This window comes from Anabrus simplex, chromosome 1 (assembly GCF_040414725.1).
Source record: "Anabrus simplex isolate iqAnaSimp1 chromosome 1, ASM4041472v1, whole genome shotgun sequence".
Lineage (NCBI taxonomy): Eukaryota > Metazoa > Arthropoda > Insecta > Orthoptera > Tettigoniidae > Anabrus > Anabrus simplex.
In genome coordinates, this window is record NC_090265.1 from 1,114,889,626 (window position 1) to 1,115,177,983 (window position 288,358).

General features: G+C 40.9%; 1 protein-coding gene across 1 annotated transcript; it reads right to left on the bottom strand.

The window, feature by feature from the left end:
* Positions 1–14,335: 14,335 nt before the first annotated feature.
* Positions 14,336–209,343, bottom strand: drm (drumstick). The gene is made up of 5 exons (XM_067150594.2): positions 209,102–209,343; positions 137,346–137,417; positions 35,217–35,627; positions 21,317–21,373; positions 14,336–18,033 (listed from the first exon to the last, which is right to left on the bottom strand). The coding sequence occupies exons 3-4, from the start codon at positions 35,429–35,431 to the stop codon at positions 21,358–21,360; spliced, it is 231 nt and encodes a 76-aa protein (XP_067006695.1). The 5' UTR covers positions 35,432–35,627; positions 137,346–137,417; positions 209,102–209,343; the 3' UTR covers positions 14,336–18,033; positions 21,317–21,357.
* Positions 209,344–288,358: the final 79,015 nt, after the last annotated feature.

The following is a 288,358-nucleotide window of genomic DNA, read 5'->3' on the forward strand; positions in this document are numbered from 1 at the left end:
GTCCGATGGTATTTGAAGGTGCTCACCAGCCTCGTGTCGGTACATTTACCGGCACGTAAATGAACTCCAGCAGGACAAAATTCCGACACCTCAGCGTCTCTACATACTTTAAAAGCGGTTAATGGTACGAAAACCATTTTATTTGTATTTTCTTTACGTCGCACCGACATGGATAGGTCTTAAGGCGACGATGGGATGGGAAAGGGATAGGAGTGGGAAGGAAGCGACCATGGCCTTAATTAGGGTACAGTCCCAGCATTTTCCTGGTGCAAAAGTGGGAAACCACAGAAAACCATTTTAGCTGTCGACAGTGGAGTTCGAACCCACTATCTCCCGAATGCAAATCCATAGCTGCACGACTCTAACTGCGCGGCCAACTTGCTCAGTCTTCAAACCAATATTATTATTATTATTATTATTATTATTATTATTATTATTATTATTATTATTATTATTATTATCCGTTTCACTCTCCTTGCGGTACGATAGATCTATCAATGGTTAGTGAGTCGTGTTTTCCTGTCCTCCCAGTACTTTTTCATTCCTTAAGATCTTGCCTTCCTCTCTTCTTCAGAAATTCTGTATAGTCGTTTTCCCTGAATTTACGACCTGTTTACCAGGGGCTGAGCCTCGGGAAGAGGGACTAATCCACTCAGCCGAAGCCACTAGTCATTTTTTATTATTGGCATTGGTGGAATTTGCACCAGAAGTTGAGCAGGAGGGGGTGCTATTCGAATTTGGGCAATTCTTGGCGATATGTGAGAAAGCCCCACATTTAAAACAGCCTTGTGATGAACCAGCTCCATTATTTGCCCTACTAGATTTGATCAATGGACACTTGTTCCGAAGATGATCAGGCGACCCGCAAGCATAACATTTACGATGTGTGACTGGTCGGCGAGGTGGAGGCCGAGGATTACTAAAAGAAGGAGGGGGTTCTTTCGCGACCCGCAAGGAATCGGCGTATCTAACTCCTTCCGCTGAGACAGCCAATGCTTCAAGTTCGGAGAAAGTTTGCGGGAACGCCGCGAAACACAAATATGACCTATAGGATGGTGAGATACCTTCCACAATAGCTTGTACGATCTGATCCTCCGGGAAGTGAAGAGCAAACACCCTAGTATAGAACTTAATATCTTGGATGAAGTCTGCCAAGTTTTCATCCAAGCGCTGTACACGATAATAGTACTTCTGAATAAGGGAGGACCTTGCCCTAGCCGGGATGAAGTTAGCTAGCAAGTGGGCGTGGAAGTCTTCAATAGATGATTGCTCGGCAATGGCTCTTACTATTTTGTCTGAGAGAATACCAATTGCATAGGGATAAATGATTTGCAGAATCTGACATGGAGAAAGAGAAAAAACAAGAGCATGGTCCTGGAACTCAACTAAAAACCTTAAAAAGGAAATAACTTCACTGGTAGTGTTAACAGAAAATTTCGAGATACCTCTGAGCAACATTGCCAATGGATGAGGCAAGCTGCTGAACCCAGGTGACATAGTAGGTAAAGGTTTAAGTGGCAAAGACGTTAATTCAGAACGTACATTATTCAACGAGGTTCGGCGTTCAGACTCGTTGTCCAATGGGGCAGAGGTTGTTTGAGCTGCAACGGTTTTCCTATTGACATCTCCCTTAGGAGGCTCTTCCTCGCTACCTACATTCACCGTGGTGGGTTGATCGATTTTGGGAGGAACTTCCCCAGTTAACAATTGGGTAACCTTACTGGACAATTCAGAAAGATTTTCAAGAACCATACTCGCTTCCTTCCTCTGAACGTCATTCAACTTCAGAGACAACAGATCGTTAACTTTATTTGAAAAATGAAATAGCCTGGCTTGCACACGCTTAATTTGATTAGGAGAAGGATCATTTTCTTCAAAACAACTAACTACAGATGCTAGCTCAGTAGTATTGTCAGTGATCGTGGAAAGAGAGTCGTCAATTTCTTTCTCTCCCAAGGTGGGGATGGAAATGGGCAAATCAAGGGACTCTCTAAGCTTATTTGTATCTACCGCAACCGTGCCTCCAGATTGCACATTTCTAATAGTCAATTCATAGATCAACTCCTCCTTGCGCAAATAGTTAAGATGGAGAACATCGCGAGGGCCGGGCATGATGACAGAACAATTTTGAAAAAGGAAAAAGTAAAAATTCCAGCAACTGAGAAAATTGTTAGAGTTCGAATCAAAGCAATGTTTAGCCGTCAAAAGGGGGTAAATTGAGACCCATTCAACCACGCTCTGCTACCACTTGTTACCGTGGTTTGGTGGATTAGCAGAGGTGAAAGAAGGTGCGGGGGTGAACAGGTCTCAGGCTACGAAATTAAAGTTAATTTAAAATTTAACAAGGTTATATTTTCTTTTCAAAATTCAGAAATAACAAGAATGGCAGGTACAAGGTATCAAGGCAACAAAAGTACAATTACAGTATTTACAGGATTTGGGCTTCGAGCCCCGAACTCACAATTCTTGGGCAACTAGCCCAACTTTACCCCAAAATAAGATTTAACAGAGGGGCAGAAAACCCCATTCATGCCCAGGAGCACTTGCTCTAAATTACACAGAAAAGCCTCCTCGAGGCATACATACTCAATTTTCAAGAAAGAGCCACTCGCTCTCAACTTTAAGCCTATCAAAGGCCACACCAAACTCCACTTTCAAGTTGTCCTCCACGGACACGAAAACAGGGGTAAAATACCCAACCTACTGAGGCCTATTAAGAAAGAAAAGGTTAATTACATGGCCTCTAAAATACCAATTTGAGAGGAGGCGATCTGCACTCCTAATACATTTTGTTTAAAACCTAATCTGGCTCTAGGCCGCTAATGCAAGGGCTAATCCCATACTAAAGAGGTGACTTTAGAAAGAAACAATTTACATTACGTTAAGGAAGAATCGATTGTGAAAAATAAGTTCACCTCAAAACAATATGAGTGGGAGCTTGAGAGGGTTAATTACTCTCTATCCCAATATGTAGCTTTAAAAGAGAATAGATACTAAGAGTCTTTACATTTTAGGGAAAAGTTACATGGTGGAAACGCTTCGGACCCGCCCCGAGAGTTAAACTGCTGAGCTAGCAAGAAAAGAAGTTATTAAACGGCCATTACCTTGTTGTTGAACTGCTGCTCGAAGAAAGAGGCGCTTCCCGCCCCCTGCTATGTACTTTACACACTGAAAGATGGTACTGAAGTGGCGCAGAGACCCGAAAATCAGCAGTTTATATACTCTCGTGGAAAGTTCGAGGCGTTTCGGAAATGAGAACACCCGCCCACAAAAACTTTATTGGCTAGGGTTAAGCAAGATATTCAAGTTGGAGAAGATACATCTGATTGGTCAGAAATTAATTAAAGAAATTCGGGATTTGCTGAATTCAAAACAAGGGGAAGGAAAGGGTTATACAACCAACTTAAACAATAACAGAAATAAATTTAACAAGGAACAAACTTTTGAAATAAAAATTTCTCCAAAAAAACAGTTCTTTCACTTCGCACTAGGGTGCACCATTGTAGTTCTTCAGTAGTGTCCTCTAGAAGAGAAAGTTCACACTTCTTACTACAGGTAAAACAAAAATACATGGAAAACGACCCAGTTCAGAAACTCCAAAATTTCCAAGTAGTGACATCTTCTGAGAAACTTGAAAATTAACACAGTAGATAAAGTTCAGACTTCCTCCAGCAGAGGAGTTTCAACTGGCGCAAAGTTTGAATTAGCGGCGTGGAGGTGTACCGCCCGGTACAATTATTATTATTATTATTATTATTATTATTAGTAGTAGTAGTAGTAGTAGTAGTAGTAGTAGTATTAGTATTATTATTATCATCGATACATTAAAATGTTTACTAAAACAGCTTTGTTCGTTGCGTCCGGCCGTTCTACTGGACCGATTTGCTTTATTCGTTTTTTCCTCTCTCCGGAATTACCTGTCGATGAATCATGAGGCATTGATAGGTTTCTAAGTTCAGTGAACTTCGAGTAATCATAAAATGAAATCACTAAATTACCGTACTTAGCGGGTTGCATGCAGTTAAGTAAAGTTTACGTTTACGTAAAGTATCGGCGAGCCAAACGATCGAAACTGACAGGCGTCTACAGGCCAACCTGCAATTTCAACTAAACTTGGTACACGCATTATTTAATACTATCTAGAGTGTGGGATAAGATACTCCTAGCACCCCTAGCGGTAAAGTGCGGAGGAGTGACATGTAGAAATTAAATAGCGAATATTTAAGATTAACTTAAATATTATATTTAAGTGGTCCGCCTATTAAAAAAGCCAACGGCCGTAGCCGTGTTGAAACACCGGATCCCGTGAGATCTCCGAAGTTAAGCAACATTTGGCGTGGTCAGGAGTTGGATGGGATGCCACGCGCTGTTGGTAGGGGGTAAGGAAATGGAGGAGCGGAAAGGAACTGGCCACCCTACCGCACGTAAACTCCGGCTCAGGAACACCTCTGCGGAGGTTCGGACCTGCCTTCGGGCAGTATAACCCTTACCTTTAACTATTCAATACATATATAATTCATTACATTTAGTACATATTTCGTACCCTAAAGGACATCATCATCTATAATAAACTACAGTAATAGATCAGAATACCAAAATTACATTATTAAATTGGAAAGACACATTAAAAATATTATTGTATGATACAATCATTACAAACATTGTTGTATGATACAATCATACCCCATAATGACTGTGAGAGTGTTTCAATGTTCATAAACCCACAGGAGCAACTGATTTGAAAATCAGTAACCACTAGCATCAGTTCTAGAAAGTTGAGGCTATCTCACCACTCGATGAATATGAAATATAACATACTACATACTGTATACTGCGTACTGTAGTTAACCATTCCTCAGGTTCAAAATTGAAGCATAAACAATTTTGAACATCCCCTTGATTCGAAGAAGTGCTTGGCAGCAAACTGACAACACAGCAGTAGCGCATTCATGAGGGTGTAAAGTTTCAGTAAGTACTTAGTTAAATAGCTGGTGAAAATCCCGCTTACAGATGGGAAAGAAGACACAGTTAAGAACACGTTGCATCTACCGCCATCCATGAATAAAATATCACCATAACCTTAGTTTGTTTCAATGGTATTTATCTTTCTTTATTGTCCCAAAGGACGTGCGTGCACAAATAGTCATGACTGACTGACTGACTGACTGACTGACTCATCATGGCCGAACCAAAACTACTGGACATAAAGGAATGAAATTTTGGGGATACATTCATATTAAGATGTGAGTGCTCGCTAAGAGAGGATTTTTGGATATACCGTCGCTAAGGGGGTGGAAAGAGGGGTGACATTTTAAAATGTGTGTATCTATATCTTAAAACGTTAAAAGTTTACAGATGTAAAATTTGGTATTTAGAATCTTCTTTAAAAATAAAGAAATACGTATTTTTTGTTTTTGGAAAATCCCAATAGGAGGGGTGAAAAGGGGTGAAAAACGGATTGAATGCCTTCAATGAGGATACATATATCTCAAAACTGAAGATATTACAGACCTGAAAATTGGTGTTTGGGACCTCCTTTAAAAATAAAGAAATATTTTTTTGTTTTTGGAAAATCCAATTAATGGGGGGGGTGAAAAGGGGATGAATTTTTAAAATGAGTGAATCTATATCTCATAACTTTTAAATTTTATTGATGTAAAATTGGTATTTAGAATCTCCTTTAAAAATAAACACTTATTTTTTGTTTTCGGAAATCTCAAAAGGAAGGGTGGAAAAGGGTGAAGAAGGGGTTGAATGCCTTTAATGAGGATACTTTTATTTCAGAAACTGAAGATATTACAGACCTGAAAATTGGTATTTGGGATCTACTTTAAAAATAAAGAAACATGTATTTTTCGTTTTTGGAAAATCCAAATAATGGGGGGTAAAAATGGGGGTGAATTTCTAAAATGAGTGTATCTATATCTCAAAACTTTGAAAGTATACAAATGTAAAAATTGGTATTTATAATCTTCATTAAAAATAAAGAAACACGTATTTTTTGTTTTTGGAAAATCCCAATAGGAGGGGTGAAAAGGGGTGAAAAACGGGTTGAATGCCTTCAATGGGGAAACTTATATCTCAGAAACTGAAGATATTACAGACCTGAAAATTGGTATTTGGGATCTCTTTTAAAATAAAGAAACTTTTTTTTTCTTTTGGAAAAACTAAATAGTGGGGGATGAAAAGGGGGTGGATTTTTAAACTGAGTGTATCTATATCTCAAAACTTTAAAAGTTTGCACATGTAAAAATTCATATTTAGAATCTGCTTTAAAAATAAAGGAACACGTACTTTTTTGTTTTCTGTAAATCCCAATAGGAGGAGTGTAAAAGGGTGAACAATGGGTTGAATGCCTTTAATGAGGATACATATATCTCAGAAACAGAAGATATTAAGGAACAGAAAATTTGTATGTGGGATCTCCTTTAAAAATAAAGAAACACGTATTTTTTTGTTTTTGGAAAATCCAATTAATGGCGGTTAAACAGGAGTGACACATTGGGGTGAATTTTTTGAAAGACTATATCTACAGAATATCTGAGAAACGTAAAATGTTACAGACGTAGAAAGTGGTATTTGGAATCTCCTGTAAATGTAAACAAAAATAGCTGATTTGTTTTTGGGAACTAAAAAGGGGATGAAATTTTAAAATGAGAATTTCTACAGTATATCTGAAAAAACTTAACATGTTATAGAAGTGAAAAATGGTATTTTCTTCTCTATTAAAAATCAAGAAACTTGTATTTTTAGTTTTAGGAAATACCACTTGTGTGGAGGGGGGGGGGGGGTAAAGTGACTAAAAATGGTGTGAATTATTTTAATTAGGCTACTGATATCTCAAATATGATGATGTTACAGACGTGAAATTTGATATTTGGAATCTGCTTTAAAAGTAAAGAAACACGTATTCTAGGTAAATCCAAAGAAGTGTGGGGGGGGGGGGAGGTGAAAGAATTGAAAAATTAATTGACTTAATTCTGTGAGAATGCTTACATCTAATAAAAACTAAAGTTGTTACAAACATGAAAATTGGTATTTGGATCTACTTAAAAACAAGGAAAAACGCGTTTTGGGGGGAAATCATCTTGGGGGTTGGGAGTGAAAAGGAGTCGAATTCCTTTCATGAGGACACATACATCAAAAACTGAAGAAGTTAGAGTCGTGATAATTGATATTTAGAAGATCCTTTACTATTAAAGAAACAAGTATTTGTTGCCGGAAAATTCACTTGGGGGGGGGGGAGAGTGAATTGAAGTGAAAAAAGTGAATTATTTTTATGGGGATACTTATATATCAAAACGGAAAGTAATAGACTTGAACATTGGTGTTTGGAAACTCCTTTAAACATAAGGAAACACGCCTTTTAATTATTTTACGGGTGGGGTGTAAAAGGAGGTGAGACCATTTTAATGTTCATAATCTATATATATAAAATAACTTGTCCTGACTGTCTGGCTGACTGATTCATCATCGCCGAGCCAAAACTACTGGACATAAAGAAATGAAATTTGCGGGATATATTCATATTAAGATGTGGGTGCTCCCTAAGAGAGGATTTTTGGATATTCCTTGGCTAAGGGGGTGAAAAGGGGGATGAAATTTTAAAATGAGTGTATCTATATCTCAAAACTTTAAAAGTTTACAGATGTAAAAATTGGTATTTAGAATCTTCTTTAAAAATAAGGAAAGACGTATTTTTTTGTTTTCAGAAAATCCCAATAGGAGGGGTGAAAAAGGGTGAAAATGGGGAAAAATGGCTTGAATGTCTTTAATCAGGATACCGGTACTTATATCCCAGAAACTGAAGATATTACAGACCTGAAAATTGGTACTTTTGATCTCTTTTAAAAATAAAGAAACACGTATTTTTTTTGTTTTTGGAAAATCCAATTAATGGGAGGGTGAAAAGGGGGTGAATTTTAAAAATGAATGAATCTATATCTCCAAACTTTTAAAGTTTGCAGATGTAAAAATTGGTATTTAGAATCTTCATTAAAAATAAAGAAACACTTATTTTTTTGTTTTCGGTAAATCGCAATAGGAGGAGTGAAAAGGGGTGAAAAAGGGGTTGAATGCCTTTAATGAGGCTACCTATATCTCAGAAACTGAAGATATTACAGACCTGAAAATTGGTGTTTGGGATCTCCTTTAAAAATAAAGAAACACGTATTTTTTTAGTTTTTGGAAAATCCTATTAATGGCGGTTAAGCAGGAGTGACAAATTGGGGTGAATTTTTTTTAAAGACTATATCTACAGAATATCATGTAAACGTAAAATATTACAGACGTAAAAAGTGGGTGTTTGGAATCTCCTGTAATGTAAAGAAACATAGGTGATTTGTTTTTGGAAACTCCACTTAAGGGGAACTCAAAAGGGGTGACATTTTAAAATGATAATTTTTACAGTATATCTAAACAACTTAACACGTTACAGAAGTGAAAAATGGTATCTTTTTATCTCTATTAAACATAAAGAAACGTGTATTTTTAGTTTTCTGAAATACCAATTGTGTGGAAGGGGGGGGGGTTAAAGTGACTGAAAATGGTGTTGAATTCTTTTAATTAGGCTACTGACATCTCAAAAATGAAGATGTTATGGACGTGAAATTTGATATTTGCAATCTGCTTTAAAAGTAAAGAAACACGTATTCTCGGAAAGTCCAATGAAGGGGGGAGGGGGTGAAAGAATTGAAAAATTAATTGACTTAATTGTATGAGAATACATACATCTAATAAAAACTAAAGTTGTTACAGACGTGAAAATTCGTATTTGGATCTCCTCTAAAAACAAAGAAAAACGCGTTTTGGGGGGGAAACCATCTTGGAGGGCGGGAGTGTAAAGGAGTTGAATTCCTTTCATGGGGACACATAAATCAAAAACTGAAGAAGTTAGAGTCGTGATAATTGGTATTTAGAAGATCCTTTACGATTAAAGAAACAAGTATTTTTTGCGGGAAAATTCACTTAGGAGGGGGGGGGGGAGTCGTGTGAAATGAAGTGAAAAAAGTATATTATTTCTATGGGGATACTTATATCTTAAAACTGATGGTAATAGACGTGAACATTGGTGTTTGGAATCTCCTTTAAACATAAAGAAACAAGCCTTCTTTTAATTTTTTTGGAGGGGGCGGGGGTGTCGGTAAATGAACTTAACGGCGGTGGGGTGTAGAAGGAGGTGAGACCAATTGATTTTACTGTTCTTTATGTAGTTATCAGGATCCTCCGTTGCTCAGGCGGTAGCGCGCCGGCCTCTCACAGCTGGGTTCCGTGGTTCAAATCCCGGTCACTCCACGTGACATTCGTGCTGGACAAAACGGCGGTGGGACAGGTTTTTCTCCGGATACTCCGGTTTTCCCTGTCATCAGCCATTCCAGCAACACATAATAATAATAATAATAATAATAATAATAATAATAATGTTCCGGACCGTCGTCAAATGTGCGGACCGCGCTGGAAACGGCTCCTGGTCGGGTAATGACTAAGAACGCAGGCCGGCCGCGGGTTCAGTGCCGCCAAGGCACCCAATATGACACCACGGCGGGTCTCCTGAAGGATTTTATCCATATTAAAAGTGATTATAGGAAAAGATGGCAAAGATTTACGGACCCAACTGACCGGGAGAAATACCTGAGCCTAGCCCGGGAAGTACGAAATCGATTGCTGGAAAGGAAGATTGAAAAATGGGAGGAAACGTGCCGTAATCTAATATAAAACGAGTCAGATCGTGAATTTTGGTGGATTATATATCTAAAACAATAAGCATTCAATTATAAATTTCAGTATAATACCGTAGCGAAGCACGGGTATCTTGCTAGTTTACTTATAAGGAGCCTCCGTTGCTCATGCGGCAGCACGCCGGCCTCTCACAGCTGGGTTCCGTGGTTCAAATCGCGGTCACTCAATGCGACATTCGTGCTGGACAAAACGGAGGCGGGACAGGTTTTTCTCCGGATACTCCGGTTTTCCCTGTCATCATTCATTCCAGCAACACTGTCCAATATCATTTCATTTCATCTGTCATTCATTAATCATTGCCCCAGAGGAGTGCGACAGGCTTCGTCAGCCGGCACAATTCCTATTGTCTCCGTTAGATGGGGGCTTTATTAATTCCATTCCTGACCCTGTCGAATGACTGGAAACAGGCTGTAGATTTTCGATGTACTTATTCTGATCACAAACCGATCATTTTTAATCTTTCCTGGGTTCGTTTTCAAGAGTCATCTTGTCCTTCGGAGAACGTTCTTAGATTACAGTAGATTCTCCCGCCATATAAATACAATTTTAAACACATTTGAAATAAAAGATAGGAATGAGATTGACCGTCCAATTGTTCACCTCTATAATAAGGTCAATAATGCACGGAAGTATGTCATTCGTATCGCCAGAAATCCCGCACACTTGCCTACGCGCGACAATGGTGCTGGTCGCAGGTCACATTGTCAAGAATGACAGTGGCAGCAGATGTAATTTACCGCCAAGTAGCGGTCTTGCATCTTGCTGTGGGGTCCAGAACATTTATAATAATAATAATAATAATAATAATAATAATAATAATAATAATAATAATAATAATAATAATAATAATAATAATAATAATAATAATAATGTTCTGGACCGTCGTCAAATGTGCGGACCGCGCTAGAAACGGGTCATGGACAGGTAATGACTAAGAATGCAGACCGGCCACGGGTTCAGTACCGCCAAGGCACCCAAGACGACACCACGCCGGATCTCCTGAATGATTTGATCGATATTAAAAATGCTTATAGGAAATGATGGCAAAGATTTAGGGACCCAACTGACTGGGTGGAATACCTGAACCTAGCCCGGGAAGTACGAAATCGATTGCTGGAAAGAAAGATTGGAAAATGGGAGGAATCTTGACATAATCTATTAGAAAACGAGTCAGATCGCGAATTTTGGCGGATTCTCTCAGAAAACGAGACAGATCGCGAATTTCGGAGGATTATATATAACACAATAAGCATTCAATTATAAATTTCAGTATAATACCGTAGCGAAGCACGGGTATCTTGCTAGTACTATCATATTCAGTTTACATACTAATTTGATCAAGGATTTATGAAGGATGTCTCAAGGAAAAAATTATATCAGTTATTAAAAAGTATTTTCTGCACTCAAAACGTAACGCATTATCATAGCCTTAAAATATAACCAAGTTCATGTTCAGTCACGATCATTGTTGCTAAGTTTGAATCAAGGAAAGTGCGAGAGTGTTTCGTTAATTACGGTACTGCAACCTTTGTCTACGACGCTGCTTCAAAGGGTACCGCATATATCGCAATATTAGCAATATACGAAAGTGTATTTCATAAAATCTAGAAAATATACACAACATACAGTTTTCAAAAAGCTCATTCATATGTCTTGCCCAGAGTTTCATAAGTTTACTTCTTCCTTTACAGCTCCTATTCAAAGGTGGGATGTGCTGCACAACTGCTGATGTAATGAACTTCGGTCTTTAAATCTTCTTCCGGAATAGAAGCCCTTGAAGGAACGTGTTTGGTTTTGGCTACATCAGTCAGCATTCTAGATCATTTGAAATTCAACAATTTACTATTCATGACAATCACTCCTTTGAACTTTCTTTATCCAATAACTAGCTGATGTACCCGTGCTTCGCTACGGAATTCTACATTGTTTACAGAATTCTGGATTAGGTAGTGCACACGTTGTTAGCAAGACTGTATTAAAGTGCATAGCTCTTAACGCTGACCTAGAAACGCGACGGGGAAGTCACCACTCGTCTTTTATCATATGAAGACTGGATTAGGGAATTTTCATTGTAATGGTAGGTCTACTTGCCTACCATCAGTCACAATCAGGTTGGGGAATTTTCATTAAAATATCATACACTCACTCTCCAATTGTCTTTTTACATCCTCAGAAAGACTGCCTTAGTGATTTTCCCAACTGAAATGAACATACGTCATTAGGATGACGTCAGTAGGAATGGCGCGATTAAAAGCAATGCTTTCATATGAAATACTCGATCAAATGAAAAACCACACATTTTCTCACTTTTAACGAACAGTACTACGCTGCCGATCTAACAGTCCAAAGTTCCAGACTGGAATGATCAAGCCGCAGACAGCCGTGATCCTTCAACACACTGCGTCTTTTTTCGGCGTGGTGGGTGGTCGAATAGTGGAGACTCCCAGGGCAAAAACTATGCCCTTTTACTAATCTTTTTCCTAGGAGTATCCGATGAGTTGGAAAATCTATCTGACTTGAAGGCAATTTTTCCTCCAAACCAAAGGAGAAACCCCCTCTTCACTGCTAATTTGGAATAAAATGAATGTAGAATTTAATAAAAGTGAAGAGGAAGAAGCTTTCCTTAAGAAACTGCTTTTCTCAGGGGTGATTTTTGAGTTATTTACTGAAACGTGGTGCTATTAATTTGGAAAAGGCCGGAATTGTAATTCTAGAACAGGTGATACTACTACTACCACTACTGCTACTGCAACTAATTGAGTCTCTGCCTTAAGTGCTGCCTTAACTGCTCATTCAAAACAGCGCGTCAGAATGGGGATCGAATAGCTGGGGTCCTGTGAGGAACCAGTGTGTTACGTACCAGCAGTATCAGAAAATCTACGAACCAGAGGAATGGCACGATAAAGAAGGTTTTTTTTAATTTTATTTTTTACTCTCCGGCTATTTCCCACCAATATTCAGCCAGGCTGTTATACTCGGTACTCAGCAGTAATCCCATCTATCGGAATTGAGGCGCAGCATAATAGACAAAGACCATCTCAACAAACAATGGTCAATGTAATGTTATTTTTGATCAATGTTACGCGCTTTCGATATTGTAGGACTTCACATTTAGTTTCCTTCCGACCCTGAAATACCACTCTTATCACAGTCGGTACTATTAAACTGAATAAAACATAAATGATCGAAAATTGTATTCTCTATAACTTTTGTTATGTAGTAATTTTCGATAGGACCAGTAACATAGGTATTTAAAAATTAAATTTTTGGCACCTTCCCCTAAACTACAATTTCATCCAGGGTGAATAAAATTGTTTATAGCTTAGACTGTAGATCCTTGTTCCCCGAATCTATGCCGATTTTCATTAAATTCTATTAACCCATTTTTTCGTGGCTAGGCGTTGATACGGACTTAGCAACAAAAAAACAAATTCATGAATATCTGTGTTATCATAGCCGGTACAGTAAAAATGTATGACATAAATGATCGGAAATTTAATTCTATATAACTTTAGTTATGTAGTATTTATCGATAGGACCACTAAGAATATAAATATTTGATAATTAAATTGTAGGTCTTCCCCTAAACGACCATTCTCGTGATGCGTGTACATACAGACAGACAGACGGAAATTATGGGGAAAAAAAGTGCATTTCCTTGTTACTGTGGACATGACCGATACAGAAATATCATTCTTTTCAAATTCCGAGCAATGTGCAGACAAAAATTTTATTTTTATATATAGATTCACAATGGCGAAAATTTAATCTGTGTGCAAGGTTTTTTTTTCTAATGGCTTTACGTCACACCGACACAGATAGGTCTTATGGCGACGATGGGATAGGAAAGGCCTGGGAGTTGGAAGGAAGCGGCCGTGGCCTTAATTAAGGTACAGCCTCAGCATTTGCCTGGTGTGAAAATGGGAAACCACAGAAAACCATCTTCAGGGCTGCCGACAGTGGGATTCGAACCTACTATCTCCCGGATGCGAGCTCACAGCAAGGTTCTTGGTCTGCCTCTGTTTAATTTCGGACCATCATTCATTTCAGAACGAGCGTCTCTCTCTCTCTCTCTCTCTCTCTCTCTCTCTCTCTCTCTCTCTCTCTCTCGCACACACACATACATGCACACACACATACGACTTATAACTTGCAATTTGAAACGCACTGGTCGTAAACAGTCACTAACCAGCAATAATTTTACTTTGAATCACTCCTTCAGCTTGAGAAGAATCTGGTAAGCGTACCGGTACATACATCCACCTAGGAATATTATTCAAATACCCCAACCATTTCATTTACCTGTCAGATTCAGACTGGTAGAGGGTGATGTTACGTAAAACTACAAGCTTACTTTTTAATTTATACCCTCCAATGAAAACATAAACGCCGTGTGTAATACAATTCAGAAATTTATAATCGTAAAATATTGCTGTCCATATTTTGAGATCCTTTCCTGTGAAACAAGTAGCATATATGACTTACATGGACCTATGGAGTGATAGTTATGACCATTTTGCGTGCGCCAGGTGCGCATTCATGGGACCAAATATCTACAATACTTCGAATTAAAGGAAAAATGTAAAAAAAATCAGACTACATTTTACAATGTTTTTTTATTTAATTCCAACTTATTAGCAATACATATACAAATACATTTCATTTTCTAATAAATTCAAAATAAACTATGAAGCTGAAGCACATATTTTATTATTAATATTGTTGTAACCAATAAATTAAAATAATAATAAACGCAATCACTGGATAAAGTAGCACATTATTCATTTGTTTATATAATACAATGCCGTCTCATGTAATATACTGTACTATGTTATATGATGAAGTTTTGAGTTTTGCTAACATCTGGGAGCAGTGTAATATTATCCCTAAGACTACCTCTTACCTTACGGGTGAATGAAAGAAGCATACCTCTCTCAGCGGTCCTAGTGAGCGTAACTCTAAATACCAATTTAAATAATTTCATTTTACTGCATGTATTTCCATTATCAGATAGCTCTTAGATTTCACTAGGAACATCTGGATCTTTTCTACGAACATTTTTTTTAACTTTCAGTTTACCTTGTGACCTTACGAGAACACGCTGGTACACTTTTATTAACAATTGTTCTACTTTTCATTAAAGGGATAATGCCATCCAGAAGTAATTATTTATTCGTAAATATCACTTCTTATAAAGCTATTGTAATTAAAAGTTCAACTTACCAGAATGTTAAGTCAGACTCATCTGAAGATGTAATTATTTAACATTTTAAAAATAATAAAATGTTTACTGCTTATCTAATTAGTAAATTCCATTAAAATTATTATTTAACTTCTAAAGATGTTCTTAAACTTAGTTTTCTAAGTCATAAGAATTCCTCATACTAATACCAGTTAACTTTGAAAATGTTCACATTATTTGTTTCAAGAAAAATGTTAGTTGTTTTGATTACACACTGTATCGTAAGAGGTAGTCTTCCTGCACCAAAACCATGACTGTTGTCTATCAAAACTACAAAATTAGAGAGCAGTTATCATAAAATATCTGTTAGAGCGTATGTCAAACTATGTGACATTAGTAATTCTAAGTACTCTTTCAGGTTTATATAATTTAATATATATAAAATAAAGAGCATTTGATGCTGTGGTACACGGATTTAAAAATGGAATGTGTGATCTCATTGCCTTTTCTCTTCAATGAAACAACTGAGACACTGTGGCAATACATGTAGTCATACATCTGTTTTAAATTTTAAGTGATTTTTATAAAATAAAATCATCTGCTATATACATATAAACTATTAATCCATCTACATATAATAATCAATAAAATCTATTCGCTTTTTCGAAATATAACACACAATGCGTTAAATATTCCGTTTTTGTTGGTTTTTAATATCCAGTCGAGTTTTTTCTATATATTTTGCGAGTTTTACCTCTGTGTATGGGTTTCTCATTGTCAGACTAGAATTCCTACACTTGTGATGCTTATAGCACTAGACTTCTGAACCAATATTCTCTATACGATACTGTATAATAACAAAGTATTGTTACAATTATTTGAATGATATGGACATTAAACATACATTCTGAATGGATAAGCATTTATCATGAAGAAAACCATCTTCAAATATGATTTATTTTACTATACAGAAAGGAAAATACTTCTAGATATGATTATTTTGAATACTAATTGATTCCCGGTTCACAATATGTTCACATTTTGTTTTTTAATTACTTTCAATTCAAATTTCATATTATGGTTCAAAATATCAACAGACTATAGGTCTATCCCAAATTATAAATATAAGATTGCTTACCCAAACAGAATGCACATTTGAAACAATGTCTTAATAAGCCACAGATATAACTTTACAGTGGACTTAACCAGAATTCTACCATGATGAATTCACATATTTATCCAATCTTGCCTGGTTCCTTTGTTTTAAACATAACCTGTATGTAATCCATCTGTTGCTGGAAACAAGCCATGGTAAAAATAAGAATATCAGGATTACAGAGTCCATACATGTTTTTCAGAACATGTACAGTTACAATGTAGTCCTTTATGGAAGTTGAACTTCCTGTAACACTCAAAATGATGAAGTTTAACAGCCTGTTGGACTATGAGGAATTGTAGTTAAGTCTTCCTTAAATGCCCTAAATTACTTTATTCTTAAATGTAACAGTCTAGAAAGTCAATGCCCTTTTCATAGAGTTTCGTATCTTCCATCACTTCCTTCAATAGCTCGGTTCATGATTCTGGGTTCTCTGCGATCAATGTAAAAATCTTATAAAATGGGTAATGTAATGCAGTTCTCAATATTTTATCAAGAATCACGCCACCAATTAATGAATTGTCTGTACAGTATTAAAATCTAACTTATTGACACAGAAATAAACCAAACTGTTAAACAACTAACATCACTAAACTAACGATGTGGTGTCATAAGCTTCTATTACAGTGGAAAAGTTATATGATACTCAAGCTTTCTACATTACAAAATTATTCTCACTAAGTGATGAATATAAATAACAATACGACAGATTGATGTAAAACGTCATGGTCAATAACTGGTTCTATACAGTCTTCAAAGTTTCTTCATTACTCGATACTCGACCAGATCTTTGTAATTAATGTCCATTTCATCTATGTATTTACAAATAAACAAATATGAATCATCTGATAAATAATAACATACCTTTCTGTCACATTTCTAAAAGTAATTATACAAATATAGTCATCTTATACTCTAAAACAATAGAATTAAAGAAGAGAGGAACAAATATTGCTGCAAAAGTTTACTGTAAGTCTTAAAAGTAACCTCTATGAAAATCGCTGGGTTGTGCCTTACTAATCCCAGAATCACAATATTAAAAACAACATCAGTGCCTTATATTTTCTCTCTTGAATATAAAACATGATCTGAACGATTGCAATCCTGTCTTAGAGCTGAATCACCATAAAAATAACACTCACTATTTATAACAATAATGCCTACCTTGAACAATGAAAAACTACTGGCATATCATGGACACAACCCAACACAGCCTATAGAAGGAGTAAAAACATGAAACTGTATATATGAAATTGTTTTGTTAGTACTCAGATTCTACTGGAGGTTAATCTTTCAATTCACTAAATTAACTTTGCTCCCTCTTGAAAGGAGGTACTTTTTCTGTCGTAACTTGTTGAGTCCAACCAGACACACGAAACTATCTTCAAGTAACGTATGGCCTGTGGAAATATTCACTGTTAATGTTGTAAGGAATCGGTAAACACTGGAATAGTAACACGGGAACACCACTTTCCCTGAATCCAGGCAATTGGAATGTTGATGCACAAAAAATAGACACTCGCAAACCATTGGCTCACATAAGAACAGCACTATTTCAAGAACGTATTGTCTATTGTAAAATCCATTGAGTCTGTTATGTGTTTTGTTGAAATAGCTCAATATTTGCTGTAGGGAATAAGTCTGAATCTTGTAGGGTAACACTGACGGAGCACCGATTATTAGTTCTGCCAACTACTTCAGTTACAGAGAAGTAAAACTCGTAATCTGGTTTGTGGTCACAGAATCCAGATGACTTCACAGATATATTTGACGTCCATTATGAAGCATCCGGATATGAGAGGATATGTGCATTAGGTTGGACACAACAGTTCTGGCGAGGTTCACGTGCTGATGAAGGCTATGGTGCTGGAGTCGTGTTGGTGATGCCACAGCCCCGTCCGGAAACCTGCTGGTCCGGAGGTGGCCACCGGAGACGGCATTGCAGGTGTAGAGGGACCTGGAAATTTTGCCAAAAATTACATCACTTCATTCATAATTGCTGATAAATCTACAAGCTGCTCAACCTTCCTTTATTGTCAGACATCAGACAAAAATATGCTTATATTTACTCCGTAGGGAATACTATATTAAATGATTCTCAGGCTTATAAATAATCTGTTTTACTTGATAATTATTTCTCGAGTATACTGTATCTTAATTTATCTGTCATTCACAAATTTCTTGTCTTTTCTCAAAGAAATTTCACTATAATTTCGTCCATTACGTATTAATTTAAAGTTGATATTATTTAATTAATCTGGTACAATTGAAAAATATATAGAATTACATACAGTATTTCCTTTCTCCTTATTTCACTTTGCAGACTCATCACCTCAGGATTCGGTAAAGTACAACGAGAAATTTCTTACTGAAACATCAGCGAAATGCCATTAAAAGTAAGAGACTGGGCGAGTTGGCCGTGAGGTTAGGGGCGCATGGCTGTGAGCTTACGTCTGGGAGATAGTGGGTTCAAATTCCACTGTCGGGAGCCCTGAAGATGGTTTTCCGCGGTTTCCCATTTTCACACCAGGCAAATGCTGGGGCTGTGCCTTAATTAAGGCCATAAAACCTATCTGTGTCGGTGCGACGTAAAGCCACTAGCAAAAAACCGTAAGAGAGAAACAAGTGGCAATTAAGGACTGAAGAGTATTACTAAGAAGCCAGCAATGCAATTAGTAAAGTTCGGATGTTAAGGAAAAGTCATATTTCTTTCCCGAGTTCATTTTACCTGAAATCTGAAAAATAACTGACCCCGTTTAAAGCTGTTTTATGTTGCATACAAATGCATATTTCGGCCATTTTCATTGCTTCAGTCGAATTTTCCTCATTTTAATTATACGTAGACCTATAAGGTCATATTTGGTTACATTTTGAGCGTTTTTGTTTAAATTGAGGCTTAGTTTTTAACAAGGTACATGTTACCTGCGTCGACTATAAATCCGAGATTTCAAAATACACTAGCAGGTATATTTTCTTTCTTTTTCCGAAAGATATAGGTAGCAGGTTTGAAAGACATGATTCCGGGAAAGAGATGCTGTACGAACGTACGCCGACAGATACCAAAAAGCATGCTAATACTCCATTTCTTGGTTCCTTTTTAGGAAATCACTGAGAACTCCGCGTCAGGGCTGTGATACTGAATGAATGTATAAAGTTTTAACGTACCTACTGTAGCTGTGTCTGTTTCCATGATTAAATGTATCTGCTGTATTGTCCTAATCACTTTTTGGCATGTTTAATGTTAGTAATACTCTAATACTTGCTGCCTAACCCTAACATTTTAAAGTCATATTTTACTATTTTGGGTCATTATTAGCTAGTTTTAGGGCATATTTTATACTTTAGGTCATAAACTTCCGAGCCCTAGTAATTAGTAAGGTACGTGCTGACTATCATGCAGTTTTTGAACTTATACTATTATCGTTATGCCTTTGCTGGTGGGACCTAGTGTTTACAGTGCGCTATGTCTTCTGGTATGGGCTAGAGCAATTTTGTTACTTTCATTGATCTGTCTCAGCTTTATCCTTGGCTTTGACAAAATGAAAGTGACTGAGGTATGAGTGATGCTAGTAATGCCATTCCTTCTGCAGCCAGTCCCTGCTATGAATGGTGTGAAAATATTGCTCATAGGGTCAGTTAGTGCATGCATTTCAGTGGGCTTGGCAGACTGATATGTAATAGCAACTTCTGGCTCGGTGAGGAAAGCAACGGGAAACTACCTCACTCCTCCTTTCCCTAGTACGCCTATTCAGTGATGCCTAGGCCATCTATGACAGCTGATGGCAGAACTGTTGAGGATCCAACCAGCCTTCGGGCTGAGGACTAATCATCATCACTATTATCGTTATCACTAATTATACACATATCACCAGACTAGCAGATTTATTTATTCAGTGTGTGTGTGTATGTATGTACAACCCCTGTCCCGTTTCACTATGGAGTAGGGTAAGAAGTGAGATGAATCATCGTAGGGAGGTTTTACGATCGGATGCCCTTCCTGACGTCAACCTCATCAGAGGAGTTAATGAGATGAAATGAATGGCGTGATAAATGATAGTATGAAGGGAGAAGGTGAAACCCCGTGCCGGCGCATAGCCTACTCCTGTCGAATAGCATCCAGGTGTCTGTCCAAGGCTCTACGTCCCCATCCCAAACACGAATCTTTTTTTCTATCTGCTTTACGTCGCACCGACACAAATATGTCTTATGGTGACGATGGGATAGGAATCGACCGTGGACTTAACTAAGGCACAGTCCCAGTACTTGCCTGATGTGAAAATGGGAAACCTCGCAAAACCATCTTCAGGACTGCCAGTGGAGTGTTGCGAGCACACTACCTCTGTGACCCAAACCGCACAGCCATTTGCTTGGTGACAGTGCCATATGTCCTGACTCCAAATGAGCACTGTGGAGAGGTTTGGAATTTAGTCCAGACTTTTTTCACGCAGCCTAGTGATTATAAATTGTATACCACCATCTCCCCAATCTTGCCGGTCAACTGATGGGGACATTTTTTCGACCAACGGGACTCGAACCTGATTTAATTATACAGTATATATTTTATTTATTTATTTATTTATTTATTTATTTATTTATTTATTTATTTATTTATTTATTTATTTATTTATTTATTTATTTATTTAACCACCACCAAGTGCGCTATCTAAAACTGGACGTTGGTGATCCATTGTTCAATTATAGGCCAAGAGCCTGAGCTAGAGTTTACATGAGGTAATGTGGTCAGTTCCATTCTTCTCCTCCTCTAGCTAACAGCACATGGATACCTATCCAAGTGCTGAAACGGCCAACGTTGCGTAACTTCGGAAATCTCACGGGACCCGGTAGTTCAACATGGTTACCCCATTTGAATTTATTTTTAGTAATTCATCAATTCACCGAGTGTGGCTAAAATAATTCAGTCATGGGAGGCAATGTAATGTCAATTATGACTGAACTATTGTACATTAACTTAATTAGGTTCAATTTCATTATATGAAACTTCCAGGGAAATTATAATGGCTCATTTCATTGTGTAAGCATGGTTATTACAAATAATATCAATGTTATCCCTTGTCATCCTCCACAGAACACGTTACTGACGTTACGAATGTGCCATATAGGTCATTACACCTAAAGATCACCTAAATACCAGAAGTTTATAAATATTGCATAATGTTTCCAGTTCTCAGTAATAAGACAAAAACTATTAACGATATCATGTAGACGATGAAATGACTTACACTTGAGAGGTTGTGGCATGTTGTGTAGATGAGTCGTCTCATCACCGCCAACCGCACCTGTAGGATAGAAAAGATTATGTTAAGTACAAACAGATATGAGTAGTACATAAATAAACAGCAGTGAATATTAGATGTGAAGAAAATGTTACTTTAATGGATAATAAAATGAAAACCAATTAATGCGGTATGAACACTACCGTGTGTAGTTTTACTGCGTAATATCTTTTTCTCCTCCCGCTATATTTACTTTAATAGCTAGAAAAAGGAAACTGTACTACTGAATGATGAAGGAACTCTACCATGAGTAGTTTTATTCTGTAATTTATTTTTTCTTCCCAGCAAATTTGCTCGTTCTTTTATGTCAACACAGGGCTATTTCAATATTTTACCTGTAAGTCTACTAATCAAAAACTTAACTCAGGACATTCTAGAAGTAAATCTATTTAGTTCAGGTATTCTAGAGTTAAAATATCACAAATATTATTCCACTATGGATGTCAGATTTATTTATCAATACCTGTAAAATCTAGAGAATTACAGAATCTTAGAGACCACAATTAGCTTCAAGGGGAAATGTAATTCATGCAGAATTCTGTATTACTTGTATTCCAACTAATTTCCTCATAAGAAAGTTATCACAAGTAATTTGAGTGTAACAGACATATATGAGTCAAAAATTCAGGAACAGATTCCTCACAGGTAGAAAAGAAAACTGTGTTATTTTAGCACGGATGAGGAAAAAATATCTAAGTTATCAGATTTCTAGAATTAATTATATATTCAGGCATATGGTGCATATTTTCAATATTTGATTTAAGGAATGTCAAAATACTATATAATACAGTAATTTCAGCAAATAATCTTAATTACACAGACTATATCATTACAGTCTGATAACTCAAAGCTAACCCTTTCTTGACCCATGTTAAATTAAGTGTTTCTATGAATATGAGAAACCATTTCTTCAAAATAATTTTAATAATGTTTACATCCTGCAATTTGCTTTAACATATTACATAACGTGCAAAAAGATGGCAAGCTAGAAATAGGAGAGTCAGATCTATCAAAAATATGTCAGCAAAGAGAATGTACTCATAAATAATTACATAAACGGTATATACTGTGGACCCTCGTATTGCAGTATTTGGCGATATCCCTTATCTAGCTTGAGATAATCCCGGAGCAGATCGACGTCTTTGAATTCATTTTGAGAATTTATATCAAGATCAGTTCAGAGATAACAGTTTTCTTCATGTTTAAGTCTTCAGGTTGGCTATTGAAATGAATGTCAATTGTAGAAAGGTTGTTATGTTAATACGGTTTATTACTTCAGTAGGTGGTCAGATCGTAAATTTCTTCTTACGATTAGTCTATGCCAGTGAGGAAAAATGAAATGATGTTAAAAATGTAAAAGGAGAGAAATTAAATCCAACAAATACCAATAATGTATTGGTACTTTCGACAATCTCGGCCGATCTGTAGAGCGGGTGTCGAAAAATATAATTTTTAGTTCCTAAGAATTTTGACGACCTTCAGTGGCATTTTACTGAACTCCGCAACACATAGCTTGGTGTTGGTTTTCTAATATGATTGCTGCCCAACCAGCAGGTACCAGATTGGGGCGTGGTCAGCGTGACGATATCGTCAACCGTACTGCTTGGCTTTCGTGACCAGAGGTATTTTACTGAAATGTATTTTAAAAGATGTGTCTAGAGTCTGCACTCATTATCTCGCTGAATGTTCATTTCGTCCTTTTTTCACGCTAAAATAGCTAAAATAAACGTGCTCCTTAAAGGTAGATGATCCTTACAACAAGGCAAGCAGATCATCCTCGTATTATTTACGACAATGATAAATAGTATAAAATTTAACGTTTACAATATTGTTCAAACGCCTTTATTTTTGGTTTTCGTTTCATACATTTTAGCAACGTATTTAATTGCATGTCCGCCTCTGTGGTTAGTGGTTAGCGTGATTAGCTGTCACCCCCTGGAGGCCCGAGTTCAATTCTAGGCTCTGCCACGAAATTTGAGAAGTGATAAGAGGGCCACTCAGCCTCGGGAGGTCAACTGAGTGGGGGTGGGTTCCCACTTCAGCCATCCTCGAAGTGGTTTTCAGTGTTTTCCCACTTCTTTTCCAGGAAAATGCCAGGATGGTACCTAACGGCCACTTCCTTCCCTCTTCGTTATCTATCCCTTCCAATCTTCCCATTTCTCCACAAGGCCCCTGCTCAGCATAGCAGGTGAGACCACCTAGGTGAAGTACTGGTCCTCCTTCCCAGTTGTATCCTCCGACCCAAAGTCTCACGCTCCAGGACACTGCCCTTGAGGCGGTAGAGGTGGGATCCCTCGCTGAGTCCGAAGGAAAAACCAACCCTGGAGGGTAAACAGATAACAAAGAAGAAGATTTAATTGCATTAACTTCCAGAAATGTAGTAAGCTACGAATTTTTCCCTTTGCGTTGCATTGGTTAAGTAGTCCTCAATTTGGAAACTTTCCGTTGCTTCCAAAGACACGGTACTTACGTACTAAACAAGTGAATATTTTCTGTAAGAATCTCTTGCTTGATATTGCTCCTAGTATGTTTTGTAGTGTTTTGTATATGAAGATTCTTCTAGACATAGTAAAGTTGCAGTTCTTCCAGGGCCGTAAAGTACTGTACATCACCGTTATATATTATATTGAACTATTCCAGTTACAGCCAATGTCGCCAGCAGTAAAAAATGCCTGCGTTCTCCACGACTAATCCCGGGCCCGAGCGTGGCAAATGCCAGACCCGCGAGGAACGAATCAGATTGTGCGAGACGGCATATATTGTTGCCCCATCTCGCTCCGTTCTGGCTGTTGTCAGCGTTAAGACAAGCGAGGCTTCTGCTTCAACCAGGAATAAATCAAGGTTGGTGCAACTCCTAATCAAAGCATAAAATTTACAATTGTATGGACGCTATAGATAGGAGTAGACCAGCTGGTTGCATCAAAGCATTCCCACAGGCCACAGTAGCTATTATCCATGGACTTAGGACCATCGTCCCACCCACCCACAAGTATTTCCCCTAATCCCTGATGTACAGTACCCGCCAAACTGCTATTTCAGAAATTCATCTTGATCATTTTCCAAAGCAAAAGAAGTTTGGTCACTGTCCTTAAGGTATTTGCAGATATACTTGATAGATTTCACACATGGATATGGTTTGAAAGGTTCTGGTTAAAACGGGCGAATGTGGCACAACCCACCTATTATCTATTTCAGTGGCCCGTCCATTCAACGTAATGTGAGTGGTGAAGCCTAAAAAAGCCATTAGTTAGGTGGATTCTAAATATGCAGATTCATTGGAATATGTCCAGTAGTTTTCAAGTTACAAGAAATCCCCTCCACGTGCACTTGCGTTTGGGCTATGTCCGCCTGAACTTAGACTGTAAATCATTTCCTTATTAATAGTCCTATCGAAAACATATGCATGAGAAAAGAATTAGAAATAGATCTCCATTAAGGTCGGTAGACTTCCATTAATACTGATCATGGATATTTGGTTGAGATTAAAATCAATCCGGAGATAGTGGGTTCGAACCCCACTGTCGACAGCCCTGAAGATGATTTTCCGTGGTTTCCCATTTTCACACCAGGCAAATGCCGGGTCTGTATCTTAATTAAGGCCACGGCCGCTTCCTTCCACTTCCTAGGCCTTTCCTATCCCATCGTCGCCATAAGACATATCTGTGTCGGTACGACGTAAAGCAAATAGCAAGAAAAAAAATAGCGAGATTAAAATCACGGTTTTGGTCGCCCTGTACAGTAAATACCAATTCATTCAGGGATTTTGAAATGGTGTGGACCCAAAATCTACCCTTTTGATAGGCGGGTTCGAAATATGAAGTTAGTCGAGTAGTTTTTCAGTTATAAGAGCTCAAACAAAGAGACACCAAAGCTAAAAAAAAAAAGCTGTAGACCGACATTATTTCGCCTGAAATGGATAACTATTAGAAAATGTTGCGAAAATAAGCGACGACACACGGTCGTTAATATATTATTCATATAGTTTCAAAATCCGATTGCACCTGGGTGAGGAGGCGCAAGTGTTCGTTTATCGTAGTGGGGAGACGACAGCGGGGTGAGCAGTGGGAACTACATGTAGTATGGTAATCACATGAGTCCCACCTCACCGAGAGAACAATATTGCTTTTTGATTTTGAGTGCTACAAAAGCAAATCCAATAGAGAGAATTCATCAGAATGGAGTACTAAATAATACTCTAGGCCCACAACAAATATAAATCCACGGAACGTTAGAACGAAAGGAACCACTGTATAATCAAGAACTGATTGACTGCCTAATACACTGTGAAGTCACAGATTTAGAGTGCCTAGTGACACAGCCGGAGGCAAACAAGCAGTAGTTCCTGTTATAGCAAAGTAGTTTGATCACATAATGCCACTTTCTTCTCCTTGGTGCCATAGTCAGAATCTGGACGATGATGATCTAATTAGTGCCCTGCAGCTTCAGTCAAGAGATCACTGAACTGGAGCGGTTCCTTTCCACTGCTCTGTCTGCCGCAAACTCAAGAGTCTGGATCACGCTTTACCAGACCATACCAAGAACCCCTCAGGGTCTCAACATTTATGAGACTTTGTAGCAATTATGGGGCCACAGTTACTCTGATGTTGCTTCTTGTGCTAAGCTCCTCACTTCCACCTTTTCACCTCAACTCATATTCCCTCTCAACCGCTATGAATGCGGATTTCACAGAATTTCCAATTCGAAAACCTCATTCTTCCGGGGTTCGGAAATCCTCTTCTCTTTGGGGGTTCGATCCACGCTCGGTCCGGTTGTATTTCAAATACGCGAGACAGGTGTCGGTAGATGTACTGGCACATAAAAGAACTAATGTAGAACAACATTGCGGCACCTAGGAGCCTCCGTAAAACACTAAAAGTAGTCAGAGGAACGTAAACAGTTATTATTATTATTATTATTATTATTATTATTATTATTATTATTATTATTATTATTATTATTGGGTTTTCCGGTTAGAGTTGATAAATGCAGATAATCTTATTGTTCTACCCCTGAAAGCTTCTACCATTTAAGCACAGGAGATAAATGAACCTCCTGCTTACATCGACGTTTGGAAGATGATAATGCATTGGCTAATGAATAGCGATGTAAAGGAGGTGCAGCCCATCGAAATTTAACTCTGGCACTGCTCTTAGCATATGTAGTGGTGTTCCTGCACTGCAGCTTACTGCAGTAGCTCCATTTTTGTAAATTTGTCCGTCTCGTGCCGACTTCTTAAGTCCTAAGGAAGATGGATTGTTTATAATTGACATCACTGACTGGAACTCAGTTTGTGTGCCTCACTACGTAATTAAGAGAGGACTTGATTCCCTTAATAAATTTCACACAACGTATCCCATGTACTTCTGCAGATTGTGAACGTGGATACACGTTTCTTCACTTATGTTTCTGAAAAGTCATGGACCATCTTTCAGAGACTGGGATCCAACGCTACATGTAATATCTTGGTTAAGGACACACTGTTCAGCAGTAAACATAAGAATTTTGGCAGCAAGTGAGACCAAGAACTCTAAGGAGTGTGAGGAAAATCCATCTTTTGGCATAAGTTACACGGAGCGAAAAGCGAAGAACTGAATATTAAACTCAGTCTGACAGTTTATCGTTCTCCTAACCAAGGGAATTGGCTGCCTACGATTAAAATCCCTCAACCCAGCCAGGAACAGAATCCAGGACCCCGAGGACCGAAGACGAAGCCGCTGACCACACAGCAGTGGAGATGGATAGTAGTTAAGTAAAACTCCAAGACTGCATTTTGCTTTTCGATAATTAACGAGAAACCCAGTTTGCTCAAGAATGACAAGTTTAAGTCATACCCGCAGCCCTCTGACATTCGGTGAAGAGGAGAATTATACTCTCTCCGTGGGATGGGAGGTAACTGCATTGAATTAGACACGCTCCAGTTTATCATCTGACATTCAAGATGAATCAGCGCAATAACAGTCTTGAGATTCGGAGCTTTTAAAGCGATGCCCTGTATTTCGAAGGGGATTAAAATGATGGCGTGTGCCGATCTTTCCAGTTGATGCCCATGAGTGACCTGCTTGCCTGAGAGGATGTGGCCCCACTGAGGATGAAATTTAATATTGAAGACGACACAAATACTCAGTCCCCGAGCCAGAGAATATAACCAATAAAGGTTAAAATCCCCGACCTGACCGGAAATCGAACCCAGAACCTCTTGGACCAAAGGCCAGCGTGGTGACCCGTTAGCCACGGAACCGAGCTTGAATGGGACAGAACAACTCAAAACGGCCGTGTAAATTAGTACAAAATATAATGGCATACCCGATATGAGACATAAAGGCCTCTTTTTCTAATGCTTCTACTAATCATACAGACCCAAGTGAAATCTAGTGGTTAGCCCTATACCTACCTTTATCACACTGAATTAACCTGGATCTTCGTTGAAGGCTGAATGAGTGCCATGGCTTGTGCCTTTCCGTAAGTGGTAGGTCTTCTGACAGTGAATCGGACTCAAATCCTTTTGAGAGATGCAATCTCTATTTACGACCACGACTAGAAAATCGTCAAATGAGTAATAATAATAATAATAATAATAATAATAATAATAATAATAATAATAATAATAATAATAATAATAATAATAATAATAATAATAATAATAATAATAATCTACCGCTTTTCCCACGTCTGTGGGGTCGCGGATGCGAACTGTGTAGCACATGTGGATTTGGCATTGTTTACGGCGGTATGCTCTTCCTGACGCCAACCCTACGTGGAGGGATGTAATCACTATTGCGTGTTTCTGAGGTGGTTGGTAGTGTAGTGCGTTGTCTGAACATGAAGATGAAAGTGTTGGAACAAACACAAACACCCAGTCCCAGAGCTAGAAGAATTAATCACACGCGATTAAAATCCCGGACCCGGCCGGGAATCGAACCCGGAGCCCTCTGAACCTAAGTCCTCAATGGTGACCATTCAGCCAGTTTATTTATTTCTTCGTGTCAGAGGTACCAATAATAATAATAATAATAATAATAATAATAATAATAATAATAATAATAATAATAATAATAATGGGGAATATAAAACGTTCTAGTGATTCAAACGCCCGGAAGGTCTGAAAGTGATTATTATTAATAGTATTATTATTATCATTATTACTATACTAACAATTCAAGTGTCGCAACCGATTAGACGTTCGCATCCTCTGTTCAAAATTGCAGAATCCAAGTGTGGTACACAGAATCGTCATTTATACGGGCTAAGATGAAAAATATCGTATCAATACATTTTGTCGACATCGTTGTTGTTTCTTTTCGTCTGTAGAGCATGAAGTTTCCTGTCGTTTTGACGAGTACCTTAATCGGAAGAACTGACGTATATAAAATGGTGTTATTTTTCATTTCTTGGAATAAGTGTAAATAAGTTTAGATGCTACCGTGCTCATAACTAGTTCTCAATCGGCTGTCAGTTGTGTTGGTAGCGTAGCCTACATGTTTTTCTTCCGAAGGCCTAGAGCTGGATTACCACAAGATTTAATTCATGGTTCACTGGACTTCGTGAATGCAATTTAGGAGTAATTATGAAAGCATTAAATTCAGACATTCGGCTAGTGCATTGACACTTTGAAAATACACCACTCCATTGTCGGCAGGTTATATGCATAGTTTAAACAGAATATTTAATAGTTCCTGTGTTTGAAGTTACCTGCTAAGATATTATTATTATTATTATTATTATTATTATTATTATTATTATTATTATTATTATTATTATTATTGTGCAATCTGCTTTATGTCCCACCGGCACCAGATAGGACTTATGACGACGATGGGCTAGGAGTGGAAAGGAAGCGACCGTGTCCTTTACTAAGGTTTGCCTGGTGTGAAAAAGGGGAACCACGGAAAACCATCTTCAGGGCCGCTGAGAGTAGGATTCGAACCCACTATCACCCGAATTCAAGCTGACAGCTACGTGACTCAAATCGCACAGCCACTTGCTCATTATTTATTTATTTATTTATTTATTTATTTATTTATTTATTTATTTATTTATTTATTTATTTAAAATATGTTCCATTTCTGGCTGGAACTGTAAAAAAGCCTTAAGTTTCTAAATATGCTATGAATAGAAAAGTGCCTACATTCGAACCGTGGAAGGACAGAGAATTATTTTGAAAGATGCTGCAAAGCGGAAAGTATGAAGAAACTGTTCTAAACAGGAATGTTATAACGGAAAGTACTTCAGAGAGAGAGAGAATATTTTTCCTTTAACGCCCTGCCTAATTCTTCATCGGTGATAACCAGTGCGAGGGAATTTCACTGTGTTCATACTTTCACACCCCATTAATTTAGCAAGTTACTGAAGTATTCCAGAATAAAGTTTTATAACTGTATCGGGCAACTAAGTGAAGATGTCGTTTTTTTTCACTGCTTGTGTTCATCCACGATCCACCTTGGGCGGCCGCTACGAAAGTGAGCTCCTCTCTTGTGAATGGAAATGTTTGATCAGCCTGTACTTTAACTCGTCTGAGCGAGTATTGTTTTTATCATTTTTTCTTCCCATCGATGCCGTGTATTGCAGTAATTTAAATAAGCTATGCGTAGCTCCGAGCACTTAACCATAGCGCGATCAGCTGTTCAGCGGACCTTGATCTAACGCTAACATAAACAACAGCACCTCGTACCGCAAACTTGTCACTTGTCGCCCATCATTCAGCAGGCACCGACTGCGATGTGTGTCGATACACTCAGGCTGGCATTCTTATGTTTCAGATTTACTTTCCCACAGTCATGTTCCACACGATCACATGGTTTTCATGAGAACGCTATAAAATTATTTATTTATTTATTTATTTATTTATTTATGTATTTATTTATTTATTTATTTATTTTTATTTGATTTGATTTGCAGAAAGTCAACTACATAATATGACGCCTTAAATGCTACTACTTGCCCGCCTCTGTGATTAGCTACCACCGTGGGAAGCCCGTGTTCGATTCCCGCCTTTGAAACGAAATCTGAAAAGTGGTACGAGGGATGGAACGGGGCCCACTCGGCCTTGGTCAACTGTAGAGGGGTTTCGACTCCCACCTCAGCCACCCTCGAAGTGGTTTCCGTTGTTTTCGCTTCTCCTCCAGGTAAATGCCGGGATGGTACCTAACTTAAGGGCATGGCCGCTTCCTTCCACTTCCTTCTCTATCCCTTCCAATCTTCCTATCCCCCAAAAGACACCTGTTCGACATAGAAGGTGAGGCCGCCTGGGAGAGATACTGGTCCTCCTCTAAAGCTGTATTCCCCTGACCCTATGTCTCACGCACCAGGACATTGCCCTTGAGGCGGTAAAGGTGGGATCCCTCGCTGAGTACGAAGGAAAAACCAACCCTGGAGGGTAAACAGATTAAGAAAGAAAGAAAGAAAGAAAGAAAGAAAGAAAGAAAGAAAGAAAGAAATGCCACCACTCTCAGTCAATATTAAACCTTCTTTCTTGGGAACAGAAGACCAATGACTAACAGATTGCAAACCTTAAGTCGAGTATTATTATTATTATTATTATTATTATTATTATTATTATTATTATTATTATTATTATTATTATTATTATTATTATTATTATTATTATTATTATTATTATTATTATTATAGTGATGCATGGTGCTACAGCCCTGATGGGCCTTCGCCTAGCATGCGACCACTGAAAGCCTGTAGATTACGAAGTGGCACTCGGTTAACGCAACGATTCGTTTTGATCGTTATTCTCGGCTTTTCTAAATCGGGGCTGCTGTCACACCGTCAGATGTAGTTAGTGGGACGTAAAAAGCATTATTATTAAATAATAATTTAGTGTGATGAAAGCTAAGACACAACATTGTCAACATTTAAGCTAGTGCCTTATCCAAACCGGATATTGGCGATCACGTTAGTATCCCCAGTTAGGACAGGAACACAGGCATTTTGAACCGGAGACACAGTAATCTGCAGTAGGGTGGCTGATTATTTTTTGTTCCTCCTCCAACCAATCGCCTGTGAGCTATCCATACAAATAGTTACCAAGCCGAATGTTGATTAATTTCATCGTTTTGTCAGGATCTGATGTTTCAATATGGCTATATCACTGTCAATTCTTGCATTTAAGCATCCTCAAGTGCTACTGACAAAAGCTGGGATCGAATCTGTTACCTTGGACGCAGAAGGTTAACGACTAATCTACTGCGTCGTTCAGGTTGCTTATTTATTTATTTATTTATTTATTTATTTATTTATTTATTTATTTATTTATTTATTTATTTATTTATTTATTTATTTATTTATTTATTTATTTCATGGGTCTGTTGAGGTCTGCTGAACATCCTTTGGGCTATGGACTTAACATATATACAAGTGAAAGATTAGGTACTGTTTTTTTACCACAGTAAGTCTGGTAAATATCTCAGCGAAAACAAGTTGAAATTTCTGCTGGCTGGCAAGGATGAGGAACACATTCTCGCAATTTTCGTTTTTCTTTACTTTCATTATACTTTCTTCTTTTACAATTTCCTTTACGTCGCACCCACACGGATACGTCTTATGGCGACGATGGTATAGGAAAGGGCTAGGAGTGGAAAGGAAACGACTGTGGCCTTAAATAGGGTGCAGCCCCATCCTTTGCACGACGTAAAATTGGAAAACCACGGGAAACCATCTTCAGAGCTGCCGACAGTGGGGTGTTCGAACCCACTACTTCCCGAATGCAAGCTCAAAGCTGCGTTATCCCCAATGTACATTAACGTTCAGCTCAATGGTTAAATGGTTAGCATACTGGAGTTTAGTCCAAGAGGTCACAGGTTCCATTCCCGGCTGCTTCAGCAATTTTAACTTTCATTAGGTAATTCCCCTTGCTCGGAAGCTGGATGTTCATGCCTTCTTCAGCATTAGCATCTGAATTTGGGCCCAATCCTCACAGACGCGCAGGTCGCCTATATGGCGTCAACTCTAAAGACCTGCGCCAGGCTTCTGCGGAGGCTACGCGCCTTTATTATTAACATAGTACATTAATTCATTTATTGTAATATATAAACCCTCCAGAGTGTTGCCTTAATTCAGTGTCTGTTATTTCATCCTTGATTCGATATTTGGCTAGAATTATGTTTATTTAGATGTTTCTGTGCATCGGAAATTACGCAGAATATATTTCAGTAAGGCTTCTGTTTTGAAGTCGTTTCCATTCTACGCATTCTTGACTTATTTCTGATAGTATGTGTTCAATGCCATAAGTTATATGCCGGAGGCTACACCCCTTTACTATTATCATTGTACATTAATTCATTTATTGTAATGTACAAACCCTTCAGAGTTGTAAGAAAGGCCTTACTAGCCAGCGCGTTATAGTGCTGACCACACAACACCTAATAATCTGCAGGCCTTCTGTCTGATCACCGGTCGCTTGGTAGGCTTGACCCTTCGCGCCTGTTGGTTTGTTCTCGCATATCCCATGAGCCGCATTTATCAAATCACTCTTTGTTTACCGTAAATGATCCTTCTACATACCTCTCAATTATAATAGCTTTGGCCTGGTCCGTAATCCAACAGTGGTTCTTGTTTAAAAGCCCCATACTTGCTATCAAAATACTGTGCATTTCATAGAGTAATCTTTGCTCTACCATTTTAGTTAGGTAGTGTTAGGTAATTCGAGTGTATTAACATACAGTTCTCCTTAATTTAAATATTTAAATTCAAATCAGAATTCCCACCTTATACGTGTTCTCTTTACAAGTATATACTTAGTGATGGTAACAATGTAAAGTACGCTTGATGTTCCATCAATTACTATCGATTGTAATGTATAATTTTCTCCTGAAAAGGAAAGTCCCTTATCTACCGGCCCTAACCTCTCCATTCAAGCACATTTAAATTGAAACCGACTGTGCCAGGATTCGATTCCATAACCTTCAACATTGCAAAGCTCGTCAAATTTACTAGAGGAAGGTGACCTGTTATTACCCAGTTCTAAATCAGTCAAATGACCAGGTGAGTTGGGCGTACGTTTAGGGACGTGCAGCTGTGAGGTTGCATCCGGGAGGTAGTGGGTTCGAACCCCACTGTCGGCACCCCTGAAGATGGTTTTTCGTGGTTTCCCATTTTCACACAAAGCAAATGCTTAATTAAGGCCACGGCTGCTTCCTTCCCACTCCTAGCCCTTTCCTGTCCCATCGGCGCCATAAGACCTATCCGTGCCGATGCGACGTAAAGCCAATTGTAAAAAAAATCAGTCAAATAAATCCCATCATCCAATGAAGTGATTATTTTACCCATTGACTCCTTGCCCTCAATATAAAATAAATAAATAAATAATAATAATCTTGTAGCTTTTAATTATCTTAAATCTCATCATAATCTAGGGTCCTACTACCTTTTTTGACGAATTCTTAACACACGGGCATGGCTTTTCATTATAGAAGCCAGGCAAGCATTCAGTAGATTTTGAACAGGCTTAATTGAAATGTAGTAATAGTTTCACCGCACTACCACGTCATCAATAATAATAATAAATTCTGAATTTAAATCTTGCAGTTCACCCCCACTGGAGGTGTGCCTGATAAGAGTTGCACCACCTCGGCATAAGGACACGAATTTACTTATTTTTTAAATCTTAAAATCACGTACAATTTTTCAGCTAATTACAAACAATTAAAAACATAATCTTTCATTTGATAAGTCTTTAGTAATAGGACAGCCATACTATCACTGAACTATGTCAATAATAATAATAATAATAATAATAATAATAATAATAATAATAATAATAATAATAATAATAATAATAATAAATGCGATGATGACGTTCAGCTACCTCCAGATATGCCAGGACGTTGTATACTTGTCATACGTCCATTTCCATTAAGTAACGAATAATTGGTATTAATGTGACTTACCGATGACCAGCGCCACGATGGAATGCATAGTTCACGAATGAGAGAATATCTCGTTAGAACCTGTGAGTCAACATGACTAAGTCACACGTTATTTTAATATTTGAGTTAACTACCGAGTTATGAAAAATGAACATGCAGCTATTAGAAATTGTCGTAAAGGGAAATATAGTCAAATGTATTGAAAATTCTAGTGCTATAATAAAAATAATAATAAACTGTAACTATTGGTTCTACGACCCACTAACTACTTTTTTAGGTTTTCGGAGTCGCCAATTTCAGAACTATTGTTATATTTCTCAATAATATGATTCTTCTAACATTTGACCATGTTAGATCGTATAAATATATGCATACATGCTAAAGGAACCGAAAACACTGAAAGAGAGTAAGGGATATTCGAAATTTAAATCAGTACTTCAATCAGTTCACTTCCTTAGATAAGTATCTCATACGACTTACAATATTCAGTTTTCTTCCGGTATTGAAATAATTTAGATAAATATCTACAACTTAAGAAAAATACTGTATTGTCCTGCAGCATTGTTGAATGAACACAAGCTAGACCGATGGAACAACATATCAAATCTCGTAATGATCAAATTAATTAATCGTCTAATTCCAAACACAGACTATTCTATTGTGGCAAAATTCGCAACACAGAAAGATGTTACAACAATAAATATAAGTAATAATATAAATATGTTAACGTTCGTAGCGCTCTTTCATTTTTTAGTTATGATTATCGATATGTGAGTGTGTACCATTTAAGAATTTTCACATTGATTGAAATAAAGTATATAATAATGTGTTCTGTTAATTGCTCACATTCTCAGTAGCTCAATAACAACCCTCTCTTAAAGTCGTACTCGCGACTGTGCTGGTGTAACGTTACATAATGATGTTAAAAGACAAACACCGTTCGTCGACCCTGATCCCAGGGGCTGACCACTCACCTGTGCTGCTTGAGGTTGTCCTGGCGTTTGAACGTCTTGCCGCAGGTCTCACATGTGAACGTGACGTCATCTTTGTGCGTGCGCTCGTGGATCATGAGGTTGTACGGCTTAGTGAAGCGACGCTGGCAGTACTTGCAGATAAACTCACACTTAGCACGCATCTTGCGCCGGAATTCGCGACGGTCGTCCGTCTCAATAGGCATTATGGCGAACATTGCCGTAGGGATGAATGGCGACAGCCGTGAGGACACCAGGACCTTGCCTACACGAAGTCAGGGTGACTGCGGGGGTGAAACACGGAAGAAACACGCACTGGTCTGCTCGCTCGCCTGGCTGTGCTGCCCCTTGCTGATCTTCACAACGCCACCACCATCACACGTCTGTCAGTGGCAGCGCCAACGCAACACAGATCTGGGAATAAGTGAAAGGAAATCATTAAAATACTCATCGTTTAAAGACTTGTTGAATCCGTGTTATATCTCTAGGCAAGAGGCGGGGGAGATGGAGTGGGACTCAGGGAGGGGAGAGGAGGAGTAGGGGATACGGTAGAGCATATGGCACAAAATCAAAGATTCACTGGTAGCAGGAACATCTATCATCAGACTGAACAATCACCTGCTTCCTCAACACTCATTTGTGAAACACGTGCCATTGAGCTTTCTTGGTCAAAGACTTCTTAAACTACTTAATACCACAACATATACAGTGAAAACCAGATATGCTCAAATGGTGAGGCACTTGACTTCTGACAGCAGGGCCGTGTGATCGAGCCTCAGAACGGTAAGTCGACTTCAGTGTCCTGCTTCCCTCCTTTCGGTACTACTCCTAAGTAGGACTTCTCTTATCAAGCAAGTTCGATGTGTGATATAACTTGCATTTTCCTAGTTCTATAATTGCACACACTTTAACACAACACTTATTTACATACCACAGACGTGATTGAAACGTGACTTTAAAGGACCAAGGTATCTAAACTTGGGAGTGTGGAGTTGTGACCAGGGGGATCCAAGCTGGGTCTGGCATTACTCCCACTTACTTGTTCCAGGCGTCTCACTTCCTCCGACTATACTAAGTCAGGTATTGTTATCTTTCTAGCCCTGTACTAATGGGTTTGCAGGGAGTATATAATTTCACACCCTGCGTAGCCCTTCCCTTCCTTTACCATTTCTCTTCCTTTACCCTTCTGAATAGAGTTAAAAGAGAATTGTTATCTATTTATATTTCCTCTTAAAACAGTAATCACCTAATTTTGCTCCTTTCCCCGAATTTTTATTCACTCCGCCCAGGCAAATAATAACATACTATCCTATTTTATGTGTGCAGATTCTCCTTCGTGCTTCACATTCAAATACAGTAGTAAGACTAGAAAAGTACCAAACAATAATCAAAATAACACAGCAAATCAAACAATATACATGAACAATAAAGTGCATAGGACTGATGACTCTGTTTTAAAACACCAAATGGTCTCATTGGTCATATCATAGAGCAATAATTACCTTTGAATTCATGAACAATAAGAATAAGAAACTTATACGTTTTAACAGGTTATAGTGGCCATGGGCCAAGGGCCGTAGCCGTGTTGAAACACCGGATCCCGTGAGATCTCCGAAGTTAAGCAACATTGGGCGTGGTCAAGATTTGGACGGGTTGCCACGCGCTGTTGGTGGGGGATAAGGGAATGGAGGAGCGGAAAGAAACTGGCCACCCTACCGTACGTAAACTCCGGCTCAGGCACACCTCTGCGGAAGCTCGGACCTGGCTTCGGGCAGAATACACCCTTACCTTAGTGGCCATGAAACCTCACATCTATTTCTGTAAGATAATAGTATTTACCGTGCACTGTATCTTTTAGAATGGGCTCTTTCAGACTACAGTCATTAATCATTGCCCCAGAGGAGTGCGACAGGCTTCGGCAGCCGGCAAAATTCCTATCCTCGCCGCTAGATGGGGGCTCCATTCATTCCATTCCTAACCCGGTCGAATTACTGGAAACAGGCTGTGGATTTTCATTTTCTTTCAGACGACAGGTATTAGCAATGGTAGTAACATCATTCCTCATGCAGCCAGCCCTTGCGATGAATGGTGTGAAATTGTTGCCCAACGGATTGTTTGTTGAGTGCATTTCAGTGGACTTGGCAGAATGATATGTAATAGCGCCTTCCTGCTCGGTAAAGAAAATAACGAGAAACTACCCTCACTCTTCGGTATGCCTTGCTTATTAATTAAATTAATGGCGTAGGGTCTCCGGAGAGGCCTGGTGCAGGTCGTCTTCTACTAGACGGCCTATTAGGCTACTTGCATGTCTGTGAAGATGAGGGCCCTACCTAGGATGATTTCTAATGTTGAATACGCCACACACACCCAGCCCCCGAGCCATCGGAATTAACCAATTAAGGTTAAAATCCCCGACCCGGCCGGAAATTGAACCCGAGACCTTCTTAACCGAAGGCCAGTACGCTGACCATTCAGCCAACGAGTCGGACGCCTTGGTTATGATAGTTGATGTTTTAACTGCTGGAGATCGAAACGGTCTTCAGGCTGAGGACTCAACAGCAATGGTCTTAAGAAACGCCAGGATGCCAGAATATTGCTGTGAAGAGGCCTCTTAATATCGCAATAAACTGTGCCTATAGACAGGTGTTGCCAAGAATTCAGTAGCATATGCAAGATAATGTACCGGAATTTGATTTCTTAACCTTGAGCTCAGGAAGTGAGAACATAACCAGTTGCGCTATACAGCTGGGCAACATAAAAGCGTGCAACGTTGACTATATTCCATGCCCTACTACATATACATAAAGAGTTATCCAGTAGCAATTTCACGCCTCGACGAGCACAGACTGTGACCTCTGTACTGTGTGTCGTGCGACCCGGAAGGCGAGACGATGATTCATTTAGCGCGATCAGAATGTCCTACTTCCTCGACACACATCCTCCCTACGTAATAGCGGGAGAAAGCTTCACACATGACACCAGCTTGAGAAATAAAAAGCAAAGGTTTCAAGGCCCCTTCGGGCAGGAATCGAACTTCGACCTCTTACTCACTTGTTCCTCTACGTGATATAGCTATAGTTCACCATACGTAGAACGAGCGGCACGAGACTTTGAATCTATAGTTCATCCCCAACTCAGTTGTTCATATTTTCATTTTGCTAGTAGCCGGGCTGAGTGGCTCAGACGGTTGAGGCGCTGACTTCTGACCCCAACTTGGTAGGTTCGATCCTGGCTCAGTCCGTTGGTATTTGAAGGTGCTCAAATACGTCAGCCTCGTGTCGGTAGATTTACTAGCACGCAAAAGAACTCCTGCGGGACAAAATTCCGGCACCTCGGCGTCTCCGAAAACCGTCAAGAGTAGTTCTGGGACGTACAAATTGTATTATTATTATTATTATTATTATTATTATTATTATTATTATTATTATTATTATTATTATTATTATTGATGATGATGCTTGTTGTTTTAAGGGGCCTAACATCGAAGGTCATCGGCCCAGATTATTATTATTATTATTATTATTATTATTATTATTATTATTATTATTATTATTATTATTATTATTATTATTATTATTATTATTATTATTATTGCTAGTGGTTTAACGTCTTACTGGCTCAGATAGGCAACGATAGGGTAGGAAAGCGGCCGTGGCCTTAACTAAGTTGCAGCCTCAGAATTTGCCAGGTGTGAAAATGAGAAACCACGGAAAACCATTTTTCAGGGCTGCCGACAGTGGGTTTCGAACCCATCTTCGCTCGGTGCATTCCATCGTAGCCAGCTAGCTCGATCTCAGATGAAGCGAAAACTCGCAGGGGAGTACTTGTATGGAAGCTAAAGCAATACATTGAAACACTTACTTTGGAATTCAGTGTAGATTCAGGAGACGAATAGGTTCGAACTTTTCCGACCTCGAAATGGTTTCCCGTTGTTTTCCATTTAATTTCCTTCTGAATCTCTGATTTTTTTCTAAATTTAACCTTATTTGCTTAATTATAAAAACGTATACCGTTACAGACGCTAAAATAACACGATGACTACCGACCGAGGTGGGCGTAAGGAAAGAGGCACGCAGCTGTAAGCTTGCATTCTGGAGATAGTGAGTTCGAACCCGACTGTCGGCAACTCTGAATATCGTTTTCCATGCTTTCCCATTTTACCACCGGGAAAATGCTGGGGCTGTACCTTAATTAAGGCCAACGCCACTTTTTTCCACTCCTAGCCCTTTCCTATCCCATCGTTTTCATAAGGCATATCTGTGTCGGTGCGACATAAAGCAACTTGTAAACAAAAACACACACAATAACTCGTTATACTGTGCATACAGTAGCAAGTTCACGGGGTTATAGGCCATGATATAGAATGCTCCAAATGAAAAAAATTAACGAGAAAAAGTTAAACTGTTGATAATATTTAAAAGAATTAACGTCACAGCCACTACCTTTCCAATCCTAGTCTTTTCCCATCACAGGGTCGTTAAAAACGTGTGACTTTAAACCCCCCTTAAGCAAAATGATTATACATTAGTCTGAAACATTATGAGGTAGGCCTACACTAGATAGTTCCCATTCTACTTGTTGGGCAGTGGAGTGCTTCGCGGGTTGCTGGCAAGCCCGGGGAAACCCCGCTCCCTGACTGGTATAAAGCACAGCACATGACGTGATCAAACTGGTTTAGTGACGCAGCATTTAAACTTCATTCGGCCAGTTTCTCTTGTTTCTTTCCCAGAACACTTACGGTATTACATTACTTCATTTGTTTGTAGAGAATTTAGGGATACACAAGTAAAATATTAGATCATCGGTGAGTTTACAAGACTACGACATATATTCTGAGCCTCGTGCCGAATAATATTGCGGTATCAGATGGATGATCGGATTAAATCCCTGCTGGACGTTCCAATGACGTATTCGATTGAATATTACTTTCCTTCTTTGTTTCTTTCCGAGTAAACTCTCTGACGATGTGGTCTGTAGAATGTCATGACTGCATGTCTGCTGTTACTATATTTCATCATATAAGGAACCTGAAACATTGTTTAGTCAGAACGTGAGAGGCCTGACTGATAACCCGTGTGATTGTATTTCCTGTCCTGAGTGTCTTCTTATACCACCGCTTTCTCAAATCTGGTCGGGACGCAGGTGCAAACTGCATAGAACATGTGAACTTGGCGCAGTTTTACGACCGAATACCCTTCTTATATGGAGAAGCGTACTCGCTGTTGCGTGTTTCTGTAGCGGTTGGTAATTTGCTGTGTTGTGTGTATGTGAAGAAGTGTGTACTGTTACAAAAACTAGTCCACAATCCAGTGGAATTAACCAAATGTGAATAAAATTGTCACCAAGACCTGTAACCGCTAACCATACCCTGACTTTCCTGAGTGTATTTGTAATAATTTAAATTGGTATTATATTATGAAAGAATTGGTCAAGAATCAGTCGTTATAAATACATGGAGAGCCTGGAAACAAACCCTGACCAACAGTTCAGACCTTAGTGCAAGGCGGCACCTGCAAGAATTGTCTGAGAAAAAAATTTAATCTCTGTATATAAAAATGAAATGACATATATCTGTCTGTCTTCCGAAACGGCATCACGTCTAAACGGCAGGGCGTAATTTCATGAAATTTTGCAATAACTTTCTCACCAGAAACAGACGCGCGACTTATGCTTTATTTCAAAATATTGACCTGATAAATATTTCATTTGTGAAATTATTTGCAAGAGCTCACGTATTAACTTAAAATGAGATAGCGTCGCTTTCTTTCTCACTCAGTCACGCCAAAACTACGGGACCAATTGAGTTGAAGTTAGGTATATTATTATTCCAAACCTCATTACGGGTGTAGTGGCATCAAGTAGCTAACCCCTTGAAGACCTATCCCCACGAGTCTCTGTCCTGGGCATGGTGAATTGCTTCGTGTAAGTTACACTCAACTCTCGATTAACCGGGATAACGTATGGTTAAGGATTCCAGGATAAGTACAATCGCGGTTAACCCACAAAAAAGTTTAAAATAGAACAGGCGTACTGAACGTACAATTAAAATGATAATAAATGATGCTACTGCATTTTTTATTAATTTACCCAATACGTTGCAGTAAAAGTAGCACTTAGCACAATTAATAAATTAAAAAATAAATAGCACTTTTCATTGAAACTAATAAGGCAAAGAAAAATATTCAGACTGCCTAACTTTACTGATTCTGAAAAATAACCAGTCATGGTTTTCTGCTTTTGCACCAAGAAACACTTTTCCTTTATCTCGTTTCTCAAGTTTGTCAAAAAACATTTTTCGGTGATGAGAGCATCATCCTGGGAATATTATCCCGACCCTTTGTAATTCTATATTAACTTACTATAACTCCTGACACTCGTGCATGTTTTGTGTGCTTTATATCGCGATTAAGCCGCAACGTGGTTGATCTGATTACGGTAAATCGAAAGTTGAGGGTATCTTCAGCTAGGCTCTTTAGATCGTCCTTTAGGCCTTCAGCTAGCGAACTTCCCTTCAGTGATAGTTTTCTCCAGTCTACTGGGCCTGCTCACAACAACCTCAGCTGTTGTTGTTTGATAAATGTCGACAGCCATATTTTGATGCTGAGCTGCTTCAGGATTCACTCCTCCCTTAGGTGTGCCGGCCAAGGTATACGTAATATTCTTCTGCAGCGGCGGTCTGTCATCTTTAAAGTCCAGGTTTCTTCTGCGTAGGTGCCAATGGGGAAAATAAATGTCCGTAAAAGCATAAGTTTCGTCGTTACAGTGATGGAGGTGCCTTTCCATATGCAAGTAAGTTTTGCTGTCAAACTCCTCGCTATCGCGGCGCGCCTGCGGACCTCCGGTTGTTAAAGATACGACAGATTCAAGTTACTCAAAACGACTGACCACTTCACAGTTAGCAACCCTCGCAATGTCGAGCAGGCTGTTGTTACTGCGATCTATAACCATCACTTTGGTCTTCATAGTGTTGATTTGAAGTCCATATATTACGTTCGTCTTTCCTCTGCATAATTATCCCCAGCTCGTGGTATAAGTATACCTCGGATATTCAGTTCAAACAAGGACCTGTCCTGTTCTTATCATATCACAAAATGGCAGCCATTAATGTGTAGATATTTATTGAACTTGCGCATGTTTCGTCCACTGAAAACTAAATTAATGGCCATATGGTTCATCCTGTCACAAAATAAAGGGCAGCACGTTTACTTCAAATTCATCTTGCTACAAAGAAAATGGTCATATGCATCGCCAATAATCGGCCTGTCAACCAGTTTATACCTTATATATTTACAAAAGTATGGCATGTAGTTAGTTAAGTATCCTCCTGGTGTACTCAAGACCAAGTAAGTTGCAGTCGCTTAAATGCGGCCAGTATCCAGTATTCGGGACATAGTGGGTTCGAACCCCACAGTCGGTAGCCCTGAAGATGGAAGCCAATAAAATTGTTTCCCATTTTCACGCCAGGCAAATGCACAGACTGAATCTTAATTACGAGCACGGTCGCTCCAAACTTAGTTCTTTCCTACCCCATAATCACCGGAAACCAGTGTTAGTGTGACGCTGATCAACTAGTAAATCAAAGATCTATACCCAAGACGACGATACAGAATCCCAGCGAAGTCGTTCGGCCTTTAAGAGTGCTTAAATACTGGTCTCATGTCAGTACCCACTTTCCACGGAAAAAATTGGACATTTCAGTCCCTCTTAAAATCCACATGCATTATTTATTATTATTATTATTATTATTATTATTATTATTATTATTATTATTATTATTATTATTATTATTATTATTATTATTATTTGCTTTACGTCGCACCGACACAGATAAATCTTATGGCGACGATGGGATAGGAAAGGTCTATGAAGTGGAAGGAAGCGGCCGTGGCCTTCATTAAGGTAAAGCCCCGACATTTGTCTGGTGTGAAAATGGGAAACCACGGAAAACCATCTTCAGGGCTGCCGACAGTGGGGCTCAAACCCACCATCTCCCGATTACTGGATACTGGCCGCACTTAAGCGACTGCAGCTATCGAGCTCGTTATAACCAGATCTGGTGCACCTTGTCAACTTTCTAACACTCATCACCAGACTACAGTGCTTTTAGGCGGTGGTCTAAGTACTCGGTTCCCTGGTATAAATCCCTATGACTTCGAGTAGTTCATTTTCAATAGGACCAGTACGTGGTATCGTACAAGACATCCAGCTATAAAACCTCCGGCCAAGTTTTAAATTAAGCCAGGGTGTTTCGGCAAACATACATAAACGTGAGAAAAAATGTAGTACAAATTTAGGCCAACCTCAAGGTAAAGAGATGGCTGAGAGGACACTGGGCTCGGCTCCTGGTTCAGCCATGGATTTTTATGCTAGTCTACGGGCTGGAATGGAATACATTCATCCTGAAGTATTTCTGATGTGAGAGACAGTGTATTCCGTCAAGAAAAGCAAGTGGTACGCTAATGGAAGTAACACATTGACCGATGTTATTATTATTATTATTATTATTATTATTATTATTATTATTATTATTATTATTATTATTATTATATACTACAGTACGTTTAACACAGCCCTGTGATGTAGGAGAAATGCGCCTGTCTCTTATGCGGAATTTCTGAATTCAATTTCCAGCCAGTCCAAGGATTTGAATACTGGACAGAGGGCTAAAACAGGGTTCATTCAGCTTCGTGAGACCAACTGAGGAGCTGTCTGATACGAGAAGTGAATGAATACGGCTAAGGATGTCGTCACACTAACGACGTGTCACTCCATTACATCTTCAATCCCCACTGGCTAACCAATAGTGAACTTGGCCTATATGTGCCATGGATTTGTTTAATGAGTTGAGGAGGTGATTCTTTCAACTTTATCTTTCCATGAAAACCCTCATAAAATAAATACGTCAGAGTACGATTTTCTATTTTTGTTTCTTTTCTTTTTTTCCTTAGTAGTTTATCACTAATAGATTTTTTTGAGGACCAGGACACGGAAGGTAACGACTGAGTCCATAACTAAGGTGTAAAAAACGGGAAGCCACAGAAAATAATTTGCAGGGCTTCTGAGTGTTAGGTTCGAACCCACAGTCTACCGAACACAAGCTTTTTTAAATTAAAAAAATTCATTCCCCATCGTGAGGCTTATAGTTACAAGAAGTAACCTCCTGGCCAACTTGCTCGGTCACTAAAAACTAATCAATGTATTACCTTCTGTATTAGGCTACATGAGTTAGATTTGAAAATATTTGCTAATTGGCAAAGAGCAGGTATGAATATTATATACACACTCTTACCTGTGGGGCGGTGTTTACAGCCCGTAAAGGTACGGTAATTCCCTAGTAAAGATGATACTAGTAAGTGCTACCATCTATTGACTGTAGCCTAATACAAAACGTGGCTGGAGAAAGTGGCTGAGGTGTTGCGTGCTAGGAAGTAATGAGGATGTTCAACTTGTTATTCGAGAGAGAGTGTACTCTGTTATGAACTTCAGTGACAGTAAGGTATGGATCTAGTTAGCAGTCGTAAAGTGATCATATTGAGACAGCCTATATTTATAGCCTACCCCAACAGCTGTACGTGCAAATACACGCAAGCAACGGAGAAGCTAGAGAGCAGGAGTTCATCATAATGTCAGTTCTTCCTTAGGTTATTCCACACGCTCTACAGGAATGGGGAAATATACTTCAGCTGCATCATCCAAATACACACATTATTTCTCAGCATTACACCTCCGCAGTGTTAGCGATATTAGTTGCGATCTTCTGAGACCCAAATTCAATTACCGGACGAGTTGGCCGTGCGGTTAGGGGGGCGCAGCTGTGAGCTTGTACCCGGGAGATAGTGTGTTCGAACCCCACTGTCGGCAGCCCTGAAGAAGGTTTTCCGTGGTTTCCTATTTTCACACCAGGCAAATGCTGGGGCTGTACCTTAGTTAAGACCACGGCCGCTTCCTTCCCATTCCTAGGCCTTTCCTATCCCATAGTCGCCATAAGACCTATCTGTGTCGGTGCGACGTAAAGCAACTAGCAAAAAGCAAATTCGATTCCCGACTCTGTCAAAAATTTTAGATTGACGTGGGGGCTGGTATATGACTGAAAATGTTCATAAAGCTCACCTCCCTTGAAGATGTGTTTGAAAAATGCTACATCATTCTGGAGAATGCGAGGACAAATTTATATTTATTTATTTTTCACTTTTTACTTTTACATCCACATTTTATAGCATCAGTTATCAGATAAATTTGTATAGCATGACACAGCAGTGAAATAATAATAATAATAATAATAATAATAATAATAATAATAATAATAATAATAATAATAATAATAATCTATTATTTGACACCATTTAGGTTTCCTGTACTGAAGCCTATATCAATTCTGAAGTTCTGTCATACTCTACCAGATGGCAGAGAAACCAGAACCCCGCTGGGTGACCTACAGCTTATAACTATCTTGTTTTTTATTAGGTAGTCACCAGAGATATTTTACATGTCAACACCGTATGACATAGTGTTGAATATATTTCTTTTTTGTCCTTCAAAATTACGACTACCTCTGCCAACATTCTGTAACTGATCCACAAAGGAAGCTACTGCAGGGGAAATTCAAGGTCGAATTGCAAATGAGAATTTGTTATAATGCCGTTAAAAATACAGAGATATCAAAAAAGTCAGTATAAGTACAAGAATAAGAAAATAAATATAAACAACCATGGCGCAACAGTTCTGGAAGGGCTTTGGCGTACCAAGCGACCGCTGCTCAACCCGAAGTATCGTGTGGTCAGCACGACGGATCCTCTCCGCCGTTATTCTTGGCTTTCTAGACTGGGGCCGCCATCTCACCGTCAGATGGCTCCTTAACTGTAATAACGTAGGCTAAGTGGACCTCAAACCAGCCCTCAGATCCAGGTAAAAATCCCTGGCCTGGCCGTGAATCGAACCCAGGGCCTGCAAGTAAGAGGCAGGGACGCTACCCCTACATCACGGGGCTGGCAATACAAATATGGCAACCCCATAGTCTAGGGGTAGGATGTCTGGATGTCTGACTCTTACTCAGAGATCCTAGGTTCGAATACCGGCTCGCACAAAGCATTTTTTAACCTAGAACTGGAACAGGGTCTTACGCGGATTTACGTGGATTCGTAAGGTTAACTGAGGATATGAGAAGCAGCAGGTAAAAAGGCTGAGAATGTCGTCGTGCTGACCAGGCAACTCTCCAATATATGAGAGCTACCTGGCTGGGTATATGCCACAAGTATGTGGGGATATAACTAATACAGAGTACTAAAGTTCTGAATGCCGAGTGGACATCAAGAGAGAAAACTTGGTTGCTAACAAAGGGGTTGATAAGAAATAAAGAAGAAGACGAATTTCATATGGCTATTACTAGCCTAGTGCAACCCTTGTACGACGAGGGTAAGTCGTTTCTACCGTGTATGGGAACTGCATGTTACTGTAGTGGAAGATAGTTTTGTGTGTGGTGTATGAGTTTGCAAAGACGCTGGGAACAGCAAAAATACCCAGTCCCCAAGCCAAGGGAATTAACCATTTAAGATCAAAACCCCCCGACCCAGATGGTAATCAAACCTGGGTCCCTCTGAACCAATGGTCACTTCGCTGAATATCCAGTTAAGAAGCCGGACAGCATAGACGAGAAAAATGCTAAGAAAAATTTTCAGTGAAATGAGATCTGGAGGATAAGAAGAAGATAGATTGGTAATGTTCAGCAAATGCCACAAACACGAGATGTAAAAAAGATCTCCGCAGAAAAATATTTATGGAAGAAGAAGAGGAAGAAGAAGAGAACATCGATTGATGGCACGGAAGAGTATCTTAGAAAATTGGCAATAAAGGCCTGGAGAGAGAATATTGAGGACCAAGACAAGTCGAGTCAAGTAAATACGTGCGCTGTAGAGCCAATGAACAATTAGAAGAAGAATAGGTTTCGCAAGCAATAAGTAAACATGCCTAGCCTGAAAATGAATAGGAGCCAACAAAAAGCAAAATCATTTCCATACAGGCCATGAAGCCTCCTGGAGGAGACTAAAGTAAAGGCTTTCACTATCCCTAACCTCGACACTAAGTCAGGTAGAGTGGTTAACCATATCCCGGCCGCGTTTGCCTTAGAAAATTATCCTCATGTTCATTTCTGTTGCAAGCACATGGAACATACCCATGTTCGTGTATGGTATCACTTTTAAGGAATTACATCTTTCTGGTCTGGATTGCTCACGGCATTCGATAGTATTTACCTACTGTAATGCGTGTGGACGAATTACTAAACATGTTTTTGAAGTGGAAATAGCACCTTTTGAACAGACACTCCTCACTTTTACTTTCATTCCTTTTTACATTAGAAATATCAAACAGTGTTGTACTGGATATTCTAATTAAATTGTGACACGTATGGAATAACCAAAACTGCAGCTCAATGCTCGATCCTGGCTCAGTTCGGTGATGTTTGAAGTTGCTGAATTGTGTCAGCCTCGTGTCGGTAGATTTATTGTCACATAAAAAATCTCCTTCGGGACAAAATTCCGGCACCTCGGCGTCTTCACAAAGCGTCAAAACTTTTGTTATAGTGGAACGTAAAAACCAATAACATTATCCACTGAATGAAGGAGAATTAACAAGAACAAAGTGATGGTTTATGCGGGCATCCAAAGAACTTTTAGGAGGAAGGAAGCAGGAGGAGAGAGAAGTCTGGATTAAAGAACATCACAAAGAAATGGATGAATATGAAAACAAGCATAACAGTTCACTAGCTGGGAACGAATGAAACTAGTCGACAGTGAAGAACTTATTGTGCATAATGAAAAAGCAAGTGGAAGTATCTATGGATGAACTGCATCGTAGATCACTTCAGATGTCGAAAAGGAACTGCATATCGAGGTATTATCAAAGATAAGGTATTATCAAAGACATTGTACAAGATCAAATCAATACAGAAATGCTTCATCTGATTGATATTTATAATAATGACTCCATTCTGTAGCTGTTCAATAACATTTACAACACAGGAAATAAGCCATCTTTATCATCCTGCCCAAGAAATCGAATTCTAAACAATATAGTGATTTCAGACTGATATCTACTGAATCACGCTCTGAAAGTGTTCTCCATTACGGGGAAGAGGAGAAAAATATCAGTTAAACACAGTTTGGATTCAGAAACGGTCTTGGCATAGGGACGCCCTGGTGTCTACACAAGTGTTACTTTGTTTTGACCATCAACAAACTGTCTTGCCTGGATATGTTAACAGTAAATATGTGAACGTCATCAAGAAGCTGTATTGGAACCAATCCTTTTTAACTTATACCCTCAAGCCAGTTCTGAATTGCCTTGATGAAGAATATAATGGAATCAAGATCAGGGAGAAACAAGTAAACAACATCTGGCATGCAGATGACATAGTAATAATAATTTCGTGTGGCTATTTCTAGCCGGGTGCAGCCCTGGTAAGGCAGACCCTCCCATGAGAGTGGGCGGCATCTGCCACATGTAGGTAACTGCGTGTTATTGTGGTGGAGGATAGTGTTATGTGTGATGTGTGATTTGCAGGGATGTTGGGTACAGCACAAACACCCAGTCCCCGAGCCAAGGGAATTAACCACTTAAGGTTAAAATCCCCGACCCGGGCGGGAATAGAACCCGAGACCCTCTCGACCAAAGGCCAGCACGCTAACCATTTAGCCACTGAGCCGGACAGAGATGACACTCGCTGATAATTTGGACTTCTGAACAGCATCAACGAAGTAAGCAAGGAGATTAGCTCTAAAATAAATATGCAGAAAACTAAATTCTTGGTAATCAGCATACCATCGCTATTATCATATTGAACGGAAAAGATATTTAAAGAGTGTCACAATTCAAGTACCTAGAATCTGTTTTTGTTTTTTTTGTTTTTTGTTGCTTTACGTCACACCGGCACAGATAGGTCTTACTGCGACAATGGGACAGGAAACGGATAGGAGTGGGAAGGAAGCGGCCGTGGCCTTAATTAAGGTACAGCCCCAGCATTTTCCTGATGTGAAACTGGGAAAACACGGAAAATCATCTTCAGGGCTGCCGACTGTGGGGTTCGAACCCACTATGTCCCGAGTACTGGATACTGGCCGCACTTAAGCGACTCCAGCTATCGAGCTCGGTAGGATGCTGGTTAACACAGGCATGAGATTCGGCTGTAGGAATCGTAACCAGAATCAGGTATCGCAAGGAGTATGTTTTTGAATAATAATAATAATAATAATAATAATAATAATAATAATAATAATAATACATTGACCACTTTTCCCACACTAGTGGGGTCGCGGGTGCGAACTGCCTCGCACAATTGTATTTTGACCCTGTTTTACGATCGGATGCACTTCCTGACGCCAAGCCTATTTGGAGATATGTAATCTCTATTGCGTGTTTCTGTGGTGGTTGGTAGTGTGGTGTGTTGCCTGAATATGGAAAGGAGAGACAGACATAAACCCCCAGTCTCCGAGCCAGAAGAATTAATCAGAAGCGATTAAAATCCTAACCCGGCCAGGAGTCGAACTCGGGACCCTCTGAACCGAAGGGCAGTACGCTGACCATTCAGCCAACGAGTCGGACAATTATCATTCATTATTTTTTATTATTATTATTATTATTATTATTATCATTATTATTATTATTATTAGTCTATTATTTGCTTTACGTAACGCCGACACAGCTAGTTATTATGGCGGCAACGGGATAGGAAAGTGCTTGCAGTAGGAAGGAAGCGACCGTTGCCTTAATTGAGGTACAGCCCCAGCATTCGCCTGGTGTGAAAATGGTAAACTACGGAAAACCATCTTCAGGGCTGCCGACAGTGGACTTCGAACCCACTATCTGTTTTGAAAATAAAATTTCTTGTGTGCAACTGTGAACACGTTCAGCGTATCATGAAGAGTTGTGTGTTACTCGTGCTGCCTAATGGTGTCAAGGGATGGACACTACAAGGCTTTGTCAATGAACCACCTGCGGGCCTTTAAAAATGTGGATATGTCGAAGAACGTTCAAGCTCCCGTGCGTAGACCACGTCACCAACGAGGAGGGACTCCGTCGAGCCGGGAAATCATGTGAGGTCTCAACCCTCACAAAAAGCACAAAAGCAGCCTATTTCGGTCACATGTTCGGAACTGACAAATACACCCTGATACAACTGATCGTAGAAGGCAAGATAGAAGGGAAATGGGGACGTGGGTGGAGAAGATTATTCTGGAGGGGGAACGTCAGACAGTGGTTCGACATCCACGGTACTGCAACTCTGATACTGGGAACACAAACTAGAAAAACTTACTCCATAATGCTCGCCAACCCTTGGTGACGAGACGGCACTACACTCGTAGAAGTAGTTGTGTAAAAATATAAATCCACGTGGTTTGTATCGTTCTCCTTAGGAATCCTGTTTAAAATGTAGATTTAATGATTCTTTGGCTGTCAATAAATTGGTTATAAACTTCAAGCTTCTTTCACTTGCAAATTTTGCTGCAATACATGAGGAAGATGAACAAGTATTTGACGTCATTTGTGACTAAGAAGAAACCATCTTCCCCCTTCTTCACCTTTCCTTTTGAACTTCCTTGTATGGAATCACTTGTTCTTTCAGCTACTTTTCCTTGTATTAACTACATAGATGCTTATCTAAAGCTCTCAGTGGGTTTTTATGTGAATTAATTTCTTCTAAAGAATAATTAAAAAGTGGCACCTCAGCCGTACAACACCTTACTGTGTCAGATAAAATGCAACAGGCTCCGTAACTTCTCATTACAATGCTGGCAAAGGAAATATTATTTTAACACTATCATTGCGTTAATCATGGTTCTTATTTTAGCTAATTTGGAAAACTCTTTCTAAGGAACGCATCATTTGCTATGCATATGTAAAATGTATTTCAAGGATTTTACTAACTACCTCAAAAATAAATTTGAATTATTGTTCTTAGGTCCTTTCTTTTCTCCATGCCTACCCCCCCCCCCCCCCCTCACAATACTACAACATGATGTTTCAATGGAATGAAACTTTCTTCTGCTCCCTGGCTACCTCATGTGGGTGGGGGCGGTAGAATAATATCTACGATCTACGATATCCCCTGACTGTCAAAGAGGTGACTAGGAGGGAGACCAGAGGCTCTCCACTTGCGAGCGTGAATTAGTAAACACGGTTCCCCTAGCTGAGTCTGGTAATACGTATATTTATTTGTATCAGGATCCTCACCTTCATCTTTCCTATCCGACCTCCTTTGGTCAACTCTTGTTCTTTTCCGACCCCGACGGTATTAGGTTTGCTAGGCCTATGGGGTCTTTCACGTTTCACGCCCTTCGTGGCCCTTCCATTTCTTTGGCCAGTACCTTCATTATTGAAGTGTTGGGCTCCTTCTATTTCTTCCCTGTCATTAGTGTTAATACAGTCCGACTCATTGCCTAAATGGTCAGCGTACTGGCCTTCGGTTCAGAGGGTACCGGGTTCGATTCCCGGCCGGGTCGGGGATTTTAACCTTCATTGGTTAATTCCAGTAGCCCGGGAGCTGGGTGTTTGTGCTGTCCCCAACATCCCCGCAACTCACACACCACACATAACACTATCCTCCACCACAATAACACACAGTTACCTACATATGGCAGATGCCGCCCACCCTCATCGCAGGGCCTGCCTTACAAGGGCTGCACTCGGCTAGAAATAGCCACACGAAATTATTATATTATAGTGACCAAGTGTTTGTTATGTCGCTATTCCCCTCTGTAATTCATACAGAACACGTTCCTCCACTACATATCTATGGAGCAGAGCCCACCCAACATCCACAGAGGGTTACACCCAAGCTAGGATAGCGATACGCTATTCAGAACTAACTTTTTTAATTGATACCTCGAGTTTTAGCGAGGAACATATTATTATTATTATTATTATTATTATTATTATTATTATTATTATTATTATTATTATTATTATTATTATTATTATGTCCGACTCATTGCCTAAATGATCAGCGTACTGGCCGTCGGTTCAGAGAGTCCCGGGTTCGATTCCCGGCCGGGTCGGGGATTTTAACCTTCATTGGTTACTTCCAATGGCTCGGGGCTGGGTATTTGTGCTGTCCCCAACATCCCTGCAACTCACACACCACACATAACACTATCCTCCACCACAATAACACACAGTTACTTACACATGACAGATGCCACCCACCCTCATCGGAGGGTCTGTCTTACAATGGCTGCACCCGGCTAGAAATAACCACACGAAATTATTATTATTATTATTATTATTATTATTATTATTATTATTATTATTATTATTATTATTATTATTAGTTGTTGTTGTCTTTTTTATTTTTGTGAAACAGTTGTTGGGTGTATTAAAGAGTCCAGAGCCCTAACTTCGCCACCAATAAAGACGATATATAATCCAATCTACTGTATATCAGTTAAATGATTAGCAATCAATAATACCCAGAACTAATAGTAAAACTAAAATACTGATAATTAACCTGATTATTTACTTTGCTTCATTGCTGTTTACGATGCTCCCTGATAGTGACCGTTCGTGACATCTGGCGGCGGTGGAGCATAAACAAACAGCTCGTCACACTTGGCTGAGTGGCTGGCACGAGTCACCACTTAACTGTTGAGCCCTGCGGCGATCTCGGTGACATCATCACACGATCTCATTCAGCCTGACATGAACATCGCTCACTCCGGTAATGGTAGTGGGAGTGATTGTGTTGAAACAAATGCGGTTTATTGATGTCATGGAAGTGAACCCTGCCTGCAAAACGATGTGCTGTAGTGTCCTATTAGTAAAGGTAACTATCCTGTCCACATGGGAACTGGGATGGTGGCAGTTCGTGTCCTAAGGACGTTCATCCTCTTCATCTTAATCGTATTATAGTGAGGAACTTATTTTCAAGTATGTTAACCATATGCTAAACATAATCAGATTTCAGACATGGATTGGCAGAGTACAAGAAACAACAAAGCAAAGGCCCTTCATGGAGCGGAAGTTAAAAGCTTCAATATCCGTAATATAGACGTTAAGTGAGACAGAGTGGTTAGCTATTTGCCCAGCCACCTTTGCCATCAAAAATTAGCATGACACTCATTTTTAATATGGGCTGAGGGACCCTCAGGGCTATGTGCCTCTTCAGAATTGGGGAATTTCTTTCTGGCAGAGAATCGAATCCCTGTCCATACGGGTGAATTCAGCATGCCTTTACTGCATAAGCTAGGTAGCCCTTGTACTAAAAAATTACACTAGAGTAATTCAAGTATATTGCATATTTAATAATATACGTTGATATAACGAAACTTCCGCCTGTTGCCATTTCTTGATGGATGCAGTATTTTTGTAGCCGTCTCTTGGCACAGGCCAGAGCAAAGTGTAGCTTCCACCGAAGTCCCAGTCTCATCCATGACTGTGACAATATGGAAGCTGCTGGGGTATGAGTGGTGCTGAGTAATGACATTTGAAGCACAACTAGTGTCTGAGTGTTATGAAAGGTGTTGCTCATAGGATCGGTCGTGCTGCAGTAGCACCTTCTGGTCCAGTGAGGAAAGCAATGGCAAACTACCTCACTCCTCATCTTGCCTAGTACGCCTCATTTGGGCTCTGTCATTGGTTTTTGCAGTTTCCCTATAACTGCATAGCCTTTGGTGGAGCTGTTTGAGGATCCAACCAGCCTCTGGGCTGATGACCTAACAGACAGACAGACATAACGAAACTATCCCCAGTAGTCGTTCCAGTTAATTTGTCATTGCAGCCACCTGTAGAATAGGAGAACTTCGGTTTGACTCCTGATTGGTGGTGGTGGTGGTGGTGGTGGTGGTGGTGGAGGTGGTGATTATTGTTTTAAAAGGAAGTACAAGTAGGCAACCATCCTCTGTCTGTCTGTCTGTCTGTCTGTCTGTCTGTCTGTCTGTCTGTCTGTCTGTCTGTCTGTCTGTCTGTCTGTCTGTCTGTCTGTCTGTCTGTCTGTTAGGTCATCAGCCCAGAGGCTGGTTGGATCCTCAAATAGCACCACCAAAGGTTATGCGGTTATAAGGAAACCGCAAAAACCAATGGCAGCACCAAAATGAGGCGTACTAGGCAAGACGAGGAGTGAGGTAGTTTGCCATTGCTTTCCTCACTGGGTCAGAAAGTGCTATTGCAGCACGACTGACCCTATGAGCAACACCTTTCATAACACTCAGATGCACTAGTCGTGCTCTGAATGTCATTACTCAGCACCACCCATACCCCAGCAGCTTCCATATTGTCACAGCCCTGGATGAGACTGGGACTTCGGTGGAAGCTACACTTTACTCTGGCCTGTACCATCCTCTATATAACACTAATCAGAGAGAAAAAATCAAGGGATCCGACACTTCGAAAAAAAGGTATCGGCCAAACGAAAGACAAGGCCCTCGAAGGGCATGAAAATGAAAGACTCCCTAGGCCTCGAATGCTCTAATACCATCGGGGTCGGAAAAATAACAACAGTTGACCAAGTGAGGTAGGATAGGATAGATGAAAGTGAGGAACCTGGCACAAGTAAGTGAAACAATGACAGGACTCAGCTAAGTGCCCCGTGGTCAACAACCCACGCTCCAAAGTTGAGAGTACCTGGAGCCCATTTCAGTCACCTCTTACGACAGGCATAGGATACCGTGGGTGTTATTCTACCTCCCCCACCCACAGGGGGATTCGACTCCTGAGGGTGACCAGAAAACTTTCCTCGGGCCTATTTTGCTTAACGTCGCACCGACACAGATAGTCCTAGGTATTATGCCGACGATGGGATAGGAAATGCCTGGGAATGGGAAGGAAGCGGCCGTGCCCTTAATTAAGGTACAGCCCCAGCATTTGCCTGGAGTGAAAATGGGAAACCATGGAAAACCTTCTTCAGGGCCTCCAACAGTGGGGTTAGAACCTACTCTCTCCCGAATACTGGATACCGGCCGCACTTAAGCGACTGCAGCTATCGAGCTCGGTCCTCGAGCCTATTAAGACATTTTAATTTTAATGGGAATTTTATCTTTCCACAAATATATCTCTAAATCCACTGAAACGGAAAAATGCAATAACTCCTTTTTAGAAAATAAAGCAAGCAAACTTGTAGATATACACTACATCGTGATCATAGTTACAGGAATTCCACGTTTAGGGCCTACATGGATTCCCAGTCACAGAGATGTGAGTTTTCATTTTAAAAGTCCCACATGCATCGGCAGGAGATCGAACCTGGTCGCCTTCGTGAGAACCTATTGACGATACCACTCAGCTACCACAATCTCCCTCCTCCACTACTAGAAAATTAAGAAAATGCTAAGTGGACAGCATCATTTCTATACTCACCCCCAGAACGTCGTAACTCATTTCAAATTAAGTGTCCAGGTACGTCTAGTACAGTTGTAACGTTCCAGACGTTACAGTGTAATTATGTTAATTTTATTATGTGTAATTAATTGAGAAATTTAACGTCATGATATTTATTTGGTATGTAATTGTATTATAATTCATGTTTAATCATTTGCTCACTATCATTTCATTACTTTGTAACTACGACTTATAAACGAGGGCTGAAGATCCTAATATTCACTTAGATTCTTGCGACATTTGTTTAAAATTAACTTGCAGTAGATTTCCTCTATCTTGCCACATCACCGAGGAAGGAGGAAGGACAAATTTAGACACCAAGTTCTGGGAAAGCGAGCACGTGTTCAAGCGTTGCAACGATAGCTACTGTATTTCGACCAGAATTATTCAAACTGGTCAACGCCTATATTTTCAAAGGAGCGTCATGTTGCCATGGATACTGAGTGTATGGACTAATAGAAGAACAGTTAATATCAGAGTTAAGACCCGTCAACTCTAATATCTGGAGTGGGGAGAGACATGTCATCTGATTGGACCACGTGGAGCGACCTGTAATTAGCGCCAGAGAAGGTTATAAAAGGGCGTGTTGGAGCTCTTGGAGGGTCTCTGCTGCATTCTACTTGATCTTCTTCGTTTGATTCTGCATTAGTATTCTACATTAATTACTTCATTACCACGACGTGGTACTTAGAAATTCTGAATGAGGGGTGTATAGCCACTCTTATCAGGAAGTACGTACAGCTCGGCTACAAGACCGGTTTGAACCAGTCTAAGTCAATAGGTAGTATTAATCTAGATAGAAATGAAACTTCAGAGAACATTTTCAGTAAAGTTGGAAGGATTCTTAATTGAGTATCCTCTCCAAATAACCCAAGGTGGTTCTTCTAACTATGACTTAGGGCTTATCTCCAATATACGGGATAAAGCATAATAGGGAGTGTTAGTTTTGAAGCCATCTTCCAATTAGTGGTGGGTGCAATTTGCAAGGCAGGAATGGTACTTAGCTGCAGATGAAGAGATCTCAAAGACGACCAGTGATGTTCCAGCTACAAGGATGGAAGCTTTCCAAGGACCAGCAGAACAAGACTACATGGTGAGCAAGCGAGTTAAAGATATTGCAAGTTTTCGCGAAGTAGAGTCATTCAATTTTTTGTTAAATTCATTTTTTATTTTAAATTCAGTTCTCGTTAAACCGTCGTCATTTATATTAAATATAATAAATAGTATTTTTCTAGTTCACTTTAATCAATCTGCCTTAATTAGCCTTTTGCTTTCTAATTCTCCTGCTTAATGATTAGTGCACTATCACCCCACCCCTGTGATAAGAGTCCGTCCAAGCTTGATTATAAATTTTATCTTTAAGTCCTCAACTTAAAGATTGGCGCCCTTAGCTTGAATGGTTGCATTTCTCGTTCGATGTTTGTTCTCCGAGAGGGGAAGTCACATAAATGCCGCTCCAACGTGTGGCGAGAAAATCATTAAGTACGGAGCAGTTAATGACAGTAACGATATCAGAATTCGTATTATGGGCAAAATTTGGATATCCACGTTTCATTAGGAGTGTTTGATTGTGGGAAGGGTCATGGCTGATCAGACGAAAGAGGAGAGGATGTTGCGCAGTGGACGGGCGATAAAAGGCAATAAGGTATTGAGTTCAGAGGAAGAGTTGTGTAGTCTAGTAGAGGAAATGGAAGATAGAAGTGTAAGTAGTATGGAGAGTGAAGGCAAGCAGAAAGAAGTCAGTATGGAGTCAGATGATAGTAGGATGGGGGGCGAAGCGGAAGTAAACACTAACAATGAAAGTAATAATAATGATCAGTTAATGGGAATGATGCAATTAATGTTAAGTAAGATAGAGGACAGTAAAAATGAGCTTAAAGGTGAATTAGAACAAACTAACACTAAAATTGAGAATATTAAATATGAACTTAAAGAACAGTTAGAGCAAACGAAAGCTGAATTAAGCAGGGAGATGAGGGAAAATAAGGAGGAAGCGAATCGGAGAATGGACGAACACAGTAGGCAGTTACGCGATCTGGTGGTAAAAAATGAACATTTTAATAAGCGATTAGAGGACCAGAAAAGTGAATGTGAACGGCGAGGGAAAGAGGTAGAAGAAAAGTTTGCGGGGCAGAGAAGTGAATTCCTGGAATTAATGGGGAAGGAAAACAACTCTACTAGGGAGGAAGTAATGAGGCAGGTCACTAGTATTGATAAGAGAGTTGAGACTCAAGGAGGGGAAATACGGATATTTAAAGACCACGTCCAACAAGAGATTGACACGGTAAAGCTTAGAATAGAAGATGAGACCCGGGCAAGTGAAGAAAGGTTTGCGATAGCTGAAGAGAATAAGATTGAAATTAGGACATTGAAAGAGAAGCAGGTTAATTTGGAGAGAGAAATTGATAGGAGAGACAGAGATGTAGAATGCCGGATGGAGAAAGCAGAAAATCAGTTAAAACAGGTGGCAAAGGATAAACAGGTTTTCACGGGAAGGCAATGTCTAGGAAATAGCTACATTAGGGAAATAGAACTACCTAAATTTAATGGGAAACAAACGAACCCGCTAGATTTCCTTAAGATGATAGAAAAACGATTTGAAAAGCGTCTAGAGGAAGGGTCTATGGACTGGGAAGACGTTATGGAAAATATTGACCATGCTTTTGTAGGAGAAACACGGTCTTGGTTCATGGTATATAGGCAGACGATGACGAACCTGAAAGAATTCAGAAATAAGTTTAGAGAGAAATTCTGGAATGAAGCGATACAAGCTCGAGAGAGAGAAAGGGTGGTATTTGGGAGGTACAAACAGCATGAAGGAGTCACTATGACCGAGTACTTCCTGGCACATGTCATGATTTGTCAGAACTTAGATGGTATAACCGAGGGGTCTGATGTAGTAAGACTACTTTTAAGACATTTTCCGGACAGGGTGAGAGAAGCGGCCTGCATGCAAAAAGTTGGTACTATTCAGGAGATGGAGAACCTACTAGGCAGTTTTGATGCGTTAGGTAACCTTAGGAGTAGAACGGAGAATATTCAGAACTTTAGTCATCACAACGGAATGAGACATAACGGTAGAACACAGAATCACGAAGCTCGCAATCAGTTCAGACCTCAGCAGAACAGCAGGAGCGGAGCACAGGAATATAGGACAGGAAATTCCCAACGGAGGCCAGAGCAATGTACTAATGAGTCCAACGTCAATACACAAAGGGAACCTTTAAACTAACTAGAGGCTGTAATGTTAGGTCAGAATTCCAGCCTAGTACGAAGGTAGCGAAGTGTCTTGCCATGAAAGTGTTACCATATGACCTCGATGTTAGAGACGATTTGTTGTATGAACCCGAGCAGTATAATGGAGATTCAAGTAATAAAGTAGTCAATCCCGTTGTTAAATTGAAAGTCTGGGGGGCGTGGGTTAAAGTTTTGATTGATTCTGGTAGCCAAATATCATGTATTAGTTCTCAATGGTATGAGTCATTAGTGAAACAGGGTATTCAGTTGGAGGAAATGCCTGTTAAGTCTACTTTCATCATTACGGCTGTTGGAAAGAAGTCTAAGCAAATTTGTAAACAAGTAGCTGTCCCGATCTGCATTAATAATTCTATTAGCGTTCAGATATGTTTGGTAATTCCGCATTTGATATTTGATCTTATCTTGGGATCTGACTGGTTAACGTTAAAATTGGCTCAGTTAAATTACAATGATCTTATGCTAAATTTGAGGTGGAATAATGAGGATATCAAGGTCAAGTTTGAGGAGGAAATTCAGAGGAAAACGGAAGTTAGTACAGTGTGGAGAATGAGAGAGGTTTCTAAAGTAAATGAAGAGGCTAGTGAGGGCCTGAAGTTGTGTCAGTTGTGGATTAATGAGGATAAAATATGTGGCTTGAAAGAAGCCGTAAGTAGTAAAGAGTTAAATGAAATCCAGAAGGACAAGTTATATGAAGTGTTATGTGAACACGTGGAGATTTTCTCCGAGAAACCTGGTGTTACCCATCTGTATGAACATTCTTTTTCTGTGCTGGATAAGACTCCATTCAGCGGACCGCGGTATCCGATACCACACAAATATGCAAAAGCCGTAGAGGATCAAATTCAAGCTATGTTAGCAGACGATGTGATTGAATTATCAAACAGTCAATACGTTAATCCCTTAATTGTCGTGCCTAAGTCTGATGGATCAATACGTTTGTGTATTGATGGCAGGGAGATGAACCGACGTATTGGTGCGGATCAGTTGAGATCACAAACCATTGAAGAGTTGATACAGAATTTTCAGGGTAAGAGTTGGTTTTCTACGTTAGATCTTAGGAGTAGTTTTTGGCAGATACCTTTAAGATCAGAAGACAGGCCTCTTACTGCTTTCAGCTATAAGCATAGTTTGTACCAATTTAGGCGTGTTCCTTTTGGGACCCGTACGAGTTCGGCAGCTCTTATTCGCGCACTTAGTATTGCCTTGGGAGATGATACTGGAGATTATGCTACTATTTATATCGATGATTTGGTTATAGGATCTAGTACCTTTGAAGAGCACTTGGACCACTTGGAGAGGATTTTTTATAAATTAGAGTATGCTGGTTTTACTCTGAAACTTGACAAATGTGTTTTCAGTAGACGAGAGGTGACTTTTTTGGGGCACCGTGTATCGGCAATGGGAGTGACGCCTGAGAGCACAAGAATTGAAAAAATATTGAATACTACGACACCCAGAAATATTAAGGAGCTCAGATCGTATATTGGTGTATGTAATTTTTTCAGACGATTTGTAGTGAGATTTGGTAACTTACTAGAGCCATTTAGAGAACTATTGAAAGCTGGCAGTAAGTGGGAATGGACACAAGATCATGATAGAGCTTTCCTAAAATTAAAAGAAGGATTCAGGCAGGCGGTTGTTTTGAGATACCCCATGCCCGATAGGAAGTATGTGTTGCTGACGGACGCATCTCACTGTGGTATCGCTGGTGCACTATGTCAAGTAGATGATGATGGTAATTTAGGGATTGTGTCTTTAGCTTCCAGAGGTTTAAGTGCTGCTGAAAAGCGTTATACTATAACGGAACTTGAATTCTTAGCCATCGTATACTCCCTGAGTAAATTTAGGATGTATGTTTTAGGTACCGAATTTGAAATTAGGACGGATCATCATGCTCTTTCTTTTGTATCCAAGTGTAAATTATCGTCTAACAGAGTTAGTAGATGGATACTCGCCCTACAAGAGTATGATTTTAAGGTAACTCACATTAAGGGAAAGAATAATGTCCTTGCTGATTTATTGTCACGTGATCCGAAGTTGAGCGAAGAAGGTAGCCTTCTAGAGCCACGTGAGGGCATTATTATATGTACATGTCTGTCTAAGGAAAATGAAACTGCTCTAAATAGACTACGTAACCTATTGGTTGAACAGTCGGTAGACAAAGAATGTCGGGAACCTTTGTCTGTACTTCAGGGAGGAGAGCAGCTCACTGTGTCGCATGGTAGGCACACGTACAAACTGGTTAACGGGTTTCTAGCCAGGAAATGTGGCGAGGATCTCTGGGGGATTTGTGTACCCAAAGCGCTACGTGTGGAATTGATTTGGTTTATCCACAAGGAATTAGGACATTTTGGAGCTAATAAAGTTCTGTATGAGATCCGACAGAATTTTATATGGGACAAGATGGGAAGAGATATAAAAAAAATTATTTCCACTTGCGATCTGTGTCAGCGTAGCAAAGTTCCGAACCGCTATTTAGAAGGACCTCGTCAGGCAGTAATCTCAGAAAGACCTGGTGACTTGGTGTGTACTGATTTATTTGGACCTGTGGTAAAGGGACAGTTCGGCTTCCAATATATTTTAGTCATTATTGATGCCTTCTCGAAATTGGTCAGATTATACGGTATGAGAAAAGCCACTGGAAAATCTTGTAGTCGTATAATCAAAGAGAAGTATATCCCTTAATTAGGTACTCCTCTTAGAATATTATCAGACAGTGGACCGCAATTTATTTCGAGAAAATGGAAGTCCATAATTAGAGAGCTAGGTATTACACAGGTTCATTCATCTATTAGATACCCTCAGGGCAATATGTGTGAGCGCGTTATGAAAGAGTTATCTCGCATGTTTAGATGCTTAGTGTTCGATAAGCATACAGCCTGGGTGGCTCATTTATCCCGCATAGAGACATGGATCAATGCAGTTCAACATGAAAGCACTAGATTGACGCCGTCACAAGTTCATTTTGGTTGTAAGCCTCAGAATGAACTAGTGAGAGTGTTAGGTTTGCCTGAGGAACCGCCTCGTAATGCTGAATTTTACGTCCGACTGGCACGGGAGAACCTGATTAAATCTGGAAATAAACGTAAAAGGCAACAGAAACGTAAGGTACTGGATAACTTTGAGGTAGGTGATATGGTTTTGGTGAGAGTTCCCATGTTGTCATATAGTGAGGATAAGGTAACTAAGAAATTTTTTCTGTTATATCAAGGCCCTTATAAAGTACATCGTAAACTAGGACCCTGTGCTTACAAGTTAGCGGATGGCGAGAGCGTAATGAATGGTTCATATAACATTAGTAGTTTACGGAGATACCTGTCGTGTGAGGTGGCTGAACCGGATTGTGAGATATAGGTCAGTAACTCGGGGAAGTTGCTACTTGTTATGTCAGACTACGAGCGGGATGTTTACGTCTCAATTGTGGTGGTATTTCCTAGTTGTGTTTGTAAACAAGGGAGGTGTTTGTGTAGCGGTAGATTTACGCTTGTTCATTGACGATTGATCATCTGTTTTCCGTATGTGAGGCCATGAAATTTTATATATTTGTTTTCTGAGATGTTACAGAAGGCTAATTAAAGCTGACGACGGCATATAATTAATTTTCCCGTATGTGCATTTCTAACTTGCAATAATTTTACCGTGAGCTTAAATCACGTGTGTATTCGACTGAAGTGTATTGCATCCTGCTTCAAGATAAGGTTGAAACATTCGAAAGAGTGATAAAAGTGTAAATTGTTTGTATCATTTGTTTTACATGTTTCTAATGTAAAAGATTGGAAGAGAACGTGTTACTGCTATCTAGCAAAGAATGTCGGAGAGATGTGGGGAGTAAAAGGACAGATAGACACTCGGCAGAGTCTGTAATCTGAATTGTATATATATTATGTTATATTTTCTAGGATAATCTTGTTTTTTTTACAAAAGTGAGAAGTTGCTCATGTTGGGCATAATTTTGTATCTATACCTCAAGATGAACTGAAATAACAGACAGTCGCAATGGTAAGCAGTCTAAGAGAGATATGGAAAGAGTGAGATATAATTAATTGTATGAAAATAATGTCGCTCGTTATGGGCAGGTAATTGAGGTATTTCAAGTTAATGTGGAAGTAAGTGTGTGAGTTCTCAACTCATATGATATTTGTTAAGAACTCATGGGGGCGTATGTAACGTTCCAGACGTTACAGTGTAATTATGTTAATTTTATTATGTGTAATTAATTCAGAAATTTAACGTCATGATATTTATTTGGTATGTAATTGTATTATAATTCATGTTTAATCATTTGCTCACTATCATTTCATTACTTTGTAACTACGACTTATAAACGAGGGCTGAAGATCCTAATATTCACTTAGATTCTTGCGACATTTGTTTAAAATTAACTTGCAGTAGATTTCCTCTATCTTGCCACATCACCGAGGAAGGAGGAAGGACAAATTTAGACACCAAGTTCTGGGAAAGCGAGCACGTGTTCAAGCGTTGCAACGATAGCTACTGTATTTCGACCAGAATTATTCAAACTGGTCAACGCCTATATTTTCAAAGGAGCGTCATGTTGCCATGGATACTGAGTGTATGGACTAATAGAAGAACAGTTAATATCAGAGTTAAGACCCGTCAACTCTAATATCTGGAGTGGGGAGAGACATGTCATCTGATTGGACCACGTGGAGCGACCTGTAATTAGCGCCAGAGAAGGTTATAAAAGGGCGTGTTGGAGCTCTTGGAGGGTCTCTGCTGCATTCTACTTGATCTTCTTCGTTTGATTCTGCATTAGTATTCTACATTAATTACTTCATTACCACGACGTGGTACTTAGAAATTCTGAATGAGGGGTGTATAGCCACTCTTATCAGGAAGTACGTACAGCTCGGCTACAAGACCGGTTTGAACCAGTCTAAGTCAATAGGTAGTATTAATCTAGATAGAAATGAAACTTCAGAGAACATTTTCAGTAAAGTTGGAAGGATTCTTAATTGAGTATCCTCTCCAAATAACCCAAGGTGGTTCTTCTAACTATGACTTAGGGCTTATCTCCAATATACGGGATAAAGCATAATAGGGAGTGTTAGTTTTGAAGCCATCTTCCAATTAGTGGTGGGTGCAATTTGCAAGGCAGGAATGGTACTTAGCTGCAGATGAAGAGATCTCAAAGACGACCAGTGATGTTCCAGCTACAAGGATGGAAGCTTTCCAAGGACCAGCAGAACAAGACTACATGGTGAGCAAGCGAGTTAAAGATATTGCAAGTTTTCGCGAAGTAGAGTCATTCAATTTTTTGTTAAATTCATTTTTTATTTTAAATTCAGTTCTCGTTAAACCGTCGTCATTTATATTAAATATAATAAATAGTATTTTTCTAGTTCACTTTAATCAATCTGCCTTAATTAGCCTTTTGCTTTCTAATTCTCCTGCTTAATGATTAGTGCACTATCACCCCACCCCTGTGATAAGAGTCCGTCCAAGCTTGATTATAAATTTTATCTTTAAGTCCTCAACTTAAAGATTGGCGCCCTTAGCTGGAATGGTTGCATTTCTCGTTCGATGTTTGTTCTCCGAGAGGGGAAGTCACACAGTGATGTACAAATTATGTTGTTCTTACTTCATTAAAGAGGTTAGAAACATCGTGGTGTTGTCAGTCCATGGACTAAGTTCCTTGATTAATTCGTGTAGCTGCAGAACCTATAATGGTTCATATGCAATTAACTGAAGATAGGTTTGGCAAATAATAATCGTTTGGATTTAGGACTTGTAAATTATTCCACCTCTTAAAATAATAATAATAATAATAATAATAATAATAATGTTATTAATTTTACGTCCCATTAAACACATACAGTATACGGTACACTGAACGGCTGGAAGCTGTAAATTATCCCCACGAGTTCTTTTTCGTGACGGTAAAACGTACTGACACAGGGCTGGTGAATTTGAGCACTGTCACCTTTTGAAAACACTGTTCTAAGGAGGTGATAATTTAAAACATATTTTCTACGCTACTAACCCACATTTACCCTTAGGTTGATGGGAGCAACCTCGGAGCCCCATTTCAAAAATTACTGGCATAGAATTTTTAACCCACTTCAAATAATGATATTGGTTTTTTGGGTACCAAGATACCGGAATTTTACCCCGCCCTTAAATCTACCGACACAGGGCGTATTTGAGCAACTTCAAATACCACCGGCCTGAGCAGGAGACAACCCCACCACCTCTGACTCAAAAAGCCAGCACTATACCATCTGAGTCACTCACCTCTGCTCACTTCTCAGCCCTTAAATGCACAGCATTGCATATGTGCAAAGGAGAATTTACTTGCTTGTTATATCTACCTGACAATGTGACAAGTGTGCATTTACTTCTACCTTGCAGACAAACGTGCTTGGGATCACTAGTGTATTCAAAATGACTAATCTTTTATTTTATGATCATTTCTTCTAATCAGCTGGAATGAAGTATACACTTTAAAAAGTTAAGGTAAAACAAATAAAAATGTTGTTTGCGACAGAGGACATCCCTAAGATTGAAGTGTGGCAGTAGTTACAGTAATAGTTTTTTTGCATATAACTATACGTAAAACATTCAAAGCTTTTAACATTTTGACTGATCCAAATACAAAATATTATTAATTTTGAGAAATATTTTTTAAATATTTTTCTGACAATAATGCATTACTTTTGGAATGAAAAGGCATAATATTTAAAAGAAATAATAAATTGCGCACTGTCCTAATTAGGTGGTACCTTTAAACAGTTAAGGGTATCCTCAAACTATATGTGTAAAATTATCGACTGTAGAACGTTCTACAGAAAAGTCCGCGAGACCACGTGTCTATAAAGAAGTCCTTCAACTAAATACTTAATTCTTTCACGTCTTCGTCCGTGTTAACTAAATTTGTTTGTAAATCTGTTTTAGAATATTTGTAGGGGCAGAATCATTATTTCCATGCAAGACGAGGTGCGGACAGTAGCCAATAATAACTGAAAATAATACTATGCCAAATTCTACATTTTCAGAAATAATAATAATAATAATAATAATAATAATAATAATAATAATAATAATAATAATAATAATAATAATAATAATAATAATAATAATAATAATAATAATAATAATAATAATTGCATGACCAATAAACAAACGAACAAAAACAGCTGCCTATATTTAACATAAGTCAGTATTGGAAGTACCCGTATTATCTCCGAGGTTTCCTCTAATCTCTGACAGTCAAGGTTTACCCAAGGTTTATTCAAATCTATGTCATTGCAATAGCTAAAGTTGCACATTTTGCTGTCCCACTTTGTGATATTTTTACGTAACTCGAAGGACACAATCGTCTGAATTCGCAAAAGCTCGTCCACGTGGGTGTAGTCGCGGGTAAAAGCTAGTCCGTTTTTAAAAATGGGCTTAATCCACGTGTAGTATCGAACCTAAGTAATTGGGAGAAGACCAAAGAAAAATATAATGATATTTAAAGAAGAGGTAGAAAGACAGTATGGCCTACTTGCTAGGTTAACCGAAAATGTCCATGTTGTCTCGCTTTCGATGTGTGACAGCGTGAGCCGAGAATGTGTATCACATGGTCTTATTTTCTTCCAGTTGTTGTTCGGTGTACTTTCATCACAGTTGAATATTTAATGCATAGAAACCTTTCCTGAGAAATCATGTACGCATCAGCGAAATTCACATAAAATACGTCTAGCGGTCCACGAGTTATAACCTCACACCAGGGCATACAGACATACAGACGTTCAGTTTTATATACCGGTATGTAGACAAGAGGTACCTCTTGGGGAGACAGAACAATTTGATATGAAAGTGGGGTTATGTCAAGGATCGACACTTTGCCCATATCTCTTTGTCCCATTCCTGGATGCACTGTGTGAATCAGCAATGCGAATAAGTAGCTGGGAATTTTTGTTTGCAGATGGTATATTCCTTATGGCAGATTCAAAGGAGTAACTGCAGGAGTGGTTAGTCGCTTGGCACGCAACCTTGGAGAAGGGTGGCTTAAAAATGAACAAAAGACAGAATAATTGTGAGCAGTAAGAGAGGAGAAGAGGGCATCAATATTGTAGAAAGGAATGAGAGTCAACTGATGCAGATGGAACGCTTCAAGTACATGGGTGCTGAGATCGATCAAACGGGAAAATGTGAACGAGAAATTCATGAGAGAGCTAAGGCTAATTGGAGCAAATAATAATAATAATAATAATAATAATAATAATAATAATAATAATAATAATAATAATAATAATAATAATAATAATAAAATAATAATAATAATAATAATAATAATAATAATAATAATAATAATAATAATAATAATAATAATAATAATAATAATAATCGTATGGCCTCAGCTACCGTGAGCAGACATTTCAATTTGACGCCATCTGGCTGTCTGCTCGTCAATTTCGACGTTCCGTTTTACTCTAGGCCTTCTAGATGGCAGACCGAGTAAACCAGAACTCCCTTGGGCGTCTGTGGCTGAGATTTAATTAATTTTGTCGGGTGAACATCAAATGTGTCACCAGAGATTTTTTACATGTCGACATCGTTCGACATGGAGTGTCGAATGGACTTTTTCCACCCTTCAAAAATCCGACTACTTCCGCCGGGTTTGAACCGCTGTCTTGGGACCCGGTGGCCGACACTCTACCACTGATCCACAGAGGTAGCTAGAGCAAGTGGAGGGAGATGGCAGGAATAGCTTCATGCCAGTCCAGTTAAAGGCAGTAAGTAATCCGTCCAGTGATAATATACTGTATGGGCAGGAAGATAAGTTGTTTGATAGGGCAATGGGAATATATTTGAAGGAAAAGAGAAGAAAAGACGATATTAGAAAGATGGTACGACTGAAGAAAATGTGCCTGCTGTCCATCTCACAACATTGTCATAGGAAAGGGCAGCTGGTTAGTTTAAAGCGTGGTCAGCGTGAGGTTAAGCCTATGTATAGTCGCCATCTTTGAGTTCTGGTCCGAGTCTTTCAGGTCACCCTCCAACGTTTTCCTCTGATTCTGTGACAGTACAAACTGTGGTGGTATGGTCATGTAATGCGATCTGAGGTGAAAGCACCAATCAAGAGAGCATAATCTGAAGAATTCCAGGATACCAGAGCTAGAGGAAGGCAAAAGATCATATGACCAAATGGTGTACAAAATGACATGGTGGCTAAAGATCTGCATAAAATTTTAACTGACGTATTCGTTAACCCTAATTGTATTTTAATGTGTATTTGTCATTGTCTATTTCCGACTCGTTGGCTGAATGGTCAGCGTACTGGCCTTCGGTTCAGAGGGTCCCGGGTTCGATTCCCGGCCGGGTCGGGGATTTTAACCTTCATTGGTTAATTCCAATGGCCCGGAGGCCGGGTGTTTGTGCTGTCCCCAACATCCCTGCAACTCACACACCACACATAACACTATCCTCCACCACAATAACACGCAGTTACCTACACATGGCAGAAGCCGCCCACCCTAATCGGAGGGTCTGCCTTACAAGGGCTGCACTCGGCTAGAAATTGCCACACGAAATTATTATTATTATTATTATTATTATTATTATTATTATTATTATTATTATTATTATTATTATTATTATTATTATTATTATTATTATTATATTGTCTATTTTACTTATTCTTACAATTATTTCGCCTAAAGATGTCCACCAAGAAGGACGATACATGTCCCGACATTTGTTAATTGCTAAGTAAACAGAGAAATTTTAGTATTGTAAAGGTGGAACCTTTGACTGTTCCTTTTGAAAAAGATAAAGATCTGACCAAAGAAGATATAACAGATAGAATAAGATAGGAGAGAATGGTCATGTCACTCAAACACAAGTAAGGGATAATTTGGGTGATGCTCTTCCTGATGTCAATCTACAGTACATGGCAGGGTATATTCACTGTTGTGTGTTTCTGTGGTTCTTGATAATGTGGTGTGTTGTGTGTAAATGAAGAAATATGTATTAAGACGAGCACAAATACCCACTCCTCGAGCCAGAGAATTTAACTATATACGCCTAACCTCCCGTCGAGCTGGGTATCAAACCGAAGGCCGCTAGCTGATCATTCAGCCAAAAGAACCAGACTTCATCTTATTCTGACCAATAAATACACTTCTAAACCAATGGTCCATACTGGTCTGCTAAGCTTACTGCAAAGCCAGAAGACCCCTGATGCCGATGTGTCACGTGGTCAGTTTGGCGACTTTTTCAGCCGTATTGCTCATATTAGACAGCTCCTTGGTTGACCTCCAGAGGTTAAGTGGACCATATTACGAACCAAAAATTCTTAGGGGGGTCGGAAATAAAACAAAGGGTCTTCGGGTAAAGGCACATACACCACTACTACACTACAAGATAGGCAATTGCAACAAATAGATTAATGTACAAGGGGCGTAATATATTGTTTTACACTTTATTTTTTGTATGTCCGGGTATGGTTCACATTTCACTTTTGACGTGTAACTAGTGTCTTGTTCGACCTTTGGTACCAGCAAACGCACAGGGGCAAACGAATGCACTCATCATAGCAATTTCATAACAACATTGTCAGCGTGGGAGCAGACAACATGGAAAACAACCGTCAGGGACAGCGCTATACGACTTGTTCCTATGAAAAGAAGGCGTGACCATTGCAGAAATTCATCGGCGCTTGGTGGCGGTCTGTGGAGAATATGCGCAGTCACGGAAAACATTTTACACCTGGGTGGAAGGTTGGAAACCTGGGCGCACATCGGAGGACAAGGGAACCAGTTCTGGAAGGAATATGACAGTGTGAACACCAGCCAACATTGCCCGGGTCGAACAGGCCATTCAAGAAAACAAATGCATCATATTTACGGAAATGGAGGCAGCCACGGGAATTAGTCCAAACACCCTGCAGCGGATCGTGCACGGCCACTTACAGTTGGGGAAGGTGTCATGCACGTGAGTGCCTAGACTTTTGTCTGCAGACGAAAAGCAGAGGCGTGTGGACATGTGCAGAGAAATTCTGCAACGCCATGATCAAGGTCCAGCCGACTTCACGGCTAGGCTTGTGACTGGTGATAAGACATGGCTCCATTACCATGAGCCAGAAACGAAACAACAATCGATGCAATGGAAGCATAGGGGCAGTTCTCCGCCAAAGAAATGTCGAACAGTGCCATCAGTTGGCAAGCGAATGGCGACAGTATTCTGGGACACAGAGGGCATCATCCTCATTGACTGGCTCGAATTTGGGGCCACGATTAACAATACAGCATGTGTGGCAAACCTTAAGCGCTTATGTCGTGCCATTCAAACAAAACGGCCAGGAAAATGGGCTAAAGGTGTGCTTCTGCACATGACAATGCCCGGCCACACACTAGGCGGGAGACCACCACTGCCATTGATCAAATGGAATTCACGGTGCTCCCACACCCATCATACTCTCCCGAATTGGCACCAAGTGATTATCATCTGTTCGAGAACATGAAGAAACCTCTGCGTGGTCACCGTTTTGCAGATTTTGCAGACCTGGACATAGCTGTCAAGGCATGGTTTCAGGAAGGTCTGGAGACACTGACACATCGATGGCAAAAGTGCATACAGTTACAAGGGGATTATGTTGAGAAGGTGGACGTAAGAACTGAAGTGTAATGCACTGAATTTGGGTAGAAAAAATAAAGTGTAAAACAATATAGTACGCCCTTCGTAACTATGATTTTCAGTTGATTACAAGACATTGATTGTCATGTTACAAACCAAACAATATCTGCCAAACCCATTGACACAAGATATAAATAACGGCGCTTGTTGATGCATTCATATTTGGCAGTGCCGTTCACACTCCATAGGAATACTTTGTTCAGTTCACACCCAGTGAGGCAGTAGAAGCAGTGAATATGTTAAAATATAGCCGCAATAAATTCCTGTCCATGCTGGAAATATTCCATACAGTTCCAACCACAGTTCGAGAGTAAATGATTCGCATAAATTACAAGCTACCTCTTTCACCTCCTCGGAATGGCTCAGGTTCTCGCCTGCAGGTCCAAGCCAATTATGTATTTGCTAGCCTTTCCAGACTGGCCATATTTTTATTATTTTCATTTTTATTGTTAACAAATGCGTTACAAGTGGGAGATATCTCTCCGGCATTGCTTGATTACAACACATAACATAGAAACAAACAAGAAAAAATCCATGAAGAACTAAAAGATACAAAATAGGCCTATTACGTGGAAATATAAAAAGCAAGAAGTTACATGAAAAAACAAGAAAATTATTTAGTTTAATCGAAATAATGGAAAAAGCATGAAAATTAAACATTGCTTACACGTGATGTAAAATAATAATAATAATAATAATAATAATAATAATAATAATAATAATAATAATAATAATAATAATAATAATAATAAAATACCGAGCTCGATAGTTGCAGTCGCTTAAGTGTGGCCAGTATCCAGTATTCGGGAGATAGTAGGTTCGAGCCCCACTGTCGGCAGCCCTGAAAATGGTTTTCCGTGGTTTCCCATTTTCACACCAGGAAAATGCTGGGGCTGTACCTTAATTAAGGCCACGACCGCTTCCTTCCCACTCCTAGCCCTCTCCTGTCCCATCGTCGCCATAAGACCTATCTGTGTCGGCGCGACGTAAAGCAAGTAGCAAAAATAATAATAATAATAATAATAATAATAATAATAATAAAAATAATAATAATAATAATAATACATCACTCTTGAATATTATTGTATATGCAATATCAACTCCATCCGTGGATCAGTGTTAGAGTGCCGGCTTCCGGATTCCTAGATTGCGGGTTCAAACCCGACTTTCTGAAGGGCGTAAAATATCTATTCGGCATTCCACGTCGCGTGATGTTGGCATATAAATGATCTACGGCGACGCATTTAGTGTTCACTAACAAAATAAATTAAAAATCAGCCGTAGATCGCCCAACAGACATCTGTTCCTTTGGCATCAGGTAGAGTAAAACGAAACGTCGAAACTGACTCAAAACCAGGCTAGATGGCATCAGATCAAAATACTTGCATACAGTAGCTTAGACCATATTATTGTTATTATTATATTAAAAGAGTTTACTAAAAATAATTTTGGCAAATCGTCCGTCCGTCCGTTCTACTGGACCACTTTGCTTCATTTTTGTTCTATTCTCTCCTGACGTTCCTGCTTGTCAATCACAAGACATTGATAGGTATCTAAGTTCAGCCAACTTTGAATAATCGTAAAATCAAATCATTAAATGATCACTGCAATCATTGCAGGTGATGGCTTACCCTAACCTCACAATACATTCTGCACTTAGTAGGTTGCTAAGCGACTAACACTTTCATTAATATCCTGATATATGCTTTTTCATCCTTAGTAATGTCATTGCATGCAACCATGTTTGATTACTACCTGTCAAGCCAAAAAGTATAGGTACACTTTCTCTGATCACAGAAGAATATTATTCCTCTTTGATTCTCTAATCTTTCCCATCTTCCGAATATATTCAAAAGATGGTAGAGCGTTAATAATAACTTATATGCTGCTAACAGAAAAAGTCTACGTACAAACAGACCCAATCATGACATACACTTTAGACATTACCTGGGAACACCTATCGAAGGATAACGTAGCTACACTAGAAAGAGTGAAGGCCATGTATTTTAAAAAAAAGTTCTCTGCCCGGCAAAAAATGCTCGTTCGAGGCTAACCTATGAGCTCACAAGACAACCGTTTTATATAGAAGAACTGCGATTGAAAATACCATTGCCTTCTACGACACAATACCAAGCTTTACATCAAATACTTCAGGATCAAAAAGTGAATATATGGATGGATTTTTACCAAACAGACGACATGACAATTCTGACTACGAACTGCGGCTTACTATAACGCGCTTCTTGTTCAATGTCCTATTATTATTATTATTATTATTATTATTATTATTATTATTATTATTATTATTATTATTATTATTATTATTATTATTATTATTATTATTATTATTTGACATCGCCAATTGTAGTTCCCAACCCTATCACTGATTCACAGAATGGATGACGATGATGATGATAGTGACCGATGGTGATGATGATAGCAACCGTTGTCGTTTTAAGGAGCCGGCCCCAAATTCGCCCCTGAGTTCCGAGGCTGACCAAAGTTATCAATTTATTTCTCCGGTAGGCCTATATAGGCTATTGTAGGGTACAATGACTTGATAGAGAAAATCTGTCCTCCAAAACCGAGCGAGTTGGCTGTACGGTTAGGGGCGCGCAGCTGTGAGTTTGCATTCGGTAGATAGTAGGTTCAAACTCCACTGCAGGGCTGAGTGGCTCAGGAGGCTGAGGCGCTATCCATGTGAGACCAACTTGGCAGGTTGAAAGTGCTCAAATACGTCAACCTCGTGTCGGTAGATTTACTGGCACGTAACAGAACTCCTGCGAGACTAAATTCCGACACTTCGATGTCTCTGAAAAGCGTAAAATTAGTTAGCGGGACGTAAAAAGAAATATTATCGAACCACACTGCCGGCTTCCTGAAGATGGTTTTCCGTGGTTTCCCATTTCCATACCAAGCAAATGCTGGGGTTGTGCCTTAATTAGGGCCACGTCCACTTCCTTTCCATTCCTGACCCTTTCCTCTCCCATCGTCGCTATGAGACCTATCTGTGTCGGTGAGACGTAAAATCAATTGTAAAAATCTATCCTCGAAAGCCATCTATAGTTAAATAAAGAACTCTAAAATACAAGTGATATCATATTGAGTAAAATGTAAAGGGACCTTGGCTACGTGATTGATTGACGTTAAAATATGAATATAAAAGAATGAAGCTGAGCAGCTTAGGTGATAAAACGGTGGCTTTCTGAGCCCAAGTTCGCTAGTTTGGTACCAGCTCAGTCCGATTTTATTTAAAGGGGCTGACAGACGCCAGTCTCGTGTTTGTAAATGTACCAGCAGTAAAGGAGCTCCTGCAGGACAAAATTCCGCCACCCTGGCATCTCCGATAACCGTAAAAGTAGTCAGTGGGTGTTAAAATCAATAATAATAATAATAATAATAATAATAATAATAATAATAATAATAATAATAATAATAATGCTTGCTGATGATGCTTATTGTTTAATGGGGCCTAACATCTAGGTCATCGGCCCAATAATAATAATAATAATAATAATAATAATAATAAAGTGAACAAACCGAGCGAGTGGCTGCTTTGCTTCAGTCATTCAGCTGTCGACTTCCAATCGGGAGAGAGTGAGTTTGAACTCCACTGACGGTGGCCCTGAACATTTTTTTTTTCCCTTAATTAAGGCCACGGTCGCCTCCTTCCCGCTCTTATCCTTTTCCCATCCTACGTCTGTCATCATAAGACTTATCTATGTCAGTGCTATGTAAAGCAAACTGTAAGAAAGAAAATGTGAACATGATGACAGACTATAAACGCAAAGCTAAAAGTGAGAGGCACCCTAATGTCTCAGATACTCGAATTACTGTAGACGCTAGAATAAGCGTTAATGGAATGATAATGAAAGGAATAATAAAAAGTAAGAGCCTCCGTGGATCAGAAGGCAGCGCGTCGACCTCTCATCGCTGGATATCGTGGTTCAAATCCCGGTCACTCCATGTGAGACTTGTGCTGGACAAAGCGGAGGCGGGACAGGTTTTTCTCCGGGTACTCCGGTTTTCCCTCTCATCTTTCATTCCAGCAACACTCTCCATTATCATTTCATCGCATCTATCGGTCATTACCAAATCACTTTGGGAGTGGCGACCCCATAGCCTATATATATTCATTAGTTACATCTCTGACCCGGTCAATGACTGGAAAACAGGTTGTAGGTTTTCAGTGAAAAAGGTGTGAAGTAGTGCCTACCCATAGATCGAAATTGTGTCAGATTCAATCATCCGTCATTTGCTCCAACGATCTGTGATCCCCTGGGTTGAAAGGATTTTTTTAATAAGTTATTTTTAGTGAAAGTCTGTTCACCATGAGAGGCAGATAATATGTGTACCAAATGTTACCGGCTGAGAATGCGGCCTAGATAAAAATATGCTTTATGTGTAGTGAGTTTTCTACCAAAATGAATGAAAGCGAATACAGCCGAGCGCCATATGCTAGCAATGTTTAGCAAAATATTTACGGTCTGAGAGTGAAATAATTCTGAAGACTTTATTGGGCGGTCGAGGACGGCCTCACGCCCACATAAACTACGGTCTACGGGCGACAAGTGCGCGGATAGCTTATAACTTAAGAGTCATGTGGGGGGCTCCAACAGACTATTCATATGAGTCCAAATATGGTTTATTTTGAAGAAGTCATACCTGTAGACTGGGGACAGTGCACTAGGTGTTCACAGCTCGGCAGACGGATACGTGTCTCAGGTTATCGTTGGCACAGGAGCGAGCAAGCTTGTGAATGGTTATATCGTATTCATAATAACCACAGTTTTACGTAAAATCTGAACAACAGCAAAGGGGTGTTCCGTTTTAAAAATCCGACTTGCATTGGCCGGGATTCGTACCGCAGCCCACCTTTTTGAAAAGCCAGTTACGAAGTCACTCAAATACCATGTCCCGGTACGGCCAATCGTACTAAATAGCACTTTCCAGCTCATTGAGGAAAGCAATGAAAAACTACCTCAGTCTTCATCTTAGCTAGTAAGCCTCATCATAGTCCGGCCCCGCGGTGTAGGGGGCAACGCGTCCGCCTGTCACGCTGGCTCGATTCCCGGCCAGGTCAGGAGTTTTTAATTGTAAATGATTAATATCCCTGGCCTGGGGACTGGGTATTTGTGTCGTCCTTAATGTTCCTTGCCTCACATTCATCACGTTACACTTCCGCCATTTCCAAATACACGCAGGTTCACAACATATGGTGCAAGGTAGGGGCAAAATATCTCCATAGGTCGACGGCCCGAATAAATAGCTTTTTTTTTTTTTAATCCTCATCATAACTTAGTGCTGTCATCGGTCTATGTGATTTCTCTATAACCTTTGGTGGTGATGTTTGAAGGTAAACAGACATAGTCTACAGGCACATATCCGTCTCGAACACGAGCAGAACTTTACCATTTAAAACTTCTGAAGCCTCGGTTAACTAGTGAATACATTAACAGATGTCGAGATCGAGTTCATTATTGTTCGTAGCTCCTCGAGAGTCCTCACAAGGCGTGTAACATTACCCTAACGAAAATCCATAACGGAAGTCGGAGTATAATTATGGCACACTGACATTCAAGGACGGCGATGGACATTTTTAAATATTCCGCTGGTGTTGCGTACGATAAACTTATTGAAGTAATAATAATAATAATAATAATCGTATGGCCTCAGCTACCGTTTGCAGACATTTCGATTTGACGCCATCTGGCTGTCTGCTCGTCAATTTCGACGTTCCGGCTTACTCTGTCTGCCATCTAGCGGACCTAGAGTAAACCGGATCTCTCTTGTGCGTCTATGGCTGAGATTTAATTAATTTTGTCGGGTAAATACCAAATGTATCACCAGAGATCTTTTACATGCGACATCGTACGACATGGAGTGTCGAATGGACTTTTTTCCGCCCTTCAAAAATCCGACTACCTCTGCCGGGTTTGAACCCGCTATCTTGGGATCCGGAGGCCGACACTTTACCACGGATCCACAGAGGCAGCTACTTATTGAAGTTATTCGCACTGATCGCGGCTAAGACCAAAGATAAATAACAGGAATTTATCCTGCGATCAAAACTCCACCTGTGTTGCTGTTGCAAACGTCATGATAGATCTACGAAGACAGTATTAAAGAACGAAGAACCAAAAATACTGTAATATGACAATGACAATTACATGGCGAGTGACAAGTGGAATCCCCTGTGGGTGGGGGCGGTAGAATAACACCCACGGTATCCCCTGCCTGTCGTAAGAGGCGACTAAAAGGGGCCCCAGGGGCTCTGAACTTTGGAGCGTGGGTTGGCGACCATGGGGCCCTTAGCTGAGTCCTGGCATTTCTTCCACTTACTTGTGCCAGGCTCCTCACTTTCATCTATCATCTCCGACCTCCCTTGGTCAACTCTTGTTCTTTTCCGACCCCGAAGCTATTAGATTTGCGAGGGCTAGGGAGTCTTTCATTTTCACGCCCTTCATGGCTCTTGTCTTTCTTTGACCGATATCTTCATTTTTCGAAGTGTCGGATCCCTCTCTTTTTCCCTCTGATTAGTGTTTAATAGAGGATGGTTGCCTAGTTGTACTTCCTCTTGAAACAACAATCACCACCACCACCACTGACAAGTGGAAGCTTTCCGTAATAGAGAGAATCCGAATGGTTCAGTCCCAGGTAATCAAAGTGTTGTAGCCTTATCTCAACGTAAGCACTCACAGTTAAATGCAAAATAATAATACAGCGATGTAGCCTATCTCTCTCCAAAACACAGGAATTTACTTTCTTATTTTTTATTTTATTTTATTTTTTAACGCCACACTGGGATTTCGATACGACAACGATAGGAAAGAGATAGACTGAGAATACTGCTGCCGTGGTTTCAGTTAGTCTACAGACCCATCCTTTGTCTTGTGTCAAATTAACATCGTATTCAGGGCTGTCGGGGGTGGAATTCGAACCCATCATCTCCCAATTGTAATTATCCAAATGAAATACAAGATTAAGGATTTTATTCTAAAAGTACTAGAACAACATCTAAAACAAGAAGAAATGGCATATTGGAAGAACTTATAACTGTTTGATGTCCTACTCGTTGGATGAATGGTCAGCGTACTGGCCTTCGGTCCAGAGGGTCCCGGGTTCGATTCCCGGCCGGGTCGAGGATTTTAACCTTCATTGGTTAATTCCAGTGGCTCGGGGGCTGGGTGTTTGTGCTGTCCCCAACATCCCTGGAACTCACACACCACACATAACACTATCCTTCACCACATTAACACTCAGTTACCCACTCATGGCAGATGCCGCGCACCCTCATCGGAGGGTCTGCCTTAGAAGGGCTGCACCCTGCTAGAAATAGCCACACGAAATTAAGTTATTACTTCGTGATGCTCCTATAGACTACTACTACTACTAAGGTACCACACACTCTTCTTCTTCTTCTTCTTCGAGTTAGGGCTTTCCCGCGGTGTAGGGTCCGCTCTTCAGTTCGACGAACGCCAATTTAAATGATCATATGCTCCTTTCAGTGACTGCTGAGCAATCTTCATGTCAACAGGTAAGGTGTCTTGCCACCCTTGTCTCGGTCTTCCACGTGGACGCTGGTCATCGACGGTGAAGTACGCATCACGAGCGACCGTACCATTTGTTGCTCTCAGGATACAACATACACAGTCGCCAAATGTATTAGATAATTTGTTATACGGGTAGGTGTATTCCGATCAGTTGGCGAATCATCCGAAGCAGGCTCTATAGAGACTGTTTTTCTGCTTTATTTCCTTTTTTAACTTTTGTACTACTGTACCCGCGTTGATGGGGCACTCACTTATCATGTGGATGTTAAATATTTTTGTCCATTAGCTCTCGCGGCACGCAGCAGTAATGTCATATATCGGGAGATGAGTGCCAGCAGAAAAAAACAAATCACATCACAACAAACAGTAATCAACGTAATTATTGGTTACTGGTCATCAATGTAATGAACTTTCGATATTGTTGGCCTTCACATTTAGTTTTCTTCCGACTCTGTGATACGAGGGCATCCATCGTAAAGGAAGTCCTTCCTCTTTACTCCCTCTTGTCTCATTCGCCAAGCGATCGTCCCTTCACGATTTCTTTCTCATTTTGTTAGTCATCTTCAATTTTTTCTTGTCAATATGGGCTGATGACCACGCAGTTTTCACCTTAAGACAATTACGATAACAACCACAACCATCGCCAGTTAACATGATCGAACAATATTTCCATGTTAGCGATGCTCGGCGTAGTTATCAGCTAAAAGCAACGAACGTTTAAATTCGTGAATATGTCCGTTATCGTAGTCGGTAGGGTAAAAATGTATAAGACATAACTGATCGTAAATTGTATTCTTCATAAAGTTAGTAATGTAGTATTTATTTAGACCTCTCAATCGCCCAAATCTCACGCGTGCAAACTGAGGCGCAGAGGTCCTGTGCTCAGTGTATCGGTCCCACTCTGCTCGGCTCGGACCAACGCTTCGTGTCTAGGCTACTCGGCTAAGCTCGCCTGAATTCGGCTCGGATTTGAAGCGGTACGTAGCAAGTTAGGATGAGGGAGACAGGCGGAGCGAGCGAGACAGGCGTGGGGAAAGAGAGAGACAGCACTATTGCTCCAAATCGAGGAGTGGGGGTCTGCACTCTGGTCAAACAAGCGAAGTCGTCTTTTGCACCGTGCACAGTGCAATGCACTGGTGCATGCACCTTGAGAGGCCCAGATTTAGACGGATGGGTACACCTGAACATTTCGCTGTCCTGATGCATTTAGATGCTGTCAGAAGTTAGCATGGTGATACAGACGGGTTTTAAGTTGGTAAGGGGGTAAGGCAGGAATGTATACTCACTCCTTATCTGTTCAGCTTATATGCTGAGTACATCATGAGAGTAGCTGGAACATATGAGACCATTTGAAGATTTAGGATTAGTGGTCTGAATATAAACAACCTACGTTATACAGACGACACCACTTCGATGGTTGAAAGTAAGAGTGACCTGGAGGCTCTTACATTGAAAGTGAAAGAGCAAAGTGGAAAGTCGGCTGGATCTTGATCATGGCGTTGCAAAAGTTATCTGCACACGGCCACACGCCTCTGCTTTTCGTCTGCAGACAAGAGTCTAGGCACCCACGTGGATGACACCTTCCCCAACTGTAAGTGGTCGTGCACGATCCTCTGCAGGGTGTTTGGACTACTTCCCGTGGCTGCCTCCATTTCCGTAAATGTGATGCATTTGTTCCCTTGGATGACCTGTTCGACCCGGGCAATGTTGGCTGGTGTTGAGACTGTCACATTTCTTCCAGAACTGGTTCCCTTGTGCACGGATGTGCGCCCTGTTTTTCAACCTTCCACCCAGATGTAAATTGTTTTCCGTGACTGCGCTTGTTCTCCACAGACTGCCACTAAGCACCGATGAATTTCTGCAATGATCACGCCTTCTTTCCATAGTAACCAAGTCGTATAGCGCTGTGCATACTGAGGTCAAAATCGTTTAGACATTAGACTTTACCATAGAAGGCTTAACACGTGGATGTGAAATCTGGACCATAAAAATGCGTGACAGGAAGCGCATTGATGCATTTAGGCCATGGTGCTGGAGAAGGATTTTGCGTATACCTCGGACAGCCAAGAAGACAAACCAGTAGCTCATTCAGAACATCAACGGAGGTGTATCTCTTGAGGCATTTGTTACAAGGTTACAGCTATCTGTGAGGCAGTCTGAATCCTTGGAGAAGGCAATCATGCTTCGAATGGTGGAAGAGACTCGAAGTCGAGGACGGTCACAATGAAATGGATAGATATCATCAAACGTGCAATGAATGTGCCCTTGCAAGATCTGAAAGACCTTGTAAACAACAGAAGCCTGTGGAGACACTCCATCCAGGAGTCGATGTCGACTTGATGGCATCTAGTCGAGTATTTTCGATAGAACTATGAATAACATATAATAAAGAATTACGTTTTAGGCCATCACCTAAACTACCATTTTACCCAGCGTGAATAAAATTATTTATAGCCTAGACTGTAGTGCCTTATTCCCCAATATTACATAGCCTACCGAGTTTCACTACATTTTGTTCAGCCATTTTCTCATGATGCACGTACATATATACAGACAGAGACAGGCATAACGGAAAATTAAAAATTGTATCTCCATCTTACTGTGAACTCGACCGATACATACACATCATTCTTCTTTTTAATTCTGAGCAATGTACAGACAAATAGGTTTCGTTAAATGCTGCTAATTATTATTTTCACTGCTACTGCACACTTCTGATATTCAGATCCAAATTTCACAAGTGAGAAGTTGACAAAGAGAACAAACCGAAGAAAACGACCAGAATAACTTAGACCGAAGAGAGAAAAGAAACCCTGAAGAAAGGATGAAATAAATATACGCTAAGCAGAAAGGCAGGTGAACAAACATGTCTAAGAACTTTGTGTAGACCTAAATGGGCTCATATTCACAGCTAATCTTCTTTCTTCTTAGACCGCTTTTCCCACACATGTGGGGTCGCGGGTGCGAATGGTGTCGCACATGTGGATTTGCCCTGTTTTACGGCCGTATACCCTTCCTGACGCCAACCAACACTATGTGCACTATCGCGTATTTCTGTGGTGGTTGGTAGTGTGGTGTGTTGTCTGAATATGAAGAATTAATCAAACGCGATTAAAATTCCCGACCCGGCCGAGAATCAAACCGAAACCTTCTGAACCGAAGGCCTCAATGCTGACCATTCAGCCAAAGAGTTGTATTCGCAACTATATGATTTTTCACGAGAGTTTAATCCTGATGTAAACAAATAGGCGGAGCACCTTGGCTTTGCACGTGGACATAGACGTAGTTGATTGGAGAAGCAACCGTCGCACTCACTCGACTGTATGCGAGCTCGAAGAAGAGCAGTACGTCGCATTAATTTAATTTTATCTTAGTTTATTACATTTAGATAGTCTGAAAGAGTACCCAATCAAATTATAATATGGTTGTCATATATACCGGTATATATCTATATGTTTTTTAAAAATAAAACAGTGATTAAATAACGAGATATGAAGGCAGAAGGCGTGGTGTAATGCAGGAAGTCTTCTCATAGTGAGGGAAAGTCCCAAACTGTACAGGGTTGAGATAAGGTGTTGCATCTTGCAGCAGCTGTCAGTGTCAGTATTCATAGCGAGAGAAATGGAGCAAGAGGTAGGACCATCCCGAATAGTGAAACACAAAAGAGGAAAACCGCTCAGAAGTGACCATAGGCAGTGCGTTGTGCTTTTTTTTTTAATAAAATAAGTGAACAGAATCCAGGTTTAGCAGTAAAAGAGGTAGAGAAACTAAGTGCAGAGTTGTGTGGTGTGTCGGCTAGTTCGGTTCATAACATGCGGACAGAGTTTAGAAAGACAGGGAAATTAACAACGTCGGGAAAGGAACGTAAACGACCTCAAAGAATCGAGAAGTACGACGATATCGTCAAAAGTGGTATTAGAACGAAAATTCATGATTTTTTATTCTTTTCGGAATGAACCACCTACTTTACGCAAAGTATTAGACAGTGTGAATAAAGATAAAACTTTACCCATCTTCAGTTTAACTACATTGTACAGACTTTTGAAGGACATAGGGTTCCAGTTTGTTAAATGTTAAAGGAGAACGTAAACCTTTGTTAATGGATAGGGAGGCTATTGTATTGTCTTTTTGAGTTGTTTCTTTTCGATAGATGTTGTTACAGAATTATCAACAGTTCCGTCTGACATGTCCAATCATGCTATATGCTCTATCATGATAGGAACTCTACAAGATAAGAGATATACATTTCAATTCGAAAGTTGGTATTCTATTAGGTTACAGTCTACCGGGCGGACATTTCAAACAGCTGTCCAAAGATAAACTTTCCTACGCGTGTAATTTTGTGTTCTAGCCTACGATAGCTTTCTTTAATATTCAGAAATGAATAAATAAATAAATAACGTAGGCCTTAATCTTCAGCAGTAGATGTCCCTTCAAACCCCTCCGTTTAGTTTCACACAGCTCAAAAACTGTTCCTCGTCTATTTTAGGTCATATGCGCAGCACTGTATGTCCGAACACGAGACATTGACGGGGCGGAGGTCGATACTACACGCTCAGCGAATCACAACTCTTTCTTTGGCTGAGGCGTGGACATGCCTTGTTTACATCAGGATTAAACTCTCGTGAAAAATCATATAGTAATAATAATAATAATAATAATAATAATAATAATAATAATAATAATAATAATAATAATAATAATAATAATAATAAAGATACTGTCCACTCCAGAATTTGAAGAAACAACAGGTAACCTTTAGAACCAGACACTTGACTTCCACATCCAGATCTATATGAACTAATGTGGCTTAATTTCACCTTACAACTACAGTTTACACACTCGTTTTAGCAATACCCCACTTTTCATTTTCTCATTAATATTTTGTTTTTACTATGGCCACCCAGTGCCCTGTTACCAGCGCAGTGTCGAAATAGGCCTACTGCCATAGTTTGATGGACTCTCGATCAACTAATCAACACGAGGGGTTTGTGGTCAACCCTACCTGCCGGGTCGTTCCGCCCAGTGAATCCAACCCCCGGTCGTTCCCACACTGCCACTCCAGACCTAACCTGGTTTACTCAACGCACTAATTCTTGTTATTTGGCATCTTGGCTGTTTTCAAAACCGAAAGTGATACGAACAAGAAGAGAAAGCCATTCATGAATTATTGATGAATTTGGGATGAAGAGAGACATAAGAACAGATGGAACAGCTAAGTTATCCCAAATAACGGCGAAGTGATCAATTTTAAATTGCAGTTTCGGTCCTCCTACCAGCCATCCTCAAATTAGGGACTGTGAGAAATGAATCGTTTAAGAATCAAAATATTATATTCCTTTATAGTGGGCGGGGTGACTCGGTGGCATAACTGTTGGTGTCTCACTAAAGCAGCTCTATTCCTGGTGCCAGCTAAATGACTGGAAGTGATTACTATGATTCCGCTTCTTACTAGGGTTGAGACAAAAAGTCTGTGTCTCATCACTCCACGCCAGGTTCAAATATTGATAGTTACATGAGAAATGTGTGCGGTAAATTTGAAGACAGAAGATTTTCTACAGTTTTTCCGGTTTTCTTGCCACTTCAGTTCAAAAACACTACATTATCATTTATTTACCATCTCCCCGAAAGTCGGATGGCTGTTATTTAAGCTGGGCTGAGTGACTCCGACGGTTGAGGCACTGGCCTTCTGAACCCAATTCAGTAGGTTCGATCCTCGCTCAGTCCGCTGGTATTTGAAGGTGTTCAAATACGTCAGCCTCGTGTTGATAGATTTACTGGCACGTAAAAAACTCCTGCGGGACTAAATTCCGTCACCTCATTGTCTCCAAAAACCGTAAAATTAGTTATTGGGACGTAAAGCCATTATTATTATTATTATTATTATTATTATTATTATTATTATTATTATTATTATTATTATTATTATTATTATTATTATTATTATTATTATTATTTAAGGTAAAAAGTGAGAAACTAATGTTTGATCTCAATGGTGCCGTTGATGAGTCATCGGCCAGCTCTTCCCGAGATAGCGTGTTTGAACCTGACGGAAGTCGATGGCATTTGGGAGTGTACCTACTGCAAGTGCAATAAATCCGCGTCGTTGGTGTCGAGCACGATGAAGAGTTTCTGAATCCAGGTTGGTGGTTTCAATCCTGACTCAGTCCAGTGGAATTTGAAGGTACTAAAGTACGTCAGCCTCCACTTAAAGAATCCCCTACGGAGCAAAATTTCCGCCGATCGGAGTATCTAAAAACCGCGCAGTTAGTCAGTGGAACATTAGTCTTTACTTCCGTAGGATAAATTTCCGACACTCTGGCGTCTATTAAAATATACTAGGTTTCTTTCTTCAGATATTACAAATTATTTTTACAGGCTGTTACCGAGCGAGTGGCTGCATGGTTTGGGTCACGTTGCTGTCAGCTTGCATTAGGGAGATTGCGGGTTCGAACCCCACAGTCAGCAGACCTGTAGATGGTTTCCGTAGTTTCTAATTTTCAAACCAGTTAAATGCTGGGGCCACGGTCGCTTCCTTTCCAGTACTAGTTCTTTCCTATCCCATCATTGCCATAAAACTTATCTGTGTCGCTGCAACATAAAACAAATAATAATAATAATAAATTGCGACTGCTTGGCTGAGGCGGTAAAGGCGTTCTCGATTAACCGGGAAGGGCGTGAGTTCGATTCCCCGTCAGGATGTTCAAAAATGTAATAAACGTGATTTCCACGTGCATATACTCCTGAGGTTAACACAGCCCACATTTGAAATGAGTACCAGGTCAATTCCTGGGGGCAAAGGTGGCCAGACGTAGATACAACCATTCTAACCCAAGTGCCGAGGATAAGGATAGCGGAAGTCTTTATCTTCCACCCCTCCAAAGGCCTTCATGACCTAGCCGTACTTGTATTGATACGCAGATCAAATTATTTATTTTTAATGGAAATTGCTGTCACGAATAAAACTGAGGGAAGATCGAGAAACATACTCAATAAAGTAATAAATCCATTTTACAACCTGTATTATCATTCTGTTATCGAGTCCTCAAATCGGCTTAAGCTGTCATACAACGGGCATGTGGACAATGAAATTGTGTGTTAACGAAGTTTCTCACCGAGCCAGGTGATCTCACACAGGCCTATCATTCTGCCAAGTTCACTAAAAGTTGTGCACCAGCTGACCCTACAAGTAACTCCATTCATCACAAGGACTGGTTACAAACTCAGAAGAAGAAGAAGAAGAAGAAGAAGAAGAAGAAGAAGAAGAAGAAGAAGAAGAAGATTGAGAAACGCAGCCTGGGTGGCTTATACAGGTGCACAAGGACATAGCATAAGTGAGTGTCAAGGAGCAAGAGATACAGGACAGTACAACATTTAGGAAAAAGTTTGCGGGAATCAGAGATGCACCCGGGAGGCCACTGTCCAAGCCACGGAACATCTCGGCGGAAGAGCGAGAAAGGAGAAGCCGAAGACTGAAGGATCTTCGACGAGAGTGCAAAGAGAAGGACATTAGTCTGCAGGGCAGGTAGATTGTGTAAACATGGCCCGCAGATGGCCGTATCAATGAATGAATGATAATAATAATAACAATAATAATAATAATAATAATAATAATAATCTCCGGAAAATGTATAGCCCCACGAGAGAAAATGGAATGTGGATTAAGAGGAGAACAGAGGACCTCTACTCATTAACTGACAGGTTCACTAATGCCGTACGCATGAGACGCCTGAAATTCTATGGCCATATCTATAGAATGGACAGCTACAGACTCACCAAAAGATTATTAAAAATTATCAACTCAAGGAAGGTCAAAATAAACTGGCTAGAAGAAACTAAGGCGGACCTCCAAGAAATGAATATCACGGACGACATCATAGAGGATCGTGGAGCCTTTAGTACAATAGTAACCAAACACAAATTCGTGGAGAAACCTAAAACGAAAACTGATAGGAAGTGGTCCCCAGAATGCAAGATGCAACAAAGTGCATCCATGAAGAGATTTTGGGAAGAGAAGAGGTGAAAACCATCAGACCAACGAACAAGTTCAAACGCGCTCTTTGAATGGGCATAACGAAGAAATAATAATAATAATAATAATAATAATAATAATAATAATAATAATAATAATAATAATAATAATAATAATAATAATAATAATAATAATAATAATAATAATAATCATCATCATAATAATAATAATAATAATAATACCTCCCTTTCTCCCACATCCTGATGGGGTCACAGGTACGAACTGTGTACCACATGTAGTAAGAAGAAGAAGAAGAATGTATTTTGTTCAACTCTTATCAGTCGAATGGGTCTAGCTGAGTACATTACTGGTAGGCTTATCTATTTTTCTGTACAAGCATGGGTGTGTTGCTATCTATTCTTAAATCTAAGAAGTTTCTGAACTACTGCATTCTCAGACATATCGAACACTTTGCATGATGAAATGAAAATGAAATGTTGTATGGCTTTTAGTGCCGGGAGTGTCCGGGGACAAGTTCGGCTCGCCAGATGCAGGTCTTTTGATTTGACTCCCGTAGGTGACCTGCGCGTCGTAATGAGGACGAAATGATGATGAAGACGACACATACACCCAGCCCCCGTGTCAGCGAAATTAACCAATTATGGTTAAAATTCCCGACCCTGCCGAGAATCGAACCCGATACCCCTGTGACCAATATTATTATTATGTCCGCCTCTGTGGTGTAGTGGTTAGCGTGATTAGCTGCCAACCCCGGAGGTCCGGGTTCGATTCCCGGCTCTGCCACGAAATTTGAAAAGTGGTACGAGGGCTGGAACGGGGTCCACTCAGCCTCGGGAGGTCAACTGAGTAGAGGTGGGTTCGATTCCCACCTCAGCCATCCTGGAAGTGGTTTTCCGTGGTTTCCCACTTCTCCTCCAGGTGAATGCCGGGATGGTACCTAACTTAAGGCCACGGCCGCTTCCTTCCCTCTTCCTTGCCTATCCCATCCGATCTTCCCATCCCCCCCACAAGGCCCCTGTTCAGAATAGCAGGTTGAGGCCGCCTGGGCGAGGTACTGGTCATTCTCCCCAGTTGTATCCCACGACCAAGAGTCTGAAGCTCCAGGACACTGCCCTTGAGGCGGTAGAGGTGGGATCCCTCGCTGAGTGCGATGGAAAATCCGAACCTGGAGTGTAAACAGATGATGATGATGATGATGATGATTATTATTATTATTATTATTATTATTATTATTATTATTATTATTATTATTATTATTATTATTATTATTATTATTATTATTACCGGCTCCATGACTAAATGGTTAGCGCACTAGCCTTTGGTTCAAGGGGCCCCTTGTTCGATTCTCGGCCGGGTCGGGGATTTTAACCTAATCGGTTAATTCCACTGACCTAGGGACTAGGTGTGCTTTTATTTTATTTTTATTTTTATTTTTTTATTTTTTTGCTATTTGCTTTACGTCGGACCGACACAGGTAGGTCTTATGGCGACGATGGGACAGGAAAGGCCTAGGAATACGAAGGAAGCGGCCGTGGCCTGATGTGAAAACGGGAAACCATGGAAAACTATCTTCAGGTCTGCCGACAGTGGGATTCAAACCCACTATCTCCCGGGTGCGAGCTCACAGCTGCGCGCTCCTAACCGCACGGCCAACTCGCCCGGTAGTAGGTGTAAATTATGTGTTGCCTTTAACATTAGAAATCATCTTAGGTAGCGCTTCATCCTCACATACATGCAGGTCACTTTTAGACCGTCTACTAGAAAAGGAGCTGCACCAGACCTCTCCGGGGGCCAGGCGCCTTTTTATTTCTTCTTCTTCTTCTTCTTCTTCTTCTGCGTCCTCTTCTTCTTATTATTATTATTATTATTACCGGCTCCATGACTAAATGGTTAGCGCACTAGCCTTTGATTCAAGGGGCCCCTTGTTCGATTCTCGGCCGGGTCGGGGATTTTAACCGTAATTGGTTAATTCCACTGACCTGGGGACTAGGTGTGAATTATGTGCTGTCTTTAACATTAGAAATCATCTTAGATAGGGCCTCATCCTCACAGACAAGCAGGTCACCTATAGACCGTCTATTAAAAAAAAGACCTGCACCTGACCTCTCCGGACGCGATGCGCTTTTTATGTTATTATTATTATTATTATTATTATTATTATTATTATTATTATTAAAATAACAGGAACAACTAGGAAATATCCCTAACCTCCTTGTACGTCATCCACCAATACTCGACTCTGAAAAAGGAGTAACGAGACAGATGTCGTACATGTCTTAATACGACAATGAAAATAACTTAATAAGTATAGCTGAGTACAGGTGAGTGGGGTAGGGACCACAACAAGCATCAAATTTGACAGAGATCTAATATAGTTGGAGATGAGAGATGTGCGTTCCCCCGCCGGCAGTTCCCACCACATTTGGCCCCGCCCGCATGCCTGGCGTGCCTGAGCAGGTACAGCACGGTACGGCACGGCATACACACCTGTTGTATGGCTGACCTCGTAACAGCTTAGCTCTCACACTTCGGCACTGCTCAGTAGTACGAGACGAGTTTTTAACCGATGAATCATTAGACATCAATGCAGCAACGACAGGCACACATCAATAACATAAGTTACGTTATACTAACTTAATTATACCATTTTGCTTGCTAATAACATAGAAGAACTTGCAACTTCCTGTACAAATAGAATACGTAAGTGCAGTATAGTGGAACATCGATATCTCGAATCACCTCGGGAGTTAAATTTTATTTCGAGTTATCGAAATTTCCAGATATAGAGACTACCGTTTTTTGAGCATGTATAGGGGAGAGTCCTACAGTACCGGCCATTGCTGGTTCTCGTTTTAGGTGCTATACGACAGTAACTTATAGGTGGCGTATGAAGGATGCTACATTCCCGCGTGTCATACTTTGGGGGTTTCGTTTAGCGTTACGTCTTGTGTGAAATGTGAGTATTGTACGTTGGCCGGCTTACGATAGCGCGCGAAAAGTTATTTTCAAGCCCCAGGTACTCCATTACCAAGTAAGCAGTTGATTTTGTTTTTACTTATATGTTATATACATGCTTTGAGGATGCTATAGCTGGTAAAATTTTCACGACATCGTCTATTAAACAATATCCATTTGGGGAAGTTCCTTCACGTAAGTTTCGTACAGTACCGGCCAACCATATTTCTTCCAGTACCAGCCAATAGGACTTTTAAAGAAATCAAATGATATCCACTTTTTATCACTTTCCAGAGTGAAATGACCGAGAAAAGGGCTCAAATAAAATGAAAGTGGGCCGAGGACGGGATGAAAATGGCACTAAACTAAATTATTTCTAACAAAATGACTGCAAGGCAGGCTGCTGAGGCTTTTTGTGCGCCAAGAAGTACGTTAGGAGGTCGTCTGAGAGCATTAGAGTTAGTGTGGCTGTGGATCTAACTCCTCAGATGGGAAGAATTACAAAATACTTTGATTACGATATGTAAAATCAGTTGGTTACTTATATGAAGGATCTGGATAATCTTCATGTCCCTGGGCAGGAAATTTTTTTACAATTAGCATTCGCTTTGGTCGAGCATTCAAAAGTACCTCACCAGTCCAACAAGGAAAACAAAACTGCCGGAAAGCAGTTTTTTATGATTATTATTTAAATACTAAGGAAATGGAAGAAAACACATTATGCATTATTTGTTGTGAGTCATTAGATGAAAAATGGGTGCAGTGTACGAAATGCAAAGACTGGGTGCATGTTGGATGTGTAGACCAAGGGGATATTTTGTATTTTGTTTCTAATTATTGCAAAAATTAAACCAAACTTGAAGTTAGTAGATGTCAGTTCCAATAATTATGCGTTGTCGAGTTCATTCTGTATTTGTTTGATGTTGGTAATTTATTAGACATATATATCTTAGAAAATGGTAACTGGCCGGTACTGGAAGAAGATTTTTTTAGTCCTTGGAAATTAAGCTTTGTTGTATTTTTAAATATTATAAACTATTGTTAAGATTTTATGGAAATCACACCCTGAAACTGCAAAAGCATTTAATGAAGTACAAGATTATTGTAGTAAAATCTCATACCGTACAGCTTTTTATTTTTTATAAGGGAAAAAGTTTAGGTGGCCGGTACTGTAGGACTCTCCCCTAGCACATAACTGAATCATACGTATCTACGGGCTTATACTGAATACATTATTTTAACAGTATTTCAAAATATACAAACAACCTATATTTTACGGCATGACTTTAATTATGGCCCTTATTATAATAACTTTTTAAAAGTCAGGATGCAGTACATACAGCAGTAAAACGAGAAACATAACTCGGTTAACACCTTTGGAAAAAATCCGTTAGCCTGGCTGAGCGGCTCAGACGGTTGAGGCGCTGGCCTTCTAACCCCAACTTGGCAGGTTCGATCCTGGCTCAGTCCGGTGGTATTTCAAAGTGCTCAGATACGTCAGCCTCGTGTCGGTAGATTTACTGGCACGCAAAATAACTCGCGCGGTACTAAATTCCGGCATCCCGGCGTCTCCGAAAACGGTAGTTATTATTTTTTTGCTAGGGGCTTTACGTCGCACCGACACAGATAGGTCTTATGTCGACGATGGGATAGGAAAGGCCTAGGAGTTGGAAGGAAGCGGCCGTGGCCTTAATTAAGGTACAGCCCCAGCATTTGCCTGGTGTGAAAATGGGAAACCACGGAAAACCATCTTCAGGGCTGCCGATAGTGGGATTCGAACCTACTATCTCCCGGATGCAAGCTCACAGCCGCGCGCCTCTACGCGCACGGCCATCTCGCCCGGTAGTTATTATTAGGCCTATTATTATTATTATTATTATTATTATTATTATTATTATTATTACAGTATTATTATTCTTTGCTAGGGGCTTTACGTCGCACCGACACAGATTGGTCTTATGGCGACAATGGGATAGGAAAGGCCTAGGAGTTGGAAGGAAGCCGCCGTGGCCTTAATTAAGGTACAGCCCCAGCATTTGCCTGGTGTGAAAATGGGAAACCACGGAAAACCATTTTCAGGGCTGCCGTTAGTGGGATTCGAACCTACTATCTCCCGGATGCAAGCTCACAGCCGCGCGCCTCTACACGCACGGCCAACTCGCCCGGTACTATTATTATTATTATTATTATTATTATTATTATTATTATTATTATTATTATTATTATTATTATTATTATTATTATTATTATTATTATTATTATTATTATTATTATTATTATTATTCTCTGTTTGTTACTGTTAACCTTTCCTCCCTTCACGCTGAAACTTCTCGTCAATATCACGCAGCCGAGATTCGTAAATGGAGCTTGTCATCCGCGACTTCGGGGGTTGCTTTCGTACGTGACCGGTAATTAATTCACACCCGAGAAACAGCAGGGCTTCGCCGATTTTCCGATCACTAGAAGTTTGCTTTTCTGTTCACGTCATATTAAAACCCAGCATTACTGTTACGCTTTCTTTACTTCCTCACAAACTACAAATGTTGTACTACACGGTCAATGTTGTACAAAATTCGAGTTACAGAGTATTTTTTGCTCAAGGGAGGAAATGTTTGCTTCGAGAAATCGAGAAATTCGTTTAACCGAATTTCGAGTAGTAGAGAAATAAATACACGTGAAGAATAGGACAAACGGTCGGGAAATTTAAGTTACTTCGAGATACTGAAAATTCGAGTAATGGAGGTTCGAGGTATCGAGGTATCGAGGTATCGAGGTTCGACTGTATATAATAATAGACTATACAGTAATAAGGCAAAAATATATAGCCTACTGTAGCCTATTATAGAGGACGTGGTTAGAGTAGTGGCTTAGCTGCTGGCTTTCCGTCCGAGGTTCCATTCCCGGTCGACCCAGCGTTGGAATTTTCATCTGAAAAATCATCCGTTCTTAAACTGTCCCGCAAAAACCTAAAACGATCCAGGCGGCTCCAACGACACCAGAAATACTTGGCATAAGCTGAAGATAAAAATAATATAAGTTACTGTACATCGCTAGTTTAGGCTTTAGCAATGGTACCTTTCGTATATAGGACCGCGCGCGCACTTGTGTGTGTGTGTGTGTGTGTGTGTGTGTGTGTGTGTGTGTGTGTGTGTGTGTGTGTGTGTGTGTGTGTGTGTGTGTGTGTGTGTGTGTGTGTGTGTGTGTGTGTGTGTGTGTGTGTGTGTGTGTGTGTGTGTGTGTTTTCAGCCACAGTGCGCCATTGGGCTTATTAGTTGGAGTGGCACGCCTTTCCAAGACACTGCCTAGCAATGGTAGACCGTCTACTCTACACAGTCTCGCCTAGTTGATTACTAACTAGAACTTAAAATCTGCACATTGATACATACATTATAGTTAATGACACCAATAACGAACGTGTTAATAAATTTAAATACTTGGGCGGTTGTCTTGATGAGGAGAGAATTGAAGTGGCTAGACAATCTCTCTGCAAATATAAAAAGGTTTTCAAATCCCGTGAAATCTATCTTTTATTTTTCACAAGTTGCTATACGTCGCGCCGACACAGATTGGTCATAAGGCGACGATGGGATAGAAAAGGGCTAGGAGTGGGAAGGAAGCAGCCGTTGCCTTAATCGTACAGCCTGGTGTGAAAATGGGAAAACACGGATAACCATCTTCAGGGTTGCAGACAGTGGAGTTCGAACCCACTATCTCCCGAATGTGAGCTCACAGCTGTGCGCCTCTAACAGCACGGCCAACTCGCTCGGTCTGTAAAATCTATATTTCTATACTAATATATAAAGAGAGAATGTGAGTTTATTAATATGTAACGGGTTATCTAGAAACTACTGGACCGAGCTCGATAGGTGCAGTCGCTTAAGTGCGGCCAGTATCCAGTATTCGGGAAATAGTAGGTTCGAACCCCACTGTCAACAGCCCTGAAGATGGTTTTCCGTGGTTTCTCATTTTCACACCAGGCAAATGCTGGGGTTGTACCTTAATTAAGGCTACGGACGCTTCCTTCCCACTCCTAGCCCTTTCCTATCCCATGGTCGCCATAAGACCTATCTGTGTCGGTGCCACCTAAAGCAGCTTGCAAAAAAAATAAAAATAAACTACTGGGCCGATTTTCAAATTTCTTTCGCCATTAGAAAGATATCATCATTCCGGGCACCGTACGTTTTCTTCATACCGAAATATCAAAGAATTCCCGCGAGAACTGTGATTTAAGGAAAAAATGGCAGCAATAATACAATCTGAAAATTTGTTTTGCCTATTTTTTTTTTTTAATCGTAAAATCTACTATTCTGACGGAGCTCAAATTCGGTAAGCTTATACCTGACACCTTCAGTTAACACAGAGGCTGCTTACTATCACGCTATCTTTTAAGTGGGTTATGTATCGTAAGGAAACTGAGGAAAAGGTACGGTTGGGACCCTTAGAACTGAATATGCCAAAACGGTTGGTCCTACTGAACAATGGAGCACACCGAGTGTACCTGAAATTCTATTTCTCAGAAAAACGTTTAGGCTATATGAATTTTCTTCGCATCTCTAATCGATTTCGAGAAAGAAATGTTTTGCTGTGCTTTGGCACATGCTTTATCCATGGTCTCTTTGTCTTGGTTCCTTTCACGTAAAAACTTCTTGATGGACTTTGCTCAAATTTGGCAAGCATACGGCTGGAATCTTAGGATAACGTTTAGGCCATTTACTATTACAGTGCATCTTAACGGAGCCCTTCAGGAAAATAAAATGTGAAGCCTGGGACCATTTAAAGTGAATAAGCTGTCTGAACAATTAGGCTTATTAAAAAATGGAGCAGAGCAAGTGTAGGCCTACTTAATATTCGATTTGTAAAAAAAAAAAGTGATCCCGTAGAATGCCAATTCGATTTGCAAAAAAAAAAAAAAAAAAAAAAAAAAAAAAGTGATCCCGTAGAATGCCCAAAGCCCCCGAAACTGATCAACAAGAATTTTACACTGACTGACTGACATGTTGTTTACTCTCTACCTTCTGGTGTCACCATCTCCTCTGAATGGCATTACTGCCGATGTTGCGTAAACATTAACCCTTCAACAATGGGTACAAGAGCTAGTTAAATATATAGCCTATCATTGTTAGTCAATAATCGTCCGGCTCCATGACTAAATGGTTAGAATGCTGGCCGATGCTGGCATTTGGTCCAAGGGGTCCTGGTTTCGATTCTCGGCCTTTAATTGCAGTGGATTGGCGGCTGGGTGTTGGTGCTGTCTTCATCATTAGAATTAATTCTCACAGACGCGTCTGTACGGTGTCAACTCGAAAGACCTGCACCAGGCTTCTCCGAAGGCCACACTCCATTTTTCAAGTCAATCATCGCGTAACAATACATAAGTTTCGAATAAATTAACGTACTGCCTACCTCACCGGCGCATTCAATTAGTCGTTTTTGCCCAAGGTGGTGAGTTGGCTGTGGTGGTGATTACCGTTTTCAGAGGAAGTAGGCTACAACTGGGCAACCAAACCAAACCAAACCAAACCCTATGGCACTACAGCCTATGGCCTGCCAAGCGACCGCTGCTCAGCCCGCAGGCCTGCAGATTACGAGGTGTCGTGTGGTCAGCACGACGAATCCTCTCGGCCATTATTCTTGGCTTTCTAGACCGGGGCCGCTATCTCATCGTCAGATAGCTCCTCAATTTTAATCACGTAGACTGAGTGGACCTCGAACCAGCCCTCAGGTCCATGTAAAAAACCCTGACCTGGCCGGGAATCGAACCCGGGACCTCCGGGTGAGAGTCAAGCATGCTACCCCTACACCACGGGGCCGGCTACTGGGCAACCATCCTCTATTAACAATAGTTAGGAGGAAAATGTAAGAAGTCCGACACTGCGAAGAATGAACGTATCGGTAAAAGGAAAGGGGGGGGGGAATGTCTGAAAAGAGCAAAAGTTTATCAGTCAAGGTCAGGTAGGAAAGATGAAGGTGAGGAGCCTGACACAAGTAAGTGGAAGCAACGCAAGAATCAGCTAGGAGAACCACGGATGCCAACCCACGATTGGGGATACCGTGGATGACACTGTCAACCATAGGAAGTTGATTAGATAATCCCAAAAAATTACCGCTTAATGCAACTCATCCAGTGCTTACTGCAGAATAGATGGTTCTTGGACCTTGGACAACAGGGGGAGAAGCCGTTGTAGAACTCAGAAAAATAGCCTTCCTCAAGCCAGCGTGCTGGCTACATTGTTGTAGGCCTACAACATCTACCCTACACAAATTACCAGCCGATCAGCCTGATACAAAGGTCGACGATACAGAAACGTCTGTTCAAGCCAAAAACTTTGAGGAGGTACTGAGGTAGAAAGGAAATAGTCAGCACCGCTTGAAGATCTAGCTGTCGATTATGTTACAAATCAACTGAAGCCTAACCCTGGAAAAACTCGTCTGTGGTTTCTACCTGAGAAACACAGAAGCATGGAGAAAGCTGAGCATAACCTGGAGAGGCCAACATCCGTCCCACTGTGATACTCGGAAATATCTGGCAGTAAAACTAGGCCGCACCCTCTCATTCATACCCCACTGCGAAGACATAAAACTTAAAGCGTGTGCCCGGAACATCACCCGGAAACTTATTGTTACTATATGGCGGAGGGGAGCACAGCCAAGCGTTCTCAATGCACCTGGTCTTGCTTTGTGTTTCTCTGCTGCTAAATATTCTGCACCAGTCTGGCAAAGTTTCACTCACGCAGTTGATATTGCCCTAAATGAAACGGCTTATTGGAACAGACTGCTTGAGACCAAGACCTGTTAACTAACTTTGCTATTTGACGAGCATAAGTACCTGCTGAGTTAACGCAAAGTACGACGCCAGAAATTAAGAAAAAGAGGCAGGAAAACGATCCTCGTCACCGCATGTTCGTATATGAAAGCTCATATCTCGAGACTGAGGTCGAGAAAGAGTTTTCTGCGGAAGACACAGCCAATTCCTTCTTCAGCTGCAGTTGGCCAAGCAGAACTGTGGCGCAATTCCGCACGCAGGGGTGACTGGAGGAATGTCAAAGAGGAACATACTTCTGGTTGCAACCAAACATATACAACGTGGGAGGCACTGAACAGACTCAGGGCTGGTGTGTCTCGTTGTAAAATCAACCTTAAAAGGTGGTGTTTTAACAAAAACAGATGAGTGTTTGGGGAAACCTGCATAATCCTGAGCACTTTTTGATTTGCACAGAGGTAGAGGAAACCTGCACATTCAGGAACTGACAAGTCTATCCGGACTGCTGAATTCTGGGCTTCGAGGCCTATTAATTGCACATTGTTATTGTGTCTACTCCTGTCTTTATTTTTTTTCATATCATATTTTATTGCATACTGTAGGCCTACATAATCTTAATGCATATTCATGTTCAAATAGATCAGTAATCTCATGTCCTGGATACGTAAAATAAATATTACAAACCCCATAAGTGACAGGAGTCCTACCGTTACACGGTGGTAAAGCTCGGTTAAGTCGTCTCCGATATATCAAGGGAAAGAACAAGAAGTGGCTGTTGAGGTTGATGAAATGAGAGACCATAATTTGAGGTCAGAATTCATCAGAGCTTTGAGATACCTAAATAGGAACAAGGCACCTGGAATTGATGACATAAGCCTTCCGCACACGAAGCTCCCCTTGTGCGTGGAGACTGTAGAATAACACTCACGATATACTCTGGCTGTCGTAATAGGCGGCCGAAAGGGGCCCCAGGGCTCTTAATTTTGGAGCGTGAGTTGATGACCACGGAGCCCTTAGTTGAGCCTTGCCACTGCTTTCACTTACTTGTGTCAGGTTCCTTACTTTCATCTTTCCTATATCCGACCTCCCTTGGTGAACTCTTGTTCTTTTCCGACTCCGACGATGTTAAATTTGCGAGGCTTAGGGAGTCTTTCATCTGCACACCCTTGTCCTTCCTTGGCCGATACCTTCATTTTTCGAATTGTCGGACGCCTTCCCATAGTTTTAAATGTTAATAGAGGATGGTTGCCTAGTTGTACTTCCTTTTTAAACAATAATCACCACCATCATGATGCATGTCAGCAATGCATGACAGCTCAGTCAACATTTCCTTTGTTAGGGAAGAAGGACCCGTCAACGGAGCTTCATGCAGGCGGTTAGAAGGGGGCGAGGAGGCGAAGTGGAGAATGCACATCACAAGCTACAGTATATGCAACGCAAATCGCGAGCTTGTAACAACGAAACCTGTCCGCTTGATCGTCCGTCAGGCACCACGGAAGCCCTGTTCGTCGAGGAAATCGAAGAAGAGGGACGCCAGCAACTTGCAGTCTGATGTGTTCAGTTCTTTTGCTGCTACGAACAGACCGCGAATTAGGCCTACATTAAGTAGGGATGAACCCAGTATTTTCTTGATTATCTCCGCCTCCGCCGTAGTGCAGGGTAATAATAGTAGAAAACCACACATCAAACAATGTACTGGACATAATCAATGCATGACAAGGTAGAAATAGGGAAGGAACATGTTCAATAGTTGTTCTCTCCCTATGTTGTGTCACTCCGTTGGTGGATGCATGCTGTAAAGATAGCACGTCTGTAACGTACCTTTATGCTCCCGTATCGCTCATCTTGCGTGAAGCCTCGTGTGCGGAAGGCCATACCCTCAGAATTACTACTGCCTTAGGAGGGAGAAACCGGCATGGCGAGGTTATTCCAATTAGTGTGTAAGATGTATGATACAGGAGAAGTGGTATCCTATTTTAGAAATAATGTTATTATACCTATTCCCAAGAAAACGGTACTGACAAGTGTGAAAACTACCGCACCATTAATTTAGTATCTCACGCTTGCAAAATTTTAACACGAATTTTTTGCAGGAGAATGGAAAGACAGGTTGAAGCTGAGTTGGGAGAAGACAAGTTTGGCTTCGAAAGAAATGTAAGAACACGTTAAGCAATCCTGACTTTACGTCTCATCTTAGAGGATCGAATTAGGAAAAACAAGCCTACTAACAATGACATTCGTAGATCTAGAAATAAAGTTGATTGGACCAAGCTATTCGAGACATTGAAGGTGATCGGGATCAAATGCCGAGAAAGAGGGATTATCTACAATCTGTACAAAAATAAGTCGTCAGTGATAAAAATCGAAAGCAACAATCAACAAAAGAGTGAAACAAGGCTACAGTTCGTCCCCCTCTCCTTTTACATGTATAGAAGAGGAGCCGGCGGTAAGGGAAATCAAATATTAATTTGGAAAGGAAATCGCAGTCCACCGAGAGGATATCAAAACTCTGAAACTCGCGTATTATACTGTGATTTTATCTGAGTCTGAAGAAGATCTGGAGAAAGTGCTGAATGGTACAAACACGGTCTTGGAGAAGGAGTACAAATTCAAAACAAATGTGAAGTAGTGCAGTCGAACGAAGTCAGGTGATGCAGGAAATATCTATAAATTAAAAGAGTTTACTGTAAACAGCTTTGGCAAATCTGTCCGTCCGTTCTACTGGAGCGTTTTGCTTCATTTCTGTTTTCTCTCCGGAATTACCTGCCGGTGAATCATGAGCCATTGATACGTCAGCCAACTTTGAGTAATCAAAAAACCAAGCCAGTAAATTATCACTCCAATAATTGCAGAAGAAGGATTATATTCTGATATAGATTATGTGATTTTCATCCTTAGTAATATCATGGCATGCAGCCATGGTTGATTAGTACCTATCAAGACGGCCGAATAGTTGAAGGACTTCTAGCCTTTTCCTATCCCATCGTCGCCATAAGACCTATCTGTGTCGGTGCTACGTAAAGAAAATTGAAAAAAATTGTAATGAAAAGAACATTTATACCTCCCTTCCTATGGAAGAATACTATTCTCTTCTAGATCCTCTTTGATTCTCTGATCTTCCCCAGCTTCTGAATGTACTTAACAGATGGCAGAACTTTCCTAATAACTCACATGCTGCTAATGGAAAACAGTCTACGTACAAACAGACGGGAAGGTATCAAGTTGACTGGCCTTCTGTACGACCATTAATAAAGCGCAGGGAAAAACTCTTGAAAAAGTAGGTAGTGTACTTAACCAAACCAGTACTCAGTCACGGCCAATTCTGGTGCTGCATTGGGCAAGATCGTTTGAAAATGTCAAGATCCAGATACGGCCGAATAGTTGAAGGACTTCTAGCCCTTTCCTATCCCATCGTCGCCATAAGACCTATCTGTGTCGGTGCTACGTAAAGAAAATTGAAAAAAATTGTAATGAAAAGAACATTTATACCTCCCTTCCTAAATTTGCCCTCATAATATCCATATATTATAGTAAAATTGCAGTCGTAGCTCTTCTTAGAAAAGCTTCCTCTTGTATTGATAACCATTGCCAAAGAAGACATTCTAATATTCTCCCATTCCAAGCAAATTGGTAAACTTGAATTTAGTCTTCTATATGAAAAGTGAAAACGTCAAAAGTGAAACAGTCAAACAAAAACGAAATCAGGAGAGATGCTATGCAGGATCAGTATAGTTCAGTATAGTTCCATACCAATTATAAATTAACTACATAGATTTTCTTTTCAAAAGTCGATACTACCTATTAGTTAAAGATAAATACTGAGCAACTGAACGAATTTCAAATAATCTAAATAATAAAAAGAAATGTGAAACTAGTATCTGTGAAAATACAGTATTACCTGTACTATCATTTTGTTTTCATCGCATAACGGATGAGCTATACCTCAGACAAGAGAAAGCAGATTATCGAGTAATAACAAACTTGGCTCATTGCCCCAGAGGAGTGCGGCAGGCTTCGGCAGCAAGCACAATTCCTATCCTCGCCGCTAGTTGGGGGATTCATTCATTACATTCCTAAACCGGTCGAATGACTGGAAATAGGCTGTGGATTTTCACTTATTTTTTAACAGACTTGGTGAGCTGAGTGTATCAGACAGTATAAACGCTGACCTTCAGTGCCTAAGTTGGCAGGTTCGATCCCGGTTCATTCCAGTGATATTTGAAGGTTCTCAAATGCTCCAGTCTCGTATCGTTGGTTTTACTAACAAGTAAAAGAATTCCTGTGTGACAAAATTCTGGCACCTCAGCGCCTCCGAAGACTGCATAAGTTAATGATGCGGCCAACTTGGGCTCAGAAAGCCACCGCTGATCCGTATGACCCACTCAGCCCAGCAAGCCTAACCAGCCACATGGACTGCAGATATTGAAGTCTATGGTGTCAGCGTGACAACATCCTCAGCCTACTGTTTGGCTTTATTGACCGGGTCCGCTTGTCTCTCATATTAAATATTTCACCAGTTGATCTCACGGGTTAAGAATGAACTTCGCTTCAGAATTAAAATCTTTGGATGCGGCGTGAACCTAACTCAGAACCTGAAGAGGCAGGCTTACTACCCCCCTACATCTCGAGACTGGAAGAACAAAATATTACACACGAAGTTCTCTTCGCCCCTGTGTGTCACTACTGTGTTTCTATCTTGGTCCATCCTATGCAGACCGGAAAGACGAACCTCGGGATGTTTATCAACATCCTACTCACAACTGTACGTAGCCCAAGCTACATTCATAGAGGAGGCAGTAGGCCTATTTCAATGGAACTTGCAGTACTAGTGTGGAAGCATTCGAGTTGTGTTCTCAGTGTAGTGAGCGTCTAGGACGGCACGACATGCAGTGCCCACATGTGAATGTGTAAGCATGATCACAATATGTCAAGAAGGATGGTCAACAAGGAGAGTTGCTTGACATGTGATGTGGTTCGAACATGGAAACGGTACAGACAGACAGAAACTGTTGATGACTTACCTCCCCACAGACTACGACTGCAGTAGATGACCGTTACCTTCGAATTTCAACTCGGAGAAGCCCTGAACGCAATATGACCATGTTGAATGATGATCTTCGGGCAGACTCAGGTCGCCGAGTTTCAACTTCAACTTTGGGGAAACAGGTTGTCCGAGTTACAACACTCTCGACGTCCATGGTGAGGCCCAGCTCTCAAACTTAGACATCATGGGGTGCACTAAAGATGGGCCCAATATTATGCTGAATTGTCTCTTCAGAATTAGCATGAAATCCTATTCACCAATGATTGTCACGTGAGACTTGTTCCTGATGATCTTCGGCGGCGTATTTGGAAGCACCGTCCGGAACATGCAGTAAGGTAGTGGTTGCCCGATGTTTTTTGTGTGGCATTTAGTGGGGCCACCATTCGTCACTGCTAGTCATGTACGGCAATGTCACGCCTGTACGATACAGGGACGACATCCTTCAACCCATAGTGACACCATGTCGCCAGCATTTTGGAGGAGCATGTGTCTTAATGGACGACAATGCGTGCATCCATTGTGCTGTTTTCGTTAATGACTTCCTTCGTGATCACGATATCGGTCGACTAGAGTGGCCGCCGTGCTATCCGGACATGAACACTGTCGGACTTGGCTGGAATAAATTAAAAAAGGCTGTTTATGAACGTCACGACCCAATAACCACTCTGCGAGATCTACGCTGAATCACCGTTGACGAGTGGAAAAATTTGGACCAGCATTACCTTGATGAAGTAGTGAAAAGTATGCCAGGACGAATTCAGGCATCAATGCAAGGGGCCGTGTTACCCGGTGTTAAAGGTACTGGTGTGTGCTGTATTCAGTAACTCAAATTGAGAAAGCAAAGCTGTAATGATGTAGAGGCACTCATTCATTGTTGTGTTGGGTAACACATAACGTTGGTATGGTACCTCAGTATGTCTGTCTCGCTTTCGTTTCTTTTGTACGGAGTAATACAAAAATGTTGGACGATCGAATCTGCTTGATATAATATTAGACAATGTTAATATTGTATTTTTTAGAAATGTTGTAAATATTTTGTTAAATTATTTCGTGAAGATTGTTACGAAAGATATCCAGTTATCAGTAGAAATTGTAAATCTGGAGGCTGAACAATGGACTTCGTTAACCAAGTGAGGTTAGGGGTGCTAATGTAACACCCCAGGAAGCACGCAGAACAAACTACCGCCTGATGGTGTCAAACAGAGTCAGGAAATGGAGTCATTACACTTTTAACGAGGGTCGATTGATTACAAAAGTAAATGTGTGTTGTTCTAGGCTGGCCAACGAGAGTCCGATGATCAGGGCGATGACGCAGCGTGTGCGCCTCTCAGACATCGGCATCCTACCCCCCTGCGGGGCTTCGCAATGATAAATGAGACCCCAAAGACGGATGGGGAGGAAATTTTTATCACCAGGTGGCAAGACGTAATTCCATTTCTTTCTCAAGCGGCTACAAGAGGTAGCCGAACTTGGAGCTAATCGGGGGGATCCCGCAGGGCTCCGTTCGCGGCCCCGCTATCCAAATTCCAGAGTAACAAAGATAGAAATCCATATATTTCTCGACCTGTGTCTCTCTCTTTGTGGTGAAAGGCAGCAGAATTAAATATATGATAATGTTGGGATGGGCTGAGCTCTCGTGCTGGGTCCACAGAGAAGGGGCGGGGTCCCCACTTCACACTCGCCACGTCACTGGCTGTCCAAAGTTGACCCGGACCCGGTTGACGCGAAATGTTTCCTATCATATGATCAGGAAATGACTCTCGTAGTCAGAAACGTAATGGCATAGGTGACTGTGCACTTCTAATAAAAACAATTAATAATGTTCCTTCAACTACTAGACTATTACACTTATAGTGCTAACCAAAGAATTATATTTATACTTTTACTTCTCAGCTGATTTTCCCCACGCCCTGGCGGGACCATGAGTATGATGTGTCGCACGTCTGGGCTTAGCCCAGTTTTACGGTTGGATGCCCTACCTGGCACCAACTCTTTGAGGAGAATTGTACGCTGTTGAATTAATATGTTGCTGTGGTGGTTGGCAGTGTGGTGTGTTGTGCGTAAATGATATAGTGTGTACTAAGACACACGAGCCACAGAAATGAACAGAAATCAATCCAGGAGCCCGCTGAGCCGAAGGACACTAAATTGTTCATTCAGTCAAGGAACCGAAAAATTATGGTATAGGCCTACATAACTCTACTAAAAATTGTTAATTATGTTTTCAATATGATTTCTGAAACATTAGTACTATCATTTAATTATGATTAAAGGTGTTAACAGATAGTTACATCATGACGTTTCACCTATTTCTGCGACAGACATTATCGAAGTAAACTCTCAGTCAACATGAAGTGAACTCGCGGAAAGTGAGATTACCGCAGTGGCTTAGCTGCTAGCTCTCCTCTGGATAGCCGAGAATCTAATAACATATTGAAATGTTCACAGGCCAGGAAGGAAATCCGGTCGTAAATCGTCGTCTAAAACTCGCCCAACCGAGCTCGATAGCTGCAGTCGCTTAAGTGCGGCCAGTATCCAGTATTCGGGAGATAGTAGGTTCGAACCGCACTGTCGGCAGCCCTGAAAATGGTTTTCCGTGGTTTCCCATTTTCACACCAGGCAAATGCTGGGGCTGTACCTTAATTAAGGCCACGGCCGCTTCCTTCCCACTCCTCGCCCTTCCCTGTCCCATCGTCGCCATAAGACATATCTGTGTCGGTGCGACGTAAAGCAACTAGCAAGAAAAAACCTCCCCAAGACATTCTATGATATTTTCTGGCCTATAACGCTTTTACATTTTCCTATATTCTACTTGGATTTTCAGAGTGTGTACTGTACAGATTGACTTCACGACTGCTTCTATGTTTATAGGGGATAATTGTTTAATTGTCTAATTGTCTAATTGTATTTCCTTCTATACACCATGTTCGATCTGATACAGAAGTTAAAACACACCCTTCAGTAGCGGCATGTTACACCACAATTTTCAAAAACCATGTAACAACATCCACATACATACGAAATCGTATCCTACGTCATAAAAATATATGTGATTATTTTAAATTCCCTTCATGAGTAGGCATGTAGCCTATGTATATTTCAGGCAATAACTCCTGTCTTATAGAAGGGAAAAGGAAACGCGTTTTGAATGAGTCGGATGAACTCAATCGTCCTACTGTAGGCCTATCTAAAAGGAATGAAGTTTTGGTAAAAATAATCATTCAGAAATCTGCTCGCTGTTAATTTCAACATCACCATTAAAGTTACAGATTTCACACTTCAGTAGAATAAGAATAGAAACAACATCACGGGTGAGAGAGTTGTGAGAATGGTAAATTAACAAGAGTGTTCCAAAGCCACAAAAGTAGAACAAAATCACTCAAAGCAGGGTAGAAATTACTTCCAAATATTTCTCTAAGTAATTCACGAAACCGCAATATATAACAAAGGGCCCACCAATCCGGCCGTTATGTATTGCATGGCTAGGAAAGCTTAGCTGCCAAATAATAAACAGTCAGATTTTAAAAATCCACAGCATCGCGGTGAAAATGAAATGCGTGTGGCTTTTAATGCTGGGAGTGTCCGAGGACAAGTTCGACTCGCCAGATGTAGGTCTATTGATTTGACGCCCGTAGGCGTCCTGTGCGTCGTGATGAGGATGAAATGAAGATGAAGACAATATAGGGTCTATATATCCAGCCCCCGTGCCAGCAAAATTAAACAATTCTGGCTAATATTCCCGACCCTACCGGGAAACGAACCCGGGACCCTGTGACCAAAGACCAGCACGGTAACCATTTAGCTATGGAGCCGGACAACATTGCGATAAAATATTTCGAGAGATCACACAGAACAATAATATCGATATGACCTCATACACCAATTTTATAGAAGGAAGAAAGTAGTCCAGAATGTTGTGACAGTAAAAGATGCAACATACGAAATTAGATGTTCTGTATTTCTTTTCAAAATCAGCAGACGTAGAAAATCCCCAAAGCTTTGATGTTTAACATTGCTCACCGGGCGATTTGGCCGTGCGGTTAGGGGCGCGCGGCTGTGAGCTTGCAACCGGGAGATAGTGGGTTCGAACCCTACTGTCGGCAGCCCTGAAGATGGTTTCCCATTTTCACACCAGGCAAATGCTGGGGCTGTACCTTAACGAGGGCCACAGCCGCTTCCTTTCCACTCCTAGCCCTTTCCTATCTCATCGTCGCCATAAGACCTATCTGTGTCGGTGCGACGTGAACCAAATAGCAAAAAAAAAAAAAAAAAAAACCCTCTTAAAACCACGAGCTTGATTTTTTTTCGTGTGGGTATTACTAGCCGAGTGCAGCCCTTGTAAGGCAGACCCTCCGATGAGGGTGGGCGGCATCTGCCATGTGTAGGTAACTGCGTGTTATTGTGGTGGAGGGTAGTGTTATGTGTGGTGTGTTTGTTGCAGGGACAGCACAAACACCCAGCTCCCAGGCCACTGTAATTAACCAATGAAGGTTAAAATCCCCGACCCGGCCGGGAATCGAACCCGGGACCCTCTGAACCGAAGGCCAGTATGCTGACCATTCAGCCAACGAGTCGGACACGAGCTTGATGATCTGGCATCTCTTGTAAGTGTGGGAGAAGTTTACCAGGCAACGAAAGAATGAATATTGTCAGCTATCATGGGCCTGACCAAGTTTTGTTGGAAGTGGTTAAGGAGCTCAAATGAGCCAAAGTCGTTAGTTTCATATCAAATAAGGTATTGTTAACCTGGGGTTACGTAGCGCAAATATTTAGGAAAGTGCGTACTATTTTGATTTTCAAATCAAACAACCACAATGACACTAGAGCGCTGATGGACCTTGGCCTGCCAAGCGATTACTGCTCATCCCGAAGGCCTGCGGATTACGCATGGTCGGTGCGACGAATCCTCTTGGCCGTTATTCTTGCCTTTTTAGACTGGGGTCACCATCTCGCCGTCAGTTAGCTCCTCAATTTTGTAATCACGAAGGCTGTGTGGACTTCGAGCCAGCCCTCAGATAAAGGTAAAAATCCCTTACTAGCCGGAAATCGAAACAGGGTCTCCGGGTGAGATACAGATACGCCACCCCTAGATTGCAGGCCCGGCGATTTTCAAACTGGCGCCCCCCAACGAGCTAGAATAACAGAGAGGCGGAAGCACTGCCTGGGTGAAGCTAATAGAACGAACGTCCGCCATGTTTCCTGATGTCACACAAGCAGAGGACCGTGGCTCTTGAATGAAGAAAGGTGTATAAAATAAGCTTACGCATTTTAGAATCACTGGGGAAAATTAAAGACCGTTAGCCGATAGAATAAACGTTAAAAATCATAGACTGCGAATACCGCCAATTCATTATGTTGCGGCACGAGACCAACATCACGATCAGCTGTATGTAGGGCAATAGGCTGTTGTGGTTAAACGTAAATTACAACAAAAACCCTGGACATAAATATTTATGACAGAAATCTTTAAAATGAAAGGGACGTACAATAGGTTATAACCTCATTCTCATCATATTTTTAAAGATATTGCACCCTCGGGAGTACTGTTTTTATTTATTTATTTATTTATTTATTTATTTATTTATTTATTTATTTATTTATTTATTTATTTATTTACCCTCCAGGGTTTGTTTTTCCCTCAGACTCAGCGAGGGATCCCACCTCTACCCCCTCAAGGGCAGTGTCCTGGAGCGTGAGACGTTGGCTCGGGGGATACAACTGGAGGGGAGGACCACTGCCTCGTCCAGGCGGACGCACCTGCTTTGCTGAACAGGGGTCTTTTTGGGAGATGGGAAGATTTGGATAGACAAGGAAGAGGTAAGCGTAGGTGGCCTTAAGTTAGGTACCATCCCGGCATTTGCCTGGAGGAGGAGTGGTAAACCACGAGAACATTTCGCGGACGGCTGAGGTAGGAGTTGACCCGCCTCTACTCAGTTGACCTCCCGAGGTTGAGTGGACTCCGTTCCATCCCTTGTACCACTTTTCAAATTTCGTGGCAGAGCCGGGAATCGAACCCGGGCCTCCGGGGGTGGCAGCTACTCACGCTAAACACTACACCACAGATGCGGCCCATGAGTATTGTACCACTAGAATTGTTTATTGTAATTTGTTATTACAATATAGGGGGCATATCATACTGGGGTCCATTATGAAGTGTAGCCTAGTTTTAAATACCAATGCAACTTACATCTACAATAAAGGCTGCATAAATTTCACAAATAGCTGTAAAATACTGTATTTACCATGCTTGGTGTACGTTTGACCGAAATAGGTGACTTTTTGTGGTTACGTTTCCTTGGCGGTGGGCGCTAGATTTTCTTTGTTTGTAAATGTGAAGGAAAATGAAATAGGGTTGGAACACCATTAGCCAGTAATCACCGTTGGTAATTTGTTTCATACATGCACTTCCTTCGAAATGTACAGAGCATAAGCGACTGTATTGAGTGGGATACCATTTATCTCTTTTCGTCCTCACAACCCATTGTTCCGTTCATTCCTTGTTCTTTAAAGGAAATACGAAATATAATCCGACATATAATTACGGTGGCTATCAGTACTTTCACTGTGTAAGCATTAAAATGAGTTTAATTACAAACAGATATTACAAAAAGTGACCTCGGCTATCATTCAGTAATACTTACTGAAAATACGATATATCCTTGGTTTTATTACTACGATTAGTACAACCGTACGTTGTGCATACGACTAGCATTCATGAAAGTGAGAATTTACCTTTTCACTTCTTCCAAACTTACGAAATTAAATTGCCATGCACAATCTCCCTGTCATCTCATCACAATATTTTCTCGCGCCAACTCACTTTGTTTTGACAACCGTTAACATGGCTGCCCTTTATCAACTTGCTTCCGCAGGGAGCGCTGATGTCAGGCATACAGCCCCTCTATGTTATTTTAGCTCGTTGGGCGCCCCATTATGATATTTTTCGGTGTTATGAAGAATCATAGAGAAAACACTTGAGAGGAAGTTTAGAGCATACATAATTCATCAGAACAGCAAAAATGATTTGATTTAGTGCCTGGTTCATTCATCAACTATTCACTGGTTAACAACTGCCTGCAAGATGCAAAGAAAAATAAATAAGAGTGCTGCGTTACATTACTTGATGAATCGAAAGCATTTCGTTCACGTCTATGATCCTTACTAGGCAACTACAACGTCTGACAAACAACTCGCTCAATGTCGAAACTGATGTAGCGCCACGAACCAAAGAACATAGAAATCCTTAGAGGAGTAGCTCATGGTTGATCCGTATCACCTCTGTTATTCAATATTGTGATTTTATATTAAAAGGAGAAGAATGATAATGAAATTGACTCTTAAATTAACTTGGAGGTACACTTGGGGATGATCTCGAAACGATGGCAGCGCTGGGCTTCGCCGATGATTTCGTCCTAGTATTTAAAGATGAAGATTCCGCTCTAATTAGTCTACAGATATGCCAATATTATGCAAAGCCCAGATTTAATTAAAAAATGAAATGCAATAGTGATTTACAATGGTAAATTGGAAAAAGACCACACTTATTACATTGAACGGTATATCAACATCCTCAATTGATGAGAAAACAATTAGATATCTAGGTGTAACTTTTAATCATGAAACGTTATTATAAATGATCGCATGGGAGTTGAAGTCTGACATTTGAGTGGCGAAAGCACTTCCTGACTACGAAGTATACTGAGTTGCCAGAGTTACTTCCGCCTGCGATATTTCATCCTTTAATACAGGTGAGTGTTTAAGGAAAGAAAATCTGTAGGTCTAATGGAATTCAATAAATTTTGACCGGTTCCTAATCTCTTAAGCTTCGAACCCCACTATCGGCAGCCCTGAAAATGGTTTTCCGTGGTTTCTCATCTTCACACCAGGCAAATGCTGGGGCTGTACCTTAATTAAGGCCACGGCCGCTTCCTTCCCATTCCTAGGCCTTTCCTGTCCCATCGTCGCCATAAGACCTATCTGTGTCGGTGAGACGTAAAGCAACTAGCAAAAAAAAAGTCTCGTAAGCTACTAATAATTCCAGCATTTAAGACAGAACACGTTATGGCCGGCAAATATAAGATCCCATAATCAATACCAAAGTCACCAACTGATTATTACTCATAAGTTATACACGAAATACACAACATAGTCTACTAAAAATTGAAGGCTCGGGGGGAAAAAACCAGGTAAGTCACTTTTTCATCGAAATTGAGATATTGTTACAGCCCGCTTCAAAGTGATCATGCGCTTCTATTGAGAGGTCGGAAATGGGAAAAAAAAAAAAAAGCAGTCGAGTCAGGAGAAATTAGCACTCAAAGTTTCGCTCGTTAGGGGAAAGAACTGGGGAAATCAAGCACAAAAGTTGCTTTTTCTCAAGTTGTACAAATATTGACTCTCCTGCTTTTTTCCCCTGACCCTTCAACTGCAATCAGCTCATATCTCATGTCTATCAGCCAATGATAAGGAAGTTATGTTATAACACATTGGTATTTATATTATTTAATGCCGATCATTAACGGTACACATCAAGAATAAAACTAGTATAATTGTAAACCGCCGCCTCTATGGTGTAGTGGTTAGCGTGATTAGCTGCCACCCCCGGAGGTCCGGGTTCGATTCCCGGCTCTGCCACGAAATTTGAAAAGTGGTACGAGGGCTGGAACGGGGTCCACTCAGCCTCGGGAGGTCAACTGAGTAGAGGCGGGTTCGATTCCCACCTCAGCCATCCTGGAAGTGGTTTTCCGTGGTTTCCCACTTCACCTCCAGGCAAATGCCGGGATGGTACCTATCTTAAGGCCACGGCCGCTTCCTTCCCTCATCCTTGCCTATCCCTTCCAATCTTCCCATCCCCCTACTAGGCCCCTGTTCACTATAGCAGGTGAGGCCGCCTGGGCGAGGTACTGGTCATACTCCCCAGTTGTATCCCCCGACCAAGGGTCTGAAGCTCCAGGACACTGCCCTTGAGGCGGTAGAGGTGGGATCCCTCGCTCAGTCCGAGGGAAAAGCCGAACCTGAGGAAACAGATGATGATGATGATAATTGTAAACCAGCCACTGATTAACTAGAGCGCTAAAATTCGAACTCCAACTCTAGTGGGCCCTAGTACAGATCAAGGATCAGTGACAAACAAATTAGATTCCAGTATAACTAAACTCGTTACCTCGATACTATTGAAACCTGATCAAAAAATAAATATATTAATCCAGTGTATTGCATTTGACCCAGTTTGATAGCCTATATCCTTTGCAGTGCTCCTCCTTGAAAAAAATCCGACATGGCTTTCTGCAGGATATAGATAAGCTATTGAAAAATGCTGAGAAAGAAATAATTGGAATAGGTCCTACCAAATAATAAAAACCAAACCAAAGCAAACCCCATGGCACTACAGTCCTTGAAGGGCCTTGGCCTACCAAGCGACCGCTGCTCAGCCCTAAGGCCTGCAGATTGCGAGGTGTCGTGTGGTCAGCACGACAATTCCTCTCGGCAGTTATTCTTGGCTTTCGAGACCGGGGCCATCTCACCGTCAGATAGCTCCTCAATTCTAATCACGTAGGCTGAGTGGACCTCGAACCAGCCCTCAGGCCCAGGTAAAAATGGGAGCTTTCAAAACCAACAGGCACTATAGGCTCGGAAGAAGGATGCTTGACTCCTTTAGAAAAACAAAATCCCTGCCTGGCCGGGAATCGAACCCGGAGCCTCCGGGTAAGAGGGAGGCACGCTACCCCTACTCCACGGGGCCGGCTACCAAATGATAGCCTAGATTATTTGTATTATCTAGAACAGTCCGTGGTGTGAAGGCTTCATGGAAAGCATTTCTTCAACATATTCAACGGCTGAACGTTGAGGTTGTCGACAAGAATTTCAACAAATGTGTTGTCATCGATCCAACAGTCAGATTTGAGCGCGATGAAAAGCAGTCCAAAGAGGCTGATGCAGAAAAGAATAGTCACTCTTAGCCTTGCTTTAGTGACTTCGGACACAAGTATGGGACGTTATTCGTAAGTTGTTTGGTGCGCACGGACAAATTACATATTTCTTGGTAAATAGGCTATTTTCAAATGGTTTGGACTGCATACGAATGTTTTGAAAAATATATCAATTGATATCGTGAAACATTCACCCCAAATTACACAAAACTACCTGTATTTCTATAGAAATAAATAGAATCCATCGGCGGAATGGCTGCCCGAAAATAATGAATATTACGATTATTAACCATCTTTAAATTTATATTGTTTCCTTATATTCATCAATAGACTTAACATTTATGGATTCCGTAGTAAAACGGCAGCTATCTATAGCTGATTTTTCTCTCTCATAGAATTTGGTTGAGATATCCTCTGATTAGCAAAACTAGCAATCGTACCAATCTAGAATCGAACTAATAGGAAAGCATTCCTTGGTTTGTTACAGACAGCAAAATGTTTCTAGGTGTCGTGTATAGAAGAGTTCAGTCATACGCAGAGAATAAGATAACTTATTACAGCCTGGATAGTTCTAGACCTCAATGAGTTGTTAAGATAAGATTTTTCTCCTCTCTATGAGTTACAGAATTAAGGAGCTGTTTTGAACCATAGTAGAAGATAACATCGCACAGAGAAGGGAAACCACTAAGAATTGGACTAGAGAAAGATATCTTTTAAATAGTCAAGCTAAATTCTAAAATAGCACTAACCGAACAAGTGGCCGCACCGTATGGGTCACGCAGCTATCACCTTGCATTCAGGAGATAGCGGCTTTGAGCCCCACTGTACCTTAAGACCACGGTCGCTTCCTTCCCATTACTTGTCCTTTCCTATCCCAAGACCGAAATGTGTCGGTGCGACGTAAAACAAATAGTTTTTTTTTAAATCGCTAAATAGAAAAATTAAGTTATAGAAAACAAAATTGCTACAACAAATAGTCTATCAACAAAATTTATCTACTGGAAAAACTAAATTCCATCCGTTCAACGTTCTTCATTAAAAATGACGAATAATCAACCCACCACTATCCAAACTATTCACTAAATATAATTTGTGTGACCTAATTCACAAAATGCAACATACGGATTAAATTCTGTGATAAATATAAGATGAATTTATATGCCTTTATATCCGACAACTCCGTGTCTTAGTCGTTGATGAACTCCTACGGGACAAAATGCCTACACCTCAGCGTCTGTTGACAGCTATAGCAGTTATATCGGACGTTAAGGAATTACTAGGCCTATTATTATTATTATTATTATTATTATTATTATTATTATTATTATTATTATTATTATTATTATTATTATTATTAGGGTCTATATTATTATTATTAGTCTATTATTATTATTATTATTATTATTATTATTATTATTATTATTATTATTATTATTATTATTATTATTATTATTATTATTTTTATTATTAAGACGACGAAACATTATTAGTAGGCTGTATAGGCATACAGAGAAAGGTATGAGAGAATGTTGTACCTTCTCTCCTATGCAGTTAGCATCGTGATACTTTATGAATATTTAAAATATTTTCAATTTATTCTGAATAGCAGGTAACGAGTTTTGGCCTTAAAACAAACGCTGAGAAAAATAAATCCATGGTAATCTGCAAGTGGGAAAAACACCAAAGCTGTTATCACATTGAATGGAAAAGCTATTTAAAGAGTCTCACAACTCAAGTACTAAGGTCTTAGTACTGAAAGAAGCGTTCTGACAGTTCTTAGAGTGAGGTCCATTTACTGCCTGCTTGGGTGGGAATAAGGGAGTGGGGAGTATGGTTGCCATGAAAACGTGGGTGGGTCCACTACGGTTACCATAGAGAAAAGCCTGCTGACCAGCTCATGTTGATTGGAGTTGCCAAACCTCTCACTTCTAAGTTACATACAACAGAACACAGCGGTCTGAACAAACGAACAAGTGTGCCGAAAGCGAGGGGAGGGAGAAAGGAATGCAGTAATGTGGCAACATTGTGCAATGCTTCTCCCTCCAGCCCTATCTGTCAAGACGCTTCTTTCATTATTACGGGTATAGATGCTGCTTACCACAGGAATGAAATCTGGGTATAGAAATCATAACCAGAAATGGCACCGCCAGAAGTGTATTTCTGAAATTAGAACATCTTTTGTGAAATTGTGACCTCTGATTGGAAACTTGTCGGGGCTTCGTGAAGTGTTATGTGTCACCGGTACTGCTTTGCGGTGCTCAAGACTTCATCAATGAACCAACTGCAGGTCTTTGAAATGTGAGTCGATTACGGCACAAACAAAGAGCCAGGGAGTCATGTAAAGTCTTAACCCTCATAAAACGCAGCAAAGCAGCCTATTTTGGTAACATCTTGCGAAATGACAAATGAGGAGTGTCTGTTCACGAGGTGCTATTTCCACTTCAACAAAAATTAGCGTTTCGACCACATGCATTGCAATAGTTGAATACTATCGAGTGTCACGAGCAATCCAGAACAAAAATAGATGTAATTTCTTAAAGGTTGTACCATACCCGATTATAGGTACTTCCCATGTGCCTATTGTTCGACTCGTTGGCTGTATGGTCAGCGTACTGGCCTTCGGTTCAGAGGGTCCCGGGTTCGATTCCCGGCCGGGTCGGGGATTTTAACCTTCATTGGTTAATTCCAATGGCCCGGGGGCTGGGTGTTTGTGCTGTCCCCAACATCCCTGCAACTCACACACCACACATAACACTATACTCCACCACAATCACACGCAGTTACCTACGCATGGCAGATGCCGCCCACCCTCATCGGAAGGTCTGCCTTACAAGGGCTGCACTCGGCTAGAAATAGCCACACGAAATTATTAATTATTATTATGTGCCTATTATTTTAGGTTTCTTGCGTTTGCCCACAACTTTATTATGGTGGTGCAGACACTCTTCAAATGTAGACAAATCACAAAGGCAAGACAGAAGGGAAATGAGGACGTGGGCAGAGAAGATTATCCCGGACGCGGAACCCCCGATAGTGGTTCAGCATCCCCAATATGGCAACTCTGGTACGGGAACTACTGCTACTAAGCCTACTGCTACTAAAAGTTCCATTCCGTACCCTGATGGGGTGCAGCGGGAATTCTAGAGCGTGACGCGCCCTACAAGGCCAAGAAATGCGTTGCGGTAATTTGTGGTGCGGAGAAGGATGAGTGGGGAGCGGCCGTGACCTATAAAAGTATCTGTCTCATCATTCGCCTTAGTGAGGAGAATGGAAAACCATGGAAAGCGATTATCAGGACAGCCGACCGTGGGACCAGCCCGTCGCCTCCCAAATGCAGAGCTGAAACCACTCTGTTCGTTTGTAGCCTACGAGAAACACGAAACAGAAAACTTACACTTGGATGCTCGCCAACCTTCTGTGAGAAGACGGCACCAGAAGAAGAACTTTTCTGCATCATCAGTCATGTAAGAAACAACAGTTATTTATCTTTCATACTTGAGACTCAATTTTTATAATCCGAACTATCTGGCTAGTAAAGATACCTCACAGCGCTCCATTAACTAACGAACCGAAAAGATCGTCCAGACATGCGTGGGGAGCGGAGCGGCTTCATGTGAACAAAAGTACAGCCCAACGTTTTGTGAGATATGTTCTCAAGTCTGCTAACAGGATGTAAACTTCAAACTAGCCTGATGACTTCTCAATGCCATGAGTCACGATCTGTTGAATCATCATGCACACTTGTCCATTGCTCTAACATGAGTAGGATGCCTTTAATCCCAGGTGTGAGGCAATGTGTGGGGCAATGCTTATTGATTGTGAAAGCTATAATATTTATAGCCTGATTCATAAAACATCCACTTGATGGTGTGGGAAGCCAATTCTCTTGACGAGAAGAGATAACCAAATGAAAAGACTCTCCATTCAGCGCGAACTGGGCTGGTAGTCCTACGACATACGAAGACTCGTGAATGTCGCCCAAACATTCGAGAGGGTAATCGTGCCAATATCTGTCCGACTCGTTGGGTGAATGGTCAGCGTACTGGTCTTTGGTTCAGAGGTTCTCGGGTTCCATTCCCGGCCGGGTCGGGGATTTTAATCGCCTCTGATTAATTCTTCTGGCTTGGGGACTGGGTGTATGTGTCCGTCCCAACACTCTCCTCATCATATTCAGACAACACACTACACTACCAACACCACAGAAACACGCAATAGTGATTACATCCCTCCATACAGGATTGGCGTCAGGAAGGACATCCGGCCGTAAAACAGGGCCAAATCCACATGTGCGACGCAGTTCGCACCCGCTACCCCACAGGTGTGGGAAAAAGTGGTAGCAAAAGAAGAAGAATCGTGCCAATATCTAGAAATGTAGGCCTACTAACTCTAATTCGCTGTACAAACACAATTAGAACTAGAAATTTGGGGGCTATCCCTTAATTAAGGACACGGCCGCTTTCTTCCCATCCTTACATCGCCGAAATGTGTTAGTGCGACGTTAAACCAATAGCAAAAACTAGAAGTAGAAACGGCGAAGCAGACCACGAAGTAAAAAGCCGTTAGAAAGTAACTTACTTTATAACGTAATCTATTCGGCCATTTACTCAGGGAAGCCCTTTCAGTTTCCCCAAAATAATCCAGCTCCACACTATTCAAATATCTATATTTTAAATCTCCCAGTATATCCTTCATTAACTTACCTTATTTTGAAGTTGTTGCGACGCTTAGAAAATTCACTAAATAATGCTACTTGATGTTAGGCTATTATAATCCTCAGAGGCAAGAATTCACAAAACCTGTCAGCTGGTAATCTAAAAGTATTAATTTTTGTATTTTAAATTCATATTTTACTCGATTATGTGTTTTACTGTCCTCCTCTGTGGTGTAGTGGTTAGCGTGATTAGCTGCCACCCCCGGAGGTCCGGGTTCGATTCCCGGCTCTGCCACGAAAATTTGAAAAGTGGTATGAGGGCTGGAACGGGGTCCACTCAGCCTCGGGAGGTCAACTGAGTAGAGGTGGGTTCGATTCCCACCTCAGCCATCCCAGAAGTGGTTTTCCGTGGTTTCCCACTTCTCCTCCAGGCGAATGCCGGGATGGTACCTAACTTAAGGCCACGGCCGCTTCCTTCCCTCTTCCTTGCCTATCCCTTCCAATCGTCCCATCCCTCCACAAGGCCCCTGTTCAGCATAGCAGGTGAGGCCGCCTGGGCGAGGTACTGGTCATACTCCCCAGCTGTATCCCCCGACCAAGAGTCTGAAGCTCCAGGACACTGCCCTTGAGGCGGTAGAGGTGGGATCTCTCGCTCAGTCCGAGGGAAAAACCGAACCTGGAGGGTAAACAGATGATGATGATGATGATGTGTTTTACTGAGCGCTGTGCCACGCGTGTTAATGCTCTACGGCGATGGAACCAAGCTCTGCTTTCGGGAGACGAATAGGTTCGAACCTCATCGTCGGCTGCCCTGACAAATGGTTTTCTGTGATTTTCCATTCTCCTGTACTAAGGTAAATGCCGGGACAGTTCCTCGTATAGGTAACGGCCGCCAACCCCCTCCGAGCATCTCCTTCACCGTAACAAATCTCCCGGCCTGAGAGACGGCGTCACCGTGTAAGAGGCCCGCCTGCCCCTTCAGAGGAGGAATGAAAACATTTTATTAGTAGTAGTGTTATTGAGACTATGTCCTACTATTGGAATCGATTGCCCGGACCATCGAACTCGGTCCAATGATAGGCTATTCTATTTATGCTTAACATCACAAATTTATTTCATAGTTGAAATGAATGAAAATGAAAATCCACGGCCTGTTTCCAGACCGGTCATTCGACCGGGTCAGGAATGGAATGAATGAAGCTCAAATCTAGCGGCGAGGTAGGAATTGTGCCATTAAAACATAACAAAAATATTATTACTAACTTGTATGTTTCATGTTAATTAATAATATTTACAGTGATAACATTTATTTTAAAGGAACGCTACTTTGTAAATTTTAGTCTATTATTGTGAGGACTTAAACATTAATAATAAATACCTAAGTTAAATTACGGAGCCTCCGTGGCTCAGGTGGCAGCGCGCCGCTGGCCTCTCACCGATGGTTTCCGTGGTTAAAATCCCGGTCACTCCGTGTGAGATTCGTGCTGGAGAAAGCGGAGGCAGGACAGATTTTTCTCCGGGTACTTCAGTTTTCCCTGCCATTTTTCATTCCAACAACACTTTCCAGTATCATTTCATTTCATTTTATCTGTCAATTAGTATTTCGTAGCATTTCATTACCCCAGAGGAGTGCGACAGACTTCGACAGCCGGCACAATTCCTGTCCTCGCCGCAAGATGGGGCTACATTCATCCCATCCCTGACAGGAAAACAGGTTATATGTTTTCTTTTCACCTAAGTAAAATTATGATAAAAGTGACAGGGGCGCCTAGAGCACACTCATGCCCTTGCGGTCCCACTCTCGTTACGCTACTGTTCCTTCCTGTAAAGGTGTGCCACAAAAACTATGCTCCTCACACCTGCACCCCAAGGGCTCTGAACTTTGGAGCGTGGGTTGGCGACCACGGGGCCCTCAGCTGAGTCCTGGCATTGCTTCTATTTACTTGTGCCAGGCTCCTCACTTTCATCTATCCTATCCGACCTCTCTTGGTCAACTCATGTTCTTTTCCGACTCCGACGGTATTACGTATGGAGGCTTAGGGAGTCTTTCATTTTCACGCCCTTCGTGGCCCTTATCTTACTTTGGCCGATACCTTCATTTTTCGAAGTGTCGGACCCCTTCCATTTTTTCTCTCTGATTAGTGTTATGTAGAGGATGGTTGCCCAGTTGTACTTCCTCTTAAAACAATAATCACCACCACCACCACCACCACCACCACCACCACCACCACCACCTCAGACTTGCGTCGTTTCCGCAACAATGCCGATTGCTCTGGCGGAGGGTAATGCAGTGGCGCGCTGTGTTTCTGCGGTGAGATATAACTCGTGCAGTAATTTATAAAGGCAGCTTTCATTGGCTATCGGTTGACCAGTAGCTGCTACACAGTAATGAGCTACTGTGTTACGCGCAGGCGCCCCCCACCACTGCTTGGTTAGCTACTGTTTGAACAGGAGGAGGTCTTTTATATCACGGGAGCGCCCATGTTAGCCATCACTCCTACCGAGAATCAAAATGACGGCGGTATTCTTCTCCTCAGCTGAAACAACCAAACGAGGAAATATTTATTACGACCACTGATTTATGAACCGAGCAGGAACATGATACAAGGTAGTAACGGCATGCAGCCTCCTCACAAATATATTAATCCACTGTTCTAGGCTCAGTTGAGAACTCTAGCACTATAAGAAAAACGTATCTCTTTGTTTCAAGAATTTTCCCCCAAATCCTATTTCACCAATTTCAGGAAAATACAGCCATCTTAAGATGGCGAAAATCACTTTTACACTATGATGCTGAATCGCCAAATTGATAGTGATCGTGCTCAACATTGAACCAAGATGGAAGATACTTCGCGCTGCAGATTTAAGTGAAGTCGAATAGACATTGTACATGCCAGCTGTTAGCTGCATAGTATAATAATCGCTTAACATATTATTATTATTATTATTATTATTATTATTATTATTATTATTATTATTATTATTATTATTATTATTATTATTATTATTATTATTATTATTAGGGCCTATTATTATTTTTGTGAAAGTTGTACGAAAACATAGGGCCTAAAAATAACACAATTTGACTCATGTATCTTTAGTGAATAGAAGATTGCCGCAGTAATTAAAATAAATTTACACATAAGTTACCTGTAGGGAAGGGTGGGGCTATTTGAATCATTTCAGATTTAAGTGAATGGAAGTGCATGTAAAAGTAAATTTTCTGTGATGGCAAAATACAGTCTTAGTATTAGCACGAAAGATCTATTTATTTACAAACAAAAAAATATAAAAATTATACCTATTGCAAAAAATCACTTTTACAATATTGCAGGGTAAATAGCATCACAGCCTCACCATATTATCTAAACATAAGTGTTGCTTAACAAGAATAATTACTGTTTTTCCAAGACTTTTCTAGATAAACACTTCCAGATGCATGACTTTAAGCTCACATAAGAACATGCTATGCGGGAAATGGTCTTGCTAGTATTTCGTAGTATTAAAGATTAAAGTAAAAGAAACCATTAGGCTATTTCCATACGGAACACATATGTCCCGTTGAAAAATACTTATTCAAATAGCCCGCGAAAATAATTCAGATAGCCCCATCTAAAACATTCTACTAAGATGTTAATAGTTCATAATATTGCCTATAAATATGCTAGTTGTCATGGTGGGTGGCATGCTAGGCCCTCTTCCCACGCCTACAAACAAGGCACTAACCTCAACAGAGTGGACACAATGTCTTAAACATTACATATCCAATATTACATCTGGATAAATTACCAACAACTGTCCGGCTCCATGGCTAAATTGTTAGCGTGCTGGCCTTTGGTCACAGGGGTCCCGGGTTCAATTCCCGGCAGGATCGGGAATTTTAACCAGCATTGGTTAATTTCCCTGGCACGGGGGCTGGGTGTAGCCTATGCGTTGTCTCCATCATAATTTCATCCTCATCACGTCAAATCAAAAGACCTGCGCCTGGCGAGCCGAACCCGTCCTGGGATCACCCGGCACTAAAAGCCATACGCCATTTCATTTCATTTCATTACCAACAACTGTCTCCCACCTCAGTTTATCGAAGCTAGTATTGGTGGAATATGGTGATAGATGTATTGGTATAGGCCTAGTTAACTCGTGCTTGAAGTCAGACACCAACACACACACTTCTGGCTCGCAATGACTCCGGACAAGCACTTCCTGAGTGCGCCGTGAACAAAATGCTTATTTTGATCCGAGTAACCCGATGATTCAAATAGCCCCAACCTACCCTAGGTCTCTCGGTCGATAGGAGTAGGATAGCATACTTTCGTCTTACCCTGAGGTCTCGGGTTTGATTCTAGGCCAAACCAGAGATTTACCTTAATTTGCCTAGGTAGACCAAGACCCGTTGGGGTTGTAGCACCTTGAGATGATTAGTGCAGTTGCTGGTTTTTCCACCTGAACGGCCGAGGTTCGAATCATGTTGGATGCGGGTTGGAGTTTTCATCTAGAACTTCACATGGAATCAAGAACTGCATCCGTCCGTAAAACAAGGTCAAGTGTACGTGTATGACATTGATCGCACCTGCAACCCCACCAGGATGTGGGAAAACTGGCAGAGAAAGAAGAAGAAAGAAGTGTTCTACAGACAATAAAAGGAAGCAGACTTTGCTTTCATCAGCCACTCTCTCTCCAGTTTCACATCGAATCCATTCCACAAATAGGCTTATATGATTTAATTTCAAAGATTCGAATTGTAGCCTGTGGGTAGTGATTCGAAAGAGCGGCCGCCTTGATGAGTACCCAATGAGAATGGCTTTGAGCTATCGCACCCTGTATCGTAGATATTAGACTATGTAATGGTTAGTTAAATCGTTCATAAATGGCCCGATGTCTCACTTTGGAGCTTGTCAATCCAACATGCGCACGAGACAAAAAGCATGACATTTTTGCTTCAAGCTACAATCAGTGCGCACTTGAAAAAAAATGTACTGTACTTTAACTGCCAAGTGTGCTAACACGCTCCAAAGTGAGACTGAGAAGCCAACGGTAAGTAATGTGGCCTCGGCGACTTTTTCGGTAGACAGGCCTATCTACAGCGTAACATTTTGCACACTCGTTCCATGTAAATACATAATGGCATAATGTCCAGCTCCGTAGCAAACGGGTTAGTATGCTTACCTTTGGTCTAAGGCGTCCCGTGTTCGATTCTCGATCGGGTAGGGGATTTTAACCTTCATTCGTTAATTTTTCCAGCATGGAGGCTAGGTGAGTGCCGTCTTCAATATTAGATTTCATCCTAGATAGGGCCCCATCCCCACTGACACACAGGTTACCCAAGGACATCAATTCAAAACATTATTATTATTATTATTATTATTATTATTATTATTATTATTATTATTATTATTATTATTATTATTATTATTATTATTATTGGCACAGTAGGCCTACCGTAGCCTATCTCTATTTCCGAGTACCTAGGATTCCTCCAAGACGCTGCAGATGTTCCCAAATGATTCAAAACGTACCACAAGATGTTCATTTTCTTTTAAGAAGTGTTCATGACTACTTTATTACCCTATGTCCTTTATATCTTACAGTAATATATCACCACCATCGCTATAATCTTGATAGGACCTTATGAAAAAACCAAGGGGAGAGGGGGAGGCAAACATTGGAAAAAGTGTTAAGAGTAGTAGTCTACGCACTTTCTTTCCTCACTCAGATCATCCTACAGATGTTTTTAATTATTATATTCATTCATTAATACATAGATAAACTGATTGATTGATTGATTGATTGATTGATTGATTGATTGATTGATTGATTGATTGATTGATTGATTGATTGATTGATTGATTGATTGATTGATTGATTGATTGATTGATTGATTGATTGATTGATTGATTGATTGATTGATTGATTGATTGATTGATTGATTGATTCATTCATTCATTCATTCATTCATTCGTTCATCGGTGGTCTGTCACTCGGTCGGTTGGTGGACTGGCTAAAATTCGTATGTCCTCATGGTCATCGCATTTATGGGACTACGAACATAGCGAATGAAAGTGGGGAAAGCAGCGGGAATGGATAAAGTGTGTGTGGAAATGACAAAAGCAGCAGGACCCGTTGGTCTACAATGGCTTTAGCTTTTAGTTATTTAGCTGTTTAGATGTAGGGGTAGGCCTATTTGGAAAGATAAATTTTTACCAAATGACTTGAATAAAAGATTAATAATATGGTATCTATATTTAAGAAGAGGGACAGGAAAATATTTGATAATTATCGAAGAATCACATTCATATCTCAGAAAGCAAAAATATTTGAAAGGGCACTAGGAAAAAATAAAAGTGGAGGGACAATTACAAGAAGAGCAATATGGCTTTCGAAATGGAAGATCAACAGTAGACCCCATCTTCAATAAGAGGTAGGCCTAATTAATGGAAAATCATTAGGAATACGGAAGAGATACGGTGATGATATTCCTTGATTTCTTCTTAAGACGTTGTCTCCAAGCGGAGGTAGACGATCCACACGGCCAGCTCTGATCTTGACGTTGCAGCCATGCCTTGCGGATTTATTAGAATATCTCTCAGGATCTTTAATGCAGTGGTTTCCCGTTGCCTTCTGCATCCTAATGCCGTTGACCAAACTGGTTCCTCCGCCTTTGGGAACAATTTCTTGTCCCCAGGACAATAGAGTGCCCTTACCCATACCCACTCATCCACTCTCAAAGAGACTGTTGGCACTTGGTATAGTGGGATCTCCTTATACCGGGAGATAATCGGTTCCTTCATTCGTTAGCCACCTGCATATACAATTTTTTTTTTTTTTTTTTTTTTTTATGCAGTCGTTGCCCCCTCTCTACCGCAAGGAGGTGAATGTCAGGATTTCACCGTCATTGAAACAAGGACCAAATGGCATTTCCTTGTTTCTCTGGTTCTTTAGGGTAATGTGGCCTCAGCGACTTTTTCGGTAGACAGGCCTATCTACAAAAAGCTTAAATGACAGTGTCCCAGAGCGAAAGTATGGAAAGCAGTACAACGGAAAGAATTTAGAAAATAAATTAAATAATAGGCCTGTGTGCAAGCAATGTACAGAAATTGTCGTCCGACTCGTTGGCTGAATGGTCAGCGTACTGACCTTCGGTTCAGAGGGTCCCGGGTTCGATTCCCGGCCGGGTCTGGGATTTTAACCTTCATTGGTTAATTCCAGTGGCTCGGGGATGGGTGTTTGTGCTGTCCCTAACATCCCTGCAACTCACACACCACACATAACACTATCCTCCACCACAATAACACGCAGTTACCTACACATGGCAGATGCCGCCCACCCTCATCGGAAGGTCTGCCTTACAAGGGCTGCACCCGGCTAGAAATAGCCACACGAAATTATTATACAGAAATTGTCGCAGCAGTGCCCAGACACATGTGAGGAGAAGAGAGAGGTCTCGGAATGAAACTGACTAGAACAAGGAAATGTGCCGTCACCGCTATTATTCATAATAGTTATGAACGAAATTGTGAAGGAGACAAGCATAAAATATGAAGACACGGAGCTGAAGGTAATGCTGTCTGCAGATGATATTGTGTGGGGAGCAAACAGAGATGAAATAGGCCTACAAGGCCAACTTGACATGTTGAGTGAGATTATTGAAAATTATGGAAGGGGAGGGTAAAGAATGATAAAAATCAGGGGACAAATCCTTGAAATTGTGGAGAGCTTCAAGTATTTGGAAAGCAAACTCATGCAGGGTGCAGGGCTGGACATGGATATCAGTAAAAGGAATCAACAGGGAAATGTATTCTGCCGAAGTGTGAGAAACTGATGTGGAGGAACGAAGTAGGCCTAGCAATGAAGCGTAAAGAGGTGATGTATAAGATATACTACTGCCCAATGCGGAGACCTGGACACTGACAAAAAAGACAATAAAACTAACCCAGGCCAGTGAAATATTTAAGCCGGCCCCTGGATCTGATGGCTAGTTCGAGGTCCACTCAGCCTTCGTGATTAGAATTGAGGAGCTGTCTGACGGTGAGATAGCGGTCCCGGTCTAGAAAACCAAGAATAACGGCCGAGAGGATTCGTCGAGCTGACCACACGGCACCTCGTAATCTGCATGCTTTCGGGATGAGCAGCGGTCGCTTGGTAGGCCCTTCAGAGCTGTAGTGTCATGGGGTTAGTTTTGGTTGGTTAGTGAAATGTTTAAGAAGTATAATAGGAAAGGCAAGAAAGGACAGAGTAAGAAATGAGGACAAAAGGAAGGAAATCAGAGTGGTAAAGCTTTACGACAGAATAGAAAAAAAAATAAACTTAGATGGTTTGGAGACCGTCATCAAAATAGAAGAAGGAAGAACGACGAAGCGGACGTTGGAAACCCAGATAGAATGAAGGAGGACAAGAAGGCGACCCAGACTAAGGTGGTTGAAAACGATCAAGAATTGTACAGTATTAGAAGAAACGTGGATTGAAACAAAATTAAGGACGAAGAACTAGAAGATGGAAAGGTGCCATAAACATCCCAAACCGGCGAAAGCTGGATAAAATAAATTGTTGTTGTTGTTGTTGTTGTTGTTGCTGTTGTTGTTGTTGTTGTTGGTGGTGGTGGTGGTGGTGGTGGTAGTGGTGGTGGATATCAAGTTTCTTAAATTTTTCAACTTCCTGACGGGGAATCGAATCCATGTCCTTCCGGGTGAACCGAGCTCTCCTTTACCGCCAGGCCAGATCCACCAATAATAATAATAATAATAATAATAATAATAATAATAATAATAATAATAATAATAATAATAATAGACCAATAGTCTAACAGGCCCTAATATGTTTTACATCCCACTAGATGCTTCAACAGATTTTGGAGACGAGGTGCCAGAATTTTGTCCCACGGGAGTTCTTTTGCGTGCTAGTAGGCTAATGTATAGGCCCTAGTCAGACAGCTGTCGTATTTGAGAACCTTCAAGTCTCATCGGAGTGAACCTGAATCGAACCCACCAACTTGGGCTCAGAAAGCTAGTGCTCTACACTTAGTCACTCAGCCATTCAGCCCGGCACTAATGCGAAGTAGTAGACCTAGATGCTAGGGGCATTCGTTCTGAGCGAATGAGGAAACATTTCCTAGGTAAGTTAATAAGAGAAAGAAGAAATCTGGGGGACATTAGTGTGAACCTTGTTAAACTATTTGCAGATATTAGGAAGTTTAGCAGAAGAGGCTACTTGAGTCATGAATGGCTTGTATGGCGCTCACAGTGTCTTGCAGATTGGAAACTGATTGCTTTAATATCTACCAAACACTTCACTTTGTCAAGGGTCCTCCACCTCCTCTGAAAGAGGAAGCTAGACCTCCTGCCCTGCAGCAAATACAAAATAACGTTATATTTTATGTAGAGAAATAGGGTGACTGATGACGAAGAAAATGAAGACCAGGAGATGAGGATTCCCATGTTAGAATATCTTGGAGGGAACACCGAACAAATGAATTCAAATGAGATCAGAGTTGAAAAAAGAGACTTCTGACATTACCTGCTACGAGTAGACAGAAGAGTAGATAACGTGAAGAAAATCATGTTTTACAAGGAAACGTAGGCAATATTCTGTATCTTGAACAGTCATCTTCCACAATAGGCACTGAGCAATGGCTGTGCTTTTTGAGAATGCCTTACAAGTTGTATAAGATTAAAAAGCAGACCTTGAGTGGTCCAGCCTCTTAGCTACTGGTCAAGGTTGAGGGTCCTGGGTTGGTTACTGGCTGGGTTGGGGATTTTCGCAGTGTCTTTGTCCCCTGTCTGTCTGTTAGGTCATCAGCCCAGAGGCTGGTTGGATCCTCAAATAGCACCACCAAAGGCTGTGCAGTTATAAGAAAACCACAAAAACCAATGGCAGAGCCCAAATGAGGCGTACTAGGCAAGATGAGGAGTGAGGTAGTTGGCCATTGCTTTTCTCACTGGACCAGAAGGCGCTACTGCAGCATGACTGATCCTATGAGCAACACCTTTCATGTAACATTCAGATACTATTTGTGCTCCAAATGTCATTACTCAGCACCACTCATACCCCAGCAGCTTCCATATTGTCACAGCCATGGATGAGACTGGGACTTTGGTGGAAGCTACACTTTGCTCTGGCCTGTGCCAAGAGACGGATACAAAAATACTGCATCCATCAAGAAATGGCAACAGGCTGCTTTGTCCCCTAACTATGGTTATTCACCTAAGATGTTACACCACAATAACTACTAATCCATTGGAGATAGGCCTACCGACATTCTATTATCATAGGCTATTCTTAAATTGTATTAATGGGCTCGTGAAACATTCTGCTACGTTGTTACATGGAGTTATTAATAACAAGGAAGATATTGACACCAAATTCGCTTTTTAAATAAAACTATAGTAATGTCTTACACTAACAGGAAATTTCGTACTATTGCGACTTCAGACAAGTAATTAATTTATACATCAGATAATTGCTGTTTGAAATATCAATACAGTTTCTGCAAAACAGGGCCAGGTCTTCATATGCGACACAGTTCGCATTCGCGACTCCATTAGGGTGTGGGAAGAAGAAGAGGCAGACTTCCAGACTCCTGGAATGGTATATTGAAAGGTATAACAGGACTCTTCCTAAGTCAAGCTCATCACCTCCTATGGAATAGAAGTTCAGGTAAGAAAAGAAAATATAGCCTATACTGTCTAACTCCCCAGGCATCGATACCATTGCAGCCAGAAGAGGGGTATACACTGAAGAGGAGAGTGGTTATAGGCCTAAGCTAAATGCATTAGTTATTTCAGCTGAAGTACTGGGCTTTGATTGAGAATTACTGGTTCATGCTCAAAATAGTGGCTTCGCAAATCAGCCATATCTGTAAAAGCCATGATGAGAAATAGAGGACGAGCGAAAATGTGGATAACTGCTAAGGAGATGTTCGATGACTATGTAATACGTTAACTGATATGGGGCTAAGAATGTTCTCGCATAAAAATTCAAGATTCGAATAGTGGATGAGTATTTTTTTTAATATAAGCGATTGATCTTTGCCGTTTGTGAACTGCTGCGAGTACACAGGCAGCGAGATGTAATGAGAGCTACTGGTCATGTTGTCACTACAGCAGCCGCCCTCGCACGACCAGGCTTCTCATTCATCTGAGCTGCTGGAGCGTGCGGGGTGGGGGAGGGGAGCACTAAAACCGGTAGCTGAATGGCTCGTGGCAACAGACAGCAAGTGTAGCGGCCTGTATTCCCCTCCCCTCCTGCTACCGGGCACGCGCCTTGCTCCACACAGCCACCTGCCTGGCCCCATACAGTAGCTGGGTAGCCCGCGGGCTCACACGAGCCTTGCACGGTAGCTGCTACCTTCCGATATATTACTTATACAGTAGCCACCTGCCCTAGTAGATCACAAGCTTCCGCTCTGATACAGTTTCCACCTGCCTTCTATTCTATTATTTGTACAGAAGTCACCTGCTTTCCTACCGATTCCTTGCACAGAAGTAGCCTACCTTCCGATATCTTCCATACCTAGTAGCCACCTGCTTTAGTTCCGCTTAGTAGCTCGTACAATATCCACCTGCTTTGTTTCAAAAGTTCCTGAATTAATACAGTAGCCGCCAGCGTTTCCTCTTGTATCTTATAGGCTACAGAAGCCGTTTTGTTCCCTATATACAACATGTAAGTAGCCAACCACATGCCTTCATTTATGAATCCACCATTAGATGTGAAGTAGCCAATAGGTTCTTTCTTCTGTACCCATAGATGGAAAACTGAACTACCAGTACCTTCTTTAAACCCTATTAGCAGAATAAGCTCCACAAATTCTTGAAACTTCTAGAAAATGATTCACCTTCTGGTCGAATTATAGGCACAATTGGAATTTCCGAAACCGTTCCCGCAAATATTGCACAGTTTGAAATCTTCTGCTCTCTTCCCTGTGCATGAGGAAGCTAACGAAGAATTTCATCCTATGGAGTTGCAGGCTGTAATTTAATTGGGTTAGGCTATCTCACTTTTCAGGTCGGCTATTTTTGTCGTCAAAATTGATATTTAAATCATTAACTGAGAATTATTCCTACGATAGTAATTTACTCTCCATTCATTTCTACCGGAGGTTGCAAATGGCAAGACTCTACACTTTATCATTCATCATTCGTCGTTTCGCTCATTGCTGAGCGTTGAGACTTCATAACTATATTTTCTACGTTGCAGTCTTGACGAGATGCCTCCTTTCAGAGCGGTTTTCAGCTTTCCTTAACATGACCTTCTTCACCTGATCTAATCATCTAAACTTACTTGCTGTTCTTCCCCGTGGTCCACTGCATGCACCTTTGCCTTGCAAAATGGTCTTTTCCAAGTTTTCTCTTTCTCTTCTGAAAATGTGGTCAAGGAACTGGAACTAACATTAACTCACACGGGAAGATAGATGTATCTTGATGCTATATTTAATTAGCTAGCAGACCTTAAACTGTACCATACCTTACCTAATGTATTCACAATAAGCCTCCTCCTCTAGCTCCTCCATAGTAACCACCGTTTCGATTCACAAATACACAGTCCAAGAAAATTAGGGGAACATGTTCTTGAACGTATGCCATGCTCCACAAAACAATACCAACTAAACATTTATTGAATATTGAATTTTCACGACCGCATTGTAATCGAAACCGACTTTCAACCTATTAGGTCGTGTTACGTACATTTAGTACGTGTTGAAGAGATGTTAAGTAGCCTACAGAACAAAAATGGCCAACCAGACACCAGTGGGATCCGAACCATAGCTCAACTGGTAGAGCAACCGACGCGAAATCGGGAGGTTGTGGGTTCGGATCCCACTGGTGTCTGGTTGGCCATTTTTATTCTGTACTTAACATCTCTTCAACACGTACTAAATGTACGTAACATGACCTAATAGGTTGAAAGTTGGTTTCGATAAACATTTATTCTTTACCGTTGAAGTATACAAGATAACATATATAGATTCGCGTTCATTTTCAGAACACAAACGGAAATGTCCAAATAGGGGTAAAAACAAAGTGATAACAGTCCTCCAGGGTGGATTTTTATCACCGTTGGAGAGCTTCACGGAGACTTCAATAAAACACATGCATACGAATTGAGCCACTCGCGAGAAAATGTGAGGCCACATCAGTACTTGAACGAGGGCTGTTCTACAGGTAATTTCACAGCGTTCCTGTCATCTGCAGTTTCATAGTTACCGGAACTGTAAGGAATTTCTTCATGAGCACGTATTTCATATAGCCTATAGCTTAAGTATTAACATGATCATTATTAATAAAAGCGAAAGAGTATCCATTGAGCATTTTATTTAAGCTACACTCAGTAGGGCCTACTGACAACATTCAAATGAAAATCATTCGTGCATTTTTCTGACTTCATGGGGTAGGCTATGTATTTCAGCGGCCAACTAGAACTCTGTCATTCTCACTTCACCATATATCAAGTTTTCTGGGATATAGGTGGTGGTGGTGGTGGTGGTGGTGATTTTTCTTTTAAAAGTACAACTAGGTAATCATCCTCTCTGGGATATAGGCTACTCTAGTTGGGGACAATTGGCCTATCGTCAAATGGCTATAATATCTAAGTGATACTAATCCTAGCTTTCCATCGAGATAACAAAGGTATAATTTCTAGCCAATGCTATTACAATTAGTATTATCGAAACAGAAAGTCATGTCTATAGGCTATGACTTGGATTTCCAGCAAAATTGTACAGGTTGTTTTACATCGCACCGACACAGACAGGTGTTATGGCTTCGATCGAAAAGGAAAGGGCTAAGACTAAAAAGGAAGCGGTGAGAAAAATGGGAAACCACGGAAAACCATCTTCAGGGCTGCCGACGGTGGGGTTCGAATCCACTACCTCCCGAATAGGCCTACTGGATACCGGCCGCACTTGAGCGACTGCAGCTATCGAGCTCGGTAGCAAAACTGTAGATCCAGCGGATTATGATTTTATAATTCAGTCGACTAATAGTCTACCACAAGTTAAACACATAGGCTGAGCTCGCTACCGTTGCCTTCACAAAAATCTGTCATGTTCATTGTCGTGCAGAAAAGACTTCTGACTCAGCGTGGACAACCCTTTATTTTTGTAAATTCACGTAGTTTTAATCTCTAAATTGAAAGGCAAGTCAACATAAGCGCCACTCCAGCGACAAGGACGACCTTGGGTGTCTGTAAACATGTATTCGACCTGACTTTTTTGGATGCAAAGCGAAAGTAACGTCTCTCTCTCTGTCACGCGTTTTCTGCGCGTGCCTACAGTCATCGGCGATGTTAAACAACATTCTGTTACTGTGAGAAGAATAAATGTGACGATGTCGCTGCTGGTTCGGAAGAGGTTGTTTAGTGTCACTCGTAATACCAAGCGAGTGAGTGATCAATACTTCAAACCGTCCAGGCTATACAGCGACTTACATAATTATTCGGACACGTTAGTAATTATAGTCTCTGCTACACACTGGCCCTATATTTCAGAGAAAATATCCTACACGCAAACTAGTTTCTGACAGAACCCAGTTTGACAGATTCAACACGACGTTCAAATGTATACTTTTAGAAAACAGGAGAGAACCAGTGACCACGGAACCTCAGAACGCAGTTAAACCTAACGTCCTTCAACAAAATTATTCGGACAAAAGTCAGTTGCCGTGCAGAGGTCGTATGTAAAAGAGCCACGGACAGTGTGAACGTAAATATTCAGTGTGTTAGAGTGCTGTGTACAACGTAGGTGAAAATGGGCCGCAGAGGAAGAGAGAGAGCACAATCGAACAGCGGCAGCTAGTAATTTTTCACCATGCTAAAGGTAAAAGTTATCGTAAACTTGCTGAAATGATACAAATGAAGAAAAGTGCAGTCCCTGATATTATCACAAGATTACGGGAGGAAGATGGGATTGACACCTACCGCATACGGGACGTCCAAGAACTTTTTTCTGTGAGGGAAGAGTGTTGTATCATCAGAAAAATGAAAAAGGCGCCCAAGTTAAGTGCTCCAAAACTCGCTGCGGAGATTGCCGCAGACACCGGAAAGAAAGTGCATCCCAAAACAATACGGAGAGTGCTCAGAAGAGGTAACTTTCACGGCCATATTGCAAGAAGGAAGCCCTTCATAAATCAAGTAAATCGAAGAAAGAGAATGCTGTTTGCTAAAGAGTATGTTAAAGAAGACAATGAGTGGTGGAATGACGTTATATTTGCTGATGAGAGTAAATTTAACATATTTCAACCTGATGGGAGGATAACAGTTTGGCGGCGTCCTATTATTGAGCTTCAAGAGAAATATCTGAAAGCAATTGTGAAGCATGGGGTGGACATGTAATGGTGTGGGGGTGCATGTCGGCGAATGGAGTTGGTGAATTAGTTTTTATTGAGGGTAAAATGGACCACTTTCAATACCTTAAAATACTTAGGGACAATATGAAAAAGAGTGCCGAAAAAATGGGGATTGGTGAACATTTTAAGTTTTATCAAGATAACGACCCAAAGCATATGGCCTGGAATGTAAGGATGTGGTTATTGTTTAATTGCGCAAAGGTACTTCATCTTCCCTCTCAATCACCAGACTTGAATGGGATTGAGAATCTTTGGGACAAACTGGATAAAGAAATAAGAAAAACAACAATCACATCTAGAGAATTACTGAAAAATGGACTTCAAGAAGAGTGGCAGAAGATATCTCCCGATTACATCCGGGAATTAGTGGAGAGCATGCCAAGTCGACTCAGGGAAGTAATTATAATGAAAGGAAAGCCCACCAGATACGGAACCTTTAGGACCATAAGTAAAACGGCAAGTGTCCGAATAAGTTTGTGCAATATTGGTTTTGATTTTGATTTTGTTTGTAATGATTATATTTTCATTGAACGTGTTTATTAGAAGAATGATGGATGTTTATTTTTTATATTCCATACATAGGCCTAAACTTGTATCTAATTTATATGAGTGCTTTATTATTACTGAAACCACTAATACAAAGGAAACTATAATAAATCAAGTCTGTCCGAATAATTATGCGATTCACTGTACCTACACGAGTAGGCTATATGATGGGAATTTGATGACAAGAATGCCTCAGAACTTTTCTGAAAGAAGGCTTATCCAAAGCAAACCAGGAGTTCCTCAAGTAAGCATTCCACGGAGGACATGTTCAACTATACAGAAATATGTAAACAAAAGCAGTGCCATACTGTACACATCGATTGATTGGTTACTTTGTGTAGGAATATCCGACCAAATATAAAATTGTGTCGGGAGAGTTCGGTGCTATACCTTAGAATCTAATCTAGGGCAGCACTATCATTAGGTTATAAAGAGACAACGTTTGCGAGTTTGTTCCTACATTGAGGGCCATCTCAACCAGTCTTGCCTATTCAGAAATTCTTTCATCATTCTACGAGATTATTAAACTAGCCTATACCGATACTACACAGTATAAAAATATTAGGTTATCCAGGGAGCAGGCAGTTTAAAAAAATAACAAGTAGAAGAAATCGGAAAAATTGTGTGTCTGGGACCTTTAAAAGTGAATACGCTGCCTAAATTTTTAGTCCTACTAAAATTCGATTCCACCAGATGCAGGTCCTACTTAGAATTCAGTTTTCTACAAAAAGGTTTATATGCACTTTCTTCCTAAACCTATTAATTTTCCATTCGTTATCCAATAAAAAATTAGGCCTATTATTATTATCAAAAATAAATATAAGTACAGGATTTGTAAATAAATTTGCTACAATCTACATAGGGGCCTATATGCATAGGCCCTAGTATAACACATTGATTTTGTAACTCTAATGGTTTGCCATAAATTGCACGTTATAAAGGAGCATTACAAGCATGTTACCCAGGATATTTGGACGTCGAGTAGGGTACAGCTGAGAGGTTAAGGGTGAAATTAGTTACTTTTTATTAATTATTATTGAGGTGGAAGGTAGAGGTAGGCCTAATTAAAGAATGTGGCCGAAACAAACGGAAATGTACTGTTTTCTGGCTACAGCTTTGGAATACGCCTACTAATTGATGAGGACGCCGAGGGGAGACATGAAACTTGACAGGGAGGATTATCAGGAGTTAGTTAATACTGGACAGTTACCAACAGTGCACAAATATAGTCACCGAGCAAGTGCCTGTGCGGTTTGGGTCACGTAGCTATCTGCTTGCATTCGGAAGATAATGGGTTCGAACTCCACTGTCGGCAGCCCTGAAGATAGTTTTCCGTGGTTTCCCAGTTCCACACCAGGAAAATGCTGGGGCTGTACTTTAATTAAGGCCATGGTTGCTTCATTCCCACTCCTAGCCATCTCCTATCCCATCGTCACCATAAGACATAGCCTATCTGTGTCGGTGCGAAGTTAAGCAAACATTATACAAATATAGTCAAGTCTGACTTGAACGCGGGTGGAGCCGCAGGCACTGTTAGTTCTGTATAGTTAGTCTACCTTTTTCGTTACACTTTCCGTCCCAGCAAGACAGCTCAGTAGGTCTAATGTGTTGTAGTGTCTGTAAGAACAGCTGGGCCTAAGCTATGTAAGAGTCTTGTCCGGGAAATATTGACCCTTATAAGTTTAGGTTTACATACACTGCTCTATATAGGAATAATCTGAAGTATTAAACCTTGCAGTAAGTGTAGAGGCATTTCAGATAGCGGCGTACGCAGCCGGAACATTTTTTTATTTTGATGAAAATTTTATTTTTGCGACCGCTTTGTGGTTAGCTTATTAGGTTGTGTTCACTTAAACATAGGCTATAGGCCTAATAACTTACATATCGTCCGACTCGTTGGCTGAATGGTCAGCGTACTGGCCTTCGGTTCAGAGGGTCCCGGGTTCGATTCCCGGCCGGATCGGAGATTTTAACCTTCAATGGTTAATTCCAGTGGCCCGAGGCTGGGTGTTTGTGCTGTCCCCAACATCCCTGCAACTCACACACCACGCATAACACTATCCTCCACCACTATAACACGCAGTTACCTACACATGGCAGATGCCACCCACCCTCATCGGAGGGTCTGCCTTACAAGGGCTGCACTCGGCTAGAAATAGCCACACGAAATTAATTTATTTTCACTTACATATTAAAAAGATGTTAAGTATGGAGCAAAAATGTCCAACCGGACACCAGTGGGCCTACTAGTCTATATGCAGACCTACTGAACATAACCTAATAAATTGAAAATTTATTTCCAGATATTTAGGTCTATTTTGTTAACGATAGTGTGTTACGTGGTTTACCATTTGATTCGGAGAGAATTATTATTAATCATATCACTTTCAGGCTGTGAGTCAAAAAATAAAAAAGGAAAGAATAAATAAAACGATAATTAGTAGAATAGTGCAGATAGATAATAGTCTGGCTCTTACGCCGAATGGTCAGAGTAGTAGCCTTCTGTTCAGAAGGACCGGGGTGCGATTTCTGGCCGGGGCAAGGAATTGCGTAGTCTGCTGAGTGTGTTTGTCTTCGTCTTAATACACATCTCTTCATAGGCCTATAGACCTACACATATCAATCTACCAACAACCATAGAAATACAGAATAGTGAATAAAATACATCCCTCCACGTAAGGTTGAGATAGGAAGGGCATCCGGACGTAAAACTGGACCATATCCGCGTTATGTGTCAACCTCAATAAACTGGGGCAAAGATGTGAAACAAATAAAGAACAGCAGAAGAGCGAGGGATTAAAATTTCTGAGTTTATTTCCTAAAGTCATCCACACAGCGGAGTGTCCGCGCGTGTAAACGCACTGCGGCTATGGCGCCAAGCAATGCATTCGGGAGACGCGTGGGTTCGAATCCCACCGTCGGCTGTCCTGAGAATGATTATCTGTGGTTTCCAATTTTTCACTTCCAGGAAAGTGCCGGGACAGTTCCTATACATTCACAGCCACAGATGATCACTTCCACTTCCTAACCCAATTTAATTCGCCATCATTCATTTCATCTCCATTAGCTCTCAACTGAGGTTGGCGAGACGAAGGGCATCCGGCCTTAAATATGGCATATAAATTAATCTGACCTCATCCCCGACCGCGTATCAAGACACGGGACTAAAAGGTAGCCTAGATATACAAAGACTACAATTCCTAAAGTCCTAAAATTAAAATACAAACCAGATTATTATTATTATTATTATTATTATTATTATTATTATTATTATTATTATTATTATTATTATTATTATTATTACTGAAAGGAGTTGCTCGCTGAGGCAGGTAAACGCGTGCTCGATTCACCCGGAAGGACGTGGATTTAATTCCCCGTCAGGAAGATGAAAAAGAAACTTTCGAAGCCACACAGCACACCACACTACCAACCACCATAGAACTACGGAATAATGATAGGCTACAATCTTCCACATACGGGTGGCGTAAGGAAGGCTTTCGGCTCTAAAACAGGGTCAAATCCACATGTGACCCTGGTGATATAGCGTATATTCCTTTTTATATGTGCGGCTATTTTTAAAGGTTCCACAAAGCCGTTTAGATTTCGCCTGTGTTTTTGAAAGTTTTCTTAGTTAGGCCTACAATAGTCTATAATTAAACCTATAATATAACAAGAAACACTCAATTCGTTCGAAATTGGGACTTCGTTCAGATTGTACGGGTAGCTGGCTGAAGTGATCTGCTTCTCAGAAATTGAAACGGCTTTGGCCGCTTCCGAGCCCTGAAGTTTGGAGCGGTTGGCTTGGTACTCGGCGACTGGAGGTCTGGCGGCTGCCACTGAGGCAGCAACGCTCAGCGAGCCACAAGCCGGCCCGCTGTCGAGTGCGGCTTCCTAGCGAGACTGCGTAAACAAAATTACATAATCGCTGGAGAATGTCTAAAGGCAGAAAAATGCAAAAGAACTGAATGTGCTCGTTTACATTTTGAAAAAGAAAAAAAGGCAATGAGATGAGGTGCCTCATTTCGACGATCTTAATTATGAATGAGAAATTATTAATACGAGTCTTTCTTTCAGTATTTTTTTTTTTTTTTTTGCTAGGGGCTTTATGTCGCACCGACACAGATAGGTCTTATGGCGACGATGGGATAGGCAAGGCCTAGGAGTTGGAAGGAAGCGACCGTGGCCTTAATTAAGGTACAGCCCCAGCATTTGCCTGGTGTGAAAATGGGAAACCACGGAAAACCATCTTCAGGGCTGCCGATAGTGGGATTCGAACCTACTATCTCCCGGATGCAAGCTCACAGCCGCGCGCCTCTACGCGCACGGCCAACTCGCCCGGTCAGTATAAATTAATGGAAAGCATATCTTTATAAGTTAGATAGCAAAATGATCCCTACGCAACAGTTTTGATGTGAATGCCTATAAATTTGACACATAGGCCTATGCATTCACACAGCTGGCGAGCGAGTTGGCTACCGGTTCGGACGGTGTAGCTGTAACTAGCATTTGCGAGATGGTGGGTTAGAATCCCAGTATGATCAGCCCTGAGGATAGTTTTCCGTGGTTTCCCATTTTCACACCAGGAACATGTTGGGGCTGTAACTTAATTAAGGCCACAGTCGCTTCTTTTCAAGTCCTAGCCTTTTCCTACCCCATTGTTGCCCAATACCTCCCAAAGTAGGTACAACGTAAAAAGAAATGTAGTTTCCTCTTTAATAACAGTTGGTAACTTTCAGACATATTTTGTGTTTAGATAGGAAAAAGTCCAATTTAATCATGAATTACCACATGTTAGTCCAATAAGAACGTTGCTAAAATTATACGTAATATACTGGCACCAGAAAGAGGCCTACAATATTTTTCAATTATTCTTTAACCTATAAGATGTAGTAGGTTAACTACAACGTTTCAAAATAATAAACCGAAAATTATTTCACCTGGGATATGTTTAAATGCCGTAATTTCGGGTATATTTGTTATATTTGGGAAAAATGTTAACACTTCCTTGATTAGAGCCATATTAGCCTAATCAACTAGGCCTACTCAAATTTCGTGTAGCCTAGATAGGACTAAAATTGCAAAAAAAAAATATATATATATATAAATTTAGTAGGTTCTCGTAGGATCTCCTCTTAAGAGACGCTGATAGAAAACAATACCAGCAGGCGATTAAGATCTAGGTACTGACAATGGAAACTATGGGACAAGACGGGAAGAAAAGTGCATTGAAGAGTTGTAGGCCTACATGGGTTTGGCGGCCAGCCACAATAGAACAGTCACACCATTTAGCAGGCAAAGTATTGGTAAAAATAATCAACAAAGATAAATAACTTACCTATAGCCTACTTCATCATCTCATAAAATGAGTTAATGGTATGTGCGAGTAAGACTGTCCGGCTCCATGGCTAAATGGTTAGCATGCTGGCCTTTGGTCACAGGGGTCCCGGGTTCGATTACCGGCAGGGTCGGGAATTTTAACCATCATTGGTTAATTTTGCTGGCACAGGGGCTGTTGTATGTGTTGTCATCATTTCATCCTCATCACGACGCGCAGGTCACCTACGGGAGTCAAATCAAAGACCTGCACCTGGCGAGCCGAACATGTCCTCGAACACTCCCAGCTCTAAAAGCCGTACGCCATTTCATGGATAAGACTGATTTACTTTAGAGGTATGTTTACATTTATAATCTGTAGATCTTTGGGAAAATGCTTCACTACCACAGAAGACTCGAATTGCCTTAAAAAGTGATGTTAAGGTCGTGGTCTTGGTAAGTTGCGCATAATATGCCTAGGCCTATAGGCTATTGATGTCAAATCTCTACCTTGGACATACCCATAAATTACAAAGCAGATTTTACACAGCCAATCTCATCAAACGTAAATTTCCATTGTAGGCCGTACCGTTTAACTGGTAACATAATTGTTGTACAAGACAGGCAAGAAAGAACTTCCAGAATGCATACAACTAGTTTGATAAATGAAGCATTAAAACACATCCACAGCAGATTATTGGGCTACTTAAAAATTAGTTGTTAGACTAATCAGATCTGTAAACTATCACACATTCAATGTTAATAAGAAATTTTTGGAAAAGAATAATACTTACAGTACGTGGAGTTAAAAAGTTCTTAGTTAGCTTGGGCTTTCAGTCGTTGTCACCTTTTCTGCTGTGATTTTACTGAAAATGCAAAAAACAAAAGCATTTTTAAAATTGAATCTGCATACAAAAACTATTGAAATGAATTTAAAAGACATGATAATGACACAATGCTTTCATTATTTACGCGGTTTTATAATTTGCTAGTGTTTACCGTCACATTAACCCACAGAGGATTTCATCGACGGTAGGATATGAAAGGGCTAGGACTGGGAAAACTAGGAGCTGTGGCCTTTATTAAGGTAAGCTACACATGATCGTACCGTGTGGCCAATTCGCTTAGTACACATTAAGTAACATTTATAAAAGGCTATTGGGACTACGATATTGCAAGACTTTCAAACTGCAGCAGCAGCATCAACAAAAACAACAGAAACCACCAAACAGGATAAGCCTTAATAAGAATGCCTATTATTTTAATTCGAAATGGACCCGATTCGCGGCAAGCGAAGTAAGTTGCGAAATAGGCTACAGTAGACACAACATCCAGCACTGTTGACTACTCTCTAACAGAGGGTGGGAGGAAGGATATGCCAGAATAATTCGCTACTGAGCCTACAGCCTTGTTCATCAGCATCTTCTTTGTCAGTTCTATCACTTGATTCGACTACAGCGTTCGTTAAAAATCATGGTTCGATCGAATGGTACAGGATTGCAGCAAGCTTGTAGTTTCAGTGACTGTTAATATTTGATCATGCTCACGAGACCTTCACTTTTACATGAAATCCGAACCACAGGGACTTAATTTTCATTTTAAAAATCGTACTTGCCCTCGAGCCACGGCCACCTCAGTGAGAAGCTAGTTACAGTCCCAACCAGTCATCACGCTCCTTTGCAAAATGTGACGGTTGTTGTTTAACACAGTAAAAAATAGAGGTATACGACCTTGCTCTTGGCCTGAAGGGAAACAACGAAAGTGTCAATTCTAGACCTGAGTCAATACTAGAACCTATTTGAACAAACTTCCGTTCTACTACTGGAGTGATGAACATTGGAAATTTGATAGCGTAATCATTATTCGACTAAATAATGGGTCCATGATGTAGCTGAATGAGGCTTCTTTTAACTCCTATTTTTGAGTGACCTTCATACGGTCATTCTAAGCTACGGTACCCTGAACAGCCAGTGTCTCTGAACTCATTCAATCGAAATACATCTCGGGAAAATGTTCAGATTATCCTCCAAGGTGGTTCTCATCCGCAATAAGGAAACTTTATAACTTATCGGATTCGAAACCTGTGAGGTGAGAAAAAAAGCTGCAAAGGCATCAACCAAAACTTTTGGCTATCAGGATAAACAGCCGCAATAGGTTACGTGCCCATTACTGTGCGTGGGTGGACCATGTTCATATTCTTCGAAGATGCTGCAGTCTAATATTCTACACCAGCACTGCACAGTTAAACTTTGTCAAATGATGTCATTTCACGTCTTCAATTAAAATAAAACGCCTCCTGTTGATGGCAGACTTTACTAATGACTAGATGTGACAGTCGCATTAATGTAGGCCTAATGCAATGGAGGCGAATACCGGGATATCTAACTTGAGGGCACGACCGCTTCCTTTCCTCTTCCCTGTCTATCCCTTCCGATCTTCCCATCCTCCCACAAGGCCACTGTTCAACATAACAGGTGAGGCCGCCTGGGCGAAGTACTGGTCCTCCTTCCCAGTTGTACCCCCGACCCAAAGTCTCACGCTCCAGGACACTGCGCTTGAGTCGGTAGAGATAGGATCCTTCGTTGAGACCGCGGGTAAAACCAACCCTGGAGGGTAAAGGGATTGAAAAGAAATAGAGATTGATGAAATTAAATCACTTCTGACTGTTTCGGAATGTTGGCATGGTACAATAAAACGGGGCCGATGACCTAGATGTTAGGCTCCTTTAAACAAGAAGCGTCAGCGTTGATACAATAAAATGCACCGTAGCAGTTAGCTGACACAGGATACAGTTCAATCTCATGCTTCGTTACAGATTTTACTAAGTTGCACGTAAGAAAGGAACAAACACATTATTCAGCACTAGCAAGATACCCGTGCTTCGCTACGGCTTTAAACTGAAAATTATTATTGAAAATTTTACATTTTGGTGAGCCCACTGTCAGCGAAGCTTACACCCGCAGTTCGAACGTCAAACGTTTTTGGGGAAATGATTATTTATTTTCTGATCTAACACTCATTTGAACCCCATAGGCCTACGGAAGAATTTGAATGTTTAAACCCTATCTTGTTTAAAATCTGGGATGTAAAAGCGACCAACCTGTGAAATTTTCATTTTGTACGTCGAACAGTAATGGAGGAATGAATACTTTTTAAAGGGTGATTGTCTTTAGATATTTATTAACAATTAGAGTATAGGCCTAGAAGACCAACATTCATAAAAAATAACCTAGTGCCTGAAAGGGTTTCAGAGGAATGGATATTGTGTTTCTGAGGGTCAACCGCCATCAAAACCCCTTAGGGGAGAAATATTTTGAAGTATATGGTATTTTACACCTATGACATAAAAGAGCACCCTTCTCGTAAAATTACAACTTTGTACGTCAAACAGTTTTGGAGGGATGAATAATTTCGTTTATGGAGCTAACCTCATTTAACACTTTAGGGTTGTAACGTTAAAAATTATTTCTTATTTCATGCTTAGGATTTGAAATAGGAATGTTGTCTTCGTACGTTAAACCGTTTTGGAGGAAGGAATGAATATATTTGTTTTCGGATCTTTACCCTATTTAATTGTCTGAGCGGTTACATTTGTTTCAAACTTTCTGTTATTTAACGCCTAGGATATCATTTGGAATTTTAACTTCATAATTCAAATGGTTTTATAAATGCATATTTTTGGCATCATTCCTCACCGTCAGACAAAACCCCCTTAAAGGTATATTGTTTTAAGTCCACTTCTTATTTGTATCCTCATAAAAATAATCCAACTACTTTTACACCCCCTTAAGTTGATTCCATACCCCCTCTCCCGCCACAAAATCCGTGTGTCTTTATTTTTAAAGGAGATTCCAAATACCAATTTTCTCGTCCGGAATATCCTTCGTTTTTGAGATATAAGTATCCTCAAAAAAGAATTCAAGTTTTCAGTTCCTTATATCCCTCTCCCCATTAAGAACACGTGTTTCTTTTTATAAGAGAAGATTTCAAATACAAATTTTAAAGTCTGTGTCATCTTCAGTAATTGAGATATAAGTAGGTATCCTCATTAAAATAATTCATCCCCTTTTACAGCCCTTTTTACAACCCCCACCCGTTAAGTGCTTTTTCCGAAACAAAAATACGTGTTACTATATGTTTAAAAGATTAAAAATACCAATTTTCATGTCTGTAATATGTGGTAAGTTTTTGATATATTGTAGATTTGCTCATTTTAAAAATTCGCCCCCTTTAACACTTCCCCTTAAGTGTATTTTCAGAAAACAAATTATGCGTGTACCTTTACTTTTACAGGAGATCCAAATACCAATTTTTACGTCTGTAACATCTTCAGTATTTGATACATAAGTATCCTCATAAAATTAATCTTTTGACACGTACGGCACATCACACCACCAACCACCATAGAGACACGCAATAGTGAATACATTCCTGCACGAATGGGTTGGTGTCAGGAAGGGTACCCTGCCGTAAAACTGGGCCAAAATATACATTACGTTCCAACCCCAATAAACTGGAGAAAAATCAGGAAGAAAAATATTAGTTGAAGGAAAATGAGAGATGGACTAACACAATGGTCTAGCCACTCAGCTCCTAAGTTCGATTCCCGGTAACTTCCGATGGTAATTTTACTAGCTCATGTTGGCAGGAAGGGCGTCCTGTCTTAAAAGTCGGCCAAGTCCTACGTTGAGCCTGGGCACTCTGCCGACTCCACATAAACGTGAAAAGGTAGTGTTTAAGCCACTACAGTCAGTGGCAGCCGCAACTGCCTGTTCAGATTATCCCGGGTTCGATTGCAACTTCTTCTAACATTTCTTTACGCTCAACTCCATCCTCGTGAAAACAACCGAGAGGTGATTCTAACAAGAAATTCCATGATTTAAATCAACTCAACTTTCTGTAATGGTGCTGGAATCATCAGGTTGATAATGTGACGATCAGTGCCGTTGGACAGTAGTAGACTAATTCCCTCCACGTGAGGCTATTGTGTCATAGATCAGCTGATGTTTTTTTCAGCTACGTGCGTAAGATATGTTATTTAGCTAACATCTTCGAAATTTTCATATAAACCTGCTGACTAGGAAGCTCCAAGAAAATTCAGTAGCGCTGTGGATTTTGTTACAGATCTTAAGTAATTAGAAACCATAATTAATTTATCTCTTGGTCTGTTGGTTCATGACCATTCACGGAAAGGAACCTTTTTGTATTTTCAAATACATGAGATCATACTTTATTCAATTTTCCTCAAATCGAAGTCTCCATTTTTTTAAGCATCAGATGCCCAGTAGCCGCACCTCCAGTTGGGGGTGGGCTGTCTTGGCTCGGCTACTGGTCCACACGTGTGTTTGCATGTTAGCGACTGCGCAGGCGCTCTAGCCCGTCTCCTTGCTACTGGTGTTCCGCGATCATTGTCCCCACCCTGAATTTCCCTCCGCCCCTTCCAATACCAACAATGTTGCCAGCTTTTGCAAAGGTCACTGTTAGGGTTGCCAATTTTGCCACTATGTGACCAGATATGACTATTTCGAGTATTAAATTGACTACAAATTTTCAAAAAATCCACTAATTGCATTTTGGTCCCTATCTTTTCTTAACTGGGCCACTTCTTGCCATATTTACTTTGGACGATTTTATTGCGATATTCATTGTAGTGACAGGTTTTAATATTTCTAGTTTGGGCGTTTTGTGAAATAACTTACATTAATGGTAACAAAGTCCGGCTCCATGGCTGGTTAGCTTGCTGGCCTTTGGTCACAGGGGTCCCGGGTTCGATTCACAGCAGGGCTGGGAATTTTAACCATCATTGGTTAATTTCGCTCCCACGGAGGCTGGGTGTATGTGTCGTATTCATCATTTTATCCTCATTACGACGCGCAGGTGGCCTTCGGGCGTCAAATCAAAAGACCTGCACCTGGCGAGTCGAACACGTCCTCGGACACTCCCGGCACTAAAAGCCATACGCCATTTCATTTTTTTTTTCAATGGTAACAAAATCTGATTCGACTTTTTCTCCATTCGTTTCCCTTATCTGCATAGGCCTAACATATTTTCATAATTCAGTTGAGAATGAAATGAAAAATTCCAATTTGTCACATGACACCAAGGAGAAAAGTATGAACATTTTTAAAAAATTCAGAAAATTCAAAATCGGCTGCCTAACAACTTTGAAATTCTCAGAAACATGTCACTACTAAGTGAGAATGTTTAAAGACTGTTGAAGAGCCTACCACAGACTGATCTTTAGAATTTGAGAGAGTGTTGAAAAAACTGAAAATCAGTGGAGGAATATAAGTTTTCAGAAGTAGATAAATATGTCCTCCACGAATGATTTCTGGTAAGTAGTAGAATATTCCTAATTAGAATTGGTCTCGTCTGTTCTTTCGGGCCTAACTTTCCCTCATTCAATACAGAAGTCAAGTGTGTGTTGAGTCGGGTTAACATTGTAAAAAACGAACTAAGAAACTACAGCGTAAGGTTAGAACTAAGCCGTATGGAAAACTGTTGTTTTTCATATGAGGTCGCGTGGAAATTTCTTGTATTTGCTGAAACAAGTGGGTCTGACACGTCATCAGAAAAAAACAACGGATACCCGAAGGGCTTCTGGAAGGGGTGAGGATGTTGATGTACACTTTTTGTTAGATGTCGCCATATGCATGGGTGTAAATAATAAAAATGTGGAGGCTCTCTCTCTCTCTCTCTCTCTCTCTCTCTCACACACACACACACACACACACACACACACGGTGAAAAATGGATGAACCTATAAATTGTTTTAAATTATACTAAACTCATCTAATTTTATCGAAATCCTCATTATACGAAGAGTCACTTTCACCATATGATTAGTGTTGAAAAAGGATGGTTGTCTAGTTGTACTTCCTCTAAAAACAACAATCAGCGTGCTTGGCTTTTACTCGGAGGCCCCAAGTTCATTTCCCGGTTAGTTCAGGTATTTCAATTCTGGACGTGGGGCTGAAACGGAGTTCACTCGGCCTCGTGAGTCAAACTGAGGATTATGTTTGACAAGAGAAGCAGCGAAGCTGGTTACGAATGCAGAAGATGTCGTAACGCTGATTGCTGGCCCTGCAGCATTTGCAGGCTTTCTTGTACTAGCAATCAAATGCTTAAAAGTAGACTGTAGCTTTTGCGGCATGCTTTTTATTTTAATGCTACGATAGTTTGACCGTATTATGGCCTAATGTAGGCTATAGGCCTACTCACAGGTCACTTTCGCAGATCGATATTGAGGAAATGACGTACTACCGATTTCTCTATCTCATAATATAGTAGTTGAGAGACTTTACTGTTTACCGGGCGAGTTGTCTGCGTGGTACGAGCCGCGAAGCTGATAGCTTGCATTCGAGAGACAGTGGGTTCGAATCCCACTTTCGGCAGCTCTGAATATGGTTTTCCATGTTCTCCCATTTTGACACTAGACAAATGCTGGGGATGTACTTTAATTAAGGCCACGGTTATTTCCCTCCCAGCCCCAAACCTGCCCTATCCCATTGTCGTCATAAGGCGACTATTCATCGGCCCATCATATTTAAATGAGTAGTCACACACGTTAATTCATTTCCAATTTTCCACTCTTGAAATCAACAGTAATTTACAGTAAAATTCCTTTCGTGAGCTGAGGCGCACTCCGAGTTAAATACTGTACCATATACTTACGAGTGGAGCTCTCCATGATATAATGAGTGCTGCGGTCGTAGGCGGGCACTGTTTGTGCTTCGTGCTCGAGGGTCGCAGGAAGCGCCTCATGTCATTCAACTGTTCCGTTATCTGTCACGGTGACAACTCTCCTCCTATTTGTACACTTCTCAGGCATTGTTAGTGAGGAAGAAGTCGGGTGGAGTAGAGCAGTGACAAGATGATAGCCGACTAGCCCATTACCTTTACATGCACACAGCTGTTCAAAGCAGTGCTCTTTAACCTTCCGAAACTAAATGTATCCCTCCCTCAAAAAATATAGCTAATCATACATCCCAATTATGGAAAGCAGAGCAGATAAAATTAAGGCATTTCCTTCTGGATGTAAGGAATACTAGCACCAGTTTAGTCGAGTTTTGTCTTATAAGTCTAAATAAGTCAGATATTTCATTAGGCCCAGTGTTAACGATTTCGATTTTCGTCCAGGTCAGGGATTTTTACCTGGATCTGAGGGATGGTTCGAGGTCCACTCAGCCTACGTGAGAACAATAATTGAGGACTTGTCTGCCGGTGAGATAGCGAACCGGGAGTAGAGAACTGACAATAACGCCCGTAAGGATTGTTCGCGCTGACCACGTATCATCTCGTAAACTGCAAGCCTTCGCCTTTAACAACAGTCGCTTGGTAGGCATCAGGGTTTTGTCTTGGAATAGGTTAGGACGCACACAGATATCAAGTGTCAAGTATCCTCAGAAGTGTTTTACATAAGTTAGATAGGCCCTACTATGGTTGTCTGACGAGAAGTCGCGTGATTGCGGGGTAAGGATTGCGCATGCGCCCATCTCAAGTCTGAAGGCCTGACAATAAACATCTACTCCATCCGCAATGATTCTTGCGAACCGAGATGCTGTTGCGAAGTTTCGAAATGGTAGTGCAATTGTTCGTTAGTTAAATATTGATTATAAGTACTGCATGGTGAACAGTTTAATTATGAATATGCATCTGTTTCAGAGAGCTGGCACAGTCTCCACGACTAATGTTTGTGGCTTAGGGTGTAGTAGGCTACCTGTTACTTGTGCCGTACTTACAAGCTGCCGCGACGCAGATAGCATTTGAGGTATGATCTGGTATAGGCCTAACCTCTAGTCTAGACTACTGTTTATGCTACTGCCCTACACAACCGTAGAACGGGCCGAAGGTAGGGCCTACTTGATACTCGCTTGCATTCTAACCTATAAACTGGGCTGTCCAACCATTGCCCCGCTTCTCTGCGAGGTAGGGTATGAAGTGAGATGAATCTAATCTTATCAGAGGAGTTAAAAAAAGATTGAATGAATGGCGTGATATATGATAGTATGAAGGGAGTGAAACCCGGTGCCGGCACATAGCCTACTTCTGTCGAATAACACCAAGGGGTTTGCCCGAGACTGTACGTCGCATTCCGACGGATAAATCACCACCAGCAGCGTCATATGCCCTCACTCTATGTGAACACAGCTGACAGGTTTGGAATTGAATCCAGGCTTTTGGCACGCAATCGAGTGATTAGAAATTGTAGCCTATACCACCACCTCTCCTACCGTGCCGGTCAAAATTCTGATTAGATTTTTCTTCTTCAACCAACGGGACTCTAACCGGCTAACCACGGCGACAAACTATATAGAATTTAACGCCTAAACGATCATGGACACCAGGCAGCCAGTAATTACTGGAAGGCTATCACAGGCTGAAATTCCTAGTCCTATTAATACGTCATCTGATCTGTAGTATCAAGATTTACTGAGGTGGTGGTGATGATGATGATGATGATGATGATGCTTGTTGTTTAAAGGGGCCTAACATATAGGTCATCGGCCCCATTATTGAGGTAATAACATGAAACTTTTCTCTATTTCGAACATTTTCTGAATACCCTTTTCTTAGTCTACTTTCTAAAGCTGTACATAGAGCGATGTGTTTAAGAACCGAAAGCCTATTGCTTGCTTAGCGTACTTATGACGGGCAATTTTATTCCAATTTTTCTGCTGGATTTGGCTTGGTCAACGTTTAATTCCTCATTCCCCGCTCACCTCAACAGAATTGGAGTCCTCCAATAAGCACAATGTCCGTGTAGCGCAAGAAACACTGGAGATGTGAACCCCATTATCTTCGACTGCAGTAGAACTGTATCCTTTCGCGGATAATTGTTCGCTACCCTTGTGCACCTTCGCGTTCTTTCCCACATACATTCAGCTATTTCTGGCAACTGGAGACTTGCGTGTGAAATTGCAATATAGGCCTACTTGACAAAAATTGTTGTTAATATCTAAAGAACAAGTGTCTTTATTTCAAGTATGTTTTGCTTCTTTCTTTGCTCTGTTCCAGGTCAGTTCTGTTATTGTAGGGCCTATATGTCTTTTAACTTGTTGTCCCTTTTTCTTTCTATTTTCTGTAACAATTTTTATCATTGTACATTATTGATGGCCAAATGTCCTATAGACGAAATTATTAATAATAATGTTTTTAAAAAAAACGTTTAATCCCTTGGGAATAGGGCATAGGTTACAATTATGGAGTCCAACAACTGCTTTAAGTAGGCCTATAGTCTATAATACGAATTAAATCACACATCTCTCTTTTCTTCCAAAAACCAACTAATCTCATCTCAAAAAGATCTTCAGTTAGCCTTCCCTAAGAATACTCATAAATGTGTGATTGTGGAATTTTTGATAACTCTGAAATAGTGCGTTGTCGAAAAAGAACAACCCTTTCACACTTTTCTCACCAGGACCCATGTACTGTAACATACAGCAGCCTACCTGGCAGTAGGCTACACTTGACTGACATCCTTTAGTTCCTTTTCGTTACGAAATAATTTGAATATTGGTCCGCCTCTATGGTGTAGTGGTTAGTGTGATTAGCTGCCACCCCCGGAGGCCCGTGTTCGATTCCCGGCTCTGCCACGAAATTTGAAAAGTGGTTCGAGGGCTGGAATGGGGTCCACTCAGCCTCGGGAGGTCAACCGAGTAGAGGGGGGTTCGATTCCCTCCTCATCCATCCTGGAAGTGGTTTTCCGTGGTTTCTCACCTCTCCTCCAGGCAAATGCCGGGATGGTACCTAACTTAAGGCCACGGCCGCTTCCTTCCCTCTTCCTCGTCCATCTCTTCCAAACTTCCCATCCTCCCACAAGGCCTCTGTTCAGCATAGCAGGTGAGGCCACCTGAGCGAGGTACTAGTCATCCTCCCCAGTTGTATCCCCGACCTAGTGTCTGAAGCTCCAGTACACTCCCCTTGAGGCGGTAGAGGTGGGATCCCTCGCTGAGTCCGAGGGAAAAACCGACCCTAGAGGGTAAACAGATGCAGAAGAATAAATTAAATAGACCCACTGCAATACTGCGAATTAAATTATGAACATATTAATAATAGGCTATAGCCTATAACAATAACTTCTATTTTGCTAATGGTTTGACTTCCCACTAATACATAATTTTTGGCGAGGCAAGGATGGGAAAGGCCTACGACCATAATTAATATAGCCTATTTGCCTGGTGTTAAAATGAAAAACTACGGAAAACAACCCCCAGGCTTATTGACGGTGGGATTTGAACCCACTATCTGCCAAATTTTACTAAGCTCATAGCTACGCAACCCGAACCACGCAGGTAGGCCTAGAGTTCAATAATCATTGTGAGACTTACTGTATGTGTAAAATGTGAAGGCTCAGCTTTTCGTTATTCCGAAGCTACTGCTTTCTATGTTTCCTATACGAATTCATTTGGTCAGATTTTTCCCGATTTTTATAGAATTAGGTTCACGTCACCGAGAAGATCAGGTAATGGCTCTCGTAACTTTTCCTTTATCTCGATAGGCTACCTTCGTTTCATTTGCAAGGACTTAGATTCATTTCCTCATCAGGAAAGGGGGAAAAAAATACAAAATTTCCACTCATGAAGTGACACTGGGCCCTAGGGTTCAATCAGCCTGCACTAGAAATGAATGAAAATCCACAGCCTGTTTCCAGTCATTCGACTGGGTCAGGAATGGAGAATGAAGCTCGCATCTAGCGGCGAGGTTACGAACTGTGCCGGCTGTCGAAGCCTGTCGCACTCCTCTGGGGCAATGATTAATGAATGACAGATGAAATGAAATGGTAATGAAAAGTGTTGCTGGAATGAAAGATGGCAAGGAAAAGCAGAGTACCCGGAGAAAAATCTATTTCTTGTAACAAATGGGGCCGAGCATAGAGCTAACAACTCTACATAACTTTGTGGCGAGTTACGAATAGTGGAAGGCTTTATATTCTATTCTTCTAAGGTCCTTCATGGCCTGTACGGAGACAGTTTTACCATATTTACCTGATATCTTATTTCTTTAAGGAGTTAGAACAATTCCTATTTTTTGCTTAATTGTCACAATGAAAGGCTGATGCTTGGGTGTCTTGGTCCCATAAAACAGCAGTCACCACCACTTATTTCATCACAAGTTTGGTTCAGTCATTCGCTTGTCCGGCTCCTTGGCTGGATGGTCAGCGTAGTGACCTTCGGTTCATGTGCCTCTGGGTTCAGTTCTCGGCCAGGCCAAGGATTTTAGTCCCGTTTGGTTAATTCCCCTAGCTCGAAGGCTATGCATATACCATTGTCTTCATACACTTCATTACATTCAACACATTGTCAATAAAGGCACATAGCCTAATAGTGAATACATCCGTCCACATAGGGTTAGTTTTAGGAAGGGCATCTGACCGTAAAACTGGGACCAATCCACATCTTTGTGCCTACCCCAGGTAATTAGCTAAACAAAGGCCAGGAAAGCATAACAAGTTGATAAAAGTATTTAATGTTCCCCACCATGAAAATAGGCTAACGGGCGTAGCCGCGTTGAAACACCTGATCCCGTGAGTTCTCTGAAGTTAAGCAACATTGGGCGTGGTCAAGATTTGGATTGGTTGACACGCGCTGTTGGTAGGGGTTAGGGAATGGAGGAGCAGAAAGGAACTGGCCACCCTACCGTACGCAAACTCCGGCTCAGGCACACCTCGCTTACCATGAAAATGGTACGTTATTCTTAAGTTTTTGCTTCTAAAGTTCCCTATGATGAATGTTGTAAATTTGTGGAATTTTTAAATAACTTTTTTGAACATGCATTTTATCCAGTTGAATAATAAATCCTTTCTCTCAGCGGTTTCACAACATGCGACTATTAATATGAGACAAATAAATACCAGTGCTGTTAAAGTAATCACAGTCTGTTTATGTAACATGATCTCACTACATTACAAGAGCTTCTGGTGGCATGCAAGAGGCGTAGACATCTGGTTGCGGGAGGCGGAACCTGCAGTGGGAATATCAAGTGTCGCTACCGGATATGTTGCTTCATTCCAGATGACCTTGTGGATAGTAGGAGATCGATTGTGAACCATACTTGAAGTCGACCTTTGTCCTCTTATCTCAGACAGTCTCGACCTTTTCACTCTATAGGAAACCTTGGCATAGTTGGCAAGTCTTACCGAATCCATGCATAAAATCAATAAATAAGCAGCTTTAGGTATTTCAGCTTGGTCAATCGACTGGGTAAAAATGAACTGGCGTAAGGCTCTTAGTGCCGGGAGTAACCGAGGACAAGTCCGGCTCGCCAGATGCAGGTCTTTTGATTTGACGCCCGTAGGCGGTCTGCACGTCGTGATGAGGATGAAATGATGATGAAGACGACACATAGGCTACACCCAGCCTCCGTGCCCGCGAAATTGACCAATTACGGTTAAAATTCTCGACCCTGCCGGGAATCGAATCCGGGACCTCTGTGACCAAAGGCCAGCACGCTAATCATATAGCCATGGAGCCGGACATTGACTGGGTAGCGTAGCTGGTTAGGTATATTCACCTTCTATGCTCAAAGTTATGGGATTTTTTTTTTTTTTGCTTTAAGTCGCACCGACACAGATAGGTCTTATGGCGACGATGGGACAGGGCAGGTCTAGGAGTGGGAAGGAAGCGGCCGTGGCCTTAATTAAGGTACAGCCCCAGCATTTGCCTGGTGTGAAAATGGGAAACCACGGAAAACCATTTTCAGGGCTGTCGACAGTGGGGTTCGAACCTACTATCTCCCGAATACTGGATACTGGCTGCACTTATGCGACTGCAGTTATCGAGCTCGGTAGTTATGGGATCGAACCCCAACGAAATCACCTGGTATTGAAGAGTGGACCAGAGTGCGAACTGTGTAGCACCCTTTTACCGCCGGATGCCCTTCGTTACAGCAATCCTTTCTGGAAGAATGTACAGTATTCACTCTTGCGGATTTCTGTGGTGGTTGGTATTTTGGTATGGTGTGTGTAGTCTAACTTACCTATATGAAGAGGTGTGTAATGAGACAAACAACTAGTCCCTGGGCCAGAAGAGTTATTCAGATACGGTGAAAATCCCCGACCTGTCCAACAACCGAAATCGGGATCCTCTGAACCGTAAGCATCGACGCTGACCATTCATCCAAAGCAATTATTATTATTATTATTATTATTATTATTATTATTATTATTATTATTATTATTATTATTATTATTATTATTATTATTATTATTATTATTATTATTATTATTATTATTATACTATTATTAAAAGGAAAGCACGTAGTTTTACGTGGCTATTGATATCGTGATCATAACTTTGAGATCTGCATTACTGGGCGAGTTCGCCGTGCGGTTAGGAGTGCGCAGCTGTGAGCTTGCATCAGGGAGATAGTGGGTTTGAACCCCACTGTCGGCAGCCCTGAAGATGGTTTTCCGTGGTTTCCCATTTTCACACCAGGCAAATGCTGGGGCTGCACCCTAACTAAGGCCACGGCCGCTTCCTTCCCATTCCTAGCCCTTTATTGTCCCATCGTCGCCGTAAGACCTATCTGTGTCGGTGCGATGTAAAGCAACTTGTAAAAATAAAAACCTAGTCTACTCAGTACCTAACTCATTCGTTAAGCAGTGAGAACAACAATACCAGCTTGAAACATATGTTTACCTTCGTAACTCGTAATACCGTGGGAGTAAAATATTTTTGCCCTGTGCGAGATACACTACTGCGTCTTGATTTGAAACTGCCTAAGGGTCGCTGAGGTCCTCTCGTTGGGCCATTTTAGCTACCGTCTTAAGACGCCCCACCTGCGGTCTACCTGCTACGGCCCAACTCAAACCGCTTTCGAGTGTCTCGCCTGGTCTCTGTGTTCGTGCTCAGTTCCCGGATATTGTGGATTATTCCAATAGGCGGTCAATATTTGGAAAGTGACCAACACACCTCTTTAGACACAATGAACTGTCTCAAAGGACCACAAAAGAAAAGAAAAGGCCTGTAACTCCCAGCATTTATCTTATTATAGTCTCTTTTTCACCTCTTTAATAACTTTCATCCTTATGCAACTAGGCCTATGGAGGTTCTTACAAGCAAAGATTTTAAGCTATATTTATGATGATGATGATGATTATTATTATTAATATTATTAGGCCTATTATTATTATTATTATTATTATTATTATTATTGTTATTATTATTATTATTATTATTATTATTATTATTATTATTATTATTATTATTATTATTATTATTATTATTATTATTATTATTATTCGTAGTTTCTTATTTCGTCACATGTTAGGTCTATATGTTACATTTTGTTACATGTTAACCAGAAATAAATATTTTGCAAGTTGCTTTACATCGCACCGACACAGATAGGTCTTACGGCGACGATGGGACAATATAGGGCTAGGGATGGGAAGGAAGCGGCCGTGGCCTTAATTAGGGTACAGCACCAGCATTTGCCTGGTGTGAAAATGGGAAACCACGAAAAACCATCTTCAGGGCTGCGGACAGTGGGGTTCGAACCCACTATCTCCCGAATACTCGATACTGGCCGCACATAAGCGACTGCAGCTATCGAGCTCGGTGAAATAAATATTTTTGGAGAGTAAAAGATAACTCATGAAACACCAAACCAGTAGGCCTACAACCTACATAGCCTATTGTTCACCTGTGGCAGATAAAACATTGCAGCAAGTGCTTGTTCACGAATCGCTTCCATTGGTAACTACTACCACCAACGTTTACCATCGAGGATATTTCTGAAGCTATAAGCGTGATGAAGATTTTTAGTGATACTCACTTAATCAAACGGCATGGAGCTCATGTGAGAATCGTCCCAGAAGTATCCGCGACCCCACATCGGCAGGTAGTTTGCAAATTCCTCTAAAACTTATATCATCTATGGATCAAAGGTCCATCGAACTAGTCCAAAAATGTCTTGTTTGGCCATCACTGAAGAAGGATGTCATGAACTGGCCATTCGCATGCATACATTACCAGAAGAGCAAAGTTTGGAGACACAGAACCAGCGCAATTGGACATTACTCGCCAATAACAAAAAGATTCAACCACATTAATGTTGACTAATACCACTCTCACAAAGATATCGCTACCTCCTCAGTATTATAGACCGTTTCTCGCGACGGACAGAAGCAATCACACTTAAGGACATAACAGCCGAAACAGTTTCTTGACCACATGAATACCTCATTTCGACGTACCAAAAATCATTACCGCAGACCGCTGACGACAATTCGAAAGTCATCTGTTCAAGTGTTTTACCACTGCAATGAGCATACACCACATCAAAACCACACCATATTATCCAGAAGAACATAATGATAGAAAGGTGGCATCGACACCTGAGGACATCTCTGAAAGTGCAACTTACAGACGACTACCTTCGCTTAGTGCTACTAGGACTGAGGTCGAACATCTTCAGTTGCAGTACCACTCATGTAGAAATGGCCTAGGAGTACCTGACTTTCTTCGGATTTCCTCGGTGGTTTTTCAAATAAATATGTTCCAACCTTCCTTCATAAATAAATAGATACATAAATGAAAACTCAACCGTGCCAGCAGGACATCACTCCTCAAGAAAGACGTTCATCCATCCTGATCCAATGAAGTGCCATTATGTTTGTATTAGGTACCGTGCAAACAAAAATCACCTGCAGCGTGTCTACGATGGTCTTTACCATGTCCACTCACACGCTAGCAAACATGTTGAAGTTGAGACTCCTGCAGACTATCTCGGTAGACCGACACAAACCTGCTTCTTGCTGAAGGATCCATGCAATCCCACGGAGATAACCGCTTACTTAACAACTCCCCTGGTTCATATGGAACAGGGCGCTCCACCATGCCCTAATGTTTCGAAACAGGAAAAAGTTTATCTGACCAAGAAAACTGCATCTCGCAGACATGTAACGTTTCACCGCAGGTTCCTGGACGTTGTGCTGCTTTATTTTTGTTTTCCTTTCGTTGTTATTATATGTCAACCATTACAGATAAGAAATAAATATGTTAGGAAAGTAAAATATAACTCACTGAAACCCAAATAACCATTCCATTTTAGTTATTTTAGTTGTTTTACGTCGCACCGACGCAGAGAGGTCTTATGACGACGATGGGATAGGAAAGGCCTAGGAATGGGAAGGAAGCGGTCGTGGCCTTAATTAAGGTACAGCTCCAGCATTTGGCTGGTGTGAAAATGAGAAACCATGGAAAACCATAAACCATCTTCAGGGCTGCCGACAGTGGGGTTCGAACCCACTATCTCCCGGATGCAAGCTCACAGCTGTGCGACCCTAACCGCATGGCCAACTCGTCCGGTATTTTAATTACCACTAGAAACTATATTGTTTCGTGCCATCCCCGTGGTAGCTCCTTTCGTTACTTCCCGGAAGGGGCTGGTGACTCAGACGACCTGGAATCTCCCAGGCGGCCTGTGGGCTGGGGCCGGCTTTTCGGTGTGTTGTTCTCGGCGGCCGGCTTACCTGTTAGTTCCTTGAAGATTCTACGGGAATGTTCTGCCTCTGGTGACATCGCGAAATTTCTGGACCAAATCACGCGACCTATAAAAAGGGAGGCTGGCCGCGGACAGTCAGTCAGTGTTGGACTCCTTATGAGACTCAGTGTGTTGGGGTTCAGTGACTGGGCTGAGGGCGACAGAGGTGTTGGCTGTCGCTAGTGCCCCACCGAGGTCTGAACCAGGAGCTGTTGTTGTGGTGTCGGAGAGACCAGTGAGTGTGTAATTGGAGACGACAGAACTGTACTGTGTGTTCGTGTAATTCTGTGGACTGAAGATCGCCGTAAGCCAGTAAGGAAACCCGCTATCGTGAATGCGAGGGTAAATGGACCTGTGTTAATGTTCGCTGTTGTGAGTATCGTCTTGCTGTTGAATACTGTTGAGCTGTTTATTTGTTCACTGCATGGGACTCTGTGAATTACTGGACCATATGTGGAGTCGAACCAACGAATAGTCGTCGTGCGTTGTATAGCCAGTGGCACTGTGTTCAAATCCAGCTGTCTACGCACCGCGGCCGTAGGAGGTGACTGGACTTTGGGAAAGTGAAAGTAAGGATTTTAGACGTTCCCAGGTAGCAACCGGCCCGGACTCCCATGGTGTGTGTACAGAAGAGAGATTTGTAAATAGACTGGTAATTATTGTGGCCATTCATAACTGGTTAGAATTGTTCGTGTTTAAATATGTGTGTGTGAGTGTGTGTGCACTTATTAGACCATCCTGAAATAAATTAGAGCATAGAAACAGATGGAGTTTTATTCGTAACAATATGTTGCTATTTTTTAAAATTGTTATTGTATTTTTTAATATATCTCCTGACTTAGGCCCAAGTCAGAGCAAGATGTAATTTCCAGTGAAGTCTGATTTATGGCTGTAATAGTATTTCCAGAAAGCAAATCCATCTCTGTACCGGCCCTGAAGGCCCAGGGAGTAGTGGCTTCCACCATCCATAACCTCGGTAGGCCTGCTTGGTGGTGTAGAGTAGTTATCTTTAGACTACTCCCGGCCGTCTTTTCTCCCAGGAATTAACCTGATACTCATTGTTTGTGCAGGCTGAGTGAACCTCAGGGCCATGTGCACCTCCGGAAATGGAAATTGCGTGTCTTAAATTGTTCGACTTCCTGACGGGGAATCGAACCCACGTCCTTCGTGGCGAATCGAGCACGCCCGTACCACCTCGGCCAGGCAGCTCCTGATAGAATTTCCAACTAACTTACTTAGAAATAACTTAGAGACAGGTAAACAACTGATAGGGAATCTGTCACCTGGGTGACAGCCCCAAATGCAGTTCAATGATGATTGATTGATTGATTGATTGATTGATTGATTGATTGATTGATTGATTGATTGATTGATTGATTGATTGATTGATTGATTGATTGATTGATTGATTGATTGATTGCACAACTAGTGCGTCTGAATGTTATGCAAGGTGTTACTCATAGCGTCAGTTGCGCTATGATAGAACTAGCTGACGCAGTGAGGAAAGTAATGGCAAACTACCTCATTCCTTATCTTGCCAAGTATGTCTCGTAATGGTGTCACCATCAGTTTTCATGATTTCCCTATGTGTTTTATGTAGGGTATTCAGCCCGAAGGCTGGTTTGATCCTCCACATCTCCACCAACAGCTGTCATAGATAGCCTGGGTGTCACTGAAGAGGTATTCTAGGGAAATGAGGAGTAAGGTAGTTTCCCGTTGCTTTCCTCACTGAGCCAGAAGTTGCTATTACATATCTGTCTGCCAAGCCCACTGAAATGCATGCACCAACCGACACTATACAGTAAGCGATATTTTCACACTATTCGTAGCAGGGACTGACTGCATATGAAATGGTATTACTAGCATCGCTCATACCTAGGTCACTTTCACATTGTCAAAGCCGAGGATAAGACAGAGACAGGTCAATGAAAGTAACAAATTTATTCTAGCCCATACCAGAAGACATACTCTTGTGCACTGTAAACACAACCTCTCACCAGCAAATGCATGGTATAACCGCTTAAATTTTAGTGGTGCTGTTCGAGTATCTAACCAGCTTCTGGGAGGTTGAGGGCAGGCCGCTCGATAAACCATTTAAATAATAATAATAATAATAATAATAATAATAATAATAATAATAATAATAATAATAGCCTATTGAGTGACTCAGGCGATGAGCCCAAATTGACGGGTTCGATCCCAGCTCATGCTCGTGGTATTTGAAGGTACTCAAATTAGCCAGTCTCTTGTAGGTAGATTTAGCGGCACATAAAAGAACTCTTGCGGGACAATATTTCGGCATCTCAGCGTCTCGGAAACCGTAAAAGTAGTTAGTGGGACGTGAAACTAATGACAATATTATTATTGTTATTAATAGATAGAGAATGAAATCTGTAACGATTGTGAAAAACCGGGTAACTGACAATGTACTTCCTAACCATTATTTTCCTTAAGACTGGTTACGCCTCTCAGCCACCTACGGATTTGCAGTCCATCAGAACAATTGTCCTTGTGTTCATATTCCTATGCCTGCGTGTACAGGAAAATAAACCTTACATGCATTATACTGTAGGAGGGAATCATGCATACATTTCGGCAGCGGGTCTATGCTTCATTTCCCTGTACACCTAAGCATATGAAAATGAACACAAATGTAGGCCAACTTATTGAAGATAGGCCTATGTCTGAGATAACTGGAATAATTCTGGTTCATTTCGGGTTTTAGCTAGTGTTAGACTACCGGTTGCCCTTCCTGATATCACTTTTCAGTGAAAATTCCAAACGTCGCCTCTCCGGGCGTACAAGCCAACAGCGAAGTCACTGAGCTAAACACATCGCCTATACTTAGAGACATATTTCTAACTAACCATAACTTTCTAGCTTAAAAACACCGGTAAAGTGGAACAATTCGAAATTCACGCTTCAGTAAGAGATCTTTATACCTGAAAATCCGCTGTGAACCTTAGTATTTCGTGAAGAGAGCAGGTCTTCTGCTAGAATGCCCTCACGCTAAACACGACTTTGTATTCAATAAAAAGTCAGAAATTAAGACATAAGTTACAGGAGTATTACTGCAGTTATAAAGCTAGGGACATTTAAAAGAGAACAAGTAAAACAATTCTGTTGTTTAAAGCATTGTCACTGAAAACAACAGATATGTTTCTGAAATAAATAAATAAATAAATAAATAAATAAATAAATAAATAAATAGCACTGGCTAAATAATGTTTCCATGCCAAGAAATAAATTTTAACTGGCTGACACGAGCATTGAGACAAAAGAGGCGTTTGCAAAGTCCTCCATTTGGACTGTATTATTGTATGGGTGTGAAAGCTGGGCAGTTGGGGGTGAAGGAGAGAGCTCGGCTGGAGGCAGTGGAGATGTTGATATGGTGGAGGGTCACCAGAACGAGCTGGACTGAAGAGAAATGGAACCTTCAAGTTTTAAAGAGGTCATTGAAAACAGGACATTCATTAAAGAGATGGAAAGAAGAAAATTAAAATACCGTACTTAGAAAGGATAATTTCCTGACAAATATTTCTCAAGGAAAAGTGCTGGAAAAGGGAGGTCGAGAAAGACCAAGAAGATCATACTTCAAAGAACTGCAGAATATGAAATGAAATGAAATGGCGTATGGCTTTTGGTGTCGGGAGTGTCCGAGGAAAAGTTTGGCTCGCCATATGAAGGTTTTTGATTTGACTCCCGTAGGTGACCTGCGCGTCGTGATTAGGATGAAATTATGATGACGACACATGCACCCAGCCCCCATGCCAGCGAAATTAACCATTTAAGGTTAAAATTCCCGACACTGCCGGGAATCGAACCCGGGACTCCTGTGACCAAAGGCCAGCACGCTAACCATTTAGCCATGGAGCCGGACTGCAGAATATGATAAATTGCAGGAACTATACGGAAGTGAAGAGAGCGGCAGAGGAGAGAGAAGAATATCTGCAACGACAAGGCTTTGCCTTTAGGAAGTTACATGATGATGAGGAGGAGGAGGAGGAGGAGTAGTAGACTATTAGAAAACTACCGTAACATTTATTTTAATTTCCGTCAGTTTCAGTAAACAGAAGCCCTAAATAACAGTGCGGTCGTCATAACTTAATTTTAAATGGAATAAATGTAGAAGAATATTCTTCCCAGTAAGTCTAAGATATATTTTAGAACCACATGTAAGGGGAAAATAGAGCAGGTCTATCTTAGGAACTTATTTTCCACTTGATGTAGGCCAGATATTTTTGCGTTAGTCTTTCCGATTTCCTCCTTTCCCTTTTCTCAACCTTCTTTTAAAGTAAGAAGTTTTTACCTTCCTGAAATGTACAATATATTCTTTCTTTTTTATGCAACTTCGTTTCCTCTTTAATGATCTAAACATTTGATTAGTTACAAATCAATGCGTTCGTCATCGGTGTTCATAGGTAATTTTAATATGATTGAAATGAAACAGACTACGAGAATGGTAGCATATGAAGTTAAAGACGTAAATAGTATCCTAATAAATCTACTGTAGGCCTATGTCCCAGAATTATGCATCACACAAATAACAATAAGGACCTGTATAATAAGTCATTGCCAAGTTCGCGACTCAGAACAATGGATGAATGTTAAGTAACTTATACAGTCGATGACAACTAAAATAGCTACAATTTAAAGGTAATTGCATTAAATAATTTACGTACTCACACATTTTAGTAGTGTTGGAGCAAAGCGAACCGCGTAGCACAGCCAAAGGGATCACTTGGAACATCGGAAAGCGTGACGTAAGAGAGCCCGCCAATAGACTGCCGCTGCTGCTGTTGTAGTTTTATTTGGAAGTTGAGAATAAATAATGGTAAAGGTCAGGCGAGAGCCTACCAGTTGGCCGTGGTTTCGTCACTTGAGCCCGCCAAGGCCCCCTAATGAAACTTCTTCTATTGCGCAGCGTACGGCTGACATCACTGTCACAAATAAAGAAGGCTCTGGACACGTGCTTTATCGTTCTATAGGATCCAGACAGGACCTTTTTTGTTGTTGATGTTGAGCTGCGAGGGCTACAAAAATGGACGAGATACACTCGCTGACAGAAAGAAAAAGTGTGGAAGCATTGAGACCTATACAAACGTGCGGCTATTTTAAATTCAACTGGACGTTCCTGGGATTAAGAGAAACAATATTATTAGTCTACTGTGTATCAATGAGTTTGACTGCTGTGACTATATTCGGAGACAAAAATAACTAGTATCTGGTTCGCTCCTTTCATTGTTCCAATGGTGAACACAACGTGAAGTTATCAGCTCAGAATGGTTATATTGATGAAGACAGTCAACAAAATATAATTTAACAAAACAAAACAAAAATATGATTAAAATATATGCCCCGAATATAATTTAAAAATACACTACTAATTTGTTGAGAGAGGTGAAAATAATGAGCTAAATTTTGTTATTCGGTATATAAATAACTTTTGAAAATATTTTCTTGCATTTAATAGGCTATATAGGCCTATACTATCTAAATATTCAACCTATTTTCTGCATTTAAGTGTAATGTAGGCCTACATGATTAACATTTATGCACCGAAGTAGATATAAAGATGTATTTCCGACGATGGATAATTAGCCTGTCTGTCTGTCTGTCTGTTTGGTCATCAGCCCAGAGGCTGGTTGGATCCTCAAATAGCATCACCGAAGGTTATGCAGTTATAGGAATACCACAAAAACCAATGGCAGTACCAAAATGAGGCGTACTAGGCAAGATGAGGAGTGAGGTAGTTTGCCATTGCTTTCCTCACTGGGCCAGACAGTCCTATTGTAGCACAACTAACCCCATGAGCAACACCTTTCATGAAACTCAGACACACTGGTTGTGCTCTGAATGTCGTTAATCAGCACCACCCACACCCCAGCAGCTTCCATATTGTCACAGCCATGGATGAGACTGGGACTTCAGTGGAAGCTACACTTTGCTCTGGCCTGTGCCAAGAGATGGATGTAAAAGTACTGTATCCATCAAGAAATGACAGCAGGCAGAATTAGCCTATAGTATATTAATTTAGTCAACTCATGAAAACAACTAGCCTATAATTTTTCTAATCTTTCATAACGTTAAATTAATCCGAAAACTGCATAATTTAAATAAAATCCGAACAGTTTTAATATGAGTTATCAGGGTGTTCTATTATGCCTATATTTATTGTGGATTTTATTTAGCAGATAGTAGTGAAACACTTGACAATCCACCTCACTCCTCATTAAACATAGTAGGGCCTACGCCTCATTTTGGCGTCGTCATTTGTTTTCGCGGTTTCCCAAAATCTATTTGAGGATCCAACCAGCCTCCGGGCTGATGATTTGACAGACAGACAGACAGACAGACAGTGAAACACTAATTATATTTCCGTTTGAAGATACAGTATTTAGGATAATAATTTAATTGTGTAGGCCTACTGAACATAATAAGTTATGCCTAAACCAATACTGTAGTTTTGAGCTATGTATTCCTCTGATTTCTTCCTAAACGCATACATACTACTCAAAAGAGTTGTACCTCGCATGGAATACAAAGAGCGGAACGCAGCAAGCATTTAGAGCTGTAATTCCACGTAGGCTACCTCATTTCATTCGCCAGGCCGGTTATTTGTTTTATAGTGAATCCATTGCTGTTGACATGTTTTTACTAGACCTAATAACTATAATTTAAGCAGTAAATTCTAAATGGAATTAATTAACATGCAATTAAAATACAATGATCGCAATAAGGTGTTTATTAATCGAAAACTTTTGTGAATTATTCCAGTTTTGAATATTTAAGAACTCTTTCTTGGAATGTTGCCAATAAAACCCCCTTTAAAATGTTCCTTCCAACATCAAGATAAAAAAATATTCTATATCTAGAGGTTATAGAGACGATGGAATTGGACAGGGGTAACTTTGAGAAGGAAGCGACCGAGGCCTTAATTAAAGTACAGCCCCAACAATTGCCTGCTCTGAAAATGGGAAACCACGGAAAACCATCTCCAGGGCTTCCGACAGTGGGATCCGAACCCACCATATCTCGAATTCATGTTCACAGCTAAGCTTACGTGACCCAAACCGCACAGTCACCCCAGTCGGTATAAAATATTCTTACAGGTAAGATATCGTAATTGATAAGAAATGTTTATATCAATTTTCTTTAAATTACTTCATATCCAATATTTGGTTGGTTCAGTAATAATAATAATAATAATAATAATAATAATAATAATAATAATAATAATAATAATAATAATAATAATAATAATAACAATAATTAGTTCTATTATTATGTGAAAATGGGAAACAACGAAAACCATCCCCATGGCTCCCGACAGTGGGATCCGGACCCACCGTCTCTCGAATTCATGTTCACAATTAAGTTTATGTGACCCAAACCGCGCGACGCAAGGATAGGAAAGGGTTAGGATTGGGAAAGAAGCGGCCGTCACCTTAATTAAAATAAAAATTATAATAATTGCCCTAATTGTTTTTGTTTCTTTTTTCGGAAGTCTGTCTGGCACTCGGTTCAATATAGGCCTACGTTTACAATATCTACTCTGATGTTTGATCAATACCGTACTAAAGTATTTGTACAAACATTCGTTCAAACAGGCTACAGTAGCCTATATCCATCTAGCATGTAAGATAACATGCAAGTAGCCATCTCTAATTTTATGCAGTGATGTCCTATAGGTCTACGCAGTTACGCCAGAGGCCAATGACCTACAGTAGATGTTAGGCCCCTTTAAACAACAAGTAAACAAACAACAGTTATGTCAGAAATGCTGTTTAAGAAATAACTTAAGCAAAATTAGCTCATTTTTATATTATGCAATAGTGTCTGAAAAGAATAGAGATTATATAGGCTATTTTATTAATGGATGGATAAACATTACCTACGTCAAAATATGTCAAAGAATTTGGCAGAAGATTGAAATAGTAATTTTAGACGTACATTTCTTAACCATGCGGTAAGAACGAATGTTTCTTTGCCAGTGGTTTAACGTCGCACTAACCCATCGGTGACGCAAGGATGGGAAAGGGTTAGGATTGGGAAGGAAGCGACCATGACCTTAATTACGGTAGAGCCCCAGTATTTGCCTGGTGTAAAATTAAGAATGACCGAGCTCGATAGCTGCAGTCGCTTAAGTGCGGCCAGTATCCAGTATTCGGGAGATAGTGGGTTCGAACCCCACTGTCGGCAACCCTGAAAATGGTTTTCCGTGGTTTCCCATTCTCACACCAGGCAAATGCTGAGGCTGTACCTTAATTAAGACCACGGTTGCTTCCTTCCCAATCGTAGCCTTTTCCTGTCCCATCGTCGCAATAAGACCTATCTGTGTCGGTGCGACGTAAAGCAACTTGCAAAAAAAAATTAAGAATGAATTTCTCATTTCCTTTAACAAAATGGGATTATCCTACATTAACCTGAGTTGCAACGTAGTCCAATTCATCGAACTTCATTTTCCAAGCGTAGAGTTAAAAAATGAAGAAAGTTTCTTATGTTGTCTAGATAAAGTATCGAATTATTCTCTATCAGACATAGTCACTTGAAATCTCAATGAAATGAGCATACTCTTTGGCTCGCTGTATTCATTCGACGAATTCCGTGAATTTAAAGATTAGTAGGCCTATTATAATTTTCAAACAGAATCAACCATAAACTTCAATGTGTCAAGTTTATATCACATTCACGGTAAACGTATGATTTTATTGGCATACTTGACAACCTTAAATTTATAAATAAAGTACTACTGCAAGTAATGTAACTAAGGTTCCTACCATAACTGTCAAGCTTCCGTCGCCTAATAGATCTCACCATTCACACCAAATTTCATAGGGGCCTGTAATATTCAAATACCACGTCTTCTTCAGAAACACAATCGACAGCCTTTGTTAGAGTCAAAATATTTCAATTACTATGACAAACTGAATTCAGGTGTATCCTTTCGTATTTTCATCTTCCTTTTTAATGTACTGGAAATTCATTTCAGAACTAGGAACCGAATCCAAAGTCTCCTAGATAGAACTGGAAGCTTAAGTAACCTATAGTATTTATGCACATGTAGAGATAATACGGATTATAATAGGTTATATTTCCATTAATACGGTTAAAGCATAAATTATTATTTGGAAATGGTGTAATTTTAATTTACGGCAAAAGTGATTTTCCCTTTAGGAATTATTTTCCTTTTCACCCAAAAATTGTCATTGTGGTTAGACGAAAATTGAATGCTATTTAACTTCGAATTTCGAAGATCTCTGCTGCTTTACTATGGTGTTCTTGAAATAGGTTCCAATATATACAGAGGCGGTAGTGGTCTATGCATCAAAACAAGAATAAGTCCTACAAACATGGGTTCTAAGATTTATATCTTCTGAGAAATGAACAATAGTTAATATCACCGTAAGAGGAACACATCTTCTACCGTAACATTTGTATACATCAAAAATCTTTCTCCGCTACAAGAAAAAGCATATAAGTTAGTCATGGATCTGGTTTTGGACTTCGAAGACGAGAGAGGCAGTACGGATTCTTTCGCTGTTCCTCTCTTAGTAGCCTATTACGACATGTAGGGGGTACAGACAATTAGTGGCGTGCACTGAACCCCATCTACCCCAGCGCTGCTAGGGTAAAGAACTTTGTATTAACATTTTCTAATTATTCCTTAGAACACCTTTTATAATGTTTAAAACATTGCGAAAATCTAAGCCAAGCCAAGCCAAGTACAGGTGTCTCGACAATCCGCTCGCACTACCGCAATTCAGCCTCTCCAACGAGCTGGGTTTTCTTGGCGGCGCGATATAAGGCCGCCAGCAAAATTTAAGGTCGCTTGGGTGACGCGTGCATTTGAAGCTTCCTCGAGGCGGAGCTGTGCCCCCTCCCCCGACAGCAATTTACGGCGACAGGCCAGCTATCTTAGATAAGGGGTGTTAGTTTTAATACCTGACACTCGAAGTCATCAGCGCCATACCCTAGAGACTGCGAGAAAAATAACATCTTAACAGTATAGCCACTTGCACATCGTCTTGCTAATAAAAATAGAGCCATTATATGGAATCAATTGTAATATAGAAGAATATATTTTAGTCTTGGGTTTCGGCATGTATCCAGTTTTTTCGGGCAATTCATTGATGACACGTGTAGAGTATGTGTTCCGATAGCCATAGAAAAAGATTTAGGTTACCCAGCATGAACACAGAGTTAAGCGCAAATGGTTGTCTGTGATGGTGGTATATAGTGAATTTTGTAGTGTTCATCTTGGAATACAGGTGAAGGTTTCGCGAGTTCTGCGGCATTATTCATGAATATAACGTGTGTTATACGTTCTGACAAATATTTCCCCTCGTTTGGCGTTGATGCACGTACACTCAGTATGCGAGTGAAACTATAAAACTTCAACGACGGTAAAATTCCAGTTAAATTTTGCTGACTAGTTTAGATTAGGCTTTTTAAGTAAAAAAACAAATAGTCCCAGTGTATTTTTGTGAAAACCATGACTGTACTGTCTCTATAGAGTGATAAATAAGTTACAAGATTGTGAGCAACTGCAACGTGACCTCGAAAATGTTGTGAGATGGACAGCAGGCAATGGTATGTTGATAAACGGGGTTAAAAGTCAGGTTGTGAGTTTCACAAATACGAAAAGTCCTCTCAGTTTTAATTACTGCGTTGATGGGATGAAAGTTCCTTTTGGGGATCATTGTAAGTATCTGGGTGTTAATATACGGAAAGATCTTCATTCGGGTAATCACATAAATGGGATTGTAAATAAAGGGTACAGATCTCTGCACATGGTTATGAGGGTGTTTAGGGGTTGTAGTAAGGATGTAAAAGAGAGTGCATATAAGTCTCTGGTAAGACCCCAACTAGAGTATGGTTCCAGTGTATAGGACCCTCACCAGGATTACCTGATTCAAGAACTGGAAAAAATCCAAAGAAAAGCAGCTCGATTTGTTCTGGGTGATTTCCGACAAAAGAGTAGCGTTACAAAAATGTTGCAATGTTTGGGTTGGGAAGAACTGAGAGAAAGAAGAAGAGCTGCTCGACTAAGTGGTATGTTCCGAGCTGTCAGCGGAGAGATGGCGTGGAATGACATTAGTAGACGAATAAGTTTGAATGGCGTTTATAAAAGTAGGAAAGATCGCAATATGAAGATAAAGTTGGAATTCAAGAGGACAACCTGGGGCAAATATTCATTTATAGGAAGGGGAGTTAGGGATTGGAATAACTTACCAAGGGAGATGTTCAATAAATTTCCAATTTCTTTGAAATCATTTAGGAAAAGGCTAGGAAAGCAACAGATAGGGAATCTGCCACCTGGGCGACTGCCCTAAATGCAGATCAGGATTGATTGATTGATTGATTGATTGATTGATTGATTGATTGATTGATTGATTGATTGATTGATTGATTGATTGATTGATTGATTGATTGTCACCGGATAAAACTGTAAGTACATTGTTTAAAATTTGCTATAGATTAAGTTATGATGGTGTTATCACTGCCGTGAATATCAATTTGGAAGTATGTGCTAGCGTGTGGTTGAAAATATTCTTGAAATATCTTTCTCAGGTAGACCTTTCCACGAAAAATGCAGCCTTATAAAATGGTAATGTTGACTTTAGAGGGTGTAGTGGGGCTACGATTGTTTATATTTAAAAAACTTTTTTTGCAGCTGGGGTAATGAATATGTTCACCGCACGCCACTGCAGACAATGCATCCTTTGACTCCTCCCAAAGGGAAGATAAAGGGTATCCGCAATGGAATGGTAAGGCTCATGAATTGTGAGAAAATGAAACACATTCTAGACCTCGTTAATTTTGGACTGAGGAGTAGAACGGCATTTACTTGATACGAGATTTTCTCAAGCTGTTAGTTATAGGAAGAAAGTGCACGGTGACCTAGTATACATAGACGAACACTGCTTGCCATGGTTACAATGGTGTCAGGAAACTGATGACATTACCCGTTATCCATGTTAACAAGAAATAGGCCTCTAAGTCCTACAAACATTTTCCGATTCATCACATTATTATGAAAGTAACTTACCGCACTGGTAGACTATAAGTTAGTATTACCAAGAAAGTGGCCGTGCGGTTAGGGTCGCGCAGGTGTGAGCTTGAATTCGGGAGGTAGTGGGTTCGAACCCCACTGTCGGCAGCCCTGAAGATGGTTTTCCGTGGTTTCCCATTTTCACACCAGACAAATGGTGGGGCTATACCTTTATCAAGGCCACGGCCGCTTCCTCCCCACACCTAGCCCATTCCTATCCCATTGTCGCCATAATATAATATCTAACTGTGTCGGTGCGACGTAAAGCAAATTGCAAAATAATAATAATAATAATAATAATACATTCAGATATTACGAACTTTATTGCTGTCTACTTAAACGTACTCTAATACAGACACAAACAAAGGTATGCTGCGTGATGCTTTAAGACATATATATATATTTTTTTTTTTATTTTATTTTTTTATTTTTTTGCTAGTTGCTTTACGTCGCACCGACACAGATAGGTCTTTTGGCGACGGTGGAACAGGGAAGGGCTGGGAATGGGAACGAAGCGGCCGTGGCCTTAATTAAGGTACAGCCCCAGCATTTGCCTGGTGTGAAAATGGGAAGCCACGGAAAACCATCTTCAGGGCTGCCGACAGTGGGGTTCGAACCTATTATCTTCCGAATACTGGATACTGGCCGTACTTAAGCGACTGCAGCTATCGAGCTCGGTGCTTTAAGACAGACGGGTGTATTCTGTTTCCTCATGTGTTGATATGTTATGATTAAATTCGAATTTTGAATACTGTACAACCTTACTGTAGACTCTAAATGTACTCATGAAGACCAGTACTATATTTTCGGTCTTTATTGACCACTATTACCTTATTATACAGTCAAGTTTGCTGTTAGCAAGGGTTAACAGCACTTCTCTTCACAAATGTATTCCACGTCCTTCTCTCTTAGCGCGTATCCTCATTGTAAAGTGGTACAGTAATCTATGTGAACTGCGTTACGAGTCGCAGTTGTGGTTGTTGAACACCAGGGGCTCCATAAAATTCTGTTATGGACATTTCGGCGCAGCTTATTGATAGGTAACACAAGTAATGGAGACGAATGAGCTGGTAGACTTGTCTGTCCTCGGTTCGTATATCCCACTGTTAACAAGATGTTATATCATCTTGTTCTTTGTTCGCATTGCCTCATATCTACCCTCATCACTCAACACTCTAGAATATTAAGCAGAAGAAGAAGAAGAAGAAGAAGAAGAAGAAGAAGACGAAGAAGAAGACGAAGAAGAAGAAGACGAAGAAGAATAAGAAGAAGAAGAAGAAGAACTAGCATTGCCACCTCAGAAGAAATAAAATAATCAAAACCAAAATTAAGCCCTGAATAGAGACAAACGTTTCTGATCGACGACTGCCTTGCTCGGGGGTGGGGGAGGGGGAAATATTTATCACATGTAGCCTACTGCTTGGCTCCCGTCAGACTCAGTTTTCGTAATCAACAAAATACTTTAATTTAATATTTCTGTACGAAAATATAAAAGACGAACGTAAATTAATTTGAAATTCAGTCGTACTTCCTTATGACAATATTTTCGGACCCAAGTAAATCGTATTTTTAAGTCAGAGTTATTGTTATGAAGAGGGAATAGAGAATTTTATTCAGAATGCATGTAAAGAGGCTAAAATAAAAGATCATGAATATACCGGAGCGCTTATCTAGTTTAAATTCCGGCTCCTTGGATGAATGGCCAGGTAGTGGCCGTCAGTTCAACGGGTCCTAAGTACGATTCCCCGTAGGGTCGGATAATTTAATCTTAAATCAATTTTAGTATATGTACCGCCGAAGCGAGTACAATCTTAAATGGTAAATTCCCTTGGAATGGAGGGTGAGTGTTTGTGCAGTACCCAGTATCCCTGTAACTCAACACCACATAACTTACAACACTAACATCCACTAAAATACAAGTAACATACAGTTTTCTATACACGGCAGAACCACCCACCCTCGTCGGAGGGTCTGCCTTGCAAGGGCTGCACCAAGCTAGAAATAGCCACACGAAATTATTATTATCTAGCTGAATTACATAATAAAAATATAATGCTTTACAAAATAGCATCGAAATAAATTGTTCGTCAGTTTGGGAAATAAATCAGTAACATTTATTTGTTATTTACTCTTGATAGTCGCTTTAATAAATACTGCACTTATCTCAAAGATTCTAAAGCGATCAACTGTTCCTTTGTTACACACTGAGGGAAACTTGCAGCACAATGAATATGTTCTATTTGTCCCTAAAATTCTGAATGTTGCCGATATAGACCGCAAAATGCTCGTATTGTTCTGCAACTTCTGTATGCTTCATTTCATCACCCAAATATTTAAACGCTCCTAATTTTGTTTCCAAAATTACTGGCTTATACGCTGAACAGGCCTATCTACATTACATCAACGCACTAGAAAATAACAGGAAAGACGGATATTTTTAAAAGTTGTGTAGGCCTACTTCGCGGTTCTGTCGATTCAGAGAAATTTCCATTCACGGGCCGTTAGCCATACTTTCCACTGTCTGCAGGGACCAGCTTATCACTTTCCGAAAACCATTTAAGAACAAAATACACACCGCATTCTTAAAACAATGTTTTCCCGAAATCTCTTCATCACTGTAATGAATAAACAATTAACGTTCTTAAGATAGGAAATTTGCCGGAACCGCACAAAAATATATTTAATGCGGGTTTATATCTATTCTGATCTTCGTTATTCAGAGCTTCCACTGCATTATTTTAAAGAACAAAAAACTGTGAACTCTAGGGTAGGGGAAATGATTTCTTGTCCATAAAGTATGGTGGTGATTTGAAACATTCTACGTATCAGTTTACTGAATGAATTCTGTTTGCATTCGTTCTGAAAGTGAAGATGTATTTGTCGCCTCTACAGCCAGCAGCCGCTACCGAGCCTGTGAGATGCAGTGATAAGGACAAGTTCTGTGGAGTGTGTTGGCTGCAACATCATAATCCGACAGCTCTTACTCTTGACACTGAAAGTGAATGTAATACCGGTCCATGTTATACAAACAGGAGAACCTGACCTACTTCCTTCACAACATTCCTCTGTACTCTCCGTTCAGGACCACTCGTGCAGGTACATTGATAGCTTCTTGATAATGAAGTCAATTAGGGTGATTTATAAGGTTCTGTTCCCATTTAGGAGCTCATTTTGAAGACATTTTCAATAGAAGGTTGTAATTTAAATCCGCGTCCTCTCGTGAATAGGCCTATTTGTTCTTCTTCTGTGAATCTGTCTTGAGACAGGTATCAACCGGACATCCTTCATGGTTTTCTATCCTAAGCATCTTGTTTCAGTTGTTCATAGCTTCTACCTTGCTTGATATCTGTTAACAATCCAAACCTTCCTCTTTCTCTCCCTCTTCCTCTTCCTCTTCTTCCATCGATTTTTCCCTCCATCACTCTCTATTGAAGACAATTTATACGCAGTATGTGACCCAACCAGGATACTTCCTTCTTCCTCATCGTTTTCATCACGTGTCTGTTATCTCCTTCTCTTCGTAGCACTTCACCATTTCTCCCTTTATCTGTCGACTTCACTTTTTCCATTCTTCTCCACAACCATATTTCAAAACTTTCCAAATACTTTGTATCTTCCTTTCTTAATGTCCATGTCTCAGCTCCGTATGACACCATACTCCACACAAAACACTTGGCGAACCTCGTTCTTAAATGAATAGTGATTCCCTTAGACATCAAAAGCACTCTCGTCTTTCCGAAAGCTTCTTTTCCCATAGATATTCTGCTTACATCTTCCGTAGGACTTTGCTGGCAGGACGTAGTGTTTACAGTGCACTAAGTCTTCTGGTATAGACCAGAGCAATTTTGTTACTTTCATAGATCTGCCTCTCTCTTATCCTTCGCTTTGACAATATGAAAGCGACTGAGGTATGAGTGATGCTAGTAATGCCATTCCTTATGCAGCCAGCCCCTGCTATGAATTGTGCGAAAATGTTGCTCATAGGGTCGGTTATTGCGTGCATTTCAGTGGGCTTGCTAGACTGATATGTAACAGCACCTTCTGGCTCGGAGAGGAAAGCAACGGGAAACAACCCCACTCCTCATTTCCCCAGTACGCCTCTTCAGGTAATTCCTACGCCATCTATGACAGCTGATAGCGGAGCTGGTGAGGTTCCAACCAACCTTCGGGCTGATGACTAAACATACATAGTCTACACATCTTCTGTACACCTTCCATTCCATGTTAACAAACTCCACAAGTATCTGAATGACTTTACTTGTTCCAATTTCTTTCCCTCTAGTATCATATTAACAGTAGTTCCCTCCCTTCCTACTCCCATCACCTTAGTCTTGCCAATGCCGATCTTCATTCCGAACTCTTTGCCCATTCCTTCAATATTTTCCGACATGACTTGCAGATCTTCGTGGATATTTGCAGGCACACTAATTTGAAACTTATTGGCAAAACACAGATATAACAAAAGTTAGGAGCATTATATTCGTCATACGCGAGAAAGAAAATTAGATCATATCTAGCCTATATTGACCAAAGAATGCTTATTTTGTGAGTTAAAATGCTGTCTAGTACGGTATTAGTGTTCACTACAACTTACGTTTATTGGCTGAAGTTGAATCCGATACACTTAGGCTATATATTATAATGTGTATTTGCCTTGGCTGAATAGAATGACGCTACTTCAGCCACCCGGGAGCGAATTGTAAAGCATATCGGACAATATGATCTACGTGAGGAAAATATTAGCAAATTCGGAATTCGATAAGGAGACAGAAGATGGATTTAGAGAATCGCAACAAAATCTATTACAATTTGAACACATTAAGACTATACTTGAAAATCAGATAATTCGGAAGGTAAGCATTTCCGAACCCTTGTTGATAATAACCTATGAATAATTTTATCTACATAGCCTATAAAGTTCATTCTTGAAATTTTGCCCTGTATTTGTGTTACATTGAGCCTCCGTGGCTCAGGCGGCAGCGCGCCGGCCTCTCACCACTGGGTTCCGTGGTTCAAATCTCGGTTACTCCATGTGAGATTTGTGCTGGACAAAGCGGAGGCGGAACAGGTTTTTCTCCGGAGACTCCGGTTTTCCCTGTCATCTTTAATTCCAGCAACACTCTCCAATATAATTTCATTTCATCTGTCAGTCACTAATCATTGCCCCAGAGGAGTGCGAAAGGTTTCGGCAGCCGGCACAGTTCCTATCCTCGCCGCTAGATGGAGGCTTCAACCATTCCATTCCTGCCCCGGGCACATGACTGGAAACAGGCTGTGGATATTCATTTGTGTTAGATTCCGTATGCATTATACTTTGACAAGCCAGGATAAAGCTTTTCCGCATAGCCATGAAGCGCCTTGGAGAAGTGGAAGATAAAGACATCCTCTATCCAGAATCCTTACTCTAACGTAAGTAGTAGCCTATAGAACAGTTATATATGGCCATATTTTACCCCAGTAATTAACTTGAGGCGGCTGCGTGGTGTAGGGGTAGCGCGCATGCATTTTACTCGGAGGCTCCGAGTTCGGTTCCCGGTCAGGTCAGTGATTTTAACCTAGATCTGAGAGGTGATTCGAGGTCCACTCAGCCTACGTGTAACGACTAAGGGGCTATCTGACAGTGAGATAGCGGCTTCGGTCTAGAAAGTCGAGAAAAACGGCCGAGAGGATTAGTCGTGTCGTTCACACATCTTGTAACCTACAGGCCTTCGGGATAAGCAGCGGTTGCTTGGTAGACCAAGGCCCTTCGGCGCTGTTGCACCAAGAGGTTTGGTTGGAATTTTGAAATAACCTAGTGTAGGCTGTATGACTGAGAAGTCCTCACGGCCATGTGATGGAGACGATGATGTTACAATATTATTGTATTCTTTTAATCTTCACCAAAGCAAGCCTTACATTAGTAGACGAATAAGTTTGAGTGGCGTCTTCAAAAGTAGGAAAGATCACAATATGAAGATAAAGTTGAAATTCAGGAGGACAAATTGGGGCAAATATTCACTTATAGGTAGGGGAGTTAGGGATTGGAATAACTTACCAAGGGAGATGTTCGATAAATTTCCAACTTCTTTGAAATCATTTAAGAAAAGGCTAGGAAAACAACAGATAGGGAATCTGCCACCTGGGCGACTGCTCTAAATGCAGATCGGTATTGGTTGATTGATTGATTGTAGATTTACGTTATAAAAACAACACTAAAAACCCCTGGGGTCCCTGGAACCTTGCACCCCCACTGTCGGCAGTCCTGAAGATGATTTTCCGTGGTTTCCCATTTTCACATCAGGCAAATGCTGGGGCTGTACCTTAATTAAGGCCACAACTGCTTCCTTCGCACTCCTATGCCTTTCCTGTCCCGTCGTCGCCATAAGACCTATCTGCGTCGGTGCGACGTAAAGCAAATAGCAAAAAAAGAACCTAGCATGGAGTGTTAGCAGCGGCGTCAACAACAACTTTGTTAATTATTAACCAAGTAGCTTAATAGAAAAACATTTGTGGGCCTCTGCTCTAATGGATTAAGATCTATAATGTATAGCACTGCTATTTGATGCGAAGTAAGGAATGTTATGATTAACCATTCAGAGAAACCTGACTCTTGGAATCCCAGGGTAATAAAATACGGAGCCCAATTCGTGTTCTAGATCACAGATTAGTCTGGGAGGTACTTGTGATAATTAATGAGCAGGTACCGGCATGTTGACATCCCCCCGTGCCGCCAGACTGCAAGTGTATCGAGTTTCTCTGTTCTGGCCTGGCCTTCAACCACTTTCACCACGCGTGCCTTCATAAACACGCGGCGCCGACACTGTATGTCTCGTGTCTCATTTCAGCCAGCTTCCATGCATGTAACACACAATCTACATGTACACGAATTTGAAATCACTCGTGTTGAAGATAGGATATAATACGTAATCACATGTGCGAGATTTGAAGCAATGAATTCTAAGTAAAGGAAGGAAAATGCTCATACAGAATATTAACTCATTAAAGGTCAGTGTCCCATTTGGAAGACAGCGATTTAATCATTTTTTTTAAAGATCAAGTTCTCACATGTCCGCCTCTGTGATGTAGTGGTTAGCGTGATTAGGTCCCACCTCCGGAGGCCCGGATTCGTTTCCCGGCTCTGCCACGAAATTTGAAATGTAGTACGAGGGCTGGAATGGAGTTCACTCAGCCTCGAGAAGTAAACTGAGTAGAATGGGGTTCGATTACTTCCTCAGCCATCCTCGAATTGGTTTTCCGTGGTTTCCCACTTCTCCTCCAGGGAAATGCCGGGATGGTACCTAACTTCAGACCACTGCCGTTTCATTCACTCTTCCTTGTCTATATCTTCCAATTTTTTCATCCCCCCACAAGGCCCCTGTTCAACATAGCAGGTGAGGCCGCCTGGGCGATATACTGGTCTTCCTCCCCAGTTGTATCCCCAACCCAAAGTCTCACGCTCCAGAACACTGCCCTTGAGGCGGTAGAGGTGATATTCTTTAATGAGTCCGGGGGAAAATCGAACACTGGAGGGTAAACGGATTAAGAAAGAATGAAAGTTATCAAATAGTAAATGCATTATCTTACAGAATTGTACAAAGTAAGATGTGTAGGTTAAAAATGTGCTAGTTTATCAGTAAGGTGTGTATTCAGCCAGAAGGCTGGTTTGATCCTAAACAGCTCCGATAACATCAGTCATAAATGACCTTCACTGAAGAGGCATTCTAGGGAAATGAGAAATAGGACAGCATGACGTTGTTTTCCTCACCGAGCCAGAAGTTGCTGTTACATACAGTTTGCCAAGCCCACTGAAATAGGTGCATATGAATACAGAAACCGACCCTATGAGTGACAGTTTCACACCATTCATAACAGAGACTGGCTGCATGAAGATTAGCATTGCTGTGATCACTCATAAGCTACCTCAGTCACTTTCTCATTGTCAAAGCAAGGATGAATAATAATAATAATAATGATAATAATAATAATAATAATAATATTTGCTTTACGTCCCATTAACTACTTTTACGGTCTTCGCAGACGCCGAGGTGCCGGAATTCAGTCCCGTAGGAGTTCTTTTACGTGCCAATAAATCTACCGATACGAGGCTGTCGTATTTGAGCACCTTCAAATACCACCGGACTGAGCCAGGATCGAACCTACCAAGTTGGGGTTAGAAGGCCAGCGCCTTAACCGTCTGAGCCACTCAGCCCGGCAAGCCAAGGATGAAACAGAGACAGGTCAATGAAAGTAAAAAAAATAAAATAAAACTGATTTAGCTCATACCAGAAAATAAAGTGCACTGTAATCACCAGGTCTCGCCAACAAAGGCACAGTTTGTCAGTCGGCCTACACTAAGCACTGAATAAGTAATTCAGCGATCCACCCTGACTTCTCACAGAGAACAGTTTAGAATTGTTGTTGATAGGCCTTATAAGGGGACAATTGCTTTACTCATGATGTGTGCACAGTACACAGCTCAGTGCGACGTTTCCCAAAGGCCCTTCGGATGCGTGCCTGTTAGGCTCCTTCTCGCCATCCGATATTTAAACCATTCCTGCACTTTCACTAAAATGACAATAACTCTTAAACCATTAGTACAAGTTATAGGAGAATTTTTAAGGGAAACTTTTATCTTAATAAGATTATTGAGGTTAAGCAATTTATTTTTGTGAGGATTAGTTTCGAACTATAGTTTGCAGTGCTGGGTAGCTTGGACAGCGCTAGCCTTCTGAGCCCAACTTGGCAGGTTCTCAAATACGTCAGCCACGTCTCAGTAGATTTACTGGCACGTACAACAACTCTTGAGGGAAAACATTCTGGCACCTCGGCGTCTCCGAAAACTGTAAAAAGTAGTAGGGATGTAGAACAAATAACATTATTATTATTATTATTATTATTATTATTATTATTATTATTATTATTATTATTATTATTATTATTATTATTATTATTATTATTATTAAACTATGGTGTCTAATTACAAGCTTAATTTTTACAGCAAACTATAATTGAGGGCTACCTTTTACAGATGGGTATTTACCGTTGCGGACCTTTTTTTAGTACAGCTATTTATGCTCTATCATTGACGGTTTAGGTAGTGTAAACTATGCAAATGCTCGGATGGCTTCTCTTGAGTTCGTTCACTAAAACCGGTACAGCTCGGCTACCTTTTATCGTAGATTAATATTTCGTACACTTAAACCTTCTTTGATAAATGCTCTATTCAGCAGTAAGAACCTCATCAAAATCCGTTCACTGATTCTCTTAGCCCTCATAGACACAGACAGGCACCTACCTAGGACTTAATTTTATATTCCTGAGGACTTGTAAGCGGGACCGAGTAGACAACTCATGAACGGAAAACATCACCACGTATTTAAAATCTTTGCGTCTGCTCCACGAACGGAGCGGAGTATGTGTTGTCTCAGTGCTTCTGCATCCAGCAGCTCAACTACCCACTTCAATACAAACATTGTACACGCGTACCGTGTTCCGGTATAGTTCTTGCAACAGATTCAATCATCAAAAGATTGCCGTCATTTCCAGTCGCATAAATTCAGCTGTTATTCTCACGCATTCTTTATAGTTTTCCCTTTTAAGTTATCGTAACAATAGTTCCATAAACAAAATAATTAGTGCTTCGTAATATGAATTCAAAACAGAAATTCTATAATTGCTAAAATTTTTACAAAGTAAGCTTGTGACTGTTGATTTCGTGATTATAGTTAGAGAAACTTGAGGTTTTACATGGAATTCGAACTACTGTATAGGGATGTGCCTTCCCATTTCAAATATCCCACAAGCAATTACTGGGTTTTCAACCAGAGCCTTTTTAGTAAGAAGCCATTAGGCTATCATACCCACCTAACATAATAAAAGTGTCTATGTTAGGCCTATGTAAAATTCGCATTGCTCCTATCTGAGGACGGCCCATATCGCTTGAACTTTCTACATTACAACGTTCTTTTACATTTTATTATTTGCATAGTGATAACTTTTATATAGAAATGAAACACGTAGGTCTAATAAAAATAATTTAGACGTAAAGACTTAAATGGAGTGATGAGAAATGCTTCCGTATTTTGCTACGGAATTCTACATTGTATACAAAATTCTAGATGAAGTAGTGTGCACGTTGTGAGTAAGATTTTATTAAACTGCATAGCTCTTAGCGTTACCCCAGAAACACGACGGGGCTATTTGCTTTACTTCGCACCGACACAGACAGGTCTTATGGCGACGATGGGATAGGAAAGGCCTAGGAGTGGGAAGGAAGCGGCCGTGGCCTTAAGTAAGGTACAGCACCAGCATTTGCCGGGTGTGAAAATGGGAAACCACGGAAAACTATTTTCAGGGCTGCCGACAGTGGGGTTCGAAACCACTATCTCCCGGATGCAAGCTCACAGCTGCGCGCCCCTAACCGCACGGCCAACTCGCCCGGTAACACAACAGGACAAACTGTGGTTTTCCATTTTCACACCAGGAATTTGCCTGAGCTGCCGCTTCCTTCCCACTCCTAGCCCTTTCGAATCCCATCGTTGCCATCAGACCTATCTGTCTCGGTGTGCCATAAAGCCAATTGAAAAAATAAAGATGTAATGTGAACTTTGACTGATGAAATGTGTGGTTGTGGTATCTCTTCTAATGTGAATAATTTAAGATAGAATTGGGGACCGATGCGATTGTGTCCTGAATGTCACATATTTTCTCGGTATTCTCTTGAAGGTGAAATAGGAAAAAACTGAGAGAAAAATCACTGAGACTAAGGTCTCGACCCACTTCTCGTCTCAATTGTTACCCGAGGCACAGTGTACCTCGCCCCCATTCTCTCAAACCAGTCTGAAATTCACGACAGAGCTGGACCAGGGTCAGTTACTTAAAATATGTAGCCAGTAGCCTATTTGTCTGAAGTGAGAGTAAAACTCCTCGACAGAAAATTAAGATAAAACATTTTACTGGCTGGCTCTGTAACTAAGATCCTGAGAGCAGAAATAGCAAGATCATCATAGCTCAACCCATAGAGTATCGGGCGCGTAATTCGAAGGTTGTGTGTTCACGTCCCAATGTTTCCGTTTGGTAATTGTTGCCCTGTACTTAACATCACCTTACCACGTGCATGAACTCGACACAACCAAAGAGCTGAAGGCCTATTTTCAGATAAAGTCAAGATAATTTCTGTTAGTGTCGTAAATTCAACTTCATACCTCCGAATTGTTCACCTTCCCAGTTCTGTCGTGGAAGGGATTTAAAACACCAAGTTGCGAGCGTGATTGATGTAAAATGCATGATTATTGAGAGTTATTGCAATTAAACTGACCAGAGAAGATAATAATTTAACGGCATGTAAGGAAATCTTGCGGGACAAAATTCCAACCTCTCGACATCTCCGAAAACCGTATAAGTAGTTAGTGGGACGTAAACCCAATAATATTATAATACTTCCAGAGCTCATTTTTCTTTCTATCGTTCCCTTCACCTCACCGGTTTATTGAGCAGAGGACCAGTAGCTGCGCTAAGAAGCTCTGGACTTCTCCGCAATAGTTGAAAATGGGTCCCTCGTTTCCTGGTAAAGAAAGTTACAAGTTACAAGTTTATTTCGTAGTATAGTGTTGTATATTATTACAATGACCAACGACCCAACGACGACAATAATAATAATTACATAATTTAATTTTCTAATCCTAGGGAATTAAAATATGATACGAACACACACATAGAAGAAATGCATATTCCAGTTATAGTAACCAAAAACACGCTAACCGTCACGATATTAAGAAATAATCTCGTTCCTAGGAGCAAATAATTTACTACTATTTACAACAGTGATGGGCACCTCGCAAGCCATGGGACCCGCCGCCCCGCGGGGTCGGCGGGGTCCTTATCGCCGCAACTGCAGAGGACATTCCTTCCTTTATCTTATCAAAGACAATCTAAAATGTTATTTTGTACTATTGCCAGAACTTAAATCCTGTTCTACGAAAATGTGATGATAAACAAATTCAGAGGAAGATTAGGAAACGGTAAGTCTACGTAGAGGATAAGTTACGAAGGTTTACAGTCCAGATATTGTTTGACTTCATTAACCAGTTTTGCTGACTGAAAGTGTCCTATTCTTTCATTCGTCTAAAGTTAAAAAAGTTCCTTCTCAAAAGTTACTCTCCGAACCTTTCTTTCTTTCTTTCTTTCTTTCTTAATCTGCTTACCCTCCAGTTTCGGTTTCTCCCTCGGACTCAGCGAGGGTTCCAACCTCTACCGCCTCAAGGGCAGTGTCTTGGTGCTTTAGACTCTGAGTCGGGGGATACAACTGAGGAAGATGACCAGTACCTCGCCCAGGCGGCCTCACCTGCTATGCTGAACAGGGGCCTTGTGGGGGGAATGGGAAGATTAGAAGGGATAGGCAAGGGATAGACAAGGAAGCGGCCGTGGACTTAAGTTAGGTACCATCCCGGCATTTGCCTGGAGGAGAAGTGGGAAACCACGGAAAACCACTTCCAGGATGGCTGAGGTGGGAATCGAACCCACCTCTACTCATTTGACCTCCCGAGGGTGAGTGGACCCCGTTCCAGCCCTCGTACCACTTTTCAAATGTTCGTGGCAGAGCCGGGAATCGAACCCCGGCCTCTGGGGGTGGCAGCTAATCACACAAACCACTACACCACTACTCTCCGAATCACGGCCTTTAAATGTTTGTAAGTCCCGATCTCTCGTCATGAGTCACCAAAGTCGAGTAATTCTTGTGGTTCACTCTGGTGAGATGACTCAGTCAGTCATTTGTAACTGTACGCCACATTTATGAGTATTCGTAGAAAGCGCTCTTCTACAGAAAACACCTGGTGCAGACCACAGCCTTTGTCACGCCTTCTGTATCCATTGTTCTGTAACACAACGTAAGATACTTAGTCATTACTTCATTTCGAAAACTAGGGGAACTATGATCATCACCTCAGCATATTTGCTGGTGGTGAAGCAGCCCCGCAGGTTTAGGGAGTCTCGATTATCAGTTAGGTCAGGGATTTTTACCTATATCTGAGGGCCGGTTCGAGGTACACTCAACCTAAATGAGAACAATTTTAGAAGATAACTTGCGATGAGATAGGCGCCCATATCTGTAATCAAGAATAATGGTCGAGATGACTCGCACCACCTCGTAATCTGAGCAGCGGTCGCTTGGCAGGTCAAGGTCCATATTATTGGGTTTCACAGTAAAGATGTGAATATCATCAAGAAGTTGTATTAGAACAAAACAGCTCACGCTAAAATTCGGAACCACGTTACTGAAGAGTTCACGACACAGAAAGATGAATGATAATAATGTTATTTGCTTTACGTCCCACTAACTACTTTTACGGTCTTGGGAGACGCCGAGGTGCCGGAATTTAGTCCCACAGGAGTTCTTTTTACGTGCCAGTAAATCTACCGACACGAGGCTGACGTATTTGAGCACCTTCAAATACCACCGGACTGAGCCAGGATCGAACCTGCCAAGTTGGGGTCGGAAGGCCAGCGCCTCAACCGTCTGAGCCACTCAGTCCGGCACAGAAAGATGTGAGACAAGATTGTATTCTCTATCCACTTCTTTTTAACTTATAAGCTAAAGCCATTTTTAGAATCGATCTGATGAAATTGAAAAAAAGAATGAAAATCAACGGGAAGGAAGTAAATAAACACCATCCGCTGTGTAGATAAAATTGTGATACTTGCTGACAATTTAGAACAACTTCAATTTCTTCTGAACAGCATCAACGAAGTAAGCACCCACAAAACTAAATTGTATCAGCAAGCAGAAATTCACTAATACTTTATGATATTGGATTTAAACGCTATTAAAATAGTGTCATAATTCAAGTTCCTAGGATATTAGCTAACACAGGAGAGGGAGTCGGATGTAGAAATCATAACCAGAATCAGCATGACAAGGGGCGTGTTTCTGAAATTAGAACATCTTGTGTGCAATAGCGACCTACGAATGGAAACTCTTTGGAGTGTCGTGGAGTGTAATGTGTTAACCTACTGCTTTACGGTGTCAAAGGATGGGCACTGAAAGCTTCGTCAGTGAACTGACTACAGTCCTTTAAAGTGTGGATATATTGTAGAATTTTTAAAATCCAATGTGTAGACCATGCTACCAACGAGGAAGTATTCCGTCAAGTTGGGAACTCATGTGAAGTCAAATGTCAAATACAGCCTCATAAAAATGATCACAGAAGACAAGATAGAAGGGAAATGAGGACATGGATGAAGAAGAGTATCCTGGACGGGGAACCCCCAACAGTGGTTCGACATCTCATACAGGAAACACCATGACGGTCACCAACCTGCATGGCAGACTGGTAGAGTGAAAGGAAGTACAGTATGTGAGCACAAGAATGAGTGAATGATTGGGCCATCAGGTTACTGTCGATACAGAGATTGAATGAACAGTGAGAAATTATGTACAGCCTAAGTTAAATTTTGCACAGTATTATGAAAATAGTGTCCGCCTCTGTGGTGTAGTGGTTAGCGTGATTAACTGCCACCCCCGGAGGCCCGGGTTCGATTCCCGGCTCTGCCACGAAATTTGAAAAGTGGTACGAGGGCTGGAACGGGGTCCACTCAGCCTCGGGAGGTCAACTGAGTAGAGGTGGGTTCAATTCCCACCTCAGCCATCCTGGAAGTGGTTTTCCGTGGTTTCCCACTTCTCCTCCAGGCGAATGCCGGGATGGTACCTAACTTAAGGCCACGGCCGCTTCCTTCCCTCTTCCTTGCCTATCCCTTCCAATCTTCCCATCCCTCCACAAGGCCCCTGTTCAGCATAGCAGGTGAGGCCGCCTGGGCGAGGTACTGGTCATACTCCCCAGTTGTATCCCACGACCAAGAGTCTGAAGCTCCAGGACACTACCCTTGAGGCGGTAGAGGTGGGATCCCTCGCTGAGTCCGAGGGAAAAACCGAACCTGGAGGGTAAACAGATGATGATGATGATGATGATGATGATTATGAAAATAGTTAGGCTATTTTGTAAACCATGTCAATGCTGTAAATAATATGTCATTTTATATGTACAAGTAACACACCCTTTTTCTCTGGACCTTTCATATTTCTTGTAAGAATTGTGGTAAATAAATAGTACAAATACATACCTTCTGTGAAGAGGCGGCGCCAGAATCACGCGAATATTATTTCACTTAGGATTGATATCTACACTATATCTATCACCATGAACTATCCTAGAATTGAGTAAGTTATAGGAAAATTGACCACCGAATTCTGCCTGCTCTGTTCATAACGCAGGCTGCAATGAAAGTGAATAAACCTGAAGGAGTTGTGGCGTCTACCTACTGACAAACGTTGGTTCAGAGGATGGAGAAAAATTCCATGTCCACAATGGCTTGTTGAGGAACAAAGAGCTGAAACCTACGCAGTATTTGACTTGCAAATACTTTGGAGGAGAGTTCACCGGAATAAAAATTCGAATTTCGTAAGCTTTCTGTGTATTTTATACCTAAACATTCAATAACTTGTCTAACAAGGCATCCAGATTTTACGAAGAGTATCACTCCTGTTTGGGGTATTTTTCATTTCTTCCTTTTTCTGTGTTTTGGGAAGATACGTTGTATAAAAGCACAAACATCTAATTGACGGAAATGCTAATCATCCTGATCATTTTTAATTCTTGCACTGTAAGAAACGACCGCTCTAAAGAAAATCCATTCTAGAATATCATTGTTATGATTCTGACGTACAAAAGGGGGTGCAAAGCAGAATCATATTATTGCATTATCTGTCGCGGGTGAAAGATTCCATAAATACTTCTTCAGCATCGAGAAACGAGAGCGTTTTCCTTGTTCGTGAACTGTCCTAGCACAATCGCTTAACGCATATGTCCGTTAGGAGAGGAATTTCAGTTCGAGGCCGGTCAGTTTGTCAATTCTTCTTCTACCTGGCCTTTTGCAATTTATTGGAGTCAGCACCTGATATGGATTTGGCCCAGTTTTATGGCCGGATACCCTTCCTGACGCCAACGCTATGTGGAGGGATGAATTCACCATTGTGTTTCCGTGGTGAATGGTAGTGTGATATGTTGAATGCATACGCCTACTAGAGAAGTGTATTAAGACAAACACAAACACCCAGTCCCCGAACTAGAGGAATTAAACATAAGCATTAAAATCCTCGGCCCGGCTCGGAATCAAACCCGATGCCCTCTGAATCGAAGGCCAGTACGCTGACCATTCAACTAAGGATCGAACGTAAACAATTCTGAACATTTTAGTGGTGGTGGTGGTGGTGGTGGTGATTACTGTTTTAAGACGAAGTACAACTAGGCAACCATCCTCTATATAACATTAATCAGAGAGAAGGAGTGGAAGGGATCCGACACTTCGACAAATGAAGGTATCGGCCAAAGAAAGACAAGGGCCACGAAGGGCGTGAAGACTCCCTAGCCCTCGGAAACCTAACAGCATCGGGGTCGGAAAAGAACAAGCGTTGACCAAGTGAGGTCGGATAGGATAGATGAAAGTGAGGAGCCTGGCACAAGCAATGCCAGGACTCATCTAAGGGCCCCGTGGTTGCCAGCTCACGTTCCAAAGTTCAGAGCCCGTGGGACCTGTTTTAGTCGCCTCTTACGACATGCAGGTGATGCCGCAGGTGTTATTCTACCGCTCCCACCCACAGGGGGATCTTAACATTTTAGTCACTCTTGTTTTAATATTGCAAAACTTAATAAAATCTTCCAACTTACCGTACATCTATCACGGAAAAGATCCTAACAATTAAATGTTATTGGTTTTTACATTCCACTAACTACTTTTACGGTTTTCGGGAGAAATGGTCCTAACTATTATAAACAACACTCTATCACGAAACTGTCCTAACTGTTGTAGTTAAAACTCGATTGATCGAACATCTGTTATTCGAAGTTCCCCTTTTTTTCTACTTAGGCTATTTGTTATAGGCCTACGTTGCACCGACACAGACAGATCTTATGGCGACGACGGGGAATGAAAGGACTAGGACTCTGAAGGTAGCTACCGTGGCCATAATTATTGTGCAGCCCCAACATTTTCTTGGTAAGAAAATTGGAAACCACTGAAAACCATCTTCAGAGATGCCGACATTGTGGTTCGAACCCACAATCTCCCGAATTCAAGCTCACAGATGCGCGACCCTAACAGCGGAGCCAACTAGCTCGGTCAGAATACAGTAGTCTTTAAGGAAGACTTTCAAAATTGATATTATTCCCCTAAATACACAACCAGTAGATCTATAAAACTAATCACCTAAGATTTATTTAAGAAAAAGTATTTTCTTTCCGAGAGATGAATTTAACAGAGTAAAATACGTTGTAGGATCTGCCTGGCCGAGGCGGTAAAGGCGTGCTCGGTTCACCCGGAAGGACATGGGTTCGATTGCCAGCCAGGAAGTCGAAAATTTAAGAAACGAGATTTCCACTTTCGGAGGTGCATCTGGCCCTGAGGTTCACTCAGCCTTCACCAAAATGAGTAGCAGGTTAATTCCTGGGGGCAAAGGCAGCCGGGCGTAAAGCTGACTACTCTACTACACCAAGTGCCGAGGTTAAGGATAGTGGAAGCCTATACCTTCCACCCTTCCCAGGCCTTCATGGCCTGTACGGAGATGACTTTGCTCTGCTTTTAAAATACGTCTTGGATACATTTGCAATGTTCTAATTTGGCGATGTTATGTTTACCCTGTCCTTCTGTATGGTTGGACGCTCAGTCCTTTACATGAGAGACGGATTGACGCTTTCGAAATGTACAGAAGAATGCTTAGAATAACCTGAGTGGAAAGGAAGACCAATGAGAAATCGAAATCGAGCTTCAGCCTATTAGGTCGTGTTACGTACATTTAGTACCTACTGTACGTTTTGAAGAGAAGGTCGTGTTACGTACATTTAGTACGTTTTGAAGAGATGTTAAGTACAGAACAAAAGTGGCTAACCAGACACCAGTGGGATCCGATTTCGATTACAATGCGGTCCTGAACATTCAGTATTCACCAATGAAAAAGTTCTCAACTTGTTAAATAACAAACAAAAAAAAACAAAAAAAACCCCCAAACCTTCTTACATTCGTCAAGGAACGAAAGCTGAGGTACATCGGGCACATCATGCGAGGTGAACGATATGAACTTCTCCAACTCATCATCGAGGGGAAAATTGAAGGAAAACGGTATGTGGGAAGACGGAGAAATTGGTGGCTTAAAGACGTGCGGCGTTGGTATGGACGAACTTCCATCGAAATCTTCCGAGCCGCTGTTTGGAGAGTTACCATAATCAATGGGATCGCCCACCTTCCTAGTGATATAGCGTCCTAAAAAGAACTATTGTTATTAACTTGCACGAATTATGAGACAACATATTAACGTCTTCCGTGAAAATTGCACCTAAAGTCATGACAGAAATCTGAATTTTAAAAATGCGATTTGGAGCGATTTGCATCCCTGTTGATGAACTAAGGGAAGAAATTTAGTCAATGTTATGCAACTATTTTGATTTATTTGATGTTAAAAAAAATTCTTTGTTAAGAGCCCAAAACACGGGCCTTAAAACATGCAGGTTTAACATTCATGCTGGCTGGAAAACTAAGTTACTTCAAGTGATGCAAAATTGAGGGAACCGCTATGTTCCGAAAGTAGAGTGAACACACGTTTCAATTGACGAGAGTCTCAATTGCCTCAATTACGGTAATCTTACAATTGCGTGACGGTTGCTTCTCGAGTGTAGCCAGTAATTACTGTAAATTTCATTCTTCCGCGTCTTACCTTTTTATAATTGCCTTCTTGATCACCACGAAATGTCTTCATTGAAAAGCTGTCTGAAACGCTCACAGTACCGCGTTCGTTTTTATAGCTTACTTCACTGAGTTTCCTATTCCTGATATTTTTGAGGTTACTATAACATTTTCCTTCTGACTTTCGATTAGTATATTTCGCAGAAGCAGTTGCCATCTGGTTCCTAGGACGACGGGTCAATTCCCGGCCGGGGACAGTGTAAGCAAGGCTGTTTAAATGCAACGACTTTGGGTCACTAATTTTAACGATGATAAAACAAATACTATTATTATGTCCATATCATTAAACTCACCACAATGAAATAACATGAATCTTTCTCCTGGGCCGATGACCAACATGTTAGGCTCCTTAACATAACAGTATCATCATTACCAAATCTTTCTCCCTACCAGAAGTTCACAACTTGTGAGTATAGAATGATGACTAGGGAACCCCAGCTGAGCCCAGGAGTTCCTTCTGTTTATATCAGGCTACTCTTTTCCAACATTTTTATCCGATCTCACATCATCAACTTATTCTTTGCTGAATCCAACTGTACAAAGTTTGATGGTAATGATTTTTTTAAGAAGTCATGTATTTTTACGAGACTTAAAGAGTCTTTCATATTTCCACCCCATTCTTAACAATAATAATAATATGGCCTCAGCTACCGTGTGGAGTACTGTTTTGAGGCCCTTTATGCTGCATGCGTGTCAATTTCGATGCTACATATTTTTAATTCTGGTGATTTAATTTTTTCGGGTAAAAACTGAATATGTCACCAGAGATATTTTATACGTCGACATCGTACGGCAGAGAGTGCCGAGTGAATTTAAATCTGCTATTCAAAAATACAGTTAGGCCTACTTCTGCTGGCTTTGAATTCACAATATTGCTATCTGACACTCCACCACTGATCTACAGAGACAGCTTCCCAAACGAACATTAGAAAGTAAATATTGTAGATTTCTTTTAGTAGCCTATATCTTCTTCTTTTCCTACCGCTTTTCCCCACACCTGTGGGGTCGCGGGTGCGATCTGTGTCGCACATGTGGATTTGGCCCTGTTTTACGGCCGGATGCCCTTCCTGACGCCAACCCTTTATGGAGGGATGTAATCACTATTGCGTGTTTCTGTGGTGGTTGGTAGTGTAGTGTGTTGTGTGAATATGAAGAGGAGAGTGTTGGGACGGACACAAACACCCAGTCCCCGAGCCAGAAGAATTAATCCGAAGCGATTAAAATCCCCGACCCGGCCGGGAATCGAACCCGGGACCCTCTGAACCGAAGGTCAGTACGCTGACCATTCAGCCAACGAGTCGGACTTTAAGTAACCTATATAAAGCTCGTTAAATTTCACCGCACTACATCGGTCCCCAAAATATAATTATCATGAATCCTAGTCGATGCTAAGGACTTGAAAAAGCAAGATATTAAGATAAATAAATGTTCGTGACTTTGTTGACGAAGAATCTGGAGGGACTAATAAGAGACTGTAAAAGTTGGATGAAGATTTATGACTGAGGAAAGAATGAATTAGCATTGAAAGGGAGAAAAAGGATTGTGTAGTCACAAAGTCAATTAACAGAGAATATGTTAAAAGAGAGACAACAGCGAAGTGATCATACCTGTGTTGCAACAAACGACAAATAGAAGGTTATAAAAGGGAAGTGATACATACCATACAAGCAGAGAACAAGACGACAACATCCTGAGCGTATTAATCCTCTAAGGTAATTGGATGGGACGTGTGCAGGTTTTCTCAGCGATCATTTTATTTACAATGGAGTTCATAATTTTGCGTGTAAATTCATTTCACATATTCATAAACAAGCAGTATGTGCGCTCCGAGATGCTTTCAGCAATTGGATGTTAAACTGAAATCAGCCCTTCGATAATATCCCATTAATGCATATTATATTGCGTGATTAACGTTACTATTTTATTTTATTCGAATAATGGTTGGCAGACAATGAAACAGAATTCTTAAACAGATTATATTTACAAGATTAAAACAAAAATTACACTACCTTCAATGTTTATTAAATAATTTAATATTAAAATTAACGTTCATAAAATCATCACGTCTTAGTTTCCTTTTCTACTTCGAACGGCATTACAGGGCATCAATACCACCGATAGTTACTAGATATCCGCAACCCTGAAAATAGTGTTTCTCATTTGACATTTTGGGGCTTTATGTTTCTGATTTCATGTAAGTTACTTCGTATTTAATTTACGCCAGTTCATAAGCTTGTGATTAAGAAAGGAAAGGAATCCTCTTGGGCATTATATAGTTAAGGCATCACACATATCAACATTAGATAAGGTACGTCATTTGTTAAGAAGGAAACTATACTTTTCGGTGTCGGCTTAGTTAATGTAATTTGAGAGCTTTTCAGTTTGCTGATAAACCTATTTAAAACATAGCCTATATATAACATTATAACATATAGTACCTGTAAAAATACACACTAGTAAACATATAATGGTATGTTTCGTTCTACAAGAATATCATTTTCTATCAAATCATACCTATGTACAATATTGTTTACCTTACGTAAACTCGTCAATGATTATGAACTGATGATGTTATGTACAAATATGAATAAACAACGAATGTAGTAGTCCTCCACTGTCACTCTAGTAACTTATGGAAATGTTTAGCTGCTAATGCCCGTTTCCTTCAGACTGTGTTTGGACGTAAACAATATTGTACATATATGCGCATGATTTAAAGCAATTTGCTAGAACCTGAGGATGTTCTTGTAGAACGAAACATGTCATTCTTTCTTTAATTGGATGTATTTTTACAGGTATGTTATAATGTTATACAGGCCTATGTTTTAACTAGTGTTTTCAAAAGACTGATAAATGTTTTAAGTTTCATTAAGGTACACCAGCTCAACAGATAATTTTCAGATAGCTATGGAACAACATTTGAAATAATTATAATAAAAATTAAATTCACATTATTGTCTGAAAAAGAGAAAGAAAGAAGTAAACCCACACATTATTTTCTGTATATGATGCAGAAGAAGACATCTTACAATAATATCGCACAAGGTGACTAGAAAGCCACGATCAATACTGTTTGCTGGTCGGTACTGCGTACTTTTTACAGTTGCTGTTGTCTTGATTTCAACGTCGTTGTGAGAAGCATTAATATGATATGTGGCGGTAATCACACTGTTCAACACATTACGGCATTACACAAAGCACTGCATAGTGCGAGAATTTGTCATCTCTGATCAATGTGATTGAAACATTTCGACCGTAGTGAAGTGTTTTATCATTCTCACTTCATAAATATTGTCTTGAACATCCCTACAACTCTTCCTATTTTATATGTTTTCTGCAATGTTTACAAGAGACGGAAAATGCTGCGTTGTAGACATACTGTAGCACCGAAAGTTAGCATTTGTGCAGCACCTACTCGCTTTTAAAGTTCGCTACTCGTTAGTTCACCAGCCAGATAAGCTTGATTCCACTTTGCAAGTCTAATTTTGTGTAGGCCAGCTACTCATTGTTCTCCTACGTTATGACCAATAGAATTTGACTATTATGAGATAATGAGGCACAGTGTTAATTACTCTCAGCTACAGAAACAAGTATTTCTGGAATTTGAAAACTTTGTATTAGAACAAGTAAAAATCAAGAAAACTTGTGCCATACAGAGCGCATTAAGAACCTTCACCTGACAAGGCGGCTACTGCCCAAGTAGATGGCTTAGAGATATTTGAGTATCACATAGTCACCATGACGGCATCCTCAATCGTATTTCTTGGCTTTATTCACCGGACCCATTGTCTCTTGCATACAGCTCCTCAGTTGGTCTCCATGACTCCGAAAGAACCCCGTTCCAGTCCTCAGTCCTTGACTGAGCCGGCAATTGAACCTAGGGTCTCCAGGCAAGATGTAGCCACACAAACATTTAACATTAAAAATAGGACTAATGTTTGTATTTCTGCAAACATTATCATCTGTCTTGAATTCTCTGAGTGCACTTTGTATGAATAACATTTGAAGCCTTACCCACAAAATCCCCCCTCATCCATCAGTGACCAGGTTAAAGCGAAATTTTACTAATCATAAATATTACACTATCGTCTGTTTATAAATTCTACTCTGAGTTCTATTAGTAGCCTACACATATGATCAATAGAATGTGAAGCCTTGACCAAAAACCCCCTTCTCCCATTGGTGACTAAGCTTGAATAAACAAGTATTTTAATTCCTTTTTAATGGAGGTGTATTTTCATTATCTAGTAGTTAACATGCACAGTATCGAGAATAAATAGCTATAATTAATACTTTCTAATTTAATATTCTCGCTAAGGTAGATACGCTTGAGGATTAGTGAAGGAGAACACACTGATAATGTATTGTTATTCCCAGGTATAATAGCCGATGATAATATTCTAATTGAAACGTGCTATTCATCTGCTATCAGATAAAACTTCATCGCCAGATAGATGATAGCTTGAAACAATGGGCCACGTACTGACAATAAAGTACGTACCATACCTTCGTTTATTTTGGTGCGTTAATGGTTCGCTTGGATTAGAATACATTGCTAGCTTTACGTAATTCAGTTGCGCAACAAAAACTGAAGTGTGTTTAAGAGTGATGTCAAGTTGGTTTCATGCAGTCTGGTTCGACATTTCTTTCATACAAACAAACAAAAAAAAATCCTCTCGGTTATGAAGTAAAAGAACTTATGGAGCAGCGTACAAATTTCGTTATTTCTTTGAATCAAAACCTTCAGGCCACTTAAACTATAAAATGACTTTTCAAAAAAGCTGAGAACCTGTGCATAATATATATAGAATAAAGACACAGTGTAACCAGGACGAAGGTTGTAATTTTATTTCGATGTCTTCTTTAGTGTCGTGATTCTGTAAGAATCCCTTATTAAACCAAAGTTTTTCCATAGTCCCCTAAGTCAAAGCGTGCCTAACAATTACACTTTCAAGTGCGGTTAAAGTACATTAAAAAAGGATATAATGTTAGGACATGAATGAGTTAAAAATAAATGGCCATTTGTATTTAACACTAAGCAAATGTGTAATAAAAATATACAGTGAACTATTGAACCAGCGAAGAAATCCACTAACTGGGACGCATAACCCTTGATCGATGCATATTTTCACAAATATTTGAATCAAAGTGGACAAATATACCCCTCTCACAAGAGCTACCATTGTTCAATAAAAACAGGCCCATTTTTAAAAATATAATGAGGTATGCTTTTAAAAAGTAAACTTGGCTTAGCAACACATCTTTGCTTAGCAACACGCCTTGGCTTAGTAACACGCTTAATCATTACACCATTCAGTTCATACAATATCCGAACACTAATTCTGCATCATGTTAAATAATCTATTTGTGTACGTACAGGATATACGCCACAGAGAAATTTCAGGTAGCTTCAAGGGTAGTTTAGAAACATACAGTATAAAATGTTGTAATGATTCGTAGAGGCTTTAGCAGTTAGTTATGCCTATCACATTACATCTAAAACGGAAAAAAAAAGTGTATAAAATTTATACTATTCCGCAGGGCCCCGTGTGGAACCCGTGGCTTCTCCGGGGGTGGGGGTGCTTCACCACATTGAGAACTACTGCTTTCGTGGATAACAATGAAACGCGTCTTATAGTCTAACCTACAGTATGTATTGACTGTCTTCAGGAAATAAGAGTGAAACCCGTCTTATAGAGCCTATGTATTACTCTGTTTTAGTGGAAAAGAATGAAAGAGTCATGTTTATAATAAGCATAGCCTAATGCAAGGAATCTAACATTACTTTAACGACTAATAATAACGAGCTGCTCGACTAAGCGCTATGTTCCAGACTGTCGGTGGAGAAATGAAATGGCGTATGGCTTTTAGTGCCGGGAGTGTTCAAGGACAAGTTCGGCTCGCCAGGTACAGGTCTTTTGAATTGACCCCCGTAGGCGACCTGCGTGCCGTGATGAGGATGAAATGATGATGAAGACGACACATACACCCAGCCCCCGTGCCAGCGAAATTAACCAAATGGTTAAAATTCCCGCCCCTGCCGGGGATCGAACCCGGTACCCCTGTGACCCAAGACCAGTACGCTAACCATTTAGCCAAGGAGCCGGATGTCGGTGGAGAGATGGCGTGGAATTACATTAGTAGACGAATAAACTGCAGTGGAGTCTTTAAAAGTAGGAAATATAATATGAAGATAAAATTACCGGGTTAGTTGGCCATGCGGTTAGGGGCACGCAGCTGTGAACTTGCATCTGGGAGATGATGGGTTCGAACCGCACCGTCGGCAGCCCTGAAAATGGTTTTCCGTGTTTTCCCATTTTCACACCAAGCAAATGCTAGAGCTGTACCTTTATTAAGGCCACGGCCGCTTCCTTCCTTCTCCTAGACCTTTCCTATCCCATCGTCGAGGTAAAGCAAGTTGTTGTTGTTGTGAAGATAAAACTGGAATTCAATAGGACAAATTGTGGAAAATATTCGTGCTGGGTCTATGGGAAGAAGAATTAGGGATTGGAATAATTTATGAAGAAGGATGTTCGCAATTTCCACCTTCTTTGAGATCGTTTAAGAAAATAGTAAACAACTGATAGGAAATCTGCCACCTGGGTGATTTCCCTAAACGTAAATGAAGTGACGTTTACGGAGACGGTGGGGTGCCGAAAATTGGCTCTGAGAGAGGTTCCCTAAACTTCAATACATCTACTAGCATCCCACATTCAAACATCCTTAAACGGTGATCGACGCATGTAGAATTCAGTCCCGTAGACTAATACAAATTAAAATCATGAAATCAAGTAGCCCAGCTGTAGTTTCGAGGAACATCTTAGTTTTTCTCAAAAAGACCATGCAAAGGGCAATTAATGTATTTCATATGGCCTCCGCAGAGGCCTGCTGTAGCTACTTCGAGGCGACCTGCGTGTCTATGAAAATGACGCCCTACTTAGGACGAAGATGGCACATGTGCTAAAATCCCGAGCCACAGGAAGTGACCAATGAAGGTTAAAACCTCAACCGGTCGGGAAACGAACCCGGGATCCCTTGCAACCATGGCCAGCCTGGTAACCAGTTAGCCATGCAACCGGACAAAGGGTAATGGAAATTCATAGATAGACTAATAAAACTGACCAAAAATTCCCCATTTGTAAACGTAGAAATGGTGAAATGCTTTTGCTGTTTTCATTGACTTGCCTCAGTCTATTATTTGGTTTTCACCAGCACACATGAACTACGTGATCTGGTAGAGAGAAAATGTCTTTCATATTTTAATGAATATCTAGATGTTACTGCCGTTAATGTAATATTAATTTCATATTTGTTTAAATGGCAACAACCTGAAAGCGAGTGCCGATACTGATGTGAGGATTTTACTTTAGAACCGCGGGCGAAGGAAACGATAACTCACCAAGTCGTATATTTCAAATATATATATTTCATGTCGTAATTCTCAAGCCATGATTTTCAAATGATATTTCAAGACATTTTCTTGTAAGATTTTCATGTATTACATTTTTAAATATTGTTATCATTCATTGATTTAAAGTTAATGTAAAGACTTATTTAAAATCTTCACATGGACTAACTACTCTTATAATTAAGTTATTTGTAAATTGAATTTGGATCGGACATGTTATTGTCTTGTTTCGAGTATGTCATTGTTAGAGATCAGTATACCGCCATTATCGTCAACTTCTCTCTTATCACATCAACAATGTAATGTTGCGCCTCCACAACAATGCCTACGTCAATAAACCAACCATCCCATATTTAATATTATTTGTAGATATAGGAAATCCTTTCATATTCTTTCATTTACAGGTATTAAATTACTGCCATTGCACGAGACGCTTGTCTGTCTCACGTATTATTATTAAGTGGTGATTATCTGTCGTGAGAACCTACCCTTACGAGATCAGAATCTTTTGTCTAGCTGGAGTTATGATGCGATATTTACATGGTCATGCGCAAACCTTACATGTATGATTAGAGTTATTTGATGATATCCTACATATATTGACAATAATAATAATAATTTCGTGTGGCTATTTCTAGCCGAGTGCAGCCCTTGTAAGGCAGACCCTCCGATGAGGGTGGGCGGCATCTGCCATGTGTAGGGAACTGCGTGTTATTGTGGTGGAGGACAGTGTTATGTGTGGTGTGTGAGTTGCAGGGATGTTGGGGACAGCACAAACACCCAGTCCCCGGGCCATTGGAATTAACCAATGAAGATTAAAATCCCCGACCCGGCCGGGAATCGAACCCGGGACTCTCTGAACCGAAGGCCAGTACGCTGACCGTTCAGCCAACGAGTCGGACATATTGACAATAATTCAGATCCAATTATATTTAATATGTTCATATTTATTATGATGATAACCAGGTTTGTTAGGATGCCCTCGTATGGTTGATATTGGTTGCGCATGATTACTATTAGTGTGACATTATTTGAGGCATTCACCACCCTCATTCATTGATATCTATTATTGTTTGGGGCACCTGGCGCTTAACGTACCCATGTGACATCATGATATCACATTATTGACATCCCAACTTTGGGCCATTTTTTCACAATATACAAATGTATGTATGTATGTATGTATGTATGTGAGTACAAAGCTAGGAGAAGGAGCCACAAGGAATAAGCGGTTGGTATATTGAAATATTTCTAGTAATTCGGCAATTGGCAATATTATGTATCGTGGTTTCCCATTTTCACACCAGGCAAATGCCGGGGCTGTACCTTAATTAAGGCCACGGCCGCTTCCTTCCACTTCCTAGGCCTCTCCTATCCCATCGTCGCCATAAGACCTATATGTGTCAGTGCGACGTAAAGCAAATAGAAAAAAAAATATTATGTAGCCTACAACAACGAATGTTAACCTTTTTTCAATTTACTTCGCAAGCTTTTTTGTTTTGTTTTGTGGAATCGTAGAACACTTGGCTTGAATTCTGCCTTGGATGAGGATTTATGGTTGGATGTAGTTCTTACAATTACAGACAAGGTTCACAAGTATGATAACAATAACAACAATACTACTAATAATAATCGTATGGCCTGAGCTACTCTGTGCAGACTTTGATTTGACGCAATTTAGGCCGCCTAGGAGTAAATTTTGACGTTTAGTTTTACTCTACCAGATGGCAGAGAAACCAGAACACTATTGGGTGACCTACTGCTGAATTATTATTTTCGTCGGCTAATCACCAAATTTATAACCAGATTGCCGATGAATTTTATTTCCGCTTTTCATGAATTCAGTTACCTTTGGTTTATGATTTAATGCATTATGATTAATCTGAGTTTCAGTATTAATGCTAGAATTATCGTGTACAACTGATTCTGATTATTATTATTATTATTATTATTATTATTATTATTATTATTATTATTATTATTATTGCTCCAGTTCGTGACCGAGACTGTTTTACATCGGTTTGTTACCACTGAATATCGAGTTAAATCTTCAAGGGCGATAGATCTATGTAGAATTTGCTCCCGACACGGGGGAAATCTTGTCCAACATTTCCAGTTTCCTCTGTCTATTTCATTCAAGCAATATTCTGTAACTTCTCATTCATGGCCTACTAGCAGTTTCCCGCTGGCTCCGCCCGCAATGTACACAGTATGGTGTTGTTCGTTACTATCCTCACGGATGTATTTGCAAAGTTTGGAGTTAATGAAATAAAGCACATGATCTGCTGTGGTAATAGAATGTAATATTATGTCAACAAAACACTTGAAAATACATCACACAAAGAAATTGAATTAAACGTTCCTTGGAACAACACTACGCACCGAACTGTTAAAAAGTCCTTCAAAGATCTTCGTCATGGAGACAAATGTACTCATAACTTTTCTCTGAATATACCAGTTTAAGTAGTTATTACCTCAAAAGAAAGCGCTTGATCCACTGAGTATTTTAGATCAAAACGAACTGCGTACCTCAATTAGAACGACATATATGATTCCTTCAAGGAGAAAAAATGTTGAAGAAATGAGACGTCAAATTGAATGCGCACTCTTAACTTTCCTCATAATCAACCAATTCGAATAGTTAAGAGCTGACATGAAATAGATCGATCCACTGAGTGTTCTTAGGCCAAAACGAACTCCGTACCTCAATTAGAACCAACGATATGATTGCATCAAAGAGATAAAAAATTGAAAAAGTCAAATAATTTGAGGAAGGCGGCAGTTAAGTTATTTATAGTACCCATGGCAAATCTGTGCATGAATACCTTTCAGTTAAAAAATGAAGGAAATCGACCAGATAGAATGGCCGGACTGACTGACTTTAGTTTTCATAATTTTTTTAAATATAGACTATAGACTAGTTCTGGAGATGTGTGTCAGGTATCGCTTGCCAATCCGGCAGGTAGGCCCTACAACGTTCGTATATCAGGGTGCTAGTTGGGACTTCATCATCTGACATGACACTTGGATGTAGAATGAGATAGGCCTATTATTATTATTATTATTATTATTATTATTATTATTATTATTATTATTATTATTATTATTATTATTATTATTATTATTATAACCACGTTATCTACCCCAATGCAATCACTTGTGAAGCAGTGCTGTATCACAGAAAGAGTTAGCTGCATGGTAGGCTACAGGACAGCGCCGTTCTAACCTGACTTTGGAAGATGATGAGTTCGAATCCCACCTTCGGCAGCCCTGAAGATGGTTTTCCGTGGTTTTTCCGTATTAACACCAGTCCCTCCCCAATGTCACTGAAAACGTTTCCAAGAAACGTTTTATCCGCCCCTGAAATGGCGAAAAAATGTTAAAAAATTAACGATAATTTATAGTAGTTATAACGTAGTTCATATTGTTATAAATGAAGAAAGTGCCTTTTGTCTAATAATGCACATTTCTAGAATATCAAACCATACTCGTGTCATTCAGTAGGCCTATATCCTCTTGTATTCCTGCTACTAAAGATGTAATTATGGTGTTAGATATGAAATTGTTGTTGTTTGTTCTCCGCTGATGAATGAAGTCGCTGAAGTGATTCTAATAATATGTTCTAATGGCGAACCCTAATTAAGCTGGGCTGCAGGCTACACTGCCAGTCGGGTAGGTAGCAGTCCTTTTTATCTTCTTTACACTCGGCGTGCCGTACCGTACGCTTGCGTAACTCGTCTATCGAACAGATAAAAGTCAAACAGGCCTGAAGTCATCCGGTTAACCTGGTATTACTAGCACAATACATTAGGGCCTATGTGCTTCTGCTCCACGGCGTTGAAAGTGTTCGGGTACGAACTATAAACAAACATTCAGAACATTCATCCAGTCAACAGATCACGATTTAGTTCCATTCTGTCAGTCCTGATAATAATAATAATAATAATAATAATAATAATAATAATAATAATAATAATAATATAAGGTGCCTCCTCCATGCAACCTATCTGGTACCAAAAATAGGCTACTCATAGGCCTACCTCTTGTAGTAGTGTGAAATATTATGAATAAAATATTAGTAATAATTGAGCGAGCTGGGAGCGCTGTTCGGGTCACGTAGTAGTGAGCTTTCATTCGGGAGATGGTGGGTTCGAATCCGGCAGTCGACAGCCCTGAAGTTGGTTTTATGTGGTTTCCCACTTTCACACCAGGCAAATGATGGGACGGGCTAACTTAATTAAGGCTATGGTCGCTTCCTTCCTAATCCTAGCCATTTCCTACCCTTGCGTGACGGAAGTCCTTCCATGTTTTAGTATAATAATGATAATAAGAAGAAGTGAACTGGCTACATAGAGAAGACATGCACCGTGTCACTGTAAGCTTCCATCTGGGGGATTGTCGGTTCGAACTTCGCTGCCGGTAACCCTAGGACGGTTTCTCATGGTGCTAGAGCAGGAGTTTTTTTTTTTTTTTCAACGCATCGGTAATTCTTTGATACGAGACTGGCGTATCTGAGTAACTTCAAATACCTCCGGATTGAGCCGGGATCGAACACACCAATTTGAACTCTGAAGGCCAGCGCTTTTACCGTCTGAGCACATTGCCCGGCGATTAATAACTTCAAGGGTTTTCATTAAGAGTAAAGACAGAACAGCGGATGGATGAAGGAAAAGAAACAGGCTACCAGAGAACGAATGCAGCGATTATGGACTGCAAGAAGGACTCCAGAAATGTGTGATAAGTTAGTTACGTAACGTGGTGTCTTAGTTACGTAACGTGGTGTCCAATAGCCCTGCAGACTAATAATAATAATAATAATAATAATAATAATAATAATAATAATAATAATAATAATAATAATAAATGACCTAGGGAGTTGGCCATGCGGTTAGGGGCGTGCAGCTGTGGGCTTACATTTTGGGGATTGTGGGTTCGATCCCCACTGTCGGCAGCCCTGAAGATGGTTTTCCGTGGTTTACCATTTTCACAACAGGCAAATTCCCACTCCTAGCCCTTTCCTACCCCATCATCGCTATAAGACCTATCTATGTCGGTGCATCGTAAATCAACTTGTAAAAAATAAATAGGCCAATATATAGGGCCTATATATATTACCGAGCAAGTGGCTGTGCAGTTTGAGTCACGTACCTATCAGCTTGTATTCGAGAGGTAGCGGGTTTGAGCCCCACTGTCGTCTGTCCTAAAGGTGGTTTTCTGTGGTTTCCCATTTTCGCATCAGGCAAATTCTGGGGATGTATCCTAATTAAGGCCATTTCCTTCCTACTCCAAGCCCTTTCCAATCCCATTGTCGCTATAACACCTATCTGTGTGGGTGTGACGTAAGGCAGAGTAAAAGAAGATATTCTAGGCTATAGAAATGTGATGTAATCTCTAATCTTGTAGGACTTATTACAACTTGTAACCGATGGATGTTCTATTGTTGAAAGAACAAATAGCCTACAGTACCTTAGCAGGCACTGACAACTCTCACTTTGCAAAGTACAGTAGTAGGCCTAAGTTATAGACTACTTTGGGAAAGACTCTCTTGCCATAGGATAAGTAGACATATTCTTCCGCATGGACGTGAGTTGATTACAACTTTTTGTTTTCTAGGAAAGAGCTATTATGATTCACGTATTCCTAGGAATTTTTGTCAACCCAATCTATTCCTAAGCAAAAAAAAAAAAGCCATGTATCATCTCTGTTGACAGCGTAGCACCAGGAGAGTTAAATTCTACTCTATCAGCTTAATCACAGAGCATTCATAATTTGCAGAAATTATAACAAAATCCGCATGTTTGTTTTCAAATGATTAGGATAAAGGGAACTCGTATTCAGTTATAGACTGAAGGATTTTAAACAACGAAGTTTAAGTATAGGAATTATTTAATACTACTACTAATAATAATAAAAATAAACTTATGTCAGCCCAGTGGTGAAGGGGTTCGATGGAGGCCCTGGGTTCGATTCACGCACAGTTCAGGTATTTCAAATCTGGAGTTAAGGCAAGATCGGTGTTCACTCAGCCTCATGAGCAGTGTTACCAGATTTAGGGATTTCTCCCTATGCGTAGGTACTTTTACTCATGAATTTTGTGTAGAGAATTTTCAACAAACGCGTTCAAATCGTAGGCACTTTCCACATTAAAACATAAGTTACATTTTTAAATAGGTAAATTTATTAACATTCCAGCATTATTGCATTTTTTTTTGCTAGGGGCTTTACGTCGCGCCGACACAGATAGGTCTTATGGCGACGATGGGATAGGAAAGGCCTAGGAGTTGGAAGGAAGCGGCCGTGGCCTTAATTAAGGTACAGCCCCAGCATATTGCATTTTTAAACAACTTCCGGACACCTATTTCTCTGTATATGAGCTACGTATTAGATAGTTCGTGGGAAAGCTATCACATGTCATACTTGGTGGTGGTGTAAATCCCCGAGTTCTATCAGCGACGCTGGCGGCGCTACACTGCTTCGCCGCTGGTATTGTTGGGTGATTCATAGTTCATTTTGGTGAGTAGTAAAATATATGTCTTTGTCCTTTTACTTAGGTTTAAAATTACGTCATATGAAGAACAGTACAGTCCGTACACACCTACAAGAGGTATGTGAAAACAGAGGAGAACTTTCAAAACCTCAAAAATCATGGAGAAGTCAAGCATTTTCAAATGTATGACGTAGAGAGCATAAATTTCGGGGTTCGCTGGCTCCTCAAGAAGATATTTTTGTTTTGTTTTGCTATTTGTCTTACGTCGCACCGACACAGATAGGTCTTTTGCTGACGATGGATAGAAAAGGCTTAGGAATGGGAAGGAAGCGGAGGTGGCCTTAATTAAGATACAGCCCCAGCATTTAAAGATAAAAGCTAACTGCATGCATGTGTTGCGATCAAATATTAAAAACCAGTAGAAGTGCATTACTGAAGCACAAGAACACAGTAGGGCATAATAAAAATGGAAACAAACTGAAAGGTTTGACTAAATTAACTCAAGTATTCCCCTTCAATTAAATATGATTAGTCAGCCGCTGCTGAGTTAATATTAACTTTGTCAGCCGTGGAACACAATTTCTGTTTCAGCTCCACGGAACAAACCGTTAAGCTGGCTCAGGCCGTTTTTCCAGATTGAAAGATTTGCGCAGGCTTGAAATCACAACGCACTAAAATTACGAGTATAGTCAAGAATGTTCCAAGTAAATATTTACTGACCATATGTGATGAACGAAAATCAAAATATGTGTCTGTGTTGACTATTGACATATCAGGTGCCAAAGATTTATACATTCTACCCAGACACGATGACGATGTAAATAGCATGTGGCCCGCCCGCGCCGTACCTTCTACTTATAATTGTCCCGCTTGCACTATTGATGAATGGGATGCCTAATATCTGATTTTCACAGGGGTATTACTGCCTGCAGGCAGGTTACGCCAAAATATAAAGGCGGCCGCACGCTGCACGTACCTCAGCGCTACCCGTGAAATGCACACCCTTGCGTTAATAAGCCTCTTTTCGAGCGCTCAGTAGTAGGCTGATATTTGGTACAGTAGCACTACATTTCCTGTCAACATATCAGCAACGACGAATAGTTTTAATCTGTGGAGAATCTGGTCGGAATGCAGCCGAAGCTCGCAGACGGTACGCGCAAGAGTTTCCAAATAGCCGCCTGGCGTCTATACACGTATTTCGCCGAACAGAGTTGGAATTAAGATCTTATGGATCATTCAAGGCACATGCCATACTGAAGCAACTTTTTGGTAGAGTGGAATGTCTGTACGTGTATAAATTAATGAGCTATGAAACTTTATTTTCTGCATCTTTGGCGTGTTTAAAAATACAACCTGTTACAGAACATGTAAGTACTGTATAGCAAAATGACTGTTATTTGTTTTACATTCTAAATACAGCACGTTGTAGCGCTCCTTTGTATAGGCTACCAGCGATTAGGCATCCCAGTCATCACTAGTGCATGCGGGACACTTAACTTATAAGTAGAAAGTACGGGGCTGCCGGCTACTTGGTATTAAGTTTTCTGGAAACTGTCAAAATAGACGCAGATGACATGACCACGAATAATTTGTACGAAGTATCTGAGAATTGTTTAGAGAGCAACAATTTGTATATCAATCAAATTATTCGGTATTGTAGTGACATCGGATGCCGGGCTGAGTGGCTCAGACGGTTGAGGCGCTGGCCTTCTAACACCAACTTGGCAGGTTCGATCCTGGCTCAGTCCGGTGGTATTTGAAGGTGCTCAAATACGTTAGCCTCGTGTCGGTAGATCCACTGGCACGTAAAAGAACTCCTGCGAGACAAAATTCCGGCACCTCAGCGTCTCCGAAAACCGTAAAAGAGTAGTTAGTGGGACGTAAAGCCAATAATGTTAGTGACATCAGCAGTGAATAGGAATCACAAATTCTGTATCCAAAACAGTCTGATCCTCTTACATGGATATGCATTTCATTTTATGAAGTTAGGATAATTATTTATGTAATATAAGTTAAAGCAACTCATTGATATGTGAATAATTATGAGTGTAAATGTTATAAATAGGCATAGGCTATAAATGGCTGTGTGTTTAAATAGCTCATAGGCCACCCTCTTCAGTTTATGCCAGCTATTTCTGGGGTCACTGGAGCCATGCATGCTCATTTTTTGTTTTGGCCGGTGATTTACGTCCGGATGCCCTTCCTGACACCATGCGAATTTTGGGATGAAAGTCGATGATCGATTGGATTTCGAGCCTCATCCTTCTGGGTGGGAAGCCAGTAGCTAAGCCGCCTAGCTGATCACGTCCCCGTTTTGTTTAAATAGCTCATAGTGTGCATAATATTATCTTAACCATGTTAGGTCAGGTAATTTTAAATTATAATAAGGTGACAATTTAGAGTTTATACCAAACCAAAAACCCATGGCCCAACAGCCCTGGGAGGGCCTTAGCCTACCATGCGACCGCTGCTCAGCCCAAAGGCCTGCAGATTACGAGGTGTCGTGTAGTCAGCACAACGAATCCTCTCGGCCGTTATCCTTGGCTCTCGAGACCGGGTTGGAGTTTATACCCATAAGCAAAATAACCGATACCAAAATTCAAAGTAGAGGAAATCATAAAAACGTAGGGACATTTCGTCAGTTCTGTAAGTATAACTTATATTTTTCACTTGGTAACACAGCTTATCTGAGAAGCTAAGTGCTACGTGAGGCAGCGGACCCGGTCGTGATAGCCAAGAGATATGGCTGACGACGTCGTCACGTGCATCTGCTTACTATCCGCCTAGACAGAAGTCGTCCTAACAAGTCAAAGCCTTAGTGGCCTATGTGCGCCATGGGTTTGATTTATAATTATAGTCTACAATAAATTACTAGGAAGGCGAGATTTCAATATGTAGGCCTACATGTAAGATATAAAGAGATTAACTTTTCAATACAGTACTGATATATGATGTCATAAGCGGAAAGTTACTTTTACTGTAGTCTATACTTGAATATATCCACGATTGAAAGTTGGAGATCTGGGCGAGTTTACGAACGGTAGTATGGCTAGTTTGCATCTACGCCTCCATCTGCCACAGCATCATGCAGATTATTAATTATTGTCCTCAGGGGATAAGGTATCCCTGTAACACTCCGTACCAAGATTATTAAATCCTTAGCAAAGCAGGTAATCGAAGTCCATGACTCTTGGTCAACGGTATACTGTATTACTGTAGGGACTAGGTCAAAAAAGTAGACGCTTACAAACACACATACAGAATTATAGGTCATTAGTGATTGTAACTTGTAGCTGTTGTTTTAAGGAGTAAGTAAACTCGTATCCTCATCCCGAGGTGGTGCAGCTCTTTTCAGGCACACCCCCATTGGAGGTGAGCTGCATGCACCATTTTAACTACATACCAGCCCTCCTGCGATTCTTGAATTTCCGGTAGTATCGGGAATTGAACCCGGGCCACTAAATAGGGCAGTTAATAGGCTAACCGTTCTGCTACGGAGGTGGACCCTTTGAGGAGTAAAAACAACGAAATATAGGCCTATCAGCCGCTTATGTTCAGTATTACGAGTTTTCATGTAGTGTGAATTGAGTAGACTTTGCACTAAAATCAAGTCAAAATGACTAAAAATTTTAATATTTTGTTTTCTAAAATTGTTCGTACTACACAATTTTATTCGATTATTTTTTACAGTACCTACCTTGCTTTTGAGTAAACAAGGTAGTCTACTAATTGTTTGCGTCATTTCTTGTATTCAATACCTCCTTTTATGGTTAATGATTCAGCTGTAGCGATTTTTTAACTAGAGTAAATTTAATCCACATTTTAGTCACTCTAACCTAGCTATTTTCTCATAATAACTTAGATGCTGAAATAGCTAATCATACTTTTTAACCTGCTTCACAGACGACTAAAAGGTTAGCTTATGTACTTGCACAAAACTAATAACACTAGATTTGACATTAAAAACTTTGAATATTTATTGCACTGTATAATAAGAATATGCTGAGACAGAAAATACTACCAAATAATCGAAGTACTGAACCCATCATTCACGTAGGCTAAGTAAGGGTGCAGTAGCCTACAACACATACTTCTTTCCCAAAAGCATTCTATAGAAGTCACCAATTCGAATGGTGATAACTTGAAATGGAAATACACACCCTGTTTCCAGTCATTCGACCGCGTCAAGAATGGAATGAATGAAGCCCCCATTTAGCGGCGAGGATAGGAATTGTGCCGGCTGACGAAGCCTATCGCACTCCTTGGGGGCAATGATTAATGAATGACAGATGAAATGAAATGATATTGGGGAGTGTTGGTGGAATGAATTATGACAGGGAAAACCGGAGTACCCGGAGGAAAACCTGCCCCGCCTCCGCTTTGTCCAGCATAAATCTCACATGGAGTGACCGGGATTTGAACCACGGAACCCAGCGGTGAGAGGCCGGCGCGCTGCCGCCTGAGCCACGGAGGCTCATAATGTTGATAACTTCTTCTATTTAATAAGATGTGCTTGAATAAAATATTAAGGCAATAGTTCTGAACACTGTTTGATCTGTTATCAGTTTCTAATTAGAATAATAGCAGATATTTATTGCATACGTTCTATCTTGTGTAAATAGTGACTTATTTTCAGTTATTCCTTGATAATATTGGTTTCATTGTTATTTAAATGTATGAGTTTATGTCTCCTGTAATAGATATCTTTTATTCTATATTTTATTAAATACCATTAACTTCTTTGCACGTTAATGAAAAATGAATATTATAAATGAAGTATTTAATGACTAAAAGGGGCAAGTAATTTTGATGATTTCTCTACCCTAGTTCTACTGTATACTATAACCTTTAAAACAGATATTTTGAGATAAGAGCATTTATATCATCATCATCTGCTTACCCTCCAGGTTCGGCTTTTCCCTCGGACTAAGCGAGGGATCCCACCTCTAACGCCTCAAGGGCAGTGTCCTGGAGCTTCAGACTTTTGGTCGGGGGATACAACTGGGGAGTATGACCAGTACCTCGCCCAGGCGGCCTCACCTGCTATGGTGAACAGGGGCCTTGTAGGGGGATGGGAAGATTGGAAGGGATAGGCAAGGATGAGGGAAGGAAGCGGCCGTGGCCTTAAGTTAGGTACCATCCCGGCATTCGCCTGGAGGTGAAGTGGAAAACCACTTCGAGGATGGCTGAGGTGGGAATCGAACCCACCTCTACTCAGTTGACCTCCCGAGGCTGAGTGGACCCCGTTCCAGCCCTCGTACCACTTTTCAAATTTCGTGGCAGAGCCGGGAATCGAACCCGGACCTCCGGGGGTGGCAGCTAATCACGCTAACCACTACACCACAGACGCGGCAGAGCATTTATATTCTAGCCTAAATTTAGTTCCTATGCTGTAATTCAGGAATTGTATTAGGGGCCTACGTAAACATTAAGGCATCGTTCTCGGAGTGTAATCAAACTGAATTCAAGATATCTTAGTAATTTTAGAACCAGACAGAGTAAGAACTATACTGTTTGTCCTTATTTATATCTCAAAATCACCTAGTTTCAAGATATTTTAATATTGAGGTAGGGTAGCGAAATGTTCAGCCTAGAAGTGTTACTTAAGTTCGAAAGGGATTTAGTCGGTTTTAAGAAATAAACCTGAAAATCTAAGAGTCTTATTCAGATATTGGCTCTCTTGCAGACAAATTAAATCAAATACGTGGTATATGACTAAACTAGGCTCAGAGACAAAGATAATATTTAGTAGAAATCTACGTGCCAGATTTTCAAGGACTACTGAAATTAAAGTCTAAGATGAAAAGTTTAAGTATAACTTACTGTAGGCTACATAACAACATTGAGGTTTTTCAAAAAAAAAAATCTAATGCGGACTAGAGTTCCTGTGTAAGCTACAGTACATGTTTGTGTTTAACTTGTTGCCGGGCGAGTTGGCCGTGCGGTTACGGGCGCGCAGCTGTGAGCTTGCATCCGGGAGATAGTGGGTTCGAAGTACACTGTCGGTAACCCTGGAGATGGTTTCCCATTTTCACACCAGGCAAATGCTGGGGCTGTACCTTAATCAAGGCCACGGCCGCTTCCTTCCCATTCCTAGACCTTTCCTATCCCATCATCGCCATAAGACCTATCTGTGTCGGTGTGATGTAAAGCAAATTGTAAAATTGTTTAACTTGTTTTAAGTAGACCTGATGTCTGACCAGGTGTGTGGCGTAGCTTGGATATATTCGTGAAATGTAGTCTGTATGAGACCTTTCTGATTTAATTTTATTTCAGATATTAAGAAGGACAAATAGCATAGTTCTTACTCTGTCTGGTTACTAAACGAAACCAAACCCCATGGCGCAACAGCCTTGAAGGGCCATAACCTACCAAGCGACCGCTGCTCAGCCCAAAGGCCTGCAGATTATGAGGTGTGGCATGGTCAGCACGATGAATCCTCTCAGTTGTTATCTTGGCTTTCTAGATCGGAACCGCCATATCACTGTCAGATAGGCCCTACCTCCTCAATTGTAATCACGTAGGATGAGTGTACCTCGAACCAACCCTCAGATCCAGGTAAAAACCCCTGATCTGGCCGGGAATCAAACCCGGGACCTCCGGATAAGAGGTAGGCACGCTACCCCTACACTGCGTGGCCAGCTATAAGTTACTAAGGTACCTTGAATTCAAGCCGTTCACATTCCGAAAACGATGTCTTTAGTGTTTCCTTAATAGGCTACAATTCCTAAATTACAGCATAAGAACTAAATGTTTATAGGGTATATAAGTTACTGCTGCCTCCAAATAGCTATTTTAAGGGTTTTAGTATGGAACTAGGGTACATATTTCATGAAAATCAGCAGGATTGTCGGAAGAAAATAATGCTCTGAATGACAAGAACGTATGTGTAGCATCTGACGCATTCATAGTACAAAAAGTATCTAATTGAAGGTTTAGCACTACTATAGCTCTGAGTGTCTCCTTTAGAGCAATTTGCAATATTGTCTGTTATACGCAGAGGACTCAATTACAGGATAAAAGAAAGGAAACACAGGGTATCTAATCTAGAGACTTGACTGGATGTAGAAGAATACGTCACTTTCGTTCAGCAAAGTACTGAAGGATAAAAATACCTAATGTCACCATGGGCCAGAATCAAACCTTTTAGCTCCGAATACCCAGTCCTAGCATAGTCTTAGAGACAAGACAATCAGGTTTCTACATGTCTGTGTTTAACTCGTTTTAATGTAGAACACACCTACTGTCTGACCATTCGCGTAGCGTAAGTGATTGAGATGCTCCGCTCGATTCTCAGCGCAGTCGGTTGGTATTTAAGAGTCCTCATACTGTATGTGGAAATTCCGTGTCGGTAGATTTGCGGGCACGTTAAAAAGTTATTTTTTCAGGGCGAAATTCCCTCTCTCTAGCGTCTCTTAAAACCAATGACAATTGAAGGGACGTGGAATAGGCCTACGTGTTATTCTATAATAATAATAATAATAATAATAATAATAATAATAATAATAATAATAATAATAGGCCTACTTTCAGTTAATAGTTTCCTTCCCACTAACTAATTTTACGGGTTGTGGAGATGCCGAAGAGGCGGAACTTCGTCACGCGGGAGTTCTTTAAAGTGGAAGAAAATCTACCCACAAGAGGCTAGTGTAGGCTATTTAAGCCAAATACAGTCCCGTCGGATTGAGCCTGGATCGAACCCGCCAATTTGAGCTCATAAAACCAGCGTACTACCGTCTGAGCCACTCAGCCCGGCAACGGTTATTATTATTATTATTATTATTATTATTATTATTATTATTATTATTATTATTATTATTATTATTATTATTATTAACAATGGCAATGGTTGTACGTTCCACTAAATATTTTTACAGATATGGGAAACGCAATGTGTCTGAATTTTTCCTCACTGAAGTTATTTTACGTCAGTAAATCGACTGGCTGTCGTACTTGAGTTCCTTCAAATACCACTGGATTGAGGCGGAATCAAACCCATCAACTCCGGTTCAGAAGACCAGCTCTCTATCAACTGAGCCGGTTATTATTATTATTATTATTATTATTATTATTATTATTATTATTATTATTATTATTATTATTATTATTATTTCTGCAATATGTTATGTCTGATTAATAGCGGAAGAGAGACGTGAAAGAAGTACCCAGCACTTTTCTCATGTGATGTCTCTTTCAAGTAGGATAAAAATGCCTAATGTCACCACCATGAGCAAAAATCAAAGCTTTTTAACTCTGTAGGGCCTATAGCTAGTCCAAGCATAGTCTTGGAGATGATAAACAGGTTTCTATGAATGAATTTATAAGCTCATATCCAGAATGATATTGGTTTCTACTAGATATCAGAAAGTAAGTAAGAGTCGAGAAAGGTAAGACACCGAAATTAATTAGCCTAGCTCTTCCGTTGTAAAATGTGGCTACTCGTTATAATCTGTTCAGTATGTGGATACATTCATCCTCTGGAGCTGTCTGTAAGCTTTCTTTTATTTTAACTTTCAGAAAATAAAAAAGAAGACCTAGGGTCGTCTATTTAATCTATATTTCACAATAAGCCACATTTTGCTTCCACTGCTGCATGCATTTCCTAGCCCAGAACTCCCTTCTTTCTCATTTGCTAGAAATGTTAGATGTAGGCCTACTGTTATTTTGAGTTCTTACTACACACTAAAAAACAGGAACATAGATTTTTACCGGCATGTAAAAGAACTCCTGTGGGGCAACATTCCAGCACTTCGGCGTATCCAAAAACCGTAAAAAATGTAATTAGTGAGACGTAAGATCAATAACATATTATTATTATTATTATTATTATTATTATTATTATTATTATTATTATTATTATTATTATTATTATTATTATTATTATTAGGATTAACTTATATTTGTAGGATCTGTTGTTTACGTACGTTAGCAAAGCAACTGAGGAAAAAATTAACCTTAAGTACAATCCTTCACTTAACAATAACATTTTGGCAGGAGGGGACCACATATTATTTTCAACAACATTCGTTGTAAGATTTTCGTTCAGGAGATGCGGTCAAGAAAGCTTCAGTTATTTTGCCAGACAATACATCACGCGTCAGACAGCATAGGTTCGTCAAATAACATTAACATTTCCAAATTTTCATGAATTAAGTGAATAACTACAACTGACGCATGGAAATACACCAACTGTTTACAGTTTTCGCTCACGTATCAGACAGATCTGAAATCACCGCGGCATGACCAGTCTCTATCCAGACTGGAAATAAACATGTTACAAGAGCGCTGATGTCGTGCCGTGTTGCAACACCTTACATTGAACTTGCTTCCGAAGGTTATTGCAATATATTGTAACTTGTTTACTACTGGAAACTTTTATCGTCTGCATCACTATTATACTCAACATAGCACCGACATGTCTAGCCTAGATGATGTCACTAGGTCACCTCTCCTGTAGGAAAGCTCTCAGAGATATAGCTATGTAAATAAACTTTATATCATGCAACATTACGCAACATTCGAATTAAAATTTAAACAACAAATTATAATACACTTGAACATTTTCTTTCAGCCAAAAGTAAATTCTTTTCCAAAAGCCCATTACGTTAGAATATTTTCACAAGAGTACATTAATAAGAATATTCCATTTTCGTAATATAAAAACTAATATTTATCGTTATGGGAAGACTTCACTTTATAAATCAATGCAATCAATAATATAAATGGAAAACTTATAAAACTGGGGCCTTTTGAAAATAAATTTTATTTTTGGTGTATTTGAATAAAACTGAAAAGTTTCATTTAAAAAGTTCTCACACTTCTTATGCTCCATCTGAATTTACGAAGAATTAACTGTTCAAAAGTGTCCTAAGATTAAGAATAAATGCTAAAGCTTCGTTAATGAAACCATTTTAAGAACTTTTTTTAACAGCTCTGAATAATACACACGTCAGGTTAAATAGTTTTTGCAGCATGGCATTATATCATTCCAAGATCTCAAAAAATCAACTGTCATGATCATATTATTAAAAAATACGACTTATTTGAATTTTACGTTACATTGAACTTTCAATTTTCTTGAAATATGAAAAAAGAAATCACCTGATTCTGTAGTCTGATAATTTATAAATTAAGAATATTTCTGGCAAGTATCAGTTAATTTATTTGAGACAGTCCTTCATCAAGCAGACAAGAAGTTAATTTTATTTTAACACAAAGCTTTATGAAATAGCAAAACTGATAGAAATTCGATCCTTAAAAAAAACTTATTCTTAGTTTCATAAATATTTAATTGTGCAAATGATGAATTCCTAATGGTAAACAGTAGTAGCTACTGTGTCACTACCTGGTGGTTGTCTGGGAGACTGTGTCGACCGCTCGTGTTCGTAGCTGAGGAGGAGTGCAACTGCCTCAGCCTAGCTTCTGCTTCTGATGGGCTTCCGATCAGCTCCAGCCTTGCTCCTTGTCTCTCTACCACCACAAGAACACAAAAAAAAGAGGGATTAAAAAAGTGAAGCTATAGTGTTCACCTCCTTGTCCTCGCGCTCACACACAGACACCGACCCCCTCCCCTCACTCTATCCAACCACCGAACCGTGGGAAATACACAGTAGTGGCTGGTTTGTGCTTGTGAAGGGCAGGCAAGACGAAGGAGACTTTTAAAAAAGATCCTCCGTCCGTCCTTCCTTGGGAAGACCCCACTACCGCTGCCAGGCGGGGCCCACTTGTACCGCAGTAGGCCACGCCTACTAGTCGCTTAATGATTGGCCGATTGAATAATCGCGTCTTGGTGGGGTAGAACAGTGAGGGGGGTGGGAGGCAAGGGAGACACCAGACAATTAGAATGTCGTGATGATGTGAGGGCAGCCGATATGGGAAAATGCTGCTTAGCCCCCGGCACAAGTCACCATAAAAGGCCTTCTTACTGGAGCTGTTGTCTTAAACTCAAGGAATTCTTATATTATAGGTTTAAGAAACTTTATAGGTAGGCCTGGGAAGAGAGAGATGGAAAGTGTTAAGGAAACCCCCGCATAGTTTGGTTTCTCTCTCCGACTCGTGGGATATTGGATATGATCCGTCTTTGTCTGGCTATGTTCCACTGTGGGATCCCAGACTCTTATGGTCGCTTCTTCATTTGGCTGCCGGCAAAACGTGAGCCCTCCTGACAGCGGTAGAGATGCTCTAAGCTGAGAGAGTGATTTGGCTGTAGCAATGGGCCATATAGTACGGTACACTCGCCTTAAAACACTATGGAACACCATGTCCCTATTCCTACAGCGATAGACAGCTCTTTAGCCGAGAGACTAGTTTCAACGTGTCAGTTAGAAATATAGAGAACGTTTGTTTAAAAGCACTACATCATCATGATGTGTACTACGGTAGAGGAGCTCTAAGAAGGCGATGAGCCATATAGTACGGTACACTCGCCTTAAAACACTATGGAACACCATGTCCGTATATTTACAGCAATAGACAGCTCCTTAGCTGAGTGATTGGTTTCATCGTGTCAGTTAGAAATATAGAGAACGTTCGTTTTAAAGCACTAGCCCTATACCATTATGTGGACTTTCGTAGAAATTCCGAAGCTGGAGGCAATGTGCCCTATAGTCCAGTACACTCGCCTTAAAACACTATGAACACCATATCCTTATACCTACAGCCACTGAGAACTCCTAAAATGAAAGACTGATTTCATCGCATCAAGTAGACATAGGTTAACCTATAGAGAACATTCGTTTAAAGACCCTATCGAAAACTAAGGTTGAGGGACTGGTTTTATCGGGTCAACTAGACGGTGAACACTCAGTGACATTATGTAGCCTATATATAGGCCTACATACAACGATAGACACCTCACAAGCTAAGGAACAGAGAACATTCGTTTTAAAATACGAGGAGATACAAGATCATCATGCGTACAGCAATAAGCAACGAAGTAACTTACCGTCCACGCTCCTTAATGTACTATGTAACACCATTCCCCCACACTTACACCGTTAAGAGACCTCTCAGCCGATGGACCTCATGAAGATTGCTGTAACTTGCCTAGGTGTTAATATAAGGAAAGATCTTCATTGGGGGTAGTCACACAAACGGAATTATAAATATGCATAAAGGTTACAGATTTCTTCATATGGCTATGAGGGTATTTTGGGGTTGTAGTAAGGATGTAACGGAGAGGTCATATAAGCCACTGCTAAGGCCAGTGTACGGGACCCTCACCAGGATTATTGATTCCAGAACTGAAAAAAATACAAAGAAAAGCAGCACGATTTGTTCTGGGTGATTTCCGACAAAAGAGTAGTGTTCCGAAAATGTTGCAAACTTCGAGCTGGGAAGACTTAGGAGTAAGGAGACGAACTGCTCGAATAAATGGTGTGTTCCGAGCTGTCAGTGGACAGGTGTCCGGCTCCATGGCTAAATGGTTAGCGTGGTGGCCTTTGGTCACAGGGGTGCCGGGTTCGATTCTCGGCAGGGTCGGGAATTTTAACCATCATTGGTTAATTTCGCTGGCACGGGGGCTGGGTGTATGTGCCGTCTTCATCATCATTCCATCCTCATCACGACGCGCAGGTCGCCTACCGGTGTCAAATCAAATGACCTGCATCTGGCGAGCCGAACATGTCCTCGGACACTCCCGGCACTGAAAGCCATACGCCATTTCATTTCATTGGACAGGTGACGTGGAATAATATTAGTAGATGAAGAAGGTTGAGTGGTGTTTTAAAATAGGAAAGATCACAATATGAATATACAGTTGGAATTCAAGTGGACAAATTTGGGCAAATAACTTACCCTTTTATTGGAAGAGAAATTAGGGATTGGAATAATTTACCAAGGGATATGTTTAGGGAATCTGCCACGTGAGCGACTTCCCTAAATGCAGATCAGTGGAGACTGATTGATGACTGAACGACTCGTTTTATCTTGTCAGAGAGAGAGAGATGGCAGTTGTTTAAAAATACTGTGGGACAGCATATTCCTGTAGGCTATCTACAGTGATACAGTAGACACCTCCTAAGTTGAAAGTGCTGGTGGTGGTGATTTCTGTTTTAAGAAGAAGTACAACTTGTCAATTGTCAACCGTCCTTTCTTAACCCTTCTACGAATGAATCCTAAGTATGGTACACTCACCTTAAAACACTATGGAACCATTATATCTACAGCAAGAGAGAGGTTCTAAGAAGATATAGTGATTTGATTGAAGCAGTGAGCTATCCAATACAGTACATTCGTCCTAAATTCTATGAAGCACCATATTCCAATACTTAAAGCATTATAGCATCGTCTAATCTGAGAGACTGGTTTCATCATGTCAATTAGGCGGATAGACAACATTCATTTAAAAACCCTGTGAGGCACTGGATCATTATGTGAACGACGGTGGAGTAGCTCTAAGCTGAGAGCAATGGACCATAAAGTACTGTACACTCGTATTAAAACAGAATAGAACATTACATTTACAATGATAGAAAGGTTATAGAATGATACCGTTATTCACATCTGCACTGGGCTATACAGTACAGTGCACTCTTCTTATAGCATAGAGTACCATAACTGTCGTCTCGGAGGGGCTGTACGCTTCGCAGTTTGAATGAAACAGTGAGTCGTAAGTAGTGATGAGAATTATAGGCACTAAAAACATTTAAAATAGGCCCTTAAATTAGCCAAAATAGGCATGTAAATAGGCACTAACGTGTAAAATTGGCAACAAAATAGGCATGAGAAAATTACTTATAATTTAATAACATACTCAATTACTAGTCTATAAAAGGAATTTACAACGAGCAACTTTTCAATGTTTTTCGGTAACAATCTTGTTCTGTCATGTAGAATGTTTTTGTACTGAGAGAAAGATGTCTCAACATCACACGAAGTGATCGGATAAATCTTCAATGAAGGCACTTCATCTGGTCTTATACTGCTAATAATAAGAGTTGGTGTCTGACATTTCTTAGAGGGAGGTCCGTTTACTGCCTGCCGAGGCGGGATAAAGGGAGTGGCTGTGTGGTTGCCATGGAAACGAGGGTGGGGCGACTGCGGTTGCCATGGAGATAAAACTTCAGAGCAGCTCGTCTTGCTGGGAGTTGCCAAACCTGTCACTGTCACTGATAAGAACCTGATTGTTTGTATAAGAGTGATCGCAAATGGGACGACACCGCCTGGCCAGGTAGTCTACAACAGATCACAGCGGCCAGAATGAAGGAGGGAACAAGTGAGCCGGAAGCGAGGGGTAAGAGTATGTATATGATTTTTCACGAGAGTTTAATCCTGATGTAAACAAATAGGCGGAGCACCTTGGCTTTGCACGTGGACACAGACGTAGTTGATTGGAGAAGCAACCGTCGCACTCACTGGACTGTATGCGAGCTCGAAGAAAATTAGTACGTGGCATTAATTTAATTTTATCTCAGTTTATTACATTTAGATAGTCTGAAAGAGTACGTAATCAAATTAAAATATGGTTGTCATATATACCGGTGTGTATCTATAATTTTTTAAAATAAAACAGTGATTAAATAACGAGATATGAAGGCAGAAGGCGTGGTGTAATGCAGGAAGTCTTCTCATAGTGAGGGAAAGTCCCAAGCTATACAGTGTGGAGATAAGGTGTTGCATCTTGCAGCAGCTGTCAGTGTCAGTATTCACAGTGAGAGAAATGGAGCAAGAGGTGCTCTAGCCTACGATAGCTTTCTTTAATATTCAGAAATGAATAAATAAATAACGTAGGCCCTAATCTTCAGCAGTAGATCTCCCTTTAGACCACTCTGTTTAGTTTCGCACAGCTCAAAAACTGTTCCTCGTCTATTTTAGGTAATATGCGCAGCACTGTATTACCGAACACGAGACGTTGACGGGGCGGAGGTCGATACTACACGCTCAGCGAATCACAACTCTTTCTTTGGCTGAGGCGTGGACATGCCTTGTTTACATCAGGATTAAACTCTCGTGAAAAATCATATAGAAAGGAATGCTGGAATGTGGCAACATCGTGAAATGGCACGTGCAGTGCTCCTCCCTCCAACCTTACCTGTCAGACACCAACTCTTATTATTAGCAGTATAGTTCCGTTGTTTCATCTACCTCACTTCGTAGCACCCTGGTTAATTTTACCATCGCTTTCAATCCTGGATGCTGCTGAAGGACCCTATCGAACTTTTCGCTGACAGCGGCTACCTTCCCAGAGGTTCAGTCAAAACTTCCCCTTACTCTTCCACAATCCTAAATGACTCCACCAGGGACATGCCACTCTTCTATAACTCTGTGATTGCTCCCGGCAGCTTGTTGAAGTTTGAAGATGCTCCAGTTTATGCTCCCAGCATTGCAGTGCATAGATCTGAAAAAAATGTTTGTTGGTCGCTGTTCACAGTGAACTGTACTCTTTTCAGATGCATCGAAGTATTTATAGATCTATGTTGATCTCCATGGTAATTTCTTCACATTTGATCTGAAAAATAACAACATTGACTCAAATTACAATGGTCCTATATCTATATTTCTGCAATTGGGCTAATTGGCAATAATGCTTAGTATCCTTATCATGCATTTGTGTCATGAAACAAAGAAAAAGACTAACCTATTAGAGATGATGTTTCCAGAAGTACAAAACTTTAAAGTAGGGGCAAGTGAATTCGTAATTTAGGCCTACATGAAAATATGTCCTCAAAGATTTTTCGGTTATAAATTGGCAGTATCGTGTCGAGTTCACCGGTTGAAAAAATGACGTGAAACGGGAGATGAGTAGCGTAAAGAAGAGATCCTTCCTTTATGCTTGCTAGGAACCCACCAAGCTGCCCCTAGCAGTATTCTTACTTATAGACTCTAGAAAAATTGAAACGGAGGCACTATAAATCTCAGATTTGTGAATATTTTATTTGTTGTTATTCGCCGGCTTTGGTCAGCCGGGTCAGCTGTCATGAAGACTATTTCCTGTTTCCTGCAATAGATCCTGCATCATGTATGCCCACTAGGCTGCCACCCTAATTGAAAGTTAGAATATCGCGTAATTTGAAATTGTCGTGGCATGTGCCCATAACCTTACTTTTTATCACAATTTAGCAAGAGTCTAAAGGGGATGCTAGAGGCTTGTTGGCCTCTTCGCACCCCTAATCTGGAAGCTTAGGGCCTACGCCCCCCCCCCACCTCTACATTCTCTTTGCTTGCCTTCCAGCACAACGGTTACTAACCGAACCTCACCAATCCAGACCAACGATCACTTCACTGGCCTGGTCTTGTAAAGATAGTCTTAGCAGCCTTGTAAAACACGCTGTGACATCGTCCGAGCCGTGCCATGCTGTATGTCTAGCCTCTGTGACTCGTCCTAGCCACGCCACATTAGACCTGTAACTTATGTTTCGCGAAGGCTTAGCGGAAGCGTAACAGGGTTCACTATAGCCTACACACAGCACTGGTGAAAATTACTCATGATTTTTTTAAATGCAGGTTAGTTGTAAATCTCTATTTTCACAGGAAATGAAACACAGTTCAAAATACAGATTTTTAATTTTCATCCACACTGTGACAAGACACCCTCTCTGGTGTCCCGCAGGGTAGCGTCCTAGGTCTCCTTCTTGTTGCCCTTTTTATTGATGACCTTATCGATACTGTTTCGCACCATTCATGTGAAATCCTTCTCTTTGCAGATGAATGTAAAATCTTCAAGCAGATCGATTCTCCCACAGATACAATCCAATTGCAAAATGCACTTCATTCACTGTCAGGTTGGTGTACTAAATGGCGTCTTAAACCTCATCCCTCCAAGTGTTCTACCATTTCATTCACACTTCGTAAATCCCCCGTTCTACAAGAATATCACCTACGGAACCAACCGACTGCAAGTGTTGACAAACAAAAAGATTTAGGAGTGCATTTTGACAGTGCATTGTTGTTTGTCTCGCACATAAACGGAGTCATCTCACGCGCTATGTCACTCCTTGGTTTACTCTACAGATTTTCTAACATCACAGATGTAAATGCCCTCAGAGCATTCTACGTTTACGGTATCTTACCGATTGTTGAATACGCCTCTCCAGTCTGGTCCATTTCTGCTTCTTCAATTTTCAGCCACCTTGACCGTGTACAATCTTTATTCTGTGCTATCGTCAGAGCCAGGTCCCTGCATGTCGCAACTTAAGCACCGTCCAAGTGCTTGGGAAACTGAAACTCAAGACTCTTTCTGCTCGAAGGAAAGTAGCCGACCTAAATCTGCTATACAAAGCAGCTAATGGTCTATTTATGTCTCAAGATTTAGTTTCCTTATTCCCCCTTGATGTCCCAACCCGTAGTACCAGAATGAAGACCCCATTCCATATTCCTTACTCCCGGATTTCTCTCACCCAAAGGTCCCTTTCTGTACGTAGGCTATTCCAGAAATGTTTAATACCTCATCTATCAACAAGTACCAAGACATCTTCGTAACGTTTCTTTCCTTTTGTCATGATATTTCTCATATAAGTTAATTTTCCTTCTTGTTCTTTCCTGTTCAGCTCCTGTATTTACTGTAAATGTATTCTCCTTTGTTAATGTCGTTGTTTATGTAAATATGTGTTATATATGATTGTACAGTTTTTATTGTGTGTATTTGTGTCCTTTGCAAATATTTATATGTCTTTCATTTTAGATTAATATCTATTGTACATAGCTCGGATCTTTGTAATTCGGCGTTATGCTGTTGCTGATTCTGAGTAAATAAATAAATAAAAATAAATAAAAAAGAGGCCACCGAAGTTCTAACTCCTCGTTCAGTAATGAAATAATTATTTACCTTTTTAGCAATAATAATATTGAAAGTTCACGACTAATATAACATTACAACAAAACAATTTGCCACAATACATAAATTAATAGGCCTATAAGTGCTACAATGAAATGCGATCACAGTTCTCAATCACAGAAAAAAAGAAAAAAGGGACAAACGAACCTACCTCCTAACAGCGGACTTGGCGGAAGACTACCCTTCCATCCTTAGCAAAATTGGGATCCCCCGTGATCCACTGCTTCAGCCAGTAGGACTTCGACGATTTTTCTTTGGGCATTGCCGCAGACTACATTCTTCTTTTTATTCTTCTTCTTCTTCTTCTTCTTCTTCACAATAAATCACAACACGTTCTGAAGATAAAGCGTAAGCGTACAACAGTTCGCAGCCAGAGGGAGGTATAGAGGTTATGGGTTGTGCAACATAGTTCGACGTTGATTGGTTCTCGCATATGTCTTAGGAGGTTGGAGGGGCTGAAGGACTCGATACCAAATTGTTCCTTGTTTCTCCTGATGGAAATTTCCCAGCCACTATTCCTGTTGACTTCCGAGAATTCCCATTTTTGTTCATGGGGTAAACAGATATTGAGAAATATTCTGTCGAGCACACCAGCTAGAATAAAATCGGCTTCTTTAAAAATACAGACAAAAGGCATCAGATAGACAACTTTACTCCAAATAGGCAGAAACCCCTGAATTAGGCATTTATAGGCACAATAAAATCAACAAATTTAGCTAAAAAGACCCTAAAACGGATTTATATTTCAAAACCCTACGTTTCTAAACACTGGAATAAAATAGACAAATAGGCAAATTCCCATCTCTAGTCATAATATATAGCACGATTCATTCGTCTTTAAATGTTGTAGAACGGACTAAAGGATAGTGATTTACTTGTAGTGACAAGTCATGTATAATATATTATGGAGCACCATACGCTAATACGTACAATGGTCCACAGGTCCAACGAGTGACGGGTGATTTGGTTGAAGTATAACTCAGGCCTATTACAGTATATTCACCACAAAATATTATGGATCACCTATTCTTGTATCTCTTGCACCGGAGAAACCGGAATTTGAGACAGAATGATTTGACAGTAGCTAAGAGCTACAGACTATGCCTATCTCGTGAGATGGACTTATTTTGCCTTTTTGTTCTCCTAGTGGTTTAAGGTTAATGCAGGTAGGTTGGGACAGGAAAGAGCTTTGAAAAAAAAAAGCGAAGGCTTTAATGAAGATAAGGCTCCCGCATTTGCTTATTGTGAAGATCGAAAGTCACAGTGGGATTCGAACCCATTAAGTTATCTCCTGAATACAAGATTATAGCCACACGATCGATACCGCGATAGGCCTACTTGATCCTGCATTGGCAGAGAGGTTCAAAACTGAGTAGGCCCTAATTTGTCGGTAGTCGGTGCGATGTATTACATCTAGGCCTATATTTAAAATCATAGAGAACAATTTATTTTTCAACTGTGCAAACAATACACAGATACTACAGCAGATTTTGATCATGTTTTTGTAGAAAGAAACATTCTTATCAAAATGTTTTATTGTACAGGTACTTAAGTCAAAGGTTGTTTCCAACTTAACAAAAAAGGAAAAGGACAGGTGATGTTATTCGTCCAAATTCCCTCGCTTAGACTGGAGATACCAGAACAGTCGGTCTTACTGTATGATTGTAACTGATTCAGGAGAATTCTTCTGTACGAGGTGGTCATACCTTAACGTGGACGATTTTAAGACAACCGCGGCACGTGATGGGGGTAGAGTGGTTAGCTCTACGCCCAGCCACCTTTGCCCCCAGGAATTAACCTGGTACTCATTTTTGGTGTAGGCTGAGTGAACCTAAGGCCATATGCACCTCCGAAAGTGGAAATCTCGTTTCTTAAATTTTAAGACTTCCTGACGGGGATTCGAACCCACGTCCTCTCGGGAGAGCCGAGCACGCCTTTACCGCCTCGGCCAGGCAGCCCCTAGGACGATGTTAAGAACATAGGACTATTTCCTATTTCTGCAGAAAATAAAAACTATTTGGATTTGTACAAGCAAAACATTAGCAGCGTAGAACTTCTGAGAAGTGAAAATGAAGAAAGGCACAACCTGAAAAAATATTAGGCCTAATTACACGTTGTGAGACTCAACATATTTTGGCAAAAATAAAACGTACGTGGGGAAGAAAAAGAAATCTGAGGTGTAAACTTCTTCAAGACAAAACAAAATGGATCGTGAATATTAGACTACAAAGAGATGTGCCATGTGCGCAGACGAAAGATACAGCCTTTAGTTTGATGATGACACTTATAACAGATTAATTGAAATCGAATACTAACTAGGCCTACCTATAATTAATTACCACGAGCTTCAGAAATCATTAGAAGATAGGTTTATACCTATTTTAACTCAACATTTTGAAGTACTCATCTAGCCTACTCTCTTTATCGCATGAAATCACCATTTAATCAAATCATAAATTTCTAGAACCATCGTCGAGCCAGTCAGTTCTTCGGCTTAGGATAGCGATTCCAACATTCTATTTAGTAAGATCACAAAAATTAATGCTTCTTCATTTAGGACATTATGGCCAGAAACCCACCGTGCGTTTAAAAATGGTTGAGGAGTCTACGCTGCCGTGTGTAGGTGTAACTGGTTGGTGCTAGGATTACTAAGGATGTATCATCATGGCACTAATTGCAAATGATTCTGGGGAAACATCAGGAAAACGATTCTAAGGCAGTCGAGAGTGGAATTTGATCTACGAAACATAGACATAACTGTCTACTCGTTTTAAAACATATTTCAATTACTTGACGCATACTGAAAATCTGGTCCTCACAGCTCCTCTATGGTCTAAAGCCACATTGGAATTCGTCCAACTTAATAATAATAATAATAATAATAATAATAATAATAATAATAATAATAATAATAATAATAATAATAATAATAATAATAATAATAATAATAATGTTATTTGTTTTACGTCCCACTAACTACTCTTTTACGGTTTTCGGAGACGCCGAGGTGCCGGAATTTAGTCCCGCAGGAGTTCTTTTATGTGCCAGTAAATCTACCGACACGAGGCTGACGTATTTGAGCACCTTCAAATACCACCAGACTGAGCCAGGATCGAACCTGCCATGTTGGGGTCAGAAGGCCAGCGCCTCAACCGTCTGAGACACTCAGCCCGGCGTCCAACTTACTCTCAATCATTGATCGCTATCTCCTTTCCAAAATGCCTGTTAACACCTTGCTTGATATTCTGATCAATGGATTAACTCGATAGTTGTTGAATCCCTTTTTTTCTTTAACTTGTCCTCATGTAGTCGGAAAATTTCTTTCCAACGCTCTTCGTAGAGCTATGAACTGAACCCAGGTCAACCGGAAAGGATGCAAATAAACTTATCCTATAACTTACACAGGTTATGACGGGGGATAATTTCACTAGAAAACGTTGAAGATTGAAAATACCTAAAGGCGCGAATTTATAACTTTAAATAGGATTCAAATATGACGTTGCGTTAAGTAAATTACACAAATATCCGAATACCGATTATTAACGCGTATAAAGGCCTATATTTGTTAGATCGGAGTTTTTTGATCCCTATTATAGGTCTAGATTTCACATGAATGAGTCACAGTTCGTAGCCTATAGGCTACAAGTTAATGTTTTGTAACTGTAATCCAAATAATTTGTCTTTTTTTTTTTTTACACGGTTGTTCGAGTCTCCCAACCACAACTAAGTGCTCTTGAGTTACGCCACCGAAAACAATAATTTCTTTTACAGCCATCATAAACTTTATGGTTTGCTTAATGCTCACTTTCATAGGAGACGGGGACCAAAAGTGTTATTGATGTCACTCTACCTTTCTAAAAAACAATAATTATTTTAACACATAATGTCAACAGAACCAACATTAGGTATCGCTCACGAGATTTATCTACGCGTGATCACGGTACTTTCCATCTCATAAGCGCACATCAACCAACAATACATACACTCATTGTCCATTAAGTCATCATCCCGAACACTGCTTGAATCATCAAATAGCACCACCAAGCTGTGATACCGGTACCGTAAAACCAGATGGCAGCACCAAATTGAGGCGTACTAAGCAAAATAAAGAGTGGGAGTGTTGGCGTTCCTCAGTGCACCGGAAAGTGGTATTGCAGCATCACCGATCACTGTAACACCTGTCGTAATACTCAGATGCAAAAGTACCGGACGGGTTGGTCGTGCGGTTAGGGGCGCGCAGCTGTGAGCTTGCATCCGGGAGATAGTGGGTTCGAACCCACTGTCGGCAGCCCTGAAGAAGGTTTTCCGCGTTTTCCCCATTTTCACACCAGGCAAATGCTGGGGCTGTACCTTAGTGAATGCCACGGAAGCTTCCTGCTTATTCCTAGACCTTTCCTATCCCACCGTCGCCATAAGACCTATCTGTGTCGGTGCGACGTAAAGCAAATAGCAGACGCAAAAGTGGTGTTTTGGAAGTCATTACTCAGCACCACCCATACCTCATCTGCCTCCATGTTGTCGCAGCCATGGAGACTTCGGTGGAAGCTACATTTTATTATAGCCTGTGCCCAGAAACAGAAAAGACACTGGCCAATAAAAATACCAGCAGCCATGCGTAATTATTGCTCTATGGATCCAGATATAATACTAAGTTATGGTAAGAAAGACAAATACAATAGCTGAAAGAAAAGAAAAAAAGCAGTTTAAGACTCTTCAACTACTTTCTTCTATAGCTGGAAATGTATAACAATTACAAGAATTAAAGAGGCCCTACATGTGATGTTGATGGTGGTGGAGAAGATTAGTTTTAAAGAGCATGTCCAATGGGACACAAAAAATAAACAGAGACAAATATAGAAGAGGTCCTATAGTCTACTGTACTTCGGTAAATGATGGTATCGAAAAATAAGTAACAGACTGCGAAGGGCTGAAAATGGGAGAAGTCCTAGGCCGGGCAAACCTAATTCCGTCGGAAAATAGTTACTAAGCATACCTGGGCTGACAGCCAATTATGTCCTACGTCTTGCCGTGTTAGCATATAGGCCTACTGTACTATGATGGAGAATCACGCATTGCCTCATCCTTCGTCGACCGTCATCGAATCCACGACATCATGATCATGAAGCCAAAGACAGACAATTTTTTATCTCTTCAACCGTGGCAGATATTAAGAACACAACAAAAATTGTGAAAACCACCCATGTCTACATATCAAGGCTTTGAATAAGCTAGGAGTGAATGGATTAAAATTCTGCTAGACGTCGCAACAAAGTTTTTAGCATGTAAGTGAGCCGTGTGAATCACGAATTCTGAAGAGTGCGTGTACGTAAACGAAGAGAAGGGAAGAACTTGTGATACTGGTGGCTTGCGATGTAACGTGTCTAATGGCAGCGTTAGGTTTAGTTCTGCCAGCGGGCCTCGCGTATGCGTGATACGTCCGTCTGTCCATTTGGACAATGGAACGGTTTAACTAAATTGCACTTAATGCGTGCCTTGTTACAAAGGACTACGTTAACTTCCAACTTGTCATATTCGATGAGGTAAATACAAGTCTGTGACAGGACTGAGTAGAAAAGTCTGCAATCAATCAATTGTGGGTATCCAAAATATACCTATACTTCCTTCTTTAGGTCACTCAGTTCTAAATCATGAAGACACCTGGTGGGAAAAAAAAGCGTGTGAAACTTGTGTTTCATGTGGATCATAGCGTTTGGCGTAAGAGTATTCTTAACTAGAACTTCTAGAGCTAGGAATTGATACCGACATTCTTAATAATGTTATTATATTGCTTTTACGCCCTACCAACTACTTTATCGGTTCTTGGAGACGCCGAGGTGCAGGAATTTCGTCCCGCAGGAGTTATATTAGGTGCCGGTAAATATGCCAACAAGAGGCTGACGTATTTGGGAACCTTCAAGTATCACCGGAACGAATCCGCCAACGTGAACTCAGAAGACCGCCTGAGTCACACAGCCCGGTACAGACGTGGTATTTTGACATAGATGTTGGCCTATAAGTTTACGATATAGGGAAGAAAGACAGTTGCCGTTGTCTCTATTAAAATATAGTCCTAGTAGCTGCGTGATAAGGAAACCGAAAACGTCTGAAAATCATTCTCAGGAGCTCAAGCCTCCATCTCTTGAAGGCCAGCTTACAGCTACACGACATGTATAGACAGCACACGCGCTTCGTGAAATTCACGAACATAGGCGTGTCACCATCTCTTGCAAGATGCAGTATTTCTGCATCTGTACATTAATATGTTTTGTACAGGTTAGAGTGAAGTTAATTGTCAGTAAGGGAGCTGCAGAGATACAGGAAAGAGGTAGCAGGTACCAAGCGGTTTTAGTGTCTTTGAACTAAAAGCAGCATATTCATCGGCACATTCTGCATATAATTTATACAGAGTGAAAAGAACATGCTGTCCAAAAATGGATCAAGACAATCAAAATGAGTATAGGCACTAACGTTTTTTTCTCGCAATTTTCATACAGGCTCACAGAGAAAAAGTAAGATAGTGAAGTTTAGCAGCCATAACTTATCAGGTGGGAGCCTCCGTAGTCGCTTTGCTTCATTAGTTCAAGTTTTTATTTTCGCGTGATGGCGTGATTGAAAGGGCATACGATATTGTATTCGTGAAAAAAAATTGATATCCAGTCTTGACAGATCTTGTCGCTTAATTGCCACTAGGCCCTAGATAGCGAAAGTGGGTATCGCAACTTAACTCTAATTTAAGACGACCGGGCGAGTTGGCCGTGCGCGTAGAGGCGCGCGGCTGTGAGCTTGCATCCGGGAGATAGTAGGTTCGAATCCTACTATCGGCAGCCCTGAAAATGGTTTTCCGTGGTTTCCCATTTTCACACCAGGCAAATGCTGGGGCTGTACCTTAATTAAGGCCACGGCCGCTTCCTTCCAACTCCTAGTCCTTTCCTATCCCATCGTCGCCATAAGACCTATCTGTGTCGGTGCGACGTAAAGCCCCTAGCAAAAAAAAAAAATTTAAAAAAAATTAAGACGACTTCGGGGCTCTTTGCGAGGCTTTTTGACCTAGATCTTGTCTAAAATGACATTATGTTGCTTGCTCCATTTGAATCCGGGTGAAAATTGCGAGTCAGCCGGGTGAGTGGCTCAGGCTGTGAACTCATTTTTTTTTTTTTTTACAATTTTGTTTTACGTCGCACTGACACAGATAAGTCTTATGGCGGCGATAGGGTAGAATAAGGCTAGGAGTTGGAAGGAAGCGGCCGTGGCCTTAATTAAAGTACAGCCCCAGCAGCTGCCTGGTGTGAAAATGGGAAACCACGGAAAACCATCATCAGGGCTGCCGACAGTGGGATTCCACCCCGCTATCTCCTGAATGCAAGCTCACAGCTACGCTACGCTGAAATGCGTCAAACTCTTGTCGGTAGATTCACCAGCACGTCAAAAAATCACGTAGGACAAAATTCCGACACCTCGGAATCTCTGAAAACCGTAGAATTAGTAGGTTACAACGTGCAACCAATTTTTTTAAAAACAATGGTTCTCAATTCAGTTTTTCAGAATGGGATTGAATAGCGTGAATTAAGAAATTAACAACGTGAAGTGTTCAGAACATCGAATGAAGGTTTATAAGGAACTCTTGGAATGGCTCAATGAGTTGAAGACTGAATTAAGCAAACTTCGGGTTGCAAAATGACAAGTGGAGCAGATTCCTAAAATTCGAGTGGCATGCTAAGTTGTTTTACGAGTGTACATTGTTTTGCAATAGAAGCAGGATAACTTGCGGAAAGTTTTTAAGAGTAGGAATACTGCGTACTTCAGAGACATATAACTCAGTAAGTTGCGCGGCCCAAAATAATAGCCATTTCGGATAAATAGATTTTCAGTCTGAACACCCGATGTGTCGGCAAACTCTCTGCTGTACCTGTGCAGCGGGTCTATCTACTCTAAAAGTGAAAGCATCGAATAGGCACAATTTCTTTATTGCAAAGTATCGTTTTATTAAAAAGTAGGTTCAAAACACCCACCCTCTTGTTCCTCACAAAGCGCTGCACGCCTCATGATGCTTTCTTGTACCCTTAACAGCATGACGGACTTTGACTTGATGCCCTAATCATTCCCACAAAATTAGCCCTAATAATTTGGTAATTTAAAAGAATCTCTCGCAAAAATAAAATGTCTTTGAAATTCCCTATCCACTAACAGCATACCAAACACCTCGTCTTACTATAACGGGCCTGCTACATTCACTAACAAACAACATGCGACCTGAACGTTTACTAATGCTCTACTTTGAGCGAAGTTATAGCGTCACTCATGCACACTGATTTAAACCCCCATGTAATAAGTCCTAGAAAGACTTGTTTGCTTCTCATATGAACCTACAGCCTTTCGTTAGAGTAGACCGTTCTGCTGTTCAGGTGAAGCTACTCCTCAGAAGCACCTATGAGGCTACGCAACTTACAAAGGTGTAAATTACGTAGGCTATCAAAATACGTGGAATTTCAGAGGAGGAGATAACACGAGAGTTCAGGATATTTTTTACGCCGATGCAACGTTTGCATCGAGAATGATTGACATAATTTTCGACAGATGTTTGACGAAAGGTAAGATCTACATTAGTTTTAAACTTCATTCATTGTCTGTCTGTTAGGCCATCAGCCCAGAGGCTGGTTGGATCCTCAAATAGCACCACAAAGATTATACGGTTATAAGGAAACCGAAAAACCAATGGCAGCACCAAAATGAGGCGTACTAGGAAAGACGAGGAGTGAGGTAGTTCGCCATTGCTTTCCTCACTGGGTCAAAACGCGAGACGGTTAAAAACATACGTGTGCCTTCGGTTCAGAGGGTCCCGGGTTCGATTCCGGGCCGGGTCGGGGATTTTAACCTTAATTGGTTAATTCCAATGGCACGGGGGCTGGGTGTATGTGTTGTCTTCATCATCATTTCATCCTCATCACGACGCGCAGGTCGCCTACGGGAGTCAAATAGAAAGACCTCCATCTGGCGAGCCGAACCCGTCCTAGGATATCCCGGCACTAAAAGCCATACGACATTTCATTTCAACGTCTAGGATAAAAATAAAAACAATATTAAAACTTACAATTTATAAATTGGGTGTAAATAGTGAGTAGGTATAATTGTAATATTTAAGGTAGTAGGCCCTAATTGAAAAAACAATTGTAATAATAATAATAATAATAATGTTATTTGCTTTACGTCCCACTAACTACTTTTTAAGGTCTTCGGAGACGCCGAGGTGCCGGAATTTAGTCCCGCAGGAGTTCTTTAACGTGCCAGTAAATCCACAGACACGGGGCTGTCGTATTTGAGCACCTTCAAATACCACCGGACTGAGCCAGGATCGAACCTGCCATGTTGGGATTAGAAGGCCAGCGCCTTAACCGTCTGAGCCACTCAGCCCGGCAAAAATCAATTGTAACAAGAAAGTCATAATATATATATATATATAATATATAATATATAATATAATAAATAATATTCTTTGGTTCTGCGCACTTTGTAACTGTGAACGAATGCCAAACTATAGAGGATAAGAAATTACCATATTAAATTTCTATTTCGATAATTTACTTTCAACTTTCAGCAACCAGTTAACACTTGTTTCCATTTGCATATTGTGCCATCCATCTTCAGTTAAAAAGTCAAAACCACAAGTATCTTTTTAATGTGCACTATAAACCCGTCACTGAAGTCCTCTTAACATGATTGACAACTGTCTTTAACTCTCCATCTACAGAACATTCTACAAGTTGTATTTCCACTTGCTGGCTACCTCCACAGTATTAGTCAAGCCAGACAGTAAATTATGTTATTTCATACTATATCGTATTGCATACGGTTACGTTCTTCGAATTATATGGAAAGTATGTTAGAAAATTCCTTTATGGAAGATTAATGTGGTCGAGGTAAACTGTATCTCCCGTGAAGCTGAAACTGCTCTGTTAGAAACCACAATAATTGCAGTTTAGTTTCATGTAGCAATTGTCGTCGAAATATCCAACATTACCGAATGAGACAACTTCCAAATAGAATGGTTGACGAGTCATCATTTTCACGCGTGACTTCCAATCATATTGCCATATTTTACAGTTCTGGTTTTTAGAACATACCGTGCCTTCCGTGTGGTACATTTTAACACAGTTGTGTTGTTTTCGATTTGTATCATTTACTTACTTTTTAGGTTCTATGCCACTCCATTGATCAACTTGTGAGACTCTCAGTTTTGCCGTTGATAACAGAGGCTCAATTAAAAGTGAAAGTGTCAGTGTCCTGAAGTGGAGTAGACCTATACTAAATTGGTGGACGTACACTCATCAAAAGAAATTTTCATTACCCTTCAATGTGTTTTTATGTGTTCATGTTCAAAGGCTGGACTGAGTGGCTCAGACGGTTGAGGCGCTGGCCTTCTGACCCCAACTTGGCAGGTATGATCCTAGCGCAGTCCGGTGGCATTTTAAGGTACTCTTGTCGGTAGATTTACTGGCACGTGAAGAAACACATGCGGGACAAAATTCCGGCACCTCGGCGTCTCCAAACACCACCAAAAGTAGTTAGTGGGACGTAAAAAAACCACTATTTTCTTCATGTTCATACCTTTAACTTGTTTGGAAACACAACTGCATTTGTATGTAAACAGAACGTGAAGCTTAAATTGTAGGTGGCATTTCAGTTGAAATATGAGTGCTTGGCTGAATGGTCAGCGTGGTGACCTTCGATTCAAAGAGCCTTGGATCGGGGAATTTTAACCAAGTTTTATTCCTCTAGCTGGGGAGTTTGGTGTTTGTGATATTCTTCATATGCTTTTTCATTAACGTACAGCACCTTACACTACCATGCACCACAGAAAAACGTGACAATGAATACATCCATCTACATCGGGTTGGCGTCATTAATGGCATCTGAACGTAAAACTTGGCTGAATCCACATTAGTGATGACGCCAGATAATTGGGAAAAGGCCAGTATTGTAATCAAAGGAACAGAAATACGTAATAGATATATAAAAGTAAAGCAAAGTCTTCTCCGTACAGGCCATGAAAGCCCTTGGAGGTATGGAAGGTAAAGGCTTCCACTATCCGTAACCTCGGCACTTGATGGGGTAGAGTGGTTAGCTCTACACCCAGCCGCCTTTGAACCCAGGAATTAACCTGGTACTCATTTTTGGTGTAGGCTGAGTGAACCTCAGGGCCATACGCACCTACGGAAGAGGAAATCTCGTTTCTTAAATTTTACGACTTCCTGACGGGGTTTCGAACCCACGTCCTTCCGGGCGAACCGAGCACGCCTTTACCGTCTCGGCCAGGCAGGCCCTCGTAATAGATATATACTTACCACATATTGTAATAGGAGTTGAATCTTAGCTGGTATATGATATAATGGATGCAGAAATTTTCTCATGGAACTGGAGTGTGTATCGTAGAGACAGGATAGGAATGGTAGGAGGGAGAGTATTCATTCTGGTGAAAGAAGAATTTGCAAGCTACGAAAAAGTTAAAGATGACAAACATGAAATTCTAGGTGTAAGGCTCATCTCTAAAGATAATAGGCAACTTGATGCCTTTGGAGTGTACAGATAGGGAGAGGGTAGCGCTGACCCTGATTCAGAATTATTTGATAATCAGCTATGTGGGAAACGATAAGGAAAGGAACGTGATTGTAGCGGGTGATCTCAATTTACCAAATGTCAATTGGGAAGGTAATGCGAACGACAGGAAGCATGACCAACAAATGACAAATAAGTTACTATGGGAAGGGCATCCGATTGAGAAAGTGATGGAACCAACTAGAGGGAAAAATATCCTCGATGTGGTGCTGGTAAAACCAGATGAGCTCTATAGAGAAACTGAGGTAACAGATGGTATTAGTGATCACGAAGCTGTATTTGTGGTAGTTAAAAATAAATGTGAAAGAAAGGAAGATATTAAAATTTGGACTATCAGGCAGTCCCATATGGCTGATGAAACAGGCATGAAGGAGTTAAAAAAACTATGATCGGTGGAAAACGGTAAATAAAAATGTAAACAGACTTTGGAATGGGTTTAAATCAATTGTCGATGAATGTGAAAATAGGTTTGTACCTTTAAAGGTGGTAAGGAATAGTACAGATCCACTATATTATAACCGGGAAGTAAAGAGACTAAGAAGGAGGTGCAGGTTGGAAAGATATACAATTAGAAATGGCTGCGGAAGTAAGGATAAATTGAAGGAACTTGCTAGGAAACTGAATCTAGCAAAGAAGTCAGCTAAGGGTAACGTGATGGCAAGCATAATAGGCGGTCATACAAATCTTAGTGAAAAATGGAAGAGTATATACTTATATGTACTTTAAGGGAGAAACAAGTTCCAAGAAGGATATTCCAGGAATCATTAATGAACAAGAAGAGAGTGTATGCGAGGATCTTCAAAATGCGGAAGTATTCAGTCAGCAGTATATAAAGATTGTTGGTTACAACGATAATGTCCAGATGGAGGAGGTGACTAATACTAAAGAAGTATTAAAATTTACCTATGACAACAATGACATTAAACAGTACAGTAAGATGCAAAATTTGAAAACTAGAAAAGCAGCTGGAACTGATAAGATTCGGAGGATATAATAAAGACAATGGGTTGGGATATGGTACCATATCTGAATTACTTATTTGATTATTGTTTGAATGAAGGAGCTATACCAAATGAATGGAAAGTTACTATAGTAGCCCCTGTGCATCAAGGAAAGGGTGATAGACATAAAGCTGAAAATTACAGGCCGGTCAGTTTGGCATGCATTGCATGTAAGCTTTGGGAAAGCATTCTTTCTGATTAGACATATTTGTGAAAGTAATAACTGATTTGATATAAGGCAGTTTGGATTTAGGAAAGGTTATTCCACTGAAGCTCAGCTTGTAGGATTCCAGCAAGATATAGCAGATATCCTGGATTCAGCTGGTCATATGGACTGCATGGCGATTAACCTATCTAAGGCATTTGATAGGGTAGATCATGGGATACTACTGGCAAAAATGAGTGCAATTGGACTGGACAAAAGGGTGATTGAATGGGTGGCTATGTTTCTAGAAAATAGAACTCAAAGAATTAGAGTAGGCGAAGCTTTATCTGTCCCTGTAATAAGTAAGAGGGGAATTCCTCATGGCAGTATTATTGGACCTTTCTGTGTACAGAAGTGGAATCAGAGATAAGGCTTTTTGAAGATGATGCTATTCTGTTGAACCCTTTAGGTCCATATTGAGGGATACCTACCTTCCTTACCTATCAGCAAAGCTCATGAGATCTGTCTCTTGGGTCGTTTCGGGTTCTTCGTCACTTGCTGAGGTAAAGGTAGGGTTCATTAATTCTAATCTATCTACTGGAATGAAAGGTCTATTTAAAGGATTCCTATTTATTCAGGAAAATTCTGAAGTAATTTACTATATCAACGGTGTCATAGTCAATTGTGTCCACTGGACACCACAATCATTTTTACATAAATGTCAGAACACTGGTGTGAGACTTTAACATAACTGCCTGATGGGCATTCTTACTAGAAACCATTGTCTCAATTATTAATCATTTAAGAAAGGAAAGTCTGGAAATCCTTAAATTCGGCTTCCATGTGAGACCACATGTACCATCATAGTGATTCGTTATGGTCCAGCCCTCGTAATACGAACTCTGGACTCTGGTTATAATTAAGGCCGTCCAATCGGTGTGTGCCACACAGTGGTTCTACGGCATGGACCCTTAATTGAATCGATGTGACCTGCGTCTATGTCATGGACCGACATCTAATCTTCTAAGTTACTTTAAAGTCATTGTGGATGATGACCGCAAGGAAAGGATGCTACAATGGCATATGGCCCTAATCTAAGTCACTGAGGTTGATGACCCCCTGACCATCCAAGTTTCTAGGCTGAAGGCTAAACACAATTAAGTTACATCGGTTGATGACCAAAGTTTCCACTTTACTATCCCCAGCACATTCACTGCTCAATCAATCAAAGTTCAATAATTACAACAATAGCAATGCTCACAAACTTTGTGGCAGTAAAATCCATTTCCTTCGGATATGTCCCTTTAATCTTTACTTTATTTTTAATATTCCCCAGACAACAAACTAAAATTTCCAGAATGCATCTCCAAGTTATTCGCTTGATTAAAGTTATTTCAAAATGCGGTTTCACTGAATTTAATAATTTAATAAATTTAAATGATTTAACGAAATATTAACAAACAACAAATTTCATCTCCGCGGACTCTGGTTTCCTCACAAATTTCTACGCAGCTGTGATGTAAATTCAATATTGCGATGTTTATCTGGCTGGAAAAGAATTTGTTACATCATTCATGTCCAGCTATATATCTCATCTCGTGATATCATGCTTAAAAATCTAATCTAATCCTAACCGTTTAACACTTGGATATCCTAATAATCTACGTACAAACCAAACAACTCGCCATATAATTACGATGTCATATCTCGTCATTACCATTATGAATTTTACACACCCCTCACAGACAAACCGATCAATCACGACCATCGCTCTATATTCTGGACAACCCTAAATTTGGTTACTCTGTTCCTTATACTCAAAGTTCATGGTTTCAAATGTTCATTACGTCCCCAATTACAGTATTTCACAATACTTAGATCATTACCGGCTATGAATTTTCAACTAAATCCAGCATTTTAACGTTTTCCTGGCCGAGAATACAGTACAATCTCGACTCCACTCCTATTCCCGTTATTATCCCCGCTGTCCGCTTAGGTCTCTCACCCCATGCTCGCTTGGCAGTTACATAAACCACCCGGTTCGTTCTACCTGACTGACTTCTCAAAATGCTCCCTTTAAACTCTGCCGACATGATTAAACAAATACGATATTCTAACCATCAAAATGCACAGATATGCTTCAAGATGCCCACACTAATTATACGCGTCGCCAATTATACCGCTATGGATTTCTATGAATTTCTTTCCATTCTCAACATTATAAAATATTCCTCGGGTTATCATATCCCGGCTTCAATGACAGGTCCAACCTGATTCACAAACTAACCTCTGTTTCCCAGCTCCACAATTATCATCGACCAAGAACTGGAATAAAATCCCCACTAGAAATCCCAACATCTAATATCGCACAATGCATTACTCATGAATAACTTCGCATAAATGATATCGTATTTAATAACTTGATTTTTACGAGAAATGACCGAAACATTCTACTAGATCTTTTATTTGTCAGTCAGACACAGTTTAAAATGGGCATAGAAAAACGTTTCTCTCCGTGACCAAATTCATCCCCTAGGTTCTCACCCGACAGCGCGCTTCCACTCGATTGAAAATGAGTAACCATGGATTATTATTATTAACGTCAAATTGCAGACAGAAGAATATTACGTCGAATGAACATCTTACTTTGACATCACAAAATATAGGCAGTACACTCACACGGATGACGATCTACATTGGACGTGATATCACTTCCGAACCCTATTCAATAACCTTTTACAACATTATATGGCACTCGCAAGACTTCAAAAATTTATCCAAGTGGAAAATAAAACAAATGACTCTTTTAGTCGTACTCTCACATTTACAAAACTTAGTAGGGCGACCACTGCGTCGTATATCCCCATGCAAATACACTTTTAGAAATCACGATACGAGATATAAGAGGTAGTAAGATGGAAAGTCACATTACCTTATGTAGTCACACCATTGTTCGTCATAGGGCTCACCTGCGACCCTGGCATTTTATTTAGCCATTTTTACATTCATGGCTGTACATATCATTGTGTTTCTTCAGGTTTCCTGGAATAAAGCATAAACAAAAAGAAAATACCCTTCACTTGTTTGCTGGGCGCACACGATGGACTATAATTATTTCGGCACACGAATTACTTAATCACATTAGAATATTTCAGTACTTTGACCGTCCTATCTGATACACTTATTTCTCTCAAGAAAACTATCTCCCCATGGAGTCAAGACTTAGCCACACTGGCTAAAATCTGCAGTCGAACTCAGTCTACTTTCGTTGGTTTGATTTAGCAGAGCAGCTCAACAATTTTTCGTCCGCTTTGTATCACAAATGCCGGAGAAGGAAGCTTCGTCATGGCGCCCCTTCATATTTATAGCAGTTACCCCCTCTCTTCGGATCTCTCCCTTTGCCGCCAAGAAAATTTCTCTAAATTTTCTGACTTACCTAAACTGTAATTTCAAGAGTTTTGAAAGTGACTACATGCTTGCTACATTTCTGATTGTAGTGTTCATGGACATTTAAAAATTTTACGGGTTCGATTTGTGAGATGATTGACCTCCTTTGATAGGCACTATATTTTTTTGACTTGGCGTGGTCACGCCGTGTACACGCGCTTTGAAATAGTTCATAAAAATGACTTGAGATTCTTCCGCCGTCGACACGTGTGGTTGACGTCACGTACCCCAGAGCGTGGGACCGAAGGTAATCACCCCCTCGTCACGTGTCAAATCCATGCTATCAAGAATCCAACTTTTAATTATTTTGTTACACTATGCATAATGTTCTTAGGGCACAAAGGTCATGGGTTCATATTTCCCCCAAGACACGAATTCCTTTCGCACAGTGACAAGGAATTTCCTTTAAATTACTCCAGATGGCGAAATTTCTAATTTTGACGTCTGATGAAACATGACCTTTGAACATAAATTCCTTTCTTCTCTCTTATGCAGTTGGTCATCTTCTGGTGTGCGGATACTGGTTGATGCCTTCAGCTTCCTGGTAGTTCTCCACTGAATTTTCGACTGAGCTATTTATCCCTTCCTCGCCGTCAAAGTCTTCCTCGCTGTCAAAGTCTTCTTCCTCAGAACCTTCCTCAAATTCTCCCTGTTCTATCGAGATTTTCTCTGTAAGATTCCAATACTCCTCAAATGCTCTCAATATCACAGAGTCTGGGACTTGCCTGCATTCCCTACATCGTTTCAATGGGTCATCCTGCTTTTCTTCGAGCGGTTCCACATCTTGATCCACCACTGATTCAATGAGGTTAACTTCCTGGTCCGCCATATCTTCAGGTTTGCGATAAACCTTCAAGTTGGCTGCATTGAAAATAGCCTCAGAGCGTCCATCTAACGACTGGATTTTATAGGAATTATTTCGGAAACTCTGGATGACTTTAAATGGACCCATATACAACGGTGCAAACTTCGCGTAATACTTGTCCTCAGGTTTTGAAAGAGCGGGTTTACGAACAAGCACATATTCGCCTTCTTTCAAGGGCCGATGAAATCTCTTATTTTTGACGCGTCTCAAACGTCGGTCAGCTTGCTGACGAAGATGCCTAGCTGTCTCTTCAATGCGCATCGCTTGAGTCGGCCGTGGGTCGTTCGGACACTTCACCACTGCGTGCCATGGTCTCAAAGGATAAATATCGGAGTGAACCACATTTGGGACGCATCCTATAGATTCGTGGATTGTGTTATTCACGCAATCTTCTATGATAGGCAACACATCCATCCATCTCCAATGCTCTTGAGCACAGAAGATCCGACAGAACTTCGCGATGACCTGCATAATTCGCTCTGACGGGTTTCCCTCAGGATGGCGAACTGAACTAAGAATATGTCGAATTTCAAGCCTTTGCAACTCCTGTTTAAATTGAGCTGAGGTAAATTGTGTGCCGTGGTCCGTTAATAAAAACATGGGCTTCCCCATAGCTGGAATTATGGTCCTATTTATAGCTCTTAATACCAATTTAGTGTTTGCTTTCTGTAATGGACATAACGATGTGAACTTAGAGAATACGTCCACGGTTACCAAGACGTATCTATTCCCTCTACGTGACTTGGGAAGGACTCCGTAAATATCCATCGCGAACAATTCACGAGGTTTAGCTGGTAAGAGAGGTATCGGTGCCTGTCGAATGAGGTACGGGTTCGCCTTAACTCTCTGGCATGTGTCACATGTAATTACAAGGCTTCTCACGTCTTCTCGTAGATGAACCCAAGTGAACGTTTCCTGAAGGGTGGCGGTGACCTTGTCAATCCCACCATGACCGGTTATCCTATGGGCATGCCATATAAGACCCTTCCTAAGTGGTGGTGGTACCACAATTCGAGATTTAGTGTGATCCTTGTCTATGAATTTCAACAAGGTGTTATCGACAAACAAGTAGCTCTCAGCTAGCTTCTCAACTTCTCCACGTCCTGGGTCGTCATGTGGAAGTTCTCCCTTCAACAACGAAATTAACCTGCCACAGAACTGGTCCTGTCGTTGACATTCTGGTAATCGTGTCAGCTCATTTAGAAAGGTTCTATCTTCGTCAGTTAACTCCACGAAGTTCACCTCATGTTCGTTATCGTTTGGGTTTCGACTTAGGGCATCCGCCAGGACATTTGACATTCCTGAACAGTGCTCGATGGTCAGATCAAACTGCTGGATAAACAGTGCCCACCTAGCTACTCTCTCGCTAGCAACTACCGTCTTCATCACAAAGGTCAAGGCCTTGTGATCCGTCCTAATGGTTATAGGGAATCCAAAAATCATCTTTCTCCAGTGCTGTAGTGATTGAACAATTGCAAGCATTTCTAATTCAGTGACACTGTATTTTAGCTCGTGTTTCCTAAGTTTACGGCTAAAGAATGCCAAGTAGTTCTTCTTCTTGGGTTCTTCTCCTTCCTCTTGGTATAAAACTGCACCAATCCCTACGGTGGAAGCATCAGTTTGCAAGATAAAGGCCTTATCGAAATTCGGGTACCCTAGCTTCACACTTCTAGCTAACATCTCCTTAGTATCCCGAAAAGAAATCTCATGTTCCCTAGACCATTTCCATCGATTGTTCTTTACTAGCAAATCTTGCAATGGAGCCACAACCTCCGTATAATTTGGACAGTGATCACTGAAAAATTGACTCATACCCAAGAACTGTCGGACGTTCTTTACCTTGATAGGCCTTGGAAAGTTGTCAATTGCCTGCATTTTCACTGGGTTAGGGCGTACTCCTTCACCATCAATGATGTGTCCTAAGAAGAGAACCTCCTCCTGTCCGAAATTTGATTTTTTCAAGTTGATCTTAAAACCAGCCACCCTGAGATTTTCGAGTAGCAACTCGAGATGATGAAGATTTTCCTCGAAATCCTTCGACGAAAGCAATATGTCATCGACATAGCGCGTAGTTATGGCCTTAACCTGTTCGGTGAGGTTGCGATCTAGGGCGCGTATGAGAGCGGCACCGGCGTTTTTTATCCCAAACGCGAGACGGTTAAAAACATACGTGTGCTGGTCATACAGGAATCCAGTAAACAATCTTGACTTCTCATCGAGCATTATATGATGATACGACGAGGTCAGATCAATATTAGTGAAGCGGCGCTTGCCCCTAAACCTCCTAATAACTTCTTTGATGGGAGGAGCTCTATCATTTTCAGGGATTAGTCTGTCATTTACGACCCTTGCATCCAAGCATACCCTCAGGGACCCGTCGGGCTTCTGAACGGTAACTAAGGAATTAACGAATGGTGTATTCGCCTTGGAAATCAACCCACTTTCTTCCATCTCTTTAATAATTTTTCCAGCCTCCTGGCGATGTTTCTCCGGAATGGGATACGGCCTACGTTTGAACGGCTCCCAACTGTTTACAGCCAACACATATTTGAAATTTGGAATGCATCCTGGCTTTGAATCGAATACATCCTGATATTTGAGAAGTAGTTCCCTCAACTTCATCTTCTCTTCCGCCGTCCCTGGGCATTCTGATACTTTCTGATTTATTAAATCTTCTACAGCCTTTCCCAATTCAGTCTCGAGGACATCCCACTCTTCCTGGTTGACCTCTTCTGTTCCCTGTTCTATCTCCTCTTCTGTCTCCTTAGAAACGGTAGTGAAATGGACTTCTTCCTCACACATTCTTCTCCCAGTCTGACCCAATGATTCTTCGTTTAGAGCTATTAATTCCGGCCCGTCATCCTTCCTAAATTTCACCTCTCTCCTTCCTAAATCGATGACGGCATTACTTTCACAAATGAAGTCTGCTCCAAGAATAACATTATAGTGCAGCTTTGAAATTATGACAAAAGGATGCGAAAATGTCATGTCTCCTATCTGCAAATCCAAAAATGTCTGCGTTTTACAAATGGCAGTTTTGTCGGGAATGACTCCTCTAATTTTGATATTTGCTACAGGAATTTCTGGCAATTTCTTCCGAGTAGACAATTCGTTAAAGAAATTTTGTGAAATTAAGCTGATGCTGGCGCCTGTATCCAATAAACAGCTCACTTTAAAGTTGCATATCCTGACATTAATGATTGGTAGCTCTCTTATTTTCCTAACCTCCTGTCTGAGGTGGTCTTCCACTAATTCATCTGGTTGTATAATCCAGGAGTCAATCTGGGCTACTATCCAGCCGTCGCGAGAAATATATTCAGGCTGTGTGCGGGAATCCTGTCTCGTAACCACTACTGGAAATTTGGAGTTTTTTTTTCCGCTCATTTGACGAATTCAGATTTTCGTCGAAATGAGGCGCGTTAGGGTTTAATTCTCTATCCTGGTGGTAGGTTTTTCGGATAGCTCCAGTATGGGACATGTCTTGAGCTCCTACACAGTCAGTGTTGACTTCCCTTCGTTGGATGCTGTCCTTCCATTTGTCCTGTCCGGTACCTGACCTCAGCTCTCTCAAATACTGGTCCCCTTCTCTCCTTCTCTCTTCAGGCCCGTGCCAACGGTCAGAACGTCTGGAATTTTCGTAACCGTCCCCTCTTCTGTTGCCTTCATTCCCGCGTGGGTTCCTTCGTCTCAGGTCTGAGTTCCCCTGGTATCGACCCTGGTTTCTTCTCCATTGTTCTCGGCGTCTGTCCCACTCTTCGTGATGGTATCTGGGCTGTTCCCAGTTCTTCCTACCTTGGTATGGCCTGGTGTCGAACCGCCGCCCCTCATTCTCATATCTCGGTGCTCGTGAAACTTCCCTATGTGGCGCGCTCTCCTGGCTGTGATTTACGACATTCACCTGGGGCTCTGAATGCCTGACTATTCGCGGGGCTGATTGCTGCGAATGGGTCTGGTCCAGCTGTCGCAATATCAATTCTGCCTGCATCGGGGTTTCGACCTTCGCAGCAATTAGTATTCTCTGGATATCCGGTGGGAACTGTTTCTGGATAGCCTGAACCAGTTCTTGCTGACTTGGGGCTGATTCCAGTTCCTTGAACTTAAATAATTGTTCGGTAAAGTAAAGCGAAAATTTCGGCGGTCCTGCGGTGTTATATCGGCGACTATATAACTCTAGCCTTAGGTTCTGCTGAATCTCAGAATTCCAAAATTTGCCCAAAAATGCGGTCTGAAATTCCTCGAACGTGTCAAAGCTATATCGGAAACCTTTGAACCACAGCGACGCAACTCCGTCTAGGTACCGTTCCACAGTCCTTAGTTGCCTCTCTTCAGGTATCCTATTATCGCGAATATACTCCCTAAGTTCTCTAAGAAAACCCTTTGGCGTCTGGGTACCACTGCCATCGAATTTCTTAGGCTGATCTTCCTTGAGACGAATCATGTTTATAACATTAGTGACGTTTTGCCCCTGAGAATGGGTAGAATTGTCAAAGTGTCCGTTCCCTGCAGGATGTATGGGACTACTAGCGTTGCTAGGGCAACTGAACGACATATCTGAGGTGCGGCGAGATTTACTAACCACTTCCTCTATCTTGGCCTGGACTCCTACGATGTTGTTCACTAACCCATCCAGTTCCAATTTCTGGGCACTAACTTCCCCCTTAAGAGCCTCATGAACAGATGTCAACTCATCGCTCAGTGTTATGACCTTATCTTGGGTATCTTTAAGTTGTTTCGATAGGTCTACCCTTGTATCGCCTAAATCCTTTCCTAGTTCCTCAATATCTGCTTGTACCTCCTCAATACTCCTAGCCGTTTCTTCCTGAGTTGTACCTAATTTTCTCATATCCTCTTTATTCATCTGGATTAATTTAAAGTCAATGGCCTCAATACGCTGGTCTACAGTTGCCTTGACGTCTTCGGCTACCTGGTCTACTTTGTCATTTACGACGGCTATCTCTTTACACAACATTTCCTTATGTTCATTCATTGCTGTGAAGACCTTTGACTTATCGTCTTCACGCATGATGTTGAACTTCTCTACCTCTGTCTTCAGATCGGCCCTGAGATCAGCTTGATCTGACATCAACTGCTTATGTAGTTCCCTACTTTCGTTGACGTGCCTATCGAGGTCTCCTCTAATTATGTCCTGATTTTCACTAAGAACACGATGTAGCTCGCGAGTTTCTATAAACTGCTGATTTATTTCATGTTTAAAGTCACCAATGTCCTTCCTAATATCAACGCTAGCTTCCTTACAACTATCCCGAGTGTCCTGCACTTTAATGTCAACATTTTGAACAACTTCCTTCATACCTTTTAATTCTACATCTGCACTGTCTAATTTATTGTCCATGGTTCCTACGACTTCCTTCATACCTTTTAATTCTACATCTGCACTGTCTAATTTATTGTCCACTGTCTCTAGCTTATTATCCACTGTTTCCAACCTTACACTCATAGATTTAATATTCTCACTTAAGTCCTTCCTATCGGCTTCCGCAACCTTCCTATCGGCCTCCATTTTCTCCATAAAGTCCTTCATCATTTGGACCACCTGCCCTTGGGCCAATTCTCCCTCCGGCATAAACATACTGTATTTAACAGAAAACGATAGGTCATCGGTGAGCCCGAGACTTCAACGGCGTATAATGGGACTACAACGATAAACATCACAACATCCTCCTATCTAACACATCACACTGTTAATGCAACATTCTCTAAAATTTTATTTAATAAAATGTGAAATTCAATGTTCACTCGATCAAAGTGATCAGCCAAAACACTCAAACCAGTATTCAAAAATTTGGGAAATTACTCTAACACACTTAAATTATACCTTTCATTCAGCAGATAAATTATTCTCATAGTGGTATCTCCTAGCCTTACTCATCGGGCGTTTATCTATTTCTTCGAGTTCACTATCAACTCTGGCGCACGATTTTATCATCCATAATGTGGCATAGCCTCAACATTATTTCTCTTTTCCCCTAGTACACGATTTTTCCAAAATATCCTTATCGTTATCGTGACTTAGGTTCCCTCATCGTTATCGTGACTTATGCCCCATCGTTAAGTGACTGATGCCACCACGTTGGAAGCCATTTTACTGGTCGACCAACGTATAACAATCCTACAATTGGTCATCGTTTCACTGATGTCAACCAATTTAACTTGTAGTTCTTCTCTCGATGTACTTAGGCCCTGTCTTACGTGACTGAAGCCACCACGTTGGGCAACATTTTACTGTCGTCACTTGCTGCGGTATAAGGTAGTGTTCATTAATTCTAATCTATCTACTGGAATGAAAGGTCTATTTAAAGGATTCCTATTTATTCAGGAAAATTCTGAAGTAATTTACTATATCAACGGTGTCATAGTCAATTGTGTCCACTGGACACCACAATCATTTTTACATAAATGTCAGAACACTGGTGTGAGACTTCAACATAACTGCCTGATGGGCATTCTTACTAGAAACCATTGTCTCAATTATTAATCATTTAAGAAAGGAAAGTCTGGAAATCCTTAAATTCGGCTTCCATGTGAGACCACATGTACCATCATAGTGATTCGTTATGGTCCAGCCCTCGTAATACGAACTCTGGACTCTGGTTATAATTAAGGCCGTCCAATCGGTGTGTGCCACACAGTGGTTCTACGGCATGGACCCTTAATTGAATCGATGTGACCTGCGTCTATGTCATGGACCGACATCTAATCTTCTAAGTTACTTTAAAGTCATTGTGGATGATGACCGCAAGGAAAGGATGCTACAATGGCATATGGCCCTAATCTAAGTCACTGAGGTTGATGACCCCCTGACCATCCAAGTTTCTAGGCTGAAGGCTAAACACAATTAAGTTACATCGGTTGATGACCAAAGTTTCCACTTTACTATCCCCAGCACATTCACTGCTCAATCAATCAAAGTTCAATAATTACAACAATAGCAATGCTCACAAACTTTGTGGCAGTAAAATCCATTTCCTTCGGATATGTCCCTTTAATCTTTACTTTATTTTTAATATTCCCCAGACAACAAACTAAAATTTCCAGAATGCATCTCCAAGTTATTCGCTTGATTAAAGTTATTTCAAAATGCGGTTTCACTGAATTTAATAATTTAATAAATTTAAATGATTTAACGAAATATTAACAAACAACAAATTTCATCTCCGCGGACTCTGGTTTCCTCACAAATTTCTACGCAGCTGTGATGTAAATTCAATATTGCGATGTTTATCTGGCTGGAAAAGAATTTGTTACATCATTCATGTCCAGCTATATATCTCATCTCGTGATATCATGCTTAAAAATCTAATCTAATCCTAACCGTTTAACACTTGGATATCCTAATAATCTACGTACAAACCAAACAACTCGCCATATAATTACGATGTCATATCTCGTCATTACCATTATGAATTTTACACACCCCTCACAGACAAACCGATCAATCACGACCATCGCTCTATATTCTGGACAACCCTAAATTTGGTTACTCTGTTCCTTATACTCAAAGTTCATGGTTTCAAATGTTCATTACGTCCCCAATTACAGTATTTCACAATACTTAGATCATTACCGGCTATGAATTTTCAACTAAATCCAGCATTTTAACGTTTTCCTGGCCGAGAATACAGTACAATCTCGACTCCACTCCTATTCCCGTTATTATCCCCGCTGTCCGCTTAGGTCTCTCACCCCATGCTCGCTTGGCAGTTACATAAACCACCCGGTTCGTTCTACCTGACTGACTTCTCAAAATGCTCCCTTTAAACTCTGCCGACATGATTAAACAAATACGATATTCTAACCATCAAAATGCACAGATATGCTTCAAGATGCCCACACTAATTATACGCGTCGCCAATTATACCGCTATGGATTTCTATGAATTTCTTTCCATTCTCAACATTATAAAATATTCCTCGGGTTATCATATCCCGGCTTCAATGACAGGTCCAACCTGATTCACAAACTAACCTCTGTTTCCCAGCTCCACAATTATCATCGACCAAGAACTGGAATAAAATCCCCACTAGAAATCCCAACATCTAATATCGCACAATGCATTACTCATGAATAACTTCGCATAAATGATATCGTATTTAATAACTTGATTTTTACGAGAAATGACTGAAACATTCTACTAGATCTTTTATTTGTCAGTCAGACACAGTTTAAAATGGGCATAGAGAAACGTTTCTCTCCGTGACCAAATTCATCCCCTAGGTTCTCACCCGACAGCGCGCTTCCACTCGATTGAAAATGAGTAACCATGGATTATTATTATTAACGTCAAATTGCAGACAGAAAAATATTACGTCGAATGAACATCTTACTTTGACATCACAAAATATAGGCAGTACACTCACACGGATGACGATCTACATTGGACGTGATATCACTTCCGAACCCTATTCAATAACCTTTTACAACATTATATGGCACTCGCAAGACTTCAAAAATTTATCCAAGTGGAAAATAAAACAAATGACTCTTTTAGTCGTACTCTCACATTTACAAAACTTAGTAGGGCGACCACTGCGTCGTATATCCCCATGCAAATACACTTTTAGAAATCACGATACGAGATATAAGAGGTAGTAAGATGGAAAGTCACATTACCTTATGTAGTCACACCATTGTTCGTCATAGGGCTCACCTGCGACCCTGGCATTTTATTTAGCCATTTTTACATTCATGGCTGTACATATCATTGTGTTTCTTCAGGTTTCCTGGAATAAAGCATAAACAAAAAGAAAATACCCTTCACTTGTTTGCTGGGCGCACACGATGGACTATAATTATTTCGGCACACGAATTACTTAATCACATTAGAATATTTCAGTACTTTGACCGTCCTATCTGATACACTTATTTCTCTCAAGAAAACTATCTCCCCATGGAGTCAAGACTTAGCCACACTGGCTAAAATCTGCAGTCGAACTCAGTCTACTTTCGTTGGTTTGATTTAGCAGAGCAGCTCAACAATTTTTCGTCCGCTTTGTATCACAAATGCCGGAGAAGGAAGCTTCGTCATGGCGCCCCTTCATATTTATAGCAGTTACCCCCTCTCTTCGGATCTCTCCCTTTGCCGCCAAGAAAATTTCTCTAAATTTTCTGACTTACCTAAACTGTAATTTCAAGAGTTTTGAAAGTGACTACATGCTTGCTACATTTCTGATTGTAGTGTTCATGGACATTTAAAAATTTTACGGGTTCGATTTGTGAGATGATTGACCTCCTTTGATAGGCACTATATTTTTTTGACTTGGCGTGGTCACGCCGTGTACACGCGCTTTGAAATAGTTCATAAAAATGACTTGAGATTCTTCCGCCGTCGACACGTGTGGTTGACGTCACGTACCCCAGAGCGTGGGACCGAAGGTAATCACCCCCTCGTCACGTGTCAAATCCATGCTATCAAGAATCCAACTTTTAATTATTTTGTTACACTATGCATAATGTTCTTAGGGCACAAAGGTCATGGGTTCACTGTACAGAGTAAAACATAAGTTACACGATTTTGAGCAACTGCAAAATGACCTCGATAATGTTGTGAGATGGACAGTAGGCAATGGTTTGATGACAAACGGGGTTAAAAGTCAGTTTGTGAGTCTCACAAATAGGAAAAGTCCTCTCACTTTTAATTACTGCGTTGATGGGATGAAAGTTCCTTTTGGGGATCATTGTAAGTACCTAGGTCTTAATATATGGAAAGATCTTCATTGGGGTAATAACATAAATGGGATTGTAAATAAAGGGTACAGATCTCTGCACATGGTTATGAGGGTATTTAGGGGTTGTAGTAGGGATGCAAAGGAGAGGGCATATAAGTCTCTGGTAAGACCCCAACTAGAGTATGGTTCCAGTGTATGGGATCCTCACCAGGATCACTTGATTCATGAACTGGAAAGTTCCAAAGAAAAGCAGCTCGATTTGTTACAAAAATGTTGCAAAGTTTGGGCTGGGAAGACTTGGGAGAAAGGAAACGAGCTGATCGACTATGTGGTATGTTCCGAGCTGTCAGGGGAGAGATGGCGTGGAATGACATCAGTAGACGAATACTTTTGAGCGGTGTCTTTAAAAGTAGGAAAGATCACAATATGAAGATAAAGTTGGAATTCAAGATGACAAATTGGGGCAAATATTCGTTTATAGGAAGGGGAGTTAGGGATTGGAATAACCAAGAGGGATGTTCAATAAATTTCCAATTTCTTGGTAATCATTTAAGAAAAGGCTAGGGAAACAACAGATAGGGCATCTGCCACCTGGGCGACTGCCCTAAATGCAGATCAGTAGTGAATGAAAAAGAAAGAAAGAAAGAAAGAAAGAAAGAAAGAAAGAAAGAAAGAAAGAAAGAAAGAAAGAAAGAAAGATAAACATGTTTCAGTTGATGTTGTAGCAGCGGTAAGGAAGCATTAAGTTCGTGTTCTGGACAGTTTAATGGAAGTCCTTGTTGACAACAAGGATAACGTTGACATTTGATCGCATCCCCATAATCACTTTAGGCCCATTAACAAAGGAAATTGCTCGACGGGTGCGTAGTGGTAAGCTTGCATTCTGGAGATGATGGGTTCGAACTAGGGTTGTTGATATACAAAACTCCGAAGCATCGGAGCTTAGCAAAACAATTCGAATAACGGAGCTGTACTATAAGCATACTTCGAAGATTTGAATTGGTGCTCTACACATTAATGTTGCAGATTTTGAGCTTTTATAAGTCCTTTCTGTCGGCAAAACTGTATGTTTATAGTGAAGAAGAAGAGCGGTTGTGTCCGAAGCAGCTTCGGAGTTCGAAGTTGCTTCTAGGCATGTAATCAGATACTTTGAATTATTTCAACAACCCTAGTTCGATCTCCATCTTTGGCAACCCTGAAGATGGTTTTCCGTGGTTTCCCCACTTTCAGATCAGGTAAAATATTGCACCCATATCATGTTAAAGTTGATGCTCCTCTGCATACACGCCTAATCTAACATTTTTTAAATAATTGGCTTTACGTCGCACGGAGAGGAAAGACCTAGGAGTTCGCTTAAGTGCGGCCAGTATCCAGTATTCGGGAGATAGTAGGTTCGAATCCAACTGTCGGCAGCCCTGAAAATGGTTTTCCGTGGTTTCCCATTTTCACACCAGGCAAATGCTGGGGCTGTACCTTAATTAAGGCCACGGCCGCTTCCTTCCCACTCCTAGCCCTGTCCTTTCCCGTCGTCGCCATAAGACCTATCTGTGTCGGTGCGACGTAAAACAACTGGCAAAAAAAAAAAAGAAAAAGACCTAGGAGTGGGAGGAAAGCGACCGTGGCCTTAATTAAGGTACAGCCCCAGCATTTACTTGGTGTGAAAATAGGAAAGTACAGAAAACCACCCTCAGGGCTGCCGACAGTGTGGTTCTAACCCACTATCTCCCGAATGCAAGCTCACAGCTGCGTGCCCCTAACCGCACGGCCAACTTGCTCGATCTTTTTTCTTATAATATCAAATATCCGCTTAATACTGCTTCATGTTTAATGGATTTAATCTTGCTTTAATCCTGTATTTTTGATTTAAAGAAAACTCTACTGATTAGCTTTCTTTGTCAATTTAGATGAGTTTGTGGCACTGCAGATGCCATCCAGCATTACGGTTGACATTTTCGGTGTCCCACACTCCTCGGCATTTCATATAGAAATACACTTAAGAAAATGTAAATTGCAACACCATGAAGGCATTGGTCGTTTGTGTTGATTTTCAAGATATGGAACCATACTATATAGGTATGTAAGCGATCAAAGTTTCAGACCCATTGGATTATTGCTACAGGTCTCCCCACGTGATTGGTCGCGGAGGAATCAACTCCAGTATACGGACTCTGGTGTAGCGTAGTTGACTTGCAGTCTGTGCAGTGAAGTGGTTCCTCGTCAACCATGCCTCGACGACAGACAAGAGCACGCTATCAACAACTGTCGCCGTTTGAGAGGGCTCGGATAATTGGGCTTTGTGAGGCTGGATTATCGCTAAGGACTGTCGCTGCACGCGTTGGCCGACAGGCATCTACGATACAACGTGTATGGCAGCAGTGGTCAAATGAAGGTACCCACACTCATAGACCTGGCACAGGCCCAGCGCGACGGACAACTGTGAGAGAGGATCGCCGCATCATTCGGATGGCCCGGATGGAACCCCATGCAACAGCAGCGCAAATTCGAGCAGCTGTGGCACCCCACGTTAAACAACAAACAGTTGGTAATCACCTGCGTGCAGCTGGCTTACGAGCCCGTGTCCCTGCAGAAGGTGTTCCATTGACCCAACAACAGCGACGTGTAAGGCTGGCCTAGTGTCGAGAAAGATCGACGTGGGTCGACGAATGGCATATGGTCGTCTATGAATCGCGCTTCTGTCTTGCCCGCAGTGATCGCCGGAATCGTGTGCGCCGATGTACCGGGGAGAGGGGCCGCCCAGATCTTATTGTCGAGAGGCACACAGGGCCAACACCAAGCATTATGGTCTGCGGAGCTATTGCCTTTAATGTGAAATCACAATTAGTGCTTGTTGAGGGCATTATGACTGCTCGACAGTACGTTGATAGATTACTCAATCCAGTGGTTGTCCCTATGATGGCGAACATTGCTAATGGGATGTTTCAGCAGGACAATGCCCGGGTCCACACTGCACGCATCTCCAGAGAAGCTCTCCACATCACAACCTTAGAATGGCCCGCCAGATCCCCGGATCTCAGTCCCATTGAGCATGTGTGGGACATGATGGGTCGACAACTGGCCAGCCGTCCTCAGCCACCCACAACTCTGAAACAACTGACCCGTGCAGTGCAGGAAGCATGAGCCGCAATTCCTCAGGAAGCGATCCAGGGCCTTATTGACTCCATGCCTCGAAGAATTCATCAATGTATTGCAGCTCGTGGTGGGCACATCCTGTAATGACTGTTGTCCAAACTTGCGGTCAGAGAGACCTGAAAGTCTAATCATCGAATCAGAACTGATTAACCGAACACTCGTCATGCATGTTCAATTGCAGCAATGTAGCACCACTCCTTCTGGGTGTTGCAATTTCCATTTTCTTCAGTGTATTTTAAATTAGACTAGGATACTGAAACGACTTTGAAATCAAGAATTAGTCCTTCACTGTCCTATTTTGAATTAGTGTTTTTAAAAATTTCAGTCTTTCAAATTGTATTGTGTACGTTCATTTGAAATTAGGGCCTACTATATCCTAGTAATATCTATGGTTTGATCGTTTACTTGTTAATTACTTGTTTAAATATGACGTTTATCTAAGGAATCTCACTGTGTAAGTCCTTAAGAAGGGATCTCATACGTATGGTGAAAGTGAAATAAAACTGCAAGTATTAAACTCAATCACAGTAGCTAAGAGACATTATAAAATTACTAGTTCGTTAGGAGTTTGGCATTACCACGATGCTAGTGGTAATTTTATTTTCTCAAGTTTCTTTACGTAAAATAAGATATCCTACATGGTCACCTTGACACTCTTTCGTGTGACTTGCATTTATGCAAAGACAAAACCTTGTACCAGGACTACGCCCGCTGGCCAGAATCTCTGAAGAAGTTTGACAAGACCTTGAATCTGTTCACAACTATCAGAACGTAGTTCTAAGAAGTTACCATCAATAAGTCCGGCTCCATGGCTAAATGGTTAGCGTGCTGGCCTTTGGTCACAGGGGTCCCGGGTTCGATTCCCGGCAGGGTCAGGAATTTTAACCTTGGTTAATTTCCCTGGCACGGGGTCTGGGTGTATGTGTTGTCTTCATCATAATTTCATCGTCATCACGACGCGCAGGTCGCCTACGGGAGTTAGATCAAAAGACCTACACCTCGCGAGCCGAACCCGTCCTGGGATCTCCCGGCACTAAAAGCCATACGCTATTTCATTACCATCAATAAGTTATATTTAACATGCATAACTAGAATAAAACCTAGGAAATGAGAAATAAAGGTGGAAAGTATCACTTGCCTTTAAGCGCTGGCGTTGGGTTCAATCTCTACACACTTCATTATCTTGCTCGAATCATCATCATAATTATCATCATCATCATCATCATCATAATCTTCTTCTTCTTCTTCTTCTTCCAGCGGTTCTCCCCGATATGATAGGGTCGTGCGTGCGAACTGTGTTGCGCATCTGAACTTGGTCCTGTCTGCGTCTAAATGACCACTCTGTTGCCAATCTTATCTGAAGAGAAATATTTACTAATGCATGTTTCTGTGGTGGTTAGAAGTGTGATATATCGTGCGTATATGTAGTAGAGGTGTATACTGATACAAACACAAAGATCTAATTCCTGAGTCAGCTGGGTATCAAACTGCCCATTCAGCCAAGGCTTACTCCAACTGCCATATATATTTTATCTATTAAGAACATACTCATCATAGAGTTTCATGGGTTCTCTACTCCTACCACTGCTTTCTTTCTCTCCAATTAAATTCGTCACCGAAGTACAAGGTGTGCTGCGCACAGTAGGGCCTACTAGACTAGTAACGGAACATACAGGCCGTGGTCCGAGGTGCAGACTTGAGGGGGCGCCAATAATGAAGAATGAAAATGAAAACCTAAACCTGTTTTCCAGTCATTGACCAGGTCAGGGACGTAATGAATGAAACATATATAGGCTGTTATTACAATGGGATCGCCACTCCCACGGTGATTTATCAATGAGTGATAAATGCTATGAAATGATAATGAGAGTGTTGCTGGAATGAAAGATGACAGGGAAAACCGGAGTACCCGGAGAAAAACCTGTCCCGCCCCCGCTTTGTCCAGCACAAATCTCACATGGAGTCACCGGGATTTGAACCACGGTATCCAGCGGTGAGAGGCCGACACGCTGCCGTCTGAGCTACGGAGACTAATGAAGAATAACATTCGAAATTAAATATTTGTATTTTTATAACAACACTAGCAGTTACCCGCGGGCACCACCCGCAATGAATCATGCTGTTCATTAATGTCTCTACGGATGTATTTGCAAAATATGTGCTAATATAATGTGATATATGAACAAGCACTTGAAAATATTATAAACAGAACTTTAATTTTATTTCTGCAGTCTAGTACTTTTTGAACTTACTGAGAATAATTGATATCGATTCTTTAACTTTGCACATCTTTTCTAACTGTGAAATAATTCATCCAGTGCCGTAGGATCAACACTATTGCATGTCACATTATTAGGAGAGTAAATGTATAGGCCTACAGACCTGGGAGTTCCAACCCTGGAGCAAGCTGCATAAAACTAACAGTGAAAGAAACACGGAGTTTCCAAATTAATCCCTGTTACTTTCAGCGATTGTCCTTGGACATTGTTTACAGTCATCGAGAAAGTTTCGTTATTCTGATAAAGCACAATCTCATAGACCAGCAACAGTTTCTACTACTAAGCAAGTAGTTATGATTTTCCCTAAAACGAAATTTCTAGAGGTTGGATTAAGCAGAGTCAATAAAATACGTTATAAATGCACTGTTTTAGAAGTAAGAAACGAAAAGGAATGCAAAATTTTGGTACACATGATTGAAGCAAGTAATCCGCACCTAAAGCAATCAATCATGGAGTTGCACAATACAGCTCGCGCGCAGGACCCTGTCAAGGCATGGGAGAACCAGTGGAAGAAGAGAAGAAGAAGAATCGAGAAAGGTAATGCATTGCTAGAACTTATCATAGAGCAAAATCCAACTTAAGCACAGTTTTTCGATGGAGCTAATATAAACCGAGAAATTTGATATTGCCTGTTCTGGAAATTTTGTTACGCCACTCTACAAACTTTTAATAATCAAATAATATATAGCCTAGAGCAAAATCCGACTATCACTGAACTTCATTGCTATGCTTCCTTTGATGAAATAATAAACAAACAAAATTAATTCATCCTAGTATCAACTTTTGTGTAACTAATCTGAAATAAAAACGAAATATGAGGCAAAACGTTCAAGTGTCGAGACACAATATTAAAACTTTATTCATAGGCCTATACATTATGTTCGAAGTTGGTTATATTATTGGTATTTTTCAAAATATTTGTCCCATTAGCATCAAGGAGGTCCTTAAAAAGCGTTAAACTGTTACGTGTTGGTCAAATATATTGAACAAAAAGTTTGTTTAACCGTCAAGAGGTGTGTACTGTAGCACTTCTTAGAAGAGATAAGACTTCACTGTAGCTCACCGCCTTAAGTCTACAGATGTTACATCTAATGAGCCGGCCCGTCCTGCTGCTGTCTTGCTACAAGGAGGCCTTTCTTCATCATTTTATGATATTGTCCTACTTTATAGCAGAACACTACGGCTGACTCTGCAAGCATTGCACGGGTTATCATCACTTGAGCCAGCTATGTAAAGGAACATTTTTAGACTTCGCTATAGCTTTACTTAGCAGGAGGGTCGGAGAAATATTCCAGGGTACGTTCATAAAAGGAAAAAGTATCCACGGATAGTAAAAGATCAATTCTCCGCTGATTTTATCATTTAGTTCAAGAGATAGTCCAACACATACAGAGTTACAATTAATTTCTAGAATACCTGAATTACCCGTCCTTCGCATGGAGATTTTATGTCCATAATAACTTTGTTTTCTTTGTGCGTGTAAGAGAAAATCAAGTAAAAGTTTCCTGGTACATCCGGAGAAACACCACGTGGAGGTGTTGGTAATTTCCTTCTCTTTGAAGTTTTCATTTACTTTAAGGCTGGTTTTCAAGACTCAACTCAAGCTACTTGCGAGGTGTGAGATCTGCGAAGCGTACTACCTTCGCAATGACGTACTGAGGCTTTGTGGTTTCTCACAGTGCGACGTAGCACCCAGTGGATTCGCGTTGTTCTTGTAGCTCTCGCGTTTAAAGTCTTACAACACAAACTGAATTCGGACTTTTTCATCAGTTTCTTGTCCATTTCATGAGTAAAACTCAGTTTAATGTTCGGTGATAGTTAGAAACCACTTACCGAAGCCTCGCACAAATCTGGTGGCACGAATATGTACGAGGCGACGCAGCGAGTTATCTCTGTATCTCTGCGAAGCTGCGCAGACCGTGTACGCGCAACTTCAAAATTCACTCTGCTTAGTTCCTGTTGTTTGGATATATGCGAAGCGGCTACGCACCTCGCGTCTAGCATGCGTCGAGTCTTAAGGCTTCATTTTTAAGACTCGATGCATGCAATATGCCTTGCAAAAATTCATGCTACAGAAGCGATGGTGCACGGTCTGCGCAGTTTCTAAGATATACCTCACAATGGCGCCTTGGACGGATTCGTCCCGCGATGTGCGAGGCTTCAGCGAGTGGAGTGGTTTCTATTCTGCACCGAGCATCAAGATGAGTTTTACCGACGAAATGGACAAGAAACTGATCGAACAAGTCCGAATTCACCGAGTGAAGTGATTTTTCCATGTTTGTTAGTCGGCTCCTTTAAATATCTTCATTAATGGAATGCAGAATCCTGTGGAAAAGGTCCCTTGAAATTCGAAACTGACTTCTAAATTTAGTTTCACTGTTTATCAGTAGATTGTGTTTTACAAGAACATTGTAGGCTTCATCTGTTTCCCTTCCATGGAATACATCACTGTCTTCCCCATCAAAACGCCTTAGGAGTGGAGGTGGTAGAATCCATCCATGTTATCTCCTGCCTGTCGTAAGAGGCGACTAAAAGGGGTAATCCAGAGGGCTCTCAGCATAGGAGCGTGGGTTGGTGTCCACGTGTTCCATAGCTGAGCCTGACAATACTCCACTTACTTGTAGATTGAACTCCTGACTGCAGTTTGTGAATTTCCAGCATAGTGCGTAAAGGTAGGCCTATGCTCTTTTTAAAACGTCCGTCACAATGAAAATGAAAGAATTTGGGTTATTAAGCTGATCATCCAGTTTTTCGTGGCATGGTTAAGCCGCATTAGTAGTCCTCGCACCACCAATTTCAGGTTCCGCGGCCCAAACAAACGATGGAAAGACTGATGTGTCAATGTAATCCGAGAAGGCGTAATTTGCTAACATCATCTATTCAGTTAGTGCATGTACATAGAATTTAGTTCAGTGAAGGCACCAATAGTATATTTCTTCCGGAGGTAAATAGGATGAACTAGAGAACTGATTTGGTCACCTCCGAATTTCGGATTTTATATTTCGAAATTGTTCGTTGGTTGAGGAAAATATTGAATATTTCTATGTCAAATCTGGTCCAAGTAAAGGCTGCATCCTCTAATAGGGTCTATATGTATCGGTGAAATAACTTCTAACAGCACTGACAGGTTGACTGGCTAGCTGACTGAGTAGGGCTGGCTCGAAAAGCCAGTGTTGCCATTCAGAAGCAGAGCGTCACGTAGGGTGGGACGAAATGAAACTACGTTTGAGGATGTTTGAGGGTATTGCGTACCGAAATTACCGCCGGTGTTATTATGTAGAACTGCTGAAAGATTCTTGTTTACGTCGATCTCCCTTCCAATGGAAATTTCTTGCTACGTTGGTTTTATAGAAACGGTGTCCCACAGGTGCAACCTAACAATAGCATATATAATTTTCTACTTCTCGAAACAGGCACATGGCCACTTTGTATTAAGCAGAAAATAAGTAATTCTGATTTAAACACTTCCATCTCAGCATCTTCATAAACACTAAAATTGACATGCGGATTAACATCCGTTCTTATGATACTTCCTCTCTAACAGCCAATCATAATATTGGTTTGCGGGGATTATCACCCTTCTCGTCCAATCCTGCCTGTCCTCGACCAGCCTCTTCATCTCTATGTATGGGGTGCAGCCCAGGTTCCGGTGATCCAGTCGATGTACTCCACTCTGGGTCTGCCCTTCGCATTGCAGCCGTCGATGGCGCCCTGCAGTAGCGGGGCAAGTAGTGCCTAAAAGTGTGGCCCTACCAAGAATTCCTTCGTGAATGGATGGCGATCCATAGACACGGCACCTCCTTTATCCGGCGTAGAACCTCCTCATTGATAACCTTCAATAATTACGATATCTTGAGGATCTCCGGTAGCACCACATTTTGAAGACGTCAATTCTTTTCCTTCTCGTAGAACCACGTGTACAGGTTTCACGCTGCATGCCCTATGCAAATATCTTGCATAGCTATTTCCTTAGGCCCAGGTCGATGTTACTGGAACTGAAGAGTTCTTCTTGTTGAAGACCGCCTTGACCTGGTTGATCTTGCTTACAGTGTCTGCCATACTTTGGTTATCGGATGTTATCCTGCTTCTTACATAGATCAAATCATCCACGTTCTTTAACCTCTGTCCACCCAGGACTATGGCAACCTCCATCCCATGCCTGCTCACCACGAGGATCTTGGTTTTGTCCTTGTTTATGGTCATGCTCCAAGTCATTCATCATGGATGTTAACTGCTCCTCACTCTCAGCCAGGACTGCTACGTCATCTGCAAAGAGCAACGTGTCCACCTGTTCACCTTGAATCCACACTGTACGCTCTTCCCCCATTTCTTTCTTACTTCTTCCAGAGCTTGCTGGAAGTACACGTTGAACACCGGGGGAAACAGCGAGCTTCCCTTCCATTCTTACTTCTTCCTGATGTTTACTGCATCTGATGAGAGCCACTTCATCTTTGCTGAGGTGTCATATTAACCTTCTATCTTTACATTTTACTCCTGCTTAATCGCAGCACCTGAAACAACTGGGGCCACTCCACTCTGTCAAGTGTTTTCTCAAAGTCGATGAAAGCAATACAGGTGTCTTTGGCTTTCCGAACTCGCTTCTCTAGTATCAACCTGAACGCCATCCTCTTTCCTTCCCCGTTCATAACAAAGGATTTTTGAGGCATACGATACTAGACTCAAGGAGCGGTATTGAACACACCATCTGGCCGAAGGATTTCTTGGTAGTTGGACAATGATACACTTCGGGAAGTCGTCCATTTTCGTAGGTGGAGAACACCAATAGGGTGTTCTTTACTCCATCTTCTGTAAATTTGATCAACTCAGATGGAAGCCCGTCAGTTCTCACTGCCTTCTTGTTCTTCATGGATTGAACTGTCCTGGTTGAATTCTGTACGTATGATGTCCCTCAGGTCAACTAGATTGATAAGACGCTCTTCTTCGATATGAACTACTCCTGTGGTTCCTTTACCACCATACAGCTTTTTCGGGTATTTGTTTAGCGTACGGCTACATCACTAGACATTAATATTTAAAATTATCTCAAATTACAAACTAATATTCAGGCCAGAAATGTAAACTATTGTTCCCTCCGTCACAACCAGGAGCTCAGTTGAATCACCAGGGAAAGCTCTCAGAGGACATTCTTGAACTACATGAAGAACAGCTGCTTTTCAGCGCCAGAGTCACAACTTGGGAAGTTATTTTCTTCCATTTATGCAGGAAATCGGTACGCCTACCTGTATTGGTTCTTATTCGGTTAAGAAGAGACCTTTCTTGCATGGCAATTCAAAAAATCCTTCACCTTCTTTTAGGCAAGTTCTAAATTGTCAGCCATAATTAGCTCTTGAACTTCCTTACAACTATCCTACTGTGATTTTTTTCCTTGTGTTCTCTTGCTTTTCGGTTTATGACATTCCCTAATTTTTCTGTACTACTTCATTCCTTCCTCCGTCTCAGAGTATATTATTTTAGTTATGCTCTATACAGAAATTCGAATTCATTTTCAGTTATGGTCCTTTAATGCCTTTGTATTGTTAGACAGACCTGAAATGAGAGTATGAGTGAAACACGTCATGAACGTGTAGAATGGAGCCTGTTTATGATAATGTGGTATCTTTTCTTCATATTTTATTTTTCCAAGTAGTAGTGTTTCTGCATACGATTGAAATTAAAATAAGGAGAGAAAATAATAAAACGGTTGGTTTTAACTGGTCCATTAATACGGGATTTTGACTGTTCCATGTGGGGTCAGTATGGAGAAGCTCTTCTGCCTACAAATACTGGACAACTTGCACTCAATTAGAGCAAGCATCTTTTCATGACACCCAACTGTGCTGATGCTCGATCATGTAAAAATTAGCGCAGGAGGCGAGCACCTGAACAAGTACAGGGAACTAAAATACTTCGGTTCGAATACGACAACTGGTATGCATGAATTCCTGGCTGAATTAAGGAACGTATTTTTTTTTCACCTTACATATATGGTCTTCAAATTCATGGGAACTGTTAACTGAGGATGAAAGAGATATAAAGGAGAAAATAAACAGAAAGAAGAAAGAAAATAAGGAAATCATGATTGAAGTTAAACGAAAAGAAGGTATATCAGTAAAAAGAACGATGAAATGAAGGAAAGAAAGAAGAAAGTAAGAAAGAGAGTAAGGAATAAATAAATAAAGGACAAATTTGGGAACGGGAGTGAGAAGTAAGAAATGAGAGAAATTGCAAAGTAAATATATTAAGACAGCGAAGAAAATATTGCTAGTGGGATGGTTATAAAGCACAGTTTCACTTCGAATTATGAGATAAAACCATAATTTTAATCAGTCTTGTTTTCAACAGTACGAAATTAATTCATAAATGTTATGTACTGAATTAAGAAGTCAAATTTATCAAGGTGCTCCAAGCAGGAAGAGGAAACTTTCAGAAGATGATCTATGAACTGTGGCTTGTACCTTACTCTATACGTCAAGTATCTCATGAGAGAGTTTGAAGTAGTCCGAGGCGTGGTGAGGCTGCACTGGAGCGTGGACAAGAGGGCAATACTCAGATCATTTGCCTGGAGGGAATGGGGGCGGATCGTGGCACGCTGCAAATCCTTCTTCACGTTTGATCATGTTCTCAACCCTTGTGCCCTTTCTCGAGAGTCAAGACGGTCAAATAGTTAAAATAGGTCTGAGAACAGCGATGTTAGAATACATTCTCCGGAGAACGTAACCTCAATCACTCCTGGTGACTCTTTGTGTAATCTCCAGGCCACCCCTTCACAATCGCGTCTTCTTCTTCTTCTTCTTCTTCTTCTTCTTCTTCTTCTTCTTTCGAATAACCCATTTGGAGGTGAGAGGCCGACGCGCTGCCATCTGAGCCACGGAGGCTAAAAGCAATGTTATCATAAAAAATACTCGATCAAATGAAGAACCACACATTTTCTCACTTTTAACGAACAGTACTACGGTGCCGATCTAACAGTTCAAAGTTCCAGAGCGGGAATGACCAGCTCGCAGTTAGCCGTGAATATTCCTCTGCCATTATTCCGTTAAATACACACACTGTTCATTCCAATCAGTGCCTCAGAGTAGGGATTCAATAGCTCGAATGCAATGATCAAATACAGTCTTTGCTATGACGAACCGGTGTGTTACGTACCAGTATTATCAGAAAATATATGAACCAGAGGAATGGCATGCCAAAGAAGAAAGTTATCAAACTCCCCAGCTACTTCCCGTCAATATTCAGGCAGGCTGTTACACTCGATACGACCGAGCGAGTTGGCCGTGCGGTTAGGGGCGCGCAGCTGTGAGCTTGCACCCGGGAGATAATGGATTCGAACCCCAGTGTCGGCAGCCCTGAAGACGGTATTCCGTGGTTTCCCATTTTCAAATCAGGCAAATGCTGGGGCTGAATCTTAATTAAGGCCAAGGCTGTTTCCTTCACACTCCTAGCCCTTTCCTATCCCATCGTCACCATAAAACCTATCTGTGTCGGTGCGACGTAAAGCAAATTTTAAAAAATACTCTGTACGCAGCAGTAATCCTATCTATCAGAGATGAGTGGCAACAGAAGACGCAAGGCACATCACAGCAAACAATGGTCAATGTAATGTTATTGTTGATCAATTTGATGAGCTTTCTATATTGTAGGCCTTCACATTTAGTTTTCTTTCGTCTCCGTGATATTAGGGCGTCTTATAAAATTATTTATAGCGTAGACTGTAGTTCCTTATTCTTCCACATTACTCACAGGTTTGCATTAAATTCTGTTCACCCATTTTCTCGTGACTCGCCACTGATACGGACTTAGCAACAAACATACAAATTCATGAATATCCCTGTGATCATAGCCGGTATGGTAACAATGTATAAGACATAAATGATCGGAAATTGAATACTATACAACTTTAGTTATGTAGTATTTATCGATAGGACCACTAATAACAAACATTTGAGAATTAAATTTCAGGCCTTCCCCTAAACTACCATTTCACTCAGTGCCAATAAAATTATTTATGGCCGAGAATATAGCGACTTATTCCTCAACTTTGAATGCCGGTTTTCATTAAGATAGGACTACTAATAGCATAAATATTTGAGAATTAAATTGTAGGCTTTCCCCTAAACTACCATTTTTCTCGGCGTGAATACAATTATTTATAACCTATATTGTAGCGACCTATTCTCCGACTTTGCCTACCGATTTTCATTAAGATACGACCACTAATAACATAAATATCTGAGAATTAAATTTTAGGCGTTCCCCTAAACTACCATTTCACTCAACGTGAATACATTTTTATGGCCTAGATTGTAGCGACTTATTCCCCGAATTCGCATACCGATTTTCATTAAATTCTCTTCAGCCGTTTTCTCGTGATGCGTGTACAAACAGACAGACAGACAGACAGACAGACAGACAGACAGACAGACAGACAGACAGACAGACAGACAGACAGACAGACAGACAGACAGACAGACAGACAGACAGAAATTACGGAAAATTAAAAAGTGCATTTCCTTCTTACTGTAGAAGCGACTGATACAGAAATACCATCCTTTTAAAATTATGAGCAATGTACAGACAAACGCTTATTTTATATATATAGATGTTTATTAGTACGTCTGTTCGGTTGCATTCTGCATTAAGTCCAGGTAGCAGTGACTGGTTGTTCTATGGGCTCTGGATGAGTTGACGTTAGAAAGCCGTGTGCGCATGTCCTATCTTAAATTAGTTTTCGAACAACGTCGTGACTGGAGAGTTGAAGCACGCTAGTTCACACGGATGCTAGTCTGAGTAACGGGTCGGCCTACACGCTGAGTTCCCAGGAGCAGCAGCGTCATTGCCTGTGATTCAGTTGGGAATGTATCGCCGCAGCTCCCGTATTGCGTTCGGGATTCTTTCAGAATTAGTGGATGGGCTAGCGCAGTGCGTCAACGCGTCTGAACCGATTGTGGGGGCGGGCCCATTGTCTTTCAGTACAGGCAGACATCCGGTGTATTCCTTGAGACAGAGATGCCGTCACTGTAGGCCAAAATATAATCCTTATAGCAAAGATTTAGAACTTGTACAGTGCTCACAAGTAGTCTACAGCCAAAAGGGACTATTGTACTTTATTAATTATTATACTTTCTTCTTCTAATTCTACCGCTTTTCCCACTATCTGGTGGGGTCACATGTGCGAACTGAGTCTCACATATCAATATCGCTCAGTTTTACGGCCGGATGCCCTTCATGCCACCAACCCTACCTAGAGGGACGTATTCACTATTGCGTGTTTCTATGGTGGTTGGTAATGTAATTTGTTGTGTGTGAATGAAGAGACGCGTAATGCGACGAACACAAACATCCAGTCCCCGACCCAGATTAAAAAAAACTAAGCGATATTAAAATCCCCGAAACGGCCAGGAATCAAACCCGGGACCCTCTGAACCTAAGGCCTCAATGATGACCAGTCAGCCAAACTTTAATAATTTCACAGAGTTTTATAAATAATACATGTTTTAATGTATTCAACAAAAAAATTAAATAATCCGGTTCGACTATTCCAACTAAAGGTGACATTTGCATATTTTATAAGAGACATGAATGCCCCTTTCTTTTCTTTCCCTAGGTCTGCTCCAGAGAATTTCCAGTAAGGGGAATGGGGTGGCGGCCACGGGGCATCTAACTGAATTTTGCACTGCTTTCACTTACTTGTGCCAGGCTCTTGATTTCCATGTTTCCTAGCCTTGGTCTTAAAGCAATAATAACCGACACTACCACCCCGTTGATCAACCTCCCACCCCGAGTGCATTAGTGTAGGTTTCTGAGGTCTGCATAATCTTCCATTTTCACGATCTTCATGGTCCTTGCACACTCATTCTTTGTAAGATATAAACGTGTCTTGCTTTTCCTATGATTAGTGTTCAGAGGGAATGATTATCACAGCATATTTCTCCTTTTAAACAATAACTACCGCCACTACAAACGAAACACTACAACTCAACGAGCTCGTTTTGTCCAAAGTTATTACTGCCGTACAAGTATCATTTCCTACTATGTACTTGTTACTTCACAATAAGAAAAGCCTGTTGCCAATTTAATACAAGGTAGTAGACCTACTCTAGAAATATATGGTTCCGCTGTGTGCATACCTGAAATTAGTTACTAAATACGGAAGCGTCGGCGTCTGCAGGAACCTGAACTTTCCTCTCAGGGCAAGGGACAGCCCCCCGCCCCCCGCCCCAACCCCTCTCCGCTCCTCTTCCTCTGAGTGTTGTCGCAGTTTTTAAACGTTCTTTCCATTTTATGTACTTAACAAATATTGTTCCTGTGTGTTTCTTCTTTAACACATACAACTGCCCGTGGCTTAACACAGGTTCCAAATGACATTAACGTCAAAGTACCTCATTATCAACTACAATTTTAGGGCACATTTCCCGTCCGACTCGTTGGCTGAATGGTCAGCGTACTGGCCTTCGGTTCAGAGGGTCCCGGGTTCGATTCCTGGCCGTGTCGCGGATTTTAACCTCCATTGGTTGCTTCCAATGGCCCGGGGGCTGGGTGTTAGTGCTGTCCCCAACATCCCTGCAACTCACACACCACACATAACACTATCCTCCACCACAATTACACGCAGTTACCTACACATTACAGATGCCGCCCACCTTCATCGGAGGGTCTGCCTTACAAGGGCTGCACTCAGCTAGAAATAGCCACACGAAATTATTATTAATCAATTTTCCCTGCTCAAGCTATTATACAGTATAATCTTAACTTCGACATCCACTGTCCGGCGTAGAGCACAGGTTCTTTAAGGAAAATACCCACTTTCTCTGTTGTCTGACCTTGTGACTTTTTGTTACATTTCTCTTTTATTTACAATTTATTTTACGTCGCACCGTCACAGTGATGGGATAGGAAAGGTCTAGGAGTGGGGAGTAAGCGGCCGAGGCCATAATTAAGGCACATCTCCAGCATTTGCCTGGTGTGAAAATGGGAAACCATGGAAAACCATCTTCAGGGCTGCCGACAGTGGGGTTCGAACCCACTATCTCTCGAATGCAAGCTCACAGCTGCGCGCCCCTAACCGCACAGCCAACTCGCCTGGTGACCTTGTGACTTGTTAATAGTTTAATTGGGGATTGTCTTTGGGTAGGTCAGTGTCGGCAGGTGGAATATTGCCGGATGATGAAGATGTCAATACCTCTGCAATAATTACATTTGGTTTGAGGTTTTCTATTAAAAGCCTTGTCCAGTTACACAACCCTCTTTCGGCATTCAGATATTGGAGGAGTGTGACAATAGCTCCTATTTTCAATTGCAGCTTACGAAGTAGCATTGCTGATGGGCATAGATCATTGAGGAGCTCAACAGCTCTGCAGTATGACCACTATCAGAATCAATGGAATTCGAGCTTAAATATAGTTGTGCTGTTCCCTCTAAGCGACTATGAACACTGTTAAGTACAGGTCCAACCAACAGTTTAAAGACACCTGCATATTACATGAATGTGTTTCCTGGTCTCAGACTTACGATTTTTTACAGGGTCCTAGAACATTTTTAGAGGAACATTAGTTGAATTTTCATTAAAATATCACTCTTCGTTTTGAAATTGCTATTTTGAATGGAACAGGAAAATAATAAATAATCTCTCGCTTCTTGAGAGCAGCTATCACGCTCCGTGTGTATACCGTACATCACATTACTTCCCTAGCTCAGTTATTAGAAGTTATTCTCCATTCTGACTCATAAATATCGTGAACTTTCCATCTTATAATTATATTGAATCTGAGTCAGTGATTTGGAGAGCTGTAAATACTATAAAGTGATCATAATTCAGCTTCAGCGGCCAATCGATGGGGTTCTCGTTAATCAGCTCTCACAATAGCCAGCTAAATCTCTGCTTTCTACTCTATATACTCTGCTATCTCACCCTGCTCACATGCAGTAAGGAGAGTCCAAACTTGTGGGCAGGTCATAACCATCCGCCAGAGACGTTTGTGGATCTCGTACTAATTGCTTTTTTTTTAAACGTAGAAAGAGTCTGTCGATACGTTCCAGTACGCGGTGCCGTTGTAAAAGTTCACGTGTCACAAAAATGTGTACACCAGATTTCCTTCAGTCACTTGAAGACTACAATAGATAGCAAAAGTATAAGTAATAATTGTCCTGAAAAGAGGAAGGTCCAAAGAGTCTACCCGAATATACTTCAAAATCAGATGGCAAAATAGTCAGCGAAACGCGCATTCGCCATTTTAAGGTGAAATCGGAGCTCGGAACGTGCAGTCAAATTACTTACTGTAGTATAAGCCTCGATAGTAAAGCGATATCAGGTATTGAGGTGTCCTTCGTTTAGTCTACGCGAAATATAACGATATCTGCAGGGTTAAAGTGACTGAACCTTTCTACAGTTCTGTTCCCTGACTATTGCGGGGTAAGAATTTCTCCAAAAAACAAAAGACCTACTCGCTACCCAATTTGACCTATCAACTACAAGCAACAACCCTGATCAGTAGGGAAAATAATCGACTACAAGCAACAGAAATGAAGAAATGAAGTTGTACATACAGAAGAATCGAATCAGCCCGCCGTCAAATAAGGCTACAGCAGAATGGCTTGATATTCTGGAGGAATCACGATTGAAATGGTTTTCTCCACATCATGAGAGCGGAATCGATAAGAACATCCAAGGCCTACCTTGAAAGGAAAATAAAAGTCTGCGTGGCTGACTTAGAGATGGTTGGATGAAACGGATGTAACAAGACCGTGCCAGGAAGAGCTCAAAATGGGTGAAAATACTAGAAGAGGAGCGGTGGCAAAATATAAGTTTATGGAGGAGGCTTGTTCACTTCAACACCTGGCCTGCTGAAGTGCAAAATAGATTATGATGATGATGATGATGATGATGATGATGATGTAGCAAGGTTTGAGAAGGAACCGGCCGCGGCATTCAGGAAAACATACACTTCTAGCATGTGTGTGATATTGGAACGACCGGGCGAGTTGGCCGTGCGGTTAGGGGCGCGCGGCTGTGAGCTTGCATCCGGGAGATAGGGGGTTCGAATCCCACCGTCGGCAGCCCTGAAGATGGTTTTCCGCGGTTTCTCATTTTCACACCAGGAAAATGCTGGGACTGTACCTTAATTAAGTCCACGGCCGCTTCCTTCCTACTCCTAGGCCTTTCCTATCCCATCGTCGCCATAAGACAATCTGTCTCAGTGCGACGTAAAGCCACTAGCAAAAAAAAATTTATTGGAACGAGAGAAACCATGGAGAAAGAAATCAAGCAAGGGTGACAAAAGTTTCGAACTCGTTGTCACTCGAACCCGTGGTCCTCCTCTAAAAGAACAGTGTTGTAACAACCTCAGCTCCCTTTATATTATCCGTCTTAGTACTGCACCCTTGTAACTGACTCGATCAGATGGGTGCAGTATCCACAATAAAATTTATGACAAGGGTCCGCGACCGCAAGACATCTACTCAGTTCGTCTCTTAAGTCTGAGGGAATTCCACTACAGCCCTCAGTCCGAATAAAAATTCTTGGGCAAGGAGGGAATCAAAACTGGGATCTCCGGTTAAGAGGCAGGCACGCTACCACTACAACATATGGTTGAAATAATAATAATAATAATAATAATAATAATAATAATAATAATAATAATAATAATAATAATGATAATAATATCTTCTACCACTTTTCCCATACATGTGAAGATGCGGCTGCGAACTGTGTCTCACATATGCACTTGGCCCTGTTTAACGACAGGATGTCCTTCCTGTTATCACCCAATTTGAAGGAATGTATTCACTATTGCGTGTATATGCGGTGATTGGTAGTGTATGCGTTGTGTGTGTGTGAAGGAGACAAACACAAGCAACCAGTCTCCGAATCAAAGGAATTAACCATACACGATTAAAGTCCCCGACCCGGCCGCGAATCGAACCCAAACTCCTCTGAACTAAAGGTCTCGACGCTGACCATTCAGCCAAGGATTCAAATAATAATAATAATAATAATAATAATAATAATAATAATAATAATAATAATAATAATAATAATAATAATAATACCCTACTCCAGGTTGAAACATTACAAGAATTACAAAGCCGATAACTATAACTGATACCAAATATGGAAAAATATAACGATTCATTCTTGTAATTGTCTTGGAGAGATCGTTTTCTTTAGTGCTTGAGAGAATGAAGCCCCGAAATATGTACTGAAATAGATTTTTACCTTCGTAAACCCACTTATCATTCTAGGTCAATCACAAGCCAGACCAATTACTGCCACTACGCAACAGTAGAATGTCCCAAGGCCCTACATAACGTCGAGTGCCACCGTTCTCCACAGTGATACAAAAAAAAAAAACAAAAAAAAAGCAAGCAAAGTCACCTCCGTATAGGACATGAAGGCCCTTGGAGGAGTGGAAGGTAAAGGCTTCCACCATTGTTAACCTCGGCACGTGATGGGGTAGAGTGGTTAGCTCTACGCCCGGCCGCCTTTGCCCCCAGGAATTAACCTGGTACTCATTTTTGGTGTAGGCTGAGTGACAGTGATACAAAGAGGAAGTTAATACAGTGCCATGGTTCTCCACAGTAATACAAAGAGGAAGTTACTACAGTGCCATCGTTCTCCACAGTGAGGCAGGGAGGAAATATTCTTACAGTGTCATCGTTCTCCACATTAAGACAGGGAGAAAGTTACTACAGTGCCACCGTTCTTCACAGTAAGAGACAGAGTGGAAGTTACCACAGTGACATCAGTGAGACAAAAATTCCTGCAGCATAATTCTTCTCCACAATGAGTCAGAGGGGAAGTTACTACAGTGCCACCGTTCTCCACAGTGAGACGGAGAGGAACTTACTACAGTGCCACCGTTCTCCACAGTGAGACAGAGAGGAACTTACTACAGTGCCACCGTTCTCCACAGTGAGACAGAGAGGAACTTACTACAGTGCCACCGTTCTCCACAGTGAGACAGAGAGGAACTTACTACAGTGCCACCGTTCTCCACAGTGAGACAGAGAGGAACTTACTACAGTGCCACCGTTCTCCACAGTGAGGTAAAGAGGTAATTCCCACAGTGCCACCGTTCTCCACAATGAGTCAGACAGGAAATTACTACAGTGCCCCGGTTCTCCACAATGAGTCAGAGAGAAAATTACTACACTGCAACCGTTCTCCACAGTGTGACAGAAAGGAACTTACTACAGTGCCACCGTTCTCCACAGTGTGACAGAAAGGAACTTACTACAGTGCCACCGTTCTCCACAGTGTGACAGAAAGGAACTTACTACAGTGCCACCGTTCTCCACAGTGAGACAGAAAGGAACTTACTACAGTGCCACCGTTCTCCACAGTGAGACAGAGATGAACTTACTACAGTGCCACCGTTCTCCACAGTGAGACAGAGAGGAACTTACTACAGTGCCACCGTTCTCCACAGTGAGACAGAGAGGAACTTACTACAGTGCCACCGTTCTCCACAGTGAGACAGAGATGAACTTACTACAGTGCCACCGTTCTCCACAGTGAGACAGAGATGAACTTACTACAGTGCCACCGTTCTCCACAGTGAGACAGGGATGAACTTACTACAGTGCCACCGTTCTTCACAGTGTGACAGAAAGGAACTTACTACAGTGCCACCGTTCTCCACAGTGAGACAGTGAGGAACTTACTACAGTGCCACCGTTCTCCACAGTAAGACAGAGATGAACCTACTACAGTGCCACCGTTCTTCACAGTGTGACAGAAAGGAACTTACTACAGTGCCACCGTTCTCCACAGTGAGACAGAGATGAACTTACTACAGTGCCACCGTTCTCCACAGTGTGACAGAGAGGAACTTACTACAGCGTTATCGTTCTCCACAGTGACACAGAAAGGAATTTACTACAGCGTCATCGTTCTGCATAGTGTGACAGAGAGGAACTTACTACAGTGCCACCGTTCTCCACAGCGACACAGAGAGGAACTTACTACAGTGCCACCGTTCTCCACAATGAGTCAGACAGGAAATTACTACAGTGCCCCGGTTCTCCACAATGAGTCAGAGAGAAAATTACTACACTGCAACCGTTCTCCACAGTGTGACAGAAAGGAACTTACTACAGTGCCACCGTTCTCCACAGTGAGACAGAGAGGAACTTACTACAGTGCCACCGTTCTCCACAGTGAGACAAAGAGGAACTTACTACAGTGCCACCGTTCTCCACAGTGAGGTAAAGAGGAAATTCCCACAGTGCCACCGTTCTCCACAATGAGTCAACAGGAAATTACTACAGTGCCCCGGTTCTCCACAATGAGTCAGAGAGAAAATTACTACACTGCAACCGTTCTCCACAGTGTGACAGAGAGGAACTTACTACAGCGCCACCGTTCTCCACAATGAGACAGAGAGGAACTTACTACAGCGTCATCGTTCTCCACAATGTGACAGAAAGGAACTTACTACAGCGCCACCCTTCTCCACAATGAGAAAGATAGGAACTTACTACAGTGCCACCGTTCTCCACAGTGAGACAGAGAGGAACTTACTACAGCGCCACCGTTCTCCACAATGAGAAAGAGAGGAACTTACTACAGTGCCACCGTTCTCCACAATGTGACAGAAAGGAACTTACTACAGCGCCACCGTTCTCCACAGTGAGACAGAGAGGAACTTACTACAGTGCCACCGTTCTCCACAGCGACACAGAGAGGAACTTACTACAGTGCCACCGTTCTCCACAGTGAGACAGAGAGGAACTTACTACAGCGCCACCGTTCTCCACAGTGAGACAGAGAGGAACTTACTACAGTGCCACCGTTCTCCACAATGAGAAAGAGAGAAACTTCCTACAGCGCCACCGTTCTTCACAGTGTGACAGGGAGGAAATTCTCATGAACATTCCTTGGCCTACGTACGCAATTCTAAGGGGGAATGTCGCTCGACGTCAAACGCAGAGTTGTACTCCAATTTTAAAAGCTCTCACTTTCTATGAAGAAGCGCCGTCTCGTGTTTACGATCCCCTCTCTCAAATGCCTAAAACCAGAATATTTCTTGATCTTTTCATAAGATGGTAATGTCCCACTGCATGTCTTACTCCAGTGAAGAAAAATCTGACTGGTAGGCCTACCTTTGAGGCACCGGTGCAAAAAAAGAAGTAAGTTCAGAACCTGGATACATGGGATAAAATACTGTATTTTCTGGAAAGAGTGAGAGAAGGAGAACGGCCACAAAGTTATCTAATGAACGATAATCCGCATCCTCAAGATAGGGTCCTGGAAATGAAGAAACCTGGCAAGTGTACAGTGATCCTAAGTGGCTGAAACTATATGGAATAATAATAATAATAATAATAATAATAATAATAATAATAATAATAATAATCCAGCTCCTTGGCTGAATGGTCAGCGTTTAGGCTTTCGGCTCAAATGTCTCCGGGTTTGATTCCCTGTCGAGTCGGAGATTTATATCTCATCTGATTAATTCCTTTGACTGGGGAACTGGGTGTTTGTGTTTGTACCAATACTCTCCTTTTCATATTCATACAGCTTATCACACTACAAACCACCACAGAAACACGCAATATTCAATACATCACTTTATATAGCATTAGCGTCATGAAGGGCATCCGGTCGTAAAACAGAACGAAGTGCACTTGTACTAAACATTTCACACACGTGAACCCACCATGGATTCGGAAAAGCGGCATAATAATAATAATAATAATAATAATAATAATAATAATAATAATAATAATAATAATAATAATAATAATAATAATAATAATATGTATTTAATGACTGTTTAACAGCAGATGATACTAAGTGAAACTGAGCATCCAGAATTTGGTTTAAAGTTTTTTTTTTAATTAACGAAGTGAAACTGACCGTTTGGGTCGTAATTCGATCCGGCACACTTTGACGCAGGATGTGCAGTCTTAATTTGTGGCACCAGAGAAATCCCCAAGGTCGTTTTATTTACCAAATATTAGCTAAATATCTAACGTGTTGGCCTTTGGACAAGGGTTCCCTCGTTCGATTCCCATCCGGATCGGGAATTTTAACCTTCATTGGTTTATTCCGATGGTTCGGTGGGCTGAGTGTATGAGCCGTCATCAGCATTAGAATTCATCACTTGTCGGGTCGCATTGTCAGACGCGCAGGTCGCCTATTAGGCGTCAACTCGAAAGACCTGCACACCAGGCCTCTTCGAAGCCCACACGCCATTATTATTATTATATTATATATATATATATATAATTCGCTGGGGCCATCAAGGACCACGTTAAGTCTTGTTGCATTTGACACTGAACTTGGCCTTCTTTAGAGCCCAAATTTCCCTCATTCTTTGTGAGTGGGCCTGTTTAGCCCGTTCGTCAATATTTTCTTGCGGAAGAGTTCTCTGTTAAGGGCGTCTTCAGCTGAGATATGTAGCATTTGCAGGTCTTCTTTGGTATTTCTAAACCAGGGAATTGTGGTTTTGGGGTTTGAATAAAAAAAAGTGAAAGATTTCTTCAGTTAACTTTCTTCCGTCCATTCTTTTCAGATGACCGTAAAATTGTGCCCGTCTTTTTTGATTGTGTCGGTAATTTTCTCTATTTTGCTGTAGACTTCCTTGTTGGATCTCTTTTGATGGATTCCATTTCTGTACTTTGATCCCAAGATTCCTCTCACAATTTTGCGTTCTCTTTTCTCCAGTTCTTCAAGGAGTCCTTTGTTGGCATTTAGAGACAGGGTTTCGGCTGCATATAGAACTACTGGCTTCAGAACTGTTTCATAGTGACGTATCTTGGTGTTTTGGGAAAGGCATTTTTTGTTGTAGATTGTGCGGGATGTTTGGTAGCCTATTTCCAGTTTGCGTACTCGCTCCTGAAGTGCTTCTTTGTCCAGTCCATTTTTCATGATGTTCTCACCCAGGTATTTGAATTTGTCTACTCGGGTGATGTCCCCGTATTTTGTATGGAGTTTTGGTGGAGCCTCTTTGATGTTAGTCATTACTTCTGTTTTCTCAAACGATATCTGCAAACCAGTTTGTTCGGCAATTTCCTTTAAAATTTCAACTTGAACTCTAGCGGTTTCTATGTCGGTTGAGAGAACAGCAATATCATCGGCAAATGCTAAGCAGTCTGTTGCGATCCCCTTGGATTTGGTTCCTATTCTCATTGGACTGTAGTTGGTTTCCTGTAATCTCACCCGCCAGGTTCTGATGATCTTTTCAAGAACACAGTTGAAGAGTATCGGGGATAGCCCATCACCTTGTCGAACTCCTGTTTTCATGTCAAAGGAATGCGAGAGACATCCGTGGAACTTTACCTTGGATTTTGTATCGGTCAGGGTGGCTCTAATTAATGCCAGCAGTTTCAAATCAACTCCAAATTCATTTAAGATGTTTAGCAGGACTTCCCGGTCAATGGAGTCGTACGCTTTCTTAAAGTCCACAAAGTCAGGCACATACTGCTTGGACCTTAGTGTACAATATCTGATGATCGTCTTGAGATTTTGGATCTGTTCAGCTGTTGAGCGACCTTTTCTGAAACCTCCTTGGTATTCACCTATTTGATGTTCGACTTGTGTTTCCAAACGCTCCAGGATGGCAAGTGATATAATTTTGTAAGTCACGGGTAGCAAAGATATTCCTCTGTAGTTGTTGATGTTCTTCATGCTGCCTTTTTTGTGTAATGGATGGATCAAAGCTATTTTCCAATCTTCGGGTAGGGTCTCCTTGTTCCAAATTTCTTCTATTTGCTTTTGCAAGATATCAAGTGATTCTTCTGGGGCATATTTCCATAGTTCTGCTACTACTGAGTCTTCCCCCGGCGCTTTGTTATTTTTGAGACGGGCAATGTGGCGCTTGATTTCATCTCTGTCGGGTGGTCTGGAATCTGGGTACCTGAGTAAGGGTTCCTTGGTCTCAATGGTGCTTTGCGGTTTAGAGCAATTAAGTAAATTCTTGAAGTAATCTGCCAGAATGCTGCAATTTTCTTCATTTGACGTCGCCAGTGTGCCGTCCGTTCGCTCAAAGCACAGAGATGGTGGTTTATAGCCAGTGAGTTTGCGTTTGAAGGCTCGGTAGTACTCTCTGCTTTCATTCTTCCTAAAGTTTTGTTCTATCTTTTCAATGAGAGATTTTTCGTATTTACGTTTCTCAGTTCTGAACACCCTAGCTGCTTGGGCATGTTGGGTTTTATAGGTTTCCCAATCATTTTCTGATTTCGTAGAGTTGTACTGTTTCCACGCATTGAGTCTTTCTTGGAGGACTGATTCGCAGGTACTATTCCACCAGGCATGCTTTTTGCTTCTCTTGATTTCTGCAACGTCTTTGGCGGCCTCAACAAGGAGACTTTTGGCGTTGTTAAAGTCACAGTCATTTGGTCTAGCCTTCTCCTGGAACTCCTCGACCCTTTGCCGAAGTTTATCATTGTCGAAGCGTGTGATGTGTTTGGTTGTCTTCCTTGTGTTTGCGGGAATTGGTTTGAATTTGATAAGAGACATAATGATCTGAGGCCACATTGATGCCTTTCTTTACCTTGACATTCATAATCTCAGGGCTGTTTCTCCTGGAGATGGCAACATGGTCAATTTGGAACTCTCCGAGAGCTTGGACGGGAGAACGCCAAGTCATTTGCTTTCTGGGTAGATGGCGAAAGTGGGTCGACATGACCTGCAGGTTGTGATTTTCGCAAATGGACACCAGTCTTTTGCCGTTGGGATTGGTTCTTTTGTGAGCTGGGTAATTTCCTATAACTTTCTTGTACTTCTGCTCACGACCTAGTTGGGCATTGAAGTCACCCAAAAGAAGCTTGACATGGTGTTTGGGGATTTTGTTCAATTTTTCATTCAGTAGGTCGCAGAAATTATCAACGTCTGGATCAGACTTGTTCTTGTCGTTTGTAGGAGCATGTGCGTTAACTAGGGCGTAGGTTTTGTTCGCGCATTTAATTGTGAGTATAGACAATCTGTCATTCAGAGGTTCGAAATTTGCAACCGATTTAAGGATCTTGGTTCTAACAGCAAACGCGGTTCCAAGCATCATAGCTCCATTGAGGATTCCTCTTTGCGCTTTGCTCTTGAAAAATCGGTAGCCTTCAGATTCAAAAATCTCTTCATCTGGGTACCTTGTTTCCTGTAGGGCCACTATGGATATCTGATTTTCGTGAAGAGCTTTGGTGAGGGTTTTCAGCTTCCCAGTTTGTGTAAGTGAATTTATGTTGAAAGTTGCTAGAAAGGTTTTAGATTTTGGCCTGAGTTTTTGACTCTTCGGGGTATACCGAGACGCTCCGACTCGTCTCTTGCATGATGTCGAGTCTCCCCCAGAATCCGAACGAGACTCGTGCGCCGTGGCGTTCACGACGAGGGATTTATCCGAAGATTTACCCCCTGGGGTATGTTTCTTGAAATGTTGTGCCATCATGCTTTTTGACTTGACTTTGCTTTGGACGGGTAGCCATCCTTTTACAACTAGGGTTGTTAGACCTAGACGTTGCCTCAAGATGTTTTCTGGCTTCTGGTCATTTACCAGTCTTCGCCGTAACTCTGGCAAGGGACCAGTTTTTTTTTTTTTTTTTCACGGTGATATTGTATTTCCCTACTACCCTCTGACTCTGCTGGCGGCAGAGCCAGCGAGCTTCCCCAATTCCAATGGGACGCGCCCGATGGAGGTAACCGGTAAATCCCCACACGGGCATTATTATTATTATTATTATTATTATTATTATTGTCATGCTGACCACACGACACCTCGTAATCTGCAGGTCTTCGGGCTGAGCAGCTGTCTCCTTGTAGGCCAAAGCCCTTCAAGGGCTGTAGTGCCATAGGGTTTTAATAGTAGTAGTAGTAGTATTAATTCACAGTTGACGCGATGAATGTTTGATAGATTCGAGGATATTATATACTGTGAGAATTATCGTCGGAGTTCCCAAGAAAGCTCAAATTATATTTTTCAGAAGAGAAAAGTTGTGAGTTAATAAATTCCAATTCATTCTACTTTTTGAAAGATGAGAATTATTTTAATAATTAGTTGCCATTGAAATGAAATGAAATGAAATGGTGTATGGCGTTTAGTGCCGGGAGTGTCCGAAGACATGTTTGGTTCGCCAGGTGCAGGTCTTTTGATTTGACGCCCGTAGGTGACCTGCCTGTCGTTATGAGGATGAAATGATGATGAAGACGGCACATAGACCCAGTCCCCGAGCCGGCGGAAATTAACCAATGATGGTTAAAATTCCCAACCCTGCCGGGAATCGAACCCGGGACGTCTGTGACCAAAGGCCAGCACGCTAACCATTTTGCCATGGAGCCGGACATTAGTTGTCATTGTTGATCAGATATGCATAGTATAAGTTTATTGAAAATTGATAATAAAAATGCACGTTGTTTTTGATAAGAGAAAATAAAAAAGTTCAACAGTCTATAAATGAACCACTGGGTGCTGATGGGTTAAAAAGAGCCATTAGTCCTTTCCTTAAATTTATTTCCTCTATGCACAATAAACACTCTGAACTCTTTGTGCCCATTTAACCTCTACTTCTCAGCGGTGACAGACGTAGCCATTGCACAAGAGCGCCAATGGGAGTGGTAGATTATTTGATTAACATTTACCACGTTCCCTTCAATTACCCATTTAGCATGCAACGTTCTAGAGGGAAGGGAAAGGTAAACTGAGGTTATCTCATTCACAAATTGAGGGCTGAGAGAGGTCAGAGTGATTTGAGGAAACAGCGGATGGGAAGGATAATAGTAATGAATCAAGAGACGGGTTACGAACTGTAACTTATATGGAATCAGAGAGGTTTAAATCGAAGACTTGTATGTGTATTGTACTAGGCGGCGCCAGGAAAGACCATGCTCAGTAACTGTGATGATAAAGTATCACACTTCAGCCCATTATTTCTGTCAAGAGCACTGTCTTTATACCTAAAACGTGATAATCCTCTTTGGCATGGTATTACCAATTATACGACTTACTATACTGAAACGGCCTAGAATGATTCATTTGAAGAGTTTATATCCAATTAGGAACCACGAAGAAAGAGAGGAAAATGAGCTTTCTTTAGTCTCAACCCAGAATGGGATATAATGAATAACTACATATCCGACAGCCCTTACACACCAAGCAATCGTCATAATACTCATTTCAAGGGGCGTAGCCAAGGGAACGGGGGTTACTGAGGGTTAGAACCCCCACTCATGGATCTTCTTCTTCTTCTTTATCTGTTTACCCTCCAGGGTTGGTTTTTCCCTCGGAATAAGCAAGGGATCCCCCCTCTACCGCCTCAAGGGCAGTGTCCTGGAGTTTCAGACTCTGGGTCGGGGGATACAACTGGGGAGGATGACCAGAACCTCGCCCAGGCGGCCTCACCTGCTATGCTGAACAAGGGCCTTGGTGAGGGATGGGAAGATTGGAAGGGATAGACAAGGAAGAGGGAAGGAAGCGGCCGTGGCCTTAAGTTAGGTACCATCCCGGCATTTGCCTGGAGGAGAAATGGAAAACCACGGAAAACCACTTCCAGGATGGCTGAGGAGGGAATCGAACCCACATCTGCTCAGTTGACCTCCCGAGGCTGAGTGGATCCCATTAGAGCCCTCGTACCACTTTTCAAATTTCGTGGCAGAGCCGGGAATCGAACCCGGACTTTCGGGGGGTGGCAGCTAATCACACTAACCACTACACCATAGAGGTGGACAAGGAATTGTTACAAAATATAATAAAATAAACAGAAACTGACAATAAACAAGTGAAAGTCGACTCAGTGGGTTAACATTCACAGAAACATAACTGCAAAACCTCTTGAATCTTTTTTCCAAGAAGCCTCGAAAGTAGGATTTTAAATTGTAAAATGAACATACTATTCGCCTCTAAAACTGTTGACTTTGATTGTATTGTTCTTGTTCCGAATTATAATGTAAGATTTTATAGTGTACTGGTACTGCAATCTGAACATCAATGACAAGTCTTGCATGCGCGCCCCACACACGCACAAGCACCTTCATTGTGTTCTATCATCATTTTGTAACCATACCCCCCTCCCCAATCGGTTGATCCTGCCAGAGCGCGATATATTTCTCCATTAGCGGTAGTCTCGTTTCCAGACTCTCTAACGGGGAATCGAAATCAGGTACTTCCGAATCAAGAAAGCATTCATAGCCTTGGCTAGGTAGCCCCTAAATATTTCCAGCCATAAAAAACAACTCAAGACCATTTAGAAAAAAGCATTTAACTTGAATGTTGCCCAGGTTTCGTAGTCCTTTACTTAATTAATTAGCTACTCCTCACCAGAAAGAATCTTTAACGTTTCTCAGCTAAAATGGTCGGGCTGATTAACTCAGGTCCGCCTCTGTGGTGTAGTGGTTACCGTGATTAGCTGCCACCCCCGGAGGTCCGGGTTCGATTCCCGGCTCTGCCACGAAATTTGAAAAGTGGTACGAGGGCTGGAACGGGGTCCACTCAGCCTCGTGAGGTCAACTGAGTAGAGGTGGGTTCGATTCCCACCTCAGCCATCCTGGAAGTGGTTTTCCGTGGTTTCCCACTTCTCCTCCAGGCGAATGCCGGGATGGTACCTAACTTAAGGCCACGGCCGCTTCCTTCCCTACTCCTTGCCTATCCCTTCCAATCTTCCCATCCCTCCACAAGGCCCCTGTTCAGCATAGCAGGTGAGGCAGCCTGGGCAAGGTACTGGTCATACTCCCCAGTTGTATCCCCGACCAAGAGTCTGAAGCTCCAGGACACTGCCCTTGAGGCGGTAGAGGTGGGATCCCTCGCTGAGTCCGAGGGAAAAGCCGACCCTGGAGGGTAAACAGATGATGATGATGATGATGATTAACTCAGGCGGTAGAGCACTTGATCCCGTCTCAATCCCGTGGTATATGAAGGTGCTCAGATACGTCAGCCTCGTCTCAGTAGATTTTTTAAAATGATATTTGTTCGTGGCGTCGACCTCTGGATATATTTTGCCACTACTTTCAATGATAGGAACCTGCGTATGTGTAATTGCGGAAGTGTAAAGTGTTGAATGTGAGGAAAGGAACGTTAAGGACGACACAACACCCATTCCCGAGGCCGGGGATATTAATCATTTACAATTAAAAAACCCTGACCAGGCCGGGAATCGAACGCGGGGCCGTTGGGTGACAAGCGGACGCGTTGCCCCCTACACCGCGAGGCCGGACATCGGTAGATTTACTGGTACGTTAAAAAGCTCCTGCGCTACAAAATTGCGGCACCTCAGCGTCTCCGAAAACCGTAAAAATATTTAGTGAGACGTAAAACCAATAACATTATTGTTATCATCAACTAAGAACTCAGCCAAAAATTCCTTCGGCCGTAACTTCTTTCTGCCTTCCCTATCATTTGCAATCTCGAGATACTGCACACTACATTCAATCCAACCACGTGGGCCATAATATTGTATTATTATAGGTTCGAACTATAACCGTAGAAGACTTGGTAATAGAACGATGTATATTAAGTGTCACTGTGTCCGGTTCCTTAGCTAAATTGTCGGCTAGTTGTGTTCGGTTCACAGGGCTCCGTGTTTGTTTCCCGGCCGAGCCGGTCATTTTAACCACTTTCAGTTAATTCCTCTACCTCGGGGACTAGGTGTTTGTGTTTGTTTGTTATTGGTGTTTATCTTCATACACAGCTTCATTCACATACAACACATTACACTTAAAACCTCCTCAAAAGCACGCAAAACTGAATACATCCCTCCATATAGGGTTGGTGTCAGGAAAGGCACCCTGCCAACCTCAGATAACTTGGAAAAGGCCGGGAAGAAGAAGATATTGGTTGTCATTGTGTAAACTAATCCTAATTCATTTTTGAACATTTAGATTTTTTCTATATCTTTTTTACGAATAGTCGGTGGAACACGCAAGGACGTTCGAACTTGGTCGTGGATTTAAGACTACTGTAGATGTGCTTCCTGTCACTACGCGCTTACCCTTAAGTATGTAGACGACATTAAGCACAATTGTTCAGTTGGGAGTTGCAACTCCAGTGATCTTATTTTCGTTTACATCTGTGTTTTACAAATTCCTACATCAAGACCTACAAACATGTTTAAGTATATGTAAGGACAGCTAAAATTAGTAGATTGATCATTATTTATAACTGAGTTTCCTGTGGTACTCATTATTATACCAACATTCATCTGTGCTCATAAACATAATTACTGCTACGAGAAGCTACAATTTGTACGATAAGGATTGGTACAGCTGAACTTTCCATCGTATTTGATTTTATACCATTTTATCAGTCAGGCACTTCGATTATGTTTCCTGTAAGTGATAGGCCTATGTTACGAGCTGTCAGTGGAGAGATAGCGAAAACGGATAAGCTTGAGTGGAGTTTTGAAAATTCGGAAAGATCGTAATATGGATACAAGGTTGCAATTCAAGAAGACAAATCAGGGTAAATATTCGTTTATAGGAAAAGGAATTAATAATTTATTCAAGGGGGATGACTGATACATTTCCAACTTCTTTCCTAATCATTCAATGAAATAGTTGGTAAAGAACTGAAAGGGAAGTAGGAGGATAGCCCTAAATGCAGAACAGTGATGACATTGATTTACTGATTGATTGGTCAGTTTATGATTTCATTTAGGGCATAAATTTATGTTCGTGAAGCAGTTAAGTCAAATTTACAGATTTATATCATTTTATATGTTTTTTGTAACAATTTTGCTTTGCGTCGCACCAACATAGATACGTCTTATGCTGACGATGGGATGGGAAATGGTTAGGAGTAGGAAGGAAGGGACCGTAGCCTTGATTAAGGTACAGCCTTGGTGTGAAAATGGGAAATCACGGAAAACCATCTTCAGGACTTAGGCCTGTATGTTATATATTGATGTATATTTCTTGAAAAAATGAACTGCATGGACTCTTGTATGGAAGAATCAATATCACACTTCATATAGGCCTATCTTATCCCGTTTTATAATAAAATATAACTTGCTTTACTATTTAATATACTGCATATTTGTCTGATACATACTTTGTCAATAGACTTCCAGTCCGACTTCGATATCTCGCAAGTGTTTGCCAGAGGCTGAAAATACTTCGAGGTATAGAAGATCGTACGTAAATTACTACTACGGCTCCAGAATAGAACCAGTTCCTATTTACTTCCTATGATTTTATTCAACATCTAAAATTTTAATATTATTGGATATCGTATTTTGCCATAAGAAGTCACATTCTCATTTTAGAATACAAATCCATATTTTTAAAAAGAAATCTCTAATTTTCCTGAGTTGTTTTCTCTGTAACTGTGTGCTATCTGCAATATTCTTTAACATATTAACAGCACCATATGAGTCCTCGCCAACTGAGGACTATCACTCCGTACTGTAAATCCCTTGCTGGGGGTTGCGAAGTGGTCCAAAGGAGGATTTTAAGCTAATGCTGTACGTAGCTAGTCAAGGTCTCAAAATTCACGGCTAGTCAATAAATACATCCTGACTAAAATGTAGAGTGTGTTTAATGTTGTATAAGGAGACGATTTAAGTTCATGTTTCTCCTACAAGAACTAACTTTATCGGGGTATAATCAAGTAGGGCCTACACATTATATTCTGCATATGAAATATTTCGAGTTATAGAAAAAAATCACACAGGGCTTGAAATATCCTTCGAGACATCGAAGAAATCGAGTAATAGAACTTCGAGTTATCGACAATATATAACATGATATAGAAAAATCGAGTTACAGAGGTTCGAGTTATAGAAGTTTAACTGTACATAGTTCTGTTATGGCAGGGAAGTGAAACACTTAGGGAAATTTATAGAGAATGTAATCATTTAAAGTTGTTATAAAAGTAGAGAAGACCACCCTTTCTCTAACTATTAACTAGCTACAAACCTCCATAATAATGTGCTCATTTCTTCACACTCAGGAGCTTAGAAATTTTCAACCAATCATTTTTGCGTCAGGAAATGTACAAGACCTAAGAACAAATCTCCCCATACAGATAATACGAGGCTCATATGGCTCGTTTGAAGATCTATTCACGTGAAGAAATTCCCGTTTTGAAACAGTATGTCATATTAAATTATAATCATACCTCCGATTGGATAACAGCACTGACTCGGACCCTAACACTCCTGCTACTACTATTAAAATGTTTTATTCCTCCCCTGAAGGGGGAGGCGGGCCTCATAGACGGTAAGGCCATCCCTCAGGCCGGAAGTTTTGTTACAGTGAATGAGATGCTCAGAGAAGGTGAGGGGGTTGGTGGCCGTGCCCTAAGAACTGTCTCTGCATTCGCCTTAGTGCAGGAGAATGGAAAACCACGGAAAAACACGGAAAAACATTCCCAGGACAGCCAACGGTTGGGACTAGCCGTGATGTCCAGCCTCTGAATGCAGAGGCGTAGAGTCACGGTAGAACCGTGGCCACCTCTCCTCTATTCGGTTGGCCGGTCAGAGTGTAGAGCTGTTGGACCACAGACCAGCCGAGACCTACTCAGCATCCATCGACCTAATACTCCTCTCTGCTTGGAGCTTCACTAAGTTAAGCACGGAGCACATGAAAGTCTCTGAAAAGCACAAACTAGTTAACTGAGAGTGGTGGTAGTGATTATTGTTTTCAGAGGAAGTAGAACTGGGCAACCATCCTCTATATAACACTAATCAGAGAAAAAATGGAAGGTGTCCGTCACTTCGATAAATGAAGCTATCGGCCGAGGGAAGACAATGGCCACGAGGGATGTGAAAATGAAAGATTTCCCCAGCCCTCAAACCTAATAGCGTCGGGTTCGGAAATGAAGAAGAGTTTAGCAAGGGAGTTCGGAAAGTGAGGAGCTTGGCACAAGTAAGTGGAAGCAATTTCAAGATTCTGATAAGGGCCCCATGGTCACCAACCCACACTCCAAAGTTAACTGAGAGCTACTATCTAGCTATACTTTTAAATAGTGCTCTGATAGTAAGTCCTAAAAAAGACGTTGCAAACAGAACAACATTCTCTTTCATAGTAAACTCGAATCTCAGCTACACATTCTTATTCAATCGGTCAATACTAATCTCCATTTAGGGCAGATTCCCTATCTGTTGTTTTCCTAGCATTTTCTTAAATGATTTAAAAGAAATTTGATATTTATTGAACATCTCCCTTGGTAAGTTTTTCCAATCCCTAACTCCCTTTCCTATAAACGAATATTTGCCCCAATTTGTCATCTTGAATTCCAACTTTATCTTCATATTGTGATCTTTCCTACTTTTAAAGACACCACTCAAACTTATTCGTCTACTAATGTCACTCCACGCCATCTCTCCACTGACAGCTCGGAACATACCACTTAGTCGAGCAGCTCGTCTTCTTTCTCCCAAGTCTTCGCAGCCCAAACTTTGCAACAATTTTGTAACGCTATTCTTTTGTCGGAAATCACCCAGAACAAAGCGAGCTGCTTTTCTTTGAATTGTTTCCAGTTCTTGAATCGAGTAATCCTGGTGAGGGTCCCATAAACTGGAACCATACTCTAGTTGGGGTCTTACCAGAGACTTATATGCCCTCTCCTTTGCATCCTTACTACAACCCCTAAATACCCACATAACCATGTGCAGAGATTTGTACAATTTATTTACAATCACATTTATGTGATTATCCCAATGAAGATCTTTCCTTATATTAACACATAGGAACTTACAATAATCCCGAAAAGGAACTTTCACCCCATCAACGCAGTAATTAAAACTGAGAGGACGTTTCGTATTTGTGAAACTCACAACCTGACTTTTAACCCCGTTTGTCATCATACCATTGCCTGCTCTCCATCGCACAACATTATCGAGGTCATTTTTCAGTTGCTCACAAACTTGTAACTTATTTATTACTCTATACAGAATAAGATCATCCGCGAAAAGCCTTACCTCTGATTCCGCCTCTTTACTCACATCATTTATATTGAACCCATAACCTTTGTGCCCTAAGAACATTATGCAAAAATCGACAATCACTTAAAAGTTGGATTCTTGATAGCATGGATTTGACACGTGACGAGGGGGTGATTACCTTCGGTCCCACGCTCTGGGGTACGTGACGTCAGCCACACGTGTCAACGGCGGAAGAATCTCAAGTCATTTTTGTGAACTATTTCAAAGCGCGTGTACATGGCGTGACCAAGTCAAAAAAATATAGTGCCTATCAAAGGGGGTCAATCATCTCACAAATCGAACCCGTAAAAGTTTTAAATGTCCATGAACACTACCGCCAGAAATGTAGCAAGCATGTAGTCACTTTCAAAACTCTTCAAATTACAGTTTAGGTAAGTCAGAAAATTTATAGAAATTTTCTTGGCGGCAAAGGGAGAGATCCGAAGAGAGGGGGTAACTGCTATAAATATGAAGGACGCCATGACGAACTCTCCTTCTCCGGCATTTGTGATACAAAGCGGACGAAAAATTGTTGAGCTGCTCTGCGAAATCAAACAACGAAAGTAGACTGAGTTCAACTGCAGATTTCAGCCAGTGTGGCTAGGTCTTGAGTCCATGAGGGGATAGTTTTCTTGAGTGAAATAATTGTACCAGATAGGACGGTCAAAGTACTGAATAAATTCTAATGTGATTAATTAATTCGTGTGCGGAAACAATTATAGTCCATCGTGTGCGCTCAACAAACAAGTGAAGGGTATTTTCTTTTTCTTAATGCTTTATTCCAGGAAATCTGAAGAAAATAATAATAAACTGTGAAGCCATGAACGTAAAAATGGCTAAATAAAGTGCCAGGGTCGTAGGTGAGCCCTATGACGAACACTGGCGTGACGACATGAGGTAGGTGACTTTCCATCTTACTACCTCTTATATCTTGTCTCGTGATCTCTAAAGGTGTATTTAAATGGGGATATACGACGCAGTGGTCACCCCTACTAAGTTTTGTAAATGTGAGAATACAACTAAAGAGTCATTTGTTTCATTTTCCACTTGGATAAATTGTCGAAGTCTTGCGAGTGCCTATAATGTTGTAAAAAGTTATTGAATAGGGTTCCGAAGTGATATCACGTCCAATGTAGATCGTCATCCGTGTGAGTGTACTGCCTATATTTGTGATGTCAAATTAAGACGTTCATTCGACGTAAAATTTTTCTGTCTGCAATTTGACGTTAATAATAATAATCCATGGTTACTCATTTTCAATCGAGTGGAAGCGCGCTGTCGGGTGAGAACCTAGGGTGATGAATTTGGTCACGGAGAGAAACGTTTTTCTGTGCCCATTTTAAACTGTGTCTGACACAATAAAAAGATCTAGTAGAATGTTTCAGTCATTTCTCGTAAAATTTTTGTTATTAAATACGATATCATTTATGCGAAGTTATTCATGATTAATGCATTGTGCGATATTAGACGTCGAGATTTCTGGTAAGGATTTTATTCCAGTTCTTTGTCGATGATAATTGTGGAGCTGGGAAACAGAGGTTAGTTTGTTGATATGAGATTTGTGAATCAGGTTGGACCTGTCATTGAAGCCGGGACGCGGAAGCCCGAGGAATGTTTTATATGAGTTGAGATGAGATGTGCGAATCAGGTTAGAGTCCTGTCATTTGAAGCCGGGACATGATAGCCCGAGGAATATTTTATAATGTTGAGAAGGGAAATGAATTCATAGAAATCTATAGCGGTATCAATTGGCGACGCGTATAATTAGTGTGGGCATCTTGAAGCATAATCTGGGCATTCTGTTGGTCAGAATATCGTATTTGTTTAATTATGTCGGCAGAGTTTAAAGGGAGCATTTTGAGAAGCCAGTCAACTGTGAATAAACCAGGTGTTTCGTGTAACTGCCAAGCGAACTCGGGGGATGAGAGACCTCAGCTATGATAACGGGACAGGCTTGATATTGAGATTGTACTGTATTCTCGGCCAGGGAAAACGTTAAAATGCTGGATTTAGTTGAAATTCATAGCCGGTAATGATCTGAGTATTGTGAAATACTGTAATTGGGGACGTAATGAACATTTGAAACCACGAACTTGGAGTATAAGGAACAGAGTAACCAAATTCAGGGTTGTCCAAAATATAGAGCGATGGTTGTGATGATCGGTTTGTCTGTGAGGGGTGTGCAAAATTCATAATGATATGACGAGATGTGACATCGTAATTATATGGCGAGTTGTTTGGTTTGTACGTAGATTATTAGGATATCCAAGTGTTAATAACGGTTAGGACTAGATTAGATTTAAAAAGTGTGAGATCACAAGACAAGATATATAGCTGGACATGAATTATGTAACAAATTCTTTTCCAGCCAGATAAACATCGCAATATTGAATTCACATCACAGCTGCGTAGGAATTTGTGAAGAAACCAGAGTCCGCGGAGATAAAATTTGTTGTTCGTTAACATTCCGCTAAATCATTTAAATTTATTTAATTATTAAATTCAGTGAAACCCCATTTGAAATAACTTTAATCAAGCGAATAACTTGGAGATGCATTCTGGAAATTTTAGTTTGTTTTCTGGGGAATATTAAAAAATAAAGTAACGATTAAGGGGACATATCCGAAGGAAATGGATTTTACTGCCACTAAGTTTGTGAGCATTGCTATTGTTGTAATTATTGAACTTTGATTGATTGAGCAGTGAATGTGCTGGGGATAGTAAAGTGGAAACTTTGGTCATCAACCGATGTAACTTAATTGTGTTTAGCCTTCAGCCTAGAAACTTGGATGGTCAAGGGGTCATCAACCTCAGTGACTTAGATTAGGGCCATATGCCATTGTAGCCTCATTTCCTTGCGGCCATCATCCACAATGACTTTAAAGTAACTTAGAAGATTAGATGTCGGTCCATGACATAGACGCAGGTCACATCGATTCAATTAAGGGTCCATGCCGTAGAACCACTGTGTGGCACACACCGATTGGACGGCCTTAATTATACTCAGAGTCCAGAGTTCGTGTTACGAGAGCTGGACCATAACGAATCACTATGATGGTACATGTGGTCTCACATGGAAGCCGAATTTAAGGATTTCCAGACTTTCCTTTCTTAAATGATTAATAATTGAGACAATGGTTTCTAGTATGAATGCCCGTCAGGGAGTTACGTTAAAGTCTCACACCAGTGTTCTGACGTTTATGTAAAAGTGATTGTGGTGTCCAGTGGACACAATTGACTTCTATGATACTGTTGACATACCATAATGCTTCAGAATTTCCCTGAATAAATAGGAATCTTTTAAATAGACCTTTCATTCCAGTAGATAGATTCGAATTACTGAACCCTACCATTACCTCAGCAAGTGACGAAGAACCCGACACGACCCAAGAGACAGATCTCATGAACTTTGCTGATAGGTAAGAAAGGTAGGTATCCCTCAATATGGACCAAAGGGTTCAATATATATAAGAAAATATAAAGGTCCAATAACACTGCCTTGAGGAATTCCCCTCTTAATTATTACAGGGTCATATAAAGCTTCGCCTGCTCTAATTCTCTGAGATCTATTTTCTAGAAATAGAGCAACCCAATTCAGTCACTATTTTGTCTAGTCCAATTACACTCATTTTTGCCAGTAGTCTCCCATGATCCACCCTATCAAATGCCTTCGACAGGTCAATCGCGATACAGTCCATTTGACCTCCTGAATCCAAGATATCCGCTATACCTTGCTGGAATCCTACAAGTTGAGCTTTAGTTTAATAACCTTTCCTAAACACGAACTGCCTTCTATCGAACCAGTTATTAATTTCGCAAGAATGCCTACCATGCCTTATATCGGTCATGCTTATAGTCAGGGACTTGACCATTTCGGACGATCACTCATTGTGTTAGGAATTGTACAGTTGTAAATAATACTTTTTTTGCTTTACTCGGTTGTTATCAATACGTTATTTTCAATTATTGCTCCTTTCCCCGGTCCATACGGTTGATATGTTTTATTTATTCGTTACTGTATGGCAATAATATTTCAAATATGTCCTTGGTTTCAAATAGCAGATATAGAACTAATTTTAAATTTTTTAAAAAGAATTGCTAGTTGCTTTACGTCGCACCGACACAAATAGGTCTTATGGCGACGTTGGGACAGGGAAGGGCTAGGAGTGGGAAGGAAGCGGCCGTGGCCTTAATTAAGGTACAGCCCCAGCATTTGCCTGGTGTAAAAATGGGAAACCACGGAAAACCATTTTCAGGGCTGCCGACAGTGGGGTTCGAACCTACTATCTCCCGAATACTGGACACTGGCCGCACTTAAGCGACTGCAGCTATCGAGCTCGGTAAAATTTTAAATAAAGAATATAGAATACTCCCAAACCCTACTTCCGAATTGCATGGAACTGGGGAGGTGATGGTGGTGATTATTATTTCAGAAGGAAGTACATCCTCTGAAACTGAGGAGAGAGCATTAATTTACTGTATTGCAATCCATTTATTATCCTTCTTACAATTATTTGACTATTACTGCATTAAATATTATACTTAAATCTACCGCGCGAGTTGGCCGTGTGGTTAGGGGCGCGCGGCTGTGAGCTTGCATCCGGGAGATGGTGGGTTTGAATCCCACCATTGGCACTCCTGAAGATGGTTTTCCGTAGTTTCCCATTTTCACACCTGGCGAATGCTGGGGATGCACATTATTTTTTTTTCTTTCTAGCTATAGTATATCTGCTTGTATGCTTATACAGTGTGTTTCTCTCATCGGCTGGCCGGCAGGCGCGTCCAGCTTATTTGCCTCCTGTTGACTCATCACTTCCCGTTACACAGCCCAGCGACAGCACGGGAATGCCCGCACTCTGCAGTTCAGGTCCGTGCTTATATTAGACTTAACTAAAGTTGGCGTCTGACAGGTAAGGTTGGAGGGAGGAGCACTGCACGTGCCATTTCACGATGTTGCCACATTCCAGCATTCCTTTCTACATGCTCGTATCCCTCGCTTCCGGCTCACTTGTTCCCTCCTTCATTCTGACCGCTGTGATCTGTTGTAGACTACCTGGCCAGGCGATGTCGTCCCATTTGCGATCACTCTTATAGAAACAATCAGGTTCTTATCAGTGACAGTGACAGGTTTGGCAACTCCCAGCAAGACGAGCTGCCCTGAAGTTTTATCTCCATGGCAACCGCAGTCGCCCCACCCTCGTTTCCATGGCAACCACACAGCCACTCCCTTTATCCCGCCTCGGCAGGCAGTAAACGGACCTCCTTCTAAGAAATGTCAGACGCCAACTCTTATTATTAGCAGTAATAGTACGTGAATTAAGTGTTGATCTGTTGCTCCAACGGGTCTCAAGTTGTGAAGTGTTACTGCGGGGTATAATTCTCGTAATTCCTCCACATGTGTACACGGTAGAGGAAAGGGTACTTATGTACAATAATTATGTGAAAACAGAGTCTTACAGGGAAGTTGTTAGGCGATTTGTAACACAATTTCCAGGTGTACGCCCTCCGCATAAAGAAACCGTGCGGAAACTCGCAAACAAATTGAGAGGAACTGGTTCTTTACTGGATAAGAAGCGAAGCGTTAAAACAAGTGTACTTTGCGAGGAAAAGTAAATGAAATCGCAGAAAGATTAAAACATATGCCTACAAAAATCCCTAAGACGACTTAGACAAGAAGCCGAGGTTTCGAGGAGCTCAGCATGGCGGGCTACAAAAATGTTAAAATAGCCTCATTTACGGAAGACGAACTTGTGAATCGGAGTTTCCTAAGACGATGCCAGAAATGTGTGGATGCTGGAGGAAAACACTTCCAACATCTCCTGTTATAAGGTATGAGCTTATTTTCTTAAAAATTAATTACTAATTTTCTTAATTTTACCGGCCTCGTGGTGTAGCGGTAGCATGCCTGCCTCTCGCCCGGAGGCCCCGGGTTCGATTCCCGGCCAGGTCAGGGATTTTCTCTCGACCTGAGGGCTGGTTCGTGGTCCACTCAGCCTACGTGATTAGAATTGAGGGAGCCATCTGACGGTGAGATGGCGGCCCCGGTCTCGAAAGTCCAGAATAACGGCCGAGAGTATGCGTTGTGCAGGCCTCCGGGTTGAGCAGCGGTCGCTGGGCAGGCCAAGGCACTTTCAAGGTCGTTAAGTGCTGTGGGGTTTGGTTTGGTTTTGGTTTAATTTTAATTGTTATCTCATGACGTGCACGGATAAAGTGAGCGGAGTGCTGTCCTTGTTGCCATGCCGCGGAGCGGGCAGTGATGAGTCAACGGGTGGCAGATAAGCTGGACGTCTACCGGCCAACCAATGAGAGAGACTCACTGTATCCTCACGTAGTCTTCTAACTCCACTATTAAGTGTGCATTCTGGTAGACCCATTATCATTTGGTAGAATTTATTACTTATTACATCTACAGTAGTTCTTTTCTATCTACTTTAATACCCCATATTTCTGTCCCCTACAACTCTCTTGTTGTCACAAGCGCATTTGAAATATTTTTACGTAGCTTGTATTAAGTATTTGGCATCTTCCTCTCTAGATCATCCCTTTCATTTCAGCACGTCTTATTTGTTCATTCCACATCCCATTCGAAGTTACTATAATTTCCTTCCATTTTAATGGCCATTTCTAAGTTTACATCATTTAATCACCACCCTTCTTTCTGAATTGATTACCCATTTTATATATCATCACATTTGTTTCCTTAATATTAATTTTCAAATTCCATTTTTTGCAATAATCAGCTGTTTCCTTGAGACTGCTTTTCATACAGACAGATGCTGGAGAGAACAGAAGGATGTCGTCTGCGAAAACCAGGCAGGAATTTCTTTATTCCTCAAACATGGGCTTGTCCTATCCTCCATCCCTTGATTAATCAATACATCGTTAAGAAGTATGAACAAAATTGGTGATCATTTATATCCCTGCTTAAGTCTAATATTTGAATGTATTTCTCCTTTACTTTAATCATGCATGTATCTGCATACAGTTCGTCGATGACCTTAATCATTTTGCTTGACATTACACTATCTACTGCATATTTAACACAATAGAGATAAATGTATTCCCTGTCATAAATATTTAAATTGTCGCCTCCAAGGCAGTGCAATTAATCTATCACATAAAAAACTAAACCCCACGGTGCAACAGCCCCAAAGGGCCATGGCCTACCAAGCGGCTGCTGATCAGCCCGAATGCCTGCAGATTACGAGGTGTCATACGGTCGGCACGACGAGCCTTATCGTCCGTTATTCTTGGCTTATAACATAACTACAACCCTCGCCCGTCCACCAATAATACTGGCGTTTATAGTTATCATGTCATGCATTGTTTGGATGCTATAGATTAAGAATAAGTGTCAAAAAGCATCCCTAAAATGTAAGAGAAAAGTTTAGTTTTCAGTCCGCGCTCAGACAGGGGATCCGTACAGTGAGAAGCGGATTGTGGAGCCGGGCCCACAACGAAACTCCCTCCCACTTGTACCGAAGACACAAGGTAATCGGGTAGCCCACATACACGCGCATGAATTGTGGAAATTGCCTGCCATCACAAGCCACTTCAACTTGTTAAAAGTCATATTAAATTTATCATTGGCAACTTGCGTTTTGTTACCTTGTCAGCGTGCCTGTCTTGCTCCACTCGGAATTTTAAATCTTGTAAGACTTATTCCCCGTTTGTTTTATTGATGCCTATATTGGTACCACCAACCAATTCCTGACAATATGCATCATTAAACATGCTTTCCCCAGTACAATAATTAACCATCATATATCACCTTTAGTAAGTCACATTTCATTTCGACTATTCTTTTCTCAACACTAAAATTATTTTATTAGTAAACTGTAATATATTATAAAAATAGTATGAATTAAACATTAATGTATTCCACATCAGTAATATCTCGCTAGTGTAATACAATAATGCATCATTCATTTCTGACGTAAAATAAGGAATTTCTTATGACCAAGGAATGCAATGAGCTCTTTTGTCAAACCTATGACAGACGAAAGAGGAATTACAAGCCCAATTGTGTCCGTGGTCCAATAGACTACTCATACTGAGATCACAGGTTCCATTCCCAAGAATAATATGATCTGATAGGGCGTTATCCTTCCCCGTCAAGACAATAGGGAACCAGCTTCGTGGTCTGGCATATTAAATTTATCGTCGGGTAGGAATGTGGTGTCATCAATACAGTGAAAATAATCATACTTGCTAGCACAATATCTGGCATTTATCTTGAATTCACATTTTGGCAGCATTTTTCGTGATTTGCGACCAGGTGAACTATTATCAACGTTCATAGTGTTGTTTTGTGGAAGTCACTACTGTTACATTTCGAAGAGTAATGGACTAATGTACGTGTTTATTCAAGGTTGTAAAGCTATTAATATAATATCAGTTAAGTAGAATAGTAGATTGTACGAATAATGTATTTAATAACCCAGAGAAATGGTCTAGACACGGCCGCGCACATAGTACAGAGATTGAAACGGTGTACTTCCCTTGAATGCTTGTCAAGTTATTCCAGTGCAAACCATCTAAAACACCTGCAAAGACCCTGGTGTGTGCCTTTCATCTGAGGAATAAGAAAGCACATCGTAAGCTCAAAATAGGGTGGTCAGGTATTGAACTACTAACAACCTGTAACACTCTATTATATCTGGGAGTGACGCTTGACAAAACTCTCCAATTAAGAAGCACTGCATGAATTGCAAAATGAAAGTTTCGGCAAGAAAAATGCTTGGATCACAGTGGGGAAGTGAACCACAAACTATCCGCACATCAGGTATGGCTCTTCGTTACTCCGTCTCAGAATATGCTTGTCCAGATTGGTATTCGTCATCCCATGTCAAACAGGAGGACGTGGCCCTCATTGAGACCTGCATGGTAGTGACAGGTTGCTTAAAATCTATTACTGTCGACAGACTTTGTCTACTTGCAGGGATTTCTCCACCCCGTATTCGTAGAGAAATAGGTGTCTGAGAACGAGGATAGTTTTTCTAATTTACTTTACGTCTCACCGACACATATAAGTCTTATGTGGACGATGGGTTAGGAAAGGGCGACGGGCGGTATGGTAGCGACCGTGGCCTTAATTAAGGTACAGCATTTGCCTGGTGTGAAAGTGGGCAACCACAGAAAATCATCTTTAGGGCTGCCGACAGTGGGGTTAGAACCCACTATCTCACGAATGCAAGCTGATAGCTAAGTGACCCAAACCACGCGGCAACTTGCTCGGTATGGGGAGAGAAATAGATCAGAACGAAAAGTGCTCATCCACTGCATGGCTATGTACCCTCCGTTGAAAGACTCAAATCCACAGTAAATCAGAGTTAGCCTATAGTGTGTAAAAGGCGTGGAAAAACTCTCAAAAAGTGAACAGTGGTGGATGGGTAAGAAAAAATTAAAAGTTGATGAAAAACGAAATACCTAGCTACGGTCATAAGCAGCAATGGCAGATGAAAGGACAGATAAAAGGATACACATAAAAGTGATCTAGCTAGTATAAAAATATCGGACCGAAAAATGCCGATATGAGGAACGATATGAGATTTTGTAAAACGGTGGTCCAAACAGTGAAAGGCACTGAAATACAAACAATAAGTACAGAATGTAATAGCAAGATAATACTTGTTGAATTTTGTAAAATAAGTAAAAATATGGTAGTAAGGACTGAAATGTTAACAAAAATGGAAATGAGAGGTATAATTAGGATAATTTGGTGGCTGATGGGAGTACATAAGAATAAAAGTACAAGACAAAAAAATAGGAAAATCGATGCATTTTGTGTAATAAACATATGGCA

Coding starts and splice junctions, on each gene's coding strand:
- drm (XM_067150594.2), bottom strand. CDS start 35,431: ATGTTCGCCATAATGCCTATTGAGACGGACGACCGTCGCGAATTCCGG.